Source organism: Sphaerodactylus townsendi, linkage group LG08, assembly GCF_021028975.2.
Source record: "Sphaerodactylus townsendi isolate TG3544 linkage group LG08, MPM_Stown_v2.3, whole genome shotgun sequence".
NCBI classification, from domain to species: domain Eukaryota; kingdom Metazoa; phylum Chordata; class Lepidosauria; order Squamata; family Sphaerodactylidae; genus Sphaerodactylus; species Sphaerodactylus townsendi.
This window is the reverse complement of record NC_059432.1, coordinates 69,075,905-69,318,281: the sequence shown is the minus strand read 5'-3', so window position 1 is coordinate 69,318,281 and position 242,377 is coordinate 69,075,905. Positions and strand designations below refer to the sequence as shown.

General features: G+C 41.9%; 4 protein-coding genes across 12 annotated transcripts; 2 read left to right on the top strand and 2 right to left on the bottom strand.

The window, feature by feature from the left end:
* Positions 1–5,498: 5,498 nt before the first annotated feature.
* MAP3K13 (mitogen-activated protein kinase kinase kinase 13) lies at positions 5,499–55,356 on the bottom strand. 5 transcript variants are annotated; one of them, XM_048505726.1, is made up of 16 exons: positions 55,291–55,356; positions 51,229–51,359; positions 40,920–41,098; positions 25,686–26,254; positions 24,010–24,193; positions 21,007–21,198; positions 20,733–20,891; positions 20,405–20,563; positions 19,404–19,512; positions 17,480–17,589; positions 16,747–16,863; positions 14,667–14,804; positions 11,853–12,561; positions 11,552–11,619; positions 9,920–10,205; positions 5,499–7,709 (listed from the first exon to the last, which is right to left on the bottom strand). In XM_048505726.1, the coding sequence occupies exons 4-16, from the start codon at positions 26,185–26,187 to the stop codon at positions 7,608–7,610; spliced, it is 2,835 nt and encodes a 944-aa protein (XP_048361683.1). In that variant the 5' UTR covers positions 26,188–26,254; positions 40,920–41,098; positions 51,229–51,359; positions 55,291–55,356; the 3' UTR covers positions 5,499–7,607. The 5 variants fall into 5 exon arrangements, with proteins under 5 accessions (XP_048361683.1, XP_048361686.1, XP_048361684.1 ...); XM_048505729.1 differs by having other exon boundaries at positions 55,216–55,311; XM_048505727.1 differs by lacking the exon at positions 40,920–41,098.
* Positions 55,357–55,442: 86 nt separating this feature from the next.
* On the top strand, positions 55,443–83,936 carry EHHADH (enoyl-CoA hydratase and 3-hydroxyacyl CoA dehydrogenase). Its single transcript, XM_048506425.1, has 8 exons — positions 55,443–55,885; positions 56,446–56,579; positions 62,097–62,200; positions 64,622–64,797; positions 66,960–67,071; positions 68,196–68,300; positions 72,950–73,291; positions 81,006–83,936. The coding sequence occupies exons 1-8, from the start codon at positions 55,850–55,852 to the stop codon at positions 82,274–82,276; spliced, it is 2,280 nt and encodes a 759-aa protein (XP_048362382.1). The 5' UTR covers positions 55,443–55,849; the 3' UTR covers positions 82,277–83,936.
* A 16,986-nt stretch (positions 83,937–100,922) lies between these two features.
* Positions 100,923–129,090, top strand: LG08H3orf70 (linkage group 08 C3orf70 homolog). The gene is made up of 2 exons (XM_048506070.1): positions 100,923–101,401; positions 125,766–129,090. Exons 1-2 carry the CDS (start codon positions 101,203–101,205, stop codon positions 126,320–126,322), a joined length of 756 nt encoding a protein of 251 aa, XP_048362027.1. The 5' UTR covers positions 100,923–101,202; the 3' UTR covers positions 126,323–129,090.
* A 5,383-nt stretch (positions 129,091–134,473) lies between these two features.
* On the bottom strand, positions 134,474–242,085 carry VPS8 (VPS8 subunit of CORVET complex). Of its 5 annotated transcripts, none has more exons than XM_048505880.1 (48): positions 242,026–242,085; positions 241,375–241,409; positions 240,104–240,282; positions 239,502–239,570; positions 238,797–238,927; positions 237,624–237,717; positions 236,051–236,083; positions 235,409–235,463; positions 234,070–234,075; positions 232,852–232,976; positions 232,247–232,333; positions 231,596–231,663; positions 230,031–230,184; positions 229,871–229,930; positions 228,168–228,275; positions 227,348–227,428; positions 226,432–226,602; positions 224,261–224,335; positions 221,013–221,048; positions 219,219–219,309; positions 216,541–216,587; positions 215,480–215,569; positions 215,015–215,061; positions 214,253–214,475; positions 213,687–213,776; positions 211,810–211,861; positions 209,067–209,109; positions 207,642–207,714; positions 205,755–205,874; positions 202,728–202,799; positions 191,828–191,947; positions 190,755–190,811; positions 189,561–189,643; positions 187,014–187,098; positions 186,626–186,724; positions 183,890–183,979; positions 180,411–180,457; positions 176,633–176,774; positions 172,645–172,734; positions 170,729–170,771; positions 168,964–169,067; positions 168,461–168,542; positions 167,536–167,618; positions 155,921–156,001; positions 150,070–150,239; positions 147,415–147,583; positions 138,197–138,277; positions 134,474–136,806 (listed from the first exon to the last, which is right to left on the bottom strand). In XM_048505880.1, exons 3-48 carry the CDS (start codon positions 240,263–240,265, stop codon positions 136,657–136,659), a joined length of 4,239 nt encoding a protein of 1,412 aa, XP_048361837.1. In that variant the 5' UTR covers positions 240,266–240,282; positions 241,375–241,409; positions 242,026–242,085; the 3' UTR covers positions 134,474–136,656. The 5 variants fall into 5 exon arrangements, with proteins under 5 accessions (XP_048361837.1, XP_048361839.1, XP_048361842.1 ...); XM_048505882.1 differs by having other exon boundaries at positions 211,810–211,858; XM_048505885.1 differs by having other exon boundaries at positions 239,502–239,540.
* Positions 242,086–242,377: the final 292 nt, after the last annotated feature.

Here is a 242,377-nt window from a genome sequence, read left to right as displayed (position 1 = left end):
AGGAATTATAGGCTCATGTCTTCAATGATTCAGCCATGGTAACTATTAGTTGGTCATCTACTTGTTTTTTATGTCAATGTGGACCCTGGGAAAATGTAAAGTGTTGACAGTGCCCAAAGTGGAGTTGTGTGGGGAAAAAAAAGGAACGTCTCTTCACAAAATCAGTTCGTTTTATATGCTATACTGTGTGCAGGGAGAGATTTTGACTTCATTCTTGAAGAAGAGACATGGTAGGGCTGAGATGTTGCTGTTTCAGTGGAGGAATCTGTTGCTTCAAAAACAAGAATATCTTTGAATGAACCAATTATCACATTTGAGGTCTTTATATTACAGTATTTCATTCAAACCTTTTTTTAGTGAGTCTTTTGTTTGGCAACACTTCTCACTGAGGTGATAACATGTATGTAACAAAGGGTTTTCCTTATGTAGAAACCTAGATGTCAGCAAGAAAATTATCTTAGGCTCCTTTTTTGCTCTTGTGTGAACTATAAGCTTGGAAAAACATTGTCAGCTGAGCTTCAATCTGCAGTATGAAATAATTTGGATCAACCCCCCAGTTTCTCAGCTCAGCGAACAGAGCAGTATTTCAAGAGCTTCAGGTTGGGTTATCTTTCTTCCGGAGGGGAACTAATCAAGGTAATCTGTCCTTAGAACACAAAGAATACTGTCTGACTTGGAACAGAGGGAATCAAAGGAAAATGTTGGTGGCTTGAATAAATTAGTAATTGTGTCCATATCAAGTGCCTTATCACGTGTTAACATGGAAACTGTTCTTACAAGATAAATGAATGTGAAACGTAACATGAAGTATTATCTGTTTAAAAGAAGGTTAGTAAACATACAGCATCTATCACTAATATATTTTCTCTCCATACTCAGAAAAGAGCAAAACTTTGCTTTCCGGAAGTGCTATACACAGGTTTGCTTCATACTGGAAACCATGAACATATTGTAGAAAAGATGTGAGATCTCTTTATATATATATATTCTATCAGAAAACCATTGTTCTATACTTTACAGAACTTTATGGTTTGGGGGCCCTTGCAATCTTCACATCAAACTGAATCCATCACCACTAGTAAGCAAAGGCAGTTCTGCCAGACTGTCCATCTCAGCTAACTGCATCTGTCTTTGGAAGAAAGAATGACTTCAAATATCAAGGCTACTAAATAAAGAAGCCATTAAAACACAGAGTCTTTCTAGCATTAGACTGGTCTACAAAACCCAAAGTGCCTAGGGAGAGCAAAAACTTGAAAGCAGCATGATTGCGTATCCAATCTATAGGAAGTAAAACCCCATGCATCATAACATGCATTTCAGCTTATCACTCTTTACTTTGTGGTGTCATTTTCATCATTCACCACATTCCAGGATATGATTTAATTATAAAAATTCTGTTTTCACAATGGTAGTAAAATTAGAATCTTCTCTGGAAATGTAGAGTTGCATCTAATAGCACCAGTAATTTATCATACGATCCACTTACTTCCATCTTTTTAGTGTTATGTACAAATTATGACACAGAAGCCCGTAAGGGTATGAGGTACACTGGCTTTTATTCCATGCATCTGTTTGGATAGTCAATCTTGTTCCCAATTATTATACACTGTTCAGTACAAAAACAGAAAAAAATCAAGTTTACCTCAGGAAGCCACAGAATAGGGAGAAAAGGGAGAGAAGACAGCATAGGAGATGATATGATCATTTGACATGTAAAACCATTAATCCCCAACAATGATTAGCCACCACACTGATTGTGCCGTAGCTGATCCCAGTAGTTAAGAGGGTATCATATGACTATTGAAGATAGCCCAAAAATGCCATTTGCTTTCAGGGGTATTACCTCTGGTTTGCACTGCATGCTCTGGATTGTTGTGCAGTTAATGGCAGGCCCCCAATTGTTTAGTTATTATTACAGTAATGCCCTTACATGAAACAATCAACACACAGCAAGGTTCACCATTGATAACTGCACACAGGCAAAACTGTCTAAGAATCAGAATGAAATTGTTTAGTCTATGGCTTTCATTTAAAAATCAAAGAGATCCCTTTTAAAAAATTGAATCTAAATTCTTCAGCACAAAATCTACTCCACTCAAGACCCCAAAACGATACTAGAATGTTAAAAACTGATCTACTCTCCTGCCTGACAACAAAAATGTGTCTTGTTAGTTGCTGTGCTAAATATTTCCTGTGCTCCTTGAACGCAAACTTAAAAGGAATGTGTAGAATTGTGGTTCCTACATTCAATATAGGCCCCTTTCCCCTAAGGAATGGGAGACAATATATTGTGTGTTTCTCAGTACCACAATTACCAAATCCCATAATTTTACAATGTATTTTATTTAGTGCTTTGGAGTGTTGTTCCCAGAGAATAAGAAAATAATACCATCAAACCTTTTATTGGACCTTCATGACAGAGCAGGCTCACACAAATACCTGAGAGTCTTGTTTCCACATTTAAAAATGTTTAGCCCTCACACCTAGAGAAAACCTTTAAAAACATGATTTGGATACTGTGGACAAAGTCTTGAGAACAACTACAATTTACACATCTTCTAAACCAATACAGTTTTAGAGCCAACCTCATCACCACCCATCTTCTAATACTAGTATTTTTATCCTATTTGAGGCAGAACAGCTACAGCATTTTTATGATTGTACCAACAGTGATCTCAGGATAAACTACATCAACACCAAGAACTCCTCCATCCACCCAATGACATGGAATGGCTGCCAAGAAACTCACAATGTGAAAATGCTGCAGTATATTGGCAAGTGCTCATATATTACAGTAGGAAGAGGATCCTTCACCACAGGGATACCATTTTCAGCAGGATCACCACAGTGGACATACTGTAAAGCCCAGTTCTTTAATTCGCTGTACAATACTGGTTTTCCCCCAGCGGGCTAAACTTTCTTTGATTTGCCTCCCACTTGAATCTGTCAGCAGCCACAAGATTATGTTAGTTAAAATCTTCCAGATTTACAATAATACATTTGTGCATTTAAGGATGCACCATTGTAGAAGGTTGATGACGAAGGCTATAGGAAAACAACGTAGGGAAACAACAGCATAGGGAAACAGCAGCTGGCTATTAGCCTCAAGACTGCTTAAAATTTCAGCTCATTTCTTTTTAAAAAAAAATTACCTGCCTGCTCAATCTACTGTAAAATAATTTTAAAATTCTCTATTTGAACCATGGCACAATTCACATATCAAATAATCTGGAAAGTTCTAAAATTGAATTTAGGATATGAAGTTTTCAGTGAGACTCACAAATCAGTTGACTACTAAGTTACAGCACAGTGTTTTTAAATCAACTGGTTCACTAGCTTTGTTAGTTCAATATCCTGAGCACTTTGGGGATGTTAAAAGTAAAAACTGCAATATTTTTTAAAGTTTCAAAAGCAAATGCAGGACACATATATCGAGGTGGGGTGGGAATGGTCTGTGGAGATACTAGCCAAGACATCCACACAAATATCAAAACGTTACAGACATCTGTAGTTTCCTTTTTGGTATGTGTGTGCATTAGATTAATTGGTGCAACACATTCTTAGAAGTTGTAGAGGTTTGTTTGGGGACAGGCTGTATACTTAAATGACAGAGCACACACATTACATGTATAACGCTCCAGGCTTAAGACCTCACATCCCAAATGATCACATATTCCTTTCCCCAAAATTCTGGATAACTCCTACCTGTCAGAGTTGGCAATTCCATGTTAGCTGTAAAATTCCTTATAAGCAGGATAGGATATATTGCTATGAAACTTCTCGTAGAGAAAGAAGTTTGAGGAAGCTATTGAGTCAACAAAGCCAACTACTTACTATAGGAAACATAGCACCTTGACCTCCTTGACATTTCTTTGTCATATTCAAACAGGGAACTTGCTAGAAATTACATTCTGGCAGCTAACTGGGCTGTAAAACTGGAATTAGCATACCATTGGGGAACATCAGCTTATTGGCATGTACTCTATGCTTGCCTGCCAAAAAAACAATTAATTAGTAAAGCAGAGATTCTTGGATTTGCACTGAAATGTGGAATCCAATTCCCCAAAATTGCTCTCAGAGATTAGGTGTAGTGCCAAAGGGACGGGGTGCGTGCAATGCACAGGGAGCGCACGGAGGCGTGGAGCATGGTCGGTTAGGCCGTGGCAGGGGTGCAGGGCGCACGCGTGCCCCGGGCGCAGTTCCCCCTCGATCCAGTCCAGCCCAACAGTATTTTTATTTAAAAACACAAAAATGAACAAAAGCACAGTTTTCCAAAATGACAAATAGGAATGGGGTGTAACTTAGGTTGTAAGAGCTACATGCCAAGTAGCCTTCCGAAAAGAAGCATCACGTTGCATTTGACTTCAATGTCTGCGGTGGGCACAACAAATGCAACAATGTCTTGAAGAGATTCTCAAACTGTGGGTTCTGACTTGTCAATTCTAGTTTGTCACATTCCTGGAGATTTGGGGGCAGTGCTTAGGGAGGATAAAGTTTGGGGTGGGAAGGGAGCTCAGCAGGGATGTGATGTCACTCTAGGACAGGGGTCCCCAAACTTTTTAAACAGGGGGCCAGTTCACTGTCCCTCAGACTGTTGGAGGGCCGGACTAAAAAAAACTATGAACAAATTCCTATGCACAAATGATTGTAAAATGTTTGATTTCACCTTTCAGCCTTTCTGTCATGGTCTATTTTTAGAACAGTGACCAAAGTATGTCAAGTACAGGGTGGGCTCCAAATATTGTTGGGGAGGCTGTGGAATACCTTCCCCTGTAAAAAAAAAAGCAGAACTTTCCCAATGAAGCATTCCATCTAACCCAGGATCAGGTATCTTCCTGGGTTCTTTCCTCCCTAGCAGCCAGCGAGCGATTCGCCAGCCTGTCTGATGCCAATGGGAGTGAGGCAGAACAGAAAGCCTGAGAGCAACACATGGAGTAGCTGAGAGGAAAGGGCGGAGCAGGCGTTGCCACATGTAAGGTTTCCAACTCTGGGTCAGAAAATGCATGGAGATTTGGGGGTGCCATCATGTAACTGCAATCAACGGCCGTTGGGGCCAGTTCCTCCTCTCCCTCGAGCCCCACTGCACATGAATGGAGCCATCGCTGCCATGCCTGGCGGGCCGGGTAAATGCCTTCAGGGGCCACATTTGGCCCCCGGGCCGTAGTTTGGGGACCCCTGCTCTAGGACTTTATTTCCACCCTCCAAATTGCCATTTACTCTAAAAGAATGGATCACTAATCCAATTAGCAGTTATAATTCCAGGAGAATTTTAGGCCCCACCTTGAGGTAACCCTAGCTGCAGACCAGGATAAGGCTAAGCTAAGAAAGGAGATCCCGGAAAGTTCAATGGCCATGAAATAGTGTCTGTTCTTCAATTTGCTATGTATTTATGAACACCACAAATGAAAAATAAAATATGGATTTCTTTAGTGTTAATGGAGGGGAAATTCTTGCTTTTTATGTTGGGGAGGAAGAACAAAAGTAGCCTGGAAGTTATATGCAAGCAGATCCCACTTTATTTTGAGAACCACCGCACAAGCTTGTATTACTAATGGAAAGCCTTTATGAGGTTGAAGAAATAATCAACATCGATGGGACTACCAAAATAAGTGTATTATCCACAAATTTGAGGGCTTGAACCTCCAGGCACAACTTCTCAAGAGTGGGGAGAGTTCTAATCCGTCTTCTATAATCACACTAAGCTGTATTCCTAGTGTTAACAAAGAGTGTATTACTTCAGGAGAGCATCCTCTGGCATAGCAGTGTTCTGGACAACAGCAAGGAGGCTAAAATATGCCAAGATGTCCATTTTGTATTCCATGTGCATGCAGCCCAGCACAGCTCGAATCCGCTTGTGCTGGCCTACTCCTTTCCTTAGAGCGTGCTGTGGCCTGTGAAAGATCAAGATTCCATCAGCAAGGAACACTCTAGCTCCTGCTTCTCTTGCAATAAGAAGCCATGAAGCAGGGACCAAAAATTGTGCTACAAGAAGCCCTGACAGTAATCTACAGCAATTACAATAAATAACAATGACATAACTTAAGATCCATGTAGTCCAGCTACAATTTTTTTTAAAAAATATGGAATAATTTAACACATACAATACTGTTCTCTGAAACAATTTCCCTTCATTTTGCCAGTAGGCTAAACATTTAAAAATTCAAATCATATGTAAACAAACAGCAGCACATCACACAAGCTGTCCTTGCCCTTCATTTTGAGTGTAGAGGTGTGACTCCCAATCACATGGGTCTCACTACATACAAGCTTACACACCACACAAGACTCCTTCCTTTCCTGAATGTCATCATTACAGGCCATGCTTTGGGGACACAGATAAGAACATGAACTGTACTTGGCCTATAAGCCCAGATTCAGCCATCTTGGGCGGGTGGGGGTGGGTGGGATACTCCTGTAGACATTCCAATTAATGATTATAAACCCCAGAAAATTGCTTAGAAAGAATGAGGTAATGCAGAGGGAAGGTGAAATACCATTCCCTTAGGAAAGGTGAGTCCAAAATCCACCACTATGGCAATATGGCTTAGGTTCTCTCACACCCAAAATGAAAGGCATTCTCTAGTTACCTCTATTCCAAATATCACTCTGCATCAGCCCCAAGGTGCCAGTACTCTCATAAGAGAACAGCTCTAGAAAAAGAACAGTAGTGTCATTCAAGCAAGGCTGTTCCCTTGGTTTCATCCAACTACAATACTTCCTTATGGTATGCTGGCAAGCATCAACTCTAGTAGGACAGCTCCAACTTCTTTCTCTTAGGATGTGCAGAATGTGCTTTTCCCTCGGTGCGTGAGTTCTCATTCAACACTAATTTGATCGATTTGTTTTTAATTGAAAGCAGGTTGCAAAGGAGAGGAAGATAACCAACCAATTTCTGTCTGCCAGTCACTCCATACTGCCTCTTCTGATCTCACAGTAGAATGGTGAAAAGTGCTAGAGGGAAGCTGAAGTTAGAATATAGCTGTAGGATGTCACAACTGCCAAAGGCTCATTGACAAACACGATTAGTCCTCCACTCTCACATGTCAGGTGTGCAGTAACTGGATCCATCTGACGGCCAACCATTTTCAAAGAGGTGGACAACTTCTTTGAAATGACATAGCTGATATCAATGCTCCTCTTTGTCGACTGGTTATCTCACTCATTGCTTTTCTGGATATAACCTTGTCACCAATTTCGCTTCCTTTATTTCCTATTCCTTCCAGGCCACGTGGCTTGGTCCCATTTTCAAAACAGCAGCATGCAGTCTAAGACTCAAAAAGATGATTTCTTTTCCATAGGCCTGTTATCTTAATTTTTTGCAACACATTTTATCTATGATACAATTCACTCTTTAGAGTAAAAAGTGTTAAAATGACAAAAATATGGTACAGTAGCTCAATTATTTAATAAAATACATCCCTGCCATTCTTGATTGAAATGCTCACAGAAAAACCAATTCATCAGAACATTTCTCCAAAAATTCAAGTTATTGCAGATCATTTTGGTGATGGGGTAGAGAAGCAGTTTCTCACAGAAATAATGGAAAGAGGGTTCTTGAGGGAATCAAAATGCCAGCTGAGAAAATAATGGAGGAATAGAGGTCGTCATTACCAGGTTGCAGAATTACACGCTTTACTGGTTCTCACAGTTGCATCAGAACACTCCCCGTCAGAAGAGTCATCACCAGAGTCTCCGAACTCCCCAGGATTCTGCAACACAAAGTACACAGAACAATGTACTGTTGAAGGCTTTCACAGCCAGAATCACTGGCTGTTGGCAGTTTTCTGGGCTGTGTGGTCATGGTCTGGTAGTTTTTGCTCTTAACACATCTTACCTTGAGCTGCCTCTAAAGATGCCAGCCATAGAGGCAAAAACTACCAGACCACAACCACACAGCCCAGAAAATCTACAAAGAACGATTGTTATAGTTACTGTTGGCACTTCTGGTCAGTTCTGAGGGAGCATTGATTACCAGAGAGCCCAGTTGTTCAGACTGACAGAAGTGTTAACAGGACCATCAAGCTGGCAGATTTTTCTGGAGGAGGCTGTGTGGTCATGGTCTGGTAGTTTTTGCTCTTAACACATCTTACCTTGAGCTGCCTCTAAAGATGCCAGCCATAGAGGCAAAACACCACAACTACAGTAGAAAATCTGCAAAAGAAACGATTGTTATAGTTGCACTAGTGTTGGCACTTCTGGTCAGTTCTGAGGGAGCCATTGGACAACAGAGAAGGCTCTGTTGTCCAATGCTCCCTCAGAACTGTCTCAACAGCTAACACTAACTGTCGTTCTTTAATTTCTGGGCTGTGTGGTCATGGTCTGGTAGTTTTTGCTCTTAACACATCTTACCTTGAGCTGCCTCTAAAGATGCCAGCCATAGAGGCAAAAACTACCAGACCACAACCACACAGCCCAGAAAATCTACAAAGAACGATTGTTATAGTTACTGTTGGCACTTCTGGTCAGTTCTGAGGGAGCATTGGACAACAGAGAAAGTCTCTGTTGTCAATGCTCTGAGCAACCAGAAAAATAACAACTGCTAATGTCGTTCTATATAGACTGTGTGGTCATGGTCTCAGTAGTTTTACTCTTAGCATCACCTTGAGCTGCCTCTAAAGATGCCAGCCATAGAGGCAAAAACTACCAGACCACAACCACACAGCCCAGAAAATCTACAAAGAACGATTGTTATAGTTACTGTTGGCACTTCTGGTCAGTTCTGAGGGAGCATTGGACAACAGAGACTTTCTCCCATAGCGCACCCTTTAACTTTGAGGTGCAGTCATTCCTACCTTTCAGAGCAAACTGTTGGCAGGCCTTGATGCAGCCATGTTATGGCCTTCACCCAATCAAAGGAGACAAAGTCATGATCATCCGTTTGAGTCACATTTGCAATGCATTTTCTGAATATAGCTTTTTGAGCCACAATCAAAGACAGAAGTACAAGGGTGGGAGCTCTTAAGGGAATTCTCATTCTCTTCAGGGAGACTTTTTAGGAAGAAAGAGCTCTGCATAGGCTGACGCCATCTTAAACAAGGTTGGAACTCACTAAAGTATTTTCCTCCTTGACCTCCCTGCTGGTTTTTGTAGCATCTCCTAGTGATTTTTAGCCAGTGAAAATTCTCAATGGCAAGCCTACTCACATGCTGTCCCAATGTGGGACTGAACAGAAGGCCAAATATTAAATTTCAAATGGCACATGAGAATCTTTTATTGTTTGCAGTGTGATGCTATGAGATTAGTAAAGCATTTGTAGAAACTGAAACCAAAAGGGAGAACATTATATCAAAACTGTTGGTTTCTATGGGCAAACTGGAAGAATCTATAGGGATTGGGGAGAATCTGAACATGGAAGCACACCTCAGTTAAACTGATTTCCAAACACTAATCTAAGTTATAGACAGCAGGCTGCATCCTACCAGCTTTCCACTGGCATAAGAGGGGGCAATCTAACTCAAATACTTTCCTGATTGCAACCCTCATCATCCTAAGTGCCCCCCCTTTTTGGTTGGCTGACCCCAACACAGCTTTTTTGGGAAGCTATGTCAAAAGGGGAAATGGAATGGTCAAGAGGATGGTCTGCTGCCACCAGCAGAAACAAGGCAGAACCTATAAAAACCCACTATCTGCAATGGATCTGAGAGCTTCTATGTAACACCTTTGAATCTCCTCAGGGACGGGAACTTAAACGTTTGGCTAGGAGGAATGGTTGCTCCTGATGGTTTTACATACAAATGGCTGTGGACAGAGGTGATATTAATATATGAGAGTGAGAGTGAGAGTGAGAGTGAGTGAGAGAGAGAGAGAGAGAGAGAGAGAGAGAGAGAGATATTTATCCATTAGACATTCACCTGCAGCTTTAATTTCCTGGCTACTAATTTATTTTTAATGACAGAAAGGCAGAAAAGATATTACTGACCCCATAGCCATGTTCCTCAGGACACAACTTGCCCAGAGACATCTGTGTTTTCACCCTGCGTACAGCACTCTCCTTATCCGAAAGTCCATCAGACTGGGTGGAGATCTCAATGGGGATTTCTAAAGACTGTGACATCATCTCAGCCAGATGATCTTCACGCCGGTTGGCCAACTCATCTGGGCTGTTGGAATGATCACTGGTATTCCCTTCCTCTCCATCAGATACAGAGAGATTTTCAGAGCTGAAAGTTGAATAGGACTGGCAGCTACTGATGCAGCGATGTGGCCTGCAAATCCACAACAGAGTAATCATATTGACCAGATTTAAAAGCTACATGCAATTGAATAAGGCCACAAGAATGATGGCAGAGCTCCTGTTAATACAGACGTGATTTAAATCATGATGGGTCAAAATGTGCCACAGGAAAAAACAAGGAAACACACACTGCCTCATAGCAATCTCGCTGCCATTGTTTTAAGAAAAATTGTATAACCAAATAAACTTTGCAAAATGTTCCACATTCCGGAATATCTAAGTTTTACCCCAGATATTTTCTTGAACCGAAAGCTATTACTTGTTATTCAGGGTTCTAGAAGTGTACCCAGTATACCAGGTTCCTATACAATATAACCACCAAAAAAGTAATTTAAATTAAAGCAAAAGAGTTTTAGCATATTCTAGAGAGGTACAGAATCATTAGAATAATGTGCTCCTTTTCTATTTGTATAGGATATGGACATGGATATTATAAACAAGGCATCTCATGGCATGTACATTCAACAAAAAAAATATTATGATCTGCACACAAGGTTTCTGTCAGGATGCCATCCCTAGAGGGGGGATAGGAGCTGGGAAATGGCTTTGTTCTGTGCTTGTTGCTTTTTGCAGGTGCTAACCTCAACATCCTTGAAAATCTGTGCTGGAGCAGACTCCCAGCCTCTGCCTTCGGACATAACTATGACTCTGTTCTCCCAGGAAGGGCGGGGGGCCAGGGGGGGGGGGGGGGCTACATGATATTATCACTGGTTTTGGCGCCCTTTCACCAGAATTCTCTTTGCTGTTGCTCTTGTGTCATGAATAAATTCCTTGGAACTTTAGGTGAGTTGTTATTGATCTGAGAGTCTGACAGTTTCATAGCAGTTTTCACAAAAATGTGATTTCTACCACTATATTGCAAGAATTTTTCCACTCTCTGCAAGCAACCCACCCTCTCTAACTGCAAAGCCGGTTGGTGGCTTTTGGATCAGGGGTGGAGGCAGGGATTCACGCCAGGTTGCTTGCAGAGAGCAGAGTTCTCTTCTCTCTGCAAGCAACTCCCCCGAGGAAGAGAAGTTCTTCCTGCCACAGCTTCTCAAGTCCACGTGGACTCGAGAAGCAGCGGTGGGGAGAACTAAAATGGATTTACTCCCAGTTCATAGATGAGCACATTTTTATCATATAATGCAGCCATGGGTTGAGAGGCATATGTTGTCCTACCTACTACCTGCTACATTTTCTCTGGATATGGTGTCTTGCAAAAAATATTTTGTAAGACAATCAGTTCTCTGAATTATCATGCCACAATCAAATTAAATCACAGTAAAATTCACTAACTAGGCAGCTGCTTAGCAATTCCGGAATTTAGATTTTTACCTCTGTCTTCGAGGGAATTCTACTTCACTGTCTACTTCTCCTTCTTCTTCTGAAGAGTCGTCACCACTCTGGCAGGGAGACCAAAGACTTATTGTTGTTTGCTAATTATTACCAACCGCCAAATACAAGCACAAAGCAATATGGCTTCCACAAAAGCAATGTTCATGAAGTGGAACTTCAGAACGTAGTTCCATATGACAAGAACTATGTCCTCCTGGACACAACCAACACATTTAGCATACACGCTCAAATAGCAAAGCTGATATTAGCCATTGTTTGGGAAAGGTTAGAGGAACCTTACCTTTGGGACTGGTCGTGTTCTACACAGCAGTCCTGGAGTGCTCGCTGAGTGTGAGGAGCCAAGGGATGACACTGACCTATGGGTGCAAAATTCACTTCCCTCACTTCTTCCAGGATACTGTGAATTTGAATATGATGGGTTATGCAATGATTCCTCTGGCTGCTCCAGTCCTGGTTCAAGTGACTCTCCTTGGTTTGAATCATTTGTCCCCAGTCTGCACTCTGGACATAGGTTGTACAAGTCTCCTTCCCCAAGATGGGCCTTGCTGCCTTCATCCTCTTCCAGATTCCTCCGTGAATCCGCTTCCATGGCAGCAGAGATAAGGTCAGGGCTGGAGCCAGACATCCTCCGCTGGGCGTGATTACTAAGAGGGCTTCGAAGGGCTGCAGCAGGACCAAAATACCGGAGGTTGTTAGCACAGTTGGCTACATCCTGCCTGTGTATGTTCAGCTGAGGGTGATGCCCCTGGGGAGGAGTATGGTGCTGATGATTGTTAGATGGCTGACACGAGTCATCCTGGGCTGGCTGGCTTTTCAAAATCCCTGCAAAGTCACTGTAACTGCCTTTGCTGTTTCCTCGGCGATGGCGTGGTTTACTGCGGTAACGGCTTTTGTTATTAACTGCAGACATCTTGGGACTCCCTGAGAGGGGGGAGCCACTAGGGCCTACCTCAGCGTTGGAAATGCCATCAGACCTCAGCAGATCAGGCCTGGAAAGGGAAGCAAAACAGATTATCTGCTGTTAGAATTAGTAAGAGCTAAGCTCAGTTGTATGGAGCTCCTCTCACATTTTCTCACTGACAATGCATCTTTTTAAAGTAAAATATGAATTGGTGAACAACAAGAAAAGCATAAATAATGCCAAAATCAGAAGCACTACTTCAGATGTGACTAAAGGCTTGTAGGCATCCAATGGATTTATCCCTGACATTCAAAAGAAGTTTGCCATATTTGCTGCTGTTTAAGAAACAAGCACAGAATGACCCACCCACCCACCTGACAATGTCCTCGTGGACAACAGCATTTTGAAGTCATTTAAGGGTCATAAGGGCCCAATTCTGCTCAAGGCCACAGCACAGCACCCATTTCCCCTCCATGCCTCTTGAACCTTATTACCGAAGAAGAACATTAATACAGCTCCCACCCACCCACCACCCACCTTTCTACCAGTTCAGTCGAGCCTGTAAAAGGTCCTTTACCTAGATATGGCTGATCTGGAAACCTGGATCAACACCACAGTAACATAGAGGCTAGACTACTGTAATGCACTGTACATTGGTCTGCCCTCAAAATCAGTACAGAAACTCCAACTGATCAAGAAAGGCTCAGCTTGACTATCAGTAGGAGCTAGATAGAGCATACATATCACTCCCACTCTGCAGATGCTCTATTGACTGCCCATTTGTCACCAAGCTCAGTTTGAGGTTGTGGCTGTCACATACGAAGCCCTTCATGGTCTTGGTCCAAATTATTTGCCGGACACCTTTCCCCCCTTATGCTCTGCCATGACAAATCTCCTCATGTCAGCAGGGATTTCTGCAGATGCCAACCCGAATATGGGCAAAATGAACCATTGCCAGTAACACATGCTTGCTCCTTTGTGGCTCCAGCCCAGAGAGGCCAAGAAAGCTTCCACTTTCCTGGCCTTCTTCAAACTGAACAAAACAAGAGAACTTCTATGTGCAGGTAACAGGGTTGCACTACACAAAATGGTTTACAAACCTACTTGGATAAATGATTGGGACTTGTGATATATAGATTCCTAGTTTGTAGTTTCTGTACTGCTTAGTATGTCATGTTAATATTTATGCTACACTTCAATTCTTTCTGGTGATTCCAGAACTTCTAATATCTAATAACTTCTAATATTCTAGACTTCTAATATCCTAATGCGCTGGTTACTGAATGTCCCATTTTGTTGGCTGTACTGACTCTCTATGAGAAAGCCACTTTGAGACCTTATCCTAAAAATGCCTGAATTCCACAAACCTATTAGTGTACACAATACTGTTTATATTCCTACGTCTTGCCAAGCTTCGAAAAGCAATTACTTGGTGCTCAAAGCTGATGCTGCCAAAAGCCAACAGCATCAGTGATCAATCATCTACAGGAATAAATACCAGCTGCAACTTCAGGCTCTACATGTTTAGCATCAGAAATAGTACCACAAGCTGAAAGTGAGGCCATTAGCCAAGTGCCACAAACTTATGGCATAAATGGAGGGCAACCCTGCTTCTGTGTTCAAAACAAGATACAAAAGATGCACAAGCAGCTGCTTCCTTCTGTGAGCAACAAGACTGCTTGCAGAATCTGCATACAGGAAAAAAGGAGTGGTTGCAGAATTTGCATGCAGAAACCAATTGTTCTATTACAAGCAAAGCTGCAAAAAGTGAATGGAATTATTTTCTTCTGCAGTCTATACCGCAATCAATACACAATAAATAAAATAATAAAAAAACTTCGTTTATGTTGCTACCTTTTTTAGAGGATATCGTCTTACATTTAAGATCGTCTTATTTTACCCTTACACATTACCCTTACACATTTTACCCTTACACATTACCCTTAGTGGATCAGTGAAGGTTCAGGACAGATTGGAATGCTCCTGTCTGTTGTACTTCAGAATATGAAAGGCTGTAAGAGTACACCCAGTCCCCCAAATTAAAGGTTCCTGTACAACTTAAGGCATTTGCTCCAAGTTAAGAGCAATTTGGTCATTTTGCTCAGACGACTTTAGTAATCAGCATTCTTGTGCATGTACTCGTTAACTGCGGAAAACAGGACTCTTTGAAAAGTGTTCTGTGGTTTGGCTTACCGTTTAATTTGGCCTCCAGGCTTGTGGGAGACTCCTCTCCTCTTCATCAATTTTTCCATTGTATTGGCATGGATTATGGGTCGGACTGGGTGACGTTTGTAAGTCCCAGGATATTTCTTTTCCACAGCTTGTTCCCGTCTGCATTGTGAAATTAAAATAAAACCTCAAATGCTCCCAGTTCAAAAGAACATTACCAAAGTACAGGGCAACAACTTTCTCCAAATCAATCTCACAATTGTTTCTTGCACGTCTTGCAAATTGCTCATGTCATCAATGGAACAAAATTAGTTACTTAATGAGCAACTTCTGAAACTACCTGGAGTCCTGATTGTGGAGGAGAACAAAGTTCCAAGGAGAGAGAAATGCAGTATTCTAAGAAAAAAGATTCCTAATCCCAGTACTAGGAGGATTACTTAACTGATCTCACAAGGTTTGAGAGCAGAGAGGTCGCTCTGATTCCTAATGTCAACAAATACTTGTTTATGACAGTTTCCATGGAGAACGTATAGGGTGCACCACTCCCCAGTTTTGAAGTCAATTACTCTGTCCTTCACCCAGATATGGAAACTGGTGGTGTTAAGATCATATGGTTGCATCAGCCGAATGTTTTATATAGCAAGTCTGGCAAAGCAAGATTTGTATTGGCACAAGCAGGAAACTGGACAAAACTCACTGCCCTCTCCAACATTTTGGTTTTTTGTCCATGAGGTCCTGTGACCACTGACAATGCCTTTGCGCAGGCCAAAAAAAAAAAAAACTGCCGTGAGAAGAGGAAAGTATGAAAAAACCTGCCACTACAAATGCCCTGTCCTATAGCAACTGTAGAAATGAGCCCATTGATTTTTTAATGGATAACAATCCCCATCTGTATATATAATTGAGCAACATGTTCCCAATGACAAACCAGAAAAAGCAAAGGACTCTGAGAGATATAGTTCAGAAGGCACCCTAGCATGAACAAAGAGGAGCTGACTGGACTAAAACTCCCACAATTCTTTGCTTTACCAACAGTCTTCAACTCCCACAAAGCCACAAGTGAATATCTGAAAAGCAACCAGCAGCCAAGGAGGGGCAGAAAGAGGATGCCAGGGTAAGGTGGCAGAAAGATAAATAAGAGTTGGGTTAGGGAGAGAGAAAGGGAGCTGGAGTAAGTGGGCAGAAAAAGAGAGCTGGGGTAGAGGAGAAGAAACAGAGCTGGGCTAGCAGAGCATAATGAGAAGATTAAGAGAAGGGGTGCCAGAATGGAGAGAGAGGGCAGAGAAAAATGGGGAGAACATAAGAAAAAAGGTGGAGTACCTATGGAGAACTCTCCCCAGCTTCACAGGCACCCTGCTGGCTTCCCCACCCACCCACCCAATTTGCAAAGCCGGGATCCTGGTTTTGCAAACAGGAGGGGGGATGCCTATAGAGATGGGGAGAACACAGGAACACTACTAGCTCCTGTGAATAGAGGATGTCTATGGATATGGGAAAAATTATCTTCATCTTTACAGGTACTCGGCTGATCCCCCCCCCCCAAAGCCTGGAGTCAGCTTTGCAAATTGGGGGGGGGGGGAAATATGGATGGGAAGAACTCTTCCCCATCTTCACAGGCACCCTTCTGGCTTCCCCCCACCACTGCAAAGCCTGGCTCCAGCTTTACAAATGGATCCAGGTTTGCAAATGGGGGCGTGCCTATGGAAATGGGGAGAACTTTCCCATCTTCACAGGCACCCTGCTTTCCCCCTCTCCTCCCCCCCCCCCCACTTCACTTCTGCAAAGCCTGGATCATGGCTTTGCAAATGGGAGGGATGCGTGCCTATGGAGATTGGGAGAATTCTCTGCATCTTTCCAGGCAACCCCGCCCCTGCAAAGCTGGGATGCAGCTTTGCAAACCAGGGGACCTGTAGAAATGGGGAGAACTCCCCCCGTCTTTACTGGCACCCTGCAGTTCAAACCTCCCACCTTTGCAAAGCCAGGATCCAGCTTGCATACAACAGTTTTCTAGAGCCTGTTGTATTTTCTCACACAACAGGCTTTATGGCTAGTTGTTACAATAATCTCCCACACATGACTCAGAACACATAGGTGGATTACATACTTGATGAGCTCTTTTTCTCGAACCTCCAGTTGTAACATGATGGCACTGAGTTCCATATACAAGTTATTAGCCCTCTCCAGTTTCCTCTCATAATGTTCACGGATGTCTAGTGCATGCCTGGGCAAAGAGAAAGGAAAGCCAGTTTTCAGACATGCAGTTAATTAACCTTTCCAATAAGCCACACACATATGTACAAAAAGACGGACAACTGCACTTATGCAGAAACTTTCTCAACTAAGTGTGCCCAATGTAATTTTTAAGATGAGCATGACTGATTAAAACTTATTCAACATGCAAAAACAACTTTGAGTTTAGCTATGAAAAAACACAGCATAGACCATTGTAACTCATGGTCCCTGCCTCATAATACAGGGACTTTGAGACTCCCAGTGAAAACCTTTGTATTCAAAGTACAGCTCCTCAAATATAGTTAATTTATAAACTTTGCTATCACAAAGTGACAGATTAAAAAGGGATTAACACAAATGCACAGAGGACAGAGTTGTCAACATGATAGCCAATTAGAACCTCTAGATTTAGTGGCAATAGGTTTTAAATACCAGTTGCTTGGGTGAGGAAGGCGAACAGGAGAGAGCTTACAGCCTTTATGCCCTAATTCTGAGATTCCCAGAAGTATCTAGGTGGCCATTCAACTGGCAACAGGATACTGGCCTAAATGAATCCTTGTCTGAACCGGCAAGTTTCTCTTAGGTCCTTAAAAAAATCAACGAACCTGAGTTCTTCTCTTCTACGGCGAATGAGTTCTTCATCTAACCGGTGTATGCAAGTTCCTTCACTTTTAATTTTTTCAAAGTGCTTTTTCACTTCTTCTCTCCATTCCGCCTGCCAGAGTAATTTTACATGTAAATGATTACGTAGCATAACAGTTTGCGACAACTGCACAAAAAAGGGCTTCTCCTGAATATTAGAAAAGAAACCTCAGCAAGTATTTATAGGCTACTTGATACCTTTATATAGACAATACCATTTCAGACTCTGAAAAACCACATGCCACTTAATTCCCAGACTTGCCCTGTAATTCAATCTGATTTTCCTACACTAAGTCAACCATCAGTAACAGGAACAATACTTTAAGATAATATTAATCTATATTTATTCTATTTCAAACCAATGTATGACTTGATTTCTTCCCCCTAGATCTGTAGCCTACTACTTTTCAGTTCTAGGATCATTTAAAGGAAACACATAAAACGTTGCAAAACAAGCAATGTATAGTTACTTGGCATTAGATTTGTACACACAGGAGCCTAAACCAGGAGTCTAAATTGCAGAGGGGGGAAGGGTACAACAAAGGCAGAATCTGACTCTCTCTCATGACATTATGTGTGGCGTCTGAAAACATCCACTACCAATGGAGACTTTTTGATGAAGGAAGATAATATGTTCCCTGAACCTAATGCACTGCTAATGAATGGGGGTAAATGAAGCTCCATTGCTATTACTGCTATGATTTTTGAGGGGGGGGGGAGGGGGGAGGGAAGGGGCACTGTCATGTCACAGCAACTCCATAGGATTTTCAAGGCAAGAGACATTGAGAGGTGGTTTGTTATTGCCTGTCTCCACATCACAACCCTGGTATCCCTGGAGGTTGCCCATCCAAAAATTAACCAAATATTAACCTGCCATCTGACAAGATCAGACTAGCCTGAGATGCCTCTGTTCTGTAAGACTAAATTTAATACCTTTGAGGTAGCAATGTTTTACACCCTCCAGCCCACAGGGTTGAGGCAGAATTATGGCAACTGAAGATTTTGCTAACATATCTATTTGATTTCTAAAACGAATGATTGTGAAAGTCAACCCTATAATATAAAATGTTGATATGGGTATTTGCACAATCCAGCTCGAGACGTGGTCAATTATTGGAAAACAACAAGCAAATCTGGTGTGTAATTCCTGTCATTAAAAAAAAGAGTTCTATCTACATTCAGCCAATTCTGTAAGGCCCAACTGTGCATCATTATATAAATGGGGATCAGGACGTGCACTCATGCACACTTCTGTATGGGGATCTGATTTGCTGAATTACAACGTTTGACTGCGTTTCTCCTTATTGTTAAAAAAGCACCACTATGTTGGCCAAACTTACAATCAGCCAACACAAAATCATAAGAATCCATCTACCTCCTCTTGCTGTAGTATTACACTAATTTCCAACTAACTCCATACATCTGCCCAAGATAATTTGTATTTATTCATAAATACTATTTTAACGATAGTGATGTATTCTGTATTTGGATGTTACCTTTATTTGGTTTATCCCCTCTGGGGGCTCATTGTATTCCTATGATTTTTTCAGTTCATGTAATACATCAGATGAAGTAGGCTGCTTATGAAAGTTTATGGTACTATAAACTTACTAATACCTGAAGTGCCAGAGCAAATGTCAATCTGTAGAATATAGTTTTTGTTTCTTTGCACCTTTGCCATTCTTTTAGTACCTCAGTCTATATGCATACCCATGCTGCATCCCATTAACTAAAACTTGTCCATTCATATTCCCCTACAAATACCAATTTAGTACCATGTGCCCTTGCCTCTGCTTTCTCTTCCACCTTCAAGTATAAAGAGCCTTTTGGAAAACATGTCTGACAACTCCTGTGCAATCCGTCTGCTAGTGGCATTTCTAGATTTACCTGAGACTTGAAATAAGTCTCCTGTGGGGTGGCCAGCACATCAGCAGATGCAATATCGAGGTGCATAAGTGTCTGTCGGAAAGAGGGCCGATTCCGGGGCTTGCTATGCCTGGAAAAGAAATGGGATCCCATCCATGCAGTCAGTTGAAATATGATTATGAATGTACTCGCCGCATCTGACTTTATAGTGACATTTCAAGTAAATTTCTATGGCAATCTTAAAACATTCACAGATCTGAAGTCTTTATCAAGCCAACACATTATTCTAAATTATCTGTTTGCACAAAAGTAGGCATAGCAGTATTTGAATGATATGTACAGGTAGAGATCTCAGTTTTGATTGACAATTTAAAGAAAGTGGGTTGGATCCAGAACAAGGATCATGGGTCCAATGCAGGAGGAAAAGTGGAAATTTACATTAAACCTAGAACAGCATAGCATGCTGCATTCACTGCAATACACTTTCCGACACATTGATGTTGTTTATACTATGCTCACACCCATCTGCTGTACAGATTAGGCATATTCTTTGTCATCCATGGACAACAATTTGCATCATGTACAGTTTGGATCCTGTCACTCCATTTCGTTAATAGCATTCGATGTAAGGAACACTCAGAGTCCATTAAGTCTACGTATGTCCTCATACTTTACTACAATATGATAAAGTTTGTTTGCAGTCGAAGGCATTACAATCTGCCATATAAAAACAAGTCATACATGGTAACATTAAAACAGCCTGACCCAAAACACTAGTAGTTAAACACATTCAGTGCCCTGATTAAATACAAGCTTTAGCCTGAATTTTCTTGGCTGCCAAGGCAAAGAGTGACACCCTTTTTTTCACATTGCATCTCCCTCAGCACACTTTCAGTCAACACTTTTATTGTCGCCTGTGTGAGTGAACTTTGCCAGAGTCCAGACTACAGAAAGCGGGGGAGAAATTCCTGCCGGTTATTTGCAGTATCAGTTTTGTATACTATACAAGGAGCCATTCTTACCAGGTCTGCTTCATAAGGAGCTTGAATCCATCTGGGCATGTAGAGGGCACAGGAAGGTGCAGGCTATTGCTACCTACGCCCCAGATGATGGCTGAGGAATCGACATCCTTATATGGAATCTCTCCAGTGAGAAGTTCCCACAAAACCACCCCAAATGACCTGAGGTAAAAAGAAAGTTAGAAAACTATTTAGCAAGGAAGAACATAAGAAAAAACATGACCCTTAAACTGGGAAAACCAATTGCAATAAGAACTCATAGTTTGCTGATATCAGTTAAATTCTGTTGGGAACAAAGAAGTTGTCTAGTCCTTATGCAAACATTTCTCACCAAATATCCACTTTTTCAGAGACGGGTTCATTGCGAATCACTTCTGGGGCCATCCAGGCTACAGTTCCTGCGAAGGACATTTTCGTACTCTTATCGCTAAGTTCTTTGGAAGTGCCAAAATCTGAAATTTTTACTGCATCATTGTGAGTGACTAATACACTGAAGAGAGACAAAACAGAAAGAAACATGAGAATGTTTTGTACTGCTGTAGCAATTCAAGCCTTAATTTACATTCAGTTATAATTTTTATTCTTGATATATGTTAGAAACTCACTTAGGTGACTTGAGATCTCTGTGGATGATCTTATGAAGATGCAAATAGTTCATTCCGCTAGCAATCCCCGTTGACCAGTCTACAAGCAGCTGAGGTGTGATCTTTCGACCTGCTCGCAACACTTCATACAGCTGCCCATGTGCACAGTACTCCATTATGATACAGTAACAAGGTGCCTGGGTGCAAACTCCCCTAACAGAAAACAGAAATTTAGATGAAAGAGCCGAACGAAAAACAACAGGACCTCATAAGCTGAAGCACGGAGGTTCACTCAACATTCTCCTCAATAGTAATATACACTGCATGGCTTATTACTTATTATCAGTTATTAATCAGACATATAACTCCACAGCAATGCAATCAAAGATTCTTTTCAGATCAGACTGTTCAGTTCTAAAGATTCCCCACTCAAGTTGGTGAAGGGATATGGGGCTTACACTGGAGCAGAGCACAGGTGATTAAACACTGGCTGCTTCCTCACCTGGGCAATTTTTCATGGTGGTCAGGTTGCTAATACGATTGTGTGTGAAAACTGTTCTTGCAATGGAGATTCTAGACCACAGAGGGTCTGTTTTCTCTCCATTATTAGCTGTGGCTTCCCTTTTACAACTACTGTGAATTGGAGCCCAATCACTGCAGCTGTGCTCTCAAATTACTGTCAGGATTTTCCACACATCTAGTTTTAATTTAGTTTGAGAAACCATCTCCTGCTCCCCTGTCCAAAAGATTAGCTGAGGAGCTGAGGATTCTCTTCTGTTCTCCAAAAAAACAGCATGTCTAACACTGACCCAGAATAATGCAATATTTTTAAAAGATTGTTTAAACTTCCACATTTTTACAGAGGCACCTCTCGATAGCTTCTCATCCTCCTCTGTTAAAAAGGAAGGTGATTTCTCTTCAGTTGTGGTAAATGCTGCAAGGGACTGGCCTCTTGCAGTCATTAACAAATGAAAAGGGTAACTGCAACTACTCTTTCACTGTCCTGGCCAGGAAATGATTTTTTAAAAAGTTTAAAATTAAGCAGATTGTGTATGTGTGTGGAAGAAATGGACTGCTAATGGTCTGTGCACAAATAGAGGCTTCCATGCAGAAACATGAAAGAAGTCATCAGTCAGGCAGCTGAAATGTGAGAAATCCTTGGTGTGAAAGCAGCCACTGAATCAGTTCACATTTGAAGTCCTTCAATTTTATCAATGATGCATTCAGGAAACACGACAGGGGAAAATGCTTGCCACAAGGGACTGAGGCAGGGCCATAGCTGGGCAGGAGTGCACCCGGGGCGCACTCCGTGTTTTCCGCCCCCCACTCCACGCCCCCCATGGCTCCCCCTCCCCTACTTTTTCCAGCCGGCTGAAAATGGGCCAGGTGATGGGGCAGGGGCAGGTCTGGCGAGGTGGGGCGAGGGGGTAAGGGGGGAATGTTTGCGGCGTCCCCCCGCCCTCTTGTAGCTTCACCTCTGGACTGAGGAAAACCCACAGTTTACACAGAAAGCAACGAGTTGCACCTATCACTCCACTTCACCAATGGCAGCACTTTCCTCCTGTGAAAAGTTCCCTCCACAAATGCAAAAAGCTTCTCCACCACCTGGAGAGCTCCTTGCATCAATAAAAGCGCCTGAGTGTTGGAGGAACGTGCCACCATCAGTGAAACAGACTTGACAGAATCCAGCCCATTGTTTTTGTCATTCATGATCAATATTGTGAAGATAGGTTCTGTGGCTGAGGTGGGTGTGTGTGGTCAGGACAGGGATGCCAACTGCCAGCTCTGGACAGAGTACAGCTAAATGCTGCACCAACTGTCAAGAGCTTGCATATGCTTCTTGATTCTTTCCTATCTATCAATGGTTCACCTGGCTTTCCTCGATCTTTGCCAGGTGAGACAACAGGCAATCTACCTGTCCCAGACCAACCTAGCCACAGTGATCCATGGCAAAAGTCATCTCTAGGTTAGACTACTACATCTCACTCTATGAAGGGCTACCCTTGGGCCTGAACTGGAAATTCCATGTGGTGCAGAATGCAGAAGTGCAGGTCCTCACAGGGACCCCATGGTGGGCACTCATTCAAGTGGTGCTCCACCAATTGCATTGGCTGCAGGTGGAGTAACAGATCAGGTTCAAGATTTTGGTACAAACCTTTAAAGCCCTAAATGTTCTGGGGGCCGAATGCATATGGAACAACTTCTCTCCCTGTGTCCCCAAAGGTCTCTGCAATCAGCAAATGAAAATCTGCTGATGATTTTAGCCTGAGAAAGGTTTGGCTAACCTCAACCAGGGTCAGGGCTTTTTCGGTCTTGGCCCTTTCCTGGTAGAATGCCCTCTCTGGTGAGACCAGGGCCCTGCAGGATCTAATGCAGTTCCACAGGGCTTGTAAGGCAGAGCTGTTCCACCAGGGTTATGATTGTGGAAGCTGCGGTGGTTCAATAATTGTGGCCTCCCCCTCCCCCCATATCTTCCTGTGTTGTCTATTTTCCCCAGTTGATATTTCTCCTGATTAGTTATGAAATTTATTTATGAGTGAGGTGCCATCAGTTTAGATTAGATTTTAAAGTTAAATTTCAAACTGTATTTTTGATTTGTTCGGTTCCTATTGTATTACGTTATTACAAAAGATTGGAAGCTGCCCTGAGCCCAAAAGGAGAAGGGCAGCATATAAATGCCATAATAAAATAAAAGATAGTTACCATCATACAATGAAAGTCAGCTAAAGAATAATGCCCTCAGAAAGTTCCTTTTAACATCAATAATGGAAGATCAATAACTTTCCAAATTTCTAAACACTTCTGTTCTTTCCCACCCCCTTTACAAAAAAGAAAGCAGCATACCAGCAGCATGAATGGATATAGTATTTTATCCTATAAATGAGATTTTCTAGTGACAACTGCAGATCAGATAAGGAAATTGCTGTATTCAAACCAGAATTTCAGTGACCATAAGGACAACCGCTAAGTCCGACCAGACAACGTTGCTCTAGAAATAGTTTTCATGCACAAACTTTGACCTACTTGAAAGCGATGATGTTAGGATGCTTCAGCTTCCTCAAGTGCTTGATATCCGTTTCACTCTGTTCCCGCACTTTTTTGATGGCCACCTCCTCTGTTCGGAACTTGCCCAAGAAAACTGCTCCCTGTGCTCCACTGCCCAGCCACTGCAGTTCAGAAATCTCCTCAAAAGGAACTTCCCATGTGTCTGGTAACAACAAGCACGCTGAATTGTAACTTCCAACAAGCAACCAAGCAATAGGCCTCTCAAGACTCTTGTGGCGTGTTACGGGGGACTTAATTGACATACTTAATGTTAGAGACCAAGAAAAACAATGCTCAACTCTTTAACTGTCCTTCTGCAGCTGCTAGTGTTGGCAGGCAGGAACCATGAGATGCTCCTGGCCCCCAAGCAAGAAATCCTGAAATATGAGGAGTTTTTAACCTAAAAGAAAATTCTTGTAGTTCACATTAGCAGCTAGAGATGGTGACTGGAAACTATCTGGATAAAGGAAATCTGACCTCTGAAGTCTTCCTTTGGAGGCCAGGTTTCTTCCACTCCTCATCTGAAGTCTGTGAGCTATCAGACTACTTATCTGGCTTTATAGTCCAAGTTCCCTTTTCCCTCCCTGTCTTAAGATATACAGGTCTTCTGTCTAGGAAGGTCCTCTGACTGCATCCGTTAGCTACTGGGTTTCCAGACATAAGTTAGACAAGGGAAAGAAACCACCATAATGTATGCATGGATTCTTTGGACCTGTTCTGCTAAAAACAGATACTTACCTTGGTTTGAGAGGGAGTCAGGCTATGGGGGAACTGATTACTGTTTTAGTTCAATGAATATCAGTGTAAGGAAAGAAGACTTAGACACTGAGGGCAGCTGCAGTCAGGAACGGGGTTCTTTTGCGCATATCTACAGGGTTGCAGTGTCCAAAAAAAGTATGCACTAAGTGTCTGTGACCTGGGTAAATACTGTAACATGATCTCAGAGATAAGAAACAGATGATCTAACAACTTTGCTGGGAACTTACAGACTTAATGAGATGCTTTATTTCAACAAGGAAGTCCTGAGCATTTGTTCCCAGTGTTATGGAACCTTCCCCAGTTATCACATAAATGGGTAGTTCATGATTGTCTCATTTTTTTGTAGAACAAAACAGAAGCCCAGTGGCATGATAAAGACTAACATTTATTCCAGTATGATGCTTCCTGAGACACAGCTCACTCCCTCAGATATAATGGAATGAAATCATTTACCTCATTTTAAGAAAGTTGCAGGAAGAGAGGGGAAAAGGGGAAGGAGTTGAGCAGAGAGGTCTGATATCATAAAACATATGTTACATAGTTATACGTAACAGATGATGAAAGAGGTCAGAGGTTTTTGTTTTTGTTTTTTTGCTACTGATTTATATTTAGTTTGTTGAGTACACTTTTAAGAAGCTCAACCAATCTGCTTCTTGACAAAACCAGAATCATGTTATGACAAGATTTGAAAACCTCAATGAAATGTTCAAGGAGCCACTGAAAGTGAGTGTTATATGAAACACTGATTGTATATGCAAAAAAATTGAACCTGAAACTATGATAACTTAATGATACTATATAGAGCCTAATATTTTTCCCTCTGTCATTGAGTTCGCTGAATGTTCAAAATGTTTTTTAAAAGCCCACAAAATTATGATTTTGCCACTGAGATTTACCTTGTTGTTGAAGCTTGTAGTCAGTGGAGTAAGCTTTGCCTATAATATTCCACACTGGCTTCAAGCAGCCAAAGAGTCCTTCAAGAAATCCACCATTTCCACTGCCTGATCTGTTGAACTGGACCTTGATATCATCTGTTACACTGTTGGTTTCCCTCCTCACGCTGTCACTGTTGTCCTGGTTAACAGGGGTTTCTAATTCATCCTGTTCTGTTAACTGTAGCACACTATTTTCAAACTGGTCTCTGGAATCCTCACTTATGCTGGTCAGTACTGTTGTGGCAACTGGGCTGCTCGTGTTCTCCGACATATTGCTCTGAAGCAAGCCCTTGTCTTGTACATCTTCTATTATCTCGGGCGAAGCCTGATGACCAGCAGGCATATGTTCTCCATGCATCCCACTAAAATCTTTGTCTTCATTTAGGGTCTTAGTGATCACAGTTGTAGATGAAGACCAGCTCAGGGGTTCCTGAGAACTGGTCATTGTACTGTGGGTGTGCATCGAGCAGAAAGTCAGAGATATTATGTAAACAAAAAAATATTCTCACCCCTGGTGCAGCAAGTGTCCCCTGAAAAGAGACAGAGGTCAGAATATAAGAATAATACAAAAGACTACACTTCAAATTAAAAATCACACTCAGTGACTCTTCTATAATAAAACTTAACATCCTTTCGAGAGAAACATTTTAGGCAACCACAGAAGTTACAACTGCATGAGAGAGCTCTATCCAGGGCAAAAATATTTCTGCCTGCCTCTCCCAAGACTGTAATACCAGCAATAAAGTACATAGTGAACTTAGTACATCAGCCACATGAAACAACCTGACATTAAAACCAAATTGGATTTTGGGAAACCGTATTTCACTGAAGTATTTAATACAGGTTCACATTTTACCAAATGAATCATCCAGATTTTGAGTTCATTCCATCATAATTCATTTGTCATAAAAGATTCTGAATTCTATATTGCTCAGATTTATAAACATTTAAATGGGTTAATAAACTTCCTTACAACAGTTAAATTCAATTATAACCAAATGTTCAGAAGTGGTTGCAAAAATGAGTAGGGATAACGTGTGTATCACCTGATTTCTAAACTGATTTCTAACAGGCTGCCATTTCATGTCAACTACTCTGATTTACTCAACACTGTGATAACTAACCAAAAATCTATGTAATTAAAAAAATTAAAAGAAACTAGAATTATGATTTCAAGTCCATGGTAACACAGAATGACCCATTACTACATTAGGAATGTGTTTCACTATGACTCAATCCTCAAAACACATCTGCAAACAGTCCAGTAGAGAAAACACCAGTTCCTCAAAACAGTGCATCCACAGGAGATCTGACCACTACTGGCAAGCAGGTAATAACCCAGACATAGCAGACTGGAAACACACAGATGAGAAAAGCCAGGAAATCTGATTTCAGGGTATGACTGTATTACCAGAAGAGGAATAAAATTTTCTTTGCTTGCTGGGTTTTAGCACACAGGTAACACAGAAAAGAAGAGTTAGTATAATTTGAACCAGCACCTTAACATGGTGATGGGGCTTATTTGTAAGTGTGTCAGTGAAACCAAGACCAATACTCTAAGGAGTCTGGCCTCTGCCAAGAGGCTGAATTTCTAGCAGAGTAACTCTAGGTGGAAATGTCACACCTGAGACCCTTGATTAAGATGCATTCACTCTCTTCATAACACCAGTTGAAGAAATTGGACAGTTCCAGTGGTGATGGGGGCAGAGGCCTCCTTGAAGAGTAGCTATTGAGCAAAAGCATAGCAGTAGTGGAAGGTGACACTGGTGGAAGATCTTCCGTAGATAACAGCAGTGACACTTCAGCTACCCCTGGTTAGTACTGAGAAGAAGGCGGCAATGGTCAACCACTTCTGATTTTTTAATACTTTGAAAACCCTATGGTGAGTCAATCAAAAATGAAAAAGGTATATAGGGCAAGAAGATGGTGCCCCCAGGTCAGATGCACTCAATCAGCTACTGGCCACAAGAAAAGACAAGTGGGCATATGCCATGGTCCTCTGGAATGGCTGGGCATAGTGTTGGGTGCCATATCAGCACTCCTGTGTTGCCACCAGTCCAATTGGCACAGCAGGGGCATTCCGGAGGGGTTCCCAGGGGTGGTGCTAACTATAGTTAGCTGCCACCCGGGCTTTCATGTTGTGAATATTGCAGCCAGTGCTCCATAAAAGGCTTGCAGGCAGCCAGGGAGATTTTTTGTTTTTTTCTGCCTCCTTGCACCACCAGAAAAGCCCTCTGGAGGCAGTGGGGCAACATGGCAGCTGCCTCAGGCTTTGGATGAGGCTGCCCCTCAGAATTCTGTGAAGACAAGTTGCTCATTGTGAACATGTTTCAAGCAACTGAACAGGCAACTCTAAATGTGGACTTCACCAGATGGCAAATACAGAAATAAAATAGATTACATAATAGGAGCAGAAAATAAAGAAGCAATATTCTCTCTGCTAAAATAAGACTAGGAACTGATCATGGTACAGACCATGAAATGTTAATACTGAACATAAGAATACAGCTGAAGAAAAATACCAAAACATTCATAGTGCCAACATATAATCTAAACAACATGCCTGAAGAGTATAACAACCATGCAAAGAACAGATTTGCATTACTCAGTTCAAGTGAATGGGAACTGGAAGAACCATGGGTTGAAACCATAGATGTTATCAAGGAAGAATGTGCAAAGACTATGTCTGTAGCCAAAAGAAATGACAAGCCTCAATGGATGATTGACAAATAGCTTAAAAAATGGCTGAAGACAGATGAAAAGCAAAAGTAAAGTAGTATCAGAAACAGAAGTCTGAATGCAGTATTCCAGCTACTGGCACACAGAGATATTATAATAACCAGTGTAAAGAAACTGATGAGAATACAAAAGGAAAAACAAGACATCTGTTTTGCAGAATCCAAGAAATCAAATGGAAGTATAGTTAACCATGCTGAAAAATTAACAGGGAAATAAATTATATGAACATGACAAAATAAAGAAAAGTAAACAATATACTGAAGAACTACTTAGAAGAAATGAAAGGATGACAGATTCTGTCTGAGAAGAATCTTTTGGACAATCTGCAGTTTTTGAAAGTGAAATAAGAACTGCACTCAAAGCAATTGGAAACAACAAACCCCCAGGAGCAGATGGAGTATCAGCCACAAAAACGAAGTCCACCAAAATCTAAACAAGAATATGTCAACAAACAAAACAGCCCACAGACAGGAATCAGTTGATCTACATTTCATTTCCTATAAAGGAGATGTTAAAGTCTGCAGCAACTATCGGACCATTCAATTAATTTTTCTTGCGGGTAAAATGATGCTTAAAATCTCGCAACAAATAATGTTACCATATATAGAATGAGACATGCAAGATGTTGAAGCTGGATTCAGAAAAGGAAGATACACTAGAGATACTGCAAATTTACTTTGGTTACTGGAACATATGAGACAATTTCAGAAGAAAATCAGCTTGTGTTTCATAGATCACATCATGAGTATCATGAAGCACAACGGTTGGTTATCAGAGAAACATCTGATTGTCTTGATCCACAACCTACACTCTGGACAACAGACTACTCTTCAAAAAGAAAATGGAGAAACAGAATGGTTTCTAACTGGCAAAGGTGTAACACAACATCTCCCTATCTGTCCAATCTGCACACATAACATATAATCAGAGGCGTTTCTCCCATAGGGCAAAGTGGGCAGTTGCCCTGGGCGCAGCCCTGTGGGGGGCGCAGGTTTGTTTGTGGGATTTTTTGTATTTTCAGTGTTTTTCCATTTTTGGCCTGCAGAGGGTGCAGTTTTTAGGCTAGCAGCACCAGAATTTCAGAGATGTTTTGGGAGACTCTCCTGATGCTATCACCCAGGTTTGGTAAGGTTTGGTTCAGGGAATCCAAAGTTATGGACTCCCAAAGGGGGTGCCCCATCCTCAATTGTTTCCAATGGGAAATAATAGGAGGTGAGGCTACACCTTTGAGGGTCGATAACCACTGTTCACTGGGACCCCCCCTGAACCAAACTTCACCAACCTGGGGTATCATCAGGAGAATTTTATTGATACTCACCTAGGTTTTGTGAAGTTTATCTCAGTGGGGTCCAAAGTTATGGACTGCCAAAGGTGGCAGCCCCATCACTCCATTGTTTCCAATGGGAGCTAACAGGAAGATGGGGGGCTACACCTTGAGGGTCCATAACTCTTGGACCCCCCCAGAACCAAACTACTCACCAAACCTGGGTGGTAATTACATTAGGAGTCTCCTAAAGATAACCCTGAAAGCTTCTGGTGCTGCTAGCTTAACAATTGCACCCCTGCCAGCAGGCAGCTCCCAAATTTCTCCAGATGATCCTTTTAAATCCCCCACTTTGGACATAGATTTAAAGGGAGAATCTGAGGTCCCCAGTTTAAACATTGCAAGTGATGCTGTTTCAGGGTGGGGAGAATCAACCTCCCAAATAAAGCATCAACTTCCAATGTTGTTTAAACTGGGAACCCCAGATTCCTCCCTCCCCTTACAGGTGGATCTAAAAGGAGAATTTGGGCTCCCTAGTTTAAACACCATTGAAAATGATGCTGTTTGGGGGTGGATTCCAGCATAACTTGCTTAAACTAGGGAGCCCAGATTCTCCCTTTGAAAACACTGAAAGTGAGATGCTGTTTCCCCAATTGGGGGCAACATTTTCGATACAACACCATAAAATGTTTTCATAGCAGTAATAAAACATTTTGAAAGCATTTTGAAAATGTTTTCAAAAAATTATTTCTGCTGTGTGGCATGGCTTATTGCTGTGCTCAGATTTGTGAGTTGGGGCATGTTCTATAATGGGATGGTGACTTTGAAACAACCTGGTGTAAAAAATCATTGCTTGGTCACAGTGGGGGAGGGTGGCTGCCCATGGGTGGCACCAAACTCCAGTTTGCCTAGATACGCCACTGGGCGTAGCTACAAGGGGGAGGGTGCGCGTTGCATTGGGCACGCGCCTGGAGGGGCATCAAACTCAGGTTTTGCCCAGGCTACAGTTTGCCTAGTTATGCCACTGCATATAATACGGAAAACTGGATTAGATTTAGATGAAGACTGAGTGAAAACTGATGGGAGGAACATTAACGATTTGAGATATGCAGAGGACACCACATTGCTGACAGAAAATAGAGATGACCTGAAATAACTCCTGATGAAGGTTAAAGCAGAAAGTGCCAAAGGGGGATTAAAGCTGATCATCAAGAAAACAAAAGTAATGAATACTGAGGAATTACACAACTTTAGGACTGACAATAAAGAAACTGAAATTGTTAAAGATTTGAATTCCTTGGCTCAATCATCAAGCAAAAGGGAGACTGCAACCAAGAAATCAGGAGATTGAGATTGGGAAGGGCAGACATGAAGGAGCTAGAAAAGATCTATAAGTGTAAGGATGTACCACTCATGACAAAGTTAATTCACATTATATACATTACTATGTGTGGGTGTTAAAGTTGGACAAGGAAGACAGCTGACAAGGAGAAAGTTGATTCATCTGAAATGTGGTGTTGGAGAAGAGTTTACAGTTATCATGGAACATCAAAAATGGGTGGGTTCTGGATCAAATCAAGTCTGCACTCTTCCTAGACACTAAAATGACCAAGCAGAGGCTACTGTACTTCGGTCACATTCTGAGAAGACAGGAATCACTGGAAAAGACAATCATCATGGGAAAGTTGAAGGCAGCAGGAAAAGAGTAAGACTCAACATGAAATGGACTTGATTCAAGGGAAGCCATGATCCTCAGTTTGCAAGACCTGAGCAAGGCTGTTAACAATAGGACTTTGGGAGGTCATTAATTCATGGGATCACTATCAGTGAGAAACAATTTGAAGGCACCTAACGTACACAGCTTGATTAGCATTGTTCTCTTTCTTAAGTACGTTTACAAGTCAGTTGCCTATAGGTAATATTCTGTGATATCAGTAATCTCTCCATATGTAACAAACAATGGGGATGAAAACTGACCTAAGTCAGAACTACTCACAAGATTAAGAGTTAAAGTAAGAACATTGCGCATCCCACTTTTGATAAAGTTCAACTGACCCTTGCTGACTCAGTTAAAAGCCTGGGGGTATACTGGATCCAATCTTATTATCAGAGAAGCAAGTTAATACAGCTGCAAAAAAAGCTCTCTACCAATTCAGCCTAGCCCCTTAACATAATATGGCTTACTTGGCCACCTGGATCAATGACACAAATTGAGACTAGACTACTGTAGTGCACTCTAGTGCAAAAACTGTTTTAAAAGGTGGAACCCATCGTTTAACATGCTTCTGCCACCCTCTCTTCTTAAGCTTTTGGCATCAATTATGTTGAGTTTGCATGTTTGGTGTATCTCATTTTGTCGACTGCCTCAAGAGCGTGCGTTGGTTGAGGAATGTGGGACATACAGGTTTTAACAAATAAAGTTTGCCATGCCTCTGCCATTTCATTGAAAGCAAGTTTCTATATCATTTTTGATATCTGAGAATAGAATACAAGGAATAATAATTTAATTCTGGAATTCCCGATAAAACAGGAAACAAACTTATTTCTACATGTAAAAGTTGCTGAAGTTGTAAACACAAACAAATAGATTTTTCTCCCACAAGAGACATTCTCTGGAAAGCCTTTACCTACTGCTTAGCAACTCCAGAACTAATCATAGTGGAGAATATTAAATACTTCTATAAAATGCCACTCAGAAAAAGAGTTTAGATTTATACCCTGTCTTTCTCTCCTGTAAGGAGACTCAAAGCGGCTTATAAACTCCTACCCTTTCCCTCTCCACAACAGATACATTGTGTGATAGGTGGGGCTGAGAGAGTTTGGAGAGAACTGTGATTAGTCCAAGGTCACCAAGCAGGCTTCATGTGTGGGAACTGGGAAACAAATCCAGTTGACCAGATGAGAGTCCTCTGCTCATGACGAGTAGGAAATCAAACCCAATTCTCCAAATTAGAGTCCACCACTCTTAACCACTACACCACCACCAAAGCTTGAACAACAGAGATTTAATAACTGCACTATGTCTTTCCCTTTGTAATAACTTTAGTAGCAAATCTGAAATCTTTCATTACATCAAGCTTCTGAAAACACGCGTGAAGAAAAGTAAGGTCGGAAAAAATTCCAAACACCAAATCAGAGCTACCTGAAAATATGATGCTGACACCTAGATATGTTTGCATATTTCCACAGAGGTTTAGTGGCTCAAAATTCATTTGATACATCAGAATTCAAAATGCTCTGAGAAGCAGCATGAAATCTGAAGGAGTAGTAGTAAAACTAACCAGAAATTAACTTCAGAAAAAATTCAGTATTTCACTTCCATTCCACACTATCTAGCAATTTTGTTTTCAAAAGCAGAAAGTTTATCCAGCCAGTGCTAAACATTTAGGTTTTTGTTTTTCTTTAAAAAATATGATCTCTGCAGACCAAACAGAAGAGATTTGGTGCCTTTTCAAGAATTTGTATATTGGATTTGTCAAATACCATACCTGCTGAAATCCAAAAACCCCTCAGTTACAAAATGTAGAATCTATTTTCACTATAAAACCATAGACTTAATATTTTAGCAATGAGAACTTGATATGCCTTTCTTCCAGTTTAAAAGGTTTGTGAACCTGGTAGTTTGGGAAGTTTTAACACAGAGAACCACGGGCCAATAAGGGGAAGTGCATCCCCAGGCAATACAGGTGGGGCATGACTTTCCAAGTCCTACAATGAAAGAACCACATTTTGTAAAATCTTTCATTTTGAGCACAGCCCCAATACCCATTATTGGATGTTATTTCCTGTAGCATCCCATTGATTTAAACAGCAAGTACCAAACAAGAATAGTAACAGTCAGTAAGCAGAGCCAAATTTGGTTGGGACTATTTCTTAGATACAATAGTCTGTGTGAAAGACAGAGCATAGGATAAAACAATGGGTGATATTTCAAATGATTAAAATAAGCTAAATAGCTGAGTAGCCTCTTTCCTTGCTATGAAATCAAATGATTTTAGCTAATTTTGACATCCCCCCAATGATAGCCAAATAAGTTGGTCATTATCACATCAACCCAAAACATACATCTTAAGTTTTATCAGTATGAAATCTAAGATGCACAAGAAGGCACAGGACATTTCTGCAACTGGGGTAGGTGGAGGCTGCATTTCTAAAATCACAATTACTCTATTTTGCCTATGACAATTTTACATCCTTCCCTCACTGCTCATAACCTCTGCCTTTTCAGATAGCCACTGCTATGAATCTCATATTTTCCTGCTTTAGAAGCAAGAGCCATTAAGCAACCTACAGAACTGCAAATGAAACATGGCCACAATCACTGCACAGACAAATATAGGGATAAACAGCTGCCAGATAGACAAATGATCTTGGCTTTAATATGGTGCCTTGTAGCATTTCCCCCTGCCCCTTCACACCCCCAATGCACTATCCATCTGCTTCTCTGAAATAAATGACAAGAAGGTAATACCGGTCGTTCTGAAAACTCAGATGCTTCAAGGAAGATAGATTTGTCAAGATACTTACACCAATGGATCATTTCTATATCCCTGCTGCATTGTCTTGCATTTTGAGACGGAAGGCAAGGGGAAAAAAACGGTTGTGAAAAACACAGCAAGGAAATTCCACCCACACAATCCTGCAACCCTGCTGCAAAGGAGAACACAGAGGCTTACTGACGTCACAGATTCATGAATGGATGTATACGGGGCTGTTTTAGGTTTCAGAACAGAGCCTGCTGTGGTGTATGCTGGGGGGTGGGGGGAGATGAAAAGCGTCATACAGGTCAGCCAATCAGAAACAGGCAACTTTGGCTCGCCTTTTTTCAGAGGAGCCTGATTACAGAACAAGCAGACACCACCAGATCAAACCCCTGCAACATCGCCTCAGAGGGTTAGGATACAGACAGACACTGCCAGATGGGGAAAGAGGCAGGCTGGGGAAACAGATGTTAAAATAATAGTAGCGTGTGAGGTACATATTAGAACCATTCAAACAAAATTTAAGACTGATACCATATAATTTCAAAGCAAAAAAAAGAAACCTATCTGCCTTTATTACATAGGATACAACACAAAAATTAGTTTCCTGAACAGGTCTTATATCAGGCATCCACAGTAACCTAGTACTAACCAGAGTGCTATTCATTTTATTTTAGATATTTACAAATTTGTATGAAAGGAAAATAAACTACAATTGTATGCTAAAGAAAACTTGGTGAATGTAGCAAAAGGAGCCTTTAAAAAAAATCATCCTCTGAAAACCAAACTGAAAATTTATATTGCAGGTTTTATCCATAATATATAAAAACACTGAGATTTACACATGAGCAAATTGTATACTGCAACTAAATCCCAACTTGTCCCAGCATACAAACATTACCATCTCACAGCCTGACAAGCCTGCGTATAAAAGCTTTCCCTGTCTCAAGCTGAGGAGAGTGCAATACAGTGGTATGAAACCAGAACTTCATTAAGGAGAAGTTCTGCTATTATGAAGGGGCTTGCTCATCTTTGCTTTGTTTCTTGAACAAAACACATTTTTTTCCCAAAACAATTTGCTGGAAACGAAAAGCCTTTTCCTCAACAACTTTCACAAGCTTGACTGCCAACACGGTTTTAAAAATCTGAAGATTCTACTGTTCTACCTCTTCCTTGTAGACAAAGGAAGGCCATTTCTATAGCTAAGAATTAACACCAAAGATTAGGTGTTACACAGAACAGACTCTTGATAAGAATCACAGCAACACCACTCCTTATGGTTACGGCTGTACAAAATGGATACCCACAAGAATTCATGGGGCAGGAGAAATCCCTGTAACACCTCTCCTCCATTCTCTCTGATGCTATTTTAAATGCTCTCCAGGGTATAAGTTTCTTTCCATTGTCTTCTAACCACCCTTCTTCCCTACCCCACTTTTTTTTTACAACTTCTGTACATATGCAGTCACCTCTGTTGTCTTGACAGCATGAAAAATTGGAAGTGGGGAGAAGTACGCTTGATGGTTCCATTCTGTGGAACTTTTGATCTGCATGGTGCAGCTACCCATCCAAATTAGACATATGATAGAACAGCCGGGTCTTTACGGACTTCACAAATACAAGCAAACAATCCTGCTGCCCAAACAGGTAACAATAATCTTCTTGCCCTTCCTTGCCTGGCCATCAGGACACAACAAAACATAAGCAAGTTCCTCTCAGGCCTCCATTTTATTATTATTATTATTATTATTATTATTATTATTATTATTATTATTATTATTATTATTATTATTATTATTTATATTTATATTTATAAGCCGCCCTCCCCCGAAGGGCTTTTACTTTGTCAGCTGCCTCAAAACCACAGCATAAGAGAAATAAAATAAAATCATAATCGCTGCTCATACCTTTTTCACTTCGGCTCCCAGATTCACCCAGCATGAACTTAATTAATCAAAGGAAAGCAAAGCAAAGTTTTATTGGAAACAACCATGATAGGGGAGAAGTCAAATGAAAGGCAGTTGGGCCTTTTTAGTTTGGAAAAAAAAGATGAGTGGAGGTAGGGAGGTAAAATTTCAGATAATTTTAAAGCCATTTAATTTAATTCCCAGAGGAATAAAAAAATTGTGGGAAACTGAAAAATGCTTTCTTATCAGGTCTAGCATTTTAACATTAAATATGCTATTTATAGCTTGCTGTATAAAATCGTACTATTTGGTACATTTATTAAATATATGAGTCCCTATAAATTAAATCAGTGTCCTGTAAGTACATTGCAAAGGGTGTCATTTAATCTGAGTTACTGACTATGGGAACATTTGCTTAATGTATCTTTGCTTGGTAAGGCAGGGTAATGAGGCAAAACTGTGCCTTTTGAGATATGGATTTTTTTTACTAGGGTACTTAATTATTGTTGTGGCTTTAAATGCTTATTGTGACTATATCAGGATCAATTCACTAGTCACGCAAACATTTACATAATCTACTTACTTTTTCACAAAGTCTAAAGGCAGATTGCAAAATTTTAAAACAGTACAATAAAAAACACAATACATACAATGGACAATGCACTGAAGCTATCTAAAATTTTCACATACATTAAACGTATACCCAGATGTGAGCAATGCATATCCCAAAATAGCCTGCTTCAGGAGAGGGATAAATAGGAGAAAGGAGTTTTCTCAGGCCCATTGGTCATGGAATGCCTACCTTGGGGCTCTCCACTACTCAGTGGGCTCTGTTTACACACAAGGAGGCACTAATTCCCGGCTGCGCAGTTTTTCTGCAAACTCAGCCCTGTTTCTCCTAGTTCTCTTAACTCTGTCCATCAACTCAATCTTAAAGGCACCGATCTCATCACACTCAGTAGTGCCAAAATTGCTGGCATTGTAAAAGCTTTTAAACCACTGTTATATTGATATTTCTGTTCTTGCAGTTACATTGATATTGTGGCCCCTTTCCAGAAATAATCCCCCTGCCCCCAGAATGAAAGAGGCAAAGTAATTCCTTGGACTAAATATTGCTGATCAAAGAGACCATGTCCTAGACCTGATATTCTCTCCCCTTCCCCACACACATACACACTTCTTGCTGCTGCTGTCGCCACCGCAGGAGAAGAGACAGGCTAGTTTTTTAAATAAACATGTGTTTGGAAAGAAAGTTTTAAAAAGCCCTCCCAGTCATCGGAGAGAGCTGAAGTAGAGCAGGGGATGTGGAGTGGAGCCAAAAAGAGCCCTTGCTTGTACTGCTTTTTACAAAAGCCAACTCTGTTGTTCTTATTACAGTAGAACCTCGAAAATCGGTGCCTTCGACAATCGTCAATTTCCACCATCTAAAATCGGCAGCCGCCTCAATTTTCGGTAGCTGCCGAGGACACAAACACCGTTGCGCATATGCAAACGGCGTTGCGCATGCACAAATCACATACCTCGAAATATGCCATTTTTGTAAATCGCCAATAATCTCCGGACAGATTATCAGCAATTTACGAAGTTCTACTGTATATCATCTCAATATGAGTATTTAGAGGATCTGGCAACACAGAACAAGGGACGAGAAGGAAGGCATGGCAGCAGTGTGAGGGAAGGGTGAAGTAGGTAGGTTGGTCATGGGTGGAAGGAAGATGTCCAGGGCAAAGCCTGCTCACTGGCTAATCTGCCTGCTCTGGTGGCGAAGCAAATTAAAAGTCAAGGTACAAGTGATCTAACTTGTCATGGAGAGGTTGGAAAATGAAAGCAGGGCTTGAGGAAATATCCGTACAAGAAATCTTGCTGCTATGGACATTTGGTCCCATCAAACAACAGACACCTTTTGTGCGTAATCAGCCTCAGACTCTTCCCTTTCTCCTCAATGCTATATCTACAATGAGCAAAATTAATTTCTGCATTATAAATTATGAACTCTTAGTTTTACAGTGGAAACAAAATCTGGGTTGATTTTTTTTAAAGAAAGCACTATGCCTAAAATTGTATTGTATAAAACTGGGAGACCATTTTTAATGTACCCCAATATTTTGCAGCCAACCCATATTGCTAAATCCCAACCTTTATTCGTTTTGAGAAGCTCTGTATTAATTATTCACCAAAACACTGCCACCACTTTCTGTGGCCTCAGGCAAGTGGCCCGCTCCATTAACCAGCAGCAGTGCTCTCCCTTGTTCTTCCTAGGCTACCTCTTAGACTTTATGGCTACTATGCTGAAAACCAAATCTTACATGTCTGTGCTGTCCCGCTGTTGTAGTCTGCACTGCCACCCAGGCCACCAATTTGGTTTGACCCACAGAATCTTGGTGACCCTTCCTTTAGTTCCACCATAGCCAAACCCTTCAGTTTTGGATCCTCAGTCCAAGTTGTTAAGTTCCTACGAGACCAAGCTTTCCAGTGCCTCTGAACCCACCAACATGCCTGTGGTTTCTGTTAGTCCTACCCAGTTGTCTTGCAGGCTCTGTCTTCTGGAGATATTCTGCCCTATCCAAGTTACTGGTCCTCAGTGCCACCCTGACCAATGTTGAAACCGCCCTGTTGTGTCTTCAGTGGGGTACAAGGTTTGCCCTCCACCCCTGCTGTCTCTGGCTGCTCCCGGCTTACCCCAGCCTCCTCTCACGTCTCTACAGCCACTGCACTGCATGGCATTGGCTTTCACTTCTCCAGTCACAGTCTGCTCTTCATTGTCAGCTGTGGCTCTCATCTCTTTCCATCCCCCTATCATTCTCCATGCTGGCTTTTAAATCCCTTGGCCGGCTGATCAGCTTCCACCCTCCCAGTTGTGGCAGAATGCCCCCTCTGGCTCAGTCACATTTACTTCCAACCGAGCTGCAGGAGTCCTCCAGTCAGAGACCATGGGGCCAGTCTGTCAGTTACAGTTTTATCCTTTTAACTTTTATATGTAACAAAATTTATCCTGCTCAACACTAAGCCTAGTACCAAGGACGTAGGTAAGGGGGGGTTCCCTCGGGTTCAACCCCCCCATTCATGTCTGAAGCTCCGCCCACCCGTTTGTGGGTTTTAAAAACATTTTTAGTGTTTTTCGGTTTATGGCCTGCAGGGGAAGCATTGTTTAGACTAGCAGCACCAAACTTTCAGGGATTGTTTATGGGAATCTCTTGATGATATTACCCAGGTTTGGTGAGGTTTGGTTCAGGGGGTCCAAAGTTATGGACTCCCAAAGGGGGTGACCCCATCCTCCATTGTTTCCAATGGGAGCTAATAGAAGATCGGGGCTACACGTTTGAGGGTCCATAACTTTGGACCCCCTGAACCAAACTTCACCAAACCTGGCAGGTATCATCAGGGGAGTCTCTTACTGATACCAGCCAGGTTTTGTAAATTTTGGTTCAGGGGGTCCAAAGCTATGGACTTCCAAAGGGGGTGCCCCCATCCCCCATTGTTTCCAATGGGAGGTGATAGGAGATGGGGCTACACCTTTGAGGGTTCATAACTTTGGACCCCCTGAACCAAACTTCACCAAACCTGGGTGGCATAATTAGGAGAGTCTCCTAAAGATACCCTAAAAGTTTGGTGCTGCTAGCTTAACAATTGCACCCCTGACAGCAGGCACCCCCCAAATTTCCCCAGATTCTCCTTTTAAATCCACCAGCATGGATTTAAAGGGAAAATATGAGCTCCTCAGTTTAGAAGAAGAAGAAGAGCTGGGATTTATATCCTTCCTTTCTCTCCTGTAGGAGACTCAAAGGAGCTTACAATCTCCTTGCCCTTCTCCCCTCACAACAAACACCCTGTGAGGTGGGTGGGGCTGAGAGAGCTCCAAAAAGCTGTGACTAGCTCAAGGTCACCCAGTTGGCATGTGTGGGAGTACACAGGCTAATCTGAATTCCCCAGATAAGCCTCCACAGCTCAATGGCAGAGCAGGGAATCAAACCCGGTTCCTCCAGATTAGAATGCACCTGCTCTTAACCACTATGCCACATTGAAAGTGATGATGTTTCACGGTGGGGGATAATCCACCCCAAAACAGCATCACTTTCAATGTTGTTTAACTGGGGACCCCAGATTCTCCCTTTAAGGTGGATTTAAAAGGAGAATTTGGGCTCTCTAGTTTAAACAGAATTGAAAGTGATGCTGTTTGGGGGTGGATTCCAGCATCACAGCGGCTGCCCGGGGGAGGGGCGCCAAACTCAGATTTTGCACCGGGATCCTTTTTCCCCCTATGCCTCTGCCCAGAAGGGAGGGCAGAAGGAACTGCCAGATGCTGGCTGGGATCCCAGCTGGTGGGGGGCAGGGGAGGGCAGGGCGGGGGAGTCCCTGGCCTTGGAGAGCTGCTTTTATAAGTGCTAGGCTGGGGGCGGGGCTGGGGAGGTGTGGCCATGCCCTAGGGGTGGGTGGGGGTGTGGCCCCCCCGAACCCCTCCCATAAAATATCTATACCTACATCCCTGCCTAGTACTAACTATTGAAGTACATATTCCCATGGTATGACATGGCATGTGTATACTATAGCCCTTGTCAATTTGAGAACCGTCACTTTAACCTGTATTGAAATAAAGTAGGCATATTTTAAATAAACTAAATGCTTTTTTTCAATATTGATCATGTGAAATTGAGCTTTTAAATTAGATGCACAAATATGTATACACCAAAATAGGAATTACAACCCCTTTTTGGGAGATGAGGGGAATTAAATGTCGTTTTCATCAACTGCATTGCTTTCTGCTATTAATTTTACTTCCATTTGAACAAAAGATTAATTCCAGTACCTGATAACTGGTACAGCTATATCCCATTTCCTCATGTAAGGCTGTGCATCGACTTGCTCTTCAAGTCAAAGTGACATTCAGCGCAGCTCCAAAGAGCAAGATATTCCAACACCAGATTTTTCTATCTGAAAAGACTAATGAGATTTCTTTTCAAGTTGGGCTGAACCATGCCATGTCTCCTACAGAGGAGAAAATCAAAGAGAATTTCATAACACACAAGGATAAAGAATCTCCCCAACACAATGTATTCATTACTGTCACAATACAGAAGTTTGTATAATAAAAAAAAAAGGAAGCCTTTTGTAAAGTGATGTGATATGTAGCTATATCAGCTTCACACTCAGCTTCATGACCTTCACCCCATCACTGTCTTGGAATAAAGAACATATAACCTTACTCAGAAAAATATATTTATCTACGAGATTTCTGTGTCACCTCTCAAGAGCCATGCTCCAACACCACAATTGTTCCCATATGCTAAGACATGTATCCACTCTGGACAACGTGATTCTTTTCTCAAGAGGTCAGTCTGTGTGCATGCTTTTTTAAGAGTTCAGGACATGTCTAAAAGGCAAGATTTCCAAATTAAGAAATTGTGATGAATTTATTAACTATACAAATAAAGTCAAAGGGCCTTCTCACTATAGGCTACACATCCGTGAAGCTAAGGTAATAACTGCAAATATTTATGGAAAAAAACATTATGGATAAAATGCCTTAAAAGGAGGTACAAATAATTATTTTTACTTATCACGTTATCTGAAGTAACATTTAAAGAGGCTCTCTTTTAAAAATATGTTTAAATCAAGTCACATCGGAAGAGAAAATTTTCACGCATGCTATCACAAATGTGGGGCAAATTTAAAGCAACTCAAAACACAATATTATAAAGAAAAAAACCAATGAAACGTGACTTCAATTAACTCCTTTTGTGTTATAATATTTCTATTGTCAGATTGAAAGCTACAATCTGGTTACGCTTAGAAGGATGTGGGTACACCTGCACACATATTTGAAAATATTAAGAACTAAAAATGGTACAAAAAAGATCACTTTGGCCATTATGCGAAAAAAATTCCATAGGTTCATAAAACGTTCACTAACTTCCCCAAGGGAACAGAAAATGTAAAACCTGTACAACTAAAGATGATTCTTCCTGTTTTTGCATACAGGTTCCACTGCTAGTTATGACAGACTTCTGCAAGTGGGTATGGCACTGCCCTCTTTCACAGCCAACTATGAGAAAACCCATTAAATCAACTCACTTGCTGCTCTCCTGATAAAAGTCTTTACATTTCTCAGCAAATCATTCTACACTGTCCACAGGCAAACAAGATCTGGACACCAACCTTGGTTCAAAATCAGCACTAAAGCATCCTGATTAGAAACATTTACCACACTGCAGCAGGCAAAACAAAACAAAGGTTGAGTTTTAGAAAATCCCATCAATGAATAAACTTTGTCCCCATCAAGGCTGAGAGGTGCACCATTTGTACACATTTACTCTGGCCTCAGAAGTTGGGAAGTTTCTGTCCAACTCAGCAAGGTGGGAAGGTTTGTTATTTAACTGCTGGTTGATAAGGTCTTATCTCTAAGTACTCAAAGGTTGAGCTGAACTGAAAGAGGGAGGGAGAGATCAAAGAGCACAGGGGAGGCAAGGAATCTATTTTTTATTTCCTTGTGAGTGAGCCTATGTTTTCAGGACTTTTCTTTCAATCAAAAAGCCCTTTCCTTCCAAGGGTCTTCATAAGAATAAGACTGACTTAGCACCACCATTCATGGCCTAAGTATAAGTACACAGCAGGGTAACCTCTCACTGAAGATGTCTGCTGAAGTGCTGACCCCTGCATGAAGGTATTCAGTGAAATTCCAAGATAGGTATTCATAAACATACTAGAGCAGGGGAAGGGAGTCATAAGGCCTCAGGAGCAGGCAGGACAAAGAAAACCATCACACACTGTGCTTGAGAAAAAGGCAATTCATAATCAGCTTCTAGAAAAAGATCAAGGTAAGAGCAGCCCAAAAAGAAACAGAAAACCCAGGGGAGGGGACAAAAAACTATTATGAAAACTAAAGGCACAAGATGTGTGCAGAAATCAAGTAATAAACTAAAGAACTATAAGGCTAGGACAGATTAAAAACCTCTTGCAGAAAAGCAAAAATGACCAAAAAAAAAATAGGTATGACAGTGTCAGTTTGATGTTGCCTATTTTAAGTCCCCGTGATAACTTCTTAAAACATAACAATAAATTCTTCAGGACTATGCCTGCAATCCTGTGTATGCTCACTTGGAAGCGATTTCCGTGAACTCATGTGGAATCCAATAAGAATTCTAATAATGTTTACCCTTGTCTGCAGATCTGTTCCACATCCTCAAGATGGAACAACATAAGCACACCTGGGGCCATTCCAGACAGCCCCATGATAAGACCCTTCCAGAACACTCAAAACAGCCCTTGCTCACTGCAGAGGTGTTGCTCTAGAAAAAGTCAAATCAGTTCTATTAATTAAAGTGGGGGAAGCTGGCCAAGAGAAGCGAAGACTGTACACTCTTGGAAAGGTCAATATGGAAGCAAATGTAGCTCACCAAAAGTATTTTTTTAATTACTCACCTAGTGCCTTAAATTACTGAAGAACTTATTTCTGAAAATAATGTAAAAATTAAGCCTTTGGACATTGACTTTATTGGCCTACTGTCTAACCAAGAAATATTAAACTTCATATCCCAAACTACAGTCAAACTGTAGGACTGGGAGCAATCAACCATCATCATAAAGTACCGGCAGATGTGGGTTTTACTTATTTTCCCTTCCCCTTCACAATTATTCCTTTGTTGGCATAGACCAGCAATTGTGAAGGTAAAGGGATAGAGTCACGAGAAGAGTGATAAACATAACCCTTCCTTGCTCTTTAGTTAGCATTTCTCAGCATATATAAGCTTCCCTGGCCTATTGCAAATGCTCCCTATCCAGGCTATTCAACTGAAAGCATGTGTATCTAGTAATCCCCATGCAACAGTTAACAGAACAGTTGCGGGCACTAGCAGTTGTGACCCTCCCATGGGGAGTGCCCAATGCTTGCTCCTCCTCAAGCAGCTGCAGACAGTACAGTGACTGTAATTATTCAGCAGTGCATGAGTGAGTAACCACCACATCTCACCGTTCTGCTTATGCTGGTTTTTTTACCCATTCTGTGTAAGCCCTGTCCCCAAGATGTGTGTGCATGGTGATTGGCTGGAAGTGAGTCGTCATCATCATTTCAAGCCTTTTATATAATAAGATGGTATGCTGAGGATTGCAGCCCAATTTTTATTTATGATGGCGGAGGGGAAGAAAAATACATGCATACAGTCCGAATTCAGAATAATTTTATTTGCAAGTATCATGCTCTCCATCTGGAAAAATGCATATCACAGAATACAACATTTAAAAGTATCCAAAACTAATATTACCACTTACAAGTAAGCACTAAAAACACTTCAAAATTTCCATATCCGCATCCTAAAATGATCAAAGATATTTTTAAAAAATGATAAAAAATAAAGCCAAGCATCAAAAACAAAAAAAGTAAGCAAAATCCAAGCTAGAACACTGCACAATGGAGGGGGAGACAAATCTCCCTAGGGAGGGATTTCAAACATTTCAGCATCACAACCAGAAAGGCCATTTCTGGGACTGCCTTTCTAGCCTCAGGGGGCACCCATGTAAGTCCTCCAAAGACATCAGCAGCTTGTTTTTAATGTTACTATTGTCCACTGCTCTGGTGACCCTAAATTAGGTGGAAAGGCATGCCTTGCTGCTAGGAATAATTGGCCAAGAGTGAACAAATTGAAACTAAACCCTGACAAAAACAGATGTAGTTCTAGTTGGGAAGCCAGAGATCACGAAGAAGAGTTTGCTCCCTGATTCTGATGACGATCAGAGGGCCCTTGCTGACTGTTAAAAGCCTTAGGGTTATATTTGATCCAACTTTATTACTGGAGAAATTAACACAGCTGTAAAAGACACCTTCTAGCAACTCAGCCTAGTTGTAAGATGGCCCCTTATCTTAATACAGCTGATATGGGCACCTGGATACATAAAATCAAGACAAGACTTCAATAATGCACTGTATATAGGACTCCCTTCAAAATCTATTTGGAAACTCCAGTGCTGCAGCTCAGCTATTATTGGGAACTACACGGAACATGCACGTTATTCCCATTCTGCAGTCACTCCACTGTTTACCAGGCTCAATTGAAGGTACTGGCTATCATACAAAAAGCCCTTCATGGCTTCAGTCGGTCCCTCACATCGGCAGGAGTGCTCAACCAAAACAGCTTTGATCATCTCAGCCGAACTTTCTGCAAATGCCAACCTGCAAATGGGCAAAATCAATAACTGCATATACACTTTCAATATATTTATTTATTAGATTTGTAGCCTGCCTTTTCAGGGAGGTTCACATCCTGATTTAACAAAAAATTAAAAGATCAATACAATAATTAAAAAACTTATTATTAAAACTCTAAAAATCTAAGCAGCATCGTTTATCCATTGTGGCTCCCACAATCTTTGCTTTCCACTAACTATGCAAAACTGAATTATTCACGAGGGTTTTTCTAGCAACAGGTAATAGGGTTGCACTGTACAAAATAGTTCATAGTTACCTGGATAAATTATTGCAGACTGTGGTCTACACCACAGTGTACCGCCTACAGTAAGTTGGATCCTGCTGTATAATTTTTACACCGCTTAATGTGTCATATTAATACTTATGCTATGCTTTAGTTCTGTCTTCTATATTTCTGGTTAATTTCAGATTTCTACAATCTTAACCCTTTTGCACTGTGTATTGAATGTCCCATTTGGTTGATTGCACTGACTCACTCGGCATTATCTACCTTGAAAAAGGTATAATCTACCTGGGAAAAAGGAGGACTATCACTAATCAAATTCCAATGCTTTTAATACAAATAAAATGGTGGACTTAGATCAGAGCCTCTGACAAAGATCTCAAACTACTGACCATAGCAATCAAGACTTGCTTCAGAGAGATAACTGAACATTCAAATTTGGCAATTACCGTAAGTTTCCATGAGTTTCAAATATTTTTGGTTTCTATTTCATTGGAATCAGTAGTTGTGGCTACGAAACTACAGACTGAAGCCTCACTAATCTAAAAGGCTTGGGGAAAACATCCAGCTCATTGATGTAACAGGAAAATTCAAAGTAGTTCCATGTTCACTCTATCGCAAAACTGACACACAAAAAACCATTTGAAGATTAAGAAGAGTTTTGGTGTTCACATATCAGGGGTTCCACTATAAAACATCTTAATGTTAACAGCTTATCACCAAGTATCCTTTCTAATTACCTATACAGTTAAGAACATAAGAACTCTGCTGAATCAGACTAGTCCAGCATTGTAGCCACTGATAGAGCTAACCTCCATTAATCTATCTAATCCTCTTTTAAAGCAGTCCATGTCTGTGTCCATCACTACATTCTCTGGCACATTTCAATCACTCTCAGTTAGTACTTCCTCTTGTCTGTCCTGAACCTACTGCCCATCAGCTTCATTGGATACCCTTGTGTTCTACTATTTTGAGAGAGGGAGAGCAAGTGACTATTCTCTTCACCTCATGCATAACTCTATAAACCTCTATCATGGCCCCACAAGCTAGTCATATCGATTGCACTTATATTTTGCTTCACCTGTACACAAAAGAAACTTAATTATGATTGAAGGATTGCCTCCACCCATCCTGTCCAGACTGCCAGTTCAGATCCTTGTCTGAGCCCCACTTTCTATGTTGCCACCTTCAGAGTTTAAAAGAGTGACTCCCAGGGATGGGGCTTTCTCAGTGGTGGAACTTCACCTTTGGAATGTCCTCCATTATGAGGCTTACCTGGCACCTATGATACTTTCTTTTAGGCACTAGGATTTAAAAAATTCCTTTTAACAAAGTGGGTTTATATCAGACACTTCTTCTGGCCCAAAGGTCATTTTATCTACCACATTTTAGGTTGCTCAGTGTGTATTTTATGCTGTTATTATGCCCTGTCTTGTTTTAATGATGTTGGCTTGTTTTGCCAGACTGTTTAATAGCTTCATTTTTCAACCATTGTATAGATTTATTTGTAAAATAAGCAGGTCTTTAGAAATGTGGAATAAAAGTTTTCTAATCAGTGAAAAAATGTTTTCATTAAGTCTATTTAAAAGTTACATTTGAATATATACAATATGACTAAAGAGTAACAATGAATCTTGATGGGAAACCATGGTTTGAAGGATATTTACATACTACAGTTCACATTTACTAAGGTTGTTTCCGCACGGCCGTCGAGGCACCTCCACGCCGGCAAGAATTCTGCCGGCGTGGAGGTGGAGGCCGTTCGCATGCAAGCATGCGGGCAGCCTCCGGAGAGGCCGGCAGATGGCAGGCGGCTCCACATGGAGCTACCTCTTCCTTCAACTGTCCTTTACTCATTTAAATTCGCCGCCGCCGGCCTGCTGGCCGTCAGTGGGCCCTCGCCCCACGCTGCCCTCTGACCTCCAGGGCCTTCGGAGTGACAGCGTATGGGCTTCACGCCAGAAGGCCGACAATACCGGGACAAGGTGAAAGTGGGATCGGAGCGGGGAAACAGCTGCGTTCCTGGCGGTGCTGTTCGCATCAGCCGAACACGCTGCCGGGGAAAAAAAACAACCCTTTAAAGGAAAGAAATTTTCAGTACAGGCCTGACGCCGCTCTGGGGAGTGGGGAGCGACACCAGGTCGTCGCAGCTGCTGCTTAGCAGCAGCGCCGCTTCAGTGCGTAATGGTGGCTCCCTGGGGACGGCGCGATCCTTGGTCCCCAGGGCGCCATTAAAGGGCCATGCGGAAACGGCCTGAGCTTAAGAACATTTAAGGCAGTTTTTGCGGCCTCTCTGGCTTGGAAGGAAACAAACAAATCCCACTGGTGCCTCCCTATACATGATACTAGGGGCTGGGTATAGTTCTGCAAAATAAACCATGGTTTCACAGGAGCACATTTTAGATCTCAACCAGGATTAAACCAAGTAAACTATACTGGAAATTAATTTGGCAAGAAGACACCAAAATCAATACTCTCAGAACCACATCTCTATTTAGCACAAGTAAGCAGTCATATTTAATGACACAGGTCTTCTGTGAGCAAAACACGCATTTATCGTTGTAACTAGAACCACCACATTTCATATGTACCATACATGTGATCAGTGTTACCAGTTTTTACACAAGATATGGACTCTGAGCCTTTAAAAATCACACAAAACATGGTATACGAGTTTCTTCCCTACCAGACAGTTATACTGCAAGTCCGAATACATTGTAGGCACTACTGAAGCAACTGATGACCTTTCATTTATAAAATCCGGAAACCTGAACTGCAATAATTGTGTGATTTTGATCAGCATCATTTTGCTGCTTTTCTTTCTTCTTTTTTTTATAAATCCCAGTTTACATAAGCCCTTTATATAACCATCAACTGATAGCTAGAACTGCAGCAGCTTGACCTACAATTGCTTAGATCTTGGAAGCAAAGCAGGTTCAGCCCTGGTTAGTATTTGCATGAGAGATCACTAAGGAAGTTCAGGGTTGCAACATAGAGGCAGGCAATGGCAAACCACGTTGGAACATCTCTTGCCTTAAAAACCCTTTGGGGTTGCCCTAGGTTGACTGCAACTAAGCACTTTCCATTACCACCAATATAAAATTCTCCCTTCTATGTAGCTATTAAACGCTCATAAACTCTGGGATATAGTGAATCTAGCAACTGTAAAAACTTTATCTGCTGTGCCACAGAACTCAGCTTCTTGCATTTTGTCATGTACAAATTTTAAAGGCACAAATTAATAATAATGAATATAATGTTAGTAACCATGTCTCCACTATCTCCACTATCTAGGCATAGTCTTACAAAAATAAGAACTTTTAAATCCTGGCTGAAGTGATCAGAATATGGGCTCAACTTTACAATTTAAATTAATTTAGAAATCAGTAGATTACATCCCACATATGTCAATTTTATCTATGCATCAACATTCTCTAAAACATCTTATACACTGAACAGCAAGATATAGTCTACTGCTGCCTATAGGGAAAAGAGAATAATCCATCAGAATATGTTTCCGCTTAAGAAAAACGTCAAGTTACCATACAAATTATCTAGGAAACATATCAAGTCAGAAAGCTGGGGCTTAGGTTCATGAAAGATTAATCTCAATTCTTTAAAACTAGCAATAAGGTGGCTAGTCAGAAAATTATAACATGCAGAGTCATTTACGATAGCCCTAGTTTGCTAAAACTTCAACAATTAAGATACAGATTCTGACAGAACAACTATTTTATTTGTAATTCTTTCCCTATATCATGAATTTCTGCAACTATGATCCTGGCTTCTAAAGTATTAATAATGCAAAAATCAATTTACATAAGAGGATGAACTTATTCTATCATGCTGCCCAAATTTACCAGTTAGGAAGATCAGTATCAGAAGGAAGCCTCAGGCAGACATGTTGATTGTAAAATCGCATGAGGAGATTCTGTCTCATGCAAATGGAGCTGAGGTAATTGAGCAGGAGCTCTCCTACCGCCATACTACCACTGTAGCCTTTGTGCCCCCTTCAAATAATTCATGAGTGTGTCAGTGAACCCCTGAAAAAACATTAGGGAAAATGAGGACTACAGTAAGAGGATAATCCTTTTTAAAAAATCATACTCTGCTGACCACAGGCAGAAAAAAGGATTACAATCCAAACCTTAGAATGATGGAACTAAGTAAATCTTAAAGAATCAGAGAAACAATGTTGGAAGAGACCTCCAAAGCCATCCAGTCCAACTTCCTATACAATGTAAGAAAATGAAAACTACCTCCTCCAACACAACCCCAGTGATGGCAAAAAAAAACCCCCATCCCTCCAGGATTCCTACTCAATCTGGCCTGGAAGAAAATTGTTTCATGGCCCCAAAGTGCTGATCAGCATTACCATGGGGATGTAAGAAAGGGCCACAAGAGCCAAGAACTGATGCAACCCTTCCCGGCTTCCTTCTCATGATCTGCCTACATTTACAAAATCAGCATGATTTTGCTTAAAAACCTCCAAAGGAGAGTCCGCCATTTGTTGGACTGAAGTTGAATCTTCACTGCTTATTGTACTAAAGTTGGTAGGACTTATTTCCCCCAACAAAAATTCTACAGTATTAGTTTTATTTTACACACTTACATTTTATCCCATATACAATCTTATTTTCCAGGCGTACATTTTATCCTATAATACATTCTTATTTTCCAGGCCTACTTTTTATCCCATATATATATATTATTCCACTTTACACCACCAGCATAAAACATGCACAAAATATTTGCATAGCAAAACCCCACAAACCCAACAAAGGGTTCTTGAATCTCAGGAATTTCTGAACCCAGAATTGACAACCCTATCTCTTGAGCACACTTTTCCCACTCCAGTGCGAAATGAAATAATTACAAGCAGATCTAGCCGAAAGTAATCTGTATTCAGTGAAATTTACTCCTAAGAAAGTGTAGCCGTGTACAGGGGTTCTCCTGAGGGTGCACAAGATGCTTGTCATATGCTTTATGTCTGCTTATAATGCTAAAACCAGGTTTGTCCAATGTGTGAAAAACACTTTGTCTCTGGTATTTTTGTTTTTGTACAAGTTGCAAGCTACTTGATAGTGAATGAGAGGACTGTGATAAATGATACTACTGTTTGCTTAAGAGAAGCCAGTATTAATTTCAAAGTATTAAGACCTTTAACACATTACCACTCTTGTGGCGTTTGAAAGCTTAGGGTTCACAGATCTGCAAACAAATAACAAAAAACCTTCAAGGAAATTCATCTTCCTTCAAAAAAAAAAATTTATTTGTTCTAACCCCTGAAACCTGAACCCATGAAATTCCCTGTTTGAGTTATGCGGTGTATAAGCCATAACCACAAGATCTGTGGGCATTCGAGGCACTAATAGTGATGGGGAAATAGCTCTTTCCTTAATTTTTTGTTCCCTTCTTCTACAATATTGCTCCTTTTTATGTTATTTTATTGTGAGGATGGTTTTATTCTGGCTTTATTATATGTATGTTTAGACTTTTATTGTTTTATTCTGTTGTTCACCACCCTGAGCCCTTTGGGGGAGGGCAGTTTATAAGTTTAATAATAAATAAAAACATGCTCTGGGTGCAGTTCCCCCTCACTATGGCTCTGATGGCTTGTTTATGTACTTTACAGAATTTTGTTATTTTACTTTGCAGAATTACATCTGAGAAACAGCATAAATAAGCACTTACCTTTTTCAAATTGCTGTGGACTCCAGTAAAGTAATAACAATTCATGACTCATTTTTGGAAGCTTTAATTATCCATTATTTCTGCTGCTCATGTATCCCTGGTGCTCTTTCCCAAGTCTGACTTTCAGGAATCTAAAACAAAATAAAGAATTTCAACAGTTGAAAAACATGCTACCTGTTCATTAGTGTTTTGCAACTAAATTTGACTTTGGTTGTTTCTCGCTCAGTCCTAATGAATGTTGTGGCTAGCATTATAAACTGTAGCTACAAATTCAAAACAGAAAGTTCATTAAGTTCAGAGTAAGCTCTTTTATAGTGTTGTCAAACACAAGTAATAAGAGAACTTCTTAGTGATGCTAAAATCAATTCTGGAACTGTCTTCCAAAGATTAATCATTTAACTTATATCCTGGTTAGCCGATAATAAGCTCTAGATTAACATGCCTGAAACCAAGAGTGATGAATAAAATAGTCTATATGTCTAAAAAACTAATGGGCTGGGGGCTCCCAAAATTACAGGAATACTACGAGGCATTTCAAATAAAAAGTTTGATGGGAATTCAAATAGATAAAAGAGACAGATGGATGAAGTTCGAAAATGAAATAAATTTGAACACGGGTAGCTTTGGAATATATTCAAGTTGTTCAAAAATAGAAAGACAAAAATTAAAAGGCCCTAGAAAGGTATCAATGGAAATCTGGGAGAAATGGAAGGGAAAATGGATGCCAGGGTTACTGGATGCTTGACACCACTCGTGAGCATGGTTGGACAGGGAAGGAACACAAGCAATAAAAGATCTCTACATAGACAAAAGGGAATATACAAAGGTAGCACAACTGTACAATGAAAAGAGGGAGGAGAATTAATACAGTTTCCAAATTTTTTTTTTAGAGAAAGGAGGTAAAGAAAACTGGTTACTATTAAGAGAGGGAATATGGGAAAAGACAAAAGCCTCCAGGAGGGAGGAAGAGTGTATAATATGAAAAGTTGTATATAAAATATATGAGGAAAAGAAAGGACAAAATCTTAGGTGTTTTATACAAAAACATGATAGACGGTCGAGGCTTTATGATAAGAATCATAAGGGAGAAACGGCAACTAGATGGAGTGCAAGACAGGGAGGGGATTAAAGAGACTATAGACAATATAAATAAAATAAAAATAGATAAATATGCAGAACTAGAGAAAGAAATTAATATTAAAATGGTATAGAACACGGGAAACAGTTGGCATATATGATAGAAAGTGGACTCAGTCCGAAGTGTTGGCATTATTGGAGATAAAAATGCAGTATATATACCCATATGTGGCTAGAATGTATAGAAGTAAAAAATATGTGGGAAAATGTGATAAAATACATAGAAAAAATATGTAAAGGTAAGAATAAAGATAAATATAAGATTTACTATTTATATAGGTATAGTGGATTATATTATAATAGAACAAAGAAAAAACTTTTCAGATTCATGATCAGAAGGCTGACCCATGCAGTAATAGCATTGAGATTGGAAGGACAAAAAAATCTGGACAATACAGTAGAAAATAGTTTAGGTATATATATGGGAGCAAATACAATTAGAAATTTTTCGACACAATGTCAAAGAAATCAAATATGGCAGAGAAAAACAAAAGGACATGAGGGAGATTTGGATGGAATTCAAAGACTGGCTAAACGAAATTGGAATTACAGAAGAAAAATGGACAAGAAGATTGAAAAGAATGGACCTGCTGCTGCGCATCTAAAGAAGAGAGAGAGAGAGAAGAAAGGAAAGGAGGGAGGAAAGGGGGAAAAAAGATATGGAGGATGTATATAAAGTATACATTATAAATTTGTAATAATTCCGAAATATCAATAAAAATATTTAAAAAAAAAATAGATTAACATGCCTAAAAGAAATAAGCGAAGCCCAAAAGGAAGATCCTTCTTAAATTTTACTATAGTCTTATTGCAGCTTAAGTCATTACTATCAACTATTTAAAGACAAAATTCATCTGACTACTTCATACAAGAAAGCATCAAATCTAGTATTTCAACTATCATTCCCACCAGCAGACCACCTAACAGCAAACTGAACTTGGAAAAAAATGCCTGATGTTTCTTCCCAAATATAATTAGTGCTCAAGAACCAAGTTTAAGAACGTTACATATTTGTAAAAAATCAACTAGCCATGCATATATTTCAAAGTGTACCAAACTCATTTAAAAATAAATCAAAGAAAGCTCTTATTAATGTGGATGAGAACTCCAAATCTCTGATCAGCTCTCTAGACAAACAGTTCTCTCAGTCAAAATAATTCTTTTGAGACAAACTTTAATAGGAATACATAGACGTGAACCCTAAATACATGAAATGGGGCAGGATAGAAACAAAAATAAGTGATTAAATTCATTTGCTAGCACCTCTCAATGGGAAACCATTCTAGAACTTAACTCCTCCAAGCCTTTTATAGCACTGTTGCTATAACACTTTTGACAACACTTTTATAGTGTTGTCAAACACAAGTAATAAGAGAACGTCTTAGTGATGCTAAAATCAATTCTGGAACTGTCTTCCAAAGCTTAATCATTTAACTTATATCCTGGTTAGCCGATAATATGCTCCTGTGTTTATCAATGAAACATATATTTTGATGACTGCTAAGTGAATGAGAAGCTACTCATCTAGCTCCAAAGCTCAGCTTGGGTGGAGAAATTTCCCAACTGTTTCTTCCTCAAAAGCAAGCAACCCCTCCCCCCCACCTATTTGCAAAGATGTACCTGAGGCAGGTCACAACAACCCAGCAGTACTGATCTTAGACTTGTTTAGAAAGACTTAGGTTTATTGCACTTTCTTCCACCTTTCATCTAAAACAATTAACAGAGTACTGAGAGACAGTCTTGTGGTCAAATCATCAGACTAGAATCTGGAAAACCCAGGTTTGACTCCCTATTCCTGCCATGGAACCAGTAACACTCTTGCAGCCTAACTTATCTCACAAGGTTGTTGCTGTGAGGATAAAATGGAGGAGAGAAGACATTTGTAAGACACTATGGACCCCCATTAGATTAAAACAATCAAGTATAAATAAAGCTAATAAACAAAAAAATAATCTTCCTCTCAATTAAACAAAGATCAGGCTGCAGTCAGTCCCATGCATACTTTCTTAGAACTGTCTCATTGACCTCAGTAAGCCACACTTGAGAAAACATACACAGAAATTAATCGTAATAGAAATATCACTTTTCTGCATTGTACCTTCTTTCTCTATCATTATTAATATTCTATGCTTGTTCAAATTTCTGTAATCCTGATAGGTGCCTGATCGTATTGACTGCATCATTAGATGCCTGATCGTATTGACTGCATTGAGTCACCCTGTAATCAACTCTGCATCTGAATAAGAAAAACAGGCTACAAACAGGCTACAGTGAGCAAAGGAGTTGCGATGCAGTCTACCACTTGAAACAATACAGTTACTGAAGTATATTCTGAACTCATGAGACGAAGCAATTACATTTTTAATTCTATTTTGACCAGACAAACTACTGACAACTTTTAAATAACTGTAAAACGAGATGAATGAAATCCGCCCAACGGTAGTGGTGAAAAGTCTTCAGCCGTGTGCCAAAATGTTGTGTGTGTGTGCGGAAACGCCTCGGGAAGTGCACCTTGGTATGCAGTCAGGGTATTACATGCATATCCTTTTTTTTTTGATCTGTGAAAAGGGGGATGAAAAACCCTGTGAAAGGTTTCTGTACATATCTGGTAGCACAGATAGGCGGCAGAAGGAAAGCCACCCACCCGGCAACGCTAAGCCTTACCCCATACCACGTAGCCAGATGCTCATGTCAAGGAGGGGAAGAAGGACCCCTGGTCAACTGCGTCCTACCAGTGCAGGGATTATGGAAAAACTCTACAGGGTGCTTTGATCATCAGTAACGACACCCAGGACCAACAACCACCGCTACAACATCCACACAGGCTTCACCTGAAGACATTAGAAGTACCTGAAGAAACGAGCTGTGACTCACGAAAGCTCATACCCTGCAGACTCCCTAGCAGCTGAACACACCGCTACTCACCGCTCAACAGCCGCCTTCAAGGCATTCTGGCCCTTTGATCTTCCCCCTCCCGGACCAGCCGTCAATACACGTCACTTCCGGCATCACCTGACACACGGGCAAACAGTTTCTCCCGGGATAGATTTACTTCCGGCTCCAGAATGCCTGAGGAAGTGCCAGAAGGCGGGGGGGGGGGGGGGCGGTAGACTTTGCAGTCCTGCGTGCCACGGTGGTGATTTAAAAGCATGCCTGTTTGGGGTTAAATTGCGTGGAATAGGAATTTACGCGCCAATCAGCCTGAGCGATCAGTGTAGCTTTGTGTGTCTCCCTTCTACTTTCTAGTATTATTAAGCGGCAGCCATGCGTATAAAATGCAAAGCGGATTAATTTTAAGCGGTGGTTCTGTCGGAGAGCTTAAAGTGCGGGAAAAAGGGCCCGCATGAACCATTTTAATTGCACGCTCGTCAGGCTGAATTGTTGCTTGGCAATTAAATGCGAACTTGGCCAGTTTATGGATGAAAGACCTCCAAGGAATATCCGAATTGCGACGCAGAGGCAGGCAGTGGCGAGCCACTTCTGAATGTCCCTTGCCTTGAAACCCTCACTTGGGGTCGCCGTAAGTGAGATGTGACTTCAGGGCAAAACACACGCGTACAGTTAAAGCACAAACCAACGCTTTCTTTTTGTTTTATTACAAGACACCATCTTTATCAACAGTAACAGATTGTTAAAGATTATATTCTGCATTGATGATTGTTTTCTTGGTAAAGTTCTTTCCGAAACGACTGTTATGGAAAGAACTGCCATTCCTACTTTGCTGTTCCTTGGGAGCCACAAATGAACACTTCAGAAACCAAGAAAGACAGATCTGGGATGGATTGGGGTATACCGGTCCCTCTTTAGCGTGTGTTGTTTTGCATGCCTTTGAATGAGACTAAATTTGTATAGGTTGGATTTTGCAACCAAAATTAAAACTGGAAGCCCCATCGCGTTATTTACGTGCATCTGACCGGCGCTTACTTCAGAGTAAATCTGCAGAGGATGAAGATGTGTGCTTGCAATTGCAGTCCCGAGTGATGCCTGCTTGCTGTGCCAACTGGAGCCCTCCCCTTTGCGGGGGCGGAATCTGAAGCTCTCAAAGGAGTTCAAACTGTCAGGTTTTTCTTGTTTTTACAGATCCCACCTCCATTCACTCAGTACTCAAGCTTGCAAACTGACAGGGTCGACTGGGAAAGTATGGCTCAGTATGTGCTGGGAAAAGCTGCAGTCGCCGTGATCCGAATTTGTAATCCTCCTCTCAATACGTTCAGGTAATTCGGGGGGTGGGGGGGTGGGGGGGTGTGAATAAGGAGAAGCTCTATTCAAGTCACTCACTGCGAGATTCTTTTGGAACCCTACATTAGCCCTGGATCAGCTAGGCTAAGAGAAAGCCTCACTTTTCAAGGGTGTTTTCTCTGGGCATAACAGGACACAAACGTGTGCACACATACTTGGAAGCAAGACCCATTGATTTCAAGGGACTTTTAGGTAATTATTTTTTTTAAACCCAAGACAATGTAATAATACATTTATTGGTTAGACTTAATGAAAGGTATGACATGATTTCTACTTTTCGATTTTACCATGGACCAACTTTTTTGTTTACTCCCAGATAGGTTTGCATAGTATTTCAGCCATGGGACACACTGCTAATTGGTCTACTCAGGAATAAGAACCTTACTCCCAATAAAGTGATTTTAGAATTGCAGTTCTATGCTTGTTATTCACTATTTTCTGATGAGTTTCTCCAGTGACTGATATAGAACTGGCATTTGATGCAGGATCAGTTTTGCTATGTAGGGGAAAGACCACAGTTCAGTGGAAGAGCATCTACTTGGCATGCATAAAATCCCAGGTTCAATCCCTGGCATTTCCAATTAAAAGGGATCATCAGGCTGTAGGTGATGTGTAATTTTTATTTTATTTATTTATTTATTAATTAGGCTTTTATACCGCCCCATCCCCAAAGGGCTCTGGGCGGTGTACAGCATATAAAATACAGTATAAAAACAGTTAAACATTTAAAAGCAGCGATAAAACTAGAAATTTGGTTTACACAGTCTCAATAATATGTGGTTGGCACCCAATAGTCCTGATTTAAAATTTAAGACCTCATACCCACTATATTCCCTAGTTGTTGGTGGTGGAGAACTAATTTATGATGTTCCCCATGATCTGTCTACATTCAGTGCTGAACACACACATTCCAGGCAATCTATGCCCGACTTGGCAGCCTGTTCTTAGGCTGGCCCTGTTCCCCTGGTCCTGTATTGCTGTACTCCCGTTAAGGATCACTGACTTCTTATCCAGTTGTCCTTCATAACTTCTCAGAGTTCTGTATGCACTTCTCGGATCTGTTCTTGCCCTCATTACTTGCTCATTATTACTTATCATTTTGTTACTCCTCAACAAAATGCAAGGGTGAAATTGCCCAACATGGGGACTGAATGCACTTAGTACTCAGGGTCACATCACAAAACCCAGTAGGCTAGGTAGTAGATTAGCAGTAAGTATGCTTTTGGTTATATTTTCTAGTTTTTGCAGTTGTGAGGAAGGTTCGAAAACTAACATTTAAAAATTCTTATAACCTGAAAGAATTTAAATACATTCCACTTTTAATAATAAATTTAATAATAAATTGCAGTTAGCAGATTCTGCAGACATACTCATGTGTTGGGAACTGGTTAATGTATAAAAGGAAACTCCTATTTCCAGGACTTTGGATCCAAGGGCTATGCCATGGTTAATAATCCCACTGTGATATACTAGATTACTGTTTATTATTAAAGGAGTTGGTTTTCTGTTTCATCCAACTCAGTTTCAGACTTGTGTTTTTCTAAAATTTAACGGTTCCTTAAGAAACACAATACCAAACACTCTAATCACAATAAAAATGATTTGAAGTGACTTCAATCAGTTTGAGAATTTCTTCTAGCTATGAATTGGCTAAACATCAGAAATGCAACGCAGACAGCACGGAATTAGATTTCGCTGAGTATATTTATACTAATTGTATATATGTGATAAAACATTTCTGTCACTCCACATTTTGAAGAGTTCTTATTCTTCCTTTTAGTATGCAATCCTAAGCAGAATTATACCCCTATAAGTAAATGATGTAAATGGTCTTAAAAAGTGTTGCTCTGCGTAAAATTGTACTGTTAGTCTTACAGCCCAGTCTTACATTCTTGTTCCATAGTAAGTTATAGTTACTTCAGTGGGTTTTGTACGCGAGTAGATTTTTAAAAATTTATTTGTAGTCCACCTTTCTCAGTGAGTCTTAAATTATACATTTTAAGTTAATAATATTCCATACAGAGACATCTAATAAGAACAATGTAGATCAGCGCAATCCATAAGAGACATCTAATGAGCCAGATACCCAAAATCTGAATATTAGGCTTGATACAGGGTATGGATACAATGAAGGAAAATGGTATTAAATCAGTAGAAAACAATGAAATGATAACAGGGTAATAAATGCAGCAAGATGATAATATATCCTGTACAAAATGGTATGATCTACAGTCTCATTTTCTTTATAAAGCACATTCGTGAACTATTATGCTTTAGTATAGTCCTGTTGCTTTATGGAAAAGCTCTGATGAGCAACTCTATTTTACACAGTTTGCGGGAAGACAGAAGTGTGGAAGCCTTCTTGTCCTTCTCAGGCAGGGCAGTCCACAAAAGTGGGACCACGACAGAGATAGCACAGGTACTGGTGACTGGTTATCTTGCCCATTTGCAGGGTCTGCATAAGGCCCTGAAGAGATGAGTGGAGCTGTTATGACAGAACACAGGAAGAGAGATGGTCCTGCAGATGTGAGAGTACAAGGCCAAGCAAGTCTTTGTATGTTATAGTCAGTACCTTGAATTGAGACTAGTAGCTGACATGCTGCAAGTAGAGTGCCTGCAAAATGGGTGTAAAGTGCATGCATATTCTGGTGACAGAAAGTAGCATCAAATTGTAACCAACTTATGGTGCCCTCATAGGATTCTCAAGGCAAGAGACATTCAGATATATTTGCCATTGCCTGCCTCTGCCAGTGACCTTGGACTTTTTTGGTGGATTCCCATCAAAGTACTAACCAGAGTTGACCCTTCTCAGTTCCCAAGATCTGACAAGGGCAGGCTAGCCTGAGCATCCAAGTCAGAGCAAGCTCTGACTACTTCCTGATAATAACCGAGCTGTGGCATTTTGTACCAACTACAGTGTCTCGTCTGAGTTGACTTCAAGGAACCATCCATGTAGAGAGCATTATAATAGTCTACTGTCGATGTAGAGAGCATTATAATAGTCTACTGTTGATGTGACTAAAGATTTGCTGAGTCAGGGTAGGCGGGCATCTTCTAGGCTTGATGAAGTTGGAAGAAAGTATTTTTTTGCGGCAGTATTAACTTGCTTCTCCATCAGTAATACTGGATCCAGTATAAGTTTAACCCCTAAGCTCTTAACCGAGCCTGCAAGGATCAACTAAGCTCCATCAAAGGTGGGAGTACAATGTGCCTCAAGATGTCACCATTACTTCCATCTTATCAGGATTCCATTTTGGTTTGTTCTTTTAGCCATTTTACCACAGAAGAGAAGCAGTGACTCAAGACCTCTACCATAGCACTATGGGATTTGGAAAGAGGGATATAGACCTGGGTGTCATCTGCACATTAATGACATCCAATTCCAAAGTTATGGGTGATTCCTTCTAAGGGGTTTGTGTAGAGGTTGAACAATAAGGGGGATAAGACTAGACCCTGTGAAACAAGTTCTACACTGATGACAACTGGTCTCCAGTAGCAACACTTTCAGACTGGCTCACAAGGAATGATTTAAAACAGTCCAAAGCATATCCTCAATCCTTACTTCTGCCTTCAAACATCTCCATAAGATGGCATGAGCCACTGTGTAGAAGACTGCAGATAAACCTACTAGGAGCAGGAAAGAGAAAATGGAGCCTAAAACAATATTCTCTCTATTGATTTTTAAATAGAATGTTTAAATGTCGGTAGCATACAACCATCTTATAGGATCTGGTTCACAGCTTCAGTCTAGCAGGCCTGAGGAAATAAGAAGCAGTGTGGCAGTGATTGCATAAGGTTGCAAGATATTTAATAGTTTGAAATCAAGGCGGGGCAAAATGGTGCACACTGGCCTAGTGAGTGAAATGTTTTTCTAGACACACAGACATGGTAGGCATTGTTACTCTAGTATTCATGCCATGATTCTTTTTAGATCATCCAACTCAGTTTCACAATCATGCCATGAAACACATGCCACATGAACATAGCTCACAGAGGCAAACTGCATTATGCAAAAAGATAGAAGCAGATCTATATAAAATGAATGCCTGAGAGAAATGCTAACTTCAGGTGACTCTTAGGAAGCCTTTTAAGTCAAGCAAAAATTAACCAGCCTTTTACTTGAGATAAAATGGCTTTTCTAATGCCTAAACGTTTTAAGGATTACAACAAACAAAAACAAAGGAAATCTTGTATTTTCTGCAGCGGAGTGACAGGCCTACACTATGAAGGAAATAGTGTGATGAAAATTGTACTATATTCACCTACCAAACAAAGCTGCTACTAATTTACTAGTGGTTACATCACACAGTACTGTTTTGCTACTTGTGTTGTGTAAATGTCTTTCATATTACAAGACTGTGAATCAGGCAACTTTCAAGCTGCTGATATTAAACAAGCTACCAACTACATCCTCAGTGCCTGAAGCAGTTATGATTAATGAAAGTAATGTTAATGGGTTTGGCAAACAAAGTGCAGGAGCTAAAAGAGATGAATCAGCTTTTAAACTTTTGGTGAAAATATTAGGTTTGTACTTTTCTTAGATCAGCCTTTGTTATGAAGAGTTTGCTGTGGTTTTAGTGGCCTCTAGAGGTAGGTCACTTAGTCTGCAGAATGTGCAGCACTCTGCATCCTTAGTAATGTCATGTGTTAAATTTATTTTAGAAGATTGATGTAAACAAAAGGGTAGAGGATAAACTGAAGCCTACCAAGGAAACAGTACATAAAAATGCAGTGAAGACTGCTCAAAAGTTGACACTGCAGAAGCAGCTTAAACAAACAAGGTTATTAATAGCTGAGATGGATGAAATTAACAAGATCGTTAGAAATTCTGGATGGAAGAAATTCTGGGGGAAGGGTTTGAAGGGCTGGAATGAGAAGATAATGATCAAGGAATACAGCAGAGCAACTACTTTTCCTATTCTGGTCAGTTGGCATAGCAATAATAAGCAATTGCAGACACGTACTTTTTTTTTAAAGCTGGAGAAATGATCACTAAGACTTGGAGAGAATGTTGTAAAAGAAAATTGAGTTTGTGCAAGGGATTGTATAGCAGCTTGCGCAATAGTTGGTTAAAGTGGGAGGCCAAGAACTGCTATGAAACCTACCTGTTGTGAATTCTGGTGCAAACTCTTGCAGAATAGCACTACCCACTATTTTCCTTGTCATCGTTCTTTGGATCCAATTCATCTATCATGAAGCTCCAGAGCAAGTCAAGCTTCTGAGATTTACAGATGTGATTGGTTGAGGACACATTTCTATGTCCTTGAACAGCCTTGGTCCTTCAGAATGCTGGGAGGCTTTTCTCAGTTGCGGTAAGGACTGAAACAGATGGAGCCAGCACTGATATATCCCATTTAGATCTTGTAATTTATTTGAACTCTCAATGTGAGAATGCTTTAGGGGATTTGTTTTATGGTAGACATACATACAACCTCAGCTGGTAGACATACATACAACCATGGTTTTTAAAGCAACTCTCTAATTTGTTACAGTGCTAAAACATTACTGGCTTTACAGCAAGAAGTGAAGCATGCCAATATTGATCCCACTGTGAAAGCTGTTGTAATTTGTGGTGCAAATGGCAAATTCAGTGCAGGTAAGAGCCTTCAAATTCATACTTGTGTATGTATCTGTTTCTTGCTCCTACAAAAGATTATGAAGTGTTACAGTTATGCTCTGATGCTGTTGCTTTACCTTCAATTGCCCAATATTAACTTAAAATATTAGTAGATTAATTAAATGTCAAAGGTGATTGATGGAGATGTCTGTGTATGTATATGGGCTTTTATCCAGTAAATGATTTCTCTAGACAGAAGGGAAGAAGCAATTTTCACAGATTTCTCTCTATACTGCAGAACTCTGACTTCCGTCCCTCACATACTGTTACTGGAGGTGTCTCCACCCTAACAGCATAAGGAGCGCATTTAGGAGTCTAGTAGGAAGGGAATGGGGGAATGTCCTGCTCTGCTGATGAAAATCCCTTCCATCATAGAAATTACCACTGTATCCAAGCTTTAATTCTGGACCAGCATTAGACAAAGCTCAGCCTGCAATTCCCATCATATGTTATGAAAGATGTCTCTTCATCCTTCTATCTGAGGCTTTTAATTCCTCCAGAATATCTAGTTTTGTGTTAAATGTACTAGCAATTTTTTCCTCTACATTTATCAAAAGGAGCATTGAAGATAATTTAACTCAGAATAGATATATACAGAATTCACTGAAGACCCATAGGGAGAAATTGAGATCAGTTGTAGTGCCACTATATCATTTATGGAGCAATCTGTTTGATTTAGTACAGCAATTAAGCCATTCTGCAACACCACACATGTACAAGGGTACTTCACTTTCCACATGCAGTAGCATAGTTTTCAAAAGCTAATAAGAGGATTGTCAGAGACCAAAAAGCAATTTCTTCCAGCTTTTGCTACAAGGCACCTACAGATGGTTTTCCATGGGGCAACACTAGTATCTTTGACAATAGGTGCATAACGGCCACACAACAATTTTACCTGGTGTGAAGCATAACATATCTAGGCCATGGGTCTCATCCATACAATTACATCAATGCACATAAAAGAAAAAGTATATTTATTACTGAAATTACTTAAATAGACTATACTATGATAATGGGCTTGGAGCCTGACCAGGAGACTGAGCCTTCAGATCCCTAAAAAGTGTACCTATCCTCCCCCCAACACCCCATTCTTGAGTCATAAGAACTTTGAAGGAACAGACTACCATTCCATCCCTGTTCCTTTTGGGGTGGAGGGGGATCCCTGGGAGCTTAAAACATTGCGGCCATTCCAAGTCTCTGTCCAGCCCCAGCCCCCCCCCCCCTTTCCCTCACTGCCTGGAAATGTCAAAAACAAACTGGGCATCTGCTGCTGCCACCAGTGATGTCTCCTGCTAAACAGAATTGCACATCTAGAGCTGTTCCAGAACTGCCATTTAAAGGTTCCATCTAGTTGCCACACACACTTCACTCCTACAAGAATGACTAGGTATGATGTGTTTCCAGAGTCCAGGCTTAGAGCATTCAAAATATAAAGAAATTTAATAAATTAATAAAAAGATTAAGCAAGATCTTGAGTGATCTGTGGCCAGAGCTTCATGGCTTCCTCTCCCAATCCTTTCCTTTCTGCCAGCTAAAGTTTACAACTGCGTTCCAGCACATGCACTGAGGGCAGTCCAAATTGTTGAAATATTGGGATGAATGTGAGGGTGGAAGACATTTCCTGGCGGATCAGACTAGTAGTCCATCTAGCTCAGCATATGATTTTATACAGTGGCCAACCATTTGCTCTCAAAGGCCAAACAGAATTTGATCATAGTCATCTTTTGGAACGTGAAAATATTATTTTGAAAGTCAGACATTTCTACATAATTAGGTTCAACTAAGAGCAGCAGTGGCATAGTGGTTAAGAGCAGGTGTACTCTAATCTGGAGGAATGGGGTTTGATTCCCCGCCCTGCTGCCTGAGCTGTGGAGGCTTATCTGGGGAATTCAGATTAGCCTGTACACTCCCACACACGCCAGCTGGGTGACCTTGGGCTCGTCACAGTTCTTCTGAGCTCTCTCAGCCCCACCCACCTCACAGGGTGTTTGTTGTGGGGAGGGGGGGAAGGGAAAGGAGTTTGTAAGCCCCTTTGAGTCTCCTATAGGAGAGAAAGGGGGGATATAAATCCAACTCTTCTTCTTCTCCATTAAGTATTTTTGACATTCAGTCTAGCAAATATCCATGATACCATAATTGCAATAGTTGTATATTATTTCTCCACCGTACAATAAGTTCTACATCGTTTAAAGAAAGAACATATAGGATCCATTTTCCCAAGAGGCAGTTTCTGTATGCAGAAGGAGCATCAGTGTTGCACACTTGACTATTTTCTCAACTTGTAGTCTTAAAACCATGACTGTTGCTGGCCACCCTTTTCAAGCCTATAGAATTATTTAAGCGGCTGGTTATTTGGAGCAGTAGTAGATCAATTCTCGTGGTTGTGTTTAATTTCCTCAGGTGCTGATATTAAAATGTTTTCCAGCCTTGATCGGGGAAGTACGCCCAGTCTAGGGTCAGTAATTGATTTAATAGAGAAGAGTGACAAACCAATGGTGGCTGCAATTGAAGGCGTGGCATTTGGAGGAGGCTTGGAAGTGGCATTGGGCTGTCACTACAGAATTGCACATGTGCAGGTAATCTTTTTTTTTAAGTATAGACTGCTCAGCAGAAGAATAATTGATACACCTAGAGTACAAGCCACTTACAAACATAGCCCAAGTACAGAAAGTAGCCCCAAGCAATAGCTACTTAAATGGAATGCCTATGAATGGAGGCATTTATTTTGCCACTTGCATTCCTCAAGAGGCCTAGGTAGTAGCAGGAGCCATTTTTAGTGTGGCTAAATAGCCGTCTGCTTCATCACACAAACACTCTCATTGATCCACAAAGCCACTCTTTTCTTTATGATATATATTACATTGTTGTATAGTTCTCAGAAGATTAGATGAAACAGGCAATATGATATCTGTGTAGGTGGATTTTCCACTCAGTCTAACAGAATCCCGAAGTCATTTTTACTTAAATGAATGCCAGCTACAAGAATCTCTGTACCCTTAATCTTTTTGGGCAACACAGCTCCAATAACGCCTGTGTGTGATAATTGTAGAAGTTACCATGTGCTGGGGAAAAATAGATTATTCTGTCTCCATCACATGAAATCTCAGTACTTGCAATACATTCATAGAGTTATTCATGCACTAAAAGACACCGCACGTTTTGTCTTTAATATTCAAGTGTCCCATAAGAATAGGATACTCACATGAAGATTTCTTTGTAAGGAAGCCGAGGGAGAATCTGTTGCAAACAAATATGCAACATACTTTGAATTTACTATTTGTTGACACATTCTACTCACCTACTTGTTGCTCCTTAAGAGCTAGAGCAGCGGCCAAGAGGCCTGGGCGACCTCCAGCAGGGCAGCCACCACCCACCCGGGCCGAGAAAGAGGCCCAGTGGCACACAGGCCAAGCCACAGCAGCTGGCTTTCCTCGCCTCTCCCCGGCCCAACATCGAAAAGGGAGGGTGCAGCAGCCAGGTCAGTGGGCAGCAGTGGGGCGGGGAGGGGAGGGCAAACCAATAGCTGAATAATTAGAATCCCACCACTGAATCCAGCTTCAAAGTGCATTGAAAGTGCATTATTCTGCATATGCAGAAGGGACCTGAATGTTTAATCTGGAAAATACATCACTTAGATGCATCACTTAGGCTCATTCCGCACATGCAGAATAATGCACTTTCAAACTGCTTTCAGTGCTCTTTGAAGCTGTGCGGAATGGCAAAATCCACTTGCAAACAGTTGTGAAAGTGGTTTGAAAATGGATTATTTTGCGTGTGCGGAAGGGGCCTTAGATGCATTCTTGCGATTTTTAAATGATTTTTGTGATTCTTCAAAAGTTACATGTACCTACTTATTACTATCTTTGGTATCCTTAAAACTGATGAAGCAAGGGCCCCCACTCAGCACACACACACTCTTGTGCTGTTTTGCAAACTGTTCTTTTTTTAACAGAGTGGGGTTGTTTGTTATTCTCTGAGATACTAGAAAAGCAAACTGGATAGAGTGCTTATCCACTGCTCTTTTTAAGCACAGTCAAATGAGTAGCAGTGCAGCGCCTCTCCCCCCAATTTCAGAACGTTTTACAAATTAATCTATTTACTTCCTTTACTCCTTGTAAAAGAGCTAGTCTACTCCACAGCTAGTCTACTCTCCCAGCTCAGTTTGAACAAAAACATCTTAAATAGCAGCACAGCTATCTGTGCAATCCAGCAGACGTCCCTTTTTATCAAGGCTGTCCTCCTCACCCAGAATCCATTAAGTAGGGATCGGGCCTTGTACTCCTTGTTCAGGGATTGAGGCATGCAGCAGGACGACATTAGGGATAAGACGTATTTAGAGCAGCCCTTTTCTGTTTATGTAAAGGCAGATGGATTTTAAATTGAGGAATTTAGAGATGAGAAAAGGAGAAATAATTCAAGATATGTGAAGGTACACGATACCACCATTTGCAGAAGCTGAACAGGACTGGCTCTAATTAGTTCATGGATGAGAAACCACCTGACAATCATATGCCTGCCACCTTGAGTTGCATGAAGTAAGGCATGGAGTAAATACAAAAGAAAAATGAAAATCAAGTTTTGACCCCTGAAATCCATCTTTTTTCCAAGCTGAGTAGAGTTGTTTCCATTATGGGCTCACACAGAACAGGTTTCTAGAAGGATTGAAGGGACAGGTTGAGCCTTGTCTGTGTCTTGACCAGAAGTGTTTGATCATATCTCTTGTCCATTTTTGCTGCAGGCACGGGTAGGTTTGCCTGAGGTGACACTGGGCATACTTCCTGGTGCAGGTGGGACTCAGCGGCTTCCCAGATTGATTGGAATACCTGCATCACTTGATATCATCACAACAGGTACATTTCTGCATAAGCATAGCATAAGCATAAGCATTTATTGTCACTGTTCACGCACAACGAAATTTATCCTTTAGATGCGATGGTATGCACACAAACGTCACACACACACATGTTACAAAGTCCACTTGGATGTGTGCAATGTCATTGAAAGATACCGTAAATAATTGGCAGTGGTATATGAGATAGGGATTGTAACTCAGTAATGCGCATATATAAGGTCCAAGTTTCAGTTCCGGTCATTTCTCATTAAGATCTCAGGTAATACAGCAGGGAAGACCTGCTAAGCTAGTACTAGGCAAATGCACCATTGAACTACCTCAGTATAAGGCAGCTCCTTTTCCATATAAGGGGAATAGGATCAAGGAGCTTCATTATATGTCACTTTTGCTTGCCATCCAGTTTACATCCTTTGCTGTTGTTGCAACTATATTAGGGTTGTGTGTCTGGAAGATAGCAAGTAGTCAAGCTGGAATGAGTAGTCCAAGATCAACTGAACTAGTGCTTGAGTGAAGAGATGCTCAAGCTGAGGAGCCAGGCTAGCATTGGTACATTTATACCAAGCTGGTAGAACCTTAATGGTCCTTTATGTCACTTCATCTCAGCTGAGCTGGCATCTGCAGTATCACCTTCTGATTGTCGGCGGCGGCAGTGCAGCAAGACAGCAACAAGCAAGGTCGGCCAATAGCTCTGTTTTCCAGGAAGTTGCAGTGGGGATGCAGAACGTGAGGTGCCTGGGACTTGCTGATGGAATCCGTGTACTGAGGCCACACAGTATTCTGTCCTATTAGGCCCACTGCAACCTAGCAGTCCCCAATATGGTTGAGGAATGGTTTATTCATTTATTTACTTACATCGTCTACAGTTCTTTCTGAGATGCAAGGCAAGTTACACTGAGTAAGTCAATACAGTCCACAGGATGGGAGATCCAATAAACAGTACAGGATTTGGATGGCAGAAATCTGAAACAAGGCATAAGTATTAACATGACGCATTAAACAATTCAGAAATTAGTTTTCTCTACTAGTGATAAATACATTCCACAAGCTTTCCTTAAGCCGGTTGATTATCAGGTAGGATATGAGTGAACAGTGAATTCAAAAGGTCTTACTGCTTTATGACAGGAAGGCACATATGGGCTGCTGAAGCACTGAAACTGGGAATCATTGATGAAATTGTAGAAGAAAATACGGTTGAAGCGGCAATACGTTTTGCAGAAAGAATGTCTGGTAAGAATCCTTATTTATCATAGAGCAGCAGTGAGGAGCAAAAGGCAAAAACTGAAGCTGTTATATGGGGGGGGGGGACAGAAATGAGGTTTTCATGAATTCAACTGTTTGGCTTATGCTTCCTGTAATTTCTCAAAAACTGTAGGTAAAGAGGCTGGAACCAGCCTACCTGATTACAACCCGAAAGGAAAAAAAATGCCAGAGGGGGGTGGGGGACTAACAAATATTTAAGGATTTGTTTTTATAAAATACAGTCAATTTTTGCAAGGACATGATACACAGGACTGTTAAAAGATTAAAGACTGTATTACCAGGTCGCAACATCCCTGTACAAGGCTGGTACAAAGTATTTTGTTGCTCCGTGCACATAAACCACTTCATTGCCTCTTCCTGCAGCATCACAGCTGGGAACAAGATGAACTCCGTGATGCTGAGGCTTAGGTCAGACCTTGCCTGCAGTGGCATGGGCCTGGGAGGCAGCTAAGGGCTACTTCCTTTACCTCCACTGGTGGGAAACAAAGTGCACTCAACAATGCTGCCAGTGCCCCTACCTTTCCGTTCCACCACCAGCTGGAAGCAAATGAAGCCCCAGAACATATCAGTGCCCTCCTGTTATGCTGCCCAAGGCCACAGCTTGGATGGAGAACCAGCTCTGTCTCCTTTTGAAAAATCCTGGTTAACACATTTTGTTTGTTTGCCCTCAAGTCACATCTCACGGCGACCCCAAGCAAGGTTTTCAAGGCAAGGAATGTTTAGAAGTGGTTTGCTGTTGCCAGCCTCTGCATCACAATCCTTGTATTCCTTGGAGGTCTCCCATCCAAATACGTGCCAGGATTGAGCCTGTTTAGCTTCTGAAATCTGATGCAGTCCGGCTAGTCTGGACCATCCAGGTCAGGACTGGTTAATGTGTCACACATCCAAATAACAAATAGTGCTGAGAGTTTATATGACACAATGGAGAACAAACTCAATAATGGCTTTTGGCTAGCTGATCATTGGGCCCATTGCCACCGAGTCTTTATCAGGAGCCAGATTAAAATAAATCTTGGAAGTCTGTATGAATCTTCAGCCTGTCAGTATGTGACAAACATACTGTGTGTGACAAACAAAACAAACATACTAGCAATGGCAGTAGCAATACTACAGCTTCTGAATGCCGGTAATGCTGTTAAGTTCTTCAGGCAGCCAAAATCTAGAATTTGTAGTGTAAACTCTTGTAGGCAAAGGGCCAAAACATCAACCTTTCACCAAAAGCAACCTGGAAGTTTGGAGCACAGCATCTGAAATGCCACAGCTAAGTGTGGTTACCCAAGAAACCCAATTCTTTATCTATTATTAAAGCAGTTTTTCTGTACATCAGAATACGATGTAATGGAGTGAAGGCCTTCTCTTTGCTCATCTTAACGCAACCTTATTTTTTGTGTTTATCATAGAGGTGGAAGAGATTTACTGGCTTGCCTAGGTTTAGGCTTCTGTGCTGAGTCCACATATCATGCCCATATCATTCTAAGACCACCAAGACAAGTGCAGCCTTCCACATAAGACATGGTGATCCACTAGGAACTTCATAAATCCTCTTATTTTTGTTGGTTTTTTGGTTCTGCAGAAATATTGGAGTGTCATGCACTTGGCTGGTAGGCCCACTCAACATTATTTATGGTTGATGTTTACTTGATATGTCACAAATCATGCAAGTTTGATAGAAAGCATCCCTGACAGAACCTTCCTTAAGCTTTCTTTTGAAGCCTTCTGAGGAAAGAGATTACATAACTTTATCAGAACACCTGTTATGCTGCTGAGCTAATCTTGTAGTTATGAATTCCTTCTTATTGTTTAACATACATCAACTGCCCTCCTCTACCACTTGCAGTGAAAAGCATTTTCTAAACATTTGTTTGCTCACTTCTCCGCTGACAATGAGACGTTTATTGTGCAGTGACTTGGAAGTAAAGAAAAAGCTAGCCAGATCCCATAGGAGCAATTTAGGCCTGACTGAATTTCTGAATACTATTTTATTTGGTTCAGTTACCTCAAGAAAATGTATATATTCAGAGTTACTGCCAACACATTGCTAAACTTGGTACCCAAGGAGCATTATTGACAGTTGTGACATAAACACAATGGGCAAAAAATGATGTTCGCACTGAATTCAATGATCCAGTCACACGATCAGTTTAAAGAAGTGAGCAAAATACAGTACCCATAGTTAAAGACTTTAAGTACATTAAAAAAAAAAACCTATATTGTCCTACACTTTGTAAAATCGTACAGAAATTGACACATTCTTCAATGAAATCGACACATTGCTTCTTTGAAAACTATTGTGGCAGTCATACATTTCCTAAAGATCCACGCTTCACACAGCACAGCTCCAGGCTGGGCCACTGATTTTCCATTAACTTTTAACAGATCCCTCTAGCCATGTGCAGCTCGCACAATTATGAACCTTATGAGCAAAGAACTGAATGTGTAATATCTTTACATCAAATGGTTTTTGCTGTTTGTCCACCTGATGGCACCAAACCCTGAAAAATATCATTGCATTCAGCTCCCGCTTACAGAAGGAAATGTTAGCTGGCTGTTTCCATGGAGGGTTGTGCCGTTATACCACAAAGTGTGTACGCTGTTCATCTTTGTATCAATCAATAGCTGTTGGTTTATTTTAAATGTGACGTCATACAATTAGATTCGAGTCCAGTAGCACCTTTTTCCTTTCACGGTTCTTCACTGAGCACATTCTGCAACTGCAGTGTGATTTAGTGGTGAGGATGTTGGGTTTTGAGATGGGAAGCCGAGTTTAGATAACCACTGGAGAGCCCTGAAGCTCACTGGGTATCATTCTGCCTCAATCTAAGGTACACTAAAATAAACATACCCTTCTTCTCTCCTTATAGAAACAATGAGATATGAATTTAACAAATAGGTGCGTCAGTGTCAGTCATTGTCCGCATTCTGCCTACAACAAAACAAAGCCAGAAATTTCATTAACCAGTGCGTTTCAGAGAAGGATCAAAAAGAGCAGATCTGACCTTCATCATGTTTCCATAATATGTCTGCAACTCCTATGGGTAGATTTGCAGTTAATTTCCTTTGAGACAATCCTGTAGAAGGACCAATAATACCTGTTCGCTATTTAATTTATTTGCTTCATTTATACCCCACCTTTCTGCCCTGTTGGATCCAAAATGGCTTACATCATTTTCCTCTCCTCCATTTTATCCTTACAATACTTGTACGTGGTAGGTTGGTCTGCAAATATGTGATGGGCCATGCTTCACCCAGTGAGCACCATGGCAGAGTGGGGGGGATTCAAAGCTGAGTCTCCCAGATCCTAATCCAACCCCCAAACAACACTGGTATCCTGGTTGGTTATTTGCATGGAACGTCTTTGGAGATCAAGTATACTCATGTACCAAACTAGGCTGCTGGAGTCCTCACTGTGGAGATGATCCCCTGCCCATCTGTGTGGAAGATGCGGACTGCTAAAGGCAAAGCATGAGTTATAATGTTCATATAGTCAAAGGCAGATGTTAGACCTTCGTGTTGTGAATGTGTAATTTACCACTAAGTGCCAAACTAGAAGGTGGAAAGACACTTAACTAAAGTCGATACCATAGCAACCATAGGCTCTCTTCATCAAAGTACTTTCCTCAGAAGGACCAGGTAAGTGATAACTGGCAGTTTTCTGACCAAACATATGTTCTTACTTTCTGGAGCTTTTTTCTGCTTCTAGATGCATTCTTGCATCCTAGATCATGCTACCTTCGCCAACAGTGGGTTTACAGGTTATTAATTAGATCTTTTGATGCATATTGTTCTAGTTCTGGACTGCAAAATGGCCAATAGCTAATGAACTAATCTGAGGGTCCATGGTTCAGATGCTGCCTTTACTACAGACTCAGTAGGTGTCCTTAGGAAGACCAGTTTCTTTCAGCCCCAACCCCACTGCAATATGGAGAAGATAATGTTGGCCTTTCTTTCTGAGGCTCACAGCAATATAATAAATGTGAAGGCCTATAGAAGGATCAGCAGTGGCGTAGTGGTTAAGAGCAGGTGTACTCTAATCTGGAGGAATGGGGTTTGATTCCCCGCTCTGCCACCTGAGCTGTGGAGTTTATCTGGGGAATTCAGATTAGCCTGTACACTCAACACACGCCAGCTGGGTGACCTTGGGCTAGTCATAGTTCTTCTTAGCTCTCTCAGCCCCACTTACCTCACAAGGTGTTTGTTGTGAGGGGGGAAGGGAGTTTGTAAGCTCCTTTGAGTCTCCTATAGGAAAGGGGGGGTATAAATCCACCTCTTCTTCTTTATAATGTTTGCTATTACTGCAACATGGACTATCTCATGTTATATACTATTATATTTTATATGGAGGCTATTGCTTTCATTTTGCAAGTGGATAGAATTCTCCAACCTGAGTTCTCTCATATTCCCTACTCTTTAAACTCTGCAAAGCATGCAACACAGACACACTTCTTTTTTGTACCTGGGAGTACATTCCATTGTACTCTGTAAAATTTTATCCTAAGCAACCATGTTAAGAAACAAATCTTTTAGCCCTATTTTTCCCTTGTATTAAAGGATATTAAATTGACTTTTAGTTTGTCACAAGAAGATACAGACTGATTTAATATCTCTTTCCCTCATAGATCATCCAGTGGGACTTCACAGGCTCTGCTCGAAACAAATTCCCAGCCTACCCAACATGGATGCCATCATTAAAGAGGCACTGGTGAAAGTGAAGAAGCAGGCCCGTGGGTATCTTGCACCAGAAATGTGCTTCCAAGCTGTAGTGGCCTCCTTGCATTTGCCCTTTGAGGAGGGACTGCGCAAAGAGAGAGACCTCTTTCACTTCCTGTTGTCTTCGGGCCAGGCTAAGGCATTGCAATATGCCTTCTTTGCACAAAGAAACATGGAGAAATGGACGTTGCCCAGTGGAGCATCCTGGAAAACTGCTGCTCCTAAGCCAATCCAGAGGGCAGCTGTGATAGGTGAGTCTCATGAGTTGTTCTTTGTGGTTGCGAAAATAAGGCTAAGAAAAAGAATCTCAGTAGGTGTGCAAGTCTGGCTTCCTACCCAGGGACCACTTAGCTGCTCTAAAGTTCCTGTTTGTCTCCCTGTTCAGTCTTAAGCATTCTTTGTTCTGGATGAAAGAAAGCTAACTTGAAGTTCCTCTGGAGTCACTCTTTCTCTTATTAATCTCCGGGATGTTTCCCAGACTCAAAGGTAGAAAGTCCTAGAGGGATAACATGGCTGCCATCCTATTGGGAAAAAATCCTGTTATCCTCTCTGCCTTGGCTTCCTTTCTCAGTTCTGCACAACAACTGAAGGTACAAAACAAAATCTGCCTTTCATAGTATCCAAGTACCAAAGGCCATTAACTCAGTTCAGACATCATGCCAAATCTGGCTCGAACTTTTAAATGCTCTATAGGGAAAAAATGAATTAGTAAGGACTGGAAACCTTTTATAACTGAATAGCCAAACTATGTCCAAGTTCACTGCAAAAGATCGCCTGTTTGCATAACTGAAAATATACAACTGTGGAGCTCTTGCAGGGGTTGTGTTGAGTCCTGGCCTGCAACTCGGTCAGTTTGCTGGCCCAGCAGTCCTACAAGGCCTTAGAATGAAGGGAGGGGTTGCATCTCCTCTTTCCTCCTTCCTGTTGAATTCCACCCTCTCACAGCGTGAGCTGAGCCAGCCTCTTCCTCAGCATGTTCCAGGGTCCTTCCTTAGATTCTCTCCCCCAGAGAAGACCACATCTTCCCATCAGCCACTCCCAGCCCTCCCTGGGAGTTGGGGTGTCTTTCCTGCCTATGGAGTGGGGGGGGGCAATGGCCCAGACAGGCTGAACCCACCCACCTTGTCTCACCCACCCAACTGGTTGGGACTCCCACTTAATTCTCCCTTGGTGTCTTGCTGACCACCCCCCTTCCTCAGCCTTGGAGTCCTTGAGTCAAAGCATGTGCCTGCCTGAATTGGCCTGTCCCTGCCGACTTGGTAGGGCTGAGGTTAGTGCTAGTTCTGTCTCATTAGAGGCAAACCAGCCTCGCAGAGGCAGTGGTGGTTTTGGCAGTGATACAGCTGCTTGCACTTAAAGAAGCCTGGGCAACCCAAGTCTCAGGCAGGGGCAATGGCAGCTATCCATCCATCCATCACCACCACCCCCAGGGTTGCTGCAGTGGTCTCAATGAGACTGCTTCTCCCTGCTCCCTGGTTGTTGCAAACAGCTGCAGGGGCCTCAGATGCCATGGCGTCATCTGCCTGGAGGCCAGCCTGGACCCTGGGAAGCCCACCAGCCTCCTTGGTAAGTCTGTGAGGCCTGTGCCAGACACTAACTTAACACCTCTGTATCTATTGTTGAATATGTCAAAATCTGTGGCCACTTAAGAATAGACAAGACAGATCTTTATACAAAGATTGGTAGGTGGGAAGGAGAGAAGGAAGCACGGACAGGTGAGGCTATGGGGGTGTCAAGGGGAGGGAAAGAGGAAATTGGTGAGTGGTGCAGAGAGAAGAGAAGTGTTTCCTCCCCTCCCCACACACGCACACACACAAGTCTTTGTGGATTCCCTGGGGCAGACTCAATCAGCACCATGCAACTTGGCCAGAATTTTTCCAGGAAAAGATTTCTGGGGAGAGGAGAGGAGAGGAAGTAAGGAAGGCTGAAGTCAAAAGGCAGAAAAAGGTAGGTTGCCTGGTGGGTGGGAATGAGAGAAAGAAGCAAGAAAAAGGAAGAGGCTTTGGGGCCTTTCAGGAATTGAAAGAGGAAACAGTGGGGGAGGGGAAAATGAGATGTCCCCACAAGTCCTTTCAAGTTCCCCATTTGTTACTGATAATTGACATGTTGAGCAATAATCCATAGCATTTCTGCAGCCCAAACACTATTTGTTGCCAGTGGTATATTAGGAAGTGACACATATGAGGTCTCACCATAATAAATAAATATAAACATAAACACCCCACACAATTGTTGTAGTGCATTGGTATAAGTTTTGGTGTTCACTCCTGACTCTATGCTGTAGCACACTGTGAAGAGGTTGAAACCCAGGGGTCTGGCTTGTTGATTCTGAAGTCATGTGTAACCACGCGTAGCATGAATTGTGACTTGGTATGATATCTGAACTGACTCTCTGCTGCATCTGTGATGAATCTGTAAAACTAGTAGAATAAGGCTTCGTATTGGCTGGGCAAAGGAAAAGCTTTTACTCTGCCAAACTAATTTTTTTTCTTTCTAATGTGATGATTTTTGAAAGCAGCAATATATACAGAAGAGGGGATTTTTATCTGGCACAATGCATTAGGCAGACATTCCGTTTTCTACACGGACATTAAAGATACAGGAACGGGGCTTGTCCTCCTTTGCCTCTGGCCACCCTAAGGAGAAGCTCAGCTGAAGGTTGCCGGATTTAAAACTGTATCCTCTTTCAACTTACAAACATACCTAATCATTCAGGGATGTTATAATGTGAACATGTTTCCTTTTACAGTTGCCTTTTAAGAAGCTTTCATCTCATAGTGTTCTGCTCTTTCTATTTTGCAATGTTCTATTCTTCCCCCTTCTCCCCCACCCCGCTTTTCTGGAAGATAATGCATTCATTAATTTTGTATAAAGGCAGCTGAAATAAAACTCTTTGATGCACTGCACATATTTCTCAACAGCCCCTTGCTGTTCTGCATATTGATCGGTGTACTCAGTGGGAGACTATTCTCTAAGTAGCCCAGCCCTCAGCAATATCCCCTTTGATTTTAAGAGAGTGTCAGCTATTGAGTCTCTGTACACACACAGAGACACACCACATACACACACTGGTTATTAGATACAGGATGTGGTTTGCTACAGCCTGTGCAATCTGAGCCCCCTGCAAACTCATCTCTGCACAAGGCAGCCTTGAGGAATGTGTCTCCAAATGACCCCTTTCTCTTTCCGATCTTAATTATAGTTCTCTGCATGATTCATACCCCTGTAGTACATAAATCCTTGACTAGCAAGTTAAATCTGCCAAGAAGCTTGAACCCTTAAGTTGCTATGAACTCATTCATTGGAGAAATGACAGTCATAGAAAATTGCATGGAGCCTGAGGCTTAGTACATGTGAGATGTCTGCTGTTTTTTGAGCATCCGGACTCAATGTGTGTCTGCCTGATCTGCATTACTGCATGGGCTTTGGAGTGAGGGGACCATTTTTGAACTTTGTGGGAAGGGATGAGTGGCAGGTGTGCTACAAGATGAGTGACACATATGTAAAATTATTGTCTATAATGGAAATACAGGTCACGCCAGAAATATTCACTCTGAATTATCATTGGAATGGAACTGAGCAGGACTAGTTTAGCCAGAAGAGGCATTCTCCAAGTTAATACTAATCCTGAAGCGATCATGTCATGGAAGCTCTAATACAGTGGTGGCGAACCTGTGGCACTCCAGATGTTCATGGACTACAATTCCCATCAGCCCCTGCCAGCATGGAAATTTACCTCCCCTCGATTTACCAATTGGCCATGCTGGCAGGGGCTGATGGGAATTGTAGTCCATGAACATCTGGAGTGCCACAGGTTCACCACCACGGCCCTAACATCTGCCAACATCTGTTTCACACATTGGAACCTTATTTGTATATTCTACAGAAACAACCGCAAACCTTCAAATAAGCCACACTTAAATTGCACATAAATAATCAGGAGTATATTGTCGGATATTTCAGGCTGATTAAATTCTGTATAAGAAATCTTCTACAATTATACAATGGGTTGATGTATATTGTTACAAACTGGCTTAGTTGCTTCAAGCAAACTGAATAAAAGTGCTTTAAGGCATTACTAGAATGAATTTGGCATGATTGATGGTTACTTGAGTATTTCTGGTGCTCAGCTAGCTAATAAATTGATTCAGTCCATCTTCTATTTCTTTGTACAGAAACACAAAAGAACAGTTTTCATTTATAAGGACAGTAATATCTAAATGTAGCCTGAAATATACTAACAGTAAACGTAAAAGTGGTATGAAGTTGAAACTCACTGATATTGCCAAAATGTCCGTGTTGAGCCTTTGAACACTGCCCGGAATGCCCCTACAGGGTCTAAGGAGCCCTTCCTCCAGCTTCAGTCAGACAGGGCGCCTGAGTACAGCTGCATTTCAGCGGCCCTTTCCCAAGGCTAAGGTGTTATGAGTCGGGTCATAACTAAATGGGAGTATCCTCCCTGGACATCCGGGCCCTCATCCTCTTAATTCCCTTCCCCCAAATCTGGGCTCTGCCCCTGGCCCTTCCTTTGGCTGTTCCCTCAGAGCCTTTAAGAGCCCTTATCCAGCCCACTTACTCCTCCCTTTCCTTCCTAGCCAGGCTGGGCCCCTTTTCCCTGTTATTCCTCCAAGTGGGCAGAGGGGGCCTCCAAGGGGGCCTCAGTTGGGCTTCTGGGCCTGCTCCCAGCCTGGGCTTCTGATGCAGTGTTGGGCCATGCCTGGGTGTTACTTAGCCCAACAGTGTCACTAGAGCTTTCTTGGCTTCATAATTTTTTTAATATACATGGAAACAGTGGCACCTAATGATAGGTTATAGTAACAAATAAAGATATATCAGTTGAGAAAAGATAATTACAAAACAGTTTCTCCATCAGTTATTATCTATAACTGCGCAAAGAAGTATATTTCTTACAGAAGTAGCTGCAAGTTTTTCTGCTGTATCTCTTCTTGTATTGTTACACATCGCTGGCTCTGGCTTCAACATGGGCTCCTCCCCACTGCTTTGAAGATTTTTTTTTTCAATTCCAGGTGTCTTCACCTATGTAGTTACATGTTTATATTATGCATTAAAAAAGTGGATCCACTTTTTATAGATCTTTGCTCCTGGGTGGGACAAGGGAGAAAGTGTTTTTGTGATTGTCCCAAGGGCCAACCAGTCAACACTCTGCACAGCAGTCTGTTATTGGAAATAGGAAGAATCATGTTCAGAGCCTGAAAATTTGTTCATTTGTCTGTCTGAAAAGGGTGGATGCAGGCCTAAAATTGATTCCCCATTCAAGTTAAGGCATATTACACACGTTCTGTGCTTGAGGGTGCAATTTCTGTCAAGTCACTTGCACAGACAGCTGGTGGGAAATGTTAGTACCTTATTTGACCTGTGATATTAGAAAATGATCTTGTTTACTGATGACATAATTTCAACCCTTCTTCATAAACCTGCTTTTAGATTAATTTTTTAATCCTTTGATTTGCTTGTCTTCATCTGACTAAACAGCCCGCATTTGTAAAATGGATGATCTGTGTTCTGCGTTTTTTAGTGTGTTTCTCGCGCAGTTTTGAGTCCTTCAGCAAACCTCAGTCTGTGAAAACTAGAATCCAGTGACTCTAAGTCCTGTTGTCATGAGAAGAAACAGGAGAAAGCTTTATCCCAGTCTCTTTGAGGAGCTACCATATGATGTGAACTAAGGACTTATGTAACTGGTGCAGGTGGTCCCCACTTGGCAGCAATACTAATGATGGTTCATTAGAGGCAGTCTTTCCAGAAGGAGTGAAAGCCAATAGTATTGGCAGCATGAACCACATCTCAAGATAGAATAGATAGTTAAAAAAAAACAATTTGACCACTGGGTGATAGTTTATATTCAGTGATCTTATTTAAAGCCTTTATGTTTTATGCTGCCTTTGCCACGGAGAGCAGAGATGATGCCAAATACAATCAGTTTACCTATAATGTAGGCTCTCAATATTAAGCCACTGTTTAATTTCTAAACATTATCGAGGCACCTCTAAATTGTCACCTTTTTTAGTTCACCTTTTTTAGTTCATGCCATATTGTGAATTAGAAGCTTCACTGAAAATGCTAAAAACAAGCAAATATGGGGACAGCAAGAGCCGCAAAGTACAAGTCCTCACTTGTTTTAAGAAACAGGTTATGGTTTTCGTTGCACAATATACTTTATGGGTAATGTTCTCTCTACAATCTCTGTGAGAGTTATGGTAGTGTAATGTCTATGAAAGTAATGAATCTGTATACCTACAATTTGACTCTGTCATGAATTTAGTGGGGGTTTCCTTATATTTGGCAATATAATCTCAATCCCAGCCACTCCCCCCAATACAAATAGAAAAAAACACTCTCCTATTTTATAAGGCTCATATCAGATCTTGGCTCATATAATGGCTTATATCAGATCTTTACAATAATTTTGTATTGGACCCTCTCTTTTTTTAAAAAAAAAAAAAAAGAACATCTGCATAGGTAGTAGCAGAGAATACAGTACAATCTTATATCCTAAAAAAAGAACTGAAAAACAGATACCAGTACATTTTTCTTGAAAAAAATAATAAATCTAGGTCTGAAAAATAGAAATATACTAGTAGCAATCAGGGCAAGAGAAAACATGTTGGGACAAATACCTGTGAAACTAACTAGCCCAATCTGGAGGGGGGGCAGCTGGGGGGGGTGTGAATCGGCTCTTACACCGGCAGGGAGGGTCCAGTAGGGAGTGGGTGGGTGCTTAATTCTGCGCCGTCTGACCTGGAAGAGCTTGCACCCTGCAGATCTGCGCCAGCTTGAAGTTGATGCTGGCACAGTTGGGGTTGGGCTGGGGGTGGGTGTGTGATGATTACCAACACTCTGCCTTATTTTCTGCAAGTGGACTGCAGCCCACAAGGAGTTAAGTCAGGGCTGCTTGTGATTGTTCAACAGGTATTCATTCAACAGGTACAGCTTAGTTTTTTACTTTCGTACTATGTGCCCTTCAATTTGTATTAAATGTTCTTCTTTGCCAGAGAGAAGGGAGGAGAAGGGGAAAAACTGATCAGTCAGGGACTCTTTCACATGAAGAAATATTTATGGCTACAAAAGCCTGAATGAATTAGTGTACTGTCTTCACCCATCGTTCCCCGCACTGCTTCAGATTCAAGCCTACGTCATAGAATGAATCCAATATCTGTTGGTTTTTAATGTCAATTTCACCCTTCTCTTTAAAAAAAACCACCAGAAGTAGCAGCCATTTTCTGTTAATAAGGGGTGAAAGCGTGGAAAGGAGGAGTCACACAAGTACATGTGCGTCTCACACTTAAATCTTTTTGCTGCAGAAGCTTCTCTGGAAGTTTGAAGAGAAAAAGCATTTTCCTTCAGCCTTTTCCTAGTGTGAGAAGGGCAGTAGCTCCAATAACACAGTTGTTCAACATACATACTTATGTACAGTATATACTTAAGACAAAAGTCTGGAGCGTCTCCTTTAATACAAACTTCCTTGACAAAAGAAAACCAAACATTTTTCAAGCTGCAATCCTATACACACTTATTTGAGAAAAAGTCCTATTGAATAAGGAAGTACTTCTAATTAAGGATGCATAGGATTTCACTATTACAGATAAGTTAAAGGCACTCCGCACATGTTCTCAATGATTTTGTTACCAGAGCTTCTGTGCCTGAAAGGGAAAATGATGGGACTTTTCTGAAACCAGAACCCCCTGATCTTTGGACTGGTTGTGTGCAGTTCTTTCTTTGTATTACTTTATAACGTGGAAAACCTTCTTGAGATCTAGCAACTACTGTGTGAATGCTTTCTATCTTAATCCTTGTAGTAGTTTCTCTGCTTGACCCCTTTAGTAACATTATTAATTTGAATTTGACTCTTCAGGAGTATATGAAAGCTCTTGATTGTTAGCATTAAGCACCAAAACGTTTTTAATTATTTCTTTTCCTTTGCCTCTCTCTCTCTCTTTGAACCAAAAGGGTTGGGAACAATGGGCCGAGGCATCGTGGTCTCTTTGATGAAGGCAAAGATTGCAGTTGTGGCTATGGAGCAGGATAAGAATAATTTAGAGCAAGGAAGAGGAGCTGTGATGGCTCTCTTAGATCGTGAAGCTTTAAGAATGCAACAGAGCGGTCAAACGTTGGATGTCCATAAGCCTGGCCTGCTCCACTTCACACTGGATTTTAATGCCCTGCAAGATGTAGATCTGGTTATTGAGGCTGTTTTTGAAGACATGGCGCTGAAGAAGAAGATCTTTCACAAGTTATCGACAGTCTGCAAACCTGAGGCCTTTCTGTGTACTAATACCTCATGTCTTGACATTGATGAGATTGCTGCTGTCACTCGCCATCCACACCAGGTCATTGGTACCCATTTTTTCTCACCAGCTCATGTAATGAAATTGCTGGAGGTAATCTATGGTCAGCATACATCCCCTACTGCCATTGCCACGGCTATGAGCCTAGGCAAAGCTATGGGGAAAATTGGGGTTGTAGTAGGGAATTGTTTTGGCTTTGTTGGGAACCGATTGTTGGGTCCTTTTCGGGACCAAGCACATTTCCTCATAGAAGAGGGCAGTACTCCTGAAGAAGTAGACCAAGCTCTGGAAGGATTTGGTTTTAAAATGGGGCCCTTCCAGGTATCAGATCTCGCAGGGCTTGACATTGGTTGGAGATTAAGAAAAGAGCAAGGCCTGACTGGAGCCAGCCTGCCTCTTAGCACACCTCCTCGCAAGCGAGGTGGCAGACGATACAGCCCACTCCTTGATTTCTTATGTGAGAAAGGGAGATATGGGCAGAAAACTGGCAAGGGATGGTATCAATATGATAAACCTGGTGGAAGGGTCCCCAAGTCAGACCCATGGCTTCATGGTTTCCTTGCCGACTATAGGAATACCTATAATATTACAACCCGCACTATAACACAGGATGAAATCTTGGAGCGCTGTCTCTATTCCCTTGTTAATGAGGGTTTCCAGATACTGTCTGATGGAATAGCTTCATGTCCAGAAGCCATTGATACTATCTATATCAATGGCTATGGCTGGCCCAGACATAGGGGGGGCCCTATGTTTTATGCCTCTGAGGTCGGTTTATCTGTTGTTCTTGCAAAACTGCAAAAGTACGCAGAGGCTAATCCTGATATACCATCACTGCAGCCCAGTCCTCTTCTGCGGAAGCTTGTAGCCTTGGGTAGTCCTCCTGTGAGTGAGTGGTCATCACTAGTGGGGTCTCAGAACAGTAAACTGTAATCCCACTGCAATTTATGTTTTTGGATTAAGTATTCTTGGAGTTATAGTCCAATCTAAAGAAATATAGCCCATTGTAGAACAATGTCTCTACCTTTTCTGATTCAACTGCAAAGAACAAAATGTGCCTTACTGTATACTACTTCTTGAAATACTGCTGGAGAGGTCTTGCCTGATAGTCCACTTTCCTGTCTCCTGTAGTTACCCAGGGCCTTTTTAATCTTTTTATGGTTTTTGCGCAAAGAGCTCAGCGTTGAAAGTAAAATGAAAAGGAAAAAAATCGAGTTTAAAAGCATAGTGATCACAGTACCCTGAGATTCCTATAGCTCCCTACATCTATTATTTCCTTCCATGTCCCTAATTTTGCATCATCTGATTTAGCAGTCTGTTAACGAAGATTCTGAAGGAAATTTACCTCCCATTGATTTACCAAATCAGACAAATTCATGAAGGATATTGGATTTAGTGGTGGCTAAATTTGATATCCATGTTTAGAGGCAGTATACCTCTGGCTCATTCCGCACATGCAGAATAATGTACTTTCAAACTGCTTTCAGTGCTCTTTGAAGCTGTGCGGAATAGCAAAATCCACTTGCAAACAGTTGTGAAAGTGGTTTGAAAACGCATTATTTTGCGTGTGCGGAAGGGGCCTCTGATTGCTGGAGGATAGCATTAGGGAAAGGTTTTTGCCTCTGAGCCCACTGTGATGACCACCTGGGGCATCTGGTTGACCACTGTAGCAACAGACTACTATACCAGATGGATCAGATCCACAAGGGGTCTTATATAAGACCGTGTTCCTTAGCTTCATACAAATCCACAGTAGATAGTTTGGGATCTGCAAGTGAAGTGGTATAAATCGCTACCTTATAGAGAAAGTACAAAGCTACTTCTCCATCTACCTTTAACCTCTCTAGGGCTTGAACTGCATAGCTTTGGCTAGTTGCTGGCTGTTACAAAAAGAGGAAAACAGCTGGTCAAACCACAATGCTCAAAACTGCACCCTCGCAGGAAATAACAATCAGTTTCATATCATCAATTAAAAATAATACATCTGATAAACTCAATGATGATCCTTCCTGGGTCCCAGATAATGTATGTCAGCTAGTATGTGAAAGTAACTGCTTTAAAATGCTGCAGAGAGAAGAAAGCCTTCAGACTCCTGGGGAGAAAAGCTGAGGAGCAGATCTCTGCTTTTACTTTGTGTGCTGATTATGACATGTAACTTGTAGCCAGTGATGTCTCAGACAACTCACTTCCTGTTGTCTCCCTATTGTAAATATTAATGCCTTTCCTTTGAATAAACCTACAAACTTTCTAAAACTCATATGTCTAAAATCATCCAGTTGTGCTTTCTGCTTGCTTCTTATGCAGCTATAATAAAAAGTATGAGATTATTGTCTTTGAGGAACATAATATTTAGACATGCTCGAAGGCAAGCATCCACAGATACCAGTGATGCTGCTGACAAAGAGGGTCTTCAGAAATAGAACTATTTTAATCTGTGTGGCCTTTGATATTGGAATTTAGAGATGCCTCCCCAACCTCAGACAACGGGGAAGCCTCAGATGATCTAAACCTTTCAGCAATTGCTTCTGAAGATGAATAAAAAATAAAAATCACGGTTGCAACATTTTTCCTAAATAAACCTATTTTAATTATCCACGTGCGTTGTTGTAATATCCTGTCTTTGTCTTACACTCATATCTTCAAAATTAATTTTACACACATACGCAAAAAAGCCCAATTATCTGTTAATAATAGAGAATCCATGAGGATACCCATGTAAGTCTGTTGCTGCAGCAAAGTAAACAAGAGTCCAGTGTTTTCTGTTTTAAAAAACTAACAAAATCATTCCAGCATAATCTTTTTTAAACTAGGAGATCTCAGAATTGGCAGGCATCTTATAAGGGGGGAGGGAAAGTTTGGGATTATTGTATTTTGGTTTTAACCACCAGTAGAAATGTTTAACTATTATTGTAGGCTATCTTGAACCACAAGGAAAGATGGGGTATTAATATTTTAGCAAACAGAGTCAGTAATCAAGTTCTGGTGCCTGTCTGGCTATGGAAGAGTAGATGATGCCAGCTTTCTAGAGAGGGTTTGAAGGTTTCTTTATGATGGAAACATCTTGTGCAAGATGGCACAGACAGCCTCTCTTGGACACTAGATCCGTGGACTGTTCCCCAGTCAAGTCTCAGAAGGTCAAAGAGCTACTGATACAATGGAAGTGAAAGTAGTTGCAATATATGAGGGAATCTGCCATGTTGACATGGGCCATCCCCTGGAGAGCAATGAGTCTTCAGGAGATGAACAGAGCCCAGTAAGTCCAGACCAGGTTGGGAACCAACAAGGGCTGGGCTTGGAGCAGCCAGGGCCCCTGCAGGGTGAACAATAGCCAGGTTGAACCTTGGAGCCAGAAGTGCCTGCAGAAGCAGACCGTGCATCCAGTCCTGCTCCAACTGCAGAAACTCAAGCACCTAGCTCGCCTGAGCCCACATGTCAGCAAAGGCAGAGACAGAAGGAATTGTTGCTTGTTAAACGAAGAAGCGCACACCTGCTAGCTCAGAGAAGGCACCCTTTCAGCAGGGGGAGCCAGAGTCTTCACAGGATGAAGCCGAACATGCTAGAAGATCCTATATCAAGCAGGTTCACAGAATTTCCCAGCCTGGATGCAACAAAGCTCGTGACTGCTGCAATGCTTCCTCTGATTTGTTGGATTCTGTGCATTCTGACCCTCGGATTGGACTTCTGATGCTGACTCTCGGACTGCACTCAGTTCCCTGCTGTAACCTGATATCTCTGCCTGGCAGCTCAAGCCGGGACATATATATACATGTTTCATCATAGTTGGTCCAGTTACAAGTTGCAGCATTTGTATTAGCAAATGCTTCCAAATAATCTCCTTGTGTTAATGATAGTATTTAAAATCAATGCTTTGTGTATTAGCAGAATCGTTGCAAACTGTATCATGAAATGAAACTAAATATTTTAATAACCAAAGCCAGAGCGCAGGTCACATACCAGTAACGATGAGAAGTATGCTGTTCTGTTACATAATACAACATTATGTGAGATGCGAGCAGTAGAAGTAAGCCACTTGGGTTCCACAAGTAACTTTGGACGTCCCTTTTTTGATGCTATGATTTGTTTAATGAAATTTATCCAAACGATGGAAATTTTTGCTGTTGGCACTGAAGCTCCTAGGTTCTCTGCACAATCGCCCAATACTTATGCAAGCTGCACAAAATTTTTAGATAGAGTTAAGTCAATGCACTCTTCTTCCATTAGCAGTTTAGCCCACGGGTATGTTTCAAAGACTGAAGGAGAGCCAGGAGAGAATCAGCATGCCAACAGAGAGAAAAGCGTCGACTTTTCTTGCTACGCTCACCAATACCAAACCTCCAGAGAGAAGCTCAGTGCTACATTCATACTGGCACACGCAGCTGTTTATATCCTCACAGTACCAAGAGAACTGGACAAGGCCATTCACGATCTGTCAAAAGAGTTTTTAATAAATTTCTATAATATAGTGTTTATTCACTGGTTCTATTTTTCTTTGAACCAAAATGAGGCTAGCAACCCCACAGCAGTGCTTGTGAAGAAGCAAGCGGAGAAGGTGATTTCGATTAATTTCTCTATCCTCTCCACACAGCTGGATTGCCCTGCATATCTAACTCTAACCGTATTGCAAACCACATGCTATTCTCTTTGGCCTTGACAAGGAAGGTTAAAATCATGCCTGTTTTGCAAAATACTTAATGATGGAACGTAAAATGAATCCCTTGTAGTTTAATATCTTTGCCCTGGCTGTAACTTGCTCTAACTAATTAATTGTATCTATTACCCCCCCCACACACACACACACACACACACCACAATGAAACCTGTCCTTAAGAGCAACTCTCTTATAATGCCACATGCTTAGGGATGACTGACAGATTTTTCTGTTCATGCTGTGAGTTACAATTAGGTTGATCTAACAAAAACCTGACTTCACAGATTGAATTCGTTCTCACCCATATGCTTCTTACTATTTACTCCCAGGAAAGGATGTCCAATTACCTAGCTATACCATAATGCTAAGACTGGCATGAGATAATAGGCTCCCTTTAAAAACAGGATTTTTCCTTAATTTTCTGCTCATAAAGAATTTGCAACACTGCTTGAAACCTACTCTAACGTTCCTATATATACAGCTCGCTCATCTTCCTTCCCAAAGCCTGCAGGTAGAATGTAACCTCTAAGCAATTTCATCATCACACTGGCATACACTTTCTGTTCCCTTTATCAGTATTATCTACATGAAAAGTGAGATTAAGATCAGATAACATCTGGGTGATTTCTACCAGTGAATCTGAGAACTGGTTCAGGAATGCATAAAAATTAGGTAGAAATTTTGTGGTAGAGGGGATTGTACCACTTCAGATAGCCAGGGAGGGATTACATTTGGGAGGTAATTCCCCTATGTTTAAAAGCTGGCAGCAAACAGAAACCAATACAACAAGTTCAAATCTTTCTCTTTGTGATGCTACTTTTCTATTTGCATGATGTTTTTGTAATGCCAAAGAACATTCATCACTAGAATCCACTCCCTGCAGTCTAAATTGAGTCCTGTGGCAGATTGATGGGATATAAGTGTAATAAATGAATAAATTAAATTGGTGTAGTCCATACAGCGATCTGCTGCCTCATGACCCTAAATATGTGAACCAGACCTTAGTCTCCATCAATGCTGCTGTCTTATTCTTATCTTTCAACTAGACATATCCACTACCCTTCAAAAAACTTGATGACTTTTATTACTTCAGAAAGCACCAGAAGATACAGTAATTCAGGCCTTTCTCAAAAAGATGACTAGTATAGAGGGAGAAAGAACCTCTTCAAAGAACCTTTATTATATTCAGTGTGCAGTTTCATTTACTTTGTACATAGAAGTTACTTGTGTAACTAAGTATTTGAATGCTCTTTCTGGGACCAAGTTGTGGCGGAAATATGAATCTGCTGGAACTGTTTTTTCAATTAGTAGTTATCTTTTCAAGATATTAAGATGTATTCATCTTAGAAACAATTGAAGACAGCTGGCCCATAAGCCCACTCACCCTAGTCCAGTGGTGGCGAACCTTTGGCACTCCAGATGTTATGGACTACAATTCTCATCAGCCCCTGCCAGCATGGCCCTAGTCCATACATGAGAAGAAAGGGAAAAACACAAAAAGATTACCACAACAAGCAGCCAGATATGTTTACAACCTACAGGACCACAATAAAATTGCAGGGGCAACTGGCAGGAAAAATTCCCTTCCCATTCGATAACATAATTATGGCATGCTAAACTGTAAAGAAGAGATGTCCCCTAGCAAAATAGATGAAGTTAAAATTGGGGTCAGGAGATGCACACAGGCAGGCACCACCCCACCCCAAATCTCTCTTTCTCATTGGGATGAAGGCAAACTTCCCTTTAGCCCGTCCACCACAGGACCCTGGAAGGACTCGTGCTCTCTCTTCATGCTGCCCGAAATAAGTGTTCCAAATGCCCACACAGGCTGCACAACAATCATTGATCCAAAAGGGGAGGTAAGAATTTAAAGAGTTAGCGAAAGAGATTGAAGCAGGGGTAAAAGCTATGTATTGGTGCAGCATTCCAGACAAAGCAAAGGCTCAGTTCTTAAGGCAATAGTCCAAATGTCAAGGCAGCAAATAATCCAAAAGGCAAAGACCAAAGGGAAAGCAACAGAGATGTGTGCATCAGGATGGCTGTCCAAACCTCAGAGCACACCAAAGGGAAACACTGTGAAGCAGAACAGAACAAACACAGGACTGGGTTTGGTAAGATACTGAATCTCAGGATACACAGCAATTGCAAATCAATCTGAGGGCATATTCTGACTCCCGCTAAAAGGCCAAGATGCCTGAGGTAAAAACAAAACATTATTTCTCTCGAGGCTTGCAGAGCAGGGAGAGGCTTGCTTACTTATCAAGCAAAGCAGCTAAAAGTGAGCAAAAGGAGCAAAACATTAGAAGACAGCAGAGAAGGCTGTGGACCCAAGGAGAGGCTCACAGTGAAAGGCAGAACCTGGTTTGACAGCTCCACTGCTCACTAAGCAGCACCTGAAGAATCTGTCTCACTGGTTGTCACAGCATGGTGTGTGGCGCTATGCATGTTTGCCATAGGCGGGATGTCCCTTCCAGGGATCTTTCACTCCCTTAGGTTCCCCCCCCGGCCACCAGCATGGAATGCCAACCTCCATATTGGCATCCTCTGGATGAGGAGGAGGAGGAGGAGGCTTGGCCAACCTCCATATTGGCATCCTCTGATCCCATATTGGGATCCTCTGGACTACATCTTCCAAAGCCCTTTCCATTTCAGCTGACCCAGGAAAGCCATGGCTTTCCTATTTATAAATAAATAAATAAATAAATAAATATGGGTCCCAGAGATCTCCCAGAATTACAACTTGTCTCCAGACTACAGAGATAATTTTCCCTGGCACGGCAGCTCCTCCCAGCGTGGTCTCTATAGCATTGGCCTGTGGTCTCTGCTCCTCCATCCCTAAACCCACTTTCTCCCCAGTTCTCACTCCCGAAATCTCCAGCAGGAATTTCTCCTCTAATCTGTAGATGACAATTCCCTAGTTAATCTCAGCACCCTCCCTGCCCCCAGGTAGTCCTCTCTTTATTAATGGCATGCCCCAGTGTGTGGCCAAATCTGAGAAGTGAAGAATCTAGGCAGTGTGAACAAAAAAAAAGTTTATTAAACAGTAGATTGGGGGTTGTTTGTCATCCACATGCTGATAATACTCAAGTATACTCTGTCTCACCGTAAGTTAAAACCAGAATTTTATATTAACCCATCGTTTCCTGGACCTTCTTTGCTCTAGAATGCTCTGCTTGGGTCCTAGTGCCTTGGGGACAGAACTGGGTAGAACTAGGTAGGCACCAGGACCCAAGTGGAGCATTCTACAACAAAGAAAGTCCAGGAAATGGCAGATTAATGTACAGTTCTGGTTTTATCTTTTGGTGAGACAGAGCGTATCTATATCCTTATCCAAATCTCCTGGTAATACAGTAGTAGTCCTGAAACGCTGCCTGGCAGCTGAGCTTCCAGCTAAAAGTGAACAAATTGAAACTAAACCCTGAAAAAACAGAGGTAACTCTGGTTGGGAAGGTGGAGTTCTTGAAGGGCACAGTTCTTCTAATTTATGATGGAGTTGAACTGATCTTTGTTGACTCAGTTAAAGTCTTGAGGTTATACTGGACAAGTTGGTGCAGCTGAAAAAATGCTTTCTACCAATTCAGCTTGTAGAATAGTCCCTTACCTTCATACGGCTGACCTGGCCACTTGGACCCACATCATATTAACGTCGAGACTGAACTACTGTCATCACTGTACATTGGTTTCTCCTCAAAATCAATTCCTAAATTTCAATTCCTACATTTCAGCTGACCCAGGAAAGCCATGGCTTGGCTATTAGCAAGAGATAGAAGAACATGCATATCACTCCCATTCTGCAAACACTGTAGCAGAGGCGTATCGGGGAAAATGGCGCCCGGGGACAACGCCTGCACTGGGCGCCCCCCTGGCCCTCCACCCTACCCCACCCCTGCGCCCCACAGCTTTGCTTATGTCAGCAGGGGCTTCTCCAGATACCAGTGTGCAAAAGGATAAAATCAGCAACAGACTTTATGCATGCTTTCACCATTATGGCTACCATCTTATGCAACGGTCTGTCTGAGGAGATCAGAAAGTTCCCACTCTCCTAGCTTATCACATACTGCAAAATTGAATTAAGCAAGAGGGCTTTTCTGTGCAGGTGATAGGGTTATACTGTACAAAATAGTTCACAAACTTACTTGGATAAAAGATTAGAGACTGGGGCTTATACTGCTAAATATAGCTTACTGTAAGTAGATTCCTATTATGTAATTTTTGGACCACTTAAAGTGTCTTGTTAATACTTATGCTAAGCTCCAGTTCTTTCTGGTGGTTCCAGGCTTCCAAAATCTTAAAGCACTGATTATTTAATGTCCCATTTTGTTGACTGTACTGGGTCTCTGTGAATAATCCATCTTGAGTGCCACAACTCAATAAATAATGTAAATAAACAATATATTATCTGATGGTTATTTAGATTTTTTTCAAGAAATTACTTCAGCACTGGCTTCTTTTGAAGTCATAGATACAAATCCTTCTCTGTCTCATTCATTGGGCAAGTCCTTCATTAAACAGACATGTCCTTTTTTGGTGGACTTGTGGCAATTCTCAGATTTCCAAGTATTCTATCCACGTCCTCAACTTTCAACAACAGAAAAACATCCATATAAACATGACACATTCTGGAAATTTCAATGAATTTATAATTAATGTCAAGTCCACATATGAGTGAATGTAAACAATTTTATTCACAAATAACTTTGCAAAGTGATCGCAACAAGTTGCCAAGAAATCTACTTTCTTCTCAAGCCAAGAAGTAAAATAACATCAATGGATAGCAGTGGGCAAGGGAAAGTGTGATTTCTTTGCTGCAATCACTGCCATGGGGTAGGCATTAATATGGAGTAGCCAGAGGTGTAGCTGGCAAAAATGGAGCCCATGGTGGACTCTGAATTTTCCGCCCCTCATGCGCCCCTGTGCCACTCCTGTGCCGCCCCCACACCGCACTTACCTCCTGGGCCCGGGGTGCTGCCTTCCCCCCTCCTGGGCCCAGCAGCAGCCCAGCCTGATTTCTGGGCTGGCGAAAGCCCTTCCCTGCCTGCCTCCCTGGCTCAGGGACTGCAGCCTCTGTGTTTTTTTTGTTTGTTTTTTTGCTAAGAAAAATGTTTTGCTCCTTTTGCTCACTTTTCTTTTGCTCAAAGAGAGAGGGGCACTCCAGCCTCCAGCCTCAGCTAGGAGTGGGAAGTGGCGCAGCCACAGCTGGAATGCTCCAGCCCCAGCCGTGCTGCTTCCTGCTCCCTGCTTCTAGGCTCAGTGGCATAGTCACATGGGGGGCATTTTGCCCCCTCACATGATTAATTGGCGTGCACCAGGGGCACCTGTCCCCACATGTCCCAGTGGCATCTACGTCACTGGGAGAAGCCCATTTCAACTGATCCTCCAGCCCTGTAAATGTGGACTTTACGGCATTATACCCCTGTGAGGTCTCTTTCTTTCCAAAACCCTACCCGCTCCACCTCCAGGTCTTCCAGAATTTCCCACCCCTGTGCTGGTAACCCTGTTTTCCTCCTTGACTCTTTCCAGGCAGGCCTTATAAAGGAGATCCTAAGACAGAACTTCTCCATCCTCCCATCAATACATTCAAGTCCCTTCAGTAGCTGGTCCCCTGGACAATTGGACGTCATCCGTCTGCCTTCTAACTCCTGCCATTTCACTTCCAGTCTTTAACAACTTCTTCTTGCCCTTCTGTCAGGACTGAGGCCCAACCTATATTTCCCAGGGTTGTCTTTGACCTGCTGGGCAGGGAGTCTCCAGAGATTGCCTGTCCTTCTGGTCTCAAATGGCCACCCAGCTATCCACAGCTGGCATTGCCTCACTTCCACTCCCCTGCTCATCTAATGGCAGTCAGGGAGAGTTGCCAGATATCACTGCCATCTGTGTGGGATCAGCCAGCAGTGGAGGCTGTTGGGATGGATGGCAGAACAACTATAGTGGTTTAAAACAGGTTTATTTACAGCTAACAATAGCCAATTCCACACAGGGCAAATATAATGGGTGTAGGGCGAAATACAAACTATTTTGCAGGGGGACTTCGCACAGGTTCTGCCCCAAAAATGAGTTTGCCCCGTTTTATTTCCCTCAATCCAGATTTTTCAAAATCACTAAACCAGCAATCCTTTTGCAAAATCTCAGGTTGGAACCACTCCTGTGTGAATGGCCAGGCAGGAGCTGCTTTATTTCCCACCGTTCCATCATGCTGTCCACCATCATGAAGAATCCACCTGCCTACCACTCTGTGTAAGTCTCCCAACAGGTTGTGTGCAGATTCTCTGAGGGTCCCACAGGGGTACAAAGTCCCCCAAGCATGTTTTCTCCCCGTGGCAGTGAGTATGACCAATCCACAGCAACATGTTAATTATTGCTCTGCCATTGCAGGGAGGTCCCTTTTTCTTTTGAAAAATGTTTGCGTTTTGCACATGTGCAGCTAGCTACACAGGTGCTCAGACCAGGTGCTCAGGAGCAGCAGCAGCAGAAGGCCATTGCTTTCACATCCTGCAGGTGAGCTCCCAAAGGCACCTGGTGGGCCACTGCGAGTAGCAGAGTGATGGACTAGATGGACTCTGGTCTGATCCAGCAGACTCTTTCTTATGTTCTTACACTGGTGCAGACAATTGTATTGTGGGATGATTGGCATGGCTGCAGGGGTTCATTTCTGTGCAGCTACACATGTGTTGCAGGAAATTAAAAAGAGAGAGAGAAGCATCTCCATACAAAGGCACAAAAGCAACCCAGATTGTTTCCATGGGCTCCAATTGCTGCCTGCACGGCATGCAATTGAATGGGAAAAAGGAAAACAGGTTCCTTTATATTAACGACTGCAACCAATTATACATTTGCTGTGCAGAATCTACCAGTATGAAATTGTGTTTCTAAATTGAGTTTTATCCCAAGAAAGTATGCATTGGAGTCTGTTTTCAGCTGCATTAATTATAGAGAACTGTTCAGCAAACCAGAAGCTGTCAGTCTCAACTCCCTCAGGTCTCAGTTCCAACTGCTTTTCCTAGGTCTCTTAACTCTGCCCATCAGTTCAAACACTTAAAGGCACATACCCTGTTTCTCCGAAAATAAGTGCTACCCCGAAAATAAACCCTTGCATGATTTTTTGGGATTTTTGGAGAATGCTTGAAATATAAGCCCTACTCCAAAAATGAGCCCTAGTTACAGATTCCCCGGCTCAGCTGATCTGGTCATGTGGGCGGTGCAAAATCATGGGAAAAAATAAGACATCCCCTGAAAATAAGTCCTAGCATCTTTTGGAGCAAAAATTAATGTAAGACCCTGGGGATCAGCCTAGAGGCTGCAGGAGCTGCACAGCACTACCATTCAGGTTTGCCATGCTCCTCAGAAAGAAATACATGTGGGGTTTGCAGGGGGCGGAAAGGGAGTGACTATAGCCCCTGACAGTTTTAAAGGTAGATTCTATGGTACTGCTCAGATGAATCAGAATTTTGTTTTCATGCCGCCCAATCCGACATGTGCTAACTTGGAAATAAATCCCACTGGATTTATTTATTTATCAATATACTGAAAATCCATAAACTCCTAGCATAACAAAGCTTCTGGTGAAGCTTTCAAGATGAAGAAACCAAACAGTGCATAAATAAATTAAATTGGGTTTTATCCCAAGAAAGTATGCATTGGAGTCTGTTTTCACTGCATTAATTACAGAGGTAAATTCAATAACTCTAGAGCCCTACACTGACATATACATTTTAACATATTCAGTAAGTAGATGATATCATGCTACTTTTTTTACATTTTTTGTTATATCTTCCTTAATAAATCTTATTTTTGTTTAACTATTTGTTTGTTTGCCCTGGATCTTCTATTTGTTGCTTCCTATACTATCTACAAAGCAACCTGAGAATGCTTGTGGTATGGAAGTTGGCCTGAACCCAGAACAGCATTTCTGTGGACACAAGAGTTTCTGTGTGCAAAATGAGACTTCCTAAACCCCACTGTGGCAGCCAGAAATACTCCCCTCCACCACCACCTCTGTCGCCAAAATTTCTTCTCCTGGAAAACAGGGGACACCCAAGAACCAGATTATGAGGAGTATTTCACGCTACTGTGGAAGTAAGAAGTCAGGAAACTTGTGCTTTGCAGGCAAAAATCCTTGTGCCTGCAGAAACACTGTTCTGGATCCAATCCCATATATTTCAAAACAAAATAAATCAATACAGTAATAAGCTAGAAATCACCAAGCCATTTTATTCAATTCATATGTAATTAACATTGCAAAAGCTTTCCCCCCACAGAAAGTAGTTTTTCCCTTCAGTGTTAAATTACCAAAGGAAGAAAAATTATATAAAACTAGAGAAAGCCAAATGTTATCCAATTAATTGGCATTCATAGTTCTTTCTAGGTCCACAAAAGGGTCTAGTCTCAGTATTGGTGAAATAATATTTGTGAACATTAGAATTCTCCCCAGAAAGAATCACTGTGCAGCAATTCTATAAGTAGTAAGCTATTATAATGAGAACTCAATCCTAGCAGTTTCTAGGCACATATCAAGTGGCAAAATAATCAGTGAGAGAAAGAACAATTCTCAGCACTCAGTAATTGGCATCAGCTTTACCCTGGTTAGAAGTATATTAGAACTGCAGAACAATTAAGGTAGATGATCCATTGGTCATCCAGCTTAGCCTTCTACATATAGACAACATCATTTACATACAACATTCCAGTTAAATGAATAGTTCTGATAATTTTATTCCATGGGAAGATTTTGGTATAGATTAACAGTGACAAGCTTTCTTTTACAAAGGTCAGTAATTAATTTTGATCACGTTAAAAGGGCTAAAGTGTTTCTTCAAAGAATTAAGCTATATACTAGCTTTCAATAATAATTTCATTATACTAACTAAACATTCAGAATTAACAAAGGCAACCCTCCCACACACAGCATATACACATGGCTCTGCTTCACAAAACAAGCTTATGAGAGGCTGTGACTCAGTGGTAGGGCTTCAGTTCTGAATGGAGAAAGTACATGGTTCGGTCCCCAGCATCTCTAGTTAACAGACTCTTGAAATAAGTGATGTGAAAGACCTTCACATGAGACCCTAGAGAGGGCACCTGCCACTGACTTGATAGGTGGTTGGACTCCATAAAAGGCAGCTTCATGTGTATATGAGTTCATTTAGGGGAGGATGTCACATCTGTAGTCAGGGCTGGTTACAAGTTAAAGATCCCTGAGAGGTAGGATAAACAAAGCTATAGTGACTTGCTCAAGATAGCAAACTGGACCCTATATTAAGGCTGAGTGATTAATTTTTAAAAACCTTAACATAAAGGTTAATCTCTAACGCTATCATAATTGAGAGGTTCTTCCACTGATCACTATTCCATTCCAATACAGCACATGCTTAGGAAAACCAGTGCAAAGTCTGACAAATATTGGGTGGAATAGTATTTTGTTATTGACATGAGGAAGAACGTTTGGTTAACACTTAACAATTGAAAAATTAGATCTCGTGGACCACAGTAGTTCATTAGAAAAAGAATCAAAACAGAAGCAACTGAAAAAAGTCTGATTTATTGGGATAATCAAAATCATGGATTGCTTTTGAATTTCATTTTAAAATAAAAGACTGCATCACCAACTAACAAAGACTGGAATGTTATTAAGAGAGACGTGAAGCATCTGAAGGGCACTGCTCACTATAAACTTAAGTTGACAGCTAATGACAGTCCTAAGCTAGTGGCATGTGTAGACTCAGACTGGGGAGGAGATGTAAAAGGAAGAGAATCTATCGAACGTAACATATTTTTCTATGCAGGTGAGGCTGGTCAAGTAAGAAACAGGACACAGTGGCATTATCTAACATAGAAGTTGAATACGTATCAGCAGCATAAGGTTGTCAAGAGGTATGGTGGCTATAGCAGCTACTGACAGACCTGGGAATAGATGTATCACATCCCACAGAAATACATGAAGACAATCAGAACTGAATATCCCTATCTAAGCAAGAATATGTAAATATTGCACACCAAGCACATTGACATAATGGTTGGAAAGCTGCACAGAGAAGAATTTGTCAAGCTGATGATAACGGTTCAATAGGAGACAAAATTGCAGATGTTCTTACCAAGCCACTCCCTAGAATTCAATCTGAAGATCTAAGAAAGAAGATGAATCTGATTGACTGAGTCAAGAGACACCAGCGGGTGTAAGAAGTGAAGAACTTTGCACTCTCAACCTCAGACTTCAGAGAGGGACTTGACTAGCAGGTCAGAGAGATGGAGAGGTCAACGCACTGGGCATCCTTTCTCTACTGCTCAGACACTATCCCTTTGATGTGTAGATTGTTTCTCTCAGGGAAACGTCCTTCTGCCTTTTAAACCTTTCTCTTCCCACCACTTCTCCATCTTGCATGAGGGCAGGGCGCATGTCCTGTATCTCTCTCCATCCTCGTTAGTTAGACTAGATTAGGAAAAAATATTTATTCTATCCCAGTGGTTCTCAACCTTTGGGGGTCAAATGACCCTTTCACAGGGGTCGCCTAAGACTTTCTGCATCAGTGTTCTCCATCTGTAAAAGGGATAAATGTTAGGGTTGGGGGTCACCACAACATGAGGAACTGTATTAAAGGGTCATGGCATTAGGAAGGTTGAGAACCACTGCTCAATCCTATCCAGTAATGGAGTTCCTATCCAGAAATGAAGTACAATAAAGGAATCATATTAGTTTGCATGCATAAAAAGGCTTTGAGTTATTTTGTTCCTGCACATGCAGATATTATGCACATGCTCTCTGCTAAATTACCAATTCAGAGTCCAGATTCTGAAAATATCCAACCAATCTTTGTCCAACCAATATATCCAACCAGTCTTTTACAGTATTCCTGCACTGAAAATTGGTCAGAGGTCCACTTATGAATGGCAGAATACCGCTGCCGCTGCCAACCAACCACCTTTGAACATTCCTCCCCCAGCGACAAAAACAAAGCTAAAAAAACACTACCTCATGTGCTGATGATGAGGGGAATTGATTGCTGGCATAAGCTATAAACCTAAGGAGTGGAAAAGACTAGTGTCAGAGTGCCAAAAGTAACTCCTGTGTGTAGGAAGCAAGCTATGAAGGGGAAACCAGGGAGGGAGAAGTGGACCCACTGGCAGCTCTCATTGATGCCAGGCCTGCCTGTAGGGATATTTTATATGCATGTATCCATCAGCCAATCTCTTTTTTTAACTCTCCATATGATAAGACAGTGCATTTCGTCAAAACCATTTCCTAGACTCAAGGTCATTGGCTGTACAGAGTACCAATCTATCATTTAAAGAAATATAGAACAGACCGTTCCTCATTATTAAAAAGGGAATTTAAAAGTTGTTGTGGCATTCAAGAGTTTAGGTAGATATTCTCAGAAGGAAGAGTGCTTCAGTCTACATGGAGTGATTTTATGACTGGTCACTACTCATTCACAAATAGGTCACCCTCTTTTTGAACCTTGAAAGAAAAGTGTGAACAACCTGTACAGTCTCTATGTAACAATTACAAGTCATGTGAGCAGTTATTTGCTTAACTGAGTCTCAGTTTCTCCTGCTTTCAGTTTCTTCAGCTGTATTATTGTTTCACAGTGGGTAATACGAGCAGTTCACAATATTCTAAATGTGGATGCATCTTCCTGGTTCCCTAATCATTCCTGCATTTGCATTTTCATTGACATTACCGTGTTTCTACATAAGCTTCAGTGGTTTTAATAGCATATGGACGTGTCATCCAAGACACAGTACCAAATCTCCAGCAGCAAAATAAGCAGGAGTCTTATGGCACCCTATAGCCTAGCATATTTTTCTTCTAGCATAAAATGTTCCTGGATCACAGCCCACTTCATTAGATGCATGTAGAAGGTCCTCATGAGGCGAATATTTTCTAAAAGTTGTAAACAGCAGGGTCTGAATGGCCGTGAATTGCACGAAGTACAAGGTGAGATGTAATAATGTGAAATTCAAGTGCCATCCAAAAAAGTACAGAGACCATTCACAAAAGAGTCATTGGTGTTAACACACACCGTCGTCCTAGTTTTGCTAAACTAGTTAGTATCTGTAATGTCTAAGGAATCCCTTTGTTTACTGCATCCTTAGGAGCTCAAACTACTTGATCCATTCTAATGCAGCAGTTTCATGACAGAGTCTCCCTTTGATATTTTTCTTCCGTAGAATCATGAATTGCAGATAAGGAAAAGTATGTTGAAATGTGATCATGGTGGTTTCTGAACATCACCATTTCTAATGTCTGATTTGAGACTATATATTGTTTCCTGTTTTTCCTATGAAGAGTGCAGAAGGGTAGTACTGAAACATGACAGCATTTACCACACTGGAGCAATAGGAAAAGCCCAAAATGACATGCATGACTGACATTTGCAGGTCCTGCAATAGTATTGCTCGTGTGAACATGAGGACAGAGAAGAGAAGAAGAAGAGTTTGGATTTATATCCCCCCTTTCTCTCCTGTAAGGAGACTCAAAGGGGCTTACAATCTCCTTGCCCTTCCCCCCTCACAACAAACACCCTGTGAGGTAGGTGGGAATTTAAGAGCTCTGAAAAGCTGTGACTAGCCCAAGGTCACCCAGCTGGTGTGTATTGGAATGCACAGGCTAATCTGAATTCCCCAGATAAGCCTCCACAGCTCAGCGGCAGAGCGGGGAATCAGACCCAGTTCTTCCAGATTAGAATGCACCTGCTCTTAACCACTACGCCACTGCTGCTCCTGCAACAAACCAAGAGTTGGCATCTTGGTTCGTTGCAGCATGCAACAAAGGTTTGTGTATCTTTTGAGTGGCCCACTGTTAAGTACACAAAAGAGCCCTACGGGATCAAACCAGTGGTCCATCTTGTCCAGCATCTTGTTTCATGCAGTAGCCAAGCAGTTGCCTTAGCATTCTATTAACAGTTAACGAGAGGCCAAGGTTTTCCCATGATGCTGGCCCCAAGCATTGGTTTACTAGATTGTTAGGAAGAAGCTGCTTGAGGTTTGAGGGGGAGGAGTCTACCAGCAAGGAAAGTCCCATTACCCAAGTCCTGTGAGAAAGATCACCATCAAAACTACATGGGTATATAAAGTGCTGTCAAGTTGCAGCCTTTTTATGGGTACCCAGGATTGTCAAGGCAAGAGACTAACGGAGGTGGTTTGTTGTTGCCTTCCTCTGCATAATGATCATGGTATTACTTTATGGTCTCCCATCCAAGTACCAACCAGGGCCAACCCTGCTTTGCTTAGCTTCTGAGATCTGACAAGATCAGGCTAACTGAGGCCATCCAGATCAGGGCCCCGAATGACATACTCTGTATAAAATCATTTGATGTATTTTCTCCAGATGATATTTTTTTTCTGGATTTCAAGCTATCCAGTTCTGAAATCCTCCTGCCTTGAACCACATGTCCCATCCTGAAAGAAACATAGGTGTCATCCAGGATGAAAACTCTGTATGAGTATAATATGCCCCAAAGATTTTCTAGTAATCTGAGTTTTTTGTTTTGCCTTCCACATTCCTGTGCACCCTCTTACCAGCAGTAATATAGACCATTTTACCAAATGCTAGCTGCAAAGCAAAAATAAAAAGGGAAGTAATTGTATCTGCCTGCAACTCTCATGCAGTAGCTGTTTCAACTGACTTCACTGATTGAATACTTCTGGTACACTTTGGCATACACCAGCTGATGATATATTTATGGGAGGCTATTATATTTCTAGTTATTCATTTGTTTTTTGACTTTACTGAGAAGGCTCTTCAGGGTCACAAGTACATTTTAAGACTGCGTACCTGCAGTCTGTTTACTAGAATGTGCAAGCAGAAAACTGTTTTAACTGTACATGTTGTGAGGTGATGGCAAAATGCAACTGCGTTGTTTTACCTTTTTAAAACCTGAGATCTGTTTACTCTTGCAAAGAGGATGATTGGGGGCGAGGTAGGAAACTGTTTAGGGAATGAGGAATTAATGGCAAGAGAGATTTGCATGTGATGTTTAGGCTGGATGTGATTTGTGCAAAAAACCTAGAAAGAATGGGGCATCCTTGCACCAGAGATGACCTAAGGTTAGGTAGCAAGCCACCAAAGAATCAGGAGGAGGCAAATAATAATTTAGTAATAGTTTACTAGCACGACCTTTTTATATAGCCTTTTACACACACTTCTGATTTCCCTTAGCTTCCACATCCACTGATCCAGAAGCAGAAATGTCATCCCCGGGGGAAATAAGGGGAAATTGACCAAGGTACCACAGACCAAGGAGCTATGTAGCCAGCTCGCTCTGAGTCTAACCCAACAGTCTTGTTATTTGCACAGAGCGCAAGTTGCTCTGCCGCGGACCCTCGCATCCCGATGCCTCCTGCTATTTTACGTATCGAGAAATACAGAACAGATGTACGGTATTGCCACGTTGCATACTTGTAAGCCTGCAGGGTCTGCCCAGAGGGGCGTGGAGAGACCGGAGCCGGACGGGAAGGCAATGCAGGGAAGGGGGAAACTGCTGGTCTCTGCCAGATGGAGCCAGGGGGTTGCCAAGAGAGAAATGGTTGCCTCTCAGTAAAAACCCGCCCACCAGGGCTTCGGCAGCCTCAGCGCTGCAAGCGGCCGTCCGTGCATCCGATAGAGCTTCCAGCCCGGGGAAAGGGAGGGCGGGCGGGGGGGGGGGGAAATGTTGTCAGCTGGAACCTGGCGGAGACCGTCCTCTCCCTCCCCTTGGGTAGGTGCGCTTCCTTTGAAACTGGGTCCCTCGTAAAGGGGAGTCCCCAGCCAGGCCTCGACTGCTGAAGGGGGGTGGGGGCCTTCTGCCTCCCCCCGTCGCCCCAGGGGCTGCCGAGCAGCATCCAGGCTCTGCGGAGGGAGAGAGGCAGGCGAGGCGAGGCGGTCCAGGCTTCCCGTCCCGGGGAAGATTGCGCAGCCCGCCCAGCCGGCCCCACCCCAGTGCCGAGGCGTCTGGCGGAGCGCCCACGGCGGGCTTCCCCTCTCTCGGTCCCTCTCCCGCCCCCGCGCTCGCTGGAGGGGCGGAGCCGGGCGGGAGGCCAGGCTGGCTGCAGGCGGGGCCGGGCTGGCCCGTGGCGCTTGTCCCTCCCGGCTGCCCAACGCCGCCTGGGCGGGCGCTGCTTTCCGCCCTGCTGCGCCCGGGGTGCGCGCCAGCCAGCCAGCCAAGCCAGCCAGCGAGGGAGCGGGAGTGCCTGCTGGGCGGCTGCTGCTGCTGCTGCTGCTGCTGCAGGTGGCGGCGCGATGAGCGGGGCTGCTGCGGCCACGGGGCTGGGAGGCCCGGCCGGGAAGAGCGAGAAGCTGGACGAGGCTCAGGCGCTGGCCCGCAGCTGCGCCGGCAGACCCGACTTCCAGCCTTGCGACGGGCTGTCTCTGTGCACCACGCACAGCCACGGGCGCTGCTTCCGCCTGCACTGGTGCTGCCACCTGGGCTGGTGCCACTGTAGGTACCGGGGACGGGGACGGGGCCAGGGGAGGGGGCGGCGGGTCTGGGAGGGTGCCCGGCTGGCGCGGGCGAGAGGGCGAGGGCGGGCGGTCCTCTGGCCAGGTCGCTGGCCGGGAGTGAGAAGAAGTGCCAGTCAGGCTCCCGCCTGGGGGGGTTCTGTCTCCGTGTCCGGCCTTCCGATCCTGCCGGAATGGACCCCCCTTCCTGGAGAGGTTGTCCCCCTTCTTGCCGTCGCTGCGTTTGTTCGCCCGCGGCAGGATTGCACACGGGATCGATAGTGACTGATCGCCTGGCGCCCGGAACGCCGGAGAGATTGATCCACCCTCGCGGGGAAGAGAGATCGGTTGCGTGTTTCTGACAAGGACAAGCTAAGAAGGGCTTGGGCAGGCGCTGCGCGGCTGTGCAATACCCAGCGGGTAAAATCGGGGAGGCTAGCAGAGCAGCGCACTGCCCCCCGCCCCTGTCTCTGTTCAAGCTGAGGCAGAAACGCCGCCACCTCCTTTTCCCCAGCGTGTGGGGCGAAGGCAGAAAAACCCTCCCGTGCGTTTCCGTCCTTTGCCTTGGCAGCGACAAGGAGCTCCCTCTCCGCTTTCACTCTACAACAACCTCTGGAGTTGTACATTCCATGCATAAGTACAGATGTTCAGACAGGAAATGGACCCATCCTTCAGGTTTATTAAGCAATGAAATCTCGACAGTTTCTTGCAGGAGCCTGCACCGAGGCTTATCATAACTTGCATACAATCTCATGCCAATATAAATAGTAGTAATTAAAGCAAGCTCCTGGGTTTGATGAGAAATGCCATATGCTTTGCAGGATGGGTAGCTGATCCATTGTGGCTTGAAAAAAAATCTGTGCTGTCTGTAATCAATGCTCAGAGAGTAGAGCCATGATGCATGAGTGTTGCTGTCTAGTTTTCAGTCTGTTCAAAATGGAATTTAATGTCATGTCTGTGCTTGAAGAATACTTCCAAATATGCTAAAATAAATATGGCTTTGTTTAAATGTATTTTTTTTATAATAAGGGTTGTTTGGTTCTTCTATTTTCCTTTCCCTCCTAAGTTCCAGGTCCCTAATTAATTAATCTGTATCTTCAATAGGCTAAGGTAACAGAGTGGAGCAAGCCATGGAGCAGAAAACACATAAAACAATATGCTTTCAGTCTTCTTTCCATGTCTATGGGCATACTATACTGAAATGTACTCACTTCTCTACCTGGGACTAGGCACAAAATAAATTTACGCTACTAAAAATGGCCATTGCATTATCCTAAACCAGAAAACTGAAAGACAGACACATGAGGTTTGCTTATAGCAAAGAAAGGGCAGTTCTGTTTCTCGTTTCACTGGACTGTTGTTCTGATCCTAATTTCCATGGGTTTTCACCCCCTCACAAAATGTCAAAAAAAGTAATGTGCTGTGGGCTAATAGCCCAGTTCTTATCTCAAGAAACTAAAGTAATGACTTTTCATAATTTTCAGTTGGTTTTGGAATTAATTCTTGTTTTGCAAATTAGAAAGGTGCTGTAATCTCATTCTGAAAACTGCCTGACCCCAACAAAATTGCTAGGCTATCCACATCAGTATTTTCACTTGGTGACCTTACCTTTTCATGTATGTGATCTTGCTCTTCTCTAGTGTTGTTGTTTTTTGAAATGTCTTGGATGCTTGATGATACATCAACATGTCAATAATTCTTTAGCACTCCAGAGATTGTCAACATGGCTGGGATGACCAGGTTTTACTAATTCTCCAGTCCACCCCACCCCTTCTGTGGTTCCTAGATATCCTATTAGCCACCGTTCTTAATCTGTACATAATTTGTTGGCTAGCTTCTACAAAATTAGGCTGCTGCTGCTTGGAACTATGATCTGCTAAAGCTCTAATGATGTCATGCACATCGCTAAGTGCTTTCTGAAAGCATTTTTGGTTTCCTGTCCATAAAACACATAGTTAAGCCAATTGGAATCTACTGCCTAGATGCTTTTAATCAAGTAGCTGAGTTGATTCACCCATCTCCGCACTACTATGGCTACAACATGATTAGGCACCTCATAGTACTATTTTTTAAGTCCAGGATTCATTGCAGACACTCCCATATAATCATCTGAACCTGCAGTTCCTTTCTAGTTGTTAACTTCATAGAGCTCGGCATGGATATGATTAAAATGCATGGGTTTTTTTTTACTTTCTCATTGAGGTATATGAATGTGTACAGCAGCTGTTTGTCAGAAGCGGCTGTTGGATTATTTTTTGCTTGGAAAATTCAGCACTGCACACTGAGAATATGTCTACACTTGGAGGGTTGCGGGTGTGTGCAAGACGCATGGTAACTGTATTGATTGCACAATGTACTGTAGATGTGGAGAATTGTGGAGATAGTGCAGGTTACAGAGGCAACCCAGAAGAATGTTAATGCAAGACCCCTACAAAAGGGATATCTTCTTTCCGTGCTAAACCACTGATACAGGATGTTGATGTTAACACATTGATTGAACTTGTGGATAATTTTCACTGTGAAAAGCAGAAGGATGTGAGCAGTGGTGTGCATTTTCCAGAAAACTGAGAAAATTTTCTGATGCCCTAAATAGAGCATGATTTGTGATAGCATTTTAATTTTTACTTATATTTGGTTAACAAACATTTTAAGTACCCTGTGTTAATTTTATACCCCATTAGGAACAAATTATTGTACTGAAGTGTTTGATTAGGAAAAAATAAACCATGTATGATTTAAATGTTACGTTCAAACAAATTTAGAGTTTTACGGGGCAAGTATTTTCTTGGAACGTGACTGGGAAAAATGTAATAGCAGTATAGCATCTACTTCCTTTACAGTGTGTATTTTTAAGGAAAAAGTCAAGGTGCTAATTTTAGAGTACCTGACAAACTGCACATGAAGTGCCATGGATGTGGTTGTCTACTTGTCTGTTTTGACAGAAGTTTGCCCACTGAGGTCACCGGGGCACTTCACTTTCACTGTACTTCTCTATAGTGTCACCTGTATTCGTTGTTAGTTCCATACCAGATTTGTGATTCACTGTGAGAAAGGAGATATATTAATAAGAATTTTTGCTTTGGTTTTGATTTGACCTGCACAACTAATCAGTTAAATTCATAAATTGGATTTTTATTTGGATTATCGTGTGTCTTTGGAATTGCATTCTCCCCTCCCCCCACTTACAAATAAGGAACACTTTACACATACTCTCTCACACAATTCCTAAGAATAATCAAATGAAAAACTATGAACATGACACACTTCTCTGATATTGTATTGGCAGTGTTATCCATTCATTGTTTAGAAGTGGAAAGTGGTCTGTGGCCAGTTGTTATTTTCAGAATGAAAACTTTTCCACTCCACAACTCTAGCGTGACTGATGTTGTAGAAGCTGAGATATCAGGAGGAACATTAAGATAGTACAAAGATTATTGGATATAAATATTGTAGGTGCATGGTGGTTGACTGGACAAATCAGGCAGTTGGATAGTTTTGAATAAATTTATTCATATAAAGTTATTAATCCTGTGTAGAACATTCAGAAATGAGAATTCTTTGAACTAGTGAATGAAGTCACATATTGTGTGTCAGATTGAAGTAGTGTGGCAGGAGTGGTGGTGGAAAAAATGACAAGAGATTACTTGAGTGATGAAGTCTGTGGATTTGTGTGTGCTCATCCCCTCCTGGCCCTGTTGGTCCAGTAACTAATTTTTCAAGTTAAAAATGACAGACAATATTTGTTGTATTCAAATCTGTATACTCCACCTTTCCTTTTTAATAAGGTGGTTCAGAGGTAGAATCTCAGCATGAAAAGTGGACTATAAATGAAGTGACTAACAACCAGCACAGATCAATTTCATAGTACAAAAATCAGCCAAAACAGGTAGTAAAACAACTCAGCAACCTATGATCTCAGCCCTCCTAACAAAACGTAGAGCAGAAAAAATCATCATATTTAATAAACCATTCCATTGCTACTAGTTGCTCCTTTTATTTATGCTTTTTCATTTCTATGTGAATATTTAGTTTTAAGGTTTTAAGCTCCTCCCTTAAATTGTGAATTGGTTTCCCTGGTGGGCAAGCAATCACATCATCCAGACTCAGCCTAGCATCAAAAATGTCTTGCATGGCTCTATTACATTTATATCCTGCTTACCTTCCATCGTGTATCATCAGATAACACATTACAAGAATGCTTCTCATGCAGATATTGGCCAGACTCATGTTTGCCTTGCTTCATTAACCTTCAACCATAACCTAGGACCTATAGAGTGCTGCTTACTAGCACAGCACAAAAAGACCATCATGTACCCCTCAGGAATATTGTGTTAATTAAAAATACTTTTTAAACAAATGACTTGTAATTTCTAGGTGTACTTAGTAGGTAATAAGTATGCACAGTTAATACTACAGACTCTATAATATTAAAATTAATTTTCTTCAATTGTCTTTGATTCTAGTTATTGATATACTAGCGGTACCCGGCCATGCATTGCTGTGGGTTATTGTGGTGAAATGGGAAAAGAACAGTAGCAGCAAATCAATTGCAGAGGCCAGCAGTACGTGCTCATGGAAACGCGCCCTCCCCTCCCTTGCATGCCACCCTCACTCTCACCCCTCCCTTACTTCTCTTCCCTTGCATGCCACCCCTCCCTCCCTTCCCTCTCCCTCCGCTAGGGTGGGTGGGTCATATCCAGATGCTGGGCTTCCTCCCTCCCCTCCCTTGCATGCCAGCCCTCACTCTCTCCTCTCACTCACTTCTCTTCCCTTGCATGCCTCCCCCTCCGTCCCTTCCCTCTCCCTCCCTCCAGCTGTCTTTTACATTCAAGCTTGTTCAATATGGGTGTGGAATATGGGTGAGGAAGTAGTTAAGTGGTGGTTGGATGCGAGGGAGGGCAGAGTGAGGAGTGTGAGGATGAGCTGAATGTGTATGAAAGTATGTGTGTTGTGTGATAGCAGTGAGTGAGGCACAGAGAGTGAAAGGTACCTGCCTGTGATGGGGGGGGAACCCCACCTGACGTCTCATACGGCAACGTGTGTATGTGTTTCACTTCCACTCGAGTTATGACCTATGTACTGTTCCACTGCTCATATCTGGCCATCGGAGCGAACATTCTAAGGGCACGAACATTCTAAGGGTGACAGTTGCATGTCCAGCTGCATGTCCTTCACCATGAAGCGCCAGGAAAAAGGCATTTTACCTGGGCCAGGTGTGACATTTCAGGTATGTGAACATCTAGAAACACTCTTGCCTGGCTGACTAAAGTGGCTGGGAATTTTCAGAGGAATTAGCCCAGCAGTTCCTGTGCTAGACCATCAGGAACAAACTCACGGTTTGCTTTTTATATATATAGATAATATTTTTTTTAAATGAAAGCAGTTTTCCACATGCAGTACGGGCTGTTATTTTGCTGTTATTTTTGGCATAGCTGTAATTATCAGCTTCTCAGAGTCAGGGCTGCTAAGGGCCAGAACAAGCTCCCAGGTAAAGATTTCCTCTGGGTACTTCCTCACATCATCCAGACTCAGCCCAGCATCAAAAATGTCTTGCATGACTCTGTGGACACTCAAGATAGGGTTGACAACTCCTGGTGGGGAAATACTAGAGATTTTAAAGATGGAGTCAGGGAAGAGTGGGGTTGTGGAGATGAATCCACCCTCCAAAGCAGCCATTTTTTCCAGGGAAATTCATCTCTGTCATCTGGAGATCAGTAGTAATTCCTGGAGATCTCCAGGCCCCACCAGGAGGTTGGCAGTCTCACCTCAGGATGATCAAGGCACCTAGAACTTTGTTCCACCTGTCCCTTCTTCTCAGCAGTCCTGTCTACAGGACCCAGTTTTAAGAATTAAGGAAATTGTTTCCCTGTATTTTTTGTGGCAAGAAACATCTTCCATCTTATGACCTTATGTGGCTGTAACCTGGGCAAGGGCTCTGAGGTATCTCCTATAATCATTTACGGTTTCCTTATTGATTGCCATGTTCTTGGACAAATTTCACAACATACTATTGCAGGACCTCTGTTTTTCTTTTAAGGTTCTTGGGAACAGTTAATAGTATCATGACGAATTTTCAACCTGTTCCGTAGTTAAAAGGTTTCAAACTTTCTTGAGCTTTGATGGATAGAAATAGATGAATTAGGCCTGAGAAGGCCTGAGTGGCTTTTTAAAATCACTGAAACACTGATTAGGTCCACCAGTTTTGTGGTAGCCATGTTACTTTTTCTGACCATTTTAATACTGCATTGTCTGTCAAAAGCTTTTATGGTGTTATGTAATATGGTATGACTTCTGGAGTTAAGTATATACCATTTTCCTCAACTCTTCCTCCTTTCTTTTCTTGTTTAAACTATAACAAATACACATTTTAAAATGCATTTAAGTTTTTTATGTGCTTAGGGATTGTGCTTGTACTTGGCAAGCTCTGAACATGACAATAGTAAATTTAGCCCTGTGGCATATCTGGGAAGGCTGGAGATGCAGAGCAGTCTGTGAAAGTAAGCCTGTAGTCTTGAGATGGAAAAAATATTTTGTTTTGTCACAATAGTGTGAATAAGGAGGCACAAATAAGGATGACAGTATTTGAGTTCTTACACTGCTACACTTCCTCAGGGGGAGGGATTTCCATGGGGATGCCTTAAATTGATTATGCAATTATGACCTTAAACTTTCCATGTGATTGAAATAGAGTTTGGCAGAACTTGTTCTGATACAGCATTTGAGATTTTGTGGCTGGTTTTCTATTATCTTTTTGGGCATGTTCAAAATTTGAAATGGCTACTTTAGAACAAGGATCTCAGAATTCTGAGATGATTGCTTCTGTTGGAAGTGGGACCAGTCAAAATTCCACATACTGAAGAAACTCACTAAAGTAGTTTGATGCTTGAGGTGTCATGGTAAAGTAGTTCTAAGCAAACACACACCCCTGATGAAGCCCAACTAAGCCAAAGTGAGAGGTTAGGCATCTTTGAAAGTCAGACAGATGCAAGAGAGAAAGGAGTGAAGAAACAGCATGAAAGGTGGCAAAAAAGAGAAGAAAGTAAGGGATAAGAAATTAGTGTGAAAGGGTTTAGGATACTAAGCAGCAAATTGATTCCAGGGCAGATTAAAAACAGCGGTGTGAAAACAGCGTAAACCCTTTTACACCCTTTTGAACCATTTTACACCGTTTTCACACCACTGTTTTTGGCCCATGCAGAATCTGCTCAGGAACACATCAGCAGGAGCCAAGGAGTGAGTGAGGGCCACATTAGAGCTTACTGCTAAAGAGACAGTTTTGTGTAGGGCAACCCATAAGATCGTTAAAGATTTCTGTGTAGGATATAGTGACTAATCCGTTGGAAACATCTGCATATGGAGATTTTTTCTCTTGGCACCTGGCCTTATATAGTTCAGTCTGATTCTTTGGTAACAAGTATATCCTTGAATGTTCTGCCTGTATGACAACTTTTTGTCCACTGCTGAAATCTGCCCTCTCTCTGTGAGTGTATCTTCTGAAATATGTGCTATGTATCGAGCTACTGAAAATCTCCACAACCCAAGCATGTTATATGAGTAATGTAGTATGTGTCTCTTTGGGCACATATTGAGAGTGAGGCTACACACTGTGTACAATTATGTGATCCTCGGGCCAATTTAAAGAAGATAACCGACAACAAAGTGGGTTTCCCTCTTCATTTCCTCTCTTCTCCTTTTTCCTCCTCTCCTTTCCCTTCTCCATTTTTGTACCCTGTATATACTTTCCCTTCTTTCCTTTTCTACCCATACCTTATTTTCCTAATTGATTCCTTCTGCTTGAGCCCCAGGGGTGTAGCTGAGTAAAATGGTGCACTCCACCCAGCTGTGCTGTGCCACACACCTCTCACAACTGCACCCCAAGACGGGTGCAGTTGAATGCTGGCCTGTGGGGCTGGCCCCACTTGAGTTCAGGAGTGGGGCAGCTTTATACTGTTGGCTTTGGCTCCCAAGCTCCACCTCTGGTCAGGTGGAGCTGGTCAGCTCAACTTGCTTAGTTTCATCTGAGGCTTAGATCAAGTTTTAAACTTCAGGCTTAAAACTTGCAGTTTAAATCTGGACCTGGGTGAACTGAAACCAGCATGAAACAGGTCTGTGCTCCTCCCAACTCCATGTGCTCAACTGCGCCCCTGCCCTGAAATCCACAGGGAGTTTGATGCAGGGTATGGGAGGGGGGAAGCCCTGCAGCGCACCCCCCCACATGACCCCAGTGAGTGGAGCCTGGAACTCTAGTCCCCCATGCTCCCTAGCTATGCCACTGGCGAGCCCCATCAAAATTAGATTAGAGAGACCATCAAGAAGAGAGACTCATGAGCACAGATTTTGCTGAACGGAATTTCTTTGCTATTTTCAGTTTAAATTTTTAGTTGAAAATTTTAAACTATTTATAGAGTATTTTTTAATATTTTGTTTTGTTGTGTATTATTTTATTAAAGTTCGAAACTGTCTTGAGCCTGATTAGAGAAGGGTGGTGTAAAAATTGCATAATAAATAAATAAAAATAAAAAAGAAACAGTCTTTTCCCCTTTCTTCCATTTTCTGCAAGAAATTACCAGTAATACTCCAAATTGCTCTTAACCCTGCTGGTATGTTTTCTAAAGAGACTAGAAGCTGTTTGAGAGTAATAAGTTGCTATAGGAAAATGGACTAAAAGGAAAAGGTTAAATAGCATTCCCCTTCTGCAGTGTTATTCTTTCGTTTAAAATTGATGAACCACCATCAGTGGCTGCATTGTATAAAGCAAAAATGATTAACTTAAAAAGGATAATGGAACATGTAGTTCTGTCCACTAAGTGCTGGACATTCAAAATAGGAGCCATTTAGTTGTGTATTTTTAGTTGAGGCTGAGAAGTACAGTTAACTGCATGTAGCCATACATGTGTAGGATATTCCTGTAAATACTGGATCATTATACTTTTTATTTCTTTTCATAATTATTGGAGGGCTGATTTACACAACCAGGTTTTTCATGTCATAACAGAAACATCTGTGATAATCTGTGTCGTAGCATCAAAGAGTTATAAATAAATTGTAGAGTCTTAACGTGTTAACACAGTTCTTGTCAATGGGAGGCAAACTGAATATGATAACTACCCTGGATCAACTTATTTTGACTTATTGTGTGATTCGTCCCTGAAAAGATCTGTTCCACAGCTGACACCTGCTTCTTTTATGCTTGTGATGAGGAAAAAGGAGTCCTGGATTGTTCAAGTGGGAAGCAGGAACAGATGTGGAACAATATCAAGGATTAAAATGAAACCTTTACTTCATGCCTCCAACCAGAAGGATTAATTTTGTACACAGGATTGATTTTTGCTTCAGAGTTTTGTAATAGGTTTTTCAATTAAGGGTCTTTTTTGTAAATGCAAAGCGGCAGGATGCAACATAGCACACATGATACATCTCCTGAAAAAGCTTTCCAAAACATCATCTGATACTGACTTACCAGTACCAGGCAACCTTGGGAGAATTAGCTAAAGAGTAAATGTCTGGTTCTGAAAATATGTCTGGGTTTCTCCCCAGTTCTAACTGGCTACATAGTTTTAAATTGGAAGTGATTTTTTTGTTGAAGGGAAACATTAACAGAGTAGAATCAGATCATTATGGTTATGAACCACTTTTTGTAACTGGTTGTTGTGAGTTTTCCGGGCTGTGTGGCTGTGGTCTGGTAGATCTTGTTCCTAGCGTTTCACCTGCATCTGCGGCTGGCATCTTCAGAGGTGTATCACTGTCCAGTGTATAACAGACTTCTGTCTGGATACACCTCTGAAGATGCCAGCCACAGATGCAGGCGAAACGCTAGGAACAAGATCTACCAGATCACAGCCACGCAGCCCGGAAAACCCACCACAACCAGTTGAATCCAGCACTGAAAGACTTCGACAATCACTTTTTGTAAGTTCTGGTTGACAAATACTCTTTAAGTTTTCATGTGCCCCAAATATTTAGGCTCTTCTCCCTTACTTCATAGGAATGTTCTAAAAACTGATTAATATATGGCTTTCTAGCTGCTGTTCTGCACATGCAGCATTGTTTTGAGTGGATAATATATTTTTAGATTTACTGGACTGCCTAAGAGAATCAGCAGGGACCACACTGACCATAAGTTCAGCCCAGAAAGCATCCAGCTGTGATTGATGCACTTGAGGAAATTTATTGCTACTTTAGAAAAAACCAAGGCAAATCATTTGTAGATTAACACTTTGCCAATTCTGCAATATAACGTGCCATCTGCATTTCACCACTTAATTATGCTGTACGTTAAAAAGCAACATTTTATTTCCATCTTGACTGTTTCTAATTTCATATTCCATCCCTTGAATGTATTTAGATTTTCTGTTTGATATGTTAAAAGGGTCCTCTACAATCAGATAACATCTCCTGGGAAAGGTGCTTAAAGTTTCATAATCAAGTTGCCACTTCTCTTGTGATTAATCTAAACAGATTGAGGTCATATTTGACCCTGTTAAAGCTGTTAGTAGAATCAGTCATGAAACAGTAGCAGATAACTTTATTACAGAATAAAAAATTAATAGAAAGTCATAAATTGTAGTTTGACAGTTTCACAGGTCAGTGTCTGAAACTTTGACATAGGATGAAACTATCAAAATGGAAAAATAGTTTAGTTTCTCATCACCTCTCTCTCTTAAAAGCGACATTTATACAAGTTCTTTGTGTTTTTAGGTGTACTGTTGTAATTGCACTATGGAAAAAACAGAAAGTTTTGGTTTTAAGTATTTTGCTTTCAGAAAGCTTCCCCCGTACCACAGGGCTCACATCTACACTGGACTATGGCAATGGCTTCTACTTTGGGCTACACTTGAAGAGTGTTCAGAAACTTTAGCTAGGGCAGAATGCTGCAGCTTGACAGCCATTCAGGGTCAGCTATTGACAGTGGATGTCCCCAGTATCACAGCAATTACACTGGCCACCGATCCACCTCCAAGCCCAAATCAAGGTGTTGGTTTTGTCCTTCAAAGCCTTTCATGGGTTGGGACCTTGGGTATCTGAAGGACCATCTTCTACCATACATTCCTGCCTGGGAAGTAAGATCAGGGGAGATTCCCTTCTGACTGTTGCACCAATTAAAGATACTTGTTTGGTGGGTTCATGAGAGAGGGCCTATTCTGTGGCCTATGGAACAACCTTCCAAGGGAGGTGCACCTGATCCCTTCATTGTTACTCTTCAGGAGGCAGTTGAAGAAAGCTTCATTAGGACTGCATTTTGAATGATTTCACTTTTATTATTGGCAGTCATAATTGGAGTTTTCTGTAATGGAGAAATGGATTCTCCATTTATCTTTTCCTCCCTCTTTTTTTGCAGTCTCTTCTAGTTTTTTCTTATATTTCATATGATGGGTTTGCTAGTGAAAGGTATGTCAAAAATAAAAAAACAGACAAGGAGTTTGGGATTTGGGAACCTCATGCTTTCCTCAGAAAGCAAATACAGAGGGCATTTACACAGGAGAATTGGCAGGCAGGAGTGGAGGAGGTATCTCTCTCTCAGTTTGTCAGTTCTCTCATATAAATCTTTTCCTGCCTTTAGAATGCTTTCTCCCTTAGCTGGACTCTGAAATCAGAAATTCTGCTGAAGAAGAGGATTTGTAGGGGGAAATGAGGTGTGGGAATGGTTTAGCACCCACCCCCCCCACCCCCCCCGCACACACAAATGCTTCTTCTATCCCTTCATATTCATGTTACCACAAGCAAACATTAGTTTGGGATCACATTTGCCAGGATAATTTGTAGTTCTGCCCTTAGTTACAAGGGCAATAAAATGGGAGGGAGTAATTAATGAAAGCTTTCTTGTGTCAGCAAAATATATAATTTTATACATTCGTACCATTTATACAATTTTAAAAGTACTATACTATATCTTTTTAAAGTATTGAAAAGTTATTTGTATCTACCTACTAAACTGGTCATTAAATCTCATACTTGACTCTAATGTACAGTTTAAACAGAACACATGGATCTATGACTATGAAATACTATGTGCCGAGTCAAATGATTTGTTGATTTTACCACTGTTTTTGTATGCAAACTTAAATGCTGTCCACACTGATACCATTTTCTTTGTGGCAGCCACCCCACCCACCAACTCCCAGCCTCCAGAGTGTTTTTTTTAAATAAACAATTTATTATTATTATTATTATTATTATTATTATTATTATTATTATTACTACTACTACTACTACTACTACTACTACTACTACTACTACTACTACTACTACTACTACTACTACTACTACTACTACTACTACCACTACCACTACCACTACCACTACTACTACAACATTATAGAGTCTGTCTAATTCTTTGGATTTCCAGCCTTTTATAAGTACTTTTCATTGTGAAAATATGCTTTCCCCATTGTAGAGTTACAGTAAAAGAGGGATAGAGACTGACTAGTTGTTTTTTTTAAATGAAAATCTGAGAATTTGGACAGGAAAAACAGGTAACTTGTCATATAGAAGTCCCATTGTTGCTACACAGCGGCAACAGGGAAACCACACAAACCTACCGGCCTGTGGGAAAATACTTATGTCCTTAAAGGCAGGTATCTTAATGGCAGATTCCGCATGGGCTAAAAGCATCGTGAAAATGGTGTGAAAACGGTGTAAACCATTTTACACTGTTTTCACACCACTGTTTTTGGCCCATGCAGAATCTGCCTATGTGAAAGTGAATACTCCCTCTTTCCTGTCTTTTTTGTCTGAGACTATCGTAAAAGGTGGGGAATAAATCTAAATAATTAATAACATAAATAAAAGAGAGGAGAGGAGAGCAGAATGGCAGCCCTCTCCTCCACTTATTGCCTCTCTTGCCTTTACTTGCATTGTTTGGATTTGAATTCACAGAGGCTGCCACAGGACAAAGTGGAGGACTTCTCAGGATCTTGCCTTTCCAGTCAACGTTGCACCATTTGTGAGAGCCTGCATTCTATTTTTGTTTATTTTTAACCACTATCAGTTCATTACTTTTTGAAAAAGAACAATCTGAAAGCTTTTTTTAGGTTGTATGGGAGGTGGTGGTTGTATTTATCATTCAGTATCCTTTTGTGGAAAGCATGAGCCTCAGAGTTAATAGGATGTTAATTTGGAGAAATTTAGCCATTGAGAGTTTTTCATATGTCAGCTACATTAAAGAAGTTCAGAGACAAACTGGAATGCTGGGACCAATACAAGCAGGTAAAAAAAGAATGTCTAAGCAAATTCTCTACTTATTTCATGGTAAGATAGATACCTCCAAATTAGCAACAGAATTTGATGCTGATAAGCAGGGATGCCTATAGGCTGCCCAATAAGCAGTCAGCTCTCTTTGAGCTTGGCCTGTTATCTTGTTTCTAATAATGTTTGAGGGGAATTTTTTTACTGTATGGAGATAAATGCAGTGATGGGTCTGACTTGTACATGAAGTTGCCATATACTGAATCAGACCATTGGTCTAACAAGGGCAGTGCTGTCTGCTCTGACTGATAGTGGCTGTTAAAGTTCTTGAGTATAGATCTTCTCATCAACTAATTCCTAATCCTTTTAGCTAGAAATCCCAGAGACCCCAAAAGGGGGGAGCAGTGGCGTCCGACGTTCCAATACTAGAAATTCCCTCCCCCTCCAAAAGGGAGGAATGGTGAGTCTAGAATGACAGTTGGCCCAGATGTCAGGGCCAAAAGGGGGGGGCACCTTCAACGGCTGGTTCCTCCAAAGGCCCGGCGGAACAACTCCGTCTTACAGGCCCTGCGGAACTCAGCAAGGTCCCGCAGGGCCCGGACAGTTGGAGGGAGAGCGTTCCTACCAGGCTTCTGGGCCAGAGTCCGTGAAATGCTCTGGGTTCCCGGTGGAAGGCTAGCCGTATCGCCGAGGGGCCAGGGACCACCAGTAGATTGGCCTCTCCGGAATCGGGAGAGGCGGTGCAGGGGATCGACATGGGGTGAGCGCGCGCGGTCTCGAAGATACGATGGCGGTCCCAGGTCCGCGCAAGGCCTTGAAGCTGTTAATACTCAACACTTTGAAGATGATCCGGAATTCCACGGGGAGCCAGTGAAGCTGGCGCAGTATAGGCTGAATGGTGGTGCCCAGGTGGCTTACCCCTGCGCAAGGCAAACGCGGCCGCTTTAGTCTCCGGATCAAACGCAAGGGAAGGGCCTGCACGTAATGAGCGAAAGTTACAATAGTCTAATCTGGAGATGACCGTTGCATGGATCACAGTGGCTAGGTCCGCTTTGAGAGGAAGGGCGCCAGCCGCCGGGCCTGACGAAGGTGGAAAAGTAAGCAGTCCCTGGCTTGAAGAAAGGGCCACCTGGGTCTCCATTGAAAGAGACATTAAATCCAGGTGGATCCCCCAGGCTGGCTGCACGGAGGGGTCGCGGGCGCCAAAGCTTTGACCCCCTCCCACACCGCTGGCTGGAACGCACTTCCACCGCCGCACCGCCGAGCCAGCATCTCCGCCTTTAGATGGATCTCAGTTTTAACCTGCTCTGCCATAAATCCAACCGTTTTAGCGACCGCCTCCAAACAGTGCTGTAGAGCCGCGAGGGGGGCGTGGTTGCTCCCTCCATCAACAGAACGAAGCTGTGCGTGTCATCTTGTGTACTGGGATGACAAATCAGCCCAAACTCCATACCAGCTGGAGCAAGTGGGTCTGATGAGTAGATATTAAATAGCAGCGGGGATAATAGTGCCCCCTGGGGTACACCGCATTGGAGTGGGCACGTCCGGGAGGCTTGATCCCCGCACCTCACTTGCTGGCTCCGACCCCGGAGAAACGAGACAATCCATTGAAGGACAATGCCTCGCACTCCAGAGGCAGCCAGGTGGTGGGTCAAAAGGTTGTGGTTGACCACATCAAACGCTGCGGTGAGATCTAACAACACCAGCAGCGCCGATCCGCCTCGGTCAAGCTGAATACGGAGTGTGTCTGTGACGGCGACAAGAACAGTCTCCGTCCCATGCCCAGCACGGAAGCCAGACTGGAAGGGGTCGAAAGCCGATGCGTCATCCAGAAAACCTTGAAGCTGCTCCAACACCACTCTCTCAATTACCTTCCCCAGAAACGAAAGATTTCTACTGGGCTTTTGGTACCCCCCTCAACATCTGCAGACTGGAGCTATTAGGACCACAGGAAGGTTTTTGGACTTTCCTTCTTCCTGCGCTGCCTGAAACTCCACTCAGAGTTCCACCCCTGGTCTGTATTGGGCTTGTAACTATGATTTGATCGTGGTACCTTTTTTATGTTTTTTAAATTTCTATTTATAAAATTAAAAAGACAATCAGATGTTGTAGCATAGCTATTCCTTTTATAACCAACTGTAGTTTTTCTTGATCTGTACTGTCGGAAACTTTGCTATAATCTATGAAATACAAGCTGATTTTCTTCTAAAATTCTCTCATGTGGGACAGCAACCAACATAAATTTGTGATATGACCTCTTCCTTTTCTGAATCCATCTTGAACATATGGTGTTTCCATACCATATATGATAACGTTCTTTGTTGCAAAATATTACTCTCATGAGAAATTAATGCAATGGCCCAATAGTTGCTGCAGTCTTTGATGTCTCCTTTTTCAGAACTGGAATGTAAATTGAGTGTTTCAGGTCTATGGGTCATTGTTTTGTTTCCATATTTGCTGTTAAGATTTTGGTGGACTCCATTTTTGTGGCTTGAAATAGCTTTATTGATATCCCATCTATTCCTGGTGATTTGTGTCTCAGTTACTTTGAGTGCAACTTTCACTTAATTATCTAAAACTGCAGTTTCTTCTTCAAAGGATTCTTCTTTGAGGGGAGCTGTCATCCCTTATCACCTCTGTATGGTTCTTCAGTGTATTGTTCTCATCTTGTCCTCTTCAGTTACGTTAAAGTATTTCCATGTTGGAACAGAACTCTTGGTCTTCCTCTTATTTAAGATATAGCACTAGCATTCAGGTGGAGGAGCAGCAGTTGACATTAGTAATGCAAATCTATTCTTGACATGGTCATTAAACTCTTCAGGAATGTTATTTAGATTGTATTTTGACACTACAAATGATTTGGTGTTTTTTTTCAGTTTTATTCTAATTTTCGATATTAACAATTCATAATCTGTACCACAGTCAGCTTCTGGTTGTAAGCTTCTGATTATGTATCCTATTTAATTCATATATCAGCAGTGTGGTGATATCCACATTTATAATCATTAATTCAGATGCCTGAAATGTGTTCACAATAAACAACTTGCCCCCACAGAATTCAGACTCACTCTCCAGTTTTATTTCATACTCTTAGCCCAAATATTCCAATAATGTTTGATTCTGCTTTGTTTCCCACTTTTGTGTTCCAGTCAATCAAGATTATCATCTTATCTTGCTTAGTGGCTGATTAGTTTCTTCTTGGACAATTTCATCCTTTTCAGCATCCACAGTTGAGACATAATGTTGAATGATGGTTATGGTTATAGGCTTTTCATGACGTCTGATTGGTATTATTCGGTTAGACTTTATAGCATCTGAATGCTTGTGCTACATCTTGAATCACTATTAGAGTTTATCATCCCTTGAATAAAATACTTTTCAATCCTGGGAGTGAGTGAACTAAAGTGGAGTGGATTAGAATACCTTTAGTCAGAAAATTACAACGTTTAAACATTCCACTTCTTTTTAAATGATTGTAACCTTACCTTGAATCACACCTCTCACATTCCATATTCCTGTTATATGTGTTGAACAGCTTTCGACTTCCCTTTTGCATCAAATCACAATAACCACTGAATGTCCTTTTGATTTTAATCCAGTTGTGTCATTAATCATACTTGTCTGTTGCTCTTCTCCAATAGCATATTGAGTGCCATCTGAACTGGAAATCCTGTCTTTCAGCTCAAATCTTTTTTCATTTTGAATTGTCTCATCATAGGGTTTTTAAGGTGTGAGATGATCAGAAGTGCCTTCTTATGTGGGTTAGCAGAAGTGTCAAAGCTGTTGTCTTTGTCCCTCCACCAATGTGACCTTGTACTACTGCTGCTGCCCAGTATCTACCCTTCAAAGATTCCTCTGCCCTCAATACCATTGAATCTGTCCATTTTTTTCTCAATGATCCCTTAATCTGATATCTCAGCTATGACCATTCCACCTTGATTGACTCTACTAGGAGTGAAGCTAAACTCCTTACAATGCTGATCCCAGCTTCTGTAACACCCACAAACTGCCTCACCATGTTAAAGTGTACTTCCAAGAATTGGATTAGTTATTTATTATTTATTAAAGCGCTTTCAATGTATTTTCCCACTCATTCCAGGCCATCAAGGCAATTTGCAACCACAGAGTATCTATAACAATCTATTACAATGAAAACAGAAGGTGGAAATCAGCAGCATAAGTTACAAAGGCAAATGGATGCGGCCATAGGCCTGCATGGGACACCCCCCCCCCCCAAGTTTAAGTGGTACCTAAACAAAATATTGAAGATGGTTGACATACATGTTTGGTGTGTTCCACTACAGGAAAAGGCCCTATATCCAGTAACTACCTGCTTGAAGGAGGAAGGGATATATAGCAGGGTTTCAGCTCTTGTTTTGATGCATGGGCAGATTCATATGGAACCAGAGGTCCCTTCAGTTTCCCTGTTTGTTGGCTGCTTAGTGCTATGAAGATAAGAACCCAGGGCTTTATGCTCAGAAGTAGACTGGTAGCTAGCCAGTGAGGATCTTTGAGCACTATGATCTGTTTTGTGTAAATCCTGGCTACTGTCTGATGAGGGACGGGGAGAGTGGCATGGTATATAGCCCTGTTGCCTACTCTTGGAAGCTAAGCAAGGTAAATAATTGGATGGGGGACTGCCAAAAAAGACGAAGGCAATGGCAGACCATCTCTGCTGAATCATTTGCCTTAAAAACTCCTTTTGGGGTCTCCATAGGTCAGTGGTGAGTTGACAGCATTTTACACACGTATACACTGCAGTCTGAACCCACTGAAGTTTGTAAATACGTTTTCATAGATAACCTCACGTATCACAAACTGTAATAGTCTGCATATTACCAAAGTGTGACTAAGATAGCAGACCGGGTTTCTCTGTCCTCTGAACTCCTTGGTTACACAGCAGGTTAAAAATCTGATAGCCTTCTAGACCCACTGGAATCCAAATGGTTAAGCATCTCTATATTAAATCAGAGAAAAATGTGTCATTCCATTGTCCATCTAATATTAGAGAGTTGGGGGAGCTGTGGTGTTTGAAATTAGGAGACTGTTTGCTGTGTTGAGGTGCATTTTGTTCTCAAAGCAAACAGTTACTCCCGTTTCCCCTGGCAATTTAGTAGAAGTTTTTAGCTGCTTGTGGGTGGTCTATGGTGGTGATATTGAATTGCCTTCTCCTAATAGAAAAGGAGCAAATCTGTTTCCCTGAAAGAAAGCTGAGCTCTGGCGATGGTGTTTGTATTGGAAAGAAACACTTTATTACTTTCCTGAGAAATAAATGTGTTCGTCTTGTGGATCCATTAATGTTTACAGTTCCTTCTAAACATCAAAAACGCTAGGATTTTCACATAGGTGGATTTTTAAAACTACCTTGCCTGTATTAAATCTGGCTCACATTCTGTTGTAATGTGTTTAAACAAAATACATTAAGCAAAATATTAAAGTTATGATTTCCACATAATATTCATTCACAATCTACATAACAAAGATATACTCCAAGCAGGTATTAGTAGTTCATCACTAATAATTCAATTAGTGGTTTTAGTGGAGTTTGGGGGAAAATGGATGTACTGATGGTAGTACTTCTATTGAAGAAGAGTTTGGATTTATACTTCACCTTTCTCTCCTGTAAAGAGACTCAAGGTGGCTTTCAAGCTCCTTTCCCTTCCCCTCCCCACAACAGACTACTTGTGAGGTAGAAGAACTGTGACTAGCCCAAGGTCACCCAGCAGGATGTAGGAGTGCGGAAACACATCTGTCTACCAGATAAGCCTCTGCCATTCGGGTGGAGGAGAGGGGAATCAAATCTGGTTTTATAGATTAGAATCCACCTGCTCTTAACCACTAGACGACGCTGGCCCTCACAAGATGTCTCACAGGATGCCCCCAAGCCTAGAATTGACCTATTTAATGTTTAGAGTTTTTTTGGTACCATTTTACTCTCAAAATGATATCTGCCAATCACTTCACTTGCCTTAGGACAGTGCTTTTAAAGCTTTCATATCTTTTTTTTGCCATCAATTTGCAGTTAACTTGCTAAAACTTCATAGGATTTTCAAGGCTAGATACATTCAGAGGTGATTTGCCATTGTACATCTCTGCACAGTAACCCTGGACCTCTATGGTTGGTCTATCTATTCAAATACTGTCCAAGAGTGACCCCTTGATGAGATCGATCTAGCCTGAGCTATCCAGGTTTTCATACTGTACATCCAACCATAATAGAAACAAAAGCATACTTGTCGAAGGCTTTCAACACTGGCTGCCAGTGTTGAAAAATACTAGGGTGAAGACTGTGTCAAACCAGCTCCACACAAACACAAGATGACCATAGACAAAAGAAACAAAGGCCAGGATACTTCTATTTAGATGCTCCCACCAGTGACCTTGCTTTCTACAGGGTTACTCCCAGGCTATAGTCTTCATTGTTACTCATACTTCTATTCAGATGCCCTCAACTATTGACCTGGTTGCCGCCTTTGTTACTCACAGACAAGGTTTCCCCACCCACCCTGGACACTCCAACAGATATATACTCCGCTTGCTTTCCCAACATCAGATCCTCTGAAGATGCCAGCCACAGACGCAGGCGAAACGTCAGGAGAGAATGCTGCTAGAACACGGCCATACAGCCCGGAAACCACACAGCACCCAAAAGCATACTTTCCCAACAATGACATTCATACATTTACAGGCATACTGTTATATTTATCATTTATGGTAAGTTTTATGGAGATAAAATATCGCAGTAAAGCTATGGCTTTAAAATACAAATAAAACTAATCTATAAGTAGTTACAAATTGTAATAATGCTGTTGAGTGTAATTCTTGCCACTAGAACTGTAAAACACATGGGGAAGTTCAGTGGATATTTCTGAGCAGCAGGGACAGTAGGAAGCAGTGCATCATTGACAAGTACTGAAGGGACAGGCCAAAAGAGCGGGGGTGGGGTGGGAATTAGGGAAACACAAGTGTCCATGTTTACTACTAAGCATGCCAAAAAACCACAGAAAGATTATCTGTTGCAGGTAGTGTTGGCAGGAGATGGCACATCACACCTGCAGGTGGACTTAGGGGTTGCGGGAGAATGAATTCTTAGTAAATGTTCTGAAAACCCTGCATTCTATTGGTGGTACACATAGCACTGGTTGAGAACCCATTTCCTTACAAGACCTGGTCTGGCTCACGTTCTTTTGTAATGCAGCACCTGCCATAGGTTTGGTGAAAAGGTATGAATGCCACATTCTTGCATCATTCCAAAATCTTCTCTGTAGGCAACCTCAAACTTCCCTGCCCAACCATTTTTTAAAAGCAAGAATTATGTGGATTGTCCATGCCTGTGGTATGATGCAGGCATCATGGAAGTGCTACATTTATGAGTGTTTGTGCATCAGATCCCATGTTGAATTTTTTTGTACTTTTACTAGGCAATGCTAAATATGTGCTCCAGTCAGCTTTCTAATCTGTTTCCAAGGAGAGTACTGAAAAAATAGTGATATAAAATCACCTCTAAGTATATGTAGGGTATATTTTCTTCTTAGCCAAATAACCTGCCCACATACAGGATTAAGGGATAGGGTTTCCATACGAGGGCCAATGACATGGGTTCCAGCCAAGTTTAAACCATGGCACATCTCTTATTTGGAAGTGCTGTTTGAAGCATTTCCGAGGAAGGATTTTGTGAGACACTTTCAGGTCACCAGATTCTCACAAGTCACATTAGTGGCCAGGGCAAGATCAGTGTGAGAAGCACAATTAACATTGGTGAATATAATTCCAAACTCCTGTAGTAGCAGGGGAACAAAATAATACGGTAACATGCATCCCACCAGGTTTGCTGCCTGTCTTCCCAGGGGAGACCCAAAGCAATACAACATAGAAATAGAATGAAAACAAATGGGTGATGTGTGTGTGTGTCTGAGTATAGTGTAGAGAAAGTCTCTATCTCTCTGCATCAGCAGATCTTTCTCCAAGCTCCAGGCTATGATCTTTTGGCTCACATAACAGATGAGGTAGGAAGGAGGTAACCAAATAGAGGGCTCTTTCTGTGATTGTCCATGTTTATGGCTCCTCCTCCTGAACAAGATCCATGTAGCACCTTCTCTGTGTTTGTTGTACCATGTTGTACATTTGTTGTACCCTGTAGCCTGCCCCTATCTACCAGAAGTTTATTTGGTGCTGTTTCTTTCATACTGTTTCCTGTCCTGGAATATATGACTGTTACACTGCTCTGAGCCAGATAGGTTCCAAAGATGGAAGACAGGTCTTTTGTTCCTTCTGTTCTCTCTCTATTTTTAATAACCAAAGGGGAAAGAGATGTAAAATTCTTGCTTGCAAGATTGTGCTGGAGTGTCTTCTTTTCCTGCGATTTAATCATTGAGAGAGAAGGGTATAACACACAGGCAGTACCCAAGTTTTACCAATCCAGAATGTAAGTTTCTGTTTTGATAGCAATGGAGGATAGTTTTATAAATGGAATTCTGCAGTAAGGTGTTTTCTGTAAAGGTAGTAGTATTGTAGTTTCAGTTACCTGTGAACATTATAAGTAGCTTTCTTTTTCTTTACCTTGGTAGTACATTGTTGTCTTATATTATACTGCCTTATTTAATTGTTCTCTAATTGTGTAATTCAGTTGTACTGGGTGATTCATTGTATTTATTATACAGGTCTGTATAATGATTTTTAACTCTGTAACCTGCCTTGAGTCTCAATAAGGAAAGCAGACAATAAATGAAAGCATGGCCTTTTCCACACAAGAACATTTCCAGAATGTTTTCGATCCCCTTCTTTCCCATGGTGTTTATCCACATGCACTTCCTCCAAATATTTCATGGCTGCCATGAGGGTTTTTATTTTTTGCTTATTTGTTGACACAATTCATTGCTTCCATGCTCTGTAACTCATTTAATCAATGCTTCGTTGATTCAACCAAACAACAACAACACAGCACTCTATAAGGAAATATTTTATGAAGTATATTATGCAGAAAAGGCCCACCTGATATTGACTATGTCATTTCCTGTTATATGTGTTGAACAGCAAAAGGCCTTCCCCACTCACTTCTGTACAAACCTAAACAGAGCTTCTGACATAATGCAAGTAATTTTGGTAAAGGGCATTTGATTTCACTGCCTATTTGTTCTGCTGTGGATGATGAAATTTTAAAAGGAAAAACAAATAACACATGCTGTAGAATGCTTGTAATCAGATTTGCTGGCACTGTGATGGCTGAATGGATTGTTTCCCGCTCCTCTGTAGGTATGTTAAACCAACAAGAAACCCAATCGATAGCTTTGATTTCACTTCAGCTGTCATGTGATAGATGTGACAGTTTTTATTTCCTGTAATTAATATACTTATTACAATCTATGAATATAATAGCTATTGATATATTAATATTAGGCATTTTTATAAAGATTCTGTCCAGTAAAGCCAAGTGTATAAATCTGCAAGTGACTAATACATTTCAGTACAGCATCAGTTCAACCATAGATTTTTATTTAAACAGCAGACTTTGTAGAGAAGGAGACTTAGTAGGTGGAAAGCTTAATTTCACAATACATTGTCCTCATATCCTTAATTTCCCATGTCCAAGGAAGGCTCTGTCAACCAGAGGTTTGCTGGGAGTTCCATGCTCAGCATGCAGGAGCCCGGTTTGGAGAACAGGAAGAGGGGACTTTTGCCTCCTGCATTGTGCTGAAATGGATCTAGGAAGCTCCTATTCTGCTGAGGAAAACTGTGCGTATGCCATGAGTACACTGTGACCCCATAAGTACATGTGAGTTTCTCCCACAGGGGAAACAGTGATTTGCTAAAAACATTTCAGGTTGGAAAAGTGGAACAAGAGGGATATCTAGACTACTATTCCTGACACCACAGCCCCAAGCCGAATTGGGCCCCCACAGGCCCAGAAATTCACCTCTGAGTCTAGAACTCCCAGGATACGTGTGACAGACTGATGATGCATTTCGTACTAGGGGACATGAATTTTCTGTTGTATTTCATAAAAAGGATAGATGTGGTCTGAATTCTGCTGATGGTAAATTAGGGACCTGGTTAGATTGCTTTATTTGTGGATCATTGATTTTGGAGTTACTTTTTATGCTCTTCTACATATCAACTAAAATAATCTACTTGGAGGTAAATAAAAATAAGAAAATAAGAAAAATAAAATAAGAAAAGCTTGGGAGTAACATTTGCATGATCTGATTTGTGTATGCTTTGCTGTGGCTAATTTTGGTAAATTACATTCATTAATATTGAAAACTGATATGTCAGTAAATTTGTATTGATGCAACTGAATGACTGGCCTTGAAATTCAAATGATCAGTGTAAGACATAATTATAGTAGTTCCCATAAGGTCATATGCCCCTGGCTAGAAATTAAGAGCTCTTGATGGAAGGACGCTGGCAGCAAGTTTGTGTGGGAGAGAACAGGAAATGGAGATGAACAAGGTAGTAAAGAAGGAATGTCTGCTTTATTTTGCTTACCCAAGAACTTTTCCAGCTCATTACAGTGCAATGAGCATGAGGTCAAAGGATGGAAAGTGTTCACTTGAAATAGATCCCGTTAGTTGTGGGTGAAGGCCATAAACTATTCTCTTTGTCTATTTACCAGAATGACATTTGAACATTCGTTTTAAGTTCCCCTTATTTGGAACAATTCAGTCACCGAGTTCCTTGTGAACTGTTAGTAAACTGTATTTTTAGATGGCTTTTTATCTAAACTATGCATTATCCTTTTAAATTGTCTTCAGGTTTTTCATTCTTTGCTTTAGAGTTTTGATTTTCTGTTTCCCCTCCCCACATATTTCATGTGCTATATGAAAGCAGTGCTTTCAGCTCTCTGCTTGGTATGGCATAAAGAGTCCATTCTACAGACAGCATAATCCTATTTTCTTCTTATTTAGCTGAATTATTAGAGTGCTTGAGGCATTCCCAGCTTTGAAGTCCTTTGCTTTTAAATTGTCTCTGTTGCCAGCTGCATTCACAACAGCATCCATTTACCTGCAAGAGGAATAATTCCACACTTTCTAAAAAGATTTGGTTATGTAGTAGACAAAAGAAAATGAATGTATTCATGCCTCTGGGAGAATCTTACAGAAAGTTTGCTTTTAGTTGATAAGCAATTTCTTTCCACACAGTAGACCTTAGCTTCTAACTTTCATTTCTTATGTCCTTCACAGGTAAATACGTTTATCAGCCTATGACTCCAGTAGAACTGCTTCCAAGCACTGAAATACCCATCCAGCCTCGGGGAACCACAAACACCATTCAGATATCTGTCTCACTCACGGAACACTTTTTGAAGTTTGCGCCAGTCTTCCAACCACCATTACCCCCAGATTCCCCACGGTTCTGCACAATCTCAGACCTCTTTATTGACAATTACCGGGTGAAATGCATCAACGGGAAGATGTGTTACGTGCAGAGGCAGCCTCCTGCTCTCTCCCATAAAATAAAGCCTCAGGAGGCCCCCATGTGCAATGCCTTAATTTTGAGAGAGAATAACACACCAAAAATAGATCATTGCTCTTCTCCCTCCAGCTCTGAGGATTCTGGGATCAATGCAGTTGGGGCTCACTATATGGAGTCATGTGATGAGGACACGGAGGAAGGGGCAGAGCTAAGTTCAGAAGAAGATTATAGCCCAGACAGTAGCTGGGAACCGGATGAGTGTCCCCTCCTATCACCCTCACAGTGTGAACTAGAAGTGATTGAAACCATAGAAACCACAGTGTGAAATGCTGAGCCGGGAGCTAGCTAGGTATACTTTAATATTGGTTTTCTAGCATTTATACTGGCGTTTCCCTCCTCACAGGTCCCTTTCCCCCCCTGTCCCTCTCAGTATTAGGCTCCTCTGAATCAGTTGCTTGATCCTAACTCTACTAATTTAATTTCCAAGAATCCTTTCTTGCATAGTCTAAAAACTGTCAGTTACTACAGATTCCTTAATAACAGAATGTGCCTGGTCTCAGTAAGAGGCACATAATTTGCAGAGATTAGACCCATTGTGAAATAATAAACGGATTTCCAATTATTTTTGGAACAAGGATTCAGCCTTTCATGCTCTTGCAAAACAACATCAGTAGGTCAAGCCATATATTTGGGAAGTGGAGCTGACTCTACCAGAAGGTCTTCTTTATTCACTTTAGTTTGCCATGCTTCTCTTGTCTCAGGCTCTGCATTGGTGCACCCCTTTCTAAATTACCTATGTATACCATCTTTTGGGGGCAGCTGCAGAGCAAAGCATGGTGTTTCCCTAATAAGCACAATGCACCTTGCTAATCAGGACTCTTGTTTCCAGTGCAAGAGAATGACAGATACATTTGCTAAAATCCTATGCAGGGAGAGTTGTTAACACTGCCAACGGACCAGGTTACATCAAGCAACATTCAGACATGTTTTTTATCATTACAAGAACAAACCCAGGGCTTTGTGCACAGCTCAGAAATTGAAAACTTCTGGACTTGCAGTAAATCATAGTTTGTCACGGCTTCCTAACCATCCTAACCCTGTTCCTGGTAGAGGAAACATGCATAAATCCTGCATGAACATGTGTATGTCTGTTCATAGAAGAGAGCCAGTGCACATATGCTTTAAAAATAAAATTGGGGATCAATACCTAGATATAAATGTGGGGGTTAAATCACACTTTCAGGTTATGGAGGTTTACTGTAACATATGAATTAATGCATGTACAAAGAAAAATCAAGTGTACATTGCATTCATGTGACATATGAACAGAGCTAGAGTAATCCTGGTGTGCAGGCAAGATACAAGTGACAGTCTGTGGTTTGGACATAAGGAAAAATGTTTATAGAATACCTGGGATCTTTTTGTTCCTAAGCTGTGTTTGAGAGAAAAGGGAGAAACGTGAACCCAAAGACTTCAAAGGTTTATTCTCATAAATGTAGCTAGATAAAAGAAAGGTTGGCACTGTCATTCTAGGTGCGGAAGCATTTAATCAAAGAGCAGTTGAAAAGGAAGTGGCTAATTGGTCTAACCTTTTCCTTATTGCACCAGATCCCTTCTTAACAATTTCATCTCATTAGCAGATGTAGAACAGATGAAAGATATGGTCAGCAAAGTCTTCTGAACCCCCTGGTGTATTTGTGCCTCAATCTTAGTCGTACACAATCAGGTTCACCCTTTGGGACATGATTCCCTGCTAATTAGTGTACACTTTGTGCCCTTTAAGCAATATGTTTTGTCTTGGAAAACTAAAGTACAGTTTGCCAGTCATGTGCCATTGAATGAAACATGCCCCTAACAGTATGCCATGACAAACTCATTGCAAGTTTTATGATTCAGCTTTATAAGAGACATTCTTTTAAACTGGGATTTTTTTTGTAACATTGGAGCTCCTAATAGTAAATATAGCCCTTTTAAAATACTTTTGGTTAGTTCATTTTCCACAAGACTTGGTGAGAACGAGGACATATAAATATGTACAGTTGTAGCTCTCAGTACTAGATTATCTTATGCTGTAATGTAGAATGATGCTCTTCAGCACTGTCCTAACACATAACTAATTTTTCTTACACTCTGACATAGGCACCTTTTAGAAAGCATTTAGACTACAATGTGTTATGAATTACTATATAAACTAATACTCTACTTGAAAATATTTTTAAAACACCCTGAGAAGAAAAAGTAAATATTTATCATTCTGATGAATTATATTAAAATGGATTTCTTAGCAAGGAACTAAGAAATTTGCTTCTGGCCTCACAATAGGTATAATAATTTCTCTGCTCTTCTGGAAATGGAGGCCATCCCGCTGATGTTTCAATTCTGGTTGGTGACAGTTTCTTTAAAATTGGTACTGTTTTTTACATCAAAGTTATTTCTCGTATGTTGTACTGTTAAATATTCTTATGATTTCATAACGGGAAGGCAATGCATACAATAAGATTGTTGCACTCTTGTACCTGGGTTTTTGAAATGCATTTTATGCTCTGTACTAGTTTGCAATTGGTTCTCCTTTTGCATGTGAAGGGAGTCAGGTTTTTTAGCTCTGGCAATAGTGGAAGAGACTTTAGAAATAATTTCAATTACACTTGAAGGCAGAAACAAGGGTAATTTTTGAGATCATACTTTAGTATCTTCTGTTCCACAGAAGACTCAAGAAATTGACTCTGCTCAGCTACAATCGAACCAAAACTAGAATTAGCCCAATATATTCTGCACTGAGGAACAGCGCTGGAAAAAATTACATCCAGACTTCTATGGAACACACTTTATTAAATATACTGTTACAATTAGCAATAGCTACGTACCATGTTAATATCTTAAATTTGCTCTATTTAAAAGTCTTAAGCACAAAGGGCAAAGTCCTGTAGAACCTGGCTTCTCTGAAACTTTCTGGGTAAGCTATGGCAAAATTTGGTTAGATGACTTAGCACACAACTGTATAAGACACTGAGTCTCAAAGTACCCTCTATGGTACCCTGCTGTTTCATGTACATTTCTCACAAATTAATAAACGTGAAGACTGATTTTGCACAAGCACAGAGTAAACAGATTTCTTTTCTACACAACTGTACCAGTACAAGGGCGGGGGGGGGGGGGGGGGGACCTTGCAGTTTTGCTACACAATGTCTGGTGCTATCTTTAGAAAGGAAGAAAATTCTACTTATTTTAGGTGGTTAAAAGGAGATAACTTGTTTCATTAGCAGCAGATTACAATTCTTGCAAAGGAAGGTCTGGAAAGTCTTTGCCTTACAATATCAAGCTTGCAGAAAAATGCCCTCCCCCTCCCCCCTTAACAAACTTTGTGCTCTGCTCACAGACTGGGTGAGAATATTTCCTGTATTCTTTCCCATACTGCAGTTTCCTGGAAGGGGGGGGGGGCAGGCAAGGGGCTTGACCCCATTCCTGAAACACAAGGCAGGTGCCAACTTTGGGAAACAGTCCTAGGAAAGCAACTGAGTATCACTATTTTAGGGATAAACATTAAGGACTCCATGTCAAGTTACTCAGGATTGGTTAGCAGGGTAAGGCCTTGGGCATTTGCTTCACGAGTAAAAGAAAAACTTGTTTCTCTTTAGATCTGAAAAACCTGGGTTCTTAATATTTAATACCAATTTGGTAAGAACAATGGAAAAATGTAGAACTGGGTACAGGAAACCTGTCTTTGTTTTCATTCTATATTAATTCAAAATTAAAATCTTCTGAGGCCTTTTCTGCCAGTGTTCTGATTGGGGGACTTCCTCTTCCCAAGACTTCAGTGTAGGAGCTCCCTTTGTGGATTGTCTTGAGACTGGATATTGTTAGGCCGTTTCCACACGGCCATTGAGGCACCTCCACGCCGGCAAGAATTCTGCCGGCGTGGAGGCGGAGGCCGTTCGCATGCAGGCATGCGGACGGCCTCTGGAGAGGACGGCAGGCGGCTCCGCATGGAGCCGCCTCTTCCCCCCTTCCCTTTCCCATGTACCTCTCATGTCGCCGTCCTGCGGGCCTCCTCAGCCCCGCCCACGCTGCCCTCCGACCTCCAGGGGTCAGAGGACAGTGAGGGAGGGACTTCGGAGGCCAGCAGGGCCGAGGCATGGAAAAGGAAAGAAACTGCGTGTTCGGCGGTCGCGGTTAGCACAGCGCCGCTGAAGGCGCTTCCCCTCAACAACAACCCTTTAAAGGGTTGTTGTTTAGGGCGGCCTGACGCCGCCCTGGGGGAGGGGGAACGCAGTCAGGTCGGTGCTGCTGCGTTGCAGCAGCGCCGCCTGTGCGAACAGCAGCCTGGGGGCGGCGTGTTTACCGCCCCCAGGCCGTCGTTTTTGGCCCGTGCGGAAAGGGCCTTAGTCTGCTGGAGCCCAGGTCTCTCCACAGCTATTCAGCCCTTCCTAGTCTACAGCTTTCTCAGCCCTCAGACACCTTACACCTCCTGAAGGCATTCTCTGCTGTAAGTTCCTAGATATCAGCTCTATCCCTGGTCAATTCCCCACAGTCAATTTATTGTGTGATACTTGTGAAAAAACTGGATTTAAGCAAACTCTCCACTGTGCCAAACATGAATTCATCCCGATTCTGGCACGCCCCTTATCCCACTTTTTTTTCAGAACCTGCATTGAAGTGCACCTTTTTTTCCAATCACGCTCCAAAGCCTGTTCGGTGGGAAGAAACGGGACAGATGCGGCTTATTGTTCCCACTCTTCGAACCTTCCAGCCAATCAGAGCACACACAGCCTTTTTTTGGTGTGCTCTGGGCATGGCTACGAAGGAACATAAATATGAAACTACAGGACAATGATTTTGATAAATTATTCATGTGTTGCTACGTTCGAACGTAAAAACGACAATAAGAATAACATGAATTTTCAATCGGGCGGAGTACCGTTCCAGCTCCAGCACAATAGCCAATCAGAAGGCGGGGAAATTCTGCCTATGCATCTATGTAGCGACGTAGCTGCATGGAAAAAAAAGTTTTTAAAAAGTTCTCACCCCAACACAACAGCCAATCAGGACAAGGAAGAACAGACCTGCCAAGCAGATTGTGTGTTCATGGGGAGTGCTGAATTGTTTGAAACTGCAATAGACATCGAGGTCTTCACTAGTCACATGCTGCAGTGGGGAGGGAGAAACCATGATGAAAAAGGTGCTGTTTCTTTTTGAACCGGGATGTATCCAGCTTAATTTCTCAGTAAGGATTCGCCCCCTGTTTCCTGAAGTCCTTCAGAGATCTTCCTTTGTCTCGGTGACTGACAAAGCTAGTTCTGCAAGGGAAGGCAGTCCTGTGTTTCTAATGCAGAGACATACAAGACTGGTAAAAGAGTATTGCACTTCCACCCTTAGAGGGTTTTTTTTTTTTGTAATTTAAAGACTATTGGAATTAGTCAGATTCCCCAATCTCCACTGTGAATTAGCATACAGCATTCCCTTATCCTAAAAATTAAGAATCCTTGTTCCAATTATTAAAAATTAAAAGACCTTGGTCAGCTTTGTGAAGTTATTTTTATCTGTAGACTCTTCTTTCCTCTTCCTTTCTGTAATGGAGATGCTCACAGATGAGTTCTTTGCTAATTATCCTGATTGTTTTGGGAAAAAAATAGAATGATACATATTGAACAAATATGAATGTTAACATTGGGTTCTCCATCTAATAAAGACATGTTCAAAGGAGTCTGTCCTATACAGTTATAGTTCCCTTGTTAGCTTAAGGCTGAACTGTGTGCTCACTCCCACTTCCTTCTGAGTTCCTTGACAGGTTGTGTTTTGTTAGGAATAAACTTGTCACTGTATCTCACAAAAATATTAAAGAAAGTTGATAATTGAATGCTAGAAGAGGTTAGGAGACCTTACCATTCCCAAGGGATAAAATAGGAGGAATTTGAGAAACCTAGAGAAGCTTTTACCAGTCAAAAACTCCCTCCAACACAAAATTACAAAGGAAGAGCATTTTTAGATGCTATTTGCTCCCATGACCCTCCTTATCTTAGAAGAAGAGTTTGGATTTATACCCTGCCTTTCTCTCCTGTAAAGAGACTCAAGGCAGCTTATAAACCTCTTTCCCTTCCTCTTCCCACAACAGGCACCTTGGGAGGTTGGTGGGGCTGAGAGAATTCCGAAAAATTGTGACTAGCTCAAGGTCCCCCAACAGGAATGAAAGGGTGGGGGGGATCAAATCTGGTTCACCAAATAAGAGTTTGCTGCTCATGTGGTGGAGTCGGGAATCAAACCCAGTTTTCCAGATTAGAGTCCATTGCTCTTAACCACTAAACCATGCTTACACCTAACTAGTCTCTACTCCCTGCTAGCTCATGCCTTCCTCAGATCTAATTCTGTCTTATACCCACTCCTTTCATCCGTTCTACCAGGGTTTCCTTTTCCAAGGCTGGATAAGAGACAATAATTACATATCACCTCTCTCTCTCACACACACACTCACACTCATATCTCATACACACTCACTGTCTCTCACACACACCCCATAATGGACAGAAATTAATCTACCACTAGTGGGGCCCGGCCACGTGTTGTTGTGGTTTATTGTGGTGAAATGGGAAAGGAACAGTAGCAGCAAAGCAATTGCAGAGGCCAGCAGTACGTGCTCATGCAAACACGCAGCCTGATACTGTGTGATGTCATTGATGTGTGTGCCCGCATTCCTTGTGGGGGGGGGGGATGGAAAGGCACCCCTCCCACACATCTAGGCTGGCTGGTCATGATCCTTTACCTGGGAGTAAGTTTGTTTGGTGGCAATGGGTGTCGCTTCTGAGGAAACCCTCTGAGGGGCTCGACGCAGCCATGCAAAGTATGTCACGGTTGCTTTACCAAGCTTACTCCTGAGTAATGCGTGCCTGGTTTTCTTAACTGTAACCGCAGTATTTAGGGAATCTAGGGTGCCTGGGCCCTCCCTCCTGTCCCTTGCACGTCGCCCCTCACTCTCTTCCCTCCCTCACTTCTCTTCCCTTGCATGCCACCCCTCCCCCTCCTTCCCTTCTCTCCACTAGGGTAGGTGGGTCAAATCAAGATGCTGGGCCCCCTGCCTCCCCTCCCTTGCATGCCACCCCTCACTCTCTCCCATCTCTCACTTCTCTTCCCTTGCATGCCTCCCCATCCGTCCCTTCCCGCTCCCTCCCTCTCTTTCCTTGCATGCCACCCCTCCCCCTCCTTCCCTTCTCTCCACTAGGGTAGGTGGGTCAAATCAAGATGCTGGGCCCCCTGCCTCCCCTCCCTTGCATGCCACCCCTCACTCTCTCCCATCTCTCACTTCTCTTCCCTTGCATGCCTCCCCATCCGTCCCTTCCCGCTCCCTCCCTCTCTTCCCTTGCATGCCACCCCTCCCCCTCCTTCCCTTCTCTCCACTAGGGTAGGTGGGTCAAATCAAGATGCTGGGCCCCCTGCCTCCCCTCCCTTGCATGCCACCCCTCACTCTCTCCCATCTCTCCCTTCTCTTCCCTTGCATGCCTCCCCATCCGTCCCTTCCCGCTCCCTCCCTCTCTTTCCTTGCATGCCACCCCTCTCCCTCCCTCCCTCCCTCCCTCCCCCTCCCTCCCCTCTCCCTCCTGTGTATGTGTGTATATGTGCTTCACTTCCACTCGAGTTACTGCCTATGTACTGTTTTCGCTGCTCATATCTGGCCATCTGAGCGAACATTCTAAGCTGCACGAACATTCTAAGAGTGACAGTTACACACAGGCATCTGCATGTCCTTCACCATGGAGCGCCAGGAAAAAGGCATTTTACCTGGGCCAGGTGTGAAATTTCAGGTATGTGAACATCTAAAAACACTCTCACCTGGCTGATTACAGAGGCTGGGAATTTTCAGAGGAATTGGCCCAGCAGTTACTGAGTTATACTACTACTAACAAATACACTGTTAGCTTTTTATATATATAGATTATTTAAAGGAAAAAAGATAAGTGCACAAAACCTGTACATTTTGGGGCAGCAGCTAGCTTTCTTGAAGGGCACTTGGAGAAGCAAGAAAAGGAAGATGGACCAGCATCTCTACCACCATTCCAGAATGCAGGTTGCTGGCAAGTAGAAGTTGCATCCTTTATATTCCTTTGCCTCAAGTTAAGCAACTGAAGTATTGGCTTGTGCTCACTAGGGGAGGAGGGAAAACACCATTTGTTGACAGCTATATTATACAATCCTCAAACAGGAACTACATACTTGACAGCCCTTGGCAGCTACCTGCAGTGAGGCAGCTTTGGTGTGAATGCTTGGTTGACTGAAACGGAATAAAATTCTGTTTTAGGCCTCATTTCTGTTAGGGTGGAACAGTTTTTTTCAGCTCTGGACTGCCACATTATTAAAAGATATTTCCTTACTGGAAAAAAAATCAGTGGTAACTTGGGAGCCAGAGACCTTGATCATCCATAAGAAATGCAATAAAACCTGAGGCAGATCCAAGAGAGATCAATCTGAACAGTGCAAAGACTGAATAAGGTTTCTGTTCATACATATGTATATTTTGATACAGGAAAAATGATATATTCATAATATGGTTACAGCAAATTTGTGTTCATGTTGCAATCAGCAAATTTATGTTGGAGAGATTTCAGGGAAGAGGACTGGACCACAAATGCAGTATCTAAGCCCCAGTCCAAAACCCAACCTTAAGACTTATGGGGAGAGTATATAAAGACATATAAAGTTATGTGTCCTTTTTTCTCTGTCTAATCCAAAAATATACCTGTAGACTAGAAAGAGGATTGCTAACTTATAGCCATAGGTGCCCAGGCTACCTCCACAGACTTTTATATGAGTAGTTCTGAGGGAATAGGTACCTTGTTCATGTCATTCTGAGAACACAGAAGTAGTGGGGGAATGGAGCAATTAAACTTCTTAAGGAGATTAATAGTGCAGTCCTGAACAGAGCTATAAGCTCATTGACTTCAATGAACTTAGAATGGTATAACTCTGCTTAAGATATTGCACTGAAAAGTTCAGAAATACACATTCTTACGGAAAGAAGTGAAACTATTAACGTGTTCACTGAAAATCAAACAGTAAAGCAAGTTGTGAGGGCCAAGAACTGTATAATCAAGAACTGGGGATATTTTTGTCTTTCGCATTAATTCGCTTATCACAGGGAACACATTATCAAGCTTTTGAAAATGTTCTCACCGAATTCCTGTTACATTAATGCTGAATTTGTGAAAAACAAACCAGTAATACATCATATACACTTAGCAGAAAGGCAGCTCGATGTTGAGGTGAGCATGTGAAGTTGTGTTCCAGCACAGCAAGTTGCCAGGTTTAGTTATTACTATAAACAACAAGTGAACAGTTCAGATTGTGTCAGTGTTGGGGGAAGAGCCTCAAAGGCCAGATTACTCAAAATGAAAAGGAGTGCGAAATGATAAAGAGATCAGGGAATATGATGCACATTGACACACAAGTTGCTGCAGCGGATCATATGAAAAATTGTTGGCCTTGATCTAGCCCTGAAACTTTACTTGTTCTCTTTACTGGCAGATTTTATAAAAACAGGATGCCTCCTCAGTAGGCAATGGACAAATGGCAACGGGGGGCTTTTGAGATGTTAAGGATATTAGGATGCTTCTGGGAAGATTGTACTTTTATTGTTTAGAAACAGGAGGCATTTATCTTCAGTCACACTAAAACACATTCTTACAGCAAGTTCTCTACAGCAAGTTCTGCACGGGGCAAAAAGTGCACTGATATCTCTTTGAATTTTCTTCTTTAATTTAGTACAGAGTTAATTATAGATAAACAGGATGGGTTGGGGGTGGGAGACAATGAGCAAGGATGTCCTTCCTATGCAGCTCAGCCCCTCAGCAGCAGCTATCACAGTGATGAATGTGCTGTTTTCTTTTGCTCTGCTAGAAACAGTGAGAGATCTGTGGAAATGCTGGCACAGAACTAGTGCGGACCTCAGAACACACACAAGCTGGCACCAAGTACTTGCCTCTGTCATGCTGGCTGAATAGTATATCGCAATATGCTTTGTTAGCAGAATTTCTGGTTAATTATGCAAATGAGCAAAGCATCTGCATTTAGCCTGTCAGAAGAGGCCAGTATTTACCAGGATAGCTGGACTCAGGGGAAGAACTGCAAATAAAGTAATTTTGCAAAACTTTTTGCAAAAAGAGTGCCCTTGGAGTCTGGGCTCAGCCCTTTATCCAGCTGCCACTGTGAAGCTCTGACTATGGCATTCCACAGTTTGTTCTAAATTTAAGGACGGTATTTGGGGAAGTTTGAGAAATGTCATATTTGGAAGAGGGGCATTCATTTTTCCCCCTTTAATTCTGTTTTCGAAGAGAATAAGCTCCAATTGTTTCAATAATGTCTAGCTTCAGACACTCTGTCCCTGAGACTTAGTGCAGCTGACCAAGTGCTGTTATGTTTAGCTCCTGTAAAGAACAGCATAGATTTGACAAAGCAGTGTCCACTGGAAAAACAACAACAAAGGTCCAAAGACATATCTTGATATTCTTTCTGCTTTGTTAAACAAGTCACAACGGGGGAAGTAGATGACTGTTACAAAGGCTCGGCATTCTTGCAGCCTCCAATTCATATCAAGCAGGTTGATCTGGATTGGTTCCATCAACAGGGATGTATTCTCAGGTACTTCTTTCCAACTGCTCTGGAATGCTTGCAAACAGATTACTCATTCAGAAGGGGAGGAGGAGTGAGGTGAAGCTGGAAAGTCTCATTCTGGAAGACACTGTTCAGAGCAGCATCACCCTGGGAGACATGAAGGAGTCCATGTTTTTCACCACCACGATCTCGAGAGAGTTCAGTGAGAAGAGCCAACTACAAAATAAAAGACAGACATCACTTGGAAATTCATAAGCTAATGCAGTTCACATAGGAGCCTACATATGAGCAAGGTGATATAAGCACTTCAAGCATTAATCTGTTGAAAGGGGTGCACAACAATACATTTGCCTAAAGGAAATATGAAAAATAGTACAAGTAGCTAAGTGAAGTTTATATGTATTCTTGTGGCGATGTCACAAGGATTACAAATGTTCAAATTATGGGATGGATGCATTCTGCCAACAATAAAGCGTGGCTGAGAATTACCTTGACGGCTGCTCCTGCCTGGGAGCGAGCAGGGAGAGGGATGGGCTCAGCTACAACGTCTAGCCCAGCAGGGGGGCCCATTCTGCTGTTAGCACAAGCACGTGATGTAGGTGGAGCGGGTGGGGCTGCAGCCTTATAAGGACAGGCCAGGCCTTCCAGCACCTCTCGTCTGCTTGAGCTATGACAGATTTTTCTCTCCCACCCTCCCTTCCTCGTTTTTCAACCTTGTAATGTTGCCTTATTGTTTGTTGGTCGTTGTTGTTACTCTGGTGGGTTGCGCATGGAGACTGATCGGTTCAGTGGAGGAAGAGCCTGTGTGCTGGGCCTCCACTTTCAGTGAGGGCCTCCATAAGAGGCCTGGGGGGTGGTAGCGAGCATGTGTACTGCATGCTCAGGCGGGGGCTGTGGGTGGCTTGTGTCCCCTGGCAGCACAGGGAGTTCATCCAGAGCCCAACGACCAGATGGCTCCCACTGTCTTGCTGCTCCGGGTGTTGGTTTTTTCCCCATGCATTGGGCTGGGGGAAGGTTATTACTGGGATTCAGCAGATGTGCTGCCCAGTAGTCACTAGGGGACAGCAGACGTGTTGACCAGTGCCGGATCCATCCCCTATGCTGCGCCTCTGCTTCCTTCAGCCAGCACACCAATAAACAGGCTGTGGCCAAATTTTATTCCACCCAAGGTGGTTGTCTGTGTTGTCTTTCCACACCCTTGAGCTCATTCTCCCCTCCTCAGGCAAAACACTTTCCCTTTGGTATGAGGAAAGAACCACCATTAGCAGGACAGATTCTCAAAGATCAGAACCTGAAAAAAATATGAATGAAAGGACCTGGGATGGTATATTGACTTTACCCACCTGTCTTTTAACAACTCTTACTGAACAGTTTACATCTAAGGATTATTCTCTTGCCAATGCTGAAACAAATTTTCAGGAGTTATAATGGATATTCCACAGGTTGTAAAAGGACAGCCTCTGAAGAGAAGTCTCTTCTTCCTCTGACCTATGTACAGCGACCGATATCATGCTTGTGGTATTTTAAACATTGTTAATATGACGAACACAACCAAGGCTTGCTCCCAGCACTACTTTTTAAAAAGTAAGACATAAAATTATGTTACCCTGGATGTCCCTCGATACAGACGACAGAGCTGGTCAAAAGCTTGAGCTTGCTGGGGATCCAACGGGGACTCTGAACTGGTCTGAGGAACAAATTTTCAGTGTTACCAAAATCAAGAGTGCCCATTAGCTAAAGCTTTTAAAGCCCAATGTGTTATTAAAACTTGCTGAAGTAGTAGTAAAAATTAATAGGACTGGGAAAATATATTTCGTGGAATGAAACTACTGATATTCTAATGCTGATCCTGGACCAAATCACAAGAACAGTTAACTCTGAGGTCCACCTTGGTCTGTATTTAAACCTAAAAGGTAAGGGAAAGAATCTACTTATACTAAAAGGGGGAATTGCTCCAAGTTATGTTAGAAAGCACAACAGCTAGATTCAAGTTCAGGAACCACCCATCGACGAGCTCTCCCACTCTTGAGATTAAACCCAGTCCCCTGGTTTACCACTGAGTTGGGATGATCTGAAAAGGGCTAAGAAAGGTCTAGAATGGTGCTGGCAGAGAACTCATACTAAATCTGACAGATTATGTTAGAGTTCACTGAAATACCTATGAAGCAGTGGTGATAGTAGTTAAGAAATGTTACTTATCTGTTAGTATCGCATCAGTTAGTTCATAACCATCACAATTCTTTAAGGTAACATGGTATCTGCTGACTTCTAAACTGAGCATCCAATGCATTAAGACCAGACAATTCATGGTGATACTACTGCAAAAATATTTTCTGATAATATATCAAAAATACACTCTGATTTAGAAGCTGACTAACCTAGGTCCACCAGAAAACCCGACTAATACACTAACCTCCAAAATCAGTCCAAAATCATACAGGAAATATTCGATCATCAGATATAGACATTCATATTGGACAAGTGGATAACTTAATCCATTTGGGAAAACTGTTAACCAAAGCTGCCTGCCACAAAAACCAAGCGGGACAAAACACAACTTGTTTATAAAGACAACACTTGAAGAAGCAAACTAAGAATATCTAACTAATAAAATAACTTCCCTCAAGAAGGTGGCCTTTAAGGCACTTGCTGAAGAGGCTGGACTCTAAGCGATCAGTCAGCAGTTTCCTCCCCCTACTCCTTCTCCCCCTTCTTCTTCCCCTCCCCCTCTCCTCTACTGCTCAGGCAGCTCACCAAAATGGGCTCTTAAGGGAAGTCAATATCTTTTCAACAAGGTGTTGAAAGCAACACTGAGCACTAGGTGAAACAATAGCTCACAGACAAAGATTGTCTGGTTGGTGACGTTCCGACAGAAGCTTCTCCGTACCAACAGCAATCCTGGCAGCTGGTCAACAGCTCCCAAAATCACTGAACATTAAATAGATAAGTGATAAACAGAACAGAAACATACTACCAGATGGTAAGAGTGTGTTCATGAGGACTGGAGAAAAAAATCAACTAGTAGAAAATGACTATATCTTGGTAATAATTTGATTATGTTTGGAGAGTATGGAGCTAAGAATCATCCACCTCAGCACAACTCGTTGAGTCTACCATTTGGATAAAGTTAAACCCAGAGACCCAGTAACCCATCTCTCATGGATTACAATGGTCTGTTCTGAAATTTGTGCCATACTGCTCGACATACTGTTCAGGTACGATAACCGTATAAGACAACATCAAGGTTCCAGACACAGTTTCACCACAGAAAACAAGAACTATCGTCTTTATTCTGGCTAGACTGCTTAGAACATAAAAGTCCTGCTGGATCAAGCCAGTGGTCTGTCTCGTCCAGCATCCAGTCTCACACAGTCGCCAACCAGTTCCTTCTCATTTCACATTTAACTCCATCATCCATTTCTCATATTTTTCATTGTAAAGATTTACAGTAAAATAATATTGCTGAAGGAAAGGGGGAGGGGAAGAAAAATTGAGTGATGGAGCATGTCTGCGTACAACGTTACACTTTAAAAATCAGGCAAGTTTTCAAATTACTGAACCAAAGATAATGGCTACAAATCTACAGAAGCTCTGTGACTAGCGCCCTCTCTTCACAGACATGCCACAGACACACAGGGAAATGGAGACAACAACAAGGGAACAATGCTAATTTGTTCTTATCCAAAGATGGGGAGACAGGGGTAAGATAACTGCTCCCCTCTGCTGTTTCTTCACTTGTATGTAACTATCAATCAGATTGTTCTTGGGGCTGATGACCTGATATATTGCAGGCAATTTTTCCTGTTGTCATGGAAACAAGTGCTGCAGGCCACTTTCCCCTTTAACTAAAGGAAAGCTTTTTATTCGGTACTGTAGGGAATCTTTTAGCAAATCTGATGTTTGTGCCACTGGGCTGAGTATAAATGCCCCAACTTGCATGCATACATTAGAATGCATTTTCTGACTCATACATCAGAAGCAAGTCAATTCATAACTAATAAACCAAACATAGGTTTGGTCAAAACCTCTAAATATCACATTAAACTGGGATTAAACACTATAGTAAAGGGATTCTGAGGTCACTTTCACATATGTTACCAACGCCTTTAGAACAGCAACAACTTTGGATTCAGACCTTGCAAACATGGCTGATGTAGTACAACATGCTGAAAACAGCTGTTCAGAATGTGAAATCTGGTTTCCTAAGTACATTATCTGATGGAGACATAAGGGTGAAGTATCAATGATTTTAGGGTTACTTGATGTCCATTGCTTTCCCCCCCACAAGGAAATGCAGTGTTGGTGCTCTGTCTGAAGGCATCATCTTGCACATTCACTCAAAGAGTGTGTGTCTGTGTGTTTGTGTGTGCACACTTGCAAGTGAGACACACAGAGAGAGCATTCAAAACATGTACACTGCAAGTTTATGGCATGCATCTGTGGGAGTAACAAAAGATTATTTCAGAGGTTCTTTTTAAAAGCAGCCTATGAAACTTTGAGACTCATCAACTTCTCAGCTATCATATGTTTAAACACTGCAGCCTTTCCCAATTCATGCCTTCACCAGCTTTTTTCAGTTCAGTCCTGGTAATCAGAATAGCCATATATTTTTAAACATATAAGCATATGTATATTCTGTGTTGTACATTTCTCTCTATTATCAATTTGAGTTATTGTTTGTACCCTGCCTCTCCAGAAACTACTCAATATATTTAGGGAAGGTCACTAAAGGCTCATTTAAATTCAAAGTCTTGCATCACCTTCATATTTTGCCCATGGCAGAACTTTAGAAGGAAAACATTCAACTAAAAATATTAAGGTGCAATTTCAGGACTTCCTCACAGCTGAAATTACTGTTCAACTTCTCACTCATATCAGAGCTGACCTTTCAATTCCTAAAAATTAAGTTCCTAACGGAAAGAATTTTTTTACTGCTGTTGGCAGTTCTCATTAACAAACAACCAGAATAATGTGAAAGCCTGAAGCAGAAGCGACCTACTCTATAGCTCTGCGAAGCTCTGTTTACCTCCCTCACTTGTGCCTAGGAGTGCTGCACAAACAAAAATAGTCTGTTGGGTGAACAAATTGCCTTCTGCTGGAATGAACAAATTGCCTTCTGTTGAAAAATGTATGGTAGGACCTGCCCAGGTCCAGGTATATCCTCCCTTAGCTGGTGTACCATTTTAGCTAAGAAATTCAGGAAACCTCCAGCCTTCTACCATGCTGGTAACATGCCTTAGGTAAGAACTTGCTCTTTCAGCCTCAGTTATCCATCTACAACAGCAGTTCTCAACCTGTGGGTTGCGACCCCTTTGGGGGTCGAACGACCCTTTCACAGGGGTCGCCTTAGACCAGGGGTAGGGAACCTGCGGCTCTCCAGATGTTCAGGAACTACAATTCCCATCAGCCCCTACTAGCATGGCCAATTGGCCATGCTGACAGAGGCTGATGGGAATTGTAGTTCCTGAACATCTGGAGAGCCGCAGGTTCCCTACCCCTGCCTTAGACTCTCTGCATCAGTGTTCTCCATCTGTAAAATGGATAGGGTTAGGGTTGGGGGTCACCACAACATGAGGAACTGAATCAAGGGGTCGCGGCATTAGGAAGGTTGAGAACCACTGATTTACAATGTGTGTGTATTATTGACCAAACTTACAAGGTGGTTACAGTCCTTGCAACAATATAACATATGAAGTATTCTGAATGCAACAGAAAAGCTTACTGCACTTGTAATCGAAATAAACACAGTTCTGCGCATAATAAAATTTTCTTGTAAAATTAAATCACAGTCCAGGTTTTCACCCTTCCTTCAGGAAACTTGGAGAGGTATACATGGCTCTCCCCACCTCATTTTATCTTAACAACCTAAACTTGAACCCAGGTCTTCTTACTCCAATGTTTTCAGCTACAGTACTAATTATGAACAATATAGCAGAGGGATTCACTAACCATTTCAGAATGCTTTCCTAAATATATAAAAGTCTGGAAAAACATATAACACCCCCCGCCCGCAGGACTTCCCTCTTAGTTTGTCAGATGGAAGAACTAGGATATTTTTGAGAACACTGAAAAAACCTCAGTGTAATATTTTTTTTTGCAATGAGTGAAATGCTTTTTAATACAAGGTTTGACTCAAGTGTATAACATGAATTTGTGTAAAATTATCTACTGCATTAGATAACAGGAATTCCTATTACTTTGAAACAATTTACTATTAATATAAAATACATTTGAGCTACGTACATACCAATGCAGCCTTAGTAATATAACTTGAAAACATCTGATATCTGAAGTGAATACATCTTTTTGTTTTGTTTTGTCTTCAGCAGAGAAAGTGAACATTCCTTGATACTACTTATCCTGACAATCTGATGCCTATATAAATGCTCTGATCTGTTCCAAGACAGCATTGGAAAAGTAAATGGACTTATTTACCCTGGAGCCACCTCAATTCCCATGATACAAAACACCATGGGCCACTATCCACTTACCTCTTCAAATCGCAACGCTGCAGCGACCCCGCAGTGAAAAACCTCCGCGGCTTCTGACCACGGAGACATTTGTTCCCCACAGGAAAATTGCGCGGGCAGCAAAGAGCAGAAGTTCCATGGAAATAGGGGGAATAGAGCGTTCCGATTGGCTGGAGAATTTGTGCGTCCACGGCCATCCGAGGGCGGGTCTCCGTTTGATTGGCTGGAACGGCTTTTGGTTGTGATTGGTTACGTGCGTGCGAGCGTCATCAGAAAGGCGCTGCACACCTTCTCGCGAGATCGAAATGAAAGCAAATATTTCGGGCAGTAAAACGAAAGAAAAACGCACTCCGTTAGAACTGGCTGTGTCTTGAATGGGCGCTGCAAACCCGCACAACCGTGGAGCTTGAGCAAGAAAAAAGAAATGTTGAGACGTCTTGTTGTGCACACGTCTCAATTTCCGCGAAAGTGCAATGGGTGTCGACACGTGTCTACGTCATCACTACGCGCACTTTTAGACGGGGACACCCCCACTTAACAAGATGGCGCTCCCTGTTCCCTGATTGGCCGTGAGCTGCGCGTCACAGCGAATCAGCCGCGCGCAAACAGCTGAGGTTCCCCACAACCCCGCGGCACCCGCGGGGTTTTTAAAAAAGTTGCTGTTTTTAGCGGAGCTAATTTGCCGCGCGGCCAGGAGGCGGGAGAGAGGTAAATCCCTGGCAGCCGCACAGTGAGCGCCGGAGATGTGGGGAGCGTCCAGGACCCCCGTGGCTTTTACAGAGGTGACCCCGCGGCTTATGGTGAGTGGATAGTGACCCCATGTTATTCAACTAAACTGCAGATAAATTGTAGAAACTGTGACTGATGAAGAGCCTGGAACTTTATTTCAGGCAAACATTCTTCACTGCTATGATAAGACTGTAGTGAAACTAAATCTGGCAAACTCCTCAAAGGCTCTTTATAAGGAAGACACTTTTTGCCCAGAAATACATTGCTTAAATTAACAACCAAATCCATTAAAAAAAACCAACCCCCCCCCCCACACACACACACACATGCATACAGAGAGTTAACTTGCCAAATTCCCCACAAATCTAGGACTGTTGTCAGGAATATTTTCATTTGCAGTAAACTGCATATGCAGAAACTACAGCTACTTCCAATTCAGATGCTAGGTTTAACACAGATTATGTTTTAACGTTTAGGGAATGTGAATTAAGATCCCTTCCCCAATTGGAAGAAACACAGAAAGTTAAGCTAATTAATCAAGCCACTACTGGCAGCATTTAGTAGCTCTAAGTAAATTGTTTACAGAAATTCCCTTATTATAAGCATGTACAGTCAGCCCAAGGAAGGCTGAGTAAGCATCATTCACTTAGGGGTCAGAAACAAATGAAGTCATCCTTTGGAGGGCTGAAATAGTATATGTATGTGAGTGTGAATGTATGAGTGAACAGGAGAGGGCTCACTACATTCTGTGTCCTCCAGATGCTTATGCTGCTATACACTAGCTGCTGGCTAAGTTGTCTTGGATCAAAATGGTCTGCACTGCCATCTGTCACTCCTTCTGGCTGTTCCTGGCCATGTGCAGCTTCTGCATATAACTTATTCCCATCTTGACATGCGTGAATCTTGATCCTTTGCTCCTACAGGCTTGAGCTGGCATGGAAGGGTAGGCAGGCTAGTAAGTTTGCACCTGGGTATGCTTTCATCTGGCACAAATATTGCAAGTCCAGCTCTTGTTATTGTGAAGAATACAAAAGCCAATTTCCCTTTGGACCATAGGTGGAAGGCAAATGGTAGAAATACACTGAAAGCTCCAACCTTCTCAAATCTAGTGAATGCTCATGCTGTTTTTTAAAACCACCAATTTCCCTGGCAGACTCTTTGTTTTTTTCCAGTGAGGTTACTGAGAAGGATGCTCACAGAACAGAGAGATAAAGAACAGAGTGTTGGGTTGCTGTCGGTTCACATCTAAATCTCAACACTACTTCAAAATTCAAGCTGACAGTTCATTTCAGAACATCAGAAATGGTACTATGAAATATACTCCAGATGCTTGGTGGCATTTTCCAGCACCAATTCAGTTTTGCTCTAAGCATTCTAAAAAAAACAAACACCCAAACTCAAATTTTTATAAGTAGCACAAAAATGCCCTTCATTTAATCGAATCAATATAAAAATACAACAACTGAAGTTTCCAAGGGATGTACTGCATAATTTCACCCCTCAAAAATTCTCCAGTGTATGGACTTCTTTTTAAAAAAATCATTTGTTTTCATAAGCCCTGACAACTCAAGGCTTGAAATGAAGAAGAGAGAACACCAGCTTGAATAGTATTTATTCTAGACTTCTGAAGGTTTTAAAGTATCTGCCATATTTTCATTCAGCCAACCATATAAGGCAAAAAAATTATATTAGAGATACAAGCCAGAGAGGAAGAGGCATGCTATGAATGAATTGCTCATCTAAAAACAATTCTTCAACTATTACCATTCTATTTCAATGAAACTAAAATTTGGTCCTTTGGTACTAATGCAATGAAAACTCACTTAAGAAATCAGTTGAATACTTAATTCAGTTCGAATCTAATTGTTTCCTATTTGAGATGCTGGATTGCAGGCAGCCACGGAATCTCAGGATCATTAATTGTTACTGGATGCATCAGGCATTCTTCACAACAGCCACATATACTTACATCCGTGTCCTCTCTTAACTAATTCAGGCCCTGCAGTGTCTTCGGAGTGGGGTCTCCTCACATTGCCTAGTTTAAACATGAGGAGGTTCCACGCTGCCTGCCTCATGGTGTGCATGCTTGCCTTCCCCCACTACTGGCTCGCTACCCCATCAAAACTCAAGAATAAGAGTTGCTTTTTAAAAATATTCCTTATATCGACATTGCTTTTTAAAAATATTCCTTATATCGACATTGTGCAGGGCCTGCCCCTGCCCCGACAGGCTGCTCCTTCAGCTGGCTCTGTCGGGCCGGGGGTGGGCTGAGGGAGGAAGGGGGAGGTGCGTGTGTGTGTGTGGGGATGATTTTCCACCCCCTACGTGACTTAACAAGGGGTAATTGTCCCCAAATGTCCCCGTTATAACTATGCCACTGGTGCAGGCTGCTTTCATTGCTTTTGTATTTTTAGGAAAATGCCGGTTGTCCTTGCAGGGATCCACAGCTGGCATTTCCCTAAAAATACAGAAGCAATGAAAGCAGCCTGTGTAATGTTGATACAAGGAATGTTGATATCATGTTTAAAGGGCTTTTTAAAAAACAAAAAAGCCAACACTTGGCTTTTGATGGGGGAGTAACCTAGAAGGAGCAGAAACCCTGAAGCGAGAGAGAAACATCAGGGTTTCCCCACTCTCGCTAACTGCAGGGATTTTAGGATCTTTGATGCTGAAAATTGGATGGCGTCGGCATAGAAATCTCTGCCCTGCATAGCACCAGTGTACAATCGACTTTGTATTCTGAAATCAGAATTTTCTATTGTTTTAACCAACCTTAGCATCTGGATTACTTAGAGAATTGTTATTAAGCAGTTTGCAACTGAACATGAATTGGCAATATGATGAAACAAAACAGCAACAAAAAATCACTACTGTAATTTGGGATATTTTAGCCACAGTACTACATTTAAGAGGTACTGGAGTGGTACTCTTGTAAAGCTCTGTCTTTCACAGACACACCATGCTAAGAAAAACCTGGATTGGTGCTGGAAAATGCCACCAAGCCACCTGGAAACTGACTTCCATGGGAATCAAACTCAGGTTGTGAGCAGAGCTTTGACTGCAGTTCTGCAGCTTACCACTTGGCACTATGGGGCTTCCTTCCTTCATTTAAGCATCTTAATAAACCATTACACCAATAAATAAGAGTTTGGATTTATATCCCCCCTTTCTCTCCTGTAAGGAGACTCAAAGGGGTTTACAATCTCCTTTCCCTTCCCCCCTTCCACAATAACCACCCTATGAGGTGGGTGGGGCTGAGAGAGCTCCAAAAAGCTGTGACTAGCCCAAGGTCACCCAGGTGGCATGTGCTGGTGTACACAAGCTAATCTGGTTCACCAGATAAACCTTCACAGCTCAAGTGGCATAGTGGAGAATCAAATCCATTCTCCGGATTAGAGTGCACCTGCTCTTAACCACAACACCACGCTGACTCATATGGATACAACTTTTTGTTTTAAAAGGTTTCCACAATTTTGTTAGATCTTGTTTTTATATTATTTTGTGGTTTTCTCTTAGTTTCTGAAAACATTTCCAAGAGCCATTGGTTGAAAGAAATGCTCCCAATTTCTTAGGAAAACTGAAAATGCTTTCAGCCTTTTGAAACTGGTTCACTAGCAGATCTTACCTGTGCCAGAGATCCTGTGGTCCCCTTCTTCATCTCTGGCAATGTCTCACTTAGTTTCCCACTTCTGTTACTTGCATTGCATTTAAAACAAGTCCACCTCATCTGTCCTTTTGAGTCAATGCCACAGTCCTTACTCAGAAGACAGAGAGAGTGGTACAAGTGACCACAGCTGAAAAAAAAAAGAACAGATTATGCACAATACATTATACACACATGTATAGCTAAGTACACACATTACATCACATGTTAGTACTTACCAAATCAGGTTTTGGATCCCACAATCTGTCAGTAGAAGGTTATAATCGACTGCAGACCTTTCCCATACCCCCCCCCCCCCCCCGCAATTTATTTTCCTACCTCAGGAAAGTGTATTCCCCAAATTGCATGACTTGCGTAGTCTAACAGCTATTCAGGCCAGGAGGATGCAGTGGGGAAGGGAGCGAAATCACACTTTCTCTTCTATCAGTGGCTTTGTGCTGACAGAAGAGAGAGAGGGTAAATCTACAGCTATAGCATCCTGAACAGTATCCATTAGGCAACCCAGGTTCCAGCCACTGGGGGAAAGGGGAATGTAAGAAAGACCCATGATCCATGTTTCTGCAAATTACAATATCTAACTGTAGATGTCACAAAAGTACCATGGGAAGCAAATTCAGCTGAACAGTTTTGGGGTGGGGCTATGAATCCTTCAATTAAAAGTAAGGAGCATGAGTAAGCCTCATTCCCTGCCACGATCATGTACAGTGCCCAAATCCCACAATTAACACTATGGGTTAAGCTGATTTCACTATCTTCAGTCTTTAAAGAGAAATCAAGCTCAATTACCTCAGACATATTCATATTCATTGGCTATAGTTATAAAAGCCCTAAAAACATTTACAGCTCAATAAATCAGGTTCTCTCAAACAATGCCAACAAGACATAAATCCTGTGTTTCTAGTTTCAAGTATGCTATTCCACATTGGCTAGGTCAAAAGCTATAGCTGATCCATGGCAGTACAAATAGCAGTGAGGTTCTGAAGAGGAACCCACCATGAGTCACAGTCTGTGTGCACTGAAAGGGTATTATCTGTACAGTTCAAGATTACACAACAGATACAAATTCTTCAATAAATCTCTATATTAACAGTGAGAAAGAAAGAAACAAAGTTGAAATATGTAAAACAAAAGAACTTTGAGTTTGCCAATAAACCAGGAAAGTGGTTGACATATAGATTAAGAAAAGAACAGGAAAAGAGGATGATTTTAAAACTAGCTGAAGGGGAGATCATTTTACAGACAATACATCAATATAAAAAGTTATCTCTAATTTCTATGTGAATCCATACAAAGAACACAATGGTGAAAATACAGGAGTATCTCAGAAAATGTAATTTGCCTAAAATTACAGATAAGCATTCTGAATGGCTCAATAATAATAAGAGAGTTGGTGGAGGGTATAAAAAATTAAATCAGGAAAGATTCCTGGTCCAGATGAACTTTTAGGTTTATATTACAAGTGTTTTGAAGACAAGATTTTATATCCTTTGCAAAAGACTATGAACTCTATTTCACAGTGAGGCATGATGCTTGAGATGGGGAAATAAGCCAACATAAAATTAATACCAAAAGAAAATCAAGATGTTTCTTTGGCATACAGACCAATATTGTTACTAATTAATGATTATAAGATATTTACTACAATTTTAGCAGATAGATTGAAAACTGCATTACATTAAATTATTCATGAAGATCAGTGTAGTTTCCTGCCTATTGAGGGACAATGTTAGAAGTGTATTTACACGTATTGGAATATGATGAAAGCCAAATGGAAAACAAGCTGCTGTGACCTTTTTGGATGCAGAGAAAGAATTTGACAATTTGAACAGAGTTTTTCCATGTAAGGTATCGAAAAATATAGACTTTGCTGAGAATTTTGTAAAATGGGTAAAATTGATATATACATCACATACACCATACAAATAATTGTTAATGGAGACTTAACCAAACTAAAATGTGTAAAATATTGAGTTACAAAACAGTACGAGAACAAGTAAAAGAGTGTATGATAAACTGGGCAACTAATTTTGGGTATAATACACAAATAGAACAATGGGAGAAACATATGGTCAAAGGAGCTTAAATCCACATTTAGTTCTAAGCTAAAAGAGAACTTTTATAAAATGATGTATCATTGGTAATCAACTAGGCATTGTCAGGACTACAATTCCTAGCATGCGCCTGAAATTTACTAATAATTTTTTTCCGTGCTCACGCCTGTACAGACACCATCAAGAACTCGAATTAGTAATAGTCTTAACCATTAAAAGGCCTGGAGAACCTGAAGGTTATCACTTCTCAATGATTTTAAGGTAGGACCAAGCAAATTATCAGAATAGAGAATTTTATTTGGGGTGATTATGACGATAGAGAGTGGTTCCTGCTATAGAGCTGGCACATCACCAAGGCCTTCTCACACAGAAAAAAACATCTTGTCTACTGGGTTAAACTGGCAAATGTATGCATCACACAAAACCAAGAAATCAGATTACTGAAACCACTCCCCTTTCCCTTAGATTAAGAATTACTGGACTAGGAGACAGATGAACTCTCTTTAAGATTTTGCTACTACACAATGGGAAAAAGTAGTAGAGTTTTTCTTAAGCAGATACATACCTGAAGACAATGATTTGGTCAGCACTCTCCTGTCTTCTTTTATACTGCTGAAGACAAATACAGCAGTAATCTTGCTTGGGGTTGAGACCTCTAGCCATGGACGCTCTCAGATTACGTAAAGACCAGTGGAGGTCACGGTTGAGTAGGTTAGTTGTGGTCTCAAGAAGAGTCTTGATAATCGAGAGAAGGATACACAGATGTCACTTTAAGGGCTACCATGTTGCTAATGCAGAATATGGCAAATTTATCTCATCAAGGATCTTAACCGAGAGCAGAAATGGTACAAAATGCTATCCTAGCAACATGAAACTAGAAGAGATCTCTATCCAGTTGTTATGCTACAATTTCAGCAAAAATGGAGATTGTGATTAAAATCTACAGATAATAAATAGTCTGGCAATAACACAAAGGAGGGGATTTACAGTACTGCAGAGCCATAAGCAACAAAATTAAGTTCCAATAAACATAAATGCTAAGCATTAAGTAATACTACTACCATTTATATAGTCTTTTAGAGCATGTTTCTGATTCATTCTTTCAGTAATCCTTACAACAGATCCCTAAAACAGGCCTGTACAATGGTTTTTTTTTTTTTGCATATTCTTGTGAAAGGGGAAAAAGAACTGAAGTCAGGAGAAAGACAGAGTGCTCATCAGTTAAGGATGTTTGAATGATCACCTGTGTATTCGTTTTGGTGAGATTTAGGTTAGCACAGCTCCAGTGTGAAAGCCTGCAGAACACAGGCGAAGCTATAAGGAGGCGGGGTGTGTGTGTGTGTGGGGGGGGGTGGCGCACCCCAGTCTATGCCTGGGGGGTGGAAAATCACCCTTGACCCCTTTCCCCCCATGGCACCCCTTCCCCCCGAACCCCCCCCAATTACCTTAGTTCAGCCTGAAAAAGTACGGCCTGAAAAGTGGCCAGTTCAGTTCAGGCTGGAAAAAACCCTGGTGGGAACTACACTACCCAGGAGACCTTGCAAGCCCCAAGGTCTCCTGGCTAGTATAGTTCCTACCAGGGTGCTTTTTCAGCCTGAACTGTTTCAAGCTGAGACTTTTCAGCCTGAAAACACAGAGTCTACCCCAGGCGAAGTTTGGCCCAGCTACACCTCTGCTGCAGAGCTAGCTTTTAGATGTGAATCCCACTGCCACCCCCCCCCCCGGTATGGTCCTGACTGCACATGCCTAAAGGGGAGGAGTTACATCATCTTGCTCAGTTTCCCCCACCCCAAAAAAGTAACTTTCCAGAGTTTAAAAAATACCTGTTGCAGGGAAGGAAGGCAGACTGTATGAATGCAAGACATGTGTCATGTTTGGTCTTGCCATAAATCTCCAGGTGGGAGTGGGGGATGTGGCATCTGGGGTTGTTCTACCGCTTGCTTGTTTTCATTTTCCTATCTCTACTGCTTTGGCTGGCATGCCTGCTTTGAAATGACCTTCCCATGGGATCTTCTGAGAAAGTGGCTATCTGGTCTAGGGGGGAGATGCAGAGCTGTACCTGCTTGCGAGAAGCTATTGCTGGCTAATTTGGCCTGGGGGTGAGCGGCTGCTGTAATTTCTGTTGGGATCTTTCCACCTGAATTCAGATTGGACAACAGTCCTTTTCCAGCATACATCTCTACTGATTCTCTATCAGTAAAGAGTCTACTTTATTTGAGAGATCTAGAGCACACAACTACATGACCACTTGAAGATTGACAGTTACAGATAAGTAACCTATTTTTCTGTTTTGTTGTCTCTGAGAGTAGAACTGGTCGGAAAAGACTTAGAAGCTGATCAATATGAGGCAGGTTCAGGTATGGACAGGAGAGTTTAGGGTACTGCCCTGCAGAAGGATGTATCTGCTCTGTCTCTAACATGTCGAGCACAGTGCTTCATGAAGGCAAATGTCTGGGCCAATATGGTTGCTCTGCACAGCTAATAAAAAGGGATCCCTCTGCTGAAGGTCAAAGATGCAGCAACAGTTCTTGAAGAATGAGCTCAGATCATCCCAGGAAGTCTCTTATAGGCAGAGTTTTAGTGTAGTTGCAACCCATAAACTGAGCCTCCAGGGAAGTTCTACTTGTCCTATCTTTGGAAACAATCAGCATTGTAAGAGAGACCAAGAATTCTCTGCAAGACACAGTTCAGTAGAAGGATAATGCCCAATGGGCATCTAAAAACACACGGACCTTTTCCACAGCAGATGTTGGATTAGAGAAGAAACTGGGAAGAACAAGGTGCTACATGTGGGAGAAATCCAGCATAACTTTTGTCAGGAGAATAATGTCTGGACATAGGATTGTCTTGTCCCTACAAAGTTGCAGATAAAGAGGGTTCTAAGCACAGAGTGCAGTGGACCTCCTTGCAGAACAGACTTCAACCTGGAAAGCAGCTAGAGAAGGTGAGGAGGTTCCTTCACAAGCTACTAGAGGTCTGAAGTGCTTCCACATCAGTGGGGAGAGGACCAGCTGTAGGGCCCATGATAGTGCAGGGTGTAATGGGAACTTGACAAAGACCTTCTAGCTATAGAAGCCTCTGAATCTGTTCTACACAGGTGCACAGACTGCAATATACATAAATGATGAAGAAGAACTGCTAATTAAGACTACTTGGAGAATTCACAAGCGGTGCAAGATCTGAATAGGAGCTTACCCATCTCAACAATTTTTATCCGTTATGCTTTATAAGTATGCAAAGTGGAGAAAAACAGGCTGGAATTTTACAGTTGAAAAGGCCCTAGGGATTATAGTATAATACAAAATGAATTTGACTCAGCAAAATTATACTGTAGCAAGAAAAAGTAAGACAAAACCTATCAAATATCTATCTTTTTCCCCATGGAGCTCAAATTTTTAAGAATGGTCATCATGCTATTATGTAGGTTGGGGCAGACACAGTGCTAGCCAATTGCTAAACCACAGATAAAGTTACAACTCTACCTGATGACTATGAGGTAAATTACACTAAGAGATGCCCAGGCCTACGCTATTTATGTTGAACCTTCTGAAAAATAAACTTGATTTAAAAAAAATAAGATAAAGGGCAACAGGAAAATGTTCCAATGGCAACAGGGAAAAAAACCTAGAATCCCTATTCCAGCATAGAAGTTTGCTGGGTCACCTTGGGTCAGTATTTTTCTCTCTCAGCATAACATACATCACTGGGTGGGTGTGAGGATAAAATGGAAGAGGGGGAAATGCTGTGTTAAGGTGTTTTGAGTCCTCATTGGGGAGAAAACTGGAGTATAAATACAAAAATAAAATAAGCATAAACTAGAGTTGAAAATTTAGTAGATCAGGGGAGCTGAGGCTCAAATTATTATTTCTAAAACACAAAGACAAGAAAGAATGTAATATCCTTGTGGAGAAATGTGTTTTTTCCCCCCGCCCTTCCTTTTGTCCCCAACCAGGCACCGTAGAGTGGGTGGGCAGAAGTTGCAGTGAGCCTGGTAACAACATCAGGGGGAGCCAAAAAAGAGAGGGGAAAAAAGGAGAGATAAAACCAGCCAGAACCCTGTGGGTGGGTTCTTCTTGTCTTGCTGGGCTCTGGGAAGAGGAAGGCTGTGCCTGGGAGAGAAGGCAGCGGCCATTTTCCCCGCAGGCTGTGTGCTAGGCCCAGTGATGGGAGCTTCCTCATAAGCAATACCTACTTAAGCCGAGGACCTACCCTGCTACAACTAGTAGGCAGGGTATGTGGTAGTGACAGGGCCAGAGGACTTGCAGTTTGCTTTTCTTTAGTTTGTGTTCCTTGTTGTCTTTGGGGTGCTGTGCCAGAAAAGCTCTCTAAATTATTCTTCTGTTATTAAAGAATTGACTTTGTTAAATCTTTACCAGGAGTGGACCGTTCTCTGTACCACGTGTGTCCCCCCTGTTTTGGACACGCTAGTGGGAGAGAAGACTGGGAAGTCCTGGTCCTTCCCAGTGGACAATCCAAAAACTGACCAGGTGGTGGCAGCGAACCCTGGAAATAAGATAGCCCTCTCCAGGGAAAGGTTGGCAACTCTGGGAGAGGTCAGAGGGCGAAATAGGGCCTGCAAGCCATAGGCAAGCCTGTTTCGCCACAATCCTCTCCCCTTGTCCAGCTTCCTTTTTCTCCCACCCCCACCAGCCAACCTACCTTTTATCTACATCTTCAGCTGTATTTAATTCATGTCCCATTTTTCTCCACAATGGGGACACAAAGCAGCTTACATCATTGCTAATCTGATCTTGTTGGATGTCAGGAACTAAACAGTGTCAGCCTTTGTTAGTACTTAAATGGCAGACCATTGAGGAAGTTCAGGCTGCTGTGCAAAGGTAGGCAATGGCAAACCACCTCTAAATGTCTCTGGCACCAAAAACCTTACGGGATTGCCATAAGTCAGGAGTCTGCAACCTGCGACTCTCCAGATGTTCATGGACTACAAATCCCATGCTGGCAGGGGCTGATGGGATTTGTAGTCCATGAACATCTGGAACATCTGTAGTTCTGACTTATGGCAATATGGGTGTCAACTTCCAATGCAAAATCAAGAGAAAAAGAGGAACTATCAGTCTGCAAACAATCATATCTCTCGCCTATATACTTGAGATACAAAGCGGAGAACAGACTACTTCTGTTCCAAAACAAACGCATTCAGGAAATAAATACAACATGCTCAGACATGTTCTTGGTCTGCTTTATACTACCAGCCAGGTACACAGCAGCTCTGCAGAATTAAACATATGCAGAATGTGAATATTGCTAACATGAATGGCACTTGAGCTAACTCACTCAAACCAAGGTCAAATTCTAAAATGAAGTCTTCACTGAAATAATCCTTTAACAGCCAATAAAAGATGAGAGCAGGCCTAGAAACCTTAAGAATTTTCCATACCTTATATAACTGGACTGTTCAAATATCTGTGCTGATAAGAAAGCTCATAGCCAAACTTTAAACAAATAAAGCCATATACAACAGTGCAGCAATTAGTTGTACCATGAGAAGTGAGACTTTTAGGAGTCTTACAACCTGGTTTATTTATTTATTTAATTTATTGTTTGGATTTGTTGAAGGTCCCCAGCATGCTGCTTGGATTGTCAGTGAAAAAGTGTCATGCTAGGATGCAGCCAGAGCTCTTTTTGAGATCAACCATCTGAACCAACTAAGCCTGATCAAGTCTGAAGTTAACAAGTGTCGTGTGAAAAAGAGACAATCAGCTGACTCCTCAAGGAACAAAAATGAGAAGAGTGTACACGCAGTTTGGAAGCAAAGCCAAGAGAGAAAAAGTACACACACATATCATCACTATCTAATGAAATAATTTACCAAATAAGTTCAACTAAAACCAGTTTGAAGAACATTTTATTACATCATGAAGGTACAGGTTGATTTCCTCATTTACTTATGCCTAAGCCATTTATATTAGGGTGTTCTCTTCTCACACATTTTTCTTTTCCACACAAGTTTTGCTTCCTCTAGGGATTGTTTTGATTTTACATCTCTATCTCCAGCATATTTCCCCATAGCTTTAAAGTGCAGGAATATATGCTGGAGATATAGTACTGTAATAGCAAATCAACCACTGGAGGAAGCAAAACCCATGCAGAAAAGAAAAGAAAAATGATGCAATGGGGCACACAAGTGACAGAAATAACAGGGTGGAACAGCTCTAAGAAAAATGGAACCTGCCTGTTTGTAGGTGTATTCATCATGCCTGCCTGCCATCCAGGTGGAAGTTCAGTTAGGTAATTTTGTGGTTTGGTTAATTAAACACAGAAGAGTTACCTTGTGATAATAGTCAGTTTCTCTTACCAGTCTTTTTTTACAGCCTTAAGGAACAATGTAGAAAAATGCTCTCATTTTCTGCAATATAGATTTTTCTAAATTAAAAGGAAAAACACATTCTACTTACTTGCTCATAGTTAAAGCTATCCAGCATGCCCAACACAAGACCTTGAATTTCTCCAAGTTTTCCTCTACCATAGACTGGATCCTGTATGAAAATATTAAATGCTACTATTAATTTACATTAATTAAAACAAATTCAGAAACTTATTTCATACACTAATAGTACGGAAGGGGGACAAAAACAGTGCGCATTTGATAGCCCTTCTGGATTTGGCAAAAATGTACAACCCTTCGTGTAGTCTCAGACTTGCTCTTTCAAGGGGGAGGGGGGGCGATGACTATTTTTAGAACAGATAAAAGTGCAGCTTAAAGACTAAGCCAGCAATCTTGACTACTGAGTGTAATGATATCTGTGCCTTTAAGAATAAGTGTCTTTAAGATCTGTGCCTTTAAGAATAAATTGATAAGCAGAGTTAAGAGAATGAGGCCCAAAGAGTTCTCTGCAGAAAAACTGCTTATCCAGGAGGGAGTGCCTCCTCATATGTAAACAGAAAAACACGAGGAGAGCCCACTGCAAATCCTGAGGTATGTGTTCCATGCATTACAGGCCTATATAATTTACCACTGGTTAATAAGTCATTAAAGTAAAGCTGAACTTTGAAATTCTCCTAGATTAGCTTCAAAATGCTCCACAAAATGGTAGTGCAAGTGGTTTTCCATTATTTCCAGCAGTCTGATTAGCTTACAAGGATAATATTGACTGCTTATGAGGGGCTGTTAGAATTCCACCTCAGCCAATCTTAGCATTTTCCTGTCCTTCATGTATCTTTTTGCAGCTAGGAGCATAGAAACTACTGCTGCATTCCTGGATCTTACTGGAATTTTTTTTTCTAAAAGATTTTTGGTCCAGCTATGTGTAAAAATGTAATTAAGATTGGATAGCCTACTGCCTCATGGGAATAGATCAGCAGGACTTTCATTAGATAGTTATAAAGTTGTATTAAAATTTCTTACAGGTTTGACAACTTCTGCTTTCAATTTTAAAGTTTGCTGCTCTTGTGGTAACAGAAAAAACACAAAGGCTGATAACAGTATTGAAATACATCCCAAATAATTGGTAACAAAGATCTGGAAGGCTCACCTGGAATTATTAGTTAGTTAGTTCATAGGGAGCATTTTTAAAGAATCTTTAACATTGTCCAAAAAAGGCATAATGAGAACAAAAGAACACAAAATCTGCACTAGTTCTATATCTATATATATAAAAAGCTAACCGTGTATGTGTTGATGACAGGGTACCTCAGTAACTGCTGGGCCAATTCCTCTGAAAATTCCCAGCCACTATAGTCAGTCAGGCGAGAGTGTTTTCAGATGTTCACATACCTGAAATTTCATACCTGGCCCAGGTAAAAACGCCTTTTTCCTGGCGCTCCCTGGTGAAGGACAGGGAGGGGCCTGTGTGTAACTGTCACTCTTAGAATGTTCGTGCCCTTAGAATGTTCACTCAGATGGCCAAAGATGAGCAGTGGAAACAGCACATAGGCAGTAACTCGAGTGGAAGTGAAACACATACACACACATACACACGAGGGAGAGGGGAGGAGGAGGAGGAGGAGGAGGAGAAGAAGAAGAAGAGGAGGAGTAGTAGTTTGGATTTATATTCCCCCTTTCTCTCCTGTAGGAGACTCAAAGGGGCTGACAATCTCCTTGCCCTCCCCCTTCACAACAAACACCCTGTGAGGTAGGTGGGACTGAGAGAGCTCCGAGAAGCTGTGACTAGCCCAAGGTTACCCAGCTGGTGTGTGTGGGAGTGTACAGGCTACTCTGAATTCCCCAGATAAGCCTCCACAGCTCAGGCGGCAGAACGGAGAATCAAACCCGGTTCCTTCAGATTAGATACACGAGCTCTTAACCTCCACTGCCACTGAGAGGGAGGGGTGGCATCAGAGATGGGATCCAGCAGTTTCTCACAGGTTCCCGAGAGTAGGTTACTAATTATTTGTGTGTGCCGAGAGGGGGTTACTAATTGGTGATTTTGTCACATGATTTTTGCCTTAGTTACGCCCCTCCTGTCAGCAGTAGCGCGCAGAACTTGAATCAGTCTAGCAGGAGGTGCACCAGCGTGCATGGCAGCCTGCGCCTGCGTGCATTCGTTTCCCACCCAAGGACGGCACAGTGGCTGCGTCCTTGCCACAGCCCCGCCCAGTAATGCCCCGCCCCTGGAATGGCTGGCCACGCCCCCGTCGTGCCCCGTCCAGCCCCATTGGCGCTACGCCACAGTTTGAATCCCGCCACCATGGGAACCTGTTACTAAAATTTTGGGATCCCACCACTGGGTGGCATGCAAGGGAAGACAGGGAGGGAGAGGAAAGGGACGGTGGGGGAGGCATGCAAGGGAAGAGAAGTGAGAGAGGGGAGACAGTGAGCTGTGGCATGCAAGGGAGGGGAGGCAGGGGGCCCTACATCTTGATATGACCCACCCACCCTAGCGGAGGGAAAGGGAAGGGAGGGAGGGGTGGCATGCAAGGGAAGAGAAGTGAGGGAGGGAAGAGAGTGAGGGGTGGCATGCAAGGGAGGGGAGGCAGGGGCCCAGCATCTTGATATGACCCACCCACCCTAGCGGAGGGAAAGGGAAGGGAGGGAGGGGTGGCATGCAAGGGAAGAGAAGTGAAGGGCGACATGCAAGGGACGGGAGGGAGGGGCCAGGCACCCTAGATTCCCTGAATACTGCAGTTACAGTTAAGAAAACCAGGCACTCATTACTCAGGTGTAAGCTCAGTACAGCAACCATGACATACTTTGAATGGCTGCCCACCCCCCAGAGGGTTTCCTCAGAAGCGACACCCATTGCCACCAACCAAACTTACTCCCAGGTAAAGGATCATGACCAGCCAGCCTAGATGTGTGGGAGGGGTGCCTTTCCATTCCCCCCCCCCCAAGGAATGCGGGCACACACATCACTGACATCGCACAGTATCAGGCTGCATGTTTGCATGAGCATGTACTGCTGGCCTCTGCAATTGATTTGTTGCTACTGTTCCTTTCCCATTTCACCACAATAAGCCACAGCAATGTGTGGCCGGGCCACGCTAGTTTAAAATATTTATTTCAGTGATTATTCCAAACAGCTAATTATACTAATCAGCAAAGGTCGTTTTACAGAAACAGGCAGGTATCCTCTGTGACATGTTGTAGGAAGAAAATTATATCATAGTAGTGGAAAATGTCATCAGGTCACAGTTGACTTATGATAACCCTACAAAGTTTTCTATGCAAGAGACATTCAGAGGTGGTTTGCCATTGCCTACCTCTGCACAGCAGCCTCAATTTCCTCAATGGTGTGCCATCTAAGTACTAACCAGGTCAGGGCTAATCATACCATAACAATAGCAGAACTGACTTATCTAGACTAGAATAGATCTCAGTGATCTTAACTAATTCATGTGCAAAAGAAGCCAGCACTACTACTTGAAACCAGTAACTTATGATAACCGAGAGAGTTAAAGCGAGTAGATGGCACAGTCCTCTACAGAATAAAGGTTTTTCCAAATGTTAAATCCACTGATTTGGTACTAAAACTTGCAAGTCACACAGACAGCATCAATACCTGCCCATCCAAAAATAGTACTGGAGATTATACATAGCTGCATATCTCAAAACATCAGCTGTTACACAAAACCCTCCCTTTAAGTTTGCACTTCTGCCTTGTGGCACCTTCTTTTATCACTTCTGTCGAAAGAGCTGCAGTCTGCGCAGTGGTATATAAAAGTGATAATAATTTGACAGAACAGCAACAGAAACTATCCTGCTTCAAATAGTATGAATGAATTAAACTACAAAAACCTGGGATGCTGAAGTCACCCACAAGACAGTAGTTGCACAATATGTTACAGATTCCTTCCTATTTTACAAATATACATATAAACCAACAGTCAGGTTTTTTAACTATTCAAGAGCTAAAGCCTTAAGGAAACATGCCAATACTACATCTATGCAAAGGTAGTGGTGTCTTTTTAGGTCACAATCTGTTTTCAGTAAGCACATTTTATTTTAGCATGTATAATTTAAAAGCAGCAGCATAGAAAGTACATCATGCGGAGGCCCCATATAAATTATGGAGAGCAACTGGGATGTCTAGGCCCTCAGCACAGCATGTACGTGATCCATGACATACAGCAAACTATTTTTATCTGTCAAGGAGATGGCTCCTCTTTTCTGAGGCACTTTAGAAGCGTGTGCACATTAAGGGTTAGAAGGCAAATGGAAGGGGGTGGAAAGGAGTGGGGAAGCAGCTGTTTGAGAAATACATACAAAGTTTTGCAAGTATGGACCACTCTAGACATCTCTCTCATTAATCTAAGTTGGTCCAGCATTTATGGCATGATCAGTTTTAAAGACACAGAGCACAAACACAGAATTCGCTGAATGCTTTGTTTAAGGTTTGTTTAAGGCACAAGTCCCTATTGTTCTGTTTACACGATTTGATTAATTTCAAATCACTATGAAAAAGAAAAAAAATGGCAGAGTTTACATCATTGTAGCAGGGTAGTGATAAGTAGGAGGGCACACATTTGAGTACAAGAATGAAAATGTGGATGATAATAAAGAGTTCTGCCCTCAGCATTGCTCTTTCACCTCAGCCCTCCCTACCAGTCACGCTGCAGCCCTGCTTTCCCAGTTCCCTTCAGTATTTTTATGTTTTTAATTTAAGGCAAGTAATCACTTTATATACAGCACTGTCTTCTGAAGCAAGCATGTACGGAATGTGTTTAACACACACATGTGTACACATCTTTCAATATTAAAGTACCCTGTGCAAATACACAGGCATTCAAAAACACACATACGTGTATGTCATCATCATGTTACATATTTGGTGTAAGAACTACTGTTGCTCATGTAGTAAAATATATTTTCTATGATAAGTATGATATCGCCTGTTACAACAGCCAAATTGCTCAGCTTGGCACCATAAACTCCCCTGCCAAGATGAATGGGACCTACACCACTCCAGTACTAAAGTCACTTTGACCATGTCCATCCTGGTAAGTACCCTTCCAATGCCAAATGACACATCCAAAGAACTGTATACAGTCCAACACAGCAGGTGGCCCTGGTGAGCAAATAATATTATTGAAATGGCTTTAATAACACCTAGACCAAGGCGTATAACAGCAGAATATCGAAGAATTTATTTTCAATTCCACCAAGTTCTGTTTCTCAAAACCAACTGTCTACAGAATCCTACAGATGCAACTTGTGAGACCAGACTATATTAGAACAGCAGATCTATTCTGAAGATGACTGGTATAAGAAGCTGTCACAGGAGGATCTGTTAATAAAATGAACCGTTGTGCTCAATACAGCAGTCCTACTGATTGAGATACCAAATGTAACCTTTTAGTTATCTCACCAACGATTATCTGAACTGCTCTTTATCCTAAGTGCATAAGCAATATAAGGTAACAGAAGGTGCAGGTCATCAAAAAATGTTTTGGTGCTTCTGAAGTATACCTTCTCACTCATACCATTTTCAGACTGCCGGTAATAGTCTAGAGGACAGGCTGGAACAAAAACGAAGCCAGTTTAAAATTGTCTACCGAGAGCAATCAAAAGCAGACTGCATCTTCGGAAGAAAAGCTGGAACTAATCATTGCTTTTAAGGCACACAGAAATCCCTAGTGTCTAAAGCTTTGAGACAGAAGTGGTAAAATGCTAGACTCAGGAGATGTGGCCTTTTGATTAGCGGACTTCGTCAATATCCACTTTCCTAAGAACTCAGAGAAAAAGATTGAAAATGTATGCAACACATACAGAATACTTTTTGCCCTTGAACTTTTAGTCAATCATTCTGCCCTTTCTCATGAGAATTCTCAAACCTTCTGGCTGTGCGGTTTTGACGGAGGCAAATAGATCTGTCCCTAAAATTGCTGACCAATTGACAGAATACTGCCAGGGTCAAACTTCACTGTGTTTGTGCCAATCATTATCTCTTCAACTAGTCCACATGTATCTTGTAGTGACCCTTTTGTAAGCAATTCAGATAAAAGTTTGCTTTCAGTTTAAATAAATATGGCTTTACTATAGCACCATGCAGGCTTCCTTCCTTTTACCAGGCTGAGACCAGTTCCCCTTAATCTATAATTTAAGCATCCACCCTGAGTAGTCTTCTTAAAGACTTACTTTTTGAAATATTAACTTCAAAGTATTTTGAAGCACCAGCTTCTTGATATCAGAACATTTTAAAAAGACTTTCAAATGAAGCAGTGCTACTTTTCAGAGCTTGTAATGTTCTACATCTGATCTTTTAAACGATGACCAAGGGACAGAGATAGTCTGCATGACATACTATCTCATCTAGGGGTTTACCATTCAGAGAGCCTAACCAGATGTTATATTTTATAGGCGCACCATAATAGATAACCATATGCATTCCTATACCTACTGAAATTGCTTTTATCAAGCATGCTATCTCCTGTTATTGCTGCCCCCATGTGGGCTACTTCCCACAAGGAGAGGACAGTGAATATGTTTCTTGCATGCCCCCCCCCACCCCATGCTATAGGATTGTGGAGGTGGGGAACAGCCCATGGTCTGTTCAATTGGGAAAGGGGCACAAGAAAAAGGGAACAGCAGAGAGACACTTCTCCTCTCTAGAGTATCAGATCAAGTATAAGATGCACAGAAACAGATGTGCATAATTACTTACACATAATTTTAAAATATTTAATTAGGCCTTCAGGAGTTCAAAGCAGAATATGACTAAGGCAGAACAGTTCAGCTTCTTGGATAGTTTCCTGAGTTATTCTCTCATGAAAAGTCTGCAGTGCTAGTATGAAAGATCTCTGTACCAGAAATTATAACCTTGACAAAATTTAACTGTCTGGTTGACTTTCAAAATATGTTTAAGCAGGGGTGCAGATTAACCTTTAATGATGAAAAAGAGGTATCAGAGCCAAGGTACTGCTGATAGCTTGTTTCTCACGGATCAACTAACACCAGAAAATGCCTGGGGAAGGTGATTTTCACAATGGAATCTGGGGTTTCTACGCAAAATGTATCTTCCCTAGTTTGTTGCTCAGTTGCCTGGAGAGTGCTACTGGTTTTTAATTTTTTTTTTACTGGTTTTAATCTTCCACTAAGATTCACTAGGACACATACATTCTCAAAATTAAAGGTACAATTAAAACATGTATCATATAATCAATAATAAAACTATGCAATTCAACCAGATGTTTCGAGGCAGCAGTACTGCAGCTGCTAACTGAACAATCTCAGAGATGGTTACATCTGTCAAAAATGGCATGGATGAGAAAATCAGTTGGATACCTTGTTCTAATACATCTAACCAATTCCATTGCAAAGAAAATGGATAAACAGTGTAGCATTTCTAATTAGACTCTTTGAAGATTCTATTTTAGGCTTACAGTCCTAATGACTCAAACAGTAATAGAAACACACAATATTTTATACCATTTGTCCATTTAATTTGGACAAGTCTCTAAGTCTGCCTCTAAGACAAGTCCAGTATTGGAAATAAAATCAATACAACATCAATTTCATCTTTCATACTGTTTAGCCCTTAGAGTCCCCTGTTGTTTCAGAAGAATTCAGAACACTTCTTATCACATTAAAAGGTTACTGTATGCAGGAAATATCCTCAAATTCAGCTTTGACTTTCTCACAACCTTACATATAGAATTTTAATTTCTTGAATTTGAAACACCCCATAGTGAAGATCCTGAATTTATCTGATTTAAAACATTCATGTGGGATTATAGCTTTGTGAAAGATTTACTGCTTCACCTTTCCTATCTCTTCAGACAGTGCTCACGCATTTAATGGGATAAAACTTCAATTAAGTGCCCCAGAGTCTCCCTACCATGTCCCATAAGACATGTTTCGTCTTCCTTTAATGTTATAAAATCCTCTGATGAGACACATTTAAATCAAAGCCTAGTGTTAATCGCATTTAATAAAGTCCCAATTATGTAAATAAAGAGCTCATGTGAAATCATGGCCCAGGTGTTTCTATGGAAAAACTGCACTTCAGCACTTCTATCATTTATGCACAAAACTGCATTTTGACTAAAGCGAGGAGGCTCTCTTCAGACACAACTCTTCCAACCCAACGGTTCAATCTGTTGTGAATTACCTAATACAAATGGATAATCCACCTATTTCCTACCCACAACTGCATTCAGAGCATGTAGATGCAGTGCTGGGTCAATACAGTGTTTGCTGAATACATCTGATATGTTATTCAAGAGTCATTAATAATTATTTCTATCAGCATCCAACAGCACCAACAGAAAACGAGGCTCCAACCAAGCGGTCGTACATATGAGACGTGACACACATGGTTACAGGAACTTCATTTAACAGACACAGGAAAAGGAAGGAAATATTTTACAGAGAGAATTGTAGCATAGTGTTTTCCATTGTAGGACAATGACCCAGTGATTCTTACGAACCAATACTCAGTGAGATCATTTGTCTGTAGTCGATTATCTCTGTGTTCATTTAAACACCCACCATGATCCCACACAGAACAATTCAAGCTGGAAATAAGATTGTTAGATTCATTGGACTTTGCTTCTGAATCAGTCTTAGAGAATGTGTTACATACGCCATCTATTACAGCTGTCAGTAGGGCACACTGATATAAGAAGGAAAGCTTTTTTTTAACAGAATTTATTTTGGTTTTTGATGCATGAAACTAGGGATGGAGCAGCAGAAGATAGAAGGTTTTGTTTTTTAAAAAGCTTTATGTTTCCCACTTTACAAAAGTATCAACACTGCAAAAAAAAATCAGGGTGACAGTGATTACTAGGGTGGGAAGACAGGCAGCCAACTTTAATAAAATTAAAGATGTGTCAATTAGAATCCCTACAACAATATTTCATCAAAGCTTAAAAGAAATGCTAACATGGCTTTACACAAATATTAACAAGCCCAGATGCCATGAGAATTGGTATTATAAATCACATAGACACTGTAGTACAACACAGAGTAATTATGTTTCACATAGAAGGTCTTTTAAAAAATCATGATTTGATTCATACCAACAAGCTTTTGTTCTTAGGAGAGATTTCCAAAAAGGCATGTAATCTGGCCAAGGAACCATTTTAAAATGGTGTTTCTAGTGAGGAACAAAATATTTCTCAATAAAAGAGGAGAGAAAAAACCTGTCTTTGACAAAATTAAATTTGAAGAGGGGCAAATGGGTTACAGTTAGCTTTTAAAACAGAGACAAAACAAATTACTTGTTAAGATCCTTCTGAAATTACACTTGGACATTCTGAAGTATATTTTAATTAAAGTTAACAGAAAATGGATGCTGCACATAATATAACCAAACCTCAATTTCACTTTCACATGATTAATACTTACAAAAAGGCTAATACTTGTTGCCTCATGATTTCCTTCCTTCATTTAATACTATTCCAAAACAAAGCAAGCTGGCATGGCTGCTACTGTTCTGACATAGCATGTTGTTTGGGTTATTGTTAAGAGAGTATCCATCTCGAAGGAATTTTCCAGCCTAAAAGGTTTTCTGCCTTTAACAGGTGCAGAGTACATGCCTCCATAACGATCTATCTCAAGGACATGTTCCCAGGCAGTTTTAATTAAATTATGTACTGCAGCTGAGAACTTCAGTTAAGGGGGGGGGCAGTTTCCTTGTGCCAGACCCAAGTGAACTTGGTTACTTCACCTCCCCACATCTGACCTGCTATGATAGTTACTTCATGCAGTTTAAAAAGTGATATAGTCTTTTCATAAGCATAGCATGTCATAGATGGCATATGTGCTATTCTATCATTGGTAATAGTTTTTGTTTCCAATATTTGTAAACAGAATCCATGCAACAAAAGTTACCCACATTCTTTTCACAAGGTTCTTTAAATAAACTAGTACCATACTGTATATACTCAAGTATAAGCTGACTTTTCAGCACATTTTTATGCTGAAAAAGCCCCCCCAAGGCTTATACTCGGGTATATACAGTAATTCCAAGATGGCGTCCGGAGCTGGGGCTGCTGTGGGGATCCGGTAAGCATGTTGCTGCTTTTTTTCTAACTCACCAGAGAGCTGTAAAAACAAGCTGTAAGGACAGCCTGCATAGCATTACAACTAGGTTGTGTGTGTGTAAGTGTGCGTGCGTGCGTGCGTGCGTGCGTGTGTGTGTTAAAAGAAACCAACGCATTTCTCTCCTAAGGATTATTGGTGCGTTGCATTCTGGATGAATACAATTCTTCATACAGTAGTTTAGAAAAAGAAGAAGAAGAGTTTGGATTTATATCCCCCTTTCTCTCCTGCAGGAGACTCAAAGGGGCTTACAATCTCCTTGCCCTTCCCCCCTCACAACAAACACCTTGTGAGGTAGGTGGGGCTGAGAGAGCTCAGAGAAGCTGTGACTAGCCCAAGGTCACCCATCTGGCGTGTGTGGGAGTGTACAGGCTAATCTGAATTCCCCAGATAAGCCTCCACAGCTCAGGTGGCAGAGCTGGGAATCAAACCCGGTTCCTCCAGATTAGATACACGAGCTCTTAACCTCCTACGCCACTGCTGTTTACTGCCAAATACTGATGTTGCTGAAGACAAAGACTTTATTTGGAGCAACATTTAGGCTGGCATGGCTATGAATCCCAGAATTATTCTACATTTGGAGGAAAACAGTGGTTCATTTGTGTTCCTAGAGTGCTAGAAAGCTGCTCATCCCTAATACAAACCCTGTTAAGCAACTCTATCGCATCTTGCTCCCAAATCTTCTGTTTTTAGCTGCTACTGAGTCAAGTTCGAAGGCTTAAACTCGAGTCAATAAGTTTCCCATTTTTGTGGTAAAATTAGGTGCCTCGGCTTGTATTTGGGTCGGCTTATACTCAAGTGTATACGGTAATAAAACATAAGCTTTGCTATAATATAACCACAAACTCTGCTTATTGCATGGATCTTTATGAGTCCTCTTCTTATCACAATAGCCCCACCCTCCAAATATTCGTGAAGCCCAGGGTATCCTCAGGAATCACACAGGATTCAAAGCAGATCTCTGCAGCGGGAAAGCAGAATTGGCATAGGTTGCTTCCAGAGGCATATCTAGCGTAGGGTAGCCAGGGTACATGCCCAGGTGTCACTTGAAGGGGGAACCCTCAGTCACCCAAACCCCTTCCCACCAAGATATCTGTTTTGCCTGCTTTAATGTAAATGTGGACTCAGTCAGGCCAAGCCCTGCATCAAACTGCAGGCTTGACCTGGCTGGGTCAAGCTTTATACTGCTTGCTCCAACTCCAAAGCTCTGCCTCCAAAGTCACATGGACTTTGGAAGCAGAGCCAGCAGTATAAAGCTGGACCCAGTCAGGCTGAGTCCGGAGTTCAATACTAGGCTCAGCATGGCTGAGTCTGGGTTTAAACTGCAGGCTCTGCTTCTGAAGTCCACATGACTGTGGAGGTAGAGCTTCGGAGGTGGAGCCAGCAGTGTAAAGATGGACTCAGAATACAGAATAGAACACTATGCCCACTGACCACAAATATATATTACAAAAGAGGACAAAAGGGCACGTGCTTTTCAAAAGTACACAAAGCACATGAGCAGTATCATAGCATACACAGTTTAACTACAAAGATGTTCAGTTAAAGTATGTTGATTAACTACAGTATCTTTATCTCTTAACAGCTTACCTGTAGAATTCTCTGCAAGATCAATGGTAGTGCAATGAAAGCTGCCATGTTGTTCAGCACTTGCATTGTCAAGTTCTTCAAAACTGCAGGGAGGGAAAAATACATCAGTGTCATGGCCAAGAGAAGCAAATTCTTGTCAATAACTCCAAACATCACCAAGAAAGAGCACATCTAATAGAAATACATTCTCAGGTATAGTGTGGTGTAGTGGTTAAGAGCAGGTGTACTCTACTCTGGAGAACTGGGTTTGATTCCCTACTCCTCTGCATGGGTGGCAAAATTTTATCTGGTGGACCAAATTTGTTTCCCTACTCCTACATTCCTACTGGGTGACCTTGAGCTAGGCACAGTTTTACAGAATTCTCTAAGCCCCACCTAACTCACAAGGTGTCTGTTGTGGGGAGAGGAAGGGAAAGGAGTTTGTAAGCCCTTTTTGAGTCTCCTTACAGGAGAGAAAGGGGGTATAAATCCAATCCCTTCTTCTTCATCATCAAATGGCTTGTGAACAGAGACTGTTTTCTACTGTGATAAACTTCTGCAGGATCTGCCAAAATACAAATTCACAGGTATTTTTCTGTGGATTTTCTCATTTTTTTTTGAAAGCACAAAAAGTTCAGGGAAGGGGCTGAAATATTAACATAGGAAAATGGTTTAAACATCATACCCTTTTGCCCTAAGCTCAAATTCATTACTTGCTATAAGGAAAAGGAAGAGGCAGAGGTAACTAGGTTGTATGATAAAGTTCAGGGTACATTTAAGTGCTGTGCACTAATTATGTGGAAAATCTACCCACGCTCTTACAGGAGAGAAAGGGGGGATATAAATCCAAACTCTTCTTCTTCAGTTAACTAGCTTAAAGGAAAACACAACGCATAAAGGTCATATTGCAGTAGACATCTCTGCCACAAAAAAACAGCATACTTACAGTCAGAATAAAGCCACAGCACCGCAGAATTAGATGACCTTTGTGGAGACATCATAGCTTCTAGTAGTGGAAACCACAGTGCCTACAGAAGATCCAAAAGGTAGCCTTGTGATTGCCAACTTATGCATCTCATAAAGCAAAATTATCTGCTCAATCCCCCCTCCCCCGCCCCATCTCACTTCCTCAGTTGCACTGAGATACTTATTTAACTTCTCTGGCTTATGAACAGGCTACCCAATCCCTGGAATAACAAAACCAAGGGCCGAACTAAATATTTTGGTAAATACCCACCAGTAGCAAGGTTACTATGGGGAAACTCAGAGCCTTGAGGTTTTATAACAGAAGGTAAGCTCTCTTAAACAACACAAAAGAGAATAGGGAACTGAATGTGCAACTTGACATCAACAATCACACATTTGTTCTCAATTCTAGTTTCGCTGTGATGTAACAAAAGTCACAGAAGACAAAAACAGAGCACTTTCTTTCTACACAGCAGACTTCACCTCTCGTTGCTGTTGATTTAAATTGTGTGAATTCCTCTGGCAAAGCGCAATTGTTTTTCCCAAGGTATCTTCAATATTCTTTAAGGAAGGAACTTCTGTTGACTCTAGGTTTAAGGAAGAAGCAGCAATTATTAGCCGGCAATTTAAGTCAAAGAGGGTGTCATAATTCTCACACAACTTTACAAAAATTCGTATTTTACAATTTCACGTCTCTGATGGTTAAGAGCATGTCTACAAAAGAACATAAGAACATAAGAAAGAGCCTGCTGGATCAGACCAGAGTCCATCTAGCTCAGCACTCTGCTACTCACAGTGGCCCATCAGATACCTTTGGGAGCTCACATGCAGGATGCGAAAGCAATGGCCTTCTGCTGCTGCTGCTCCCGAGCACCTGGTCTACTAAGGAATTTGCAATCTCAGATCAAGGAGGATCAAGATTGGTAGCCATAGATCAACTTCATAAATCTGTCCAAGCCCCTTTTAAAGCTAGAGTTTCCTATGGTCAAGTCTGATATTTTAATAGGAGAAAACAAGGAAGCAGCTTCTGGGGAAAGGTAGCGCCAAACTGTTTGAGGGTTTTGCACATCTTTCCCCCATCTGAACTGCAGAATTCAGGTTGCTATTGCTTGATACCAATTAACTGCTATTCTGTCATACTGACTGTTGTGGCTAGGCATGAAGGAATATGAAACTCAGAGGTCAGATGCATATTCAAGCTATGAAAAAAATCAATGGGGCATAACTGTATAAGCTAATGGTATGTTCAGATGCCACCAAGCATAATAACCTATTCCTTAAATGCAGGAAATACTATGGGCTGATTCTGCCTTAAAAATCCTTTTTTCCAGATAAGTATGGAGTAAAATACCCAATTGGCTCATATAGTTTGTTCAGATTTTTTCAGCATAAAGAAAAGCCTATCAAATTCCCTTTACTATAATAGTTATTACAGATTGCCTAAAGATAAGATCTAAAATATGAATTTACCAGTGAAGCCTTTCTGAGAATTGTGGTTTTCTCATACATATTAATTTGCAATTTTTCGTAAGACAGACTTTAAGGCACAAGTTTATTAATTTCAAAAAACTGGTAATTCCACTTCAGACCGCAAACAGGCTCTTCTCTACACTAAACAAATTATTCAGGAAAACTGCTCTAGGAATCGTGTGCTCTATTCCTGGTCAATATAATGGTATTTGACGCTTATTGGTCTGGTTCATACCCTTATGGAACAGTGATCTGTTGTACATGATATACAGTCCTACCAAGAGCCCCTGGTGGTTGGTGATGGTGCCAACCCACCACCTCCTGTAGCGTGGGGAGGAAGAAAAAGCCAAAACAAAAAACCCCCAACAACCCTGTCACTGGAAAGCCTGTAGGGCTTAATGGACATACACCACCCAAAAAGACCTGGGCCTCAGCACAACTAGCTGCAAACCTGAGGTAGAAGTTGACCAACATCAGCTCCAACCCCAAGAACACCCAACTTGCCCTCCACACTGGCATCCAATTGGGACACCAGTGCAGCTCCATGGCAGCCCATACTTCTGGCTTTTCTGGCTGCAGAGCTGAGGGGTGACCAGCTACCAGCACCCTCGCCCCCACCGATAATGCGGGTGCTCCTCGTGCCCCAGCTAGACTGGATATTCTCTAAGACTGACAGAACGAGATAAAGGTGATCAAATAATTACTATTTCAACTCTGACTCTTCAAAAAAGCATGCTCTCAATGAAAATCTTGACAAAAGATCAATTTTCAAACTTACTTTCATCCTCATGTGTAAGTGTCAACAGCTTACTTTGTAGCCACTAGGAAAAAAATACATCCATGTCAGCTAAGCTCATGAGGGGAGGAAGACGGACAAAGAGAGAAAGAATATCTACCACCAGTTATTTGTGTTTCCCAAAAAGGATTCTGTTGCTTCCCTGACAGACTTTACCATTTCTGTGGAGCCAATGACAAAAGAGAGGTACTATAGCTGAACGATGCAGCGATGTCTGTGCCTTCAGCTTACCACTTTGCGTCACTTTAATATTATTACCACTAACCAATTAAGCGCTAATCCCATTTAATTTCTTTTAGGACGAGGGAGGAAAGTAACAGCTAAATTTTTCCAAAAATTTCCTTCTGGTACTGAATCAGTACTTTAATATCTGTCTTTAGTGGCATCACAATGGCACACCAAAGACAGGAAGAGATGGTAGTATTTCAGCATCTCATACAGCTAAGATGAAATCCTTTTTTGCTTCCTGTTTTGAATCTGTAGCTGTTTTAAAATTGATCTGATAAATGGTCTGATAAAGATTTACCTCGAGAATTTGGCTGGCAATCTGTAGTTGGTCAGGTGTGTTGATGTTTCTTGTATTTCTACAGTTGTGCAATTTAGACTTCTGCACATGTACACTCTTTTTAATGTTATATGAAATATTGTTTACAATCATCTGCTTGTCACACTTTTCAAATTGTTGGTTCAGATTGTGTTTTCATTTTTTACTTTATAATATATCCCTATTTTTATATATCTTCTTGTACTAATACAGTGCCACATACACAACAATGCTGCCTCATTCCAAGCACCCAAGCACAATCCATTTTGCCATTTGCCATATACTTTTCTCACTATTCTAGGCACAACATAATGTCTTCATTAAAATGCTGAATCAAAACCAACTACAGTCAAACCTCGGTCTTCATTGCCCTCGGAGATTGACGATTTTGGTCTTTGCTGGTCGCTCCTGGCCATTTGGTCGCCTCGGAGATCGGCAGTTGCCTCGGCTTCCGAGGCGACTTTTGAATATCTCCGATGCGCCGTTTGCGTTGCACATGCGCAAATGGTGTACCTCAGAGTACGCCGTTTTCGGTTTTCGCTGCCTGGATTATCGTTGAAAACCGAGGTTCCACTGTACACATAATTGATCAAAACACACGAAATATAATTTACTAGGCTCCTGCAGAAAACAGTAGCTTTAGCTTCCAATTTTTAGTCCTACTGTATATACTCGCATATAAGTCGACTTTTTCAGCACGTTTTTTGTGCGGAGGGCAGCAGCCTGCTGGGCAACCCACAGGCATGTGCCCGAAGTCATGGGTGGCCCCAGCTCTTCCCTGCCCCCACCTGCTCTGGCGTTTCCTTGCTTGCAAGCAAGGAAATGCCAGACAGAGCAGTCATCTGCTTTTTGGGTTTCCTTGCTTGCAAGCAAGGAAACCCCCAAAGCAGGCAAATGCTCTGTCTGGCGTTTCCTTGCTTGCAAGCAAGGAAATGCCAGAGCAGCCAAGGGCTGGGGCTGCTGTGGGAATCTGAGAGGTGGGGGGGGCGATCCGGTGGGGAGCGGGCGCCCTGGCTCTTCCCTGCCCCCGCCTGCTTTGGAGTTACCACCCTAGACTTATACACGAGTCAATAAGTTTTCCCAGTTTTTGGTGGTAAAATTAGGTGCCTCGACTTATACACGGGTCGACTTAGACACGAGTATATACAGTAATCCCATAGATATTATCTCTCTTTCATAATAAAAAATGATTTGTCATTCTGTATATCGTTCTAGAACATGGGCGAATGCTAAGTTCAACCATTTTCAAAGCCATCTTTTTTTAATAACCTACAACATAAAAGAATACACTTACAGAATGCATAAGCAGACAGTAACCACAGTATTTCGAAGTAAATTATCCAGCCTATTATACCTCGAGCATAACTAAGAAGGCACCATGAATATCTCCTTTCTTCTCAAGCAGATAGGAAGAAGCCTCATGCAGCTGATATTTCTCGACAACCTGTATCAAATGTCCCAAAATTGTTTTAATTAATTGTAATGAATGCAGAAAAAAGAGTTTTAGGCTGATTTTGCACACCAAAATTGCCCCTCTGTTGGCACGGGGAATGCCCCAATGCAATCGGGACTTCTGCACAGCCCCAGGCCCTGCAGTGTGTCTGTCATGTTTTTGGCCTGGCACTGCCCTGCAGTGCTGATTTTGCTCCACGAATTTCCTGAACCACAAGGGTTGAGGTCCTTTTGAAAAGCCCTTTGTTGTGCTGGTGGCTTCTGCCGGAGTGAAGAACTCCTCAGCAGAATCGGGGCCACTTTTCCCACCTCACCACTCTGGCCCACCACATCAATCGGTCCCCCCCCCCCCCCGCACACGCAAGGAGTTTGCAGGGGGTGTAGACAGCGATTCTCCCGCACGGACGAGAAGTTTAAAGCAGGGGAAGCCGGCCAGTGATTCTCCACACAAGTGTGCAAGAGAATCACCAGCTTCCCTGCCAGCAAACTCCTCGCACGTGCAAGAGAATCACCGGGTTTTAAAAAATATAAAGTTTTAACAATCAAATAAAATACTATCAGTGAGTGGGGGGAATGGGATGTGATTCGGCCAATCAGAAGGCAGGAAACGGAGGCTGCTTGCACATGCCTGGAAGAGATCCCAGGAGAGCTCGCAGTGCTGAAGCTGTGCTTAAGGGAAAGCCCCAGGCTTGTGGGGAACCTCTCCGGGTTTCCCGCAGCATCCCTGGCTGAGTGAAGGAAGAGCTGGGGAGCTATAGGGAACTATGAGTGGGGTGAGAAACCCTGCGCAGTACACTCCCAGATATACCACAGGGAATTTTGAGAGTGCAAAATCAGACCTAGAGCATTTCAGAGCATATTTTATCACACAACCTTATGTAGAAGAAGGAGGAGGAAAAGAAGAAGAGGAGGGAAAAAAGAAGGAAAAAGAGGAGGAGAAGGAGGAAGAGGAGGAGGAGAAGAGGAGGTGTTGGAGTTTGGATTTCTACTCCACCTTTCTCTCCTGTAAGGAGACTCAAGGTGGCTTACAAACTCCTTTCCCTTCCTCTCCCCACAACAGACACCTTGTGAGGTAGGTGGGGCTGAGAGAGTTCTGAAGAACTGTGACTACCCAAGGGCCCTTTCGCACTGGTGAAAAATGTAAAGTAGATGTGGATTAATGCTATGTGGAGCAGCAACTGAAGTTTTTGATGTAGGTTTTTTCTTCCACACCTCATCTACATTCCATGGAAGGTATCCGGTCCTGCATCGGATTCAAGAAAGCCGACATTTCCACACTACCGAAAAGTGCTGTTGCCCTCAATTGCCATGGATGTCCTGATTGGCTGTCGTGCTGTGCAGGGGCGGGTACTTTCGAACGCGTTGCAGCGTGACGTGGCAACGAGAAGATGGCACTCCTGTCTTCCTATTGGCTACCGTTATCTCGTGCTTTCTCGCGGGGGTATAACAAAATCTCAGAAACCTTCCTTCTAATTGCCTATTATGCACTTGGGCTCTGCATTCCAACACATTACGCCTTGACTTTTTTTTTTTTAAGGACATTTTCCAGCAGATCTGTTGACAACCCAAAAGCATGTACAGAGTTCTTTTTCATTTACAATGGAGTGACTCTCCACAACTGAGCACAAAACATCCTTGGTTGGAATGTGTCTTTTGAAAAAGCAACAAAGATCTGTCTATTTTTTTAATTAAATTCTGTCTGCTTCAAGACTAATGAAAATAACAGAATACAGAGTTGCACAACAGAATACAGAGCTGGTGCCTACACTTTAAAAACAAACTGTAGTATTCTCACTTCACTGGGGTTATTAACATCTTGGTGATTCTGATCTACCCTCCCTTCTATTCCAGCCCCCAGCTTGTCATGCCTGGATCCTCCTCCTCCCCCCCTCTAGATGAGAATCTCTGAAGTACAGGCTGGTTGCATCCAAGGGGGGGCTATCGGGGGGGGCACATTTCTGAAGGCACAGTCTCAAAACATTCAGAGTCTCATCAAGAGACTGCCCTGATGACCCCCCCCCCAAGCTTTGGTGAGGCTTGGTCCAGGGGGACCAAAGTTATGGACCCTCAAAGGGGGTGCCCCCATCTCCCATTCTTTCCAATGGGAGCTAATAGGAGATGGGGGCTACCCTTTTGAGGGTCCATAACTTTGGCCCCCCTGGGCCAAACTGCACCAAACTTGGGGGGTGTCATAAGGACCATCTCCAGATGATACCCTGAAATTTTGGTGCTGATACATAAAAATGCGCCCCCTGCAGGAACATCCCAGAAATTTGCCCAAAAAGCTTTCTTCTGCAGTGAGTTTTCTGCATGGTGGGTGCAGGCTGGGGGGGGTGCGTGCACATTTCTGAAGGCACAGTCTCAAAACTTTCAGGGACTCATCAGGACACTGCCCTGATGATACCCCCCAGGTTTGGTGCAGTTTGGTTCAGGGGGACCAAAGTTATGGACCCTCAAAGGGGGTGGCCCCATCCTTTCCAATGGGAGCTAAGGAGATGGGGACTACCCTTTTGAGGGTACATAACTTTGGTCCCTTTGAACCAAACTGCACCAAACTTGGGGGGTTAGCATCAGGACAGTCTCCTGATGATACGCTGAAATTCTGGTGCCAATATGTCTAAAAACGTACCCCCTGCTGCCACAAATATCCTGGTGCAAAAAAATGGGTTGTGGTGGGGTGGCTGCCCAGGGGGGGGGGCACCAACTCAGGTTTTACCCAGGGCTCCAGTTTGCCTCATTACACCCCTGGATAGCCCCCACCCCTCCACTGTAGCAGAGAATCCCTTTCCTTCTACAAGAGCATCTCTGAAGTACACACTGGTTGCATCAAAAGGGGGAGGCTCTCTGCCTCTTATGGACAGCCTCCCCCAAGTAAACGGCATAACAATGAGCCGTGTTCCCTTCCTGCCGATCCAACGAGTGCTACGGAGAGATAATGGAAAGCATGACCAACCGCGAGGAGCAGTAAAAGGCGAGTGAGAGCAAATCGAAAACTAAAAATCTGCGCACGCAACTCCAATTCAGTAGTACCTTCCGATTGGCTGGGTTGAATTGTGTAACAGCTTGGGCAGGCATCTTGCAAGTGGAGCAGCCACAAAAGTTTTATACACCAGCCGGGCACATCTGGAGTTAAACCAAGGTTTTTGAAAAAACACTACAAACATCCAGGGGTAGGAAAAAAGTGGGGTAAACGGCCAGATGTGGCGCAAATCAGTAAGTGAGCAAATCTAATGCGCACTAGGGGGCTCGACAGTGTGGAAAACTTGTGGAATATGGAGCAGCCTCAAATAATTAATCAAGATTAAACCTGTAGTGTGAAAAGGGCCAAGGCCACCCAGCAGGAATGTAAGAGTGCGGAAACACATCAGGTTCACCAGATAAGCCTCTGACACTCATGTGGAGGAGTGGGGAATCAAACCTGGTTCTCCAGGTTAGAATCCACCTGCTCTTAACCACTGCACCACTACATTACAGCATACTCAATATTAGCCTTTTAAAATTGAAAATGGTGTTTAAAAAACCTAAGCCATCAAGAAAGCTGGTAAACAGAATGAAATTTGTAACAGGAAAAGATATCAGCAAGATATACTAGCAACAGAAAGAAACCCATGAGGCACACACACCTGAGTTTAAGGGGCAAGCCACATGTTATATGGAGGTTTTTTTATTTAAAATAGGGGAACTAGCATGAAATGTTGTGTTTGTTGTTTGGGCCCAAGAGCTCTCAATGTCTTCCTAAGCAGCATAATAGATAATTTTAGTTTCATTCCAGATTCAAACAGTTATGGACATAAGAGCTTAGCTAAATCAGACTAACTTGAGTGAAAAGAATCTTGACCAAAATTATTTTTCTACTAATTCTGTCTCACATCCAAGCAGTACTGCCTTACCTGAATTGTCTCTTCCAGCCTGTAGACCTCCAGGAACTGTAAAGTCTCTAAAACCTGATCAGGTTCATACTGACAAAGCAACTCAATAAACTGTTCAGTAACAGAGGGAGAGAGCTGAAGCAAGTCTTGATTGATACCTTCCCTAAAAACAACAAATGGCACAAAAGACTTGGGATCTGCTATGTGTCAGGCAAAAGCAGTACACAGTATGCAACAAACAAACCTTCACAGAGACAAGTCATACTATCAGTATTCACAGAAAATAATATTACTGACTTGCACTGCCTACTGTAAGGCACGAAGAGGCATGGGATTCTGGCTAGTAAGTCCAAATGGTTGAGCCAAGGATAAGAGAAATTAAGGACAGGCAGATACTAAGAAAAAAAAGTGGTGTGTGGCTTAAAAAACAAACCATTACCAATGTTTTGGGTATTTCAATAGGGCTCTTTTCTTACAAATCATGCAGTATCTCATGAAGCAGGGCTACACTTTATTGTTATGACAGGGAAATTCCCTGAGCAAGTCCACGTTACTTAATTTGAAGAAACAAAAAAAAACAGGTTTGTCAAAACAGGTTAGCATCATGGTTAACATATCTGATATACCTTAAGACTTGGTATTGTCCTTTATATTACTGTACATGCTTGACTCCCACTTCAGAGAGAGATTTTATTAAAAATGAGCTTCTGTCCTAAAGACAGGATTCTATTGTTTTCAGGTTCATTTGATTCTGTGACAGCACACTGGGCTAGATTCCTTTCTGTGGTGTAATTACACCAAAGGGAATTGAATTACAGAAGGGATTAGACTGGCACATTTAATTTAGCCAGAGATTTATTCTAAAGTAGGTACAAGGCCAGAGGGGGAGGGGAAATATAGCCATAGAATTGCCTTGGGAAATAAAGAGAACCAGTGAGCAATTGTACCATTAAAACACATTACTACAGCCCACATAGCCACCTTCACTATTTTTCAAATGTAATCTTCTCTAACTAACAGTTCCTATCACAAAGAAAGTATTACACTAGACAGAGCTGGAGCATACATTACTTGCAACATGCAGAGGTCGCTGGAAACAGCTCCCGTGTGATGATTTCCATGTATCAGATATGTTAACCAAGATGCTAACCTGCTTTGACAAACCTGATTTTCCTTCTTCAAATTAAGTATCATGGACTTGCTCAGGGAATTTCCCTGTCTAACAATAAACCGTAGCCCTGCTTCATATATTACTGCTCACTTTGTAGGTGAAAAGCCTCACTGAAATGCCAAAAACATCAGAAACGTTTTGTTTTTTAAGCCATGCACCACTTCTTTTTCTTAATATCCGCCTGTCTGTGATGCCATGAAGAGATTTCATACCCTGTATCAGTCCCCACCCGGCAATAATAGTGCTTGCTTGGAAACTCTCCCAGCAAACAACCAGGATGATGATGTTGCATGTGACATGACTTTAATGTAGACAAATTATATGAAGCATGCTGTAAATGGCTTCTGCATGATGATATCAAAACATGTCTGATATAGCTTTTATATCTGTAATTATTTTAATAAGTACTTGTCCTTCAACTGGGAAAGCCTTTTAAAAGAAATATTACCTCAAGACAGCAAAGGTTAAGTACGGGCTTGGTGATTTTGTAAATTTGGTTTCCCAATAAAACAACTTGGGCTATTTGACTGATTTGGCTAAATTGGCTTTTGGAGTAGGGAGGGGGGAGAAAGAGAGATCTGAACACTGAGGTGGGCTAAGTCCAGTGCAGCGCTCAGATCTCCCTGCCATCTCCCTGCCCTGGGCTTGGGAGTCACAGTCGGGTGAAAGTGAGAGAGTGGGGGGAAATGGTTCAATCCTGTATGCGAGGCTGAGCAGCTCCACATGCAAGATTGCCCCTGCCAACCCCAAAGGGCTTGGAAAGTAGAAACGTGTGTGTGTGTGTGTGTGCGTGTGCGCACGCGAGCGCAATCTTTGTACCTGGGGCTGAACAGCCCTGCATGCAAGATCACCCTTGCTTCTGTTATTCAAGCCCTTCAGGGTTTGGACAGGCGTGGGTGTGGGGGGGGGGGAGATAGCAAGCATGATCTTGAATGCAGGATCTGCCTCCTGCCGCTGTTTCTCAAGCCCTGCAGATGTTGAGAAGTGCCAGAGGGGATAGTTCTCTCCAATTTCAGGATTTTTTAACCCAAATATTTTCAGTAAGAGCTGAAAAGAGCTGATGGATATCTGTTGTATTTGGCTTTACCAAGTTAAAAACACCCGAAATATATCAATAGCTTCTATCAGTGCTCAAGCCCAGTTAAGTACTGCCAAGGCTGCGTTTATTGTTGTGGCCCATGTGAGTTAATATTTTAATCTATTAATATTTTAATCTATTAATCTTTCTCCATTATCTTCAGTACTTCCAAAAGTTCCTTCCAGATACTCTTTCCAAGAATAATTTTCTTATGTGTGGATGATTTTTTTAAAATGACCCTTTCTACTTCTCAAACCTGCCCAGGCCTCTTCCAGAAATTTTCCTATCTGCAGCTCTAACCCACATGTGTTTCATGGCAAAAAGGCAGAAGGAAATATAAACTGATGTCTGCAGCATAAAGAATGATTTTGCAAGTCAGACGATATTGTGAATAATATCAATGCCTGATGCTTATTCCAACAATATGATATATCCAAGGTATTTTTCCATAAATAAAAAATCACAGATGCCAGAGGTCCCAAGCCATTTTTTCTGCTGTGAGCACAGCAAAAAGGCAGATTCAAAAAGAGATTACCTTTAAAAAGCATTAGTTAGCTAAGCGACAAGATGTCATGGTACTGTAGGATTTAAGGAAGCACATAAGGAAGGAGAACTTATCACTCTTAACTAGAGAATAAGCCAGAAAGTTAGCGTTCATTTTCTAATACCATGTAAGTCTCCAAATGCTGAAAAAATCCCAGCACAAGCACAAAAGTAAAATAAATGGCTACTTATAAGTCAAATTCGTAAAAACATGCTTCTCTGGAAAGGGGTGCCTCTCCCAGAGCATCTGGTAGAGAAGAAGGCCTCTGTTTCAAGTTCTGACATTCCTGATTTGCAAGATGACATCCCATTTCACGTTACAACCCTATTTCCTTCATAAGAAGGAAAGGCCTGATGGTTTCAGCACCCCCAGCTGAGAGAATAAAAGAAAGACTCAGCCTATGATCACAGATAGTAACACAGAAAACTGGAAAGATCACAGAACTGCAAAAGTTGCGATTTCTTTTCTTAAGAGTGCATATTTAGAGAAAGAAAGAATAGAGTCAACACTGTAAACAGCAGCAACATCATATACTTTTATTCAAAGCCAGATTCTGTAACTTCAAGCATAATCATACAAACTTCTTATCCCACACAAGACTCCAGTAAATCAGCCTACGTTCTTAGGAGTTTAAACTTATGAGGACAGCATGATGGCAGCATCATTCAACAGTTCCTTCAACCTGACATTTAGATGACTTTCTGTATTCTTTAGACAAGCCTGGTAGACTTGGGAGGAATGTTGAATGGACAGATTATAGTCTTAGGGGGAACACTTTACAGCTAATACTCCTTGGAAGCCAGGAGAGCTATTATACCCAGGTCGGGAACTAGAACAACTCTTGACACAAGGACTGTTCTTTCCCAACAGAAGCTTTTCAAGGTTTTGGTGCATCTCAGCCTCCAAAGGCCAAAGATCTTTCCTGTTAATTAACGTCCACAACAAGATACTAATTAAAATTTTACATTTCAGGAAATAAAACTGGATGAATAATATATATACATACCTTGGGTCAAGTAGGCACTTCAAGAATTGAAAAAGCAAACACTGATCCTGCCAGACAAGAAAAAAGTAGATGTAGCACTGCATTTAATGGATATTTTTAAATTCCATATTTTTAAACTTACCCTTGCACAGATACTGCACCAAGAAACTTAGACTGCTATCAGGGATGTAGGTAAGGCAGGGGTTCTCGGGTTTAAATCCCCCCATTGCATGTCCAGCGGGGGCGGGCACTCCTGTGCACCCACACAGGCACAGCCTGCTTTGCACGCTTGTAGGCTGCAAGCCAGACGGAGCCCAGGAAAGAAAGTCTTGCCTCTCGCAAAGCAGGTTTCGCAAGACACGAGACGTTCTTTCCCAGGCTCCCGCTGGCTTGCAGGCTGGAGGCGGGGCTTGGGGAGGTGGGGCCATGTTCCCAGGGGGGGTGGGGGGGTGCCCCGCCCCCTGAACCCCGCTTCCCAAACCCACCCCATAAAAATTCTATACCTATGTCCATGACTGCTATGATCATAAATGAAAGTGACCTAGAAAAATGACATCTTCTAGGGAGAAAAAATAATTTCCTGTACCTGAGCTAGTTAAATCTGGATTCACTCATGCTCTGGATTCAAAACTACCAGAAACAAAAATTGTACTGCATAACAGCTTTGTGATACTGCCTGTTAGCTGAATTTCTTCTGTGCATCTCTTTTAAATTTTCATGCGTTGACAATTAGACCTGTTGTTCTAACATTCAGTTCCCTTCTTCTCTAAATCCACATTTACCCTTTGAAATTATGTTTATGAATGGAGTGTGGAGCACTTTACTGTCATGCTTCCCTGAAAAAAAAAATTCATAAAGATTCATTAGCTGTCTACCATACTCATCTGACATTCCTTGCCTTTGACTGTGCTTTTGGGAGGCACTGCTGTGCTTTTGTTTCAGGGCTATGAAGTGGTGATTCTCTGCAGCAACTTAATTTCTTGTCGCTAAAACAGGTTAAAGTATTCTTATAATGAATTTTACAATATCCGTTCTTAAACTTGTTTCAGTGCTCATTTACTATGAAAAGCTAGTAGTAATAACATTCAAGTCCTAGATTTTCTGTAGCCTCTTCAGATCTAGAACCCGCATTATCCTCAGCCTGCAATGTGAGATCTACAACGTCTTTTAATTACTCAGTCACTTTTCTTAAACTTCCCTCCTTCGTTAAAAGATTCTAACCACCCTCTCCCCACACAACTCTTGGTGCTACTGATACAAGCCATCTTCAGTCAGGGAATGACCCCCTGATTTGCCCAGTGATTTGTAGAGATGTAGAGGTGAAAGACACCCTATGGATTGAACAGACATCCTGGCTAAATAGATGTGCCCTAGCACCGGTGGGATATTAACAGCAAAGAATGACAGATAAACAATGAAATCTTGTGATCCTTTCTATAAAAGAGCTTGCATCAATTTTGAGCATGTTTCATTGGATCAGATATGAGGGGACATTTGAGGTCAAGCTTTATGAAACTGCCAAAGCCAAAGACTCATTTCCCATAGTTTTTAGAAAGCTATTTAAAACTTTAAAAGATACTGATCACAAACCTGGTCAGGAACAGAACTGTATACAATGGTGAACTACTTCAGCAATTGCTCCAACAAAGGTCATTTCCAAATTGGTTTTAAAATGATTCAGTGGCTGAATGACAGGTCCTCCATTAGTGAGGGGGATTATAACGTTAGGAAGAACAATTTTAGCTACCATGTCTTGCCTGAATGTATGTTTGTGGCATATGCAAAGAAACAACATGAATGTAATAGAGTACTTTTTAAAAGTACCTCCTAATTATGGATTGCAAAAGTTCTGTAATGATGCTTGTTCCAAAAAGTAACTTCATAATAATTAATACATTCTTTAGGGCTCAAACAGGTACAGCGATGAATGTTGCTCATAAACCTGGCTCATAAATAAGAAAGTTATGGAGTTCTCTTTTGTTGTAAAGATTATGGCACAAAGTGAAACGTATCTTCCTCTGTCTTACCTCTCTTTGCTATACCATAGCACATACTATCTTCCATCCCAGCTCCAATATATGAAGTGAGCCAGGCTGGGGAAATCTACCTGATATGGATAGATCTGCTCTCCTTATCATTACCTCTTGTGAGTCTCCCAATCTCGCTCTGTTTTATATGCAAACATGGCCAGCACATGAACAAACAAGTAGCTGACATCAGGGTATTTAGCAGTTTGGAACAACAGACATATCTTTCTGCAAAGTATGAAGCCTCCCCCTCCAGCTAGCTCAGGGGTCTGCAACCTGTGGCTCTCCAGATGTTCATGGACTACAATTCCCATCAGCCCTGCCACTTGGCCATGCTGGAACGGGCAGATGGGAATTGTAGTCTATGAACATCTGGAGAGCCACAGGTTGCAGATCCCTGAGCTAGCTAATATGCATCTAACAACATACTCCTAATATACATTTACTTGAGTTACAATTACTTAAACTCTAAATAGGACCAGATTGTAAAAGAGTTCTCGTGCCTCTAAACATGCACTAATTAGCCAAGGAGCCATGAACACCAAAGTTACTGCACAAACACCCCAATAAACTGCTAATACAACTTTTGCTAACCAGGAGAGTAATACCACATGAAAACAGTTTCAGATGAGTAGTCATGTTGATCTACAGTAGTAGAGCAAGATTCAAGTCCTATAGCATCTTAAAGACTAACAAGACTTCCAGGATATAACCTTTGAGAGTCAAAGCACCCTTCGGTATCTGATGAAGGCAGCTCTGAGTCTTGAAAGCTTATACCCTGGAAATCTTGATGGTCTTTAAGGTGCTATTAGGTTCAAATCTTTCAGTAATGTCATACTCTGACAAGGCTGCATGCTAAGCAACATGTAGCGCATAAACAAGACATGAGCTATGCCTAGAAGACTTGTGTTTTACAATAGATGGATCACACTGGGATAGAGGAGAGGAAAGACTGATTAATCAGTAAAAGTACAAAAATAAGTGAAGTGGCTCAAGAAAGTCTGCGCTAAAGAAGTAGAGAGTAAGTAAGGATGTAAAGAGGAGAGAGAAGTAATTTCAGTCATAGGGAGAAGTATAACCAGCCAGAGAGATAAAGAGCTAGATTGTAGATTATGGTTTGTCAAATGAGAGAAAACTGGGAGCTGAGATGGACACATGTGAAGTAGTATCTGGTAAGGAGCACAGAATGCATACTAGAGCCTTGATTCTAATATGGACACATAGACATCTGCAACACACTAAACGGTTCATCCTAAAACGGTTCATGCTAAAAAAAAAAAAAGACCCAAGAGGCAGGGCATTCTGTTACTGTTCATGTATAATGTTTGCATATCAGCAGGACATACTCTCTTAGCCCCCTTCCCCAACCTGGTTTGACAATTTTTAACTTCTGAGTCCAATCCCATCCCTTCAGCCTATCATGCTCTGACCCATATGTTCAAAAGGGAATACACATCAGCCTGAGGACTTTACCTGCAAGTTCTGAATGATTTGTTCGATTTGGTCACTGAAGTGAACAGAAATCAGATCTGCTGCTTTAGATGGACTCACTGATAGCAGCTCCTAGGCAAACAAGGAAAAATATTGTCCATACATTTTCACTAACATCATAAACACATCAAAGAAACTTCTGGCAAGAATAACATATACAGGATGTTCCAGAAAAGCAAATTCTTCATTCTGAGCTCTCATAATTGTCCCACTCACTTTTGCTCAAGATCTTTAAGCTTAATTTGGTGCTGGATTATTAAGAAGGAACCACAGCAATGCTGGACTTTCAGAGTACAAAACAAGTCAACTGATGCGTTTAACAGTCCCTCCCCCAAACAGGGAGTTTCAGTTTGGTGCTGTTAGATCTGGCAACAGTGTTCGATAGAGTCGATTATGATCTCCTGACTCACAGCTGTGCTGGTATCCAGGGGATAACCTTGCAATGGCGACGCTCATTTCTCCGGAGCCAGGAACAGAGGGAGGTATTAGGGGAGAGGACTTCATCTCAACACCCTTTGGAGTGTAGCATTCCTCAAGGGGCAATCCTCTCCCTGATTCTGTTTAACATCTACATGTGCCACCTTGCCTAGTTGGTGCAGACCTTTGGGCTAGGTATTCATGAGTATGTTGATGACACCCAGCTGTATCAGTTGATGGGTGACTGCCTGGACTCAGATATTTTGGCCAGTTGTCTAGAGGCTGTTGTGAAATGGTTGAAAAAGAGCTAAGTTACATCTAGCAAGGATGGCGGTCCTATGGCTGAGCTGGGGACACTTGAGGGAGAGTGGTCACCTTCCAGCTCTTGATAGGGTGCAATTAACACCTTTGCCAATAATCAAGAGCTTGGTTGTGATATTTGATACCTCATTATCTATGGAGGCACAAGTCATGCAAGTGGCCAAACTTTTAACATTTCTCTGAGTTGCCCTGAATTTTAACATTTCTCTGAGTTGCCCTGAGCCCACCATGGAGAAGGGCAACATATAAATTAAACAATAAATAAATAAATGTTTGACTGTAGTAGGAAAACAGGCAGGTAGGATTGTTGTAATCTAGTTCAGCCGAAGTATTTGTGTGTAAATTGGCCTGGGTTACCATCTTAATCATACACACAGAAATTACATTCAACTGTAAGCTACTGAATGTACTTTCCTTATAAATATGTTCAGAGTAGAATACCACTAGGATGAACAAAGTCAAATCCAAATTATTTGGTTTAACTGATTTGTAGTTCAGGTTTTTAATGGTGTTAAACATACAAGTTCTACTTTCCTGTCTTGGCCAATAAGACTTATTTTGTCTTCATCTAACATCTGTTAACTTATTGTAAATTGCTGCAAACTAGTAATAGTTCTCATTTCTGTACCCAGGACTTGAAATAAGGATGATGCTACACATACAAGTATTAACCTCTTAAAATGCAGTTCAAATTTACTCAGTTCAACTTTCATCTTACAGCAACATAACCATAGCCTAAAAGTTATTAATATTTCTCTCTCAGTCACACTTCCTTCCCATTTTTCTTGCTACTGCTCTCCTCTGGTTGTCTTCAGGAGGACTTGCCATGAACTACACTGGAATTGTTTATGAAGCTTCCCTTTTCTCTGGGCTCTTGAGATAAAATATTTTTTCATAGCTGTAAATGTAACCAGAAATACAACTATGTAACTTCTCATGTACTTTACACGTTCATTTCTTGTTTGTACTAGGCTTCTGCTTCAGTGTGTCCTCTGAGGAAGGTACACACACTGGAAATCTAGGCAGGTCTAGTAATACTTTGCCTCATGCACAACAGTAAGCCTGTAAACAGATCATTTTGCCTGTGCATTCATGGGTTTGCTTCCTTAGCAGGGATAGAATGGCTATATATCTTCCTAGTGGGCTGGAAGCCAAGAAAGCCAGAGGCAATCTGGATCAAGCAGAGCCAAGCCTCAGCAACTACGCCAGTATTTCAGTAGCTACTTATTTATTTTTATTTTTATTATGCCACCTTTCCACCTAATCAGGGTCCCCAAGGCAGGGCACATACAAACATTAAAACATTTGATTAAAAACATTTACAATTATCAAATAATTCAACAGAATCACAAAACAATACCAGAACCATGGAGGAGGGTCAATAACCATTACTGGGGGTATGCCAAACAAAACAAAACAAAAAATCTTCGGAGGACAGTGCTAGAGAGAGACAAATGAATTTCCCTGGGGAGGGAATTCCAAAATGTTGGTACCATGGTCAAAAAAGCCCTTTCTTGAGTCACTACCTCTAGTCTCAGATGGCAAGAGTAACTGAAGCAGGACCTCCAAAGATGACTGGCATCAACAGGTAGAAGGCAGTGGGAGAAGGCAGTCCTTAAGGTATGTTGCTCCCAGGCCATATAGGGCTTTAAAGGTCTATTCCCGCATCTTTAATTGAATCTGGAAGCAAATTGGAAGCCAGGGTAGATGGATGGAGACTAGAACTAACTGTGTCATCTGTTCTGGAAATATTACTGCTTCCAGCTACAGTTTTTGGTTGTTTAGTTGTTTTTATTGTATGTGCAGAATTTTAAGTTTGGCATATCACCTCAAGTGTTTCTGGATAGATAATGCAATTTATAAACAACCTATTAAGGTGATACGAATCTTATCTAGTTCACAGAAACCTCAGACCAGCTATAGTATTAAACTAAGTTAGTTTTCCACTAACATGGATAAAACAAACTATTCTAGTCATACCTCAACATGCTTCATAGCTTTTTGCCACACAGAGCGTTTTTCTTCTGTACTGTACCCAGGAATGGAGAGTATATTATGGATATAGCCAAAAACCTCTTCCTGTAAAACAACAAATAAATAGGCATGAAAAATGTTGCACACTAATTTGACAGTACAAATTCCTAATAAATTCAAGAATCAGCTGTGATGTTATTAATTGTATGCTGATGTTCTGTACGTAAATTTGTAAGGTGAATGCATCACAAAACATTTTATGTACAGTTTCCACATTCTCCCCCATGCAGTCCAAAATGTGCCCACAACTACTGAAAAGAGCTGAACATTAAAAGGATAGTAAGATTTCATCTGGATTTTTATCAACATTTCTTTAGCATTATCGTACCCTTACCTTTCTCAATGGATCACGCAAATAACAGTCAATGATTTTGTCATAGCAGTGTTCACGTTCATACATAAATTCACAAATTTGGTAGCTGAAACAAAACACAAATGTATTTGTTCATTTTAGTATGCCTACTTTTTGATGATGACAAATAATAGCATAGGGAGCTGTCAGGTTTTCAAGCAGCCCACAGTCTAAAGGGTGTCAACTTCGTTAGCAGCACCGTCTGCATTTCCCATCTTTAAAGATTTGAAGGCCAGATACTCACCTTACATTTTCAGGCACTATTCTAGCTTGCTGCGGTGAGCCTGAGTCTGTCCTGCTCGACATATCTACCTACTGTTTTTCAAAAAATCAAACTCACCAAGTCAGTCCATCCTAACCGGCATGAACAATAATTCATTGCTATTCAAAGACTGATCTTGCCTGTCATATATAGTGAGCTGCCTTTTCACTAATTAGGTTTCCCAAGGAACAAGTTGAATGTTATGTGTCTTCCTCCTTCCCAATGAAATTCTCAATTAAAACATTAACAGTCACTGCGACTGGGAGAAGCTGCTACTATTCAGCTCCAGTGCCTGATATGAACAATTATTCACCAGTCTCTGAGTAGCTTAAGGCAATGGACTGCTTGGAACAGATCAGATTACCAAGGTGAGAGATTTGAGTTTTGGATGTGAGTGCTTTTTTAAGAGCTGGGACCAGGTGTGTGCCTAGGAGACACATGGGCATGTTGGAACTGCTCCAGGAGCGGAACCATGAATTATATTGGACTCAGATGTCTTGCTCAAAGGATTTCTGCTTTGTACAGTTCCAGGCCAAGAAACATATATCTTTTGTTTCAATATATTTAAGCAATAATTGTCTTGCATCCTTTTTTGTGCAATAAAGTTTGTCTACCTTTATCAAAACAATATTTACATTTTATTGCAGAAAATGCCCAGGCTGCTTAATTACATGCAGATCACAAAGGAATAGATTGCAAAAGGGAGCCCAGATATTTAGTACTGACAACTAAGATGTTCCCAGCCTCCCTCAAAGCTGTTCTCTGTGGTTCATTTGGGGGTATCTAAAGTACCCCTACAGTAAGACATTTGTGGTGGCATCTCTTAAATAGACCTTTCTCGTTTGAGATACTGCACAGTTTTGGAGTGCCCCTGAGAAAATATTACATTTTTATCCTGCTGTTCCTAAAAGGAACTCAGATTGTTGTACAAACTTCTCTCCACTCACCCACTTCACAACCACTCATTGAAAGAGGTTTGGCTAAGGAGGATTGGCTCAGCAATGGCGTCGTGGTTAAGAGCAGGTGTACTCTAATCTGGAGGAACCGGGTTTGATTCCCCGCTCTGCTGCCTGAGCTGTGGAGGCTTATCTGGGGAATTCAGCTTAGCCTGTGCACTCCAGCACATGCCAGCTGGGTGACCTTGGGCTAGTCACAGTTCTTCTGAGCTCTCTCAGCCCCACCCACCTCACAGGGTGTTTGTTGTGAGGGGGGAAGGGAAAGGATATTGTAAGCCCCTCTGAGTCTCCTTACAGGAGAGAAAGGGGGGATATAAATCCTCCTCTTCCTCTTCTAGGACTAGCATGGTACAATCCAAAGAAATCAATAGGCTTAGAAGGTGCTTAAGGAGGGGGCAAGATTGTTCTGCCAGCAACATCATGACTGCATGGGGATTTATTTATTTATATTATTTACAGTCCACCTGTCTCTCAGGTACTCAAGGCGGATTACACATAATGAGTCAGTGCAATCAACAAAACGGGACATTCAGTAACCAATACGTTAGGATTTTAGAAGTCTGCCCAAGCTATACTACACTGGGTTAGGAGAATTTAAGAACTAAAGGCATCTTTACAGATGGACTAGAAATATTCTGCTCTCCATGACATAATTGCTGCTATGGATTTTTAAATGCTCTGCTATAACAACTGAAAAGAAAACAGATGCTAAATCTTGCAGGCCTCGGTCTTCCACAGGATGACAGCACTGTTGTTTTCTCATTACATCTGCAGCTACCGATTAGGCGCAGTGGCAACAAGGCTTCCACCCAGCAGGCTTACCTACGCTTTCCCTGTGCCAACTGTCCACAGCGGCTATCCATCCCATGCCACTGGAGCACTTGTGGGAAGGCGGATTTAATTTATGATTAACATATCACTATAGCATTGTAACACTATAGCAGTATGTCAATTAACTTCTAAAAAAAATGATAAAGCCCTCTAATGGCATGTGAAGAAATGCCCACCACGAGGAGCTGCAAAAATGTGGGCTTTCCCTCCATTTGACATCCATCCCAGTTTTGTTGGGATCGTTCCAAATAACATCACGGTAAAGCAGTGACATTTGGGGAAAGACTGCAAGTAAGCTGTGGAAAAGATGGAAAGGGCAGAAATGTACCATGATTCTCTGCAGAAGCAAAAAAAACCTCCACTTCTCAATAGCACCCAGGTTGGACCAAAACACTGTTGCAGAGAACACCTTGGACTGGCTCTTAAAATACAAGGAAGGAAGGAAATTGAAGAAACAAGGGGAGGGGATGACAGACTTACAATTCAGCTTTCTCTGCCATTTGAATGAGTCTGCTCTCTTCAAACTGTACTATGCCTCCAGCTTGGAGCAATTCTAGAAGAACCTACGAGCATTAAATCATAATAACACATCACAGAACAAGGCAGGCAGAATCTCCAGTCCATCAGTTCTGCCTATACTGCATCATTTTCAGACCCTAAGCTAAATGTAGTGCTTCCAGACACTACTCTGTACATTGCTTTCTTTGCAAATGCAGGCACTTTGTCCTTTCCCAACCAAAATTGCTAGATTTTCAGAGAGAAACCTGGATCAGAACTCTTTTTTCCTGGCATGCTAGTTTTGTACACACAGCAAATTTCTTTATAGAAGATATTTCACGCATACTATTTCTAACATGCAGTTTGAAATAGTACAGATAGTAACAACAGATACATATCACGTTTGGACTCACAGACACACAACCTGGTCGAATTAAGCTGTTTACCCAGGTAAGCAGGTTTGTTTGGCTATGCTTGGCTCACAAATGTTGGTCTTCTGGTCATGATTCATCCGTCTAACTGCCCCTTGTAATCTGTTTCTGCACCATTACATACATTCTCTCTCTAAAGGGCCTCCCATCTTACAGCCATTTTATTCAGCCACACCCATGCCCCAGTGCCTTGGTCTCTCATACTTCTTGCATCCCATATCTACATGAACCTGCCAGATTGGAGTAGAAGAATGTGAATACTGAGCTCAACACTGTTCTCATCATATACTCCAGCATTTTTCTGTCCACTATGTGAAAGGAGAGCTCTTCAGTTTGGTGGGGAAAGCATGCAAACATGGCAGTTCTGAGGGAAACAAGCCTTGTTCCAACAAAATCCGCAGCAGCAATAGTAGTAGTCTTTGCCAACTGCAAATGCAGCTTTCTGGACTGGGTAGAATTATAATTGTGGATGCTATCCCTAGCTGCATTTGTTCCTAGTGTCTATTTGTGTTTTAGCATGACCAATGCACATTCATACAAATATGTTCACATTTTGTTAATCTTCATTCATAATGGCTAAACTGTCTTTGGCTCTAAACTTCGCAGTACTAATAACTTCTCAGTGTGGACTGCAGAGACAGCCGTAGCACCCCTGCTCTTTAGTCTGGTCATTCTTAGAAATGACCTTCCTTCTTTAACCATGCATCACTCTTGCAGCGTGAAGTATTCCTCTAAGGATTCATACCTGCTGTCTTTCAGAGTGTCGTGAATCATCATCAGGACTGCAGAGAAATTCAAGGACCTGGACAAAGAGGACAGATTCTAGATGAAAGATTTACTGAGACTACAGTGACATTTCAGAAAAACAGCAAGTAAGACTACTTCTAGCACCAATTTAATTTTGCTTCATAGCCAGAGCAGGCAGAGTTGCCAGCAGAGGTGGAGCTACCAGGGGACGGGAGGGTGTGCATTGCACCTGGCGCACAACAGGGGGTGCATGAAAAATCGCCCCCTGCCCCCTCACGGCTCCCCCACATACACTTACCTTAGTTCAGCCTGAAAGTGGAGGCTGGAAAAGCAGCCTGTTCACTTGAGACTGAAAATGGCCTGGTGGGAACTACACTTCCCAAGAGACCTTGTGAGCTCCTGGGAAGTGTAGTTCCCACCAGGCCGTTTTCAGTCTCAAGTGAACAGGCTGCTTTTTTTCAGCCTCCACTTTCAGGCTGAACTAAGGTAAGTGTGCGTGTGGGGGTGCAGGCGGGCGGAAAACGCAGAGTGCGCACCAGGTGCAGTATGGCCCAGCTATGTCTCTAATTGCCAGTGAGCACAGCTTTGCCCCCGATCTCTTCCCTCCACCCACAGTCAGCAAGCCTAACCTCTCCCCTATTCCCTCATGCTGCTTTGCACACTTCCCCCTCTCCCTCCTCCCTGGCTCTCTAAATGCTTGTATCAACACATCTTTCTGACTCCACCCCACCTTCCCCACTCTGCTTCTCCCCTCCCCAATGATCAGGAGGGCTTTTTACAACTTTATTTCAAACACAACAGTATTTTAAAATAATTTTCCTGGCTGCAAAACACACAGCAGCTGGTGAATCAATGAGAAAAGTAAAACTTAGGAAATCCATCTACATGCCTCTTGGGTTCCCTCTGCATTTGTACTTTACAGAATCATAGAATTCCCATGCTTAATCCCAACCCTGCATAGTTAATCCCAAAACGCTTAATCCCAGTACCCACATAGTTTTGTATCATGATGTCGCATAATAAAATTATTATGGTACTTTAGAAATAACTACTTGTGCTTCTCCACTTTACCTGATCAAACAATGTCCTGTTCACAAATAGTGTGTTATTGGGCTTAGCAAGCTGCCGAGCAAGGAAAGTAAAGAGGCATCCAACTTGTGATGGGGTAAAATCAGAGTTCTCAACCATAACCTGGAAATCAATTAACTTATTAGGTTAGTACATTTTATCCCTTTTCCTATATGAACCAGAAAAAAGTACAAGAACCTAAAATAAAATGGATGTCTAGCTGTGCGGCAGACTGTAATTTGATGAGATAAAGTAGCATTTAAACTTGCAAATTATTATTTGACAAAAAGATACTCCTCTGCACACATGCTAAATTATTAAAAATGGAGCATTCTGCTCATAGATGCTTGAGACAAACATTGTTTCTAGTAAAGCACATGATAATACTGGCCATTGCAATATCTTTGTTGTGAAGGCAAGTAATACATCAATATATCTGTAGTTTTCATTATTTTCACCGTAACTTAAATTAACTTGAATTCATCACAGACTGAATTGTGAACACTGCCTCTGAAATCTTATCGCTGAAAGCAGATATGACCATATTAACAAAAAGAAGTCCTATTACAGTGTGCTGAGCCTGTTTGCAGTGGGCACTGACATTGTTCTGAATTTATCAGCAGGATAACAGCTGCACAACTCTTTCAGACTATGAAACAGCATAGTAGCTCACCATAATTAGCTGAACAGTGACACAGAGAATTTTTCCTTCTATTCCACTCCCCCCCCCTAACTCCCCTCACCAAATTCTTTACTTTTTGAAAGCCAATCAGGGTTTTAAGTCACTCTTCTCAGGTAATTTATGCCAAGTTTATCACCACCAGCTTTTTCTTTCTTGTGCAGAGAAATTGCAAAATTTGTTGACACCCAGTTATTGCTGAGTACACCATGCTATTACTGACACATTTTGAACACTGAAAACACTACTGTTAGGACATACAGCACTACTATAAACTATTCCATAAACCTAAAATAATCTTTCAGCTGCATTTTGAAAATCTGGGGTTTCAAATGGCAATTTAGTAATGATGGATACATAATAAAATGGAGGTGTGAAGAATGATGTAAGCAGTTTGGAGTTCATGTTGTAGACAAAGACAGAGTATGGCTCATTCCGCACATGCAGAATAATGCACTGTAGTAATGCACTGCTGACCCAGCAGCACCGTGGTAGAACGTTGGGACGCCAACGGACCTACGGCCTTGCTGGTCGCACCGCACCCCCACTCCTCATCCCCCTATGAGTCACGGGTCATGAACTGTCTGGCTCAGTCACCGGGCGCAGGGACAATGGTCTTGCCCCCAGGTGAGGATTAGGCTCAGGCAGCTGCGGCTCCTCTCGCCGTAGCCAGGTGAGCACATGCATCACATGATGATCTCCAGATCTCCCGGTCTCCCGCTCATCCCCCTACCCACCTACTTTACAGCCACAATGAAACCCTAATAAAGATAGAGACCAGCACCAGGGAGAGTTGTCAGGATCCGCGAAATCAGCTTCCCTGTTGCTGGCGGCTCTCCACCAGATGAAACCTCCTCCAGCGTCTGCGCCTATTCCTTAGCGGCGACCCTCGCGGGGATGACTACAAGCAGTGCGAAGCCAGGAATCTCGAACCTCCCACCCCTGCTCACCGTGCATACCTGGGGAAGGGCAGCGGTACCCGAAGTCATGGTCGGTAGCACATCAAGGGACCACCGTTTGATATCGCCTGTCCTCTGGTCGGTAGCATCCAGAGTTTCACCAGCGTCCTAGGACATCCCGGCCAGACACGGTGAGTATGGGGAGCTTGCAAAGCAGGGCTTATGACAAACGCGTTGTGAACTGAAGCGTTGAGAGAAATCGCGGCAGGGTCCCGTAAAGAGAAGGGCTGCGCAAATTGGTTCTTGAGAGATTGAAGCTCGGTGTCCATGGTACCCAGAGGGACGGTGAATCTTAAGGACTACTTGGGAAAACATCGAGGCGCACTCTTACGCTTTAGAGTCAGCGTGGCATACGATGTGCAGCTGCTACTGGCTGATGGAACAATGTTTTGTAGCCATCAGCCTGCCAGACCTATGGCTCCCTTGCGCCCAGGCCGCCCTCGCTTCGATCTTTCACCTTCAATTTCAACCCGAATTTTCTCTATCCACTAAGTTGGGCGCCTGTCCTCCTTCTGCCCAACTGCTCCCTTCACCCATCTCAAACTCTCAGCTCAGCCCCTCTACTGCTCGCCTTCATTTTCCAGCCACTGCACCTCCGTCAAGCCACATAATGGCCGGTTCAAACTCGCAGAGCGTGGTAGCCCGCGATCTGCAGAAAACCCCTGGCGGAGAGAGCTGATGCCGAATTCTTGCATTATGCCCGTCCGCTTCACCCAGATACTGAGGGGGGGAGGGTGCGTCATTCGGCCGAGTTGTAAATTGCAGCCCTTTAAGCTATAACATCCTCACTGAGCTCCGCCAAAAGCAATGCGGGGCGTGGGAGTCACCAGCCAATAATGAGAGGCATAGGTAAGAGCGGTCGCGAGGAATCACTTAATGGTTCGGACTGACTGGAAGACCACCTTCCGCGTGCTCCTGAGCCCTGCACAATTTGTGATCTGGGAAGCAGTTCCGCCAGCAATGCTTTAGCAGGGCAGCCGCCTCGGCGGCGCCTACACCGCCGCTGAAAGCTTCTGGCCGATACCTTCAGTAACCCCAACAATCAGATTGTCCTGCCGGTGGCCACCCTTACGGTCGCCTCTGGAGAAATGCGCCTACAAGGCGTTTTTGAAAGAGATCCCAATAGGACAGCCAACCCAAAAGTTTTTCTAGCACCCGGCAGAAGCCTCAGGAGAACCCTATGCTGAGTTTGTGAACAGGCTCCAGGAGCCCCTCAGAGCAGGTTGACGAGGAGGAGGGCCCAGGGGCCGAGAACTCCTTAGCGCCTGCCAAGGAGAGCAGCCTCCGCTGAGTGCCGCCAGCGATCACAGGCCCAGGAACCCGAGCTGGCCGACATGCTCAAAGCTTGCCAGGATATCCGGGTCTTTTAAGCCCATCAAGCCAACCTTCTAGCACGCCCGCCCTCTCCGCTGCCATGAGACAGCCCGGCGAGTGTCTCCAATTGCGGCAAGCCAGGACATTTCGAGGAGGAATTGTAGGCTGCCGGTGAGGGCCTACAACCCTGGCCGGAGGAGGTCTCTCCCAGAGGCGAAGACCCCCCAGGAAAGTCCTAAGACGAGGGCACTCCCAATGCCAGCTGGGAGGCCAGCCGGGCATCTCCCCAGCCCGGAACCAGATCGCCTCAAGCCCTTCCCCGGAGCTCCCAGGATCTTGGCTGCCCCAGCTCGAGTATAGTGATCCCACCCATCCCCACGGGAGACCATTGGGCTGGTCTTGCCAGCTTGCTCCCCCCCCCTCGTCCTATGCTTCCTGCTCCTGATAGCCCCTTCTACTTCCAAAGTCACCATGCCTCCGCCCCGGTGCCCCAGATAGCGCGCATTTCAAAATCTCTGCAGAGTCCACAGTCACTGAATTGCAGCAGAAAGTAATGCAGGCGGAGGAAGGGGACTGCCGTTTTGAGCCCTCCTCAGAATGCCCCATAGCCAATCTACAGGACAATGAGGCATGGGAAGGGGAAGATGCTGCTTCAATGGCCTTAAGCCAAAGTCCTTAGAAGCCCCTTAGCCTCTCAGCTGTAGGTTCAAACCAAGATCTCACTTAGCCTCTGAGCCTGTGCAAGCCCTAAGCTCAAAGCTCCCAGTGGCAGCAAAATCGTCAGCACCTCAGAGAACAAAATCTCAAATCAGAGTTGCAATCCTCCTCGTTACTTTCTGTATTGCTCTGTATGCCTATGTATGTTCTGTATGTCTCCCTTGCTTCAAGAGACCCTAAAGTTTTCCCCTCATGGGGGGGGATTTTTCCATTGCTTCTAAGCTATGCTCTTATTGCTTCAATTAAAGTTTTTCTCCTTCTGATTATGTGTGCCAATGCCTTGAAGGCTTAGCCCATTACAGCATCCGCTAAGCCGGGACACAGCTTCGTCTTGCTCCCCAGGATACCGATAAGGACCACTGCTTCAAGCAGCCTCCATCTTAGTTTAAACCTTCAAACTTTTCTTCAAACCTCTCCTTGAGAACCTTTCCTTCCGTCCATCTGAGCCCTAAGCTGCCACATTGGCTTCGTATAGAAGTTTACATATGAAACCAAAATCATTCTCATGCTCCCATTCTCTGCTGGTGCTCCCTGGCTAGTCCACAGTGCCAGGGGGGTCTCTCAGCCACCTATCTTACACAGCCTCGGCTGTGAAGGTAGGAAGCGAGCTCAAACCGGCCAAAAGTCCCTTACGAGGAGGGAAGGTAGAGCTGACTTCCAAACCCTTCCCCCCCTGCCTTCCTTTCTGCACACCCTCCCTCTTTCCAATGGGCTGTGGCACCCCACCTCTAGATCTAGGATCTGATAAAGGGTTTTTTGCAAACCCCTCTCAATTTGTTGCTTGCTCCTGTGATCAAACCTCAAGCCCAGGAACTGTTTTCTTTGCATCTTCTCTATATCTTTCCTATAGATGCTATATATTACGATATGACCCCTATAATTGTGAATTATTCAGGGGTGCTTTGCAAAAAACCCACACCTTAGGCGGTGGTGGGATTGTTTTACAAACAAACTATCCGACCAAGATATGACCTCTCCCTTCTCCTAAGCCTTGGGGCAATTCCCTGCCTTGTATCTCTGCTTGTAGCAGATATTTGCAAAGTGATGATGGTTGACCGAGGAATGGTGGCTAACTGCGCCTAACGCAATAGCCAAAAGGCTCTTGAAGAAAGGGGATGGATTCCCCCTATTGACCCAATCAAGGTCTCATCCAACAGACCATACCAAAAGTACTCTTCTCTATTCTCTATCAAAAAATTGCCCGCCCCACTCCAGGGCACCGAGCCTTCCATTGTCATCTATAAGGACTAACTCAGCCAGCACGCATAAAACCCTAGGGGAAAAGCGTTGCTTGTCTTTTTTCTTCCATACATGAGTCCAGCTTCATGTGCCAGACCCAGCCCCATCCAGGAGATGGAGGCGGGGAGGGCCTCCCTGGAGGATCCGACCCCTGTCGAGAGGGCCCGATTGCTAGCCCCAGCCTGGGCCGAGATGGGAGGGATCTCTCTGGAACCAGCACACCCATTCTTCCACAAGGATCACAGCCCGTGTCACCCCCCTGGGAAGGAACGGCAGCCTGGGCCAGCTGGCTGGCTCCCAGAGGTTGTCACCACAGCGATGTTGCTGCTCCTCATCTACAATAAGCTTATTCTCTCTCCCTCTCTGCGTAGCCGCCCCCTGGCTGAAGCTTGGAGGTGCAGCCAGGGACATTCCTGATAGATTAACCCTTGGAGACTCTCCATGTTCTCAACTTGAATATTGTTGGAACCACGCCTTCTCTCACAACCTTGCTGGTGAGAATCACTGAACCTCTACAATGCTAAAGACTATCATTAGCTCTCCCTAAGCTCTTGAGAAATCCATGGACTCTAACGCATGCATCGCTCTGTAGCTTTGGTAGTCAAACAGCAAGAGCCATGCATTGGACAATTATGCAACCACGGGTTGCCTTCCTTCCGCTTTTATCATCCAGCTTATGTATCGTTTAGCCATGTTTTATTGTTTAAATTTATTGCATGTGCCTAATTTTTTGAAGTTATGTTATTTGTTATTGCTGCATTTCCGCCTGTCTGTCTGCCGGGACTCTCTGCTACCCCAGGCTCCACCCCAGGAGCCGAGCACGCCCGCCCGCCCGCTGCTCCGCTCTGCCTTTCGATCCCCTCCTAGCCGAAGCGATCGCGGTCGCCCTCTCCAAGGCGGAACCTGTCTCCCCAACTTCCCTTGTGGGAGCCCCCGGACTTGTTTCCTGTAACACCAAGACTATTGGCCGGCTGGCCTGTGCCCACATGCGAAGCCCATCCAATTCTACCTCCATTGCTCTGGCCGCTCTGGCCTCCGAGCAGCAGAAACTTAGTCAAGCGCCCCTAGACAATAGTGCCGCTATTGATTTGTATAGAAGTTGTATCTAATCTGTAGTATGATGTTTTGCCCCATTGGTGGTCCAGCCCTCTGGAGCTGGCTGCCGGGAGGATGGTTGAGTGCTATTGTACAGCTCTGCATTGGTTTTAATTGTGTTACTTTCGTTAGCCGGATCTTGTTTTAGTTCAATGTGTCCTAATATTGCCTGTACCGCGTGTGCAAAGAAGCCCCTCGAATTTCCCTTACCCGCCAACCAAGTTCTACAATGTTACACAAGCAGCTTGGTCAGCTTGATGAGACGGAGGAGGAGACAAGCGTCCCTTTTAAATAAGCCCCTTAGCATTTCGGTCCACCTTTTTCTAAAATGTACAACAGGCGGTGATCTAGTAATGCACTGCCCCTGACCCAACAGCACTGTGGTAGAAACGTTGGGACGCCATGGGACCTCACGGCGCCTTGCTGGTCGCTGCGCTGCACTCCCTCATCCCCTGAGTCACGCGGTCATGAACTGTCTGGCTCAGTCACCGGGTGCAGGGACAATGGTCTTGCCCCCAGGTGAGGATTAGGCTCAGGCGGCTTGCGGCTCCTCTCCGCCGCGTAGCCAGGTGAGATCATGCATCACATGATGACCTCCTGCTCTCCCGGTCTCCCGCTCATCTCCCTACCCACCTCCTTTATACGCCCACAATGAAACCCTAATAAAAGGTGCGAGAGACCAGCACAGGGAGAGTTGTCAGGATCACGAAATCCCGCGCTTCCTGTTGCTGACGCTCTCCACCAGATGAAACCTCCTCCGCGTCTCGCCTATTCCTTAGCGACGACCCTGCGGGGATGACTACAATGCACTTTCAAACTGCTTTCATTGCTCTTTGAAGCTGTAAGGAATAGCAAAATCCTCTTGCAAACAGTTGTGAAAGTGGTTTGAAAACACATTATTTTGCATGTGCGGAAGCGGCCTATAATTAAATTGGTGATGATGCTGATGCTGATGATTGATGCTGATGTCATACATGCCCATATGGTAAGTGGAACATTGCTTCTCCCTGATCCTTCTTGAATATGGATGTACTAAAAAATTCACCTCACCACATGGGTTAAATTCTTAGCATATTGTTTAGCACATTGTTCTGTGAACTCCTGGTACAAGAACCACTTGTGTAAATGGTCAACTGAAGCCACTCTAAATTTTTGCAGTGTTTTTTAAGACCATAGCTACAGTGTGGAATAAGGCAAAATAATAGGAATAGTCTGGTTGCAGTTTCATATTTTGCTGCAGTATTAAGTTTGAAGGAAGAGGGAAGGAGAACAGAAATGCACATGCAACTGGCTAATCCATACCAGTGGTGAGATCCAGCAGGCACTCACAGGTTCCTGAGAGTAGGTTACTAATTATTTGTGTGTGCCGAGAGGGGGTTACTAATTGGTGATTTTGCCACGTGATTTTTGCCTTAGTTATGCCCCTCCTCTCAGCAGTAGTGCGCAGAACTTGAAGCAGTCTAGCAGGAGGTGCACCAGCGTGCGTGGCAGCCTGCGCCTGCGTGCATTCGTTTCCCGCCCAAGGACTGGTGCAGTGGCTGCGTCCTTTCCACAGCCCCGCCCAGGAATGCCCCACCCCCAAAATGCCACGCCACGCCCCTGTCGTGCCCGCCCAGCCCCATTGGCGCTATGCCGCAGTTTGAATCCCACCACCTGGGAACCTGTTACTAAAATTTTTGGATCCCACCACTGATCCATACTGACTAAATTTGCTCTGAAAGCCCAATCAGGACCTTAGGACAGGGGTCCCTAACACGGTGCCCATGGGCACCAAGGCACCCATCACCCTTTCCGAGTGCCCACCAAGTGTTTTTAGAAAATGGGCTTTTGCCCACTGAGGCTTATGATTACTTGTTGGAGATTTGATTAACTGTGCAGATTTTCTGAAGTGTTCTTTTGGCAGTAGTCACCACCACAGCCACTGTGTGACTAAAGGTAAAATGCAGTCACCATGTGGTAGCTGGCTCTGACTCTACCAGCAATCATTTTGTGGCAGCCACTCTATGGCTGCACCCACCACGCTATATCAGAATTCCAAAGGGCCCAGCAGCTCAAAAAGATTGGAGACCCTGCTCTACCAACCTCTTACGGTTTTCAAAATTGTGGATGCATCCACTATATAGTCAGTTTCCGCAACTTTCCCAACTTATTCAAACTAGGATTGCCAACTCCTGGTGAGAAATCCCTGGAGATCTGAGGGTGAAGCAAAGGGAGGCAGGGTTTGAGGAGGAGGAAGAGCCCGTCACGGATGAGCTGCCATGAAGTCTACTCACCAAAACATGAATTTTCTCCAGGGGAACTGATCTCTGTAGTTTGGAAATCAATTGCAAATGTAGGTCTCTAGGCCCCAGGTTGGCAATCCTAATTAGAACACAAGTGTACAAGCATCCTAGGCCCCAACCATCACCCATTGGGGTCAAATTTGGCTCAAGTACTTACTCTTACCCTCAGATAGAGAGAAACATGGATTGAAAACCACACTATTCCACCTCCTCTCCTGTAGTTCTACTCCATTCTAAGCTTAGAACCAGAGATGGTTTGGCCTTCTCCCTCAAACCCAAAGCAGGCTTGGGATGTGCCCCGTGGCCTCCCTCTACTCAGGAGGCCTTTGGGGGTGTGGCCAAGGCCATAGGGGACCAATAGTACCTTCTGAGAAGTTTCTACCTTGTTATTCCAGGGTGGATCTTCCCAAGAGCTGACTTTCAGACAGCTGGCTGTCAAGGGCCAGCTGTCAGTGTCTACCCAACTCTTAAAAGGCCAACTGCCACTAAAAAGATTGACTTACATGACTTAGGGTTTTTTTTGTTTTGCTGACCAGTTAGTTTTAAATCTCAACAATAACCCAACTTTTGGTAAGCAACTTTATCGCTCTACAGCCAGGCATGCTATATGCCAAACATTCCTTGCTATTAGTGTAGCACCTATTGAATTTATCCTGATAGGTGCCATTTGATGTCATAAAGTGCAAACATTAACATGGTAATAGCCCCTGCCATAGTCAGTCACCTCTGTTTCAAAATTAATTGTTCCTTCTCTCCTGTTCTTTTACAGTCTACTCCAGGTCCTTCAGACAATTTATGTGAGAGATTGCGTTTTTCCTGCTAAGAACATTTCAACAGATTTCTCATCTATCAGCAAGACTACTCTCCACTTTTTTGGCTACACCAATGCTTATACGACCTGACAAACTGAAACTGTGATGAGCAAAAGAAGGATACAAGCTCAGACACACCTGTCCTGAAAACATGAGCATCCTCAGTTGACTGGGTTAATACAGATCATGATACACAAGATCCTGCAATTGAAGTGTCTGCTAACTGAAATGTAGAAGAAAGAATCTCTGAACGTTTCCAGGCGACATACCTTTTGGACTGCACAGAAAAAACAGCAGCCACCAGAAATAGAAATAGAAAAGACAAGGCACTAATAATGGTCTACCTTCATACACTCTGCCCATTATTTACAATAGGGATTAAGAAACTACAGATAGATGACGAATGCCTTCTTAATTTATTTTAAGAAATTAAGCTGTGGCAAGGGCATTCAAAATAGTGAGACCTGGTATAGCACCGTGGTTAGAACACTGAACTATACTTTTACCTTCTGTGAAGTGATAACTTTATATACATATACCAAGCTTTCACAGAAGATTAATATATGGTTGAGTGAACAGATTTTGATAGCTTTTACTATGCATCTTATTTCTCAGTTGTGGCAAATGTCCTGAACCATTCTTTACATCTTTTATGTTAAGTTTTTTTCACCCAAACAAGACTATTTCTTTAAGTAACATTAAGGCCGTTTCCGCACGGCCTCCAGTCGCCCCCACGCCGCCAAGAGTTCTGGCGGCGTGGGGGCGCTAAATTGCTGTTACCGCAATGCGGCAGTAGCGAACCGACAGGCGGCTCCGCTCGCGAACCGCATCTCTTCCCCTTCCGCCCCACTCACAGGTGTCACAAATGTGCGTAAGCATGCTGCTGGGCCTCGCAGCCGGCCGCCCACGCTGCCCTCCGACCCCTGGAGGTCGGGAGGACAGTGTGGGCGGGAACTCTGGCCCAGCTGAAGCGACGGCTGAAATTGGCCCGTGGTCGAAGGCGGCGACGGAAGACAAGAGTCTTCCTGGCGGTTGCGCACCCGGCGCCCGCCCGGGAAGAGCGCTTCCTCCCCAACAACAACCCTTTAAAGGGTTGTTGTTTAGGGCGGCCTGAGGCTGCCCTGGGGGGAGGGAAGCGGAGTCAGGTCACCGCTGCTGCGTCGCAGCAGCGGCGCCTGTGCGAACGGCGGCCTGGGGGCGGCGTTTTTAGCGCCCTCAGGCCGTCGTTAATGGGCCGTGCGGAAATGGCCTAACAGTTTGTACATTAAATAATGTCAGTTCTCAACTATTCTGTTTACTGAATCATTTTGTTGCACAGCTGACAGAGGTGTAGATCCAAGGGGACGGAGGCATGACACACTGGGGGCGTGCTGCTGTGGGGGCATGCCAGGGGTGGGGCAAGGGGCATTCTGGGGGCAGGGCGGGGTCGTTCCGGGGCAGGACTTTTCCATAATTTAGCAACCTTATATATAGTCTAGGATTCATCAATTCAGCCAGCTCATAATAACAGTGTGCTGACAATTAATCTCCCCCTTTGCATTTTATGGAAATTTTTGCTGTAATTCTCTGAAGAGGAACAATAAGTAGAAGTAATTAAAATCTGGAAAATGTTTCTCAATCAATTTTTTAAAAATGTAGTAAAAAGGAACGCCTATACACTTCTTATCAAGGAGCAAGCCACACAAAGGAAGCATTCTGAGCCGATTATAGAACTTGCAGGCAATTCAGAAAGAATCCACCTTTACTCTGGCCACCATACAGCACATACTGAAAAACTAACTGAAAAAAAGAAAGAAAAAAACGTACCTTGAGAAGGATGTCTACAATTCTTTGTTGGTACTCCACAGCTTGCTTGTCATTCTTAAAGTCTTCAAACGTCTGTTACAGAATATTATTTGGAAAGAGGAAAAACACTTTGCAATTTTATCCCACAAATAGAATGAAACAAAAACCATACCAGTACAACAGTTGGCACTGTTGTTTTTTTCCAAAAAACACTTCCTACATTCCCTTACTCTAATAACAAATATGACTTTCAGTGCCAATAGGGTCAATGCACAGAATTGACGAAGAGAGGACAGGTACATTCCTGGGACCTGGCATGTCTTGGCTCCAAACACTAATGTCATTTTAGAAATAAAATAGACTTTCCCCCCTCTTTCATGTATGGGATATGACTGTGTGTTCAGAATGTTACAGCTTAACACCAGGCACAGAGAAATTATATATGAGCCAGGGTTTGAATGGACCAGAGTAACCCAAATCTGGGAATCAAAAGGATGACTAGTTCATACGAAGAGGACAGCAAATGAGCCAAGGATGGGGTGTACTAAAGGCAGAAACTGCAAAGTCTAAGGAATAGTCAGAAGAAACAGAAGAGGGGGAAACTCTTCCAAGAAAGACCAGAAATGTAATGGTAAGCCACAAGGTTATATTGGAAGGGTATATTTTCCTTCCTTTCCCACTTCCCTTCCTTTCCCTTTTTTTTGTTTTCCATTTCCTTTCTTTTTGGGGTTTCTGCCTTCTTAACTCAGCTAGCTGTTGGCCTCCCTGTTGCCAAATTTGGCCCCAATGTCACCATGTGGGAACAATTCCTCCTGAGATGGGGTACGGGAGTAAGAATATATTCCAGGGTGCCACCAGTATATATATACATGATATACATCTATAAGCCTAGACTGACACCCCGATCCAGAGAGAGCTGGTGGGTGAGGATGGCGCCGCTCCAGAACCACCTCACCCTCTCTAAAGAGCTTTACTGTGACATGGGAAACCCAACAACCCCCAAAAGCAAAAAATCTCAATGAAAATCCCCCTTAGGGGACAATAGAGATAGGGCATGAAAAATGTGATATCTCTCTGTGCCCTCTCGGCACATGAGTTTTGGGCAAGCAGTGGAAACCAACTAAAGTTAGTGGCAGGCAGTGGAAGCCAACTACGGTCGGCTGCATCCCCTGGCCCACCCCCCAGAATGCCACTAGCTATGCTGGTACAGTGTTCTGTGGTGGCAGGCATGGGCTGGAACAGAAGCTTCCAAATTGGGAGCAGCATTGTGCCTGCCCACCAGAATAAGTAATCCCCTTCCCTGCCAGAGCTGGCACAGGGATATGTCAGATCCAGCGGGGGATTAACCCTCCCTCTGGATTGAGCTGTAAGTTTTTTATAGTTTTTATTATATGTTTTAACTTTGCATTATATTAACATTCTATGTTATTAGCCACGGCTTCACAGGGAAAGGGTAAAGTACAAATAAAATAAATATAAAATAAATAATTTAAAGTAACAAAAATCCAGATATAAGTATCCAGAGTACTTGCATTTTAATTTAATTTTAAATGCCACATGCTCAAGTGCTAGTTTAGGCCTACTTCGAGAGTTAGCATTGGCACTGACTAACATTTCACTCACAATAGAAAAGTTATATGTGTCTAGTGTAGAATTACATGACAAAACAGGCTTTGCACTTCACTAACAACTTGTTATGGAAAAGCAAACAACTTGTTATGGAAAAGCAATTAACAGTAAAAATCCTGAACAGAATTACACTCTTATAATCTGAGCTACAATGCAACACTGGCCTCCTAACCTGCTCGCATTTGAGTATCATTCCTACATAGCATCCCCACTACTCCAAGGAATGATGCAGTGGAAGGAATGAAAGCAAGTGGAAGCAGAAAAAGCAATAAAAAGGGTAATGATGGAATTAAAAGAAGTTAGACCTCAACATAAAAAGAAGTCTGCTTCACTTTGTACTGAGAAACAGCAAAGTGCACCTTGGGCAAAACATACAGCAGTAGCCATGGTTTGCAGTTTGGCTGGTGCATGTCTAGTGTAAAACTATCAGCAATGAGCTAAGAGTTGATGATCTGAAAATAATCTGAAGTCACAACATTACCTTCTACCACCCTGTGCCTCACCTATCAACCTTGATCAGACCTTGTAGCTTTAAAATCTCTAAAGTTCACGCAAATATTTTCTTCTCACACTGAAATCAAAAGGGAAAACAAAGGGAGACTTCTGTTTCTCTGTTCATGTATTTAGTGTCAGGGCAACCTCTGGCTTTCAGAAGGAGCAACTGCAGGGAATGGTCTCAGTTCCTTTTGCAGTTATTTCCACGCTAAAACTATTTGCTGAGCATATGTACTGCTGTATAATAGTTTATATTTTACCCAGCTAAGACTAAAGGAATTCACAGCACTATACAAATTGGTCCTTGTACAATCTAGCATAACCTATTACTGGCAAAATGTATTACTGGCTGAGGAATTACACTGCTTTATAATAACATCATCACAGGAGTATTTATGTTATTTATGTTATTATAAAGACAAAACAAGAATCTTGGCAAGGGCCACCAGTTTAATAACTACCCATGCTTGTAAAATAGAAAGTTTCGGTGTAGCAGTTAATTTATGCATACACCTTATTCAATATATAATTAATATATAATTAATATATATAATTAATATATAATATAATAATATATATAATTAATATATATAATTAACTTTCAGAAGTTTACCACTGTGGCAAATTCTACTAGCATGGAAGATATGACAGTAATTCAAATCTCCTTTCTTCTTACAAATCTATCAGTAATAGTAAAAGAGACAGTTGGTTCCTGAAGGATGGGAATAATAATAAAAAAATTTTGCAGAGCCTCTGAATCCTGCCATTAAAGATTAGCAAGCATTGTAACCTTACACATTTAAGAGCAATGACAGATTAAATTTTTTAGATTAACAAAAAGCTCAGCTAAGAAGATATAAAACAAATGAAAGAGTGATGGGATTTCTTCCATAATAATGTTCTGGAAGCTTTATCGCCACTTACCAATGCAAGCACATTCAGAAACTCCCGAGTATCGAAGTGTAACAGAGTACGTACATAGGGGTAAACTTCTTCATCTACTGGTGCTTCAGTTGAGTGCAAACGGATAAGAAATTCAAAGACCTGCAAACAAAAAATTACTGTTTTCTCCATAATTAATGCACAAAGAAACTGTTCTAAATTTATCAATGCCAGAAACCTTCTGGAATACAGTAAATGAATTTTCAGTACAGTGCACTGAGCTAACTACTATTCACCATGCTGGAAATGTATATATCATGGCACAAGGTCAATGATTTAGCAGAAGGAAAATATTTCAGTTTAACATAGCCCATTGTTTCTTACATCTATTTTCACAATTATTGACATTTACTGCTGCTTGCTGGTATCTGAGCAGAGATTATCAGCATGACACATTCTAGCAAAGGGCAGAAAGGCATTTCCCTTCTGGCATACTAGACAAAATTGAATCTCTTCCTAACTTGGTATGTGGTCATAAGAGTATCAAAAGATAAGTAAAACATAGTTAACAGGATTTAAAACGGGAAACACAGCATAACTGTCTGGTGACTGCAGGCCAAGAACTGGGAAAAAATGAATGTAGGTCACAACAGTGGTGCAAATCCTAATTTTAAATTTGTATTATTAACATTAAGATGTGACCTGAGTCCACATACTATGTGCATTGTAACATGTTCAACCAACCCAAATGGATCATAGAATCATAGAGCTGGAAGAGACCCCAAGGGCCATCAAGTTCAACTGCCAGCAATGCAAGAACACATAATCTTCTCCCATGTCAAAAATTAAATTAATTTCTGAACAGCAAACACAGAAATAAAAATCAATCAGGGCCATATATAAATACATATTGGGCATTACACTCTAATGGTACCCATAATGAACAAAACCATGAAAAGAGAGAATTTAATCAGGAACTTCACTATTTGTCAGTAGAACTTTGGGGGAGATCCATGGGCTTCACAAAAGTGGTGTTGATATCCGATTAAAAAACCCTCATCACACCCATTACAGCTACCAAAGAGACACCAGTAAATACAATGAGATTATCTGCCAACACCAATAGCGTTTATATTTGTGCATTTTCTTAAGGAAAGGAACAATAAAACATAAATGGACTTTTGGGGGTATTTTTAAAAAATTTGCTTTTGTTTCCATCTTTGCTTTCTACACTTGTTTGTATTTGTACAGATTCCCTTGTTTTCTTTGGTTGGACTATGAAACACAGTGAGCAATCCTAAACAGGCCTACACAGAAATAATTCCAATGAGCTTACTCCCAGAAAAGTGTTCTTTGGATTGCAACTATAGTCTCATAATACATGAGACCGGGCTCAGAAAACTCTGGAATGCTGCTGGGGCAACCACTGCCAGAAGGGATGTTTAGTATTCACAGATAATCGAGGGGGAGCAATCAGTCAGAAAGAAAAAGACCTTGAGAATGTATTTATACACACATGCAGTTTAACCTTTAAAAAAGTTAAACTGCTCTATAGCATATCTCAGAAAAAGGCATTAGTAGGGTTGTATATTCCTCTGCCAGAGAACTCAACATGCCAGACCTTCTCTGTTGTAGAATACTCTGCCCGGGTCCTAGTGCCTACCTAACTCTGCTCCCCTCCCCCTCCATTTGAAAGTAAAAATACATTTTGGCATTCAGTTTAATCATACAGCATATGCACCCAATACAGTCACACACGTTTACTCCCAGCTGGCAGCATGTAAAATGAATGATCATTCTTATATTTGTTCAGGACTATATTCTAATGCGGAAGCATATCATTTTCTTGACCGCTGCACCTCAGCAGAATGCACTACCATTTTTTTCTGAGCTAGAGCATAGTCAGTGTTATAGTATATTTTAACCGACCTGGTTTTTAACCAAAGGCACCAGATCCTCAGGAATATTGCCCAATGGATAAGCTCGACCTGCCAAACTGCAACTGTAAGAAAATACAAAGAACAAAGCAATAATATTATTAGTATTGTACAACATTACAAATGGATTGTTGCCACAGTCCACAAATGTAAATGTAATTGAGAAAAAATTCCCAGTTCTTTTCAGAGATGCCTATTTTACTGCACTTAATTACTTGCTGCTTTCACAAGGAGGTTTTGCTCCAAATTCAAGGTGCAGTGGTCTTTCTTCCAAATATTATGCAAACTCACTCTCTGGATCTTTTCCCAGGGCCACTGCATAGTTTCCCAAGTCTAAATGAGTGCAATCGTTCCTGAAAGATCATATGCAAACTGAGTTTGGTCATAAGAACATAAGAAAGAGCCTGCTGGATCAGACCAGAGTCCATCTAGTCCAGCACTCTGCTACTTGCAGTGATCCACCAGATGCCTTTGGGAGCTCACATGAAGGATGTGAAAGCAATGGCCTGCTGCTGCTGCTGCTGCTGCTGCTGCCGCCGCCACCAAGCACCTGGTCTGCTAAGGCATTTGCAAACTCAGATCAAGGAGGATCAAGATTGGTAGCCATAGATCGACTTCTCCTCCATACTATGGACCAGAAAGTGAACAGAGTATCAAAGCAACCATTTCCTTTGAGTAGTATCAGATGTCCATCTGACACAGAACAAACTAAAGATAACAGCAGAATGTTCATTCCCTCCCTGATTAATATTTCTGCACATGTGTAACTAACCATTAGAGTAGCTAACCATTACAACTATTTTCACCAAGCTTTGAGCCATGACTGGCAAAATATGCATTCCTTTAGCTAATGTTAGCTCCTTCAGTAGTCAGTGTTGCATGTGCAATAATATTTAATCAGAACCAGGGCCTTAAAGCTTAGAGAAAAGAAGCTGTTTATAAGCTGTGGGTCATAGATATGTACCTTAGATGTTGCATACATACTATCCTCAAATCAAAACCACCACATTTTATCACTATGTGTGCATCTACACCTAATGTGTAACCCTACAAGGATTCCTTCAGCATTTGATCATTACACATTACTAATTAATGTTACAGTACCATCATAAAAGGGAGTTACACTCTCCTTCTGTGTGTCTTCACTTCAATGGCTTTGGTTTTATACAACAAAAGTTTTGCTTGCTTACATCCTTCTAAGCGCTTTAAAGTCAATAGGCTTAAGAGGGCTATAATTCTGCTTAGGACAGCACTGTTAGTGAATAATATGGTTCACTGAATGTTAGCAAATGAATTTATAGCTATTAGCAATGTATAGAATTTAAATCAATTAACTGCAACATACTTGCCTCTCTCTCACTTTCCAGGCAATAAAACAAAGCAATTAACTACCTTTTTAATGCTGGAAGCACTGTACCTGATATAAACAAGAAGCTTGTTGCCCATAATCACCTGCTCATCTAAGAAAACACAGAAAGGAAAAAAGGGTTATGTCATCTTCCAAACCAAAGAAAGGCCAACAATTTTAAGGATTTTATTTAGCTTTCTCAAAATTCTGCAAAAAAAGTTGATTTGTTTAGGCTGTTTTCATACAGGGGATTTTCGTCTGGTACAGCATCCAAACTAGAACAATTTACACACACCCTCCCCTGAAAATCTACCCAATGTCATCCTAGTGGCAAACTTTTTCTTCTGCTTTGCTGCAATCTTTTCCAAGCAAGGTTTTGTACAATCTTTTGGAAAGATAGCAGTGAGAGCAGTGGCGAAGCCACTAGGGGACAGGGGGGTGCGCGACGCACCGGGCACACCATTTCTAGTCACGTGGGGGGTAGAAAAATCCCCTCCCCCGCGGCGCCCCCCCCATCGCCCCTCCGCGGTGCATCACCCCACTTACTTTTAGGAATGGAGCAGGCCAGAAGCCTGCCTGTGTTGCCTGGGCCTGGTGGGAACTACATTTCCCAGGGGCTCCTGGGAAATGTAGTTCCTACCAGGCCCAGGCAATGCAGGCAGGCTTCCGGCCTTCTTCTCTGGCCTGCTCCTTTCCTAAAGTAAGGCAGTGGGGTGGGTTTTTTGCCGCGTGAGGGGCAGTATACCGGGGGGGCGCCATGGCTGGGGTGCATAGCCCGGGGCACCCGAAGAGGCGGGGGGGCGGGGGGGGACGAAAAAGCCAGAGTGTGCACCAGGCGCACTCTGGTCTAGCTACGCCTCTGAGTGAGAGACAAAGACAAAGCAGTGAGAGACAAAGAGAGACAATTTTTTTCAGTTCCTATCCACATCTGTACCATTTTCCTTGCCTCGCCCCCACTCCAAAGTCATAATTTCCCCCTGCCTCTGGAGCACTACTCCAAAAAAAAAAATAGCACTTGACCTAGCACTGTAGCATTATAGTGTTATAATGATTTGCCTAGTAGTTCCTCTGAATTCCAAGATGTTGTTAAATTAAAAAATGTCTACCCCCTCCCCTTTTGGTGAAAAGTAATGTATTTGAAATGAAAAGGGCTGTAGACTTAAAAAAATTAAAGGCAGGAATTCAGAATTACCAAGCTATAGTAATGTGTCAATTGCTGATTTTTAAAAACCCCAAAAAATCGTGGTTGCAGGGGATTGAGACAAGGGAAGTGTGGGGGAGCTGCCCTATGGATGTTCCATTGCCATTGTGCATATCTTCCCTTTCCCAGTTGAAATAAAAGCTGCATGGGAATAGCTTTACAATAAAAAGCAGTATAGCAATCTTTGCATTGCTCTAACAAATGACTGTGCAGAAATCTTCTTATTTGTATGGTAAGTATTTCAGAAAGTTCATGAGAAAAACCTTCATTCCAGGCAGGATTGACAATACCAGAGAACTACTGTTGCTACTTCAAAACTTAATAATAAATAAAAGTCTACAAAACTCAGAAGCTAAACTATTTGCTCAGAAGGTTTATGTGACCAAGGTCACTTCATGTGGAAATTTATAAGGACACAGAATATAGATTGTGAAACTACACTTTACCACATGTATCCGTGCAAAAGATTTATCACTTTGCAAGGTAGATGTTTACTTAATCCGTTTATGTCCGACTTATCTCCAGTGGGGACCTAAAGTGTCTTATAATATTCTCCTTTCTTCCAATTTATCCTCAAAATAACCTTGTAAAGTAGACTTGGTTGAGACTGTCAGTGGTCATTCAGCAAGCTTCCATGGCAGAATGGGAATTCAAACCTGGGTTTTCCAGTTCCTAATCTGATGCTCTACCCAATGCTTGCTGTCAGATGTTGTATGTGTACTCTCTGTAAGTGTACCTTTATTTCTCTTCTTCATTCCTTCCAAATTCTGCCTTGCTAAACTGATAGGATGTTGATTCATATGTTCATAAAAGTAACACAGAAAACAAAATGAAACTGCATGAAAGCAACGGAGAGTGCTAGAATTTTTGTGCCCAATGACTGCTTATTCAAGAAAAATGAAAGTTTTCTTTTTTTCTGAAATTGGTGTTATTTGTCCCACATATAAAACTTGAATTGACTTACAGATGCCAAAATACTACAGAAAGGCAGAGAGATAACTGCTTATCTGTGAATAAAGATTTCCAAGATTTCCCCTTATATTCATGGTGATCTGGAGTAGGAAAGTAATTCTGAATTTGGAAAAAAAGCCTCTTAAAATACAGAAGACAAATACACATCTAATTTCTTACTTGCTGATAGCAGCAAGAAGAAATTCTGCTTAAGGGGGTTGAATAAAGCGAGAAAAGTATTCATTGAGGTCTAGTAGTTTGAGGATAGATGAAGAAACTCCACTTGCCCAGTGGTAGAAAGAGGTGCCTGTGTGAGCCATTTTACTACATATAACAATCTCAAACGCACACAAAAGGGGAAGCAACAGCCACAGTTGTGAATAAGATGCATTTACAATCAGTGCTCATGATAATCTACAGGTTAGTTTCACACAATTAGTACAGAAAAACCAGCTTCATATACAAATTCAAATGTGGAATTAGCAAGTCAGTTATCCATGAGCACAGGATGGCAAGAATAGACTGAGCATTAAAAAAAAAACACATTATCCTTCACTCTCTCTGTAAGAGGTAGCAGAGCAAACAATACTCCAAAAGAACTCGAAAAGTTACTGTAACATAAATTATTCAATGAAAAAATACTTATGAGACATCCTGTACCTGAGAGAGACTTGCCAGCAGCAAGTGGAGGAGCAATGACCTTGAATAACTTCTGCAACAATATGGAAAGAATGGGTAAGGAAAGAAACAAAAATTAACCCTGTTGTTTCTTTTGTTATGTTTCATGATTTTGCAGACTATACACAAACATCTTCATGGTTTAGCAGTAACAGGTCAAAGTGAGTAAGAAAGTGCTCATGCCTAGGTCAGTTTTATTACAAAATTTGCAAAGTACTTTAGGCATGATGGGGTGAAGCACATTACTAGGTTTTTTTCCGCTTTGTGGCTCAAAGCCATTTCACATGAATAAATACATGAGATACTGTTTCTATCTGGGACATACATTATATATATGACAGTGGTGGCGAACCTTTGGCACTCCAGATGTTATGGACTACAATTCCCATCAGCCCCTGCCAGCATGGCCATATATGATCTATATAACAGTCAATTTATCACAAAAGACAACTTTCCTTCAGCCAACTCTGCCTTAATTCTGTATTGGCTCAGCAGCTAGCCTCTTACTTAAGTAATTTTACCTAATTTTTAATCCCAGAAGGGATTCAAAATGGCTTACAAAATACAAAAACACAATTTAAATACTCAGTAAAATAACCAAATCCTGGGCTAATCCTAGATCCACTGCCCTAGCTCATTCAGAACCACAGGAAAGTAGCTAAGGACCAAGAGTCCTTTGACTCTTGCCCTTCAGTTTGCTCCAAAGGCTAACACCTCTGGACACCTCTGGACACTCCAAGGCTTAAACACCTGCATCAGGATAGGAAACATAAGTGCAACTTAAATCTCTGTGTTGTACACCGCCCAGAGCCCTTCGGGGATGGGGCGGTATAAAAGTTTAAGTAATAAATAAATAAATAAATAAATAAATAAATACATAGCCGGCAGAGATGTTTCCAAGTCTCACCTCACAATAGTGAGCCCAGAACAGTATTACTGACTGGCCAGGCTTAAACAACCAAAACATTCTTAACAGAGATTGTAGCCCACCATTTTCATATTCCCTTTTAGAATAAACATGTTATATAGATGTGCCATAATAAATTTGGAGCTTTACAACATAGAAATTATTCTTTTATAGGAAATCTGTCTTCAGTTAAGCAGCTCTTATGGTGTTAGCCAACATAAAACTGACTGGGCTCACTGCAACACTGAATTATACCAATTCTATAATATTTAGTAGGAAGTTTTCACCATTAAATCAAATGGAATACTGGAGACCAAACAATCCACTTACTCCCACAGGTACTCAATGTCCACTAAAGTATAGCCACAGAACAAAACTGTATGGTTCACCAAAATAAAAACAATGCTGATGACTAGTTAAGGTGACCTTGTCATACAAACAACCCACATGCTGCTTATTTTCAAACCTAGAGAGGAAATTTTGAACTTGGCAATTATTACGTTATAAGGATAAGAGAGATTCATTCGCTGCCAAACAAGTGTCAACAAAATTGCATGGATGCTATTTATCATTATGAATGTGTAATTACTTTTGCATTATTTTCTCTCAAAACAACACTATGTAGGCTGCAGCTGCACCATTACACTGAGTCATACCATTTATAAATCCTGTAGTCATATCATCTGCTTCAGTACCAGAAACACCACTTTCAATGATATCTGCTCCCACACAATATCAATTAATTTCACCGAGAAAAAAATGGCAATAGAGAAAATCCAAGCAACCATAACTCCATGCTCTCCATGCTCTTTACTTTCCAGAAAAGAGATCTCAATTGCAATTAAAGCGAAAAAATAAAACCGGACTGTTCCAGTCTATAAGAAGGATCTAAAGAGCAGTAGATCACACTGACAGTAAATTTGGTCTGTACTCCGGATAATTTGGCACATACCTCCATGGGAGTAATAAAATCATTCATTCCACTGTTGTAGACATAGATCATGGCATCATATAGGTGATTTTCCCAGCACATGAGAACAACCTAAGAACAAAAAATAAAAATGTTGAGATTAACCGATGTGTGAAATACTGAAAATGGATAGCCTCAGACTGATTTTGTGCCCCCCACTAACTAAATGGCCGGCGCTCAGGGACATGGCACCCCACATGTCCCTGTGGTCAGTACACCCCTGAGAAGAGCTAGAACTGGTTTCTTTGGTACAGAAACAGTCAGCTTGCACAGTAGTACAGGTTTCTAAACACAAGCATTTGTGGATTTTTAAAATTCCCATATTGGACTATGCAAGAACTGGGAGTAATATAGGTAACAGAGACTGGATTACTGCAGATGATTTCTTCACCAATTCTCGAAAACGATGAGAATGTTAAAATGGGATAGTTGAACCATTTAGCTCAATGGCAATATACAACTTGTAAAATTCTGAATGCATTAATTAAGGACCACAAGCAGATGAGACATTCACATCAGTTTTGAGGAATACAGGATACTGATCTCACCTGCTGTATGTCTAGGCTGGTGATGTCCATATGTACAATGCAAGCCTCCATGTTGGCCATTAAATGTTTATCTTGGAAGTGAAGCAGCAAGTCTTTCATAATTTGGGCTGTGATTCCCACCAATTTATCACTTAAAATGTATGGCTGAAGACATTCCAGAAAGACACCTTTTGCCACTGAATTTTCACTCATTTTGTCATACATCTGACTAAACAACAGATCCCTAAAAAGAGAGGATGACAAGATGTTAAGAGGGGTATTTCTGAACATCCATAACTTGATTGAGATAGCTATCATTCACTTCTAAACAAAACTCCCATGGAACAGTATTTTCTGCATTTGGACTCAAACTCTAAAAAGGTGAAGCCTTAGAGGATCATCAATTATTCCATTACTGTCAGCTATCAGGTCTAACATTTCTTCTGGAAATGTGCAGTGTGGGACTCCCCCTGTGCTATTATCGCTGCCTTGTGGCCTTGTGGGGGAGAAGCTGCAGACCCCATCCTCTCCGGGCTGCTGCCAGACTATTAGAGGTCTGCTAGAGCATGTGGTTGATGAGGACTGGTGGCAGAGCCAGGGCATGAAACCTTTATATTGCCAAGAGTGGTGGGCCGTCACCTCTTGGCTCAGCGCTTCTCAGCTGGAACACCTATTTGTCAATAAGGAAACGTTAAAGACTTGAACAGCTTGCTGCCTTTATGCAGTCAATTCAGATGGCAAGTGCTTTGAATTCAATAGGCACATTTTACAGCTGTCACTTACATTCGCTGAAGCAGAAGGCAGTAGTCAACAATGACAGGCACCATATCCTGTGAAAAGAAGCACACAGCAAAGGTAACTAATAATCTGAATGACGTCTTATGACTGCTGTAGGAAGCATCAGGAAAAGCAGCAAAATGAGTCCTACGCTAAAAGGACAAGGAGTTCACAGAATTAGGAAAACATTGTTTCTTGAACACAATCCCCAGACAGGCAAATTGCAGGGGCTTTTCATTGCCTTTATTCTAATCAGATGAAGTCTCACTACTCACCCAGCCACTTTTATGAGATACAAAGGGGCTGCAGGATAGCGACACAGAGTAAGAACATTTCTATACTGTGGGGGTTGAACTTATGTTGAAATTGCTCATAAGCTACAGATGAGTTTCTCTGAACTGTAAGTAGAAAAAGAGCTCTCTCTCTCTAAACAGAAAAAAATTAAACTGAAACTGATCCAAAGTACTGTACCTGGAAGTATTGCTCCATCACTTGGATTTTACCCTGGTCAGGACATTTCTTCATAGTTCGGTCAGCATACTGAATAAGGATTTCAACCATCTGTTGTGGGGAGAAAGTGACAGCAGTAAGGAATGCTTCTAAAATGCTTTATGTTAAATAAGGGGTGGTCAACCTATGGTGTTCCAGATGTTCATGGACTACAATTCCCATCAGCCCCTGCCAGCATGGCCAATTGCATTAAAGGTGTTTACGACAGGAAGAAGAAAACGATAGTATGCGAAAATGGCTCAAGATTCCTGAATGTAGAAGCAGGCAGTTATACCAGTTTTTCTATAAACTTCTGAAATACTCAAAGCACTAAAACAGCTCACAGGCACCTTTGTGAAAGACATACTGATTTCAGTTTTTAATTTTGTAATCCTGAGGTTCTGAGATGAGTTTGATTTGGCTTTATGTTGAACTCCTAAATCTATTTGGGAGGCTACCAAGACTTAACTTTGCTTAATATTTGTACATTCATGGAGCATTTCAGAAGCACTCAACACTTTACATAGTGTACAGGGCAACAAAGGTTAAAGGACAGAGGAAACAAACATGCAGTCCACTCCCATTAACCACCAAGTGCATCACTCACCCCTCCAGTGTGCATTTGCTGCATGGATACAGTACCTACGCACATGTGCTTGCCATATTACATGCATGTCAGCCTATTCCTAGATTTGGGTGAATATACGCAGGCAGCAGGTAACTATAAATGGTTGTATGCAAGAGGTGGGGCACAGTTGTTTGAAGGTCTGTTGCCTTCTACACCAATTGATCACCAATTGATTTATAGAGCTAAACATTCGCATTTGAAAATGTGGCCACCCAGACACATGCCAGTTACCAAGGGTCAGCTATAGCTGTCATGAATCAAAAATACATGCGTTGATAGTTGGCTTCATCCCCAGTGACCTTTTTTCTTTTGCATGTGCAAAAGAACTCCATTTCTTATCAAGAGTTATCCTAAAACTGAAACACAAAAAGTCATCCTTCAACTGAAAACAAGATGCTGGAGGATAAAGACTCACTCTGTCAGCAACAACCACCTTTCGTTTGGGTTCATCCCCAGACAAACCTGTTGAAAGAAAAATAAAAGTAAAAATAAGAAGCAAAATACAAATCAGAAAGCCACTTCTTTTTCATGACCAGCAAATGACAACAAACCATCAAACAAATGAACAAACAAATGAACAAATAAACAAATGAGTGAACAAATAAATTAAAGAATAAATAAGGAATGGTTGGCTCCAAACTACATTTTTCAAAGGCAGAACAGAATTTATCTGCCTCCTCCTCCTACTACTACAGTCTACTGATCTCCACAATGCTGCTCCTGGGAGGACAGGAGACCTTGAAGAATGACAAGCTTGGTGTCTGTGGTAGAAGGCAAAATCAGTGAAAATGAGAAATTTAGCCTTGATCCAACCCAGTGAGTGGTGGACCTGGACGTCCTCATTACTGAGATAACCTATCTCCAAATCTCCACACAATCTGATATTCACCAGTGTCTATGATGCTTTCCCTTTCTAGCTTTCACCAGAGGCTGAAAAAGTGGTTCAAGGTCATGAAAGTTTATGTTGGAATAAATGTTTGTGAGTATTGAAGATGCTATTACAGTTCTATTTATTTCTAAACTTTTGCAATCACATAGTCCTGATAAATGAGTGCTATGGAAAATTTCCACTTCAGATTTAAATTAAGCCTTTAAATATGCTTAGTGATTTAACATTCTCTGAAATTGTTTTGACCAGGATTAGTCAATGATGTTTACATTCACATCTCCTTTCTTTCAGCATATTTCAGAGCTCTCTTGTGCAACCTTGTTCAGATGAGCTCAGGGAGTGCACAGCTCCAGTGCTTGCTGTCAGAGTGTCCTTGAGGTGCACCCTGTGAGCAAGTAGCTCAGAGATTGCACAACTCACTAAAGCTTTCAAATCAACTCATGGCAGCTTTTGCACTGTGATTAATGTCCATGACTTCAGCAAAAGGGATGAACTAAAATCAGTAAAACATTTTGAATGTTAAAAAAAATCAATTTACCAAAAAGTTCAATAACATACTGTTTTATTAATGTCTACAAAAGTAGTTAGGCTCAAAAGTGACTCCACATACAGAATCTCATTTTAACATTCTGTATCTCAAAAAATGGCATTGATTGAAGAAGCTCAGGTACATTGTTCTCTCCTCCTCTGTTTTAAAAAAATCATGGTTCACAGAGTTATAAACATTTATAAAATTGGCCCTGGTGTGAAGAAATTTGAGAGCCAGTAGGTTAAGAGCCCTCCGGTGGAGGGCGGTCTATAAACCCAATTAATAATAATAATAATAATAATAATAATAATAATAATAATAATAATAATAATAATAATAATAATAATAGCAGGTGCAGTCTAATCTGGTGGCAGTGGGTGGCAGAGGCAGGCAGCAGGGCGGCAAGGTGGGGACCGGACAGGTTGCAGCAGAATCTGTGCCCGCCCATGTGACTAACACCTTGGGATTTCCGGTTTCCACCTGCTGAGAGGCTGCTCCCGGCGGAGCTCTCCCACCTTCCAAGATAAGTTTTAATTTTTTTACCCTTTTAGCCCTTATCTTTTAGTAATTTTTTAATCTTGGTGTGTTTATGCTACTCAAGGGCAGCGCCCTTTGATGTTTGTGTATCAAGAGTGGAGCTGAGCGTCCCCCAGCCGCCTCTTTTACAGCTCATTTAGAATGACAGTGACTAACACCCTTCGGTCTCTCCCACCCCATTGTGTATATTGTGTGGAGAGGAAAGGAGAGGAGTTTGTAAGCCACCTTGACTCTCCTTACAGAAGAAGGGTGGGGTATAAATCCAAACTCCTCCTCTTCTTCTATTTGATCCTCACAACAGCTCTATGGGATAGGTTAGGCTGAAGGAGGATGACCTGCTCAAATTTACACCGTGAGCTTCACGGCATAGTAGGGATTTAAATCTGGGTCTCTTGGATCCTAGTCTAACACTTTAACCACTACATCACATTGGGTAGATAAATTCACATAGTGAACCAAATAGTTAAAAACTTCAGAAATACAGCTGATAATACAGGCTAGAGAAAAATGATCCGATTTTTCAATGATGTGCTTTATTTTAAAAACCTCTATTGTGGTTCACAAAGTTATAACATTTATAAAATTGGGCCTGGTATGAAGAAATTGGAGTTACGCCCAAATATATTCATGACATTTGTTTCTATAAAACAGAGATGACCACTGGTTTAGATGTTTAGTGGGTTAGACGAACTCAGGGAGCACTGAGCCATTCAAGGCCAATAACAGAGCTAATCAGAATCTCCACTTTCAGAGGCAGTAAACCCCTAGAAGTATCATTTTAGATTCCGAGAATCATCTGACCAGTCACTGCTGGAGAGAGAATAATGCATTAAATCAGTGGTTCTCAACCTTCCTAATGCTGCGACCTTTTAATACAGTTCCTCAGGTTGTGGTGACCCCCCACCCTAACATTTATCCATTTTACAGATGGAGAACACTGATGCCGAGAGTCTTAGGCGACCCCTGTGAAAGGGTTGTTCGACCCTCAAACGGGTCACGACCCACAGGTTGAGAACCACTGAATTAAATGAACTTTCCTGGAATACCTTGAATGCAGCCCCAAATCAACACACGTTCCCAGAATAAAAAGGAGACTTTTTAAAGTTACCTACTGGATAATTTATTTGGATAAACTTACCCACCACAGCCTTCGCCTTCCCTTCATGAAAGGACCAAGCTAGTGCCAAAGCTTCATTAAAGCACTCTTGTTTCAGAAGATGATCTATTCGCTTTAAAAAAACAGTTAGTGCAGTTTCAGGAAGGAATATGGAACAATTTTATTCAATCAGTATTGTGCACACTAATAAAACATTTTAACAAAGGATTTGCAGTGTTCGTTGACTATAAACTTCTAGAACGATTGGTCTGAAAAATCTCTGGCTTTTCTCACAGTGGCACCCACAACCCTCAGGCTATTCATCCCCTCAAAATCAGGAGCTCTACGAGTCCCTTTTATGTAAACAACAACATCACAAACATACCAGACAACTGCTACAGAATTATACCCACATGAATATATAGCTTCTTCCTTATGACTGCTAAGGAGCCCCAGGGTGCAGAGTGGTAAGTTGCAATCAAAAGTTCTAGTCACAACCTGAGTTTGATCCTGACAGAAGTCAGTTTCAGGTAGCCAGCTCAAGGTTGCCTCTGCTTTTCATCCTTCTGAGGTCATAAAACAAGTACCCAGATTGCTAGGGGTAAAGCGTAGACAACTAGGGAAGGCAATGGCACACCACCCATAAATATAGTCTCCTAGTAAACTTCATGATGTGACATCACCCCATGGGTCAGTAATGACCCAGTGCTTGTACAAGGGAATCATAGAGTTGGAAGAGACCCCAAGGGCCATCAAGTCCAACCCCCTGCAATGCATGAACACATAATCAAAGCACTCCTCTGACAAATGGCCATCCAGCCTCTCTTTAAAACCTCCAAAGAAGGAGACTCCACCACACTCCAAGGTAATGCATTCCACTGTCGAACAGCCCTAATTGTCAGGAAGTTTTTCCTGATATTTTGGTGGAATCTCTTTTCCTTCACTTTGAACCCATTACTCCTGGTCCTAGTCTCTGGAGCAGCAGAAAACAAGCTTGCTCTCTCACCACTATGATATTCCTTCAAATATCTAAACATGGCTATCGTGTCACTTCTTAACTTTCTTTTCACCAAACTAAGCATACCCAACTCCCAAAGTCTCTTCTCGCAGGGCATGGGACTAGCTTTACCTTTTTAATGACTATTATAGCACACCTGCAGACTGCCCTTTTTCTAATAAAATTAACAATGCACGCTACAGAAAGCTATTCCACTGTTAATTCATATTATTTATTTACTTCACTTTTATCCCACCTTTCTCACTAGTGGGGATTCAAAGTTACTTCCAACACTGGCCTCCTCTTTTCCATTTTATCCTTAAAACAACCCTGTGAGGTGGATAATGCTGAATAGTATGAATAGTATGACTGGCCCAAGATCATCCAGCAAGTTTCCATGGGAGAGTGGGGATTAGAACCTGGATTTCTCAGATACTAGTTTGGCACTCAACCCATTATATCACACTGAACCTAATGAGCAAAAGATATTCCAGTTTAACAATTCCTGACATCTTTGGAAGTTGCCATCTACCTATACCCTTTGTACAGAACCAACTGTGCATTTTATTTTATGTTGTGACCCGCCCTGAGCCCTAAGGGGATAGAGTAGGATATAAATTTAATTTTTTAAAAAAAATTAAAAACTGGAAGTGATCATGTTGCAATGCAAACAGGATGCTTAATCAGAACACAGACAAAAGAGTATTTGAAAAAGAATTTAGTACGTTAGGGTAAAACAATGCACTCAAAACTCTTAAGGTTTTCAAAAAAATAATATTTAAATTTAGTCTTTCACCAAGTGATAAAACTTAGCATTTTAATTAGCATCCATGACTTACTTCTCTCCAGCTCCTCAATGTCATCACATGAACAGACTGAAAGCAAACAAAAGCAAAAGAGTAAAAGTTGAGTTATTAACCAGCGTAACCAGGGGGGTTGGGGAGGGAGGGCTCTAGTTCAGGTGCTCCTTGGAGGTGTCACAGGAACAGCCCCCACCCTGATGGATCTAGCCCAGCCTCGTCACCTGGAAGTAAATTACTCCTAGGTTTAAAGAACCCAGAGGCTTCTGTGGGGGTGGTGAGGACAGTGTAGGGGAAGAAAAGGAGAATTGATCTCTGTTGGCTTCGAAGGAGGAGATCCTGGTTTAGAGGAAAGCAGGAGCCACCTAAGGCAGAAAGGCAATGTCTGGAGACAGGGATATATTGACATTCTGGATCTGGAAATAGCGAGTTCAGAATTCAGTGGCTTTTCTTGCATACAGCTAAAATGCTCTGCTCCTGTGAGTTTGGCAAGGGCCACTTGAATGTCCCACACAGCTACCAGTTTTACTAGAGCATAAATGTCTTTAGCATAATTTCTTGAGCATAAATGTCTTGACTCAGCATTTAGAGCATAAATGTCTTGAGAAATTTTTTCACCAGAGGTTGGTTGAATAATGGTCCTGAATAAGAGGCTATAAGGCTGAAATGACAACTAGATCAGTGATGGCGAACCTTTTCGAGACCGAGTGCCCAAACTGCAACCCAAAACCCATTTATTTATCACAAAGTGCCAACATGGCAATTTAACCTGAATACTGAGGTTTTAGTATAGAAAAAACAGTTGGATCCAAGGCATGCGTTACTCGGGAGTAAGCTTGGTGGTAGTAGGTGGCTTTGCTTTGAAGCAACTGTGCAATTCTTTGAATGGGTAAATCACGACCCTAGGAGGGTTTACTCAGAAGCAAACCCCATTGCCAGCAACCGAGCTTACTCCCAGGTAAAGGATCACACTTTCGTTCTTCCCATGAAAATCAGTAGGGTTTAACAGTGCTTAACAGGGTTACCTACGCTGCTTCCCCAAAACTAGGTCTTAGGTTTAATGCTAATAATCTCTGAAATCCCTGAAATAATTACACTATTATCACATGACAAACTCTGTGCACGTGTGCCCACAGAGAGGGCTCTGAGTGCCACCTCTGGCTCCCGTGCCATAGGTTCGCCACCACTGAACTAGATGGTGTTCCAGTGTGGATATGCACCCTAACAATAGGGATGATTCCTTGCAACACATGGTTTTTAAGAAATGACCATGCCAAGCCTAGAGAATACAGGTGAAGCAAGTGCTCTAATATGAAAATTATTGGATAGGTAGATAGCTTCTACCTTCTTGTCTACCTTCCTGATGACCACGGGTATGAAAAGGATAAGGGAGGAGAACTGGTATCTTATCTACTGAAGGACAAAAACATTTCCCATGGAACAGCGATTGATGCCTAAAATGGAGAATTTGGTGTTGCTTAGTTAGGTGAACAAGATGATCTATGGTGCACCCCAGAGAAGCAACACTGACAGCTATTCCCTTCTGGCAAGAGCATATGCCAAGTGTTGTCTTTACATGCCATATGAATGGCGATTGAATAGATGTTGTACTTGATGCAAATTTACCACAGAGCGCTGACTAGATGCAGTGCTGTTATGGACTACATGATGGTTGCATGGTCTGTGGCCACCTGGGCTATTTTGCCTGAACCCTGAGCAAAAGGCACTAGTACAGTCAGTAGCTCCAACCAGTTGGAGTGGAGTTGTCTTTCTTATGGCAATTACAGGCAGCTGATGGGCTGTCAGAAAGGGCACCTCACCCCTTAACAATGCATCCAGTGTGAAAATCATTTGAGGTTGAAGGCAGCCTCCTTTCACACTACTAATATTCTCTGAAGGCAGCCTTCTGCAAAACAGGCACCAGAGTGCCACTGGAGATTACCCAGGTATATAGGAAAGTGATGATTAGTGAAAGTAGCATAAAGGAGCAAGGGGTAACATTGACAGATTTTTTTGGTGTTGTCAAAGGAAAAAAAACTAGCCCTCAGAGAAGACATCTCTGAAGAAGGAGTTTCTCATAAGAACAGATGGAAGATAACTGAGGAGAAAGGCATGACTTTAGACAAGTGCAGCTGTAGCTGCATCTCTCAGGGGAGAGGAAGCTAGCCCTAGATGTTTTTGAATCCAAGTGCTGCCCAGGTGCAAACCCACCTGTATAGGACCACAAAGTAATAACCAGAACTTTTTAACACTTGAGACTAAGATTAAACACACATACTTGATGACAAACCTCTAATCTGAATTAAAATAAACACTGTAATTGAAAGAATATAGCATTTCTCAAAGTAGCAGAGAAGCTAATAAAAATTCATGATAATAGCAGCAGAAAACCTGTCTATTCTAGTTCTGCTGAGGGAGGGAAAATTAATACTTCTTATATTATTAAGCAAACACTGTATTTAAATACGGAATTCTAAGAATGAAAATGGTCCAATCATGCAGTTTAATTCAGTGACAACTGTTATAGTATATGTATTTTTATTGAAGTATATTTAAAGTTAGCTTCACTGATTAACTGATTAACCTTCAGGAATAAGACTTAAGGACACAGTCAATTTCTGGTTATTGTATAAAAAACCAAGTCTTAATGATGTCTCTTTAAATGGCAGTTACCACTTGTTAGATAATATTGTAGTTTCCTACATTTTGTTCAGCATTCCAAAGTAGTACCTAGGCTTTTCAAAGCATTTAATCAAAAGCAGCCCAATCCAGATTGGGGGGCTGAACACTCACAGGGGGAACAGAGGGCTGCGCTGATGCATTTGGCCCCTCCACTGGCACCCTCACTGGCAGAGGGGGCAGAGGTGAGGTGTCTGGTCACCCCTCAGCTTTGCAGCAGTGAAACCCAGAGGTCTGTGCCGCCATGCAGCAACACCAGCGTCACTCAGACACTGTGGGGGGGGGGGGGGGGGGGGGCATTCCTGGGGTTTATGGCCACAAATGCCATGGCCCAGGACTTGGAATTATGCCAACATTTCAGGTGGCAAAGCTCCATTAAGCCATAGGGAGGGCTTCCAGACAGCAGGGCTTTTGTTTTCTTCTAGCTGCCTCTCTGCACCACCTGGATGCCTTCTGGAGGCGGCGCAGCAGCAACACTGTCCCTGGCTTCCCCCAGGAACTGGATTGGGCTGCTGATCAGCCAAGAAGCAGATAACCAGTATAACATTTAATCAGAAACTCTAGCAATAACATCAGCAATAATAGAAAGACAGACTGATCTGACATACCTTTGTACCTAAATAAAAGATCTGACCGCCACAGTTGCTGATTGACTGGTAGCACGCCTTCTCTCCCACCAATGCCTATGAAAAAATGAGTATTTTTATTTTGTATAGTAGAACAATATTACTATTTCGATTTAGTAAGAAAACATATACCAGAAGTTCTGGGCAATGAAGCCAAATTCAAATATTCAGCTAAAGTTTGTTTCCTCCCCGGCTCTTTGATTTTATTATTACACAATGCTAAGTAGGGGATCCAGTCCTTAACATTCATTCACACCTTGTTCAACGGTTTAATGGAGTAATGGGGTCCAATGAAACAGCTACACAAATACTTATAAAACAAATTGGATATATTTCTGTTTTATTGTTCACAGTACAGAATATAAAGTAGGTTTTTTCAGTTAAGCACACCTGAAAAGAAGAAACAGTTTAAGGTACCAGAAGATTATGTCACTTGTAGTGGCAAGGAATTCCATCAATTTCTGTAACGCTCAGGTAATATCCCCCATTTTAGATTATACATACCTCCATAAACAGTGCCTTAAGAAAACATTTAAAAGTCTGAATGTAGTCGAAATAACGAAGCTAGGTACAGGGGAGTCTGGCCTGCAATCTCCAGATGTTCATGGACTACAAGTCCCATCCAGCCTCGCCAGCACAGCCGAATTGGCCATTGCTGGCAGGGGCTGACATTAGATTTGTAGTCCATGAACTATCTGGAGAGCCAAGCAGAGCTGCAGTAAGTTCCTGAACCAGGACTAGTAGCAACAACTGGACAGTTTTCTCTCCCTTTCTGAGATATAAAGTCAAAGGACAATGGCAGAATTGCTTAAGTATTTTAAAGTGAATTAAAGAGTTCATAAATGTAAAGGAGATGAGCTTTCAGATACCCCTCCCTGTATAGCTGCTGGTTTCCAATTTGTCTGTCTATAGCTTCAGAAAAAATACAATAAAACCGTGAACAAATGTCCCTGCTGTATACTTTGGACGCAAAGCATTTTATCTGGAAGGCATCACCATAGACAGCAGTAGTATCAGTTGTTCCTGATGAGTTTATAGGTATCAAGCACATTTAAAATATCTCAGATGCTATGTGAAATAGCACAGAAAATGTTTACTTTACATGGATGCTGTAACATCTAAAAACATGAACCTCAAGAGTAGCCCCATTTGCACAGAGCATTTTCCATGCTAGTACCTTTGGGACCACATTACCCCATATGTCCCTTCTAGGCCCTTCCTCCAGCTGTCCGGGCCCTGCGGGATCTTGGTGAGTTCCGCAGGGCCTGTAAGACAAAGTTGTTCCACCGGGCTTTTGGTGTGTCCGGCCACTAATGTGCCCCCCTCCCCCCCTTCTACTCTAGTCTCCTGTGCTGGGGTCCCTTTATTACCTATGGGACCCCTTTCCCCCCCTTTGGGAAGGTTTTTAATAAGGATTTCATTGCTGACGCTGTTTGTATATGCTGACCGTTGTGTTTATTTTAAATGGGTTTTAATTGTATGTTGTTTAATTATGTTGTTCACTGCCCAGAGCCCTTTGGGGATAGGGCGGTATAAAAAACTAAAAAATAAATAAAATAAATAAATATACCACTGATAGCTGGTGCTATCACAATGATTCTCCATAAGGCTGGGGCAACAGACATAATGAGAGACAATCCACATGCCCAATGACTTTCAAAAGTTATAGCATGTCACATGGAGGTTATCAGATTTGAACAGAGTGTTGAAAGGAGACCAGACAGTATGTCTCTCATCATCACTTCTGCAAATCAAACTGTATGCAATCCAATAATGTAATAAAATACTTTTTTCCATTTGCTCAGAGGACTCTACAACTGTGAGGTGCACATGGACGCCAGACACTGTCTGAATAAATTGACGGCCAACCAAGCTGTGCATACAATATCAAGGAAAACACATCCAAAGGATGATATTGGTAGGCATGGATTATGTGATGCAGCAGCACATTGTGATATGTGCCTGATGACATTTCAAACAGCTGTGCCTTACAGAAAACACAAAAAACTATCCTCTTCCAAAAGTAATTATATGACATACCACTTTGAAGATGTTACTCAGCTGAATTTGTTCTGTGCACACATTTCAAATAGGAAGGATTACCAACACAACTAGAGATACATGCATCAACCAGACAACTCATTTGAATGTACCAGTGCTTGGCTGACATTGCCTCCTGTTGCCAGTGATTTGAAGTGGCTGCTGTTGTAAACCAACTGAACCTCTGAAATCTCCACCGTCTCAAGTTCCTCCTGTGTCTGGCGATCTATCACGTGCAGCTTTTCCACACTATCCAGAAGCACAACTGTGTGAGAGTTTATCCACTGAGGGGAAAAATGAAGGAAAAGACAAGCAATTCATATAAACAACTCCCAGGTAATATTCCAGTAAAAAGTAAGCACTCAAAAGTCTTTGTTTACAAAGTACTGCAGCTAAAGGCAATGTATAACTAACATTTTGTGCAAGTTCAAGGCAAAAAAGAGAGTGACAGAGAGAGAGAGAGAGAAAGAGAGAGACGGAAGGAAAAAAAAGGTTATTTTTTCCCCCAGGGAATATTTATCTATGATCAGCAGTACAAGAAACATAATAGTTCATGTTTTATTTCATTGAATAGATGTTCTTGCTTCAATTAGCAAAATCTCAATCTCTACCCTACTAGGAGAAAATTGACATTCATTCACATTTAGATATGCCTTCATTTGTTATGCATGAAGGTCATTTTCTCCCTCACTCAAATAATACCTTTTTTTTTGCAATCAATGTATGCTGATTCCACAGGGTTTTCAAGGCAAGAAACTAACAAAGGTGTTTTGCTATTGCCTTCCTCTGCATAGCAACCCTGGACTTCCTTGGATCCGTCATCCAAATACTAGCCAGGGCTAACTCTGCTTAAATTCTAAGAATTGTTGAGTCATCCAAATTACGGCAAATTAGAATTGTAAGAAAGTAAACTAGGTTTCTTTTCCAAGCAGTTTTCTACAGAGAATTACATCAATTAAAACTGAGTGATACAAATAAATCACAAAATATTACTATTTCCTACTTGAACTCAAAAGTGTAATTACTTACAGTAAAATTGATGAGGTCATAATGTAGGTGCAATTGCTTCTGCTTTGTAACATGAATTGCTCCAGATTCATCTCTCTTTACCTGACAATGGAATTAAAATACTGTATTATTCTCTGAGACCTCCCTTGCAGACTAAAACCTTCTGCTTTCAATGATGGAGGTGGACTAATTCATGAGTCTTGTCAACAGTTGCCTGTTTTCAAGGATTAAGACAGAGCGTAAACTATATCAAACAGCAAGTGAGCAGCAAATATAAATTTCAAATAATTAAAACACTGCACACTGGATAGACAAGTTCAGCATAATCAATGGGACTTGAATAGTGAACAAGGTATAAGAGGGAGGGAGAAAGACAAGTTCAGCATAATCAATGGGACTTGAATAGTGAACAAGGTATAAGAGGGAGGGAGAAAGAAGCAATTCAGATGCACCATATTAAGACAGCAAACAGCATTATACTCGTACTGAAATTACAGAGAAATACCAGAAATACTATGTAGACTAGAATATGGGCCTAGGATTGGCAATCCGACCTCAAACCATAAGTCTACCACAAAGCTCACTTCAGACCAGTTATTCATATCTCTCTGCCTAGCCTGACAAGATCACTGGAAGGATAAAATGGAAGACTAGAGAACTATGAATGCTGCCCTGAGCTCTTTGGGGGAAGGTGCCTTTTTCAACAGATAAGCAAACAGAAAGACTCCTGTCAACACACAGTTACAGGCATCCTGTGACCATATACAGCTTTATGTTCCTCTAGAGTTTGGGTCACTTATTTAAAAACACGGCTCCAAGTTGACAAAAACATAAACCTTACTAGAAGGAAGTGGACGACATCTCCTCGACAGAAGGCAAGCACAGGATTCACAGATATCTGCGCTGCAACAAAATGCCAAGCCAGCAGCGGGACACTAGATGGGTCCATCTGGAGAATAAAAAATATCAGATACTTCTGTGTTATTAGGAAAAAAGGTACCAGATGCAGAAAATAGTAGCTAGTATTTTAAATGTACAACCATTGTGTAGATGGTTAAAAATCATGATATTTCAATTTTAAATGCTATTGTTAAATGAACCTTGTATAACTTGTTAATATACTTTTGAAAGGATAATGGGAAAAATAAACTGAAGAAAGGTTTTGAGAGAGTTTGCTGATTCAACTAGTAACGAAGTGTTGTCCTATAGTAGGTATATAACACGACTGCTTGTACTCAAAGATTTATAAAGCGATGGCTCAGCTTACAACTTACTACCAGCCTGATGCCATGCAGAGTTAAACATGTTTAAATCCATTGATTTTAACAGCCTTATACCTTTGTGCAGGAATAGGCAATAAATCAGGAGCCCTTAAAGACAGAAATCAGCTCCCCAGATAAGTAGCTTCCACATGCAGAATAAAACGCTGAAAAAGGTATATCAAAAGCCTGAATAAGTACCGTATATACTCGCGTATAAGCCGAGTTTTTCAGCCCTGTTTTAAGGCTGAAAAATGCCCCCTCGGCTTATACAAGAGTCACTGCTTACCAGCCGGCTCTTCAGGCCTCTACCGAGGCTGGGGGCGTGGTCCAGATGACCTCCCTGCGACTGCACAAGCCGCTTGTTACTGCCCTCCTCGGAGGGTGAAGGGGAACCCTGGCTGGCTGGGCTTCATCAAACCCCGGGAGGCAGAGGGAGCTCCTTATTTGGGCAGTGACTCCCCCTGATGTCATTGCCCAAATGAGGAGCTCCCTCCACCTCAGGCTCCCTGGGCTTCCTCAAACCCAGCCGCTCCTTATTTGGGCAGTGACTCCCCCTGATGTCATTGCCCAAATAAGGAGCTCCCTATACCTCCCGGTTCCCTGGGCTTCCTCAAACCCAGCCGGGAGGTGGAGGGAGCTCCTTATTTGGGCAATGACATCAGGGGGAGTCACTGCCCAAATAAGGAGCTCCCTCTGACTCCCAGCTTCCCACCTTCGGCTTATACGCGAGTCAATAAGTTTTCCCAGGTTTTTGGTAGTAAAATTAGGTGCCTTGGCTTATACACGAGTATATACGGTAATACCATTTACACCAACTCAAGAATTATTCTAATATAATTAAACAACAAAAAAGTGGAAAAAGTCAGCCAGAAAAGTACAGGAAGCCTCAAAGGCTGAACTGGAAACTATAAAATCTATAACAAAATAATTTCATTTATTATATGGTGTAAAAACACACTTCCTGGAATACAAGCTACATATAAAAAATCAGTATGAACTGTTACAAAGATCTCAAACAAGTTGATAATATACTTATTAGATCTTTGTAAGATTTTGTACTGATCTTTTTTGTATGTAGGCTGTATTCCAGGCCTTATTTTAATATAGTCTGTTTATTCAACAGTCTATATATCTGTCAGTCCTTATGCTCCATATGAACCAGATGATCATCTCAAAGGCCCATGGAAGGTTGATCTTCATTTCGAAGCTAACGTTTTCCTTAAATATTCCTCACTATCACACTGATTTGAATAAAAAAGGCTAAATTCATCAGATTACTCACACGGCCATATGGAAAAGTCATCCACACCTTCAAAGATGGTTTCAATCCAATGACAAGAATCTACAGTACAAAGAAAAAGTAGTTATATTTTAAGTCTCATGTGACAGGATATTTCTAGTACTTATTTTAATATAGGTTGCCTTTATAAAAAGGGAGACACCTTTGTTAAGGAAGCCATTGCCAGAAGAGAGTATTGGGTAATTGGATGGTCCCTCAGTTCAGTCTTTGCATGCAATGGCTCAATGCAGCAAACTTCTCCTTTGGAACCACTGAACAAACAGCGTGACTCGCATGTTCGCACCCCCATAACTCTCCTGAAAGCAAAGCACATGGCATAGTAAATAGTTAGCAATGAAGCCACTACAGTTGCAACTCCTGCAGAATTAAGAATTAAGCTTGCTGCATACTGGCATACTGGATGGGACAGGCTGGAGTGCTAAACAAGTAATCTGCCTGCATCTGTGGTTGGCATCTTCAGAGGTGTATCACAGAGATACCCTCCAGAACCAGTTGAATCCGGTCGTGAAAGCCTTCGACAATACACCCCTGAAGTGGCCAAATTCTGGGACTTCATCCATAAAGAAGCAGATATTAAAGACTTTTAAATAACTTCTATGTGTAATTAATTACAGAACTATGTGTAATTAATTACAATAAGATTATATAAATTTTAACCTTTGTATTTTAACTGTGCTGTTAAATTGCTGTTGATTAATCTTGTAATCGAAATAAATGTTGCTTGGTTGGAGAGCAAAGGTCAAGGAAACTAATACAGGAGCACTTCAAGGGTTCCCTAAGTCACATAACACATAGCCTTTTCCCATTTGGGCCTCTTTAGAGAGGACAGCGTACACTGCTCAGAGTGGGGCAACAACACTTGGCTCCATAGCATACAGCAGACATGAGTGATTGGTGTCACGCTTAGGAGCTTGGGTAGGAGCTGGGGTTGGTGGCCCCCTACTCTTTGGCAGGTTGGCATCAAGGCAAATCCTTCTGGGGGATACGGTGCCTGCATGCCTGCTGCTCCATTGCAAGGAGCCCCTATAAGGGGTATCGGGGATTGTGCCAGGCCACGATGCCACCTGCCTGGTCTGAGGCAGTTGAGTTAGCTGGCCTACATCCCCAGGTGGCAATGGGAGTGCCATATGGCCTCCCATTAACTTGTCATACCATGGGTCCCTCCAGGGGTTGAGGTGTTCATCGGGCCAACAGGCGGGCTGCCCGATGCTTTGTATTTGCCCCCATCCTATGCCTTTTGCTCCTAGTTCATATCATCCATAAATCATGCGACCAGCAAAATTTTACCAACAAATACTTTTGATGTCTTTATTTGCCTACTTCCTGCACATCATTCCCTTCCTTGGCCAGGCAACATATAAATAGCACATTACTTGTATTTAGGTCTGAACATACAGAATTTCTGTACATCTATAAAGTATGTCCCTTTTCTCTAGAGATTTTACCAACAACCTGTACCCTAATCTCTGAATAGGATTACTCTCTAAAGTAGATCAGTAATTAAAAAGCAATTCTCAAAATTACAAATAACTACCTCTCTACTTGAACAATTTGTTTGTGTTTTTCTCCAGCTTAACCTTCAACTCTTGAACCCACCATGGAACTGAAAATATTGCAATTTTTGATTTATTAGATTGATAACAGTTAATTCTAAGGATTTCATTTTTGAAACTGTGCTTTTCCAACAATAAACAGAGATAGTCTTACTTGAATGACAGCTCAAAAACTGAACCTCCACTGTCGTTGCAAATTGCAAGAGTTGGGTCATCTGTAAACTGAACAGAAAATTAATTTTTCTGTTATAAAATACTGTTATGAAAATGTTGCCAAAACTACCACACTACATGGTAAAAACAAAATCCCTCCTATAACTAGCCATTTCCCTTTCCTTTTTGCCAAACAAATTATATTATCTGCCCAATATTCTGTAGTACTCTGTTTCTTAAAAGCCACCCTTCTTATTCCCGTATCCTAACATTAGCGGAATAGATCCTGCATTTTTGCTCATAGCAAAGTTTCCCTCCAGGTCAAAAAGTTCTTGAAAACAAGAAGAGCCATCATGTACCCTTGGAAAGTTCCTTGCATCAGATAAAAGCTTTGCCATGAATGGAATCGATCCACAGGATTCAACACGACAACTTTCTTCTCTACTACCCTATACAATATTCAAGTTCTCCTCTCCCAAAGCCAAATACCCTGTAATTAAAATCCTGTTCTCAGAATAACAGAAACTACACACACACATGCATATTTTACTCTAACCAGAAATACTAGAGAAAACGCAAACTGCATGTGGTAACATTTACAGATTTCAGACACAATTCACTAAGCAGAGAGAGGTAAGTGATCTTTTGTTACCTTGATGTGCAATATCGCTGTTCCTGGAGGATGAGCATCTGTTATTGATCTCAACAGCTTTCCACTGGCTAAATCCCACATTGTAATCTATAGGAAAATATTTTCAATTTTAATACTATTTCTTATTTCCAAAGTGTGTGGATAATGATGACAGATTAGCCAAAAAAACACCCCAAAAACCCATACACGCAATCAAGTGTGATTGAATGAACAAGCTTTCCATTTCTTAGGTTCTTGGTCAGAGAAGGCATTTCACCTTTGGTAAATGTACAAAATCTAAGAAATTGTACATTTAACCCTGTACTTTGTATGGCATTTCAGGAAAAAAAATGGCCCAGTTCAGATATTACATGCAAGATTACAGCGATCAGGAAAACCAGGAGAAACTCTGCATGCTCCCCTTCTCCTGCATGGGTGCCCATTGATCTCCGGGATAACACTCTCTACAATAGGGTATTGACAGACAAAGTACAGTAGAAATGGTCAGACTTAGTTCTCAGCTTAGCAAATAAGATGTATTCTTATCTGGCAGCAAGTGACACTGAACTCCTTGGATTCATTTCTAAAGTAACAGTGGACAAGACCATACCTCATCTTAATATTACCTGTCCTTTTGCAAAACCACACAGAAGTCTTGAACAATCCTTATTGATACTAAGAGCAGATATGGCTCCATACTGTGCTCCAACTGCGGTACTGCCCAAACAAAGCCGAAGTGCCTGGTTGGGGTCTAAACAAAAGGCAAATTTAATTAACACTTTGTGTATGTGAATAACACCAATCAGCACTTCCGCCCTGCAAACAACAGTGAACTGGCTCACATTCCCAATCATTCTAACCATGGTCTGGATTGTCAGAACTGGGTCCCACACTCTTTCCCCCTTCTCCCATGCTGAAATAAGTTTTTTTTTAAAAAAAAAATGAAGTAGAGAAGAACCATGGGGCAATTAAAAAAACCACACAAGGCAATGAATTCAGAGACAGACAGTAAGCTTGGAATGATGAACAGAACACACACACACGGGAGAAGGAAAAGAAACAGAAAAGCAAAAGCTGTAGATAAGAAGAAGAGTTGGATTTATATCCCCCCTTTCTCTCCTGTAAGGAGACTCAAAGGGGCTTACAAACTCCTTTCCCTTCCCTCCTCACAACAGGTAGGTGGGGCTGAGAGAGTTCAGAAGAACAGTGACTAGCCCAAGGTCACCCAGCTGGCATGTGTCGGAGTGCACAAGCTAATCTGAATTCCCCAGATAAGCCTCCACAGCTCAGGCGGCAGAGCGGAGAATCAAACCTGGTTCCTCCAGATTAGAGTACACCTGCTCTTAACCACTATGCCACTGCTTCTCATAAGGAAGGGAAGGTCAACAAGTAAGGAAGGGAAGGTCAACAAGTAAAAGAAGCTGCGGCGGCGGCGGCAGCAGTGGCGACGGCGAAGCTGGTGACATGATACCTCTGGCCAGACAGCCACCTTGTTTTCTCCACAAAAAGAAAGCAAGACTCTTCACTCTTGACATTACCTCACTACTTACATCAATGCAGGTATCTACCTAGCTAGCTCAAACACAACACCTCTTGTGACAGTGGTAATCAAATCTATCCTACACTAAAGGATGTAGGAAAAATTGCTCCTTCTGCTGTTGGTTTCCTAGACAAGGAATAGTTTCAAACACTATATCTTAAGAGAGAGACCCTTGCCCTAAGCAACTGCGTGCTCATGAACATATGGGGCTTGAATTATAAATCATTTCAGAACATCATTGTAGCACATTCTGAAATATGGAGCTGTTCATGCAGATTACATGCTCAATGCAGCAATACTATACCTTTGCCTTCTCAGTCCATGAGGGAAATAAAGTCAAGAAGGAAAAAAAGCCGGAAGTCAATAAGAGGAGACAGAAATAACAAATAGATTTGGGTGGATACAAGCAGCTTTTTCACTGGCCAAAAGAGACCGGGTCCCTTTAAATGAATAGCCTACGCTCAGGATCCTGGGACTGGCATCAACAAAAACCATGCAAGATGAAGAAGAAGAGCTTGGATTTATATCACCCCTTTCTCTCCCGTAGGAGACTCAAAGGGGCTTACAAACTCCTTGCCCTTCCCCCCTCACAACAAACACCCTGTGAGTTAGGTGGGGCTGAGAGAGCTCCAAATAGCTGTGACTAGCTCAAGGTCACCCAGCTGGCATGTGTGGGAGTGCACAGGCTGAACTGAATTCCCCAGATAAGCCTCCACAGCTCAGGTGGCAGAGCAGGAAATCAAACCCGGTTCCTCCAGATTAGAATGCACCTGCTCTTAACCACTATGCCACTGTTGCTCCTAGTATGAGAACTTTAGTAAGGACACCAAGTTAGTGAGCAGGAGTAAAAAGCTCTCTGCATCCAGCCCTGGATTAACCATTAAGCAAAATAACCAAATGTTTAGGGTCTCGAGTACAGAGGGCCCTATTGACTTTATCTTCTCCTTATCTCTGTTGAGTATTGAAGATCTGTGATGTTAGATTAATTTCCAGGATACGATCAAAGACTTTGCAATTAAAAAATCCAGTAGAAAACTTTTTGTAGTATAAATAAAGTTATAAGTGACAGTAAACATTATTTTGCATCTTTGATTCATGTAAGTGAAAATGCTATGTATCTTCAAGGTAAGAAAGCAATGGAATAATAGGTGTTTGGCTTCATATAAATAATGATGTTTATTCACTAGAATATAAATATAGATTATGATTAACTATTGTTTTTATTTTGAATTACATATACAGTATATAGGGGTACCATCATCTCTTCAGTGTTTCATGTGTGTGTGTGTGTGTGTGTGTGTGTGTGTGTGTGTGTGTGTGTGTGTGTACACACACACACACCACACACACACACATACGGCTCATCCTGGATCGCACATTCTTTAAATGCCATATATAGATAAAAGCCTTTTTTAAATACAAAATCCCTGCAAGTCAATGTGATATTAAATAAGTAGTTGGAACAGTTACAAAAGTTAGTTACTTGGGGCAGCACCTACCAAGTCTACAGTTCCACTTGACTAGTTAGTGGAGTTTTACATAGCAAAATATAATTTATATACTGGTAACCTAGTATACAGTACCATATAGAAATCTTAATAATTCCTAATTCTGAAACAAACTCAAGGAATATTCATATTTACCAAATATCAGTGCTAAGCCATGGGACGTTCCCACAGCTATAAGACTTGATGCAGCCTAAACAAAACAGAGAAAGGATGCAGGTTTAGAAGTATTAGATGCATAAAAGCCATGAGAACAATACAAGGAACAGGTACAAATATTGAGTCAACGCAGTATGAATCAGAAAGAGATGAAATTAGCATTATAAACCTAAAAGGAATAAACTTGAAAAACGGTGAAGTCACAGACACTTGCTTCAACTGAAGATATTGACATAGAGAGACTAAAGATTATTCCACAAAGAACTACACAAATTGATCATAATGATCTTATTATTGGAATAAGTAACTGGATCACCATTGTCTAAGTGCACTGTAGAGTTTTGTCCAGGCTTTTTGATTTTTATTAAAAAGTTTTCTTAATATTGTTTACAACAGGCTATTAAGGCCACATTATTTGTATTCAATACTTTGGATACAGTTTAATTCCATCTTTTACTCACTCTATACTGAAATAAATAAAATAGCCTAAAATAGAGAAAAAACAGGAAGCATACAGTACAATAGAACTGGATACAGTTAGAGCACTGAACCAAGCATTTGAAAGTTAGAACTAACATGAATAATAATCACAAGATATTCTCAAACCTTTTACAAACTTACTATTGCAGTGGGCAAGCCAGCATCCACCTTGGCCTGGAAGAAAAAATATATTACAAAATTAATTAATACTTCCACAAAGTGAAAATCGCAGTTGGTTAAGTTTTTCTTAAATCTGTATTAAAAGGTCATCCACATGCCCAATACTTCAAAAGGCTTCCCAAATACTTTTCACTCACAAGAATTCTCTCCCAACGGCTGCAAGTAGTAACTAACACTAAAACTAGCACTAAAACTATTACCGTTATATCCTGCCTCTCAACCAAGATTGACCCTCGTGGTTCCTTACAGCCTTTTACAAAAATACAATATACGGGAAGAGAAGAATTCATCTATAACAATTTCTTTTCAGGAACCAGCAGGTGACAACTGTTTATTAGAATCAGGGGCTGAATCCAAAGTTATATCAATATACCCACTTAATGGAAGTAATATCATAACCACTGTTTTTATTATAATTTATGGATGCTTCTGATGTTTTTAAGTGTTTTATGTTGTACACCACCCAGAGCCCTTCGGGGATTGGGTGGTATATTAAATTAAATAAATAAATAATAATAATAATAGAGGAACATCTAAGAACCTAAACAGTTACATAATTAGACCAATTAGCCCCAAACTGCATATTCCATCTGAGATAACTCCCCAAAGGTCTTTCCTAGCCCCAATACAAGAAATATTTTACGTGTAGATGCCTGGGACTTTGTGCATGTAAAGCGTATACTCTACACCTGGCCACTGAATGGTGGGCCCACATAGAAGTGAAGCTCCATGCTTTGGGCCTGCCTCCCGATGTTATAGCCATGCTCCCTCCCAATGAGATGTTCTCCACTATAAAATCTAGACTTTTTGAATTAAAACATCAGGAATTGATTGCAAAAAAAGTTCTGCTCTCCCCACTCTCTTGGCATCCCATATGGCCGCCTAGGTTTGGCCAGATATTTGTTTGCTCTTTCTGAACAAGAGCACCGACATGCCATTACTTTGGCCAGGTGCAATGTGCTTCCTTCCGCTTTGAGGGATGACTCCAAAACACCCCATAGTGAGCATTTTTGCATCTGCACGCTGAAAACTGCAGAAACTGTACACCATGTTCTGTACACACTCCCCCTCTGCCCGGGGGAGAAGGCAAGCACCTTCTCCCTCGGGCAGAGGGGGTTCCCTGCTCTGCACTGCCGGCTCCCACGCCAGGGAGAGCAGGCGGCCCTGAGCAGGCTGCCTCCTCCCTCGGGCAGAGGAGGAATGGTGGTGGCGACCTGCTCGGGGGAGGGGGAGACCCGAGCACTTGCGTGCCCGGTGAGAGGCCTCCACGTGCCACGTGTGGCACACGTGCCATAGGTTCGGCATCACGGCCCTAGAGCAAACGGCCAGTTATAAACAAACAATCTTAATTTTGCTTTGTATGTTGTCTTTTAATTTTTTGAATCTTGTTTTGGGTCTTTGAACTATGCCATTAAAGGTTATCTGTTATCTGTTACTCTACACCTGAGCTTTTGCCCCTCCCAAAATATATGTAATTATGTTGTTCATTTGCTACAATGGACAAATATGAAAAAGAAGGGAACAAGGAGCTTACTGCTGCAGATGCTATTTGTGCAGAAATGCCTTTCAAAAGTGACAGCCGTATAACTGAGCCGTGAACAGAGGAAGAATCATGAAGCTTCTTCTTCCTTTGTAAAGTACGAAAAATATACTGGAATATAATCATACTTCATTCCACATGTACAGCGAACCAAATAAATTGCCACATGCCCCAGTATTTTGATAGAGAGCTATCAAACTTCTTTGCAAGCGTACGAACAGGACAAAGGAATTGAAACACCTAGCAAAAACCTGCATCTTAATTACATAAACGCCTCTGTTCAGCCAAAGAGAAGCGCCCAAAGTAATTGCAAGAATACCATTTCAGATTTACATCCAAGCAATGAGGCACCAGGCTAATGGGAAGTGTGCAAGAAGCCTTACCATACCATACTTTGAAGGTGCCATATTGCTTTTTGCCTAAATATTAAATATACAGAAGAAAGTTTAAGCCCAAGTAGGAAATAAAATAAACGTTTCTATCAATTTATTCAGACATTTAGAACAAGAATTAAATATGCACATAACCGTAACAAACAACATTTTCAATCACTCAAATGTTTTAATATTTTTACGTGTACCACCTTGGGAATTGTAATCGGATGGAAAAATGGCTTTGAAATGTTTTAAACAAATAAAATAAATACAAACTGTATTTTATTTAATGAGATAAATCAGATTCTCACACAGATTACTCAAAATATTATTCACTTATCAACGTAGAGGCTCCCCAAGACCTTGGCCACTTGATACATGACTGACCTGGAATGTATGTCAGATCATCCCCCATCAACAGGAAAACCCAGGACTTTCTCAAAGCACAAGCATTAAGTCAAAGGAAACACTACAGCTGAACCATTCAAAGCATCAGGAGAATGAAATAAGTCATGAGCCTTTCTACAGTCCTAAACTCAGAAATATGTAGCTGAAGACAGAAGAGAGCCATGTATAATTTACAAACTGCAATAGCCTTCTATGTCATGCAATTTCTCTAGTCCATCTGGCCTCACCCAAGTCAAACAGTAAATAAAAGATTTACACTGCTCTTAAATAATTGGCAATTATCTGGTGCATAGGTTTCAGAGAATGCTCATCAGTCTTCAAAAGGATTGTCCTCTAAACCTGTATCACAAAACTGCTCTATAAAGGCTTTTACCAAATTGGTTACCTTTTCAAGTGGGTCCTATCTCCACTGTCAGAGCTAGCAACCGAAGAGGTATCGTATGAGTGAGTGTCAATATTATCGATGTTTAGAAGACAAGGGTCTTCAAGAACAAAAGGCTCCTCTTCATCATCTGTCTGAGAGAGAAAATACATAGATTGTTAATCACCCCGTTACACGTTAAGCTGCTTACAGCTGTGAGTATTGCCACAGTTTATTACCTATAGACTAGACATGATGGTTAATACAGAACACATTCCCAGTTTATATAGATCTCTCAGCAGAGGCATAGCAAGAGGGGAAAGTGCCTGGAGCACCGGTGCATCCTCCGCCCCGCCACAGAACGCCACACCCTGGAACGCCCCGGAATGCCCTTGCCACACCCCCACAGGGGCTCGTGCCCAGTGTGCCGTGCACCCCTATCCCTTGGAGCTACGCCTCTGTCTCTCAATCTACATAAGATATAAGTGCTTCCTGATAGGTACAGAATGTCACACAGAACAACGTTACACAAAACAATGCATAAAGCTGATTCATAACTTGGCTTTTAGTGCTTTTAATAAAAACATAGTATCATTAGGCAGCATAGTTTGAGAGCAGCTTTAGGTTACAGGAAGCAAAAAATAGACGTGTGATTGATTTGGGCACCTGTCTTGGATCTCTCAGCATAATATGAGGAATGGGTACTTGGCTGGTCCTTCTTCAACTCACCTCATTTAAAATACTTTCCAGGGTTGGAGGAGTATCAACCTGGGGAATATCAAACTCCTTGTCATCAATCTAGATTTTAAAAGAGAGAGAAAGATAAACTCCTTCCCAGACTTCCACAGTGACATATAGAATCCAGTTAAATAGTTCTTGTCTCTAATGTATTTTCATTCATAGGACAATAAATACCACTAGCAGCAAAGTCCATTGTGGGAGGATGCAAGGGGCTCTAGGAAAGGGGTGTGGCAAGCAAATATTTTCCCCTGCAATGGGTTTTACTGGGGCTGTAGCAGCTCCCCACCTCCCACTCCCAGCATGATGCTTCTAACCAGTGGCAGGGGGGCACGATGCCGTGGGTGGAGCCGCGGTGGAGGGTGGCCAGGCTATGGAGGGGGCGTTCTGGGGTCGCAGTTTTCCCTTGCTCTGCCTCTGTTTCAACCTACAGTGCTATTAAATTGAAACTAGTGTATTTGACAAGTGTAAAAGGTAGACAGCAAAACATGTAAGTATATAGTACAAAATTCGCTATGAAAAGCACAGGACAGTCACATACTCACAATGTGGCTTTTTCTACGCAAACAGAAAATGGCAACAACAAGTCTTACCAGATCACTCTTGGAGTCTAGTTCCTTGCTCAGTTCAATCAGAGACAGTTTTGGAGAAGGGGCTTCTTGGCTCAAGAGCTGCTGACTTATCTCATCTGTCACAGAGCAAGAGCCCTGGTCTGGATCAAGGTTTTGACTCTCCATCTTCATTTCATCTTCCATCTCTCCTGTCCCCACCTCTTAAAAATAAGACAGTTCATAGCAGTAGGGAGGCAAACCTGTAATTGCCAATTTGCTATAGATCAAATCACACACCATATCTTCACCACTGAGGCATATTGCTGTCATATGGGAAAGCTGGCAGCAAATAAACATTCAGACTGAAAAAATTAGTGCATCTCAATTCATAACTAAGAATCTCCAAGGATTTAAGACCAAGAATATTTGAACACATAGTCCTTACACTTTCATTTCAGTTCTTTTTTGCACTAAATCTGAAGCATGTAAAGAAAAATAGGTATGTTTTCCTGGATGTCAGCAGAGACATGTCTCAGGTGTTAGTTGCACGGCCTGTACAGTCCATACTAGTCCTTCAAGGAGACCTGTCTCATTTATTAATGAACAGGAAATCAGCACAAATAGAAATGTACAAACTTGAAATCACCACCCAAATCATACTCCCCTGTTACATCACAATCTGTGCTATGTCACAATCCCTCTGGCTCTACTGCTTATTCTGCCCTGACCGTCCCCCTTAAATATGTAGCTGGATATAGATTTCCACATTCCATTCAAAGCATAAAGCTCCAACAGACAGTAACAGACTGCCTCATGAACAGGTAGCTCCCCATGAGGCAAATCCTGATCTTCAAGCTTAAATGGGATGACACCCATTACAAGTTTTCAGAAGCTTGTCCATTCTGTCATGGGATGCACATCAAGCTTGCTTCCAAACAGCCATGAGAACACTAAACATACCTGCGAATATCATCTATATATAGCAGTATCAATGCCTCTGGCATTTTTAGAGTAACAAAACAAAAATAGGCTCCTTATAATTAAGAATTACTTAGGGCTACTTAGACCAAAATTACGTTGCATTGTAAACCACAGGAAGACTGAAATGCAATCACAAATCGATTTTTCTGTGTGGTTTCAATTTGGTTAAGAGTAAAATATAAGCAAATTTAACTGTTTTTCACACATGCACGCCAACAACAGGAAAAGAGATGAAAAGGGGGCATGCGTGAACTCAGCTATAACCTCAACAATAGAGCAGGACTAAGATGTTACTTTGTCCTAAAAGGGTAGGTTTCATGCATGCAACTTACATGATGTAAGAGTCTGACATCTTTATATGAAAATACTGTAATAAAAACATGGGGATATTTTAATGTTCATCTATAACAGTGGCAGTCCTGATCCTGGAGTAACAAGAAGCTGCAAGTTATGAAAAACCAGGCACTTCAGACTGAGGCAATGAATTCCTGTTATTCAACCTTTAGTTGAGGAGCCTAAGTTTACTGTTTACAAGTATTCAGAATGGCATGGAGGCACAAACCAAAGGGTTCTCGTTTTTTCATCTATAACTTGAGACTCCAAGTGAAGGTCCAGCAGATCCGATACTAATCAGAGATGTACAGCACTGTACTGTTTGTTTCTGATAGGTTTTTCCCATCCTGTTTGCTAATTTGGGATCATATGTTGTCATGAGTTGTCATGTTTCACAAGCCATTGGGTAGAAAAGCAGAACAAAAAATATCGAAGGACGTATTAATTCTCTTAACCCACCAGACACAACCCCATGCAATGATGCAAGTATAAAAAATACACAAACATTTAAAAGATAATTAGCTGAAATAAATAGCACCAGGACACTGCTGCCTGGGGCAGGGCTCACTCTAAACTCCCTGGCGCCTCACAAACTCACACTTGTACTACAAACAAACAAAAAGACAAACGGAGTGGATCAGGTCACATACCCAGAGGCTTCCTCTCCACCCCCGAATACAGCGCTACCCAACCTCAACCATTTACTTCCGCCCAAACCAGCTCAGCCTCTTTGCCCGGCGTCTGTTTAAAGGGACAGCGCAGCCTATTGTGCTACTAACTTTAGATTTCATCGCGCCTCCTTCTGGCTCCGGCGTGAAGATGAGCTCCGGGAATTGCGCAAAACTAGATGTCGTTGAATCTATATGTGATTTTTGACTGGTAGTAAGAAGGGATTGCGTGGAAATACCGTCCAATATTTAATAAACGCTGTTTATTTAATCATTCGGGTTTCTTAAATTATACTAATAGAACTACGGTTTGCACTTTCGTCCCCTTGCCCTT

What these genes read in the sequence shown, in the direction of transcription:
- MAP3K13 (XM_048505726.1), bottom strand. Translation starts at nt 26,187, where the DNA reads ATGCACACCCACAGTACAATGACCAGTTCTCAGGAACCCCTGAGCTGG. An exon ending in CCTAACATCATCGCTTTCAA is followed by an intron (nt 21,199 to 24,009) that starts GTAGGTCAAAGT and finishes GTTTTCTGTTAG; the next exon opens with GGGAGTTTGCACCCAGGCAC. An exon ending in AGAGATCTCAAGTCACCTAA is followed by an intron (nt 20,892 to 21,006) that starts GTGAGTTTCTAA and finishes GTCTCTCTTCAG; the next exon opens with TGTATTAGTCACTCACAATG.
- VPS8 (XM_048505880.1), bottom strand. Translation starts at nt 240,265, where the DNA reads ATGGAAGATGAAATGAAGATGGAGAGTCAAAACCTTGATCCAGACCAG. An exon ending in ATGTCGTCCACTTCCTTCTA is followed by an intron (nt 227,429 to 228,167) that starts GTAAGGTTTATG and finishes TTCCATTGTCAG; the next exon opens with GTAAAGAGAGATGAATCTGG. An exon ending in TTCTGAATGTGCTTGCATTG is followed by an intron (nt 202,800 to 205,754) that starts GTAAGTGGCGAT and finishes ATTCTGTAACAG; the next exon opens with ACGTTTGAAGACTTTAAGAA.
- EHHADH (XM_048506425.1), top strand. Translation starts at nt 55,850, where the DNA reads ATGTCCCTTGCCTTGAAACCCTCACTTGGGGTCGCC. An exon ending in AACCCTCACTTGGGGTCGCC is followed by an intron (nt 55,886 to 56,445) that starts GTAAGTGAGATG and finishes TTGTTTTTACAG; the next exon opens with ATCCCACCTCCATTCACTCA. An exon ending in CCTCCTCTCAATACGTTCAG is followed by an intron (nt 56,580 to 62,096) that starts GTAATTCGGGGG and finishes AATTTGTTACAG; the next exon opens with TGCTAAAACATTACTGGCTT.
- LG08H3orf70 (XM_048506070.1), top strand. Translation starts at nt 101,203, where the DNA reads ATGAGCGGGGCTGCTGCGGCCACGGGGCTGGGAGGCCCGGCCGGGAAG. An exon ending in CCACCTGGGCTGGTGCCACT is followed by an intron (nt 101,402 to 125,765) that starts GTAGGTACCGGG and finishes TGTCCTTCACAG; the next exon opens with GTAAATACGTTTATCAGCCT.